Source organism: Tachypleus tridentatus, chromosome 10, assembly GCF_004210375.1.
Source record: "Tachypleus tridentatus isolate NWPU-2018 chromosome 10, ASM421037v1, whole genome shotgun sequence".
In the NCBI taxonomy this organism is placed as follows: Eukaryota; Metazoa; Arthropoda; class Merostomata; order Xiphosura; family Limulidae; genus Tachypleus; species Tachypleus tridentatus.
The window spans coordinates 173,228,886-173,517,243 of record NC_134834.1 but is presented as its reverse complement, the minus strand read 5'-3'; the positions used below and the strand labels follow the sequence as shown (position 1 = coordinate 173,517,243).

Below are 288,358 nucleotides of genomic sequence, written 5' to 3'. Positions count from 1 at the left end.
CCTTGTAAAGGTAAAAAGAAACATGTAGCACATTACAATGCAAGTTAAACTCTTGTGATTTTTGAGAGATGAAAATGGAAGATTAATAAACTCAAGAACAGTACAATCTCTATGAACAAGAAGAAGAAGAAGCAGATTACTCTCATTTAAATGTTATATAATAAGAGAAGTGAAACAGTTAATTTTAATTCAATTACATCTTTTAATATCATTAAACAATATCTCAATATGCAAAATAATCTATCTGACCTATATAAAAGCTAGTATGTATCATGCCACACTTGATTTCCTGAAATATGAGCCAAAGCAAACATGCATTTATGCAGGTCAAATAGTGTAATTACTGTCTGCCTGTTATCATTTTAGTGATAGGGTGCAAGGAAGCCATGAAGGTGAGGGGTGCTGTGAAATCTTAAATCTAGCAAGTGTGGGATACGTAACACAGAGCCAAGTGCATAAAATTCACCAAGAAAGTATGAATACCAATTCAATTTTAAACATACCATTTCTCAATTAAGTTATTTTCAGTTTTCCTCACCAATGTGTTAAATGAAAAACAAACCTCTTCAAATCAATGGAGACTCTAAATTACAAAATGAGCAAATATTTTGCAATTTTATTGTTCATGTATTTTATTTTATATATTCAGTACATAGACTAAACAGCTATTAGTTTATACTTCTGATGCTGAGCAACATGATATAAAAGCCATTGTTGGAATATAATGTTACCAAAATACAGTGGCTTTTCTATATGCTAGAATTTGTTAATCAGATTATTTTTTTTACCAATAATCATTCTATGAATATGCCACAAATTAATTTCATGAATTACCTTAATTTTGATTGGCTCACAAAGGAACTTACTAATGTTTAACTGCCTTGACTGCACTTTCTGCCTGTTTTTTGATCAAGCTTCATTTCAAAGGATTTATTTGATTTTAGTTGGATATGAAATGTGATGTTAGGGGTGGGGGTAGTAGTATTTTCACTATCATTTTTGATGGGCTGCATGCTTGTTTGTAATAAAATTTAATAATAGATTTAAATTTAATATCTCTTGAAAGAAATTGCACAATATTACAATAGTGCTTAGGACCTCTATCTTTTCACTACTTTCAGAGTTTAGTTTCAAAAATGGGGTTAAATATAAAAATAATTTGAAAATAAGGCTATACTAAAAATCTATTTCATATTCTAAATTGTTAAGTTATATCTACTTAAATGAAGAATACATTTAGTCTTTCCATAAATTTAATTAATTTAAAATAAAAAAGTCACTTCTTCCTTTCTTCATCCCTCTACTTAAAAGAACTAAATATTACACTCAGTTTCTTTCAGAATAGAACACAAACACTTATCAAAACTGATGAATTAATTCTAAGAAGACACACACACACAAAATAGAAATAAACTTAGAGAAGAAAATATATACAATTAATTTAAAAGGTTTTTAGAATGAATTCAAAAATATAAAATTTGTTTGTTTTAAAGTACAAAGCTACACAAAATGTTCTTGGTTTTAATTCTCTTACATAAAGTTAGAAATAAGAAATTATAACACTGTATTTAAACTACAAATTTCATCCATTCTTAAACTTTCATATACCAACAACTTTCTACATCTAATCCTCCAGAAAATATATTTTTTGGATTATTTACTACTGATTTCCCACTCATGACAATGAATAATATATTTCTTTGTCTCTAGGAAATAAAACCTTTGTCTGGCACTCTGTTAACAATAATTAAGCTTGTGCAAATTAAAATGAGACATCATGCAAATTATTTTGCAAATTTCAAAATGCATTTTTAAATATGTGGATTCATAACTTCAGTAAATTGGTGAAGAGAGCCCCCTAGTCCCATTAAAACCAACAGGCCTTTACATTCACTGTGTATGAACACAGCCACCTTTGGTTTCATCTCTTCATGAATATCAATTCCCACAGTCTATAATATAAATGGGTCATTTATGTAAGGTTAAGAGCATGAATGCAAAATATTAACTATCACAAGGTTAGCACTACATATGTAGTAAACCAGGCTTCTCGGTTAAGTTCATTATTGTTTTATAGTGCTGATTTTAACTAAATAAACTAAATATAAACATTATATATCATATAATATTTCAACTCAAGATTTTCAAACTCCCATTCTACAGCATCAGAATAGGGAAAGAGGGAAAAATGTTTTTCTTTTTTTTTTTTTTTGTAACCAAATGATTCGACAAAGTACTTGAATTGTATAACAATATTTTTTGTAAATTCAAGCACAAGGTAAGAGTCTTTCAAGATGATAAAACCATTGAAAAAATTATTCACACACATCTTGATCAACAGCATAGTCAACAAACAAACAAACAATAAATTCAAAGAACAACAAAATATAAAACATCACACTGCTGCATACCATATATTCTCAATATTTGTGAAAAATAACCAGCATTTGGAAAAAAACATGCAACAAAGTATAACATTCCAATGAACACTAAATTTATTCAAAAACCAGGCACAAAACTAAAGTCCATACCACGTAAAAACTACACTGACAAACAACACCAACATTATGTATAAAATACAATGCAACAACTGCCATGACCTCTACATTGGAGAAATGAGCAGAAGAACAGAACCCAGGCTCAAAGAACACAATAAAACACCTTCACATGTTTTTGAACACTGCAAGTCAAATAAGCACAACATAACCACAGAAAGCATAACAACTTGGGAAAGAAAAACAAACAATTGCAAAATCAAACAAGCCCTCTTTATACAAGAACTCAAACCAAAATTAAGCCAATATAAATTAACATCTTCATACCTATATTAATTAATAATGTAAAACCTGCAACGCCCCCTACAATCTCATACCAGTTTACACACTTGTCTCTAAGACATGGCCAGCAACGTTCATTTGCAAAGTCTCTTTATTAACCTAAAGATGACTTAAAAAGGTTGAAACATTGTTCTCTACTTTATTTTTAACTTGTTTTAATACCCGTAGCAGCCATCTTTAGAATACAAGGTACGAGTCTTCTTCCAACTACACTTCTATGGTGTCAATTTATTTACTTTTATATGCTTATGTATATACTCTGTTTATACTCTCCACAACACTGAAAGCTTCTTACAAACATTACGGTTTAAATGAAAAATTGACATGCAAAGTGAACTTATGATTACATTATAGTATATTTATTTGATTCATAGCAGAAAACTCTTTCCATGGATCTTGTATATCAGGCAAAAATTAAGGTTTCACAAGCAGTCTCCAGACAATTTTACAATAGAATTTTTCAAAATGCCTGTTATAACTCTGAGTCTAAGTTATCAAAATATTAATGATAAATACCATTGACATAAGAAGCACATTGCCCAAACACTAAGTGTTATATTAAAACAACAGTTTGGAGACTTACATTAGAAATACTTGAGTAAAGCAACATATTAAACTTGGTGGGAAGTCACAATACATGCACAAAATTTACTAATATCTAATTATGGTAGAGTCTCTGTTGTATGATGTTTGTAAGATATATAACTACTTAGTGAAAGTAGCATTTATAATTGACTTGTTTTTGTAGTTCATGAATGTCAAAGCTATCAAATGTTGCATGCAATTCACTGATACCAAGGTTATAGAGACTTCTGGAAGGCCTAAGTAAGAGATGTATAAATAATGGTAAGCAAGACGTTCCTCATCTCTTTCAAAATTTTTGATAAGTTGTTTCATCAAGGCATATTCTAAAGTAATTAACTGAACCTCCTAAGTAAACATTGACAAAAAACAGAATCCTTGGAAGTTCAGGACACAACTGCAGTAGCTCAATGAGAACACAAGTGAAGTATACAGACACTCTATAGCAATAAGAAATGAGAGAATTCAGTTGACAATCTAAACTATTTCCAAAGCAATATAATTGGCCTAAATGGACTTTTGACAAGAAGAGAACTGACTAGGGTTTAAGATGGAAATATGCACTTCATACTTTAAATAATTTTTAAATACATATAGACACAGACACACACACATTTAACTTGTTTCAAAAATATACTTTTAAAACAAGTGGAATGCATGCCATTCATTTATTATTAAATTTATTGGCAAGAAAGCACAGACATTTATTTTAGAAAAGTATTTAGCTCAACACACCTATATTTAACTTACTATATACCCTATTTTATTTCTACTCAGAAAGTAATTTTTCTGACATATGGCAAGTTTCAGCCAGAATTATACAATGGTAAATGATAATAGGCAAAGATGCAAATGACAGTAAAAATAAGTAGACCTATACATACACAACTGTCGTCGCACTGCAAATAGTGTACAGATTACAATTACACTACATAACCATGTCATGTGGTTTTGACAAATGGGTAGAAAGAGGAGAGCACCTTGGGTTAAAAGACAGTAAACTACAAGACTAAGTTAAACAACAAGAACTAGAGAGAAGGGTGTAGACAGGAAGAGAGGAAACAAACCTGAAAGAAGAAAATAAAAGAAAAATAGACTAGCAATAAAGAGAAAAAAATAAAAGCACAAATTCAAAAGTAAGAAAAAGAGAAGAGAGATTAAAAGAGAAAGAATAAGAGCACAAACTGTGATTGCAAAATTCACACAACCAAAGGAAGAAGGACCAAAGAATGACAACAGAGTCAAAGCCAGCCAACCCAAGTCACCCAAATTTGATGAATAGAAAGTTGATATGGATACTTTTCTAAAGGGATACGAAAGAATTGCCCAGAGTCAGAACTGGGATAAAGTCATACGGGCAATCTGTCTCAGCTCACTTATCACAGGAAAAGGTCTATTAGGTATAAGCAGGCATGATGTTGGAAGATGCCAGGAACTATCACAAATTAAAAATGGCTTTACTGAAAAGATATGAACTTACCAAAGATTTCCTTCAGAGGTTCAGGAAAGTCAGACCAACACTGGAAAAAACTGTATTTAAATTTGTGGCACATCTACAGTGATACACTACTAGACAGACTGACATGGGTCAAGTGTGAAAATAGTTCTGAAGCACTGGCAGACCTACTAGTATGAGAATAATTCATGATCAGGTGTTCAACTGATGCACCAGTGTTCCTAAAGGAAAAAGCAACAAAAGAAGATGGAGTTTATCAAGCTGTCAGAAGAGTATATGGAAGCCCATGGATAGAGTATAACTAACAAATTTAAAAATATCTAGTCAAATTTGAAAATGGCTAACCAGAGGCAAGAGTGAAAGACGAAAGGAGGTTAACAAACATAAAGGATTAATATTTGTAATACAATGGGACACATTGCAAAGGAGTGCAAGTCCATTAGCAGCAAGCTGTAGCATAAACTAACATAAAGTAGCTGGAACTATTTACAAAGATAGTGCTGGTAAGAGAAAAGGAAAGAATGACTGGCACTATGGATGCTGCTGTCAGAAGAAACTTGCAAAATGCGCCACAAGAGGGAAGTGTTATTTCCATGATTGATAAGCATACAACTGCCAGTAGTATTCAAAAAGTACAAACTTATAGATCTTTTCCTTTAAGAAGTCTGCTGAGACTAACTACCTAATCATCTTTGTACCATTTTTGAATTTGAGGAATCTTTCATATCCCTCAGGAAAATATCCATGTCATCTTTCTGTTCAACATACTTGGGCAGCTTGGGTAAGATGGGCCCAACCCCATTGTTATTTGAGTTCTTTATAGTTTTCTGCTGGATGAGCTCGGCAATCTCAATTTGTTCTCTTATTCTATATATTTTCAGTCTACATTTTGTCATTCTTTTCTCTCTTTGTGCTTTCTCTTTATATTTCCAGTCTTTTTTTTCTTCCCTTTGTGCTTTTATTCCTTCTCTATTTCTAGTTTTTCTTTCTTCTCTGTCTATGATTTTCTCCCTCTAGTTCTTGTTTAACAAACTCTTTTGGTTCACTGTTTTTTAACTCTGCTATTGTTTTGTTTTTACCCATTTATCAAAATCTCCTTACATGGTTATGTAGCTAGATTGTAATCTCTACACTTCTTTCAACTGCTACAATTGTGCTTATGCAGGCTTACTTATTTCTGCTGTACTTCATGTCTTTTACTGCCATTTACCTGCTAAATTACAGGGTTCTATGTATATGGGGGCTGAAATTCTTCTACAGTTGGTGTCTACTACTTGTTGGTGATAAATTCAAACAATAAAATGGACAGCACACAATCCACTTGTTTTAAAATAATATATTCAAATCATACACATGTACAGAAATTATTTATCTACAGGATAACATAGTTGTAACTAAATCTCTATTTTTTCTCGTCAAAAATCCTTTCAGGCTGATTCGATTACTTTAGAATCCAATAGGTTAAAAAGAATTATTTTTCTCTACTCTTATCAATGAAATAATCATTGATATGACCCCATGGGTTACCACTGTTGTATCCTGAACTTTAAATGATTGTCTCCTTTTTGTCAAAATCCATACAGAAAGGTAGCAATTACATTAGAGCACCCTTCAACACAACTTATTCTTTTTATCTTTAAACTGAAAAATAACTTTAAAATATTGCATGTTATGACTAAACTAACAGCCACACAATTTCTAACTTTTTTTTTTTTTTTTTTACTATACCTTGTTTCTACTACTTGTAGTTGCTTGTCTTCAATATTTAAACATTGTTCACTGAAGCATGAATTTCCTACAAACTACAAGCGATGCTGTAAAGTAACAACACTCGTTCAAGGTAACATGAAAAATACCAGAGATTTGAGTAACTTTGTGTCAACAATACTGAAAGAATTGCACCAGATACGCAACATACGACTCTTACTGGTTTAAACAAAACTTGTATAACTATAAACATCAAAATAATTACTTTTAACTCTCTTGTTATGAAAAGTAATCATTTATTACTAAGTCATAAAATAAATAATAATATTCACACTAAACAGTCTTGTATATCCAACATCTATACTACTTAAAAATTTTTTTGTATTGGAACAGATTTTATAACATACAAAACAACAATAGAGAAACGGAGAAATAATTGATATAATTTATTTCTACAAAATATTCCTATTTGAAACACTATTTCTCCATTTACTTATTCTAGTTTACTAAAATCTCAGAAGTTTATCATCTGAAAGCTGTATATATTTACTTTCATCGACTTCTGTATCTAATTACTTAAACAACTATAACAACTTAAATTGTGATACGTTTTAATAAGTGGAAAAATACCGGACAAAGAAAGTGTGCATAATTAACACATGAAATTGTTTTGCCTTAATAAAGCAGTAATACATGCATTTCAATTCTATATGAAAAATTATAAAACATGTTCAAACTTGGTTTTACATCAAAAATTGTTTACAAGTAGGCTCTTTTGCATTAAAAAGCAAACAACAGCTAAAGCTAACATGCCAACATGCTTCAGCAAAAAATATACTTACAGCTGCTTTGCCCTAGGAATTGAAAGAGGAAGATGGGGGAAAAAAAAGAAGAAATTACATAAGTTACAAATGTTTTATCTGCAATTATTAAGTTTGATTTAAAATTCATCAATAAGTAAAAGAAAAAAGATATTGCAGTGTATTTACCATTAATAAACTTGTTTAGCATTTTTAATGAACTGAAATTGTATCTGAAAAACAAAGTTTCTATGCTTTATGCTATATGGATTTTAACACAGAAGTTGTGCCTATAAATTATTTAATTTATACGTGCCTGGATATAAATATAATTAACAGTAGCTGTTATTGCTTGATATAGTAATGTCTCATATCTTTATACTTTTCAAAAAAAAATGAGAATCAGTGATGGTGCATATAGTAAACAAGTTTTTAAGTTATATTAAATTCTGACATTGATGTTGATTTTAATATCAAAATGTTAATATATACACACATACAAACACACATGGATGTATATATTATCACTACACCAGATCTCCTAAGCTGGTCAAAACATGAGATATTAGAATTAGCAGACAAAAACTACTGTTAACAGTGATGGTATCCAACTGATACACCAATGTATTCTACAATTTAAAGTTTTACTTGATGCCTTTGCACATTCCTTAAGTAGGTTGAGATATCAAATTAACTATATTAATAACCAAGTTATATTTTTAGTATTAACCTACACAGGTAGCTTGCTTTGATCAGAAGTGTCCTGACACCATACAATGTTTTCCCAGTGACAGTTGTTACATATCTGGTTAAATAAATAAAATGTCTCTTGTAAAGCAGTTCCAAGTGTAACAAGGTTTAGTGTCTCTCAGGTAAGTCAAAATATTCCAGAATGCTTTGGCTGGATTCAAGTTTGGGTTCCATGTTGACCAAAGCATTTATATCTGTTGTCACAAATTATTACTGGAAATGATGCAATACAGCCTACTATTATAACTGGGGTACAGATCTTCCCCAAATACTCCATCAATGTAACATTTCCTTAAATGTTGCAGTACAGTAGGATATTCATGGTTACCTTAACTATTACAAGGGAGTAGATTCTGAAGCAGTTAAAACAGGACTGTACAAAATACTAGTCTAATACTTTTTCTGCAAATCATAAATGAACAGTTGCATCCACTGCTTTACTGACTGTGTTTTGTTTTTTTTTACTTCCATTCTGAGTATCAAAACCCAATAGTTTTCTGGATGTATTGATTTGGAGTAGGGGAAGGTGAGCTTAAAAGTCTTGGACATTCAAACTCAGTTGCATTCTCTAAACAAAAATCTTCTTTGGCAATTTATTAGTTTCTATCTTCTTAACATCTTGATTACAACTGTAGGATATGTAAAAGTAAGTATCTGAATCAAACAGCCAAAGCAGTACATAATACAATTCACATGGATATTTGGTGGAAACTGGCACATTTCTATCAATGTGTTGCACCACTATTTTTTAGTAATGTAATAAGTATTGCCACTTACAATGGATATTACAGTTATCACCATTTTCAGTGTAAACTTCTTTATTAATACAGAATAAAGTTACTAAAAAATACTCAAACAGTAGATACCAGTATGTGTGTAAAAAACGAATTATTTGTGTTTATAATGAAACTTGATGTTTTATATTTGTAGTTTTTACTTAAATAACACAAAGGGAAATCACATGCTTCACACATAACTGCTTCAACCAGGTTGCTTCCCAGTGCATACAAAAGTTTCATACATTTTATAAAAGTTTCCATAAACCAAAATCTACCTTAATTTCACAAAACATAACCTTGAAGGTTTCCTTATTCTTTTTCAATTAAGTGTTCTTCTTGTTTATTTGCTTGCACTCGACTTTTTCAGTGATATTTTTTTATATATTTCTTGTACCAGTATGTACATATTTCAATCACCCACTTTCTCATCCTGTTTTTACTATCTGAAAAACAGTAAAAAAACGATGATTGCTAGAAACTAATTACACCAGTGCCAGAGAACAGTCTCATACTCTACCAAGAACACAACTTACTTGGAAAGCAGAATACCTTCCAGACTTCCTGGGTCTGTTATATGAAGGTAGGTAGCGACGAATAGGATCCATTTCATTGATGTGTACAAGTCCATCAACTGTAAAAAGTAATGCAAGGTTATAAAGAGAAAAAAAAGGATTTCTTTCCCCAACCACCATAGATCAAATAAATTAATAGTTTTTTAACTGGGTTTTATCTTTAAAAATATATGTTCTTAAACTTAGTTTAAGAATAAGTTGCAATGTCAAAAATATTACTAGCAGTGAGGATACTGAACTCATGACATAGTGCAGTGTGGTCATAGAGACTTTTTTGTAACTTGCATGTTACTCATAACTAACACTCTTTATTATCAATTTTAATTATTATTATTGTAAGATTTTTAGCAGCTTTTCTGTATTTCATACATGTAATAAGTCATTAGCTAGGTCACGAAAAGAATCTGATCTGATGAAAAAACAATTACCACCTGATTCTTGTTTTATCTACAATGACATAAAAAATAAGTCTTAAAACATTTACACAATTGCTTTAACTCTCTTGCTACATGCTCAGTTGAACTGGATGAATTTGTGACCCCAAATTGATTTTTATACTTTCTATGCTATAATTTCTAATATGTTTTATGTATCTTCACAAACTACTACAAGTCATTTGTAGACCAAAAACCACAACTTTTATTGAAGTATTTTCACTGACAATTTCTCCAAGAAAACATGAAGTAAAAGTGTTAACTGCTCAGAGTGATTTTAATATTAAGATTTTTTTTAAAAAAAAAAGCAACTTTCTTCATTTGGGGGGAAAAAAAGCAAATTAATAAAATACACTTAAAAAGAGAAAAATAATATGACCTGCAAAGTCTTATTAAGACAATGTGTAAGCTGTGACATGAACTTCAGAAATTTGAAATAAACTTTGCAGAAGACAACAAGTGAACAAACTGTAGAAATGTAACTATGTAACAGCAACAAAAAAAAACAGTAAATATTATTTAAAGAGCAACACAATGTTGAATACATCTGCAGTTGACAACTGCCTAACATGAAGTGATAGTTAGATAGAATCAAATAGCATCTGCATGATTCAGGAGGCTGTGTAGCACTCTTATTGGTGGAGGTCTTGGCATGATGCTTGACATGTGAAGATTCTGTGAACCACATAAATCATGAGGTAGGTGGAAGTTGAGGTTTGTTGCATGGGTGAAAATTTTACATATAGAGGGTAGTATTGAATGAGAATAGATATACATGTTAACAGAGGTAAAGATACCCTATTGAAAACAAAACCTCTTGGTATCTAGTTAACTTACTCAGTAGGTGTGCTATAATGTAAAGACTCTGCCCCATCATGAAGAGATTTCCAACATCTCCTTCACTGCTCGGGACACGTGGTTGGGAGCCTGGTTCAGCTTTCTCATGCTCCACACATTCAGGAGGAACATAGAAATACTTAGGTACAATAGCATCTGTGGAAAACTAATCATGTTAAACTTTTATAAAAACTTGTGTACTTGTAACCTTTTCTAACTAAAATTAGAACCCTTAAATTTTCTATTACAATAAAAAAAATATTTTAGTGTTTGTGAAAGTATACAGAAATTATCTGTTACAACAACCAACCATTCAGATTTGAAAAGTATAATAAAGTTTTGGGATAACATGGAATCTATTGGTTTCTCTTCATAAAATCTCCTGCTGTCATTTATATCCTTCACTGTGCCCATTGATAGCATAATCCAATTTTTTTTCACCCTATTTAAAATATAGGGTATTCTATCCTAATTGCTCTTCTCAACAATAATTAAGGTAATCAATGCTACAATTATCATTAATATATAATTTAAGTCAACATACACATACATGAAAAACTGAACTGTATTTTTTGACAATTTTCATTAATATGTTAAGGTTATGAGAGTCACACCTAAAACAGTTAAAGATGTAAATATTTACCTCCAAACTTATCTCTCTTCAAGCGTGGATGCAGCATATGCTGGTATTTCTTTACCTGCTCTTCATTTCCTTTAAATATTCCTGAGAAAAATAAAATCTTTCAATAGAGGTGACATTTCATAAATTTATATATAATTAACCAAAAACTGAATTTTAATAGAAATAATTGATAATACGGTACAAAACAGTCATGCTCTTGCAAATTTAATAAATATATTTAATACATTATACCAACAGTATGATCAAAATTCTGGAAGGGTACATATATTAGAGACTAGTATTATTCAAATGGTGGCAATGAGATACATTCTGTGATACATTCATCATAATATATGTTAAGTTTTAACAACAGTGAATTAAGCTATTATTAGTTACAGATATTCTGATGGTGATAACACTGGCAAATTTAACCCTATTTGGAATAATATAAATTTGCATATATATTTTTTGATAATCTAATATCATTTAACTTAAGTATACTTAAGAAGCTTATAATTGTTCACAATGCCATAAAGAAATATATAGCTCTGCTAATAGCTGGCCTTTCAAGAGTAATTTTTAGCAACTTGATCCAGCAAGTTTCCAGTTAAATACGTAGAAGACTCCTAGTGCTAATTTCAAAAACAAGTTGTTTTTTTTTTTAAATGTCCATGTTATGAACAAGTATTTTGATTCTTCAATTCTGATATATTATGAATACCATCTGCTCATACCTAAATTTTTAATGTTGTTGTAATGATTTATATTATTGTTTTGTTTCTTTTGGAAAATATTATAATCATGAAAAATACAACCAACTTGATACTGATAATGTATCTTTTATTTCTTAAGTTCCAAATTCTACATTTAGTGTAACCAATGTTCAAATGCAAGTTTAACTTCACAAATAACTTGCATCTAACAAACTTCACTAGTTTGCTACCTTTATATTTTCAATCTTTTGTCAAAACTAACTCAATATTCACAGAACTAAATTTATTATCTAACTGGCTGACTAACACACAAACTAAATTATGCATCTCATACTTTTGTAACTAATAAATTCACTTACTAAATAACTCAACTCACTTTTCTTTTTGTCATATATGGCTCAAGTTATTTCTAGCTTGTAAGAAGTTTAAGACATTAAAGATGCACTTATCATGTTAATTTAAATTTTATCTTTCTTCAAAGTTATTCTAGACAAATGTTCAGTTCATCCTTAACAACAGAAGTTATTTTTCCTCAATTTATCTACGATATTGCATTCTTTAACAACAAACTGAATGTCAATACTTACCATCAAGAATCATGAAAATGAAAAACATAGGCCATTCACACTCAATATTTTCAAACACCTAAGTAATCAGGGAATAAAAAAAACATTTTAAATATTATTATACTGATTTTAACCTTTCTGTTATGCGCATACAAATGAAAGTATTTAAGGTAAAAAAATAATTTAACATCATTTGTTTAAAAATGTTAACTGACCAATACTAGACATATTTTAAAATCACATTACAAAAATTCTCAAGTTTACCAAACATATTATAAGCTACCAGTTTATATCTCAAAATGGCTGGTATGGGTATTGACACTTTTACTGTTCTCTCCCTATCAGTAAAAGTGTTAATACCCATACCAACCATTCTGAGATATTTCTATTTCAAGTGGGTTTCCCATCATTAAGTAACCAGTTTGTTCTTTCAGATTAAAGTGTAAGTTAGCAGATAATCATCCATAAATGTCATTCACTCATGATCTCTATCATAAACAAATCACATGATGACCTATTTATCTAACCACCAGCCTTATATAAATCAAGTGGTACAACTCATCTGTAAGCCATATGATACTTAATCCTGACTTCAATTCTGTACAATGTATTTGTTGTTCTTTACAGAAATATCCTCAGTATTGTAAACATGTGAAACTTTACATTTCTCTAACTGCACCATAAAATATAACAGTTCAGTAATTGAAGTAGGTCAGCTCATGAGGTAACACTGTAAAATCTGCAAAAAAATTACTTATAGATCATGCTATTAGCTTATAGATCAATTAATTTATAATGTAAAGAAACAGGTTTTGGAATTCAGCACACACGTGTCATTTTTCCAGTCAACATGTGTTTGATCTTGTGTTATGCATATTGTTTAAATAAATAGCCCTAAGAGATCATAGTCATTTATTCTATAGAGGTAGTCGAGACTGATGTTGATATCCTAGTGCAGGACACACTGAAAACCATCCCTATACTTCTACTCACTGCTCTCAAGACTTTGTTGTTTTTATTGTTTTATTTACATTTCATAAAAATATCCAAGCTATTGAATACAAGCTATAATCACAAACTGAATTTAATTTACTTGATTATTAGTACTTTAATAGGCTTTAGGGATAAAAAAAAAACTTTTATTGAGAATCAGAACAATATTTACGTACAAGACTACTTACTTTTGTTTCTCCCGACTCATAATATTTACGAGATAAATCTTCCTCTACTGTACCATAGCCATCTCTCAGAAACCTCTTAAAGCCATAACTTCCCTGTAGTTTCCTCAAAATTTTCTCTTTGGTACGAGTATAAATAAGCTCATCATGAGTGGCAAAACATGGAAAACTAATGACTGGAAGCAGAGCTGCATCTATGTTCTGATGATTGAAAATTTGTTACAGACACAGTTTTAGGTAACTAACACTTTCTATTGCTAAATACAAGTTATATTACAGTAATCAATAAAGTATATTAATAGATAAATAAAATCTCCATTTTTCAATACCATTATGTCTTGTCAGATAAGTACTTGTACTAAGTACTAAAAATGATGCAAGGTGGTATCACAGTTCTTCACAGTGTTCTGAATGCTTGTATAGTGTATTATATCTTTTAAAATTCAGTGCTATATCTTGATTTCTAAAATTCAAATGAGGATCTAATTATACATATATGATGATCTATGTCACCGAAAAACTATTAATCAGACTTTCTTTGCACTTTATTTCACGATCTTGTGATATCCCTAATTAATAAGCTTAATGTTCATACATCAGTGATTGTGTGTGAATTAATACAACTGCTGCCATTTGACAGTTACTGATGTCACTCTTCTTCCAATACAACCAGACATTGGACAAAGTAAATATTCACTTACATTTTGTTTCAAACTTATATTATTCTATAGCAATAGCCTAGAATTATCATATGCAGTAAGGAGGTTTCCATGAGCAGGTGGAAGACCATATTCTTTTGAGGAAGGAAAGAAAAGTGTTAAACTTAAGAGGGTATCTGCTTAATTATGCCTATGTGAATTGTTTCAAGTTCACTGAAACATAAACGGTGTCACCTGCATGGAGATGCATGAGATCCACATAACAGGTGGAGAAAGGAATCAGAATAGTTATGATGTGCTCCATCTCAATAAATTATTAGAAGAGATACAGTTGATGTTTCACTAATATTGCCAAAAAAACAAAGTAACAAATCTGAATTCTACCAGTAATAATGTATTCTGTTCATGCCAAAATCAAAGATAATTCAGAGAAAAAAATGCCATAAGCAATATAACATCAGTTGAGTGAGATTCTTAAAAAGAAAAAGGCCATAATATTGCATCAGAGATTCATAATGCTTAGCCATCAGGGTAGAGTTGATCAGAAGGGAATGACAAAAGTTAAAATTTTTCCTATACTGGAAATGCATTTCCTGTAATACCTCTGTTCACATTACAGCTGAAAGTTTTTCTTTGTCAATCTACAAATTGGTATACATCTTACCTTGTTTCCTCCAGCCTATACATCCCACTATATTGCCCAAAGCAAGTTAAATCTTTTAATTTTTCCCACCTACATAAATGCACCTCCTATTCCAGATTCATATAAAAGATTCCTGTTATTACTTCCTGTTCACTTTCAGATGGTCCAAATTAACATCTCCAAACACGCCCTCTAATAGAGGGAAGGGTGGGAGAGCAAGAGAAAAGTTGATTATTATTGGAAATACATTTCAGCAAAGGAGAATGTTAACTTCCAAACCACACTTTACTCTTCTCACACCATAGCTAGAAACTTACAATGCCTAGATGGATGGGTCTTCTAAGTACACAAATCACACAAAGCATCTAAAAAGAAAAGATGTCTGTGAAAATGAAATATGGTAAAAGCACAATAATGGGGTCCATGGTACTACTTGAACAGGTACACTCTTTGCCCAGAAAACATGATATCTAATTTGTGGACAGTAAAGACCAACCATCCACAAAGGGAAAATCCTAACATTGTTTGAAGAAAACAGGAATAAATGAAATATTGGACTTAACCCACAGGATCTGTTCAGGGTCCAACCAGACAGACAAGGTCCCACATCTCATTAATGGAATTATAGGGCAGTGGATCCAGGAGTTAGAAAGACATAAGAATCACTTCAGGTTAACCTGAAGATAACCTAAAGAAGGTTGAAATGTCATTCTGTACCTTGTTTTAATACCCATACCAGCCATCTTGGATATACATTTTTACTTCAAGTGGGTTTCTCATCATCACAGATATGCTCAACTCAACTGGATAGTAAAGAGTCATCTCTGAAAAGGAAATACAAGGAGGCTTCCACGTAGGCTGGTTAGTGCTCTCATCTTACACCTGGGAAAAATATTAGGATTATTCATAGAAGGATATCCAGCTTTGGCCTCAAGAACCTTTATGTGGAATAATGAATTCAAGCATCATTCAGAAGAAACAAACATTTGTCCAACACTCCAGTTATTGGAAATGGTAAGAACTCTCACACTCATTTAGGAGAAATGGAGGAGGGAATACTTTCACTGGCGAGTCTTCAAGAACTATATTCTAAAAAACATGGTAACAGGTTAACTACATTTCCCAATTTGAGAAACACACTGATCCCAATTTATCCAATCAAAGAATCAGCAGGAATTGGCCAAATCCTTTTAAGCTTTACTCAGAATAGTTGGCATGTGGCAGTCCAGTAGTATACATAATTGCTTATCACCCAGAAAGCATACAAGGTGGTCTTATGGAATACCTCCATCTCAACAGAGTTTACTGATAATAAAATTTTATTAAACTGGTAGTTAGTGCAGAGTTGGAAAGAAACATAACTGATCAGGCCACATCTGCCATTGAGTGAGATCCAAATGAAAATGACAAGAGGTTCTTTTAACATAAAAGATATTAATTAACTCACCCTTCTTATACTTTAGATGGAGCATGGAGAATAGCAATAGTGGAGAGGAACTTCCTGGATGACAACCACCAAATTACATGTATAATGAGGTATAAATGTATTTGGTTAGGTTCACATACCATCCTGTACACTATCCTTCAGTGGATAAAATAACCAAGAGTAACCAATTTACTGATAAAAAAATTTAAAATCAATGTTTGTTTCGGTTTAATATATATTTAGAAATGCATGTAACTCATTGTGTTAAATGTGTTGTGAAATTTCCACCTATTCTCTAAAATTTGTAGAATATTCTTGAGTGTAAAAATCAATAATATATGTTTAACATTGTTGTCAACTGAACGTTCAAGAACCTCACCAAAGTAATTTATAAATCAACACACACAGTTTAATATTGTTGATTTACTACAAGTGGCATACTTTAAATGTCAAAAGCTATACCTGTGATAAATACTTATTGACAGGAAAATTAGATATTTGACCAGAAATGTTTATAGATTTAACATTACAAACTGCTCAACATCAGTGAATTAATTTGGGACATTAGTATTTCTATAGAAGACATCATACAACTTGTGGTGAATGCTCAAGTGTGAAGAAAATAACTAGCTTCTCATCAAGAGAAATGTTCCTGTGCCTCAACACAATTCCCTTATCATGAACTATCAATAAAAAATCCATTGTCAAACAAGATAGAAGATTCAGTATTGCTTGTACAACTTTTGTATATAAATCATTATTGCAATAAACATTCTTATAAATTGTTTTGTTGTTTAAATTTTAAAATATATGTGTTAAGAAAGAAAAATGTGTGTTTCAATCTTGTTGGCAAACAGCATAAATCCTATACATAGACATCCAAGTAATTTTTAAATTACAATTTTCAGCTATTTTAAATCATAATACAAAACATAATAAATCACAAACTTGCAAATTTAAAATATTTCACAGCTATCACCAAGTAGAAACAAGGAAACTCACCTTTGAGCTTGATTCTCTAGGAAGAAGAGTTTCAAAAATACTCCTGTTCCGACTATGAGCATCTATGTCCACATATACAACAGACCAAGAAGCACCTTTGTCACCAAACAGATTACAGCCATTAATAGCTTCCAGAGCTGATTTTGCTGTACCTATTGAACTGAGAAATTTGTTCATTTAACTTTTAAAAAGTTCAAAGTAAAAATGTAACTTTAAAATCCTTAAAGATTATAAATTAATCTATGTATAAATCAACTATATGTATTCAATTTTAAAGTACTTGGAGTTACGGTCCAATAATTAAACACATATAGGCCCCTTAACAGTTAATTTATACTGATGCTACTTTTAACCATGGATCATTTTTCTTGTCATTCAGTCAAATAGTGCTTTAGAAATGCTTCTTATGATTTTGACATAGAGAACGAGCTAAAAAAGTTATATGGGATTTAGTCAGGAAGTATTGCTGGCCAACCCATGACTTTTATGGTTTTATTGTTTGAGAAAATCAACACAACCACAGCAGTATAACACCATGTTATCTTACTTCAAGATAAGTACAGATTCAATTATATCTCTGGGTATTTATGTGGATTGATACAATTGTATGTTAATTTTCCAAGCAGTATATCTATCTATCTATGTATTCAATATCACAACTTATCAATAAAATGGTTACACTCAATGATACTGCACTGAGTAATGTGTGGCTTTTTAGTGTAAACATTCCTCTGTATGCCTTTAAAGACTATATGGCCCCCATTAGTTTTGCTGTCATTCTGCAGAATTGAAAAAGTCCAAACAACCCACACAGTTAATAAAATGCATTAAGACATCTTAAGTATCTTAAGACAGACTTAAGAAATTTGTTCTTTGCCACTTGCTACCTTGACATTGAATCCAGTTCATGACCATTGGACTAGAAATTCCTAAACAAGTTTCTACTTGCCCCTGTTTGTCTAGTTTCCAACATTTCAACAGTTCCAAAAACCTATACTTCCAACCATCACCAGCAAGTAACACTGCTAAACAATTATACATAAATAACAGCCAAAACAGCAAATTATAAAATCTGAAAACAAGAGTTCTGTCTTTTATGGTGCCAAATTAGTTTGTAAAAAGATTCAAAAATCAACATACCCTATGTTGCTACAAGACTGAAAATTACGCATGATTAATATCACATTACTTACTGCATTTTTATTCACATGAAGGTTTCAAAGCCACTGTTTACTCTCCAAATATTTGCACAGAGTAATATGATCTTAAAGCATAAGATACATTGATATTCCCTTCAGTATCAATACCATAAGCTTAAAATAATAGAAATTCTTATCCAGAGTTAGTGTTACAAATAAAGAAAAACTTTATTCTGACTTCTGATGAAAAAAAAAAAAAAAGAAGAGACTAAGTAGAAATATTAATTAGAAATTTATATGTACACTGTGATTGTACTATTGGAATTTATTATATATAAGCTTAATATCAACTTTGCAATCTCTAATTCATAGAAAAAAAGAAAAAAAGCAACAAAGTTACAAATTTTCTGGACTTAAGAAGATGGCTTCAGAACTATACTGCAGAGAACAATTCTTTTTACTTAGAAATATTTTAATTTTAATACAGTTACATCAGCATTTACCTACTACTTCATATTAAAAGTTAAATACCATTAGATGGGTGGTTATAAATGTTAACAACTGGGTTATACCAATAGGCAAACAAGGATTGAAAAAAAAACGTATACAAATAACGCTGAATATAATGTTTGACTAAATGTCTACCATAACACTTATCTACTGAAAACATTTCTGATAATACTTACTTCCTTTTACACTACAACTTTATCCTGAAGAAAGTTTCTCTTGTCTGGCAATCTACGCACTGGTACGAACCTGGCCTCACTTGCTTCAGCCTTTATACCCCACTATAATGAACAAAGCAAGTTAATCTTGTGATTCTCTCCACATATGTCAATATGCCTCCTATCCCAGATCATCATACATGATTATCCAAGCTGGGATTACAAACTGAACTCCTAACTTCCAAACCTAACAGGCATGGCATCACTTCTTGCATCCAGAATTATGAGGAGAATGAGGAACAAACCAAGACCAACCAATGGTACAGGAACTGACACTCTGCATGAAATTATGAGGAGTCGAGGACCCTCCTCCATAATCATCGAAATTAAGAGAATGATGAATACTACAGGCCATGCTCAACTCAAACAGACAGTTAAGAACCCTCTCTTAAATGGAATGATAAGGAGGCACCCACATAAGCTGGTCCTACTCTCACTACACATCTGGGAAAATCTTCCAGGGTCATTGATAAAAGGGTACCCAGCTATGCCTCCCTTTTCCTTGAATTGAATAATAAATTTAAGCATCAATAAGGAAGAACAGACCTATTTCCACCACTCCAAAAACTGGAAACTGGGAGTGGTAAAGACTCCCATACTCGACTATGAGAAATAGGGAAGGGGGGAATACTTGCACTGTGGATTCCTATGGAATGATACTTCAGAAACAGTGCAATAGATGAACCACATTACCTATTTTAAAAAGCAAACCAACCCATAGTTATTCAATCTAAGGGTCAGCAGGGTGAGTTTTAGTTTAGTCATGATAATCCATAAGTGGTGGTCTAATAGTACATTTGATCTTGTGTTTATAATTGTTTACCATAAAAAGTTGGTTTTATGGAACATCCCATCTCCACAGAACTCATTATTATAATGAAACTTTTGTGGTCAACTGGTAGCTAATGTAGATTTGAAAGAATGCATACATGACCAATAAACACCTGTCACTGAGTTTGATCCAAATGAAAATGACAAAAGGATCCTTGAAAAAAAATATTAAAAAATAAAGATGAAATATTACTGAAATCACTTTGAAAAAACTTGTGTTGAAATATCATTGTTTATTCTTTTTATTATACAAAATAATGAAACTCAAAACCCAAGAAAAGTTTTAAAAAATCCAAAGTGTAGATATAACTAAAGCCATTCAGCATATACAAATCTGGGATAAAGGACATATTGACACAGGTTAAGAGAATCACAAGATTTAACTTCCTTTGTGCAATATAGTGGTACATAAAGGCTGAAGTAAGTGAGGCATGGTTCATATCAATATTTTGATGGGCAGAGAAGAGAAGCTTTCATCAAAATAAAGCTATAATATGAAAAGAAAAAAGTGTGTTTTGGAATACAAACTCCTATTTTGGCTGCATGAAATTACCTAGAATTACATTTGGTGGAATCAGACCAGGAATTTGTAGTTTGAGTAAACAATGTCTGCAGAGTCTTCAACCTTGTTTGCTAATTTTATTTTAATATCCTTGTCTGCAGGTTTTTTAAATTCCCAATTTTGTATTTATCTTGTTTGCTGGCTTTTTGTTTTATATGCTTAACTATGAGCAAAGAATTACTTGATATGGTAGTTAACTTTATAAATTGGAATGATAATAAACATAGCTAGTAGCTAGCTGATACAGTTTATGATAATTTACTGTAGCTATTGACTATTTGATCACATTAGTTCATGATGTATAATGTTAAGCTGTAGCTGAAGATTATCATGGAGATTTATCTGAAAACAACGAGAATTTTCAGATCTTATTTAACTAAATTCTCAAAATATATAATGCATAGCAATGGGGAAAGATATGCCTAGACAAAAATACAAAATTTAACCTCCATTAAGTGCATATAAAAATTTCCCAACAGAAAAGCAGCCTTTCCAAATAAACCATGTATGTATAAAACACTGCTTTAAATAAACCTTTGCATCTTTAAAGTAATTATTTTATAAACATGTAATAAAATTTAACATTACGTTCAAAAATTTGTTTTACTCCTTCACTTCATATATATAATATAGGAATTTGCTTCCTAAAGACACCTATTGCAAAGCACTGAATATGTACGTGTTACAGTCATCTAATGTTCAAATATTCATCCATTATTGGTTGGTAATTCCTGTTTCACATTGTACAGTTTTGTAAAAGGAACACCATATATTTATAAGAAAGATAACCTCAAGGGTTAATGATAACATCATTTTCACATGAATTATGACATTTTTTTAGCTTATATAAAATACAGAAAAAACAAATAATCTAAGACCTCAAGACCTTCTTAATACCTTCAGTATTCTAGAAGGTTTGAGAACAATGTCCCAAACCATCTTTGGTGTTAATTGGGAAGAGATAATAAAAGGAAGAATTACAAGCAAGCCATTTTGAGTAGATTTTCTTTTCCCTGTAACTCTACCATGATTGTTTTTGTGTGTACACACACACACACACACACACAGCTAAGCAGCCAATAGTAAGAGTTTTAAAATGTTGTTTGAATTGAATCTTTACTCTTCAAGATACTTTTTTGCCTGAACATTCTATTATGGTTTTGTGTAATTCATTGCAATCCCTGTCATTTTGAATTTAGTTTACAAACAAAATATTCACTAGCCTATAATATCTGCTTATATTCTAGTAATGATACTAATTTCCTTTAGGAGCACTTCCTTGCACAAAACACTTAAATCCTGTTACTTCCTTTCTAATGAAAAGAAAGTATCTTTGCCTAATTCTATTTCTACATACAATTGTTCGTAGATGGCTGATGAGTACACAAAGGTCTCCAAATTATCATGTGTAAAACAAAAGTTACCTTGCATGAATTTCTGGTGTTCCATTGTTATATTTACTTCCTCTTTCCCACATGCCATAATCTGGGGTTCGATATGCTCTTTCAACATAATACACTAAATTCTGAATAAAATGCACTTCATCCATAGTGTAGATAATCTAAAAAAAATCAAACCTAAAATAAAAATGGATATTATAAACAAAATAAAAAATTTTAACACACACACACACACACACACACAAAATGTACCTATACACTAATGACAAATCTAGTATGTTATTCATGAAGGCAAATACAGTGCAAGTTTAAACTAAAAAACAATATTTTCTAGAGTAAATTTTTGGTAAAATAACAGTTGAAATTACTATTTCATTCACACAAATTAACACTGATTTCACTATACAAAAGAACTAAATTGTAGTTGAGTATAACGTAGTTCTTAACTCTCTATACAAGCTCAGCTGTTTTGACTAACCTTCCATCCATCATGTAATCACAACGTAATCATGAAAGTGTACATTATGTATGTAAATGTATCTTAAACTTATGAAAACACTAAAAATATTTTGTATTTAAAAAAATGTTTTTAATTAAGTATTTTTTAACTGTAAATTATGGAGTCAAAGTGTGACTCAGACTTTGACTGGTATGAGTGCAAAGAGATTTTCACATTAAGATTAATAGTCTTTTTAAATTTTACAGTTTTCAAATTTAATTAACATAACTTCTAGAAATGAATATCAAAATATTTTTCAGCAAAACTCCATATTTTATCTGTTATTGCCTCTACTCTAACACTATATGGCCTACTAATTTGACAGCCATTGTACCAATCCCCCCAAAAAATACAAAATATAATTATTCACCCCTTTTTTTTTTTAAGAATAACTGCATATAATAAACCAAAGATGCAATAATTTAACCTAAATATCACAATGTTTGTAACAGTTTATGTTTTTTATTGAACTTTACTGTTTTATTGCTCTTTATACCACATCTAACTAATAAACCTGTAATATAAGCCATAAATAGCACATCACCTAAGTTATAGTATTGAATGATGTGAAGCACATGTTATTCATGAACATATTCCAGAGAAAATATTTTTCATTATTTAACTTCACGGGTTTCTAATCTCTTTAGATTTTAGTCATTTTCTGAATAAAAAGAAATGCACAAAAACAAGAAATTGAGTACTTATATGTCAGGTTCTTTCTCAGTAACAACACTTAATCCTAGTTCCTTGTAACAATGTTACTAGTAATTAAAATAACTTATTTCTTTGAAATGTGTACTTAACACATTAAAACATTCTCAATGAACAATGTCCTATAACTATAAAAACTAAGGTATAAAAGTGCTTTTGGATAATTACCTTAAGAGTTAAATTTGAGCTTGACAATAGCTACTTTGAATCTTTAGGTGAGATGACTAAAACAAGACATAATTATATGGCATTCTATTAAGTTAAGCTAAAACCTTGTGTTTTATATGTATAAAAATGAATTTAAATCTTAAATAAGGTGAAATACTTTTTCTTTTACCCATTAGTATTATTTGATAATTATATTTAATAATATAACGAAATTTATAATATAAATTGTTAGAAGTTAACTTGAGATGATTAAATTCATTACTTAAAGTTACCTGAAGACCAGAGTTGATCATCTGAACAAGGAAAAGCAGGAAGAAGGAAACAATATCAATCTGCAACATGAATAAAAACTATTCTTAAAGACAGTTGGAGAGTATGTTTTATAAATTAATGAAAATGTATAATAAAAACTATCCAGGGATCTAAATCTCCCTATATTTAAAAACAAGAAATTCTTAAAATAGCTTACAGATCAAATATTTCAGTAAAGAAAGACACTGCATCTCAGATGTTGAAAGTTTGGGTAATACATTAAAACAAAATTTGCTAAAACTTTAATGCTCATAATCAAAACATTTGTTCCTTTTTTTTTTGGGGGGGGGCATTTTAAAAGTGCTTGTTTTAGGTAGTTAAACTATAGAAATTACAAAAGGGGCATGTGGTTCTATAAAGTTGGACTTTTACCTTTACAGGGCTGTGCACTTTATTTAAAATAGCTATATAAATAACTTACTGTATAAAAGGATGAAAAATTTGAAAGAAATAATACAAATAAGGACTGGTAAAATCAGTGACCACAAGTTAATATCAGAATTGTAATCGTTTTTTGTTTTTTTTGTTTTGCATTTTATATAATCACTTTTAGGTCAATGACATGAATAAAAAGAAAATGGTAGAAGTTCATATTTTGTCCAGCGATATAGCTTTCAGGTGAAAAAAAGAACTTTGAACAAGAGAATAGACAATAACACATTTATGGACAACAAGGAATATGATGGGACCTCCACTAAATATTTATACATATATATATATATAACAAAATAGTTAGCCTTTGGAATGTGTTGCCTTCAGATGAGGAGGAAGCAGTAAATTTAAGTGAGATTAACAGAAGTCTTCTGAAAAATGAGGATGGAAATCAATGGATCAACACAATTAACTGCCTTAATAATCTTAAACACCTCAACCAGATTCCCTCTTTTTTTTTTTTCTCTCAAGATCAAAATTTCATCTCAATGTATCTTCTTATGGCAATCTTTCCATCCAGCCTCTTATATGAACACCTTCCAAAAATTCAAAGTCCTTCTTCTGATAAGGAGCCCAAAACTGAACACAGAATTTCAATTGTGGTCTAATCAGTGGCTTATACAATGAAATTATAACCTTCACAGATTTGTATTCAAAATTTCTGTAGATGCAAATTAAAATTATATTTTGCCTTATTGCTTGCAACAGCACACTACTTGAAAGGCTAAAGACACTGATTAAACAAAATACCAAAGTTATTTTCATTCACAATCGTAAGAATAAAACAAAAAAACATCTACATGGAAGCATTTCTTGCTTCTTATATTATATTCATAGTACTATTAGTTCAGTAGAAATAACCCAAAATATGAACTATGAACCTTCACATTCACAGCTAAAGCACACCTGGCAGTATAATTTTACATCAAGATATAATTAATAAACTGTTTTGCTAAAAAACATCATCAAAACCTAAAAGTGTGCATTCAAGGTCTATTAAAGTTGGTTTGGGTTTGAATATTCATGCAAAGCTACAGGATGGCTCTCTGTGCTAGCCGTTCCTAAGCAGTGTAAGACTAAAGGGAAGACAACTAGTCACCACCACTCAATTGCCAACTTTTGTGTTTCTCACTTCACAATGAATAGTGGGATTGCCCATCACATTATAATGACACCAATGGCTGAAAGGGCAAGCATATTTGGCGTCACAAGGATTTGAACCCATCACCCTTGGATTACAAGTCAAATGCCTTAACCAGCTGGTCATGCCAGGCCTTTTGTGCTTTAAATAAAAGTTGTTAATACCGTATCGCCTTCTTGTATATATATGATTTAAATAAGTTTTTAATACCCATATTCATCGTCTCTACTGTATATATATTTACTATCTATAACTGTACCAAGGCTTATTTTCTCATCACAGCTCTTTGATTTTATCCATTAAAAAAGTATTCATCAATACTACTCTGAAGTCATTGTTTTATATATGACTGTCTTGAGAATACAATTTCATTTGAAATGAGTTTCTTGTCATTATGAATTCTTCATGTTTGTTTAATTCATGCTACTATTGTAATTTCTGGCAAAATTAATTGCACTTAAAAGTGACAAGACAGGTCCATTTAATAACAGGAGATTCGTCAAAATATTTGCTACAAAATACTTCTATCTTTTACGCTAAATTAATTTGTGAGAAATAAAGAGAGATTGGACACAAAAAATCACAATAAATAAGCTCTAAGATTACAAGTCAAGTGCCTTAACCACACAGCCATGCCAGGCCCTGTTAAAGTTGATGAAATGGATGAAGATCATTTTTACATGATGTATGTATACAGACTAAGATTAAACTTCGGAAGGAGAAACAATATAATACCTAACAATTCTTATGACTTCTTAGTTCATTCTAAATTTGTCCCAATTTCCTACACATAAGATATGAAGTGTGTGTAGGTATTAACAGCTTACATTCATACAGTTCTTCATATAACTAAACAGACTACCAGGACTTACTTGTAAATGTCCATATTCATCATCAGAAACGACCATTTGTCCAGTGTGAAGGCTAAATTTGCTATGTAAAGCATGTTTAGGACACTGATTCATTTTAAAACTTTCCATCTGAAATCAGAAAGTTTTTCACAGATACACAGTTCAAATTATTATCAGTTCATACAAAGAAATGTTATTACAGGATTACTAATACAACAGAATTATTTCTTTTATGGAAATAATTAATATATTAAAATATTCTCTGTCATGATATTTCCAAAACACAGAATCAAAGAAACATTACCTTTGTAATAATACAGCTGATAATCCAACCACTTTTGGAACTTAATCTTTCTAGTGTGGGTAAAATAATAAAACTTAACAAAATTGATAAAAATAGTCTATTATTTAACAAATATGAAGCAAATGTAGCATATGTACTTGCACAATCAAAAAGAAAGTCACTTCTATCAGGCTGTGTTCATCCCTAAATGTTTTTTTTTTCTCTCCCAATAAGGTTCTATAAAACTAAACAATCTTAAAGGTAGGTTATTCACTTGCTTTCTTTGTCTTGTCAGTTTTACCTCATGTACCTATGTTCTTTCATGGCAGTGCTTGACTATTACATTTAGTCAATGTCACAGTTGGTTGGCAAGGATTTTACAGTGCCAATCAATTTTACCCAAATGCTATATATTACTGCAACATCCTCTCAGGCAAAAAAAAAGTATACTATGGAGATTGAAACAACCAGAACAAGATAATTTTTGGATAATGTATTGCCATCATTTCAGTACGGAAACAATTAAAAATGTTTTAATTTTCTATATAACTAAAGCTGAAAGAAAACATACGACATGCTTGCATATCATAGATTCAACTAACCAATCATTTGCGGTATGTTGTTGCAGAAACATCTACTTGGTTGGTGTTTTATGGTATAAAGCAACTAGGCTATCTGCACCAAACATCCGATGAAAAGTTAAAGTAAAATTATTAAAATTCACAAAAGGAAATTAAGGTAAGACAAGACAAATTGTAATACTTGAATTAAAAACATAAATAGCATTAAATCCAATTTTTACACCTATTTTGCAGTAGTAAGAGAAAAACTACAGTAATACAAAGTTGTAAAAGACTTTCTGTAGCATAATTGTAATTATCATAACTGGCCAGGATGATTACAGCATTAGTCACCTGAAGTTGGCGTTTACAGTCATAATTGAGTTATTTGATGCTAGCACCATTTTCTAATGTCAAATCAAACTACATGTGCTTTTATTCATAACAGGGAAATTGCATTAAAAATAAGTCTAGTATATAAATTTTAAAGAAACAACTTAAGTAGTATTGAAAATATTAATGGCCTTTAAAAAACTAAAAACATTTCTAAGGTGGGTAGTGTCACCATTACCAATAACACTGTATAATGTTACAGATAAACCTTGGGACAAAACATGTTTAAAATGGTGCCATCAATGAGAGTCATAAAACGGCAAGACAGTAAAATGTTGCTTATTGTGACCTAAGTGTTAAACAGACAACACATTGGTGCATCAGTCCCAAAGAAAAGAAAACGAGTTTTAAAAAAAACTATGACCAATGCATAGCCTAGTTAGGACAACTTCCACTTTCCTATCCTTATGGAAGCAAGATGGCCAAAGTCCAATAGAGAGTTTTATTTGGAAAAGTTTGTTTTCACTTTTCTCACTCCAAGTCGACTGCCAACTGGCACAGAGCCAAGCCTTTAATACAGAACCATAGAACATGTATGGAACAGGCACAGCAGTGATAGTGCCAAAGGAAACAGATTTAGTTGCAGTGTCAGCAAGCATGTTCCCATGAATACGAACACGGCCTGGTATCCAGAAAAACTGGATAAAAGTAGATGTTAAAGAAAGATAGGCCAATCAGTTTTGAATATCAGTAAAAACAAGGTGAGAACTAATGTGAAGCAATTCCAGGGCCAGTAAAGAACTAAGCGAGTCAGTTCAAATAGTGCAATTTTAAAACTACTTAGCTTCTATGTGATCCAGTTCAGCAGTGAACATAGAAGCTACAGAGGGGATTCTGCATGCAACCACTGAATCACAACAAACCATGACAGAGCCCACAGAATCACCTGATTTCAAACCATCTGTATAAATCAGAGTGGAAGGACAGTTTGCAAAATGTTCAGCAAATAACAGACAGCATTTCCATTTGGGAGTGTCTGCTTTTCTCAGATGACACAAAGATAGGTCGCATAAGCTTTGGTAGGATTGCTTAACAAGTATATGCATAAATGCTATCCAAGGACAAAGGACAGACCCAACTCATCCAACTGCACCTGGATATGAAGGCCAAAAGGATCAATAACAAATCCTCTGTTCTGAAAAAAGCATGGCCCTCAAAAGAAGGAAAACACAACCCCAGGTGGGATGCTGTGTTAAGGAACAAAGTTCCAAAGCATACGGTAAAGACAGTTGTAAATGGCAGAGGTGCAAAGGTTCATGAGACTGTGTATAAGCTCTGAACTGGGAAAGTGCAAAAAGCCCCAGTGAAGAGCAGAAGTCCCTGATGATGAACGGAATCCGGCATCTTTAAGGCCAAGGCAGAGCCATAAACCTGTGATCCATAGTCGAGTTTCAATCAAATAAAAGCACAATATATCTTTAGCATAGAACATCGATCCATTCTCCAAGGGGTGGAAGAGAGGACACAGAGGATGTTCAGTACTCTTGCACATTTGGCTTGTATCTGCTTTATGTGTGGTATAAAGGTCAGGTTTTGGTTTAAGATAAGCCCCAAGAACTTTATCTCAGGGACCACAAGCAGCACAACTTCAACGGTATGGAGTTAAGAATTGGGGTGAAAATCCCGTTGGCAGCAAAAGCACATGGAAACTGTTCTAGAGAGAGAGAACTTAAAGCTGTTTGCTGTGGCCTGCTTAAGTAAATTATAGAGGACAGTCTGTAGCTGTCGCTCAATATACCTCATGTTCACCAACTGACATAAGATGTGAAACTCGTTGACAAAGAGCCCATTTGCAACAGTAAAAGGGAATTGTTCAGTGATGAAACTAATCTTTATACTGAAAAGTTTGACACTAAAAATGCAGCCCTGAGGGACTCCAAATTCCTGTAGAAAAGAACAGGAATGTATTGAACCCACACAAACTTGGAATTGCCTGTCCATTAAAAAATTTGTAATAAAAATAAGCAAATGGCCACATAATCCATATAAATGGAGGTCTTGCAAAATACCTTACCTCCATGTTGTATCATAAGCCTTCTCAATGTCAAAGAATATTGGTACAAGATGTAGTTGTTTGAGAAAGGCTTCTCTGATTGACGTTTCAAGTCAAGTCCAGTGGTACATCGTAGAGCACTGTCATCGGAACCCACATTGGGTGGGCAAGAGGAGGCTGTTTGATTTGAGAAACCAAACAAGACGAGCATTAACAATCCTCTCTCATGTCTTACATAGACAGCTTGTCAAAGCAATTGGCTTAGAGAAAGGTAGGACAATAGCCCGGCACTAGGCATCAGGAAAAACATTCTCCTGCCAGATCCGGTTAACTCGGTCTGATTGATGTACTGCCACGCCGATGAAGGGCAAGTTTGAGTTCCACCAGTATAAAGGGACTATTATAGTCATAGAAACAATCAGCTCAAAAGGAAAAAAGGTAATCTTTCTGCCTGAGTCTTGATGGTGAAGAAGGTGGAAGATGAAGCAGAAGTACTAGATACCTGGCAAAAGCTTTCACCAAGAGTATCAGCAATGCTCTGGGTATCAGCTACTTCCTGGCCATCAGAGAGCAAGATCAAGAGAGAGAGAGATAATTATATTGCCCATTGACCTTTCAAATCTTGTCCCATGCGACTTTGAAACTAGTGGTAGGAGATATGCTTGTTGCAAACTTAATCCAAGAGTCCTTCTGGCTTTGATGTCATACCCACCAAGCATGTGAATGGGCCTGCTGGAAAGCAATGCAGTGCAAGAGTGTGGGATACCTACAGAAAGTATCCCAGACCCGTTTTTGAGCTTTCTGTGCCATGTGACAGGCAGGATTCCACCACAGACAAGAATATCATGGAAAACATGTTGAGGTTTTAGGAATACATTAAGCACTAAACCTGGACCTAAAGGAAGTGGATCTTGGGGTTTGCTGGAATGTATGTTAGGGACAGAGATGGGTGTTGGCATTAATTCATGAACTTTAACTGCAGAAGTCAAAAGACTTTTCATTTGGTTTGAGAATGATTCTTTTGAAGGTGCAGAGAAATCCATTTGCACTCCCACTCTAGTAGTGGAAGGAAGTGCAGCAGCATACATCTGAGATAAAGTGGTGGACAGCAACTTTCGAGCCTCAGGGTAAAAGTTTTGAATCATTTTCAAATGCTGCACCTCTTTTTCTTCCAACCCTTTAGGGCAAGAATGAAAGTAGAACAAGTGAGAGCCACTGCAACTGGCACAATAAGGGTCCGTTTCACATTCATAGCCATCGTGGTCCTTGCCACCACAACAAGCACATGCCAGAGAACCATGACATGATGTCTTCTAGTGACTGAACCACTGACACTGGAAACATCCAAGAGGGTTTGGAATGTATGGCCATACCTTGCAATTAAAATAACCTGACTTCATGTTGGTAGGTGGATGCGCTAATGTAAATGTCAGAATGAGTACATTGGTAGGCATCATAATTCCATCTCTGTGAGTGGAGATATGCCTCACTGTAGAAACTCCTTGGGTGAAGAAACAAGCAAGAATCTGGGACTCTGGGATGTTCTTCAAATCCCTCTCAACAATAACTTCTTGTGACGAAGTAGCATGTGGTATAATCTTAATGGGTATATCCCAAATCACCTTTGAATGCAAGAGTTCACTGCACTGAGATGTGGATGTTTCTACTAATATGTCACCAGAGCAGAGCTTCTTTACCAACTTTGTAGAGCCAGCAAGTCCTTCTATTCCCTTTTGAATGAAAAAGGGAGACATCTGCCCTAAAGGTTTGTCTGAAAGAGAATGTGGTAGAAGAAAATAAGGTACAACAGATGTTACAGATTGCTGCTCAGAATCTTCAAGACATGGTCATTTACCTGTGGACTGTTTTTCACTATACTAATTTAGTTTTATTTGAGGGATCCACGATAAAGAAAGAATATTTTGGTGCTTACTGACCCCACCTTCCATGGAGCACTACAAGGGGACGCACTAGAATGCCAAACAAGGATGCTGAGTATGCATCCACTTCAAACTGAATTAGACAACTTTTTACTTCCATTGGCACAGTTAATAGTTTTGGTATGGACACCAAGTTCAATAAATTAATCCAACGAAAACCAAAACAAATACTCATACAGTCCCTCAGTATCAAAATCATCTTGACACATGTACTTCATAACTCTGTGCTCTTTCAGGTTAACTTTACACTTACATGCAGTTTGTACATGGCCTGTCATTCCATTACACTTAATATTTTTAAAATAACGTTAAGACATATTCTCATTTTGCGCAATGTGGACAAGATTTCCCACACTCTTTGGAGTTGCACCTTTGTTTTGCAGAATTGTGCACCATTTTTCTTTCTTCCGAGTTGATATTTTGCAATTTCTGCAGATTCTCCTTGGAGTACTGTCACTTCTTTTGCTACACTGTAAAATCACTCATAGGACCTTGCTGCTTCAACTCCCGTGCATTGTGCTTAGCCATCTCCACTAAAGTAGTTACTTCTAAAGCATGCTTGCAAAGTAAATCTATTTTAGACAATTTCCTTTGAAAGATCCTACACAAATCTATCTTGTAATGCTTCATTTAAAAAAGACAAACTCACAATCTTTTGATAATTTTCTTACTTCAGTGCTAAATTGTCAAAATGATTAAAGTAATGAAACTTAAATTGTTCAGCTAAGACAAATGGCTTAGGAGCAAGATGAACTTATAATGTAGCATTTAGGTTGCATCACAAATTAGTTGACTATTTTGCTGGTGACATTTGCCATTAGTTCATATGTTTTAGCACCAACAATGCTCAAAAATACTGTCACTTTTGGCTTGGGTAATGCAACTGACATTCGAATACTGTTTTAAATGTCTCTCATAAGATTCAAAATCTTCCTTTATTACTTCAAATTCTTCAATTCTGCTGAAAGTAGCCATGGTAGGTATGGGTTCATAAGAAAGAAAGAATAAAAAAACTATTGCCAGTTTGTTGTGTACTACAAGTCTACTCTACTGTAACATGAGAGAACATTTATTAAAGCATTGGATTATTTATACAAAGCAGAACTGAGCTACAGGCATTCATACATTAAATGAAATAGTTCCTACTTAATATATATTACAAAACAAATACCTTTTCTTTTGACTGTCTCATCCAACAGAAAAGAATCCCTCTCATACACTTCACAACACTCTGTCCTAGGTCATAAGCTTTCCCTCTGTCATCATCAATTCTCCTATTCAAAGTAACATGAAATATCACCACAATTCTTATACTTGAATCTAATGGACTGTCCAACAAAATACTAAATCAAACTGCTAATATTTTAACTTGATGTTAACTAAGCAAAAATATTTCACAAAACATTTTATTATACTTTTCCAGTTAATAAAAATTAAAAACATGTAAGATAAAAAAATAATTTTCATTTTAAGGACATACTTGAAAGGAAGGGTGTCAACAAGGCTAAGTTAAGGACAAATAATGGATGAAAGTTTGAAAAAAAAAAAAAAAAGAGATATATAATAGATTGCTTATGAAACATTACACCCTTTTACACACACACACACACACACACATTATATTTTCTTTTTTTACTCTGGAGTAACTGCTTCAGAAATACCAAAAGGAAACAATTATATTTATTAACAAACTATTAGTTTGATGGGGACATTTACATCAGTGTACGTTTCCTGTGGATTAATTAATACGTTTAGAAAACCTTTGTACTTAAACAATTGTAATCAAGCACACAATTACACAATGGGCTATCTGTGCTCACAACCAGTACTGAAACCTGGTTTCTAGCATTGTAAATCTGCATATACACAAAAAACATATGGTCAAAGAATTATTTGGTCCATTAAGGTTGTTCCTGCTCACTCATACACCCCCCCCCAAAAAAAAAAGAGAATAGATTGAACCATACTCTTCTTTTTCAGAAAATCACAGATTCATCACTGATAACAGACATAAAACTCTTACAACACACCCCTGAGGTAAAATATTTTGGCTCATCTTAAGAAAAAAAATTGATGTTCATGTAATAATCAGTGAAACTAACATCAAACAGCAATATTTATTATAACATATTTCAGGCTTAATATTTAAAAATCATATAACTGCAGTTACATGGATACTAAACTTTCAGTGTGTGTTCATACATTCACTATTTCCTCCTATTTATGAGCTCTGCTCTTGTAAGAGAATAGAAAGCATCTGCAGCATGTTTTCTGGTTACACTTTTCTTGTAACTTTCTGTTCTAGATGAAACCATATGGAAAAATTGCCAAGTTTTATTGGAACCATGATCTTGTAAATACATTTTAGAAGTACATTCAAGTTCAATGTAAGCACTTGATTCGTACCATAATTTTGAGTATTTGTTTCACAATCAGGTTAAGGTTGTATTCTTATCAGAGCTGAGGCAACTTAGATCAGTACTAATTTTCCTACTGTTTCTGGTATCCTTAAGTCCTTTCCTTCAATTTTGAGATGTTTATTATTGTGTATAGATCTTGCACCTCCTAGAGTTAACAATGTCTTACCATTTGCACACATTTTGCATCGATGAAGCTTCAGGGTTCAAGTCATTCTCAAAGATCAGATTGGACACTTGGTTCAAATGAAAATCTCATTCACAACCCACCATACATGTAACAATTCTGTACTACATGAAGAATCATCCCATATGTTACTCTTGATATGAAATGTTAAATAGAACTTTTGGAATTTATTATGGATAGTGTCACCATGAATATGTATAGCCATTGTAAATACATCTTCCCATTTTATTATGTTGTGAATCATTTAATTTTTTGCTCTTTTACAACACCGTGACTGTTTCTTCTGTTGTTAAGTACAAAACTACACAATAGAGCATATGTACATTGCCCACCATGTGTATTGAAACATAGTTTTTAGTATTGCAAGTCTCAGACTTACCATTGAGATATGAGAGCACATATCAGTACACAAAAATTATATATTCCATAAGACATTTTTCTTATAAAAGTAGTTGTTTTTTTTCTAATACTTTAGGCAGGAAAAGTAGGTAAATGAAAATAATTTACTAAAACATAATAAAACTAATCTATTACAACAGACTTTAATAAAATAAATAAAATAAAACACTTTAGTTATTAATCTTTCACAAAAAATTTGCAATCTGGAAGTTAAGAAGTTTAGGATCAATTTCCAATTTCATTTTTTCTTTTGTTGCATTCACTGTGAATTTAATGAATTTATTCTGAATTATTTTATTTCAGTTTTGTTTTACTTACCTATTTATATCTAAGATCAACATATAATTTTGAAAATATATTTTTCTTTAAACAATAATTTAAAAATTAAGTAACAGAGTATACTTTACTTGTAGGACTGATAAAGACTCCAAACTGCAACAGCACAATATATACTGTCTCTCACGCATGCTACATCTTTCTCATAAGAAAGGGAAGGAAACAGTCCAGTTGTTGGACTTTGAAAGTTCAGGATCTGTCTTTTAACTGAAACAAATTATAAACCATATGAAAAAGTTACCTTGAGTACATTATTATTTTAATGTATATAACAAGAAAAGATGCATAAATGAGCAAATAATTACTAATGACCAGAAAAGGGATTAATGATAAAGGAAAATAAAAAAGAAAGAGAGAGAACAAAGTTGACTAAATTTTAAAAACACTCATCCTAAATAATCAATATCAGCTGTATTAAGTTTACTTTTACTGAAATAGGAACTTGTGTTGGTTTAAGCTACTCTTAGAGATATCTGCATTAGCATTCCTATAATAGACTAGAAGGAAGGATGACAGTTGACACCATCCATCACCAATTCTTGAGCTATCATTGTTCGACCAAACAATGGAAGTTGAACATTTTTGTTATAATGCACCCATATTCCCAAAGTGCAGAGTGAAATTTCATTTTTTTTACTGTAAACAATTGTGAATCCCCCCAGAAAAACAGATCCCTAGTCTAGCACACTAACTGCTGACCAATACTCCCTCAAAAACTTTATGCAAATCTTTCTCAGAATATGGTAAGGATAGGCCACATAGAATGGTAATACAATTTTGTACCAAGTAAATACTTGGCCTCACATATACGCTTTCATTACCTGACTTAATATTTAATCATTTACTAATGCTGTAGCCTTGTTGATTTGTACTTACCTATGTCATTATACAGACCAAGCCTCAAAGATGAGTTGTATGGTTAGATATACACCAATGGCAAGCTACTCGCATTGTGGCCCCCAGGCATCAACACAACTGAAGTGTATTTTGGTTACCAACTGAAAAAGTTGGTTATATTTTTACTCACAACTGCAAGCACAATTTCCCACATCTGTCACACAGATGTTTCAAACTATGGTCAATTATGAAATTGATAATCAAATTCAAGATACTAGAAAAGTGAATATCATAGTTGTATGTGACAGTGACAGCCACCTCTCTCAGCTTGCAATACATATGGCCATTTAGGCAAATTTTCAGTTTTAATTTGGGAAAAATTAAAAGCAGGAAATATGGGAATTTCCTTCATTCAGGAAAAACTGATAGCAGAAGTTTCTTACTTATAACCTTATTCAGGCAAACATCGTACACCACCCCTTCAAAAGAAATCAACCATACACCATGGTGCATATCAGAATGCTCATTGAAAATAAAAATCTGCAAGATGCACAAAACATAAATCTCTAGAAACATCAACGTTTTATATAACTGATGCACAAATGATTGTTTATATAACAACTTTTACCATTAAAAATACGAATTGACTGAAAGACAAATATAGAACCCTCCAGCACATACACACATACTTCTGTGTTAAATCAAATTTATACTCACACTTAGTACCTTTACTTTTAATGGTAACTGCTATAAACAGTTGATTGATTGATTGATTTAGTGTTTTATGGCACAAAGCAGCGAGGCTATCTGCGCCAGACATTCAGTAAAAATGTAAAAAAAATAAATGTAGTAATAGACATAAATGGAAATGAAGGTAAAACAAAAAAGTATAAAACCAATGTTGACACCTAGTCTACAATGTTAAGATAGAAGGCAGAGTATAAGAAGTTGTAAGGTATTTACTCTAGCAAAAAGGTAATGATCATAACCCGCCAGGAAGACTAACAGGTAAGTTCAAGAACCACCGTCAGTTACCTGAAGTTGGTCTTTCCAGTCCTGGTTCTGGGTTATGTGTCAATATGGCCAGTACTAAAAAGTTAAGTAGTAAAAGTATGAAATGATATGCAGCAAAAGTATAATAACAACTTGCCAGGACGACTAACGAGTAGTTCAAACGGATAGTTCAAACAGTAGCGTTAGTCACCTGAAGTTGGCCTTTCCAGTCCTGGTGTCGAGTTATTTAATGTTCTGGCCATTGTCCAATGTCAAATTGAAGGAGAGAGATTAAAACTGTAAAAAAGGAACCACAATTAAAAGGTGTAATGAATAAATATGCAACACTTAAATGAGATTAAAAAGATTAATGGCCATTAAAAAATTAAAAACATTATCAAGGTGGACAGAGTCACCATCACCAATAACTCTGTCCAATGTTACAGACTGACCCTGGGAAAAAATATGTTTAAAATATTGCCGTCGTTCAAAATTGTAACGATGGCAAGAAAGTAAAACGTGGCTGATAGTGATTTGAGTGTTACACAAACTACACATTGGTGCATCAGTTCCAGATAAAAGGAAATGATGAGTTAAAAAACTGTGACCAATGCGTAGCCTAGTGAGAACAACTTCCTCCTTCCGAACTTTACAGAAGCTAGATGGCCAAAGTCCAATTTTGGGTTTGATTTGAAAAGTTTGTTGTCACGTTGCTCACTCCAAGTGGACTCCCAGCTGGCATGGAGCCGAGCCTTGAAGACAACACCATAGTCCATGTACGGAATAGGCATAGGAGTGATGGTGCTGAAGCAGACACATTTAGCTGCCATATCTGCAAGCTTGTTCCAACCAACATGGCCTGGTATCCAGAAAAACTGGATTGAAGTAGCTGCTAATGAAAAATGGGCCAGTCGATTTCGAATATCAGCGAGAATAGGATGTGAGCTAACGTGTAACGATTCCAAGGCAAGTATAGAACTAAGCAATTCAGTATAAATAGTGCAGTTGGAGTACTGCTCAGCTGCAATATGATCCAGGGCAAGAGATATGGCATACAGATCAGCAGTGAACACAGAAGCTGTAGAAGGGATTCTGCATGCAACTACTGACCCATAGCAAACCATAGCAGAGCCCACTGAATTACCTGATTTTGAACCATCTGTATAAATGGGAACTGAATGATTGTTTGAAAGATATTCATTGAATAAAAGACGGTACTTCCAATCTGGAGTATCTGCCTTTTTAGGTGACTGAAAGAAAGGTCACATTTGGGGCTGTAATAAGCCATGGTAGGATGGGCCAACCTGTGGAATCTGCAATGTTATCCAAGGACAGACCCAATTCATCCAATTGCGCCCGAATGCAAAGGCCAAACGGAGCAATGACAGATCGTCTGTTCTGAAAAAGTACTGCCCACCGAGGAAGGAAAACACATTTCCAGGTGGGATGCTTTGGTAAGGAATGAAGTTTCAAGTATATTGTAAAGATAGTTGCAAACGGCAAAGGTGTAGAGAAGGTTCATGAGATTCAATGTATATACTTTGAACTGGAGAGGTACGGAAAGCCCCAGTGCAGAGTCGAGTCCTTGGTGATGAATGGGTTCCAGCATCTTTAAGGACGAGGGTCTGGCAGAGCCATAGACCATTGATCCATAATCGAGTTTCGATCTAATAAGAGCACGATATACCTTTAACATTGAACAGCGATCTGCCCCCCAACTGGTAGAAAAGAGAACACGGAGAATGTTCAGTGCTCTTGTGCATTTGACCCGAAGCTGCTTTAAGTGTGGTATAAAAGGTAAGTTTACGATCAAAGATAAGCCCCAAGAACTTGGTCTCCGGAACCACTGGCAGCAAAACTTCACCAATATGAAGTTCAGGATCAGGGTGAATACCCCGTAGACGGCAAAAGTGCATGCATACAGTTATGGAGAGAGAGAAATTAAAGCCGTTCGCCAGAGTCCACTTCCGTACACAATTGAGGGCGGTTTGTAATTGCCACTCAATATATCTCATGTTTGACGACTGACATGAGATGTGAAAGTCGTCGACATACAGCCCATTCGCAACAGTGAGAGGAAGTTGTTCAGTGATGGCATTTATCTTTATACTGAAGAGTGTAACACTCAATACACATCCTTGAGGGACTCCAAGTTCCTGTACAAAAGAATCGAAAAGTGTCGAACCCACACGAACTTGGAATCTCCTGTCCATTAAAAATTTTTTTAATAAACATTGGTAGATGGCCACGTAACCCATATGTATGGAGGTCTCGCAAAACGCCATACATCCATGTTGTGTCGTAAGCCTTCTCTATGTCAAAGAATATTAATACAAGATGTTTGCGGTTGAGAAAGGCTTCTCTGATAGATGTTTCAAGACAAATTAGGTGGTCTGTGGTGGAGTGCTGTTGACGGAACCCACACTGGGTGGGTGAGAGGAGGTTGTTTGATTCAAGGAACCAAACAAGACGAGCATTAACCATCCTTTCTAATGTCTTGCAGAGACAGCTCGTCAAAGCAATTGGACAGTAGTTTGAAGGAATCTTGGGATCTTTCCCTGGCTTAGAGAAATGTAAAATAATAGCCTGGCGCCAGGCATCAGGAAAAACATTCTCCTGCCAGATCTGGTTGAAAACAATCAGAAGGACATAGAGAAGCAGGAGATAGATGGTGCAGCATGTCAATGAATATCATCAGGTCCAACAGACGTACTGGCAGACCGATGAAGGGCCATTTTTAGTTCCACCAGGGTAAAGGGACAATTATAGTCAAAGAAACAGTCTGTTCAAAAGGAAAGAGGTGATCGCTCTGCCCGAGTCTTGATGGCCAGGAAGGTGGAGGAACAAACAGAAGTGCTAGATACCCGGCAAAAGCTTTCACCTAGAGTGTTAGTGATGTTCCAAACATCAGTCACCTCCTGACCATCAGAGAGTAAGATCGAGAGGGGGGACAGAATTGTAGTGCCTCCTGACCTTTCGAATCCTGTCCCATATGATCTTGGAACTGGTGGTAGAAGATATGCTGGTTGTGAACTTAATCCAAGATTCCTTCTGGCTTTGACGTCTTACCCACCTAGCATGTGCACGGGCCCGTTGGAAAGCAACCCGGTTTGAAAGTGTGGGATATCTACGAAAAGTATCCCAGGCCCGCTTTTGAGCCTTCCGTGCTAAGTGGCAAGCAGGATTCCACCACGGACGAGGATATCGTGGAAAACGTGTTGAGGTTTTATGAATACACTGAGCAGCTGCATGCGTAATACAGTCAGTTACCGCTGCAACACAGTCGTCTATTGATGGCTGATTTACGATGGCAGGATCAAGTTCCGCGAGAGCAGTGAAAGTGGACCAGTCTGCCTGATCCAGCTTCCACCAGGGAACGCAGGTAGGGTGGCATCGACCACGGCCAGTCTCTCTCAAAAGGATCGGAAAATGATCACTGCCTAGTGGATTACTGTCAACCCTCCATGAAAAATGAGAGAATAATGAAGGGGAGCAAACTGAGAGATCAATAGCGGTAAAGGACTGACTAAGTGCATGAAAGTAAGTGGAAGAACCAGTATTGAAAAGAGAAAGATTGTGATCAGAGAGCATCTGCTCTACAGATCAGCCCCTCCCATCAATAATAGCACTTCCCCCAGAGGAGATGATGTCCATTAAAATCCCCTAGGATTAGAAATGGAGATGGCAATTGTTCAACGAGAGCATCAAGATCTGATTGATCATATGTCTCTCCAGGGAACAGGTACAGAGAACAAACAGTGATGGTATGACCCAAGGAAACCAGGATGGCTACAGCCTCCAAGGGTGTGTTGAGTGACAAAGACAGGGTGGGCACGTGTTGATCAACCAACAGTGCCACCCCTCCATGTACTCGACCATCACACAACCTGTCATTTCTGTACAGAGAAAACTGCCGAATGGAGACAGTATCAGCAGTTTTGAGAAATGTTTCTTGTAAAGAAAGACAAACAGAATGGTAGGAAGCAATCAGCGTTTTGATATCATCCAGATTAGAACGTAAACCTCGACAGTTCCATTGTATCAAGGTGGCCATTTTTAAGAACGGGTAGGTGAAGTGGCTGGAGAACCCTTCGGTTTATGACCACGTCTTTTTTCTTTACTGTCTTTAGTCGGAGGAGGTCTATCAATCTCCATGGATCCTGCTCTGGGTCGGGTGGGCAGGTTTTTGTTATTGGAAGGGGAATTCAGTGACTGAGGACGCGAATGAATAATTGTTTTGTCCCTTGTGGTGGGAGAAAAAGATGTATCAGAAGAAATGCCTGTATTTGAAACTGAAGGACGTGGATCTTGAGGTTTGTTGGAAGGTATGGGAGGAACAGAGATGGGTGTGGAAGTCGATTCATCAACCTTTTTAACCAAGGAGGTCAAAAGGCTTTTCATTTGTTTTGAAAACGATTCTCTTGGAGGCACAGAGAGATCTTTCTGCACTCCCACTGTAGTTGTGGAATGAAGTGCAGCAGCATATGTCCGAGATGGAGTTGTGGACAGCAATTTCCGAGCCTCAGGATAACTAATGTTATGTGTCGTTTTCAAACGCTGCACCTCTTTTTCCTCCAACAATTTTGGGCAAGAATGAAAGTAAGAGGGGCGAGAACCATTGCAGTTTACGCAATGTGGGTGCATGTCACAGTCATAGGCATCGTGGTCCTTGCCCCCACAACGAGCACATGTCAGGGAACCACGACAAGATGTCTTTGAGTGGCCGAATCTCTGACATTGGAAACATCTAAGAGGGTTTGGTATGTATGGTCAACCCTGCAATGAGATAACCTGCCTTGATGGTGGCAGGTGCACATGGTGAAGTAAATCTTAAAACGAGGGTATTTGTTGGCAGTGTAACTCCATCTTTGCGGAGTGGAGATGCGCCTCACTGCAGAAACTCCTTGAGTGGAGAGACCAGCGAGAATCTCCGACTCGGGAACGTTCTTCAAATCTCTTTCAACAATAACTCCTCGTGAAGAATTCAAGGTAGCATGAGGTGTAACCTCAATAGGTATATCCCCAATTGCCTTTGAATTCAAGAGGAGTTCACTGTGTTGGGATGTGGATGTTTCAACCAATATGTCACCAGATCAAAGTTTCTTTACTGACTTTGGAGAGCCAGCAAGTCCCTCTAGTCCCTTTTGAATAAAAAAAGGGGACATTTGCCCTAAAGGTTTTTCCGAAAGAGAATGTAACATAAGAAAATGAGGTACGTGTGTTACTGATGTTGAAGATTGTTGTTCTGAGTATTCAAGACGTGGTCGCTTACCCATTGACTGTTTTTTTACAATTTTATTTAAATTTTTTAGAGGATCCATAGGAAAAGAAAAAAAATTTCGGTACCCACTGACCCCACCCACCATGGAGCCCTATAAGGGGATGCACTACAAAGTCACGCAAGGACAATGCAGCAACGCCAGGGTTTCATGAGCACTATACCCAAACACCAGCATCGGGCACAATGTCCACAACACCCGTTGAGAACTTCCAACACTGGTACTTGGTTGACTCTAGCCCAAGTGGACCAGTCGACTGACCCAAGGGGGGCCACCCAAAGGCCGCCCGTCTACAGGAATTTGAGGCCAAAGTGGTGTGTTAGGGTTGGACTCCTCAACCACCAGGATCCTCTCCTCCCCTTCACGGGTCGCCATGCACGGCAAACACATGGGTGGATGTTTAGATCCCAGAGAAGGTAACCAGATAGAAGAGAACCTTCCCTGGGAGGTCCCCTCACCACGTACAGGAATCAACACCGAGGGGTGCTACAAACAGATCTTCCGAGTTGCTATGGGAATTAAAGTGGGCCCCAGCTCTGCCAATCCCTTTGCCGGATACATTGAAATCCACATGTTTACTCAATACAATAGATAAGTACCTATTATGTATCTTTGCTCCACTGACAGCACACTGGGGATTGCATGCATGTCAAAATCAGATTTAGAAACTTTTCTACACTGTACTTCCTCTTTCCACCCTTATTTAGAATTTAATTAGGAAATATCTGACACAACACTCCTCTTTCTCAAAATCAACACACAGCCATGTGACCACTGGTACAGATTGCAGTAAAACAAAATCAACACACAGCCATGTGACCACTAGTACAGATTGCAGTGAAACAAAATCAACACACAGCCATGTGACCACTAGTACAGATTGCAGTGAAACAAAATCAACACACAGCCATGTGACCACTAGTACAGATTGCAATGAAACAAATTACACATGTACCCATATTTCAAATCTTCCCACCTGTACAGTAACCAAAAAACAATAACTTACCATTTTTGTGACTACATAATCTAAGTAGTGATGATAACAATTATAAATAAGAATCGTAGACATGAAAACTTTCTTTTCTAAAAGACCCTACCCCAATTCTCTCATCCACAATGCAGCTACCAAAACTAGTTCATACATACTCAGGACAAACACTCAACCCTACCAAGAAAGAACACATCAATCATATTTCACTTGTGCTAACAAACCCTCAACAAGAAGATCAAAGATGTTATACCAAACAGTTACACAATACTACTGAAGACTGTAATACTAACTCTTCTTTCAATGACTCTCACTATTATTTCTTACAGATGTGACAAAAACCTAAAAGAAATCCAGGTGCATAATCATCTTAAAACAAAATAATTATTCAGGAACTTGCACATAAATGAAACAGGTGTGTCACTTGTCCACATATAAAAAGTGCCAGAAATATATGATGAAAAATTACAATTTTCAAAAGAAAGCAACTCTTTACATGTACTACTGAATGTAACGTTTACTTCACAATTTGTAAAAAATGCAACAGTTTAAACACTGGACAAACAGGCTGTTGATTCTGAGATTGAGCATGAGAGCACCAAACCCATATTAAATTGGAGAATAATGATACACCTACAGGCAAACATTTTCTCATCAGCAACCATACAGTTGAGAACTTCAATTCTGGGACTTGTTACTAATCTAGCACACATAACAAAAAAGAAGTGGAAAAAGAGATTAATGAACAAGCTGGAAACCTGACAGTGATCTGGTTTAAATGAATGCTTTTCTTTATTATGGATTCTCATTTCTTCCATTGTTTGTTTCAAGTTTACGCTTTCTTGAACTGTAATATTTATGCACAAGATTTAATTTTGCAGAGATGTTTCACACTCAACATTCAAAATACTGCACATGCAACTTTTAAATTCTGTACATGTGCCTTTTTTATCATAGGCTGTACGATTTGATCAAGACCATTTGGTCAAAAAGTCTTCCTCTTCAAATAATAATAAAAAAACAAAAATGTGACTTAAGTTGTTCATTTTTTGCATTTAAGTCATGAACATAATTCTTGTTCATAAAAGCAAAATGTATCAAATTATTATCATTACTGTTAGTAGTTCATGTTTATTACACTGAAGAACAGTTTGCATAACATCTTTCCTAAGTGAAAACATGTTTAATGCATCCAAAAAAGTAACGTTACAGTAGTAACACAGATGGTTTTGAGAATTAATGACAGAATATTATAATTTTTAGAATCATCAATACAAAGATTGTAAAAGTTTGTTTCCACTATTAAAACTATAAACATGTTTACACATATAGCCAATTTTCATTCTAATGTATCATTATTAAAATAAAACTGGTAAAGGGGTAATGCAGCTCTTAAGGAATTTGAGGACTACACATTAGTTGAGGTTGCTTACCCCTGATCTAGGCTATCATGTAGTTTTCAAGGGTCTTTTGATTTTGCATGTTCTATTAAAACAGCAGCATACATTTTAATCCAGACTCTGATACATACTAGGTAAATAATCATTCTAATTTATACATTAATTGATTAAAGTTATTATCAATATAAAAATAAACAATTAATTTATGATGAATTTTTCTTCACATTATGAGAAATACAATTTTTTTTACATTAACTTAAATGTGTTTCATTTTCCCTAGACCAGTAAACTTTAGTATTGAAATTGTCCAGTTCCACATAAATACATCATTAGTTCAGCTATATTCTAGTCATAATCTTACTTGTGTACAAGTAGTAATGGCATAATCTACCCATGTACAGTAATACTAAATAGTTATGGATTAATTAGTTGGGAGTTTTAATGTGTAAAATTAATAAACACAAGTAATCCAGATTGAATTCTGTATTTAAATTTTGTCATTTGGAAAATTAATACTTATATTGCTGTTACCCTATGAGATTAATATGCCTCAGTGATGACTCTCATATTTACTACACAGACAACAATACACATTTATACCTGCATACACATATTAGACTACTGCTAAATTACAGTTAAAGTAATAACACACTTAATTGTTTACATATATATGGATATATACAGACACACATACACACAAGCATGGGTCTTTAAAAAGCAGTTCTTCAAACTGGGCATTTAAAAATATACATGTATTTTCTAGGATAGAAAAGAGAAGCATGTACAACATCCTAGTATAACAATTAAAGTATGTTTCATTCACTGCTTTCTTATTCTTCAAGTTCACTGGACAGTTATATGACAGTTCATATATATGTTAAATATTAAATATAGTTAAAATTTTGTCATTGTCAGTAGTTCAAAGATAAAAGTTATCATTTATTTTATTTTCAAGTGACATCCTGGAAGTATCTTCTGAACAGTCTCCAAAAGCTGAACATTCTTACTTGAAGAAGTTCATCATAGCTAAACATAATGTTCCAAATAAGGTCTAATCAGCACCTTATGGAAGCTAATAACCACCTGTGACCATGACTTATATTCAATATTTTTAACTTGTATAATTAAAACCCTGTTGGGCTTATTACCAGTTAATGTACAATGTCTAAGATGCTTTAGAAATTTTATAATAGCTGTGTGCATTATCTTCAAAATATGAAGTGGATTAGCAAATCTTTTTTCAGACTCTCAACCAAACATTTTTGTACTCTCAATAAAGGTGCTGTCATTTATAGTACTCATCTTCTTTGACAGTGTTTTGTTGAAATAAATAACGTTCGACATTGTTTTACTCTTTTTTTTTTCATCCTTCATAACTTAGTCAAATTCTGTAAATACAGTTTACATTTATATAATGCATTTTTTGCTCAAATCTCCCATTATTTTGGGGATTATGCCCAATTACTGTCAGTGAAATCAGTGCATCTGAGAAAACCACAATGTAAAACTAACTTGTACAATGTCTAACTTCTACCTTTAAATGAGATGTTGGCTAATCTCCAATTTTCTAGCACTTTAACAACTTTTCATTGATTCATTATGAATTAAGATAAACAGTTCATAAAGTTGTTCTATGTTCCTTTCATTATCATAAGCCTATGATAAATATGTTTCAGTTTTCTAATGTGTAACTAATAACTTTAGCTTGATCCTAACTTAAGTCACTGAGGACATCAGTTATTTTTTCAGAGATATACTTTTAAAGTTCATCTACATCTTCCATAGTAAAATCTTCAATTATGAACCATAACCCTTCCATCTGCATTTTTAAATGCCTAACACTCATTTTAACATTGTTTCCCTTTAAAAAGGTATTCACTGATAGTGTGTTAACATTTTTCACTGCTTGTTCCTCACACTGCTAATATCATGACATTTTTACTCCATAACTCCTTTTTAACCACTTCTCTTAGTGCTTTAATTGGCCACAAAGCCTTAGAATCTGCATTACTAGACCACCATCCTTAAGATATGAACGTAAATTATACGCAATACAAAATGAAACAGGTTGACAGTTTTTTTAATACAAAGGTTTATTCAATTCGTTGTGTATTAATTGTATGCTAGTAGTGTTTTAATTTCCTAAATTTATAATGCTATTTCTTCATTTTCTTTTTTGTTTAACTGTAATATAAAAAGCAAAAAAATTATCAACATTAAATTTCATGTAATAAAATTAAACATATATTAAAGTTTCAATTTCCTTGTTTGATTATGGCAAGTCTGAATAAAACCAGTCTTAAAAGGGATGAATTAAAGTTTTGAATATGAAAACTTACAACGACAGGGAATATGTTACTTTAACATTATTCTCCAAGATGAGCAAAAAAACATCAAATTTCAAAATTAAATTTATAAGTTGTCCTTCACCACATACCTAGCCACTAACAGTTTAAAATAATTAAAATTTGTAAAACAAAACATTATAAAAGCTAGCTATTCCCCAAATGTAAACTTGTAATAAAAATAATTGTGGAAAAACAAGACCACTAACAGATTTTTAAAGCTTAAATGATTGTTCCTAATATTTACATTCACATTACCAAACTTCCCATTCCACCATACAAACCACTACCAAAGCAAATTATCAAACTTCACCTTCCAACACCAGAATACAACAAATTATTACTTTTCAATCTAAATCTTCAATCCTCTCTTAAAAGATTCACAGCTTGAACCCAATGTCATTTTAGTATCCCACCTCTAGATTCTTCCCTATATGTTAGTATAATACCAGTTGTGAAAATGAAGCAACTAAAAGAATCTTTTTGCTCTAATTTTTTTTAATTCTTACAAGTAGAACCCACAATATATTTAATCTCTCTCTCTCTCTCTTTACTGTGGTAAACCATACAACACAAGTTGTTTCACATTTAAATTTTCTTTAAAAAGATTTTTCTTCCTTGCCCTATAGCTTAACATGAAAGAATAAAATATAACAAAAAATAAAAGATTTTATTGATATGGTGTATGATTCATATGGCAAGAAATATGGAATATAATTTTTTTTTCTTCAGTTGGATAATAAAATGCTTGCTCTTAATGTCAAATAGCAAAATTTTAACATTACTATCATATTTATTACTATTTATATCTTAAAGTCAATTTATAATATCCTCACAAAATAAATAATAAATATACTTTGCCCATAATATGAATCCAACTGTCGAATTGTGTCGGCATAATTTGCAATCTTGAATTGTTCTATTTCCATCTCAGTGAGACTGCTCTGGCGACCTCGGTATTGTATTAGTGCTGGAGATGGATTAGGAGATTTTGGTTTCATGTTTGTTTCAACAGCACTCTTTGAAATTGAAGATCTGTGCATTTTGTATGGTTACTCTGAAATCAAGCCATGAGAAATCATACGAGTCAATATTATTCACTTGATAACACAAAAACATTTAAAACAATACATATGCAACAACAGACTATTTGGTTTCTCCAGGCTATCCCTGCACACCACACTTAAGGAACAAAAATCTGAAACCATAACTTAAAATCCACCATTTATTTTTCAAGACATCATTGATTTTCCTTTTGCAAGATAATAGCCTCAACTACTGCTGGAGATATCTTAATCTATAATCTGATAATCCTTTCAAAAACTAATCTTAACAAGTGCCTAATCTGTCTTCTCTAGACTTTAAAACATCTTCTAACTCTTCAATATTAAGAACAAAATATTCTCATGTCTTTACCATAATGATCCTTCAGATAATCTTTTACGCTTTGAAATCATTAAATCTTAATTATCTTCTCTTGAGAGATTTTTTTTACCATATCCCCATATGATAATCCATTCACAGAATCATCCTACTAGCCCTAGTATAACCCCTTTCAAATAAGTTAATTTCCATTCTTAATTAGAGAATTTTTTTTTTAAATAGCTGTAACAGAGCAACTCTTATCTGTTCACCATTTATTAATATACTAAAAATGAATTGTTATATCTTTTCATATATACTTTAACAACAAAATAAACTTCATAAAAAAATCCAAACTTCTGAAATACACATTTCACTTTATTGTAAAGCTCATTCCATCAATTTTATTTCTTAGTTCTAGACAAGTCAATACTGCTTTACTATTTCAGAGATGGGTAATATTTTATAAGCACTCAGATTAGCAATTTATGTGCATCTTACTGACACATAGAATGAATATGATTTACACGTTTCTAAAAGGTAGCCATAAATACTATCTAACAAAATTTATAAGTGTAAATTAAATGATGCAAGTAAGATATTTGAAAAATTAAAAATTACACATTTCACCTCTTCACAGACTAAAATGAGCATTAGTAAGAGAAATTAAATTTGGACCAGTATAGAAATTAGCATAAAATATACAACCAACCTTAATACACAGTATAAAATTTTAAAAAGAGATCACCTGTTGGTCCATCCCATCTCAAAATTTTATCTATTGAGTTTGGTTGTATATTTTATGTTAATTTTTATAATAGTCCAAATTTAATTTCTCTTACTAATGCTCATTTTACAATGTAAAGAAGTGAAATGTCATATTAATTATTTCAAATATCTTACTTGCATGATTTAATTTACACTTACCAATTTTGTAAGATAGTATTTATTGCTACCTTTTAGAAACAAATAAATCATATTCATTCTTATATGTGTGAGATGCACAGATGCTAATCTGAGTGCTTATAAAATATTATAAAGAGAAAAATTATATTAAATCAAGCCCTTATCAACAGAATCAAGCATTTATTAAGCTTTCCCTTACCTCCCTTAAAGTTGTCACAATCACAACTGAAGGAAATCTATTCAAAGGTCAGCAATACCGTTTGACAAATAACGGTTTTAAATGAAGGTGACTCCTACCCTGGTAAAACATATTTTTATCTCCTAGCAGACCTAGTCCAAACATTCATACCATTAATTTTAAAATAAAAATGTACGATTACAATCAGTTTCATTACAACTTGGAATTTGCATTGCTTTCATTCTGCTTTTAACTTAAAGTATATTTGGTCAATACGAAATAAGAAAATATCAATTGGTCCGGCAGTTCATTCAACAATCCCCCCCCCTAAAAAAATTAAATTCAGAACGTAGGTGTTTGGCTGAGTATGCACATTTTTAAATTAAATTTAAAGCATAAATTCAATGTAGAGGACATGGGGGCATACCCCCAAGAAATGAAAAAATATTATAATTTACAGTTGCTATATCTACCATGTAAAAGTTGAGATAACATCCCTGGTTCCGATGCCTCTGTAATTTACATAATTGTTATTTTCATGTTATAGCTTTATTACGTACGCCTTCATCTTACTGGTTATTATTCACGAGTTAATTGTTTTACGATAACCGGATTAAAATAAATAAATAAAAAATGCTGCCGGTACATCTCATCCATAAAACCCACTTCTATTTACTTACGACTCGCTAAACTATCACTCAATACGAACGAATAACGAAGATCCCGTTACAATGTCACTTTGTTTCACTTCCACATACTTCACCAAATTGCTACATCTTACCTCTTCGTTTTACCTTTATCAAGCTTCAATGTAAAATATCAGTTCCAAACCTCGAAATTAAGCAAAACTTACAAGTGCGGCTCGTTTAAATAAATAATGTTAATCGTATCAATTTTAAAGTTGTAGATCTACTATTTCAAAACACATTTGAAATACAATTAAAATAACAGTGATTACAATTATATTATAATAGCATAGGTCACTGAAGTAAATATTAGTTTATCATGAAATAAAAACCAACTTGACCTACAACAAAGATTACCTTTACAATGTCTTTAAAAATTTGGCAGCGATTCCAATTAATTCTCCCTTTACATATATTTAGATAGAGAGTGAGAGAAAGTGAACGGCGTAGTGAGAGAACTTCTTCGAAAAGTAAATTTAGTAGCGACGTCTCAGTAATTTTTATTGTTACTTGTTAACTTCAGCTTCAAAAACTAGATTGAATCCTTTATTAAAGTATTTGTTTATGAATAACTTCACTTTTTGACCATTATAATCCATAAAAGTAAGCAGGATTATACATAATATCCATAAGAACAATAGGCAAATGTCACCTATGAACACTATAACGCTAAAAGATATCAATGAAAATATGCATGACTGTGTTTTTCGTCTTGAATTTTAGCATCGATACTTCACACGTAATTTTGTGAAATTACCATATACAGGCACGTATAAACCGCGGAGGCGAGAACCTTCCAATATCGAAGAAAGGGGGCTGGAATATTTTGAACCGTTTCAATAATATCCCTAAAAAATTCTACCTTTTCAGCCTCTTCCTTGGTAAATGAGCAGAAATTATTACTGTAATGTCAATGAAATTTAAGTCCGTTTTACTTTACCATATATACAATTATTACTTTATATATTTTACCGGTCCCTTGAGAAATTCAAGAATTATTACAAATTACGGCAGCGTGTTTCGGCTTACGTCAAATTTGAATCACGCATACTGGAGTAAGAATATCTACCAAGTAAGAATTTATTTTACAAAATGATTTAAAAATAATTGATAAAATCTGTAAAAATCATGTTGTGCGTTTAATATACATTATGTTTAATTAAATTATTTATTGGGTTGTCTTCACGTTTATATTACGTTTTGTTATACATTTTCTATTTAATTAAAACGTTTGTTTATTTAAAACTGAAGTTGAGCACAAAGCTGCATAATAAACTATTTGTTCTGTTCTCACTACTTACATCAAACCCAGGTTTCTAGAGTTGTAGGTCCGCAGTCAGGTGTCTAGAGTTGTAGGTGTGCAGTGCCACTGGGGTTCTTGATTAAAACGATTCGACAGTATGAAATTTATTAAGAGCATTTTCACTCTTAGGTTTAAAAATATATTTTATTCCTAATTGTAAAATGGAAAGTCCTACTCAATCTTTTTTGGTATGCCTGCGAATTTATAGCTCTAGAAACCGGCTTTCGACACTCGTGGTAGGCAGAGCACAGGTAGTTCTTTGTGTTTAATAACAATCATAAACAACAAACTTTTTTGAAATAAGCAAATTTCTCATTTCTTTTCATTGGAATAAAAATTAAACTTGTGGAGCTTAAAAGAACGAAGACATTGCAAGTCTCCACGCTAGCTAATTTTTAAAGGAATTTAGATAAATTTAAATAGTAAAATTATCAACTTATTATATTGCCAAAGCATAACGGTCGAGTGAATATTTAAGACGTCGGATTTGAAGCCCATCTAAATTTTTCTACTTTGTTTACTTTTTTGTAATTAAACATACAGGTACAGAATGGGCAATCTGTGCTTTGCCCACCGCAGTACGAGGGCTGTTCAAAAAATACGCGGACTGTTTGAATTGCGCGGCTCCAGTTGGTTCCAGGGGAATCCGCTTGGTGTCACTAGGTTTACACAGATCAGCTGATTACGACGCCATTTCCCGGTTGCAGATATCTTCATTTGTGTATTAGCTACGCGGTTTTAAGTGAAGTGCGATTTTTTCGTTTGGCGGATTTCAGAATGAATGACCTGAAGGAGCAACGACTTGCTGTGAAATTTTGTGTTAAACTTGGAATATCTGCGACTGAAACTTTTGCTATGCTTAACACGGCTTACGGTGATGTTGCTATGAAGCGTACGGCATGTTTCAAGTAACATGAACGTTTTAAGGATGGTCGACAGTCCATTGAAGATGATGAGCGTCCTGGACGTCCTTCCACGTCAACTGACGACCCACACGTCGACAAAATCAACACCCTGGTGCGGGCAAATCGACGTCTGACTGTCAGGGAGCTTGCTGAAGAGTGTGGGATATCAGTTGGATCTTGTTACGAGATTTTGACCGAAAAATTGAAGATGCACCGCGTTGCTGCGGAATTCAGCCCTCAGAACTCGTGAGGTTTTGGCCAAACACTCGATCACTGTTCTTCCCCACCCCCCTACTCACCTGACCTTGCTCCTTGCGATTTTTTCTTGTTCCCCAAACTCAAAAGACCCTTGAAAGGAAGAATATTTGAGACGATTCCCGAGATTAAGGCAAATTCGACGAAGGAGCTGGAGGACATTACAAAAGAAGCGTACCAGGACTGTTTCAACAAGTGGAAACACCATTGCGATAAGTGTGTGCGTTGGGGAGGAGAGTACTTTGAACGGGTCCCAGACCTGTAACTTTTTAAATAAAGTACATTTTGTTTTATGACGTCAGTCCGCGTATTTTTTGAACAGCCCTCGTATGTTTGTATACAGTTAAGTACAAAGCTGCACATTGGACTATCTGTGCTATACCTACCACAGGTATTGAAACATGGTTTCTAAAGTTGTAAGTCCTGTTACATATTATACTTTACCTTGGATGTGTCCCCATTTTATCATGTTACGTACTTTGTATACTACGATTTCAAATAGCTGGAAATTTTAACATAGAAGTTAATTGAATGTTAATATGTGTCAAAGTTATGATATTTACCAACAAGATTGATACACACAATTATATTTTAATATACAAACATCAATACAATTTATAATAACGGTTATTACAAATAGATAATACAAATAATTATTTATATTAAAAAAATTTACAAACTTGCAAAAAAATATTCAGTCTTTTATGTGGTCTGGAACTTAACAGTTTATCGACGGTCCAGGTCCACGAGGCGTAAATTACTTTTATGTTTATATACAGATACACTTCACTCTATTCTTGTTTGGCCTAACGCGGTTTACAAGCTTACTTTTCACAAAGGAAGATAGGTATCTAATATCCTCGTAGAAATACTAACGTCCGAACTTAATTATCAGAAACTGAACGTTTCCTAATGTTCGAAAGCTATAAACGTTCCTGGTCAAATTCTGTAGTTTTCCGATTAATAAGCATTAACCACAATTATAGCTTCCAAGGCTTATAGTATAGTGACTGTAGCTATTGTAGCTAACCAACAATATTTTATATTACTGTTTCTCCGCTGGTTTTGTACCAGCCATGTGAGATTCTTCAACTTACAACAATATTCGAAGACATGCTAGTATTTTCGTAACCACATATGGTTGATTCTTGCTCTCGAGAATCTTCAACAAATTTAGAGAATAGTCAAGACTTGCACAATACTCATCCAACAATGTACATCACATGCATCAAACAGAAACAAACGTATATATTGAAATAAATGCATAACAGTAACTCTGTTACAGTCCACAGTCATACCCCTATGCCACTGTGGAACCCTTAACTTAACAATTATTTTTTAGGAGTTAAAGTAACCAGATCTTTCTAATGTTCAGGGCCAGGTGGTTAGAGCGCTCAACTTTCAATCTGAGGGCCGCGGGTTCGAATCTCCGTCACACCATACATGCTCGCCCTTTCAGTCGTGGGGGCATTATAATGTTACGATAAATCCCACTTTTCTCTGGTAAAAGACTAGCCCAAGAGTTATGGATATGGATATTGATGACTAGCTGCCTTCCCTCTAGTCATGCACTACTAAATTAGGGACATCTATCGCTCATAGCCCTCGTGTAGCTTTGCGCGAAATTCAAAGACAAATAAGAAAATATGAAAACCACTAACACTAAAATATCTTTAAAAATATTACCAATTTACTTTAATTCTAATTGTATTACAGTAACTTTGACTTTTTCTGTAAACCTTCGGTTCTGCCAACACAAACAACTAAGAAAAAGCGACGTTACTTGTATATTATATAATAATAAGCCTATGAATTATATTTGTTTGAAACACACGATGCATTCGTATAATGTAATGTATATGTTTTTATGCCATATTCGTGTGTATTAATATTCATGTGGGTTATGACAAAAATGATATGACGGAAAATGATAAGAGTTTGCTGGGTAGTGTGAGAGGGCAAAGAGAACCACAAATATCATGGGTGTTTTTTAATAAGTTGATGTGGAAATATTTTTTGTGGAAGTTCCTTAATTTTGCTAGCACCTTTCAAGACAACACTGTAACATTTGCAAAGAGGTTGGCAATAAGTAATGACGGAAGCTACACCTGTTGGTTGAAACTAGAGGCTGTGTTGGATCTGACTGCTACCTCAATCAAGTGCAGCAGCCATCTTGCACTCAAAGTTATATGGTTGGTCCAGAGAACTATGAACTAAGTGTTACGTGGGATGTGCTAATACATTGGCAAGCTGAGATTTCAGTGGACAATGGAGCATCCAGAACTTTTATCATCACTGCTACATATAAGACGCTTCATTTTTTGCTATCACTTTGAACAGTTAATACATACTTCTTTTTGGCAAGCAGTGACCAGCTACACATAAGTAGAAAGATCATCACTAACAGTATCTTGGCAACATTATGCAGGGAATGAAAGTAGGTATGATCGTCTCGGCTGACTCGCGATCGTCAGGTCGCGGGTTCACATCTAATCAGTGAACATGGTCGACCTTTCAGATATGGAAGCATAATAACAAAATGGCAAATCTAACTGTTACTGGTTAAGAGTTGACTAGTTATCTTCCCTCTAGCCTGTCATTTCAAAAGTAAGGATGGTTAATGTAGATAACCCTTGAGCTGCTTTGCATGAAACTCAACAAGAAAAGGAGTTTATGTTAGCTTAAAGAGCAATCTGTCTAAAAGAAGTTCTATTGTCCAGTGCTATACTATAACTATGGGTATTCGAGTATTCAGCTTTGAAATGAAATGGTCCCGGACTCAAACTAACTGTACTGCTGGCATCACAGTCACTATGTTGTGTTTAATTATCCGAAAACTCTAATTGAAAATGTGCAAACAACCTTAACTCATCTCAACATTGAAGTATAAATTCAGTGAACTACTCAAAGAGTCTGTTGACGTGTTTGTGGGACAAGAGTGTCAATTTCATGTGACGCATAACCAATAAAAATGAACATCACAAAAACGTCTTTGCAGATTCAGGAATATAACCAGCATTAAAACTGAATGGATAACGGTATTTAAACATGAACTCCACTTCTTATAGGCACTTTTTCTCTATATATGTTACTCCCACACACACGTTGTGTTGACAAAATGTCCCAATAATCCTGATTTCAAACTTTCTTCTTTCTAGAAATTTATGACCACTCGTATTTCACATCAATCCACTTTATTAGTTCACTCGCGAGTTTTTGTTTTTCATTACCAGATTTGTTTGTTTTTTGTTTTTGGAATTTCACACAAAGCTACTCGAGAGCTATCTGTGCTATCCGTCCCTAATTTAGCAGTGTAAGACTAGAGGGAAGGCAGCTAGTCATCACCACCCACCGCCAACTCTTGGGCTACTCTTTTACCAACGAATAGTGGGATTGACCGTACATTATACGCCCCCACGGCTGGGAGGGCGAGCATGTTTAGCACGACGAGGGCGCGACTCTCGGATTACGAGTCGCACGCCTTACGCGCTTGGCCATGCCAGGTATACCAGATTTGTTCAAACTATGGTAGTTGTAAAACCAGAATGTATCAACATATTGCAACGTTTCTCATCAGTAGCTTCCTTTAAATAATTAATTATTTGTTTCAATTGCGAAAGATGAAATACTAACTACTTAAGACCAACTAATTCTCGTTTTTATATGTTAAATTAGCTTATTATTATTTAATTGTGCTCTAGGAATCATCCTTAAGGTATTGTAGCCTTTATTCGTTATGTGTTAATTACTCACCGTCTCTGTTATAATGTTAATATTTTCTACATTTATAACAGTTTATTTTATCTGTCCTCCTTTTGGAACAAATTTTATTTTCTACAGGGTTTTGTCTGCAGTTTCTAGCAGTATTTCATTTTGAAGTTCAGTTGAAAAACTTATCATTCTGTGGTTGATTTATCCTGAGTAAACATTTCACTGATTAATAGCTTGAGTTTTTTTTTTTATGAAATATAGCAAGATTTTAGTTAACAGTACAAATATGTTGTATGCAGCAAATCAGATGTGTTACTAAAGTTTTTGTAATAAATGTATGTGGGTGAAATGCCAACAATCATCAATTGTGTGTTAAAACGATTTAATTTTGTGGAGCATTCATTTTCTCCCTCCCAATCTGTTTCTTATACACATACACGCCAATTCTCTAACTCTCGTTTACTGAAGAAAGCTGGTGATTTCTCTCGAACATGCACCTCCACTACCTCAACTAAATAGGCTTACTTCAGCCATATATTTTGCTTTCCTTGCGTGTACTCGCAAGAATGAGCAATGCGATAACTTTACAGAAGCGGTTCGTATCGGCAAATTTTCTTTTGCGACAAGAGAATAAATTAATTCTTCATTAAATGGAACGTTAATAGTTAGAATACGATGAAAACAACATTTAGCCACACAACAGAAATTAGGATGCCATAAAACTGGGAATTTTGTTTTCAAAACTTGAAATTTTATACAAAGCACATGCAATAAGCGGGAGCAATGTACCTGCTTTGATTAAAATAGCTTTATTTTTGTTTGTTTGTTTTGGAATTTCGCACAAAGCTACTCGAGGGCTATCTGTGCTAGCCGTCCCTAATTTAGCAGTGTAAGACTAGAGGGAAGGCAGCTAGTCATCACCACCCACCGCCAACTCTTGGGCTACTCTTTTACCAACCAATAGTGGGATTGACCGTATAGTTATAACGCTCCCACGGCTGAAAGGGCGAGCATGTTTAGTGTGACGGGAATTCGAACTCACGACCCTAAGATATTGATGTTAATAAAAATATTTAGTTAGATAAAGAAATCATTTGTGTGTATAGAAAAACAATGCACTCTCAATGTAATCTGAGGTTAACAATTCACTCATAAATTTTAAATTTACGTCCAAAAATTTGAATGTTAGCCATTATTGGATTAAAAGCGGAGTAGCTTAGTTTTTGTCTATTCTTTATGATGTAAGGTTATGTGCGATTTCCTTCCTTTGTATTATCGTTACTTTAATATTAGAAAGGTTTCTTTATTCTTTCGTCTTAGCATAAGGTGATGCGTTCATTTTCTAACAATTATAAAGTTTTAGTAACTGTTGTTTTTGAGCTTCATTCTAGAATGTATATTACTTATTTATTACTCTTTTATGTAAAAATACGTAATAAATGTTGTTTTGTGTATCTTATTTGTTAAATATTAAAGGGTTGTAATTGCCTCAGAAAACGTATACATTTATGATCTGTGTAATTAAACAGTTTCTCTCTACATATTTTGTATTGTAATTTGAATTTAAAACGTCAACACTTCACGCATTAAACAACTTTTTTTTCTGTTTTGTTCTGTACTATTTAATTAGCGGTTTGTTAGTTGAGGTCATTTGTTATTCCTATGAATCTCTTGTGCAAATAGTTATTCAGTGCGTTGCCTCTCATGTTATGCATCCAGTATGACTAAAGCTTGTGATTGTTTATGCAACTTTACTGGATTGCAGATTTTGATTTTAACACTGATAGTACTTTAAATCGATGTGGGTTTGAAGAGAAGACATAAATGGGGTAGTAGTAGTAGTGAGCAATATCTCACTTTCCTGAGGTGTATACTTTTTAAAGTTCTACTTCAAAGCATGTGGAGTCTGGTTCGGGTCATGTGATTATTTAGCCATCTGTTATTTTCTGTAGGATGATTTGATCAAAGAATAAATTGCCTGGTCATGAGATTATTATAGTATGCTATATATTACTTCTAGTGGCTATCAGATGGAGCAGAGATACTTCAAATACTTTCGATTGTTCAGGAACAGAGAGGATGAAGTTTATGAGAAGTTTTGGAATTTTCAAATAATGTGAGCCAGTCTTTGCTATAATTCTAAATCCTTGCCATGGTCTTTATAATGTTTCTCAGTTGATTGTGTGTTAATTTTTTTACCACAGCCCAAAATCTTTAAGTTCTTTCTAGAACACAGTTTCTTTTCATTTAAATAAATTTCATACTACTTTCAATTTACCAAAACACACCTTCTCAGTTAGATAAGCTAGTTTAATCCATTCATCTGTTTGAACAAATTATAAAGTATTCATTTTTGTTTTACACCTTACAATCTCTCTTACTTTCCACCTGTATGAAATGACTAACTTTCTTTCACATGCTAGATTGAATTGGTTCACTTTATTTTAATGATCAGGTAACTGTAAATTTGATCCATTTTGTACCTTGGAACACCAAGTGGATAGAACAAAAGAATTTTTTGCTGTACTACATTGCTGGGTTTTAAGCTATATCACCCTCCTGATTGGTTTAGAGATGCACAATCACAATTCTAAACAAAGAAAGGACTTTTTTCTCATTATCAAACGAAGTAACATCTTCTGTAACAACACAAAAAACAGCCAACAATATTCATAAAAGTAGTTTTGCATCTTTTAGTACTGTACTTTGCCATTGTATAAGGTTCTTATCCACTGAAATCAAAACCTTTTTTTTTTCAGAATTTGTTGTAACAAATTAAACATAAGAACAAATTTTTTTAAGTAAAAGAAAAGTCAAGTTTTGTTATACAACAACTATTATGTAAAACTAGACACCACACAATGTTTTCACAACTAGTTTTATTTTTCACATACTTCTATGGTAAATTATCAGATGAAATGAAAACAGGTCTCGAGCTTCACACACATTAACACTTTTGAAGGAGTTAAAATACCATGCTTGGTTTCTTTCTCTCTTCCTCTTTTAAAAAATAAAAAATCCTCAAGTTTCAAATAAATTTGAAAACTGTAGTATTATCTACTTTAGCAGCTATGATATTCCTATACCTTATCAAATATTATCTAGATTTAGGATATTATCATCTCTGGTCAGGCTAGAATTATTAATAAATATTTACAAACATAACAGCAAGTAAATAGTTATATACCATCCAATTTTCATCACATAAAAATACTGATACATTTAAATTGACTAAACAGCTATTTTTGCAATACATGCTTTAATATAATAATTATATTTTTTTCAACTTCTCAAATATGCATCTCAGCAATCTTTGTTTTAAAAATAAAGGTTTTATTACAGAGTAAGAAAATACATGAAAAAATATTTTTTTTTTTCTAAGCATTTCACAGCCATGGACTTTCTAGAGTTCACTGTAATTAAGATTACTAGCAAGGAGTGAAAGTGATTCTCATTATAAGTACATTATTATGAATAATATTGCAATAAATATCAAATTAACATAAATAATAAGTACCATAAAAGCATTTAAAACCAGGAATAAGCCACAAATATCAGCCCATTTAAATCTGTTGTATTAACTACTGTTAGATACTGGTATATCTAATCACATTTTTCTCTGTGTGTTTGGCTTACATAAAAAGATATTTAGTTTCATCATAAGTATTAAACAGACAGCTATAAACTCTGTTGTTTCAAATTAATCTTTTCTTTCTACACACTACCTAGTATGATATACAAGCCTCAATCTATGGAGAACATATTTATGAAGCCCACATTATATCACAGTCTAGTTAGTTTCCACATTAATGTTACAACCACAGCTTACATTAAGTGCACGAAAAAAACAAAAGAGAGACAAAAACAAATGACAACTATATGCACTCTTTTTCATACCACACAGACTTTTAACTTTATTCTGAACCTATTTTCACAGAAACTACAGCATGTATAGAAAATTATCACAAAACTGTTTTCTACTTTTCTCTAACAAAATATTACTTATTTTTCAAAATAGTTATTTTGAAATGGTTGTATATTTGCAAATCAGATATATAACAAACATGAAAAACTAATAGTTTGTATATAAACATTTTAATGGAAAAACTAATAAATATTATTGAAAAATGTCATAAGGTAACTAAAAAACAGTGGCTGCCATGGTTAGTAGCCTATAGAGTCATCTAAGTTTAATTATTAGTTAGTTACTTTTGTTACTATCAAGTACTCATTAATAATTAGTTGATATCTTGCATTTTTGTCAATAATCTGCTTTTAATAATTATAGATGATCATGAAGGCTATTAATCATGAAAAAAAAATGTATAATATCACAATCTACTTTTAAGTACTTAAATTATAAGTGGTTGCTTCAAGAAAATGTTTAAAGTATTTTAAAAATGTTCTGAAGAGATTTATATTTAATAAATCCTAAAACACATCTCTTATAAAATTAGAGTTGAGCTTATACTTTCATGATTTTAAACATGAATTTTTTTTTCTAAAAACGTTTCTTTGTATTCACCTCATAGTTCATCATCTTCATTCTCTTGGTTAAGATGTTGAATAAACTGACATGACTATATATTAAAAGTAAATTTTCAATGTGATGTTTAAGAGAAAACCACGTTGGATTTGTGTTTCAGTATGAAATTTCGTTTTTTTTTTTTTTTTTAGAAACAACTCATTTTCACAATAACATTACTTTATGAAAAGAGGCAAATAAATTTGAGAAAAAAATCTCAATAAAAAATATTTTTACAAGAGATTAAAATTTCACATCAAAATAAAGATACAAATACACATTTCCAAATTTTCAATAAACAAAAATTTACTATAGAAGGGTACATTTTTGAATTTGAAAAAACTTGTTTGGTAAAGATTGATGTGCAGGTTATTTACTGGTATAGTTTGATGTAAGAACATGTAATTTACCAAAATACCTGACTATTTAATTTATTTATCTTGATTATAGATGAGGATACAAAGACATAGCATGGAGTTGGTAAAAAGGAAGCTGCAAATCATGTACTGAGACGTATATCCATGTGACAAACAGAATATTCAAATTTGTCATAAAATCAGATTTTTGGAGAAAAAGATATATAATCTAAGACGTTTTACAGGATTATTTGTAAATAAATAAATAGGAAATATAAAAAATAAGAAAGTGGAAATTAGTGAAGCATTTTTGGAGGATTCTGACAAATTCTTATAGTTTGTTATTAACCCTAATGTAAAATATTGGCACTAAAAACATCATAATTTCTGACAAACTCTGCAACACCATTCATACTAATACTAAACTATTAATTAACTGTTTGTCACAAATATTGTTAAAATATTTTACTTTTAAAATTGGCTTTTGTGATCTATAAAATCATTTTAACTTTATCCCTTTAACACAAGTCATGTTTTCTGTTCTTGTCATCTGAATACACAAAAAAGGGGGGGACAAAATAAATAAGACACCTCTCACTCATTTGACCTTAAGATTTTGATATACATGAAAGCATGAAATCACTGATGTAAATATTCTGTTGATTCATAACCTGAGAACAAATTTCAGTAAAACAGTGTTCTATCTATAGTGAGTAATTTGCTGAAATGTCATTTGAATAAACTTAACAAATTTAATGCCACAATGTTTTAATGATACAAAGGAGACCATATTCTGAATATATTGCATATCCTACAAAACAAAATTTAAAAACAAAAACAAACATTTGAGCCAGCAAAGACTGAGCTATTCTGTTAAATAACAATAAATAAATGTCTGTGCTAAAGATCTAAAAACCTGATCTTTACTCAAATCCTACAGTTTGTGGAAAGAGTTAAAACATTCTCTCTTCCTGTAGCTATAAACATTGTTTAAATAAAATGTGTAAAGTTATGTTTTTTTAATTCACACCATTTATCTTTAAAAATTGCTAAAGATCAAAATAAATAAATCACAGAAAAACTGACTTTTTTCCTTGTACACAATGTGAGTAAGTAATCTAAATACTTCCTCCTTCATTTACACATTCCCAAGATCAGTCATATTTACTGTAAATAAAGCTAAAACTACAAGCTAATCTATTAGGAAGTTATTTTATTGGAGATTTTTTTTGTCTAATATTGTTTATTTCAACAAAAAATCTAACCTTTTAATCATATTCTCTGAGCTGTCATGTCCAAGGTAATCAATATGGCCCTGTTCCCAAGCCAACATTCCCCGAAAATCGTCATACTCTGCACCAGGTATGCTAGCTGCCTCATGTTTTTCCTTTCTTAATTCTTTTTTCATGTTTCTTGATCGTTTCTTGGTTTTTGTATTCTTTAGAACTGACCCTTTTGATCCTTCTTCAACAGTAGTCTCATTTGTTAAAGGTTTCTTGCTCATTATTTTTCCTTCAATAATATTCTCTTCTTTTGGTTTTTTTACCAGTTCTTGAGAAAGTTTAGGAGATTCTTCACGAGATGATTTACGAGAACTTTCCCTGGAGCTTTCTCCATCCGTTTCAGAGGGTGTGTCTGGATAAACACGAAAGGAAGGGGGAAGTGGAAACTGGTCAAGAGAGTTGTTTGCTATTGGAGATGGAAAGAACTTCAAAATATCCTGAAGACTAATGTATGGGCTGTCTTGAACATATTTCTGAATATTCTGAGAAGGATACGTAGATTAATCTTGGTATCAGAATTTACTCTCTTCAACAAGAAAATAAAGATTAAAATTTAACATCTTTACTGCTGCAAATAAATAAAAAAAAACTACATATTCAAAAGGTGCCAAGGGACAGACATGGTGTCCCAAATTCATTTGGTGTTGAAACATAACTGTGATCCACTGACGTGTTACACATTCCATAACTAAAAGTCAGTTTTGACCCACTAATTGGGCACATGGCAGTGAACATGTTAAAAAAATTCATAGGTATGTTTATTTTTTGTTAACTTTCTAATCCTACAAGCATTCAATTTGAGAATCATTATATGAAGAACACCCCTTCCCCCAAAAGAGGGCATGTAAAGCATTTTTACCAAAGTGATTTTCTTATTGTTATCACATAATACGACTAATTATCTGACTGATTGTACTTAGCACAGGTGAATTATATTATTGTGAAAGAACTGTATATAAAAAGTGTTTAAACATTATTTTAAATACATCTACTTCAGAGACCTTTCTTCATATCAAGACAAATAACAACAAGAATCAAGAATACATAAACAACAACCAAAAACAATCATCAAGATATGATACAATCTGACTTCATAAAGAAAAATCAGTCTTTTAAGAAAGTGTATGGTTTGACACACACACACACATTTCCATCACTTCAATAGAGGTTTACTTAACAATCTTTACTCTCAAATAAAGAAATAATTTAAAAATCAATTTCATGGTTATTTCTTGATTATGGCTGAGGAATGTTTTGTTAAATTGGAGAGGAGTGTCTTTTCTTTGTGTGAATTACCCATTTTGAAAATTGAGCTTTTCCACAAACCAAATTTTCTTACCGATATTTTTTAAATTTCATCTTATTATTAACTAATGTCATTTATCAAGTTTAAAAATTGTTATTTATACAACGGGTTTGAAAATGGGCTCTGTTTCAACTTACCTACAAGAATGCCTTCCTTACGAAGAATCAAAAAACTAAAAAGAACCTTAAAATTCATTATATGGAGGACTAACCTCAGGAAATAGTGGCAAAACTTGATGTGAAAAGATAGCAAGCCAGAACTGTACAAACTGGGTATAAGTTGAATGAATATTAGCTGATGGTGATAGTTCACCAGTTCTAGAATCAAACTGGACATTCCACAGGTTGTTAGAACCAGAAAAGTTAACTATTCTTACATGTCTTCCAAACCTAATGAACACAGTGAAACAAACTTGGGTAATTTTCTGCTTACAGGTAAATATACAATAATAAAGCATTGAGTATATAATCTTAACAAAATATGATCATAGGATAGAGAAGAAAACATATTTAAAACTCTGGATTTTAAGGACTTTTCAAGTAAGTATAGTTTTAGAACTTTCTACGTAGGAAAACTGAAAAATTTAATACAAATACAATTACAAAGTGCAAAATATCACATCTTATTTTGACTGGAAATGTCGCCTACAGTACTCTTAATTTAAGATAGCAAAAACGAATTAAAATGTTAGTTGTAAGTATCAAATTTAATGATGAATATAAAAATAATCTAAGCCACAGAGTATTAGAATTTTGAATTTCGATCTCTGGAAATAAAGTTACGGGTGGCTGTATATTTAGTTTAGCAAGTTACACTATAACACATCTTTCCTTTCGAAGTAATCACAAACTCAAACATTAGTAAAATAATGTTATTTACAGGAATGAGAACAGCAAAGAACAATTTGATTGGCCCTGGGTCCTGACCCATAAAGGCCAGGTCTTTGCAAGTTCTCTTGTGCAGTTTAGGATGATTAGTGAACATTGGACTTTTGCCATGTTTTAACTATCATACATATGTAAACTACATATAAGCATTTATAACTACAATGATTAGCACAGTTAAACTAAAAATGAAGTATTGATTATTCATGGAATATTTGGACAGATTAGTTTCTACTTAAGTAAATTACTGACCAATCATTTACAAACTGTCTTATAAAAGAAATGGAATATTATATGTGCTCATGCATGAAGCTCTGTCTGTCCCACTAATTTTTTGTTCAGTTCTAAAGCAAACTGAAATTTGTAAGGGAACATCATAATTTAATGGAAGATAATGCATTAGATCAGTGAGACACAAAAGTTAGATGCAATTCTTTTTATTTTATGAAACCTTCAGAACAGAACCTCTGATCTGCATTCAACTAAAAAGATGTTTTATATTAAAATATAATTAAAATAAATACTTTTTGGATTTTGTTAAGAACAAGCTTTTAACTTTAATATATGCTCAAAATGAATACCATAAAATGAATGTCATAACTTATGAGATCTATAAATTCTTTATTGTAAATACATGACAAGATTGTTTTATTTACAACAAAATGAGAATAACTTATTTGATGTGTGTAGTTTAATTTATGAAATTAAAAATAATTTTCATATCTCCTATGTGTAACATTCTTGTGATATATTTTAATTTGCAAAATGTCTTTACTTACTGAAAACAACTTTAAGAGTTTTATAATTTTCCTTACCACCATTAGTTTTTAGTTTCTATTTATATAAAAAAAGTCTATTATACACAATTAAAACAAATAGATGAAAAAAGAAAATACTATTAAGACATATGACAAAAGATTTAAAATCTAATTATATGCTGATCTTTTCTTACCATCTGCCACAGAACTTTAAAGAGTTTATGAAATTAAGTGTTTGGATTCTACTAGAATCAAGAGACATTATGTAACTGGTTGAATGTCTGTCAATAAGTCAGTTAAAAGGAGCCTCATATACTACATTGATTTAGTGTCAGCATCAAAGCAGAAAAGACAATACAGGGCTTAGCCTACTAATACTAGTATTTTGTCTCTTGCCCCAGAACTACCCACACCCCTCCAACATTTTTCTCATCAGATTTAAACTAATTGGGTGAATGGTCAATTTGTCACTGAAAAAGAAAGAAGTTAGCTAATTATTGCTCAGTTCTCATTTCTATATTTAATTATCATTATGTTTATTTAGTTGTGTAGGTTTTTAAGTTTACTGTTGAGCCATTGTAGTGCAATAAATATATTTGTAAATGTAAAAATTTGGTAAAATTCATAAACATACACTTGCAAGGATAATAATATAAACAACAAATAAAATAAAGCAATCATACAATTTAAACACCCAATCAAATCTGAGTGCATATCGAAAATACAATTAGTATAAGTAGTTTCAAATTTTGCCATGTTCTAAAATTTCAAATGAAAGATTCAGGTTTAATAAATATGTTTAAATCAATATTCACATTCTAGCAAATATATATTTAAACAGAAAGTATTCACTTAAGGAGCTATCTTGTAAAAATGGAAAGTAATTATACTTCAATAAAAATATCTGCAAAATAAACACTTTTTATTAATCTTGGACAAAACATGTAATTTATAATTAAATCACAGGTTAAAAAATTAATGCTGTAAACTTTACAGCCATGCAAATAGATAAAACAAAAATATTCTATGAATGAGTTTTAAATTGTAAAACCCTTGACTATGATTATGAACCCAATTTAGCTATACTTCATTGAATTAAAACCTTTATATGGATAAAACTAAAATTGTTATAAAAATAACATTTCATCTTTGTAGACCTGGCATCATTTGGTGCAGTTTAACAAAGTAGGCTTTTCTTAAACATGTTAATATAACTTAATGACCTATATACAAAGTCCTTCCTTTTTAATAACTATAAGAGCCAACAACAGGTGAATGTTGAAAAATATTGTATTTAAGTAAATATTCTTAGGTATTAAAGCTTTGACTGAACAATAGTTTTCAGTTTAAAATCATGGGATCTTCTTATAATTTTATCTTGATGTTTACTAGATTGGGCTTAAGCTTTATAATAATACATGCATGCTGGAGTTGGGCAATTAGTGCAATTTGATAACTTATTAATTATCTGAGTCAATAATCAATTACATTAAACTAATAAACTTTTCATGTGATAATTGGATGCTTGAAATTTTTTTGGTAATAATAACTCATGCTTTTAGCCATTTTAAAGTATTTAAATTGTACATATATGACATATGGCTTGGAACTGGTAAGTGATAAGAGCTTCCATAATTCATTGTAAGAAAGGAGGTGAGAAGAGCATTAGAAAACAAGAATGAATATCAATACCTGAGACAGTGCAATGGGTGATCATGAAACCCATTCTTGCAAAGCAGACCATATAAATTTATTTAATAGACACATGGCAGGGATGGGCAGCTATTCCCTTCTACTATACCTATGCTGTCCATAGATGGTGTGATCCAAGACAGGCCTATTTATAAGGAAGTGTCACAAGGTTATTGATCATCCATACATCTCACCTACAAACCTTCTTCTACAACAAATCATACAACATAACCCACTCATAATAATCATAGGAGACCTAAACTCCAAACACACTAATTTTAACTGCAACAAAACCAACAGCAACAGCTGACTCCTACACTATTTCACTGAAAACAATTTATTATTAAGCAATGATCATACCCTCTCTCACACACACACACACACACATCTCTCATGTAAGACTGCAAGACATCTTTTCAAACAGCCTCATCCCATACACAGACAACCTCTGTGTACACTACAATATAGGCAGTGACCATAATCCAATCACATTCAATCTAGACATCAGTACCACACAATCACACACACACACACACATATCACAGAACTTCCTAAAAGCCGACTTGACCAAATTCAATCAAGAACTCAACCCTCCCCCCCCACATCATACAATACCCTCCACAGTCAACAGCTTCAAGGATATTGACACATACATCAACAAAATCACTGAAGCTAATCAACTGGTTATTAATAAACACCATCCCATGATGAAGGGAGAAACTTGACATTAACAACTAAAAACACACCAACCACTCTCTCTAATAAACTATAAATAAGATGACTTAGATGACTATTCATCAGGACACACAACTCAATCTACAAAACACTCAACAGACAAGATCCTGTAATCAAAAAACCAAATTAAATAACACCAATAAGACAACTAGCAAAACTTCTGCACATCACTACACAACAACAGAAATAACCCAGCACTTTTCTGGTGGAAATTCAAAATAATTTGTAAGGACAACTCGGCTCACAACCATACACCACAACTACCAGCTACAACAGACACTGAAAAAGCAAACATATTAGTAAACTTCAAAACAATCTTCATCATGCCACAGACACAATCATTTGCCAAACACAGAATACCTATATTAACAAACATATAAAGGAAAGCAAGACATCTTCACTCCCAACTTTCCTCACTTCTTTAAATACAGCTCCAACACAAACCGTAGCACTGACAAACCCATTTTGATTCCTGAACTTGATACCAAACAAACAAAATTTTTTTTGCAGCAAAACATAGTTAAATTTAAACACTTCCAAAAATAAAGTGAAAAAAACAATTCTTGAAATAAAATAAGTTAAACCAGTTCAAGAAGTAAGGAACAAAAAGACATCTGAACTTAAACACTACCAAACAGGTTTGGTAGTGGCATCATGTGACAGTAGTGCCTTCTACTGGTGTAGAGATGACATTACAATTTGCATAATGGTCATGTTGAAATCAGTGACTCCAGTAAGAGGGTGTGTAGAAAGCTTATGGCATGCATTATACAAAATAATTGCATACAAAGGGAAAGACAACTAATCTTATGAAAGGAGGGATGCACCATATCAGAAAAAAACTACTGAAAAGACTTTTAAATTTGTATTCTGAAATGTTTAACTGGCTGTTTGTGTTTCATATTAGTATTTTCAGAGATGCTGGTGCAAGTCATTCCTAGTTGTTGTTTACATGTTAATAGTTTTTTGTACATTTATTTAGTTTTGGGTTTAGCTGTGGAATAAATTACCCAATCATTAACTAAGTTTTTTTTTTTTTCAAGTACTACACATGAACAATTGGTGCTACAAAAAAGCAAGAGAAAGTAAACTGTGTGAGTATTGTAAAACAATACTATTATGGACACTTACTGTTTAAAGGCAGGTCTATATGTATAAGTGACATTAGCCATGAGGTTATAGATAAAAGGAAGTCTACATGAAATATCTTGTCTCCATGCCCTGAAGAACATATTGAGAAGTTGTTGATCTCCTCCTGCAAAAGGTAAGTATACATGAAAATTACAAGTGTCCAAAACTTACTAACTCTTAACTCAAACATCTAAACTGTTTGCTCTAGATGAAATAATATTCACTTTCTAATTGTTATAATGTGTACATGACAGATATGTAGAGATACAGCTAAAATTATGGTGTAGTGATACAATGGTCCAATACTCATGATATTGTAAAGTGATGCTTTGATTTATCAATACATCATTTGATGAGATATGATTTATGTATCTTCAGGAAACTTGTCAAGTTTTCAGTAAACATTACAAGTCTTCTTATAAATAACTAAACTTAAAGCTCTTAATAATTATACATGTTTCTAATTAACTTTATTGGTATGACTGTCAAACTTTGTAACAAAGTTTTGGTAAAACTTCTGTATCTTGATATATATCATACTGTGGCATGAGTATCTAGATACACATAAACTACCATATCATATATCAGTCCTAGTTATAATATATAACAAGTATAGAATTAATATGAAAATATAGTCAAATTTATGTGTGGGTAAATAATTATGTTGTGTCTCAGACCTGATTATGGACAAAAACTTACTTGATTATTCAGCTTTACCTCAAAACTTTATGGAATTGAAACCTTATTTGTTTATTCAACAAATATTTTTGCACTTCAATAAATAAAAAATCATAAAACACATACTAACACTGTATTGGCATTACAACCAGTAACAAAATGATTTTCATAAAACCATGCACGATAGGATTGGTTTTAAAGTGTACTATAAACTATATGTATATAAACAAACACATACACCTGGATACTTTACTTACCTATTACACATGTATACAAATTGGCTATCATTAAGTTTGACAGAGAAAATTACAAGCTGTGATATAACAGTAGAGAAGACAAAGAAATTTTAACAATAAATACAAGAATCAATTACAAACAAGCACTTAACCAATGAATATATACCTGATAAAACACAACATCTTCTAAAACTGTTACCAAATACAGGTAAACATCGATATAAAACGCATCGATAAAGCGCGATAATCAGTTGGGCACGATGGGGTCTTAGGCCCCAAATTTTTTGGAGTTTCTACAGAGGTCGCCGCTTAATATTACCACTGCTTAATGTAATCAGCCGGTTAATGTGATCAAAAATCAAAAACTAAATCCACTTCAATCTTTTTGTATGGTTTTCACGCCGCATATTGTGATCAAACCCCGGGCCTGCATGTAATAATTCCTGGTGCTGTCAACTGCAGTAAAGTACATAATCTGCCAGTCATAGGATAGCTCTCAGTGCGTAGGCAAGAAGTATCAACACTTTATTTTCATTAAAACCACAAGTCATCCTTGATCGACCGATGGATGACGAAGGATGAGTCATATACACTCATACACCAGTGACAGTGGCATGAAGTGCTGCAAACGATAGCGTCAATGTTGAAACCATATAAATTTCTAAGAAACAGCTCGCTCCCCAAAAGCTTTCAGACAAAATAGTTTCTTGAAAATCTGTGATGTCAGCTATTCCCTTTTATTCTAATATCGCCGAATAACTGAAAGATCTTGTAACACCAGCTCCAGAGAAGAGAGGCACCAAAAGGAATGCTTACACAGTACAAGAGAAGATACAGATTGTGCAGCAAAAAGATGACATTTTCCATGGATTTACAGCAGAAGAAGTAGCAGAGGCAGAAAGGAAGTTTGTAGACTACCAGGATGGACTCCCCTTGACAACCCTTGTGAAGCAGTGGGCCGAGATTGAAGAAGTAGCACCAGTTACCCAGCCACCCCTTACAGATGAAGAGATCCAGAAAGCAATAGAGAACCCAGCAGCAGCACCCACAGATTTTACCACTCCAGATGAAGAAGAAGAAGATGACCCCATTCCAGAAGAACTCGGGAATTGCATCACCTCAACTCAGGCAGTACAGTACACAGAACAACTTCTATATTGGGCAGAACACCACAATCTAGGAATTTGCAAGATACTACAGATCCAGGACCTAATGAGAACTGCAAAGAGGATGCGGAACCAAGGAGAAAGACAACAGACACTTTTGGAGGCTTTTGAAAGAAAGAAGACTATTGAGTAACTATAAATTTGTGCATTTCAACTTGTTTTATGTGCTTACTATATTTTATTGTTATTAAATTTTTTGAAAAATCCGTTTTTGTTTCAGTACTGAATTCGTATTTTAAACTTTGCCATGACATTTTTTTATCTGGTAGTTATTTGACTTCAGTTTGTACTTAGATTTTAATAATTAGTAAATAAATTATCAAAATTAATTACTATATGTATTAACTTTTAAAATTGAACTAATTTTAATCAGCATCTAATCGTAAAAACGATCACATGATTGCTCTGACGGAACTACTTTTAGAATATCAGCCCCCATCAAAGTAATGAATTCGATAAATTTCTTTAGAATTCTGCTTTTTACATTTAATTTCAGTCTTAAAATTGAGTTTAATAAATAAAAAAAAAAAAAAAGCTATATCATTGGTGTAAGTAGTTTTGTTTGTTTTTCTTTATTTCACTACAAAACGCGTAAATTTTGCATTATCGCTCACCCCGAGGGTCAAAAAAATATATAATCAAATCGGTATAAGGCGCAATCAGATACAACGCGGTCGAATTTTTTGGACCCCAACTAGCACCTTATATTGATGTTTGGCTGTAAATTAGAATAACATGAATTGTAAGCCAATACACACCATCAAAATTCTCTTGCTTCTTAGCAAAACCAACTAGGCTCCAAAAGGTTTCCAATGATGGTACATACACAAAAACTCCACCACTAAAACAATCAGGCCAGCCAATGTCAGGCACAGCAGAAAGTTCATCTCTTTCAAAGAGTTCATCACAGTTTTGGACAACCTATCAGACATAAAATGATGCATTTGCATAAGACGTTTTTAAGATGCATATGAAAAATAAACAACAATGTAACCTTAAACAGAGAACTTCTTTAGACTAAGAATATGATGTATGTTTCTTTTAGTAATCAAATTTCACAATGAAACAAACAAGTATATAAAAAAGCTGTAATTATTTAAAATGTACAAGAACCTATACCAGAGATACTTTGTTGATTTCTTTTAAATACACAGGTAACATTTAGAATATAACTTGATCCAATTATCAAAAACAGTCTTCCTTCATTATGTCCTTGTTTATAAGATATAAATACTGTGTTTAAATGCATTTCTATTGCCTATATTAAAATAAAATGTGAGGCTTTTTTTCCTTCAAACTATTGTATTCAGTGGTTAATTCCATACTTAAAACAATTAACTTATTAGACAGCAATAGACATGTTAATTAAGTGACTTATTTACAAACTCATTTTTAAAAATAAAACTTAAGTGCTTTAACTGGGACCTTTGAATTTTGAAATAACATAACAAGTAATAAAAATTTGAATATTAGAGAGAATACATTCCCCTTTATAAGTCTATAAAAAGCCTTGTTTTTCAGACAACCTTTACTACTTCATTAAGACAAATGATATTTGTTATTTTCTTGATTTTGTTAGATAAATATGAGAGATATAGATGTAATAAATTTTTTTCTATGGACAAGATTGGGTTTTTCATATTTTAAAGGCTACTGAAAAAATATCAAGTAAAATATTTTTCAGTACTTTCATCAGCTTTGACATGTAAAAAACAGAAATGAAAGTTTAAATGTCAAAAGCTGGAAAGTAATAGGCCTAGAAATTGTTATAGAAGCTGAATTAATTGCAATTTCTTTACCATATTTCTCAGAATATAAAGAAAAAAACTATCGGTAGTTAACTTGATTTTTATAACAAAAAATTATAAACAAAATATCTCACTGGCATATTACAATCCCAATCTGTACAATCAATGTAGTAGAATACTCCAGATATTTCCAGAGATACAAATTTACTCTGTATATATATTTTCTGTTGTGTAATCTACACCTTGTCATTAGACCAAGAAAATATGGTGAAAGTAATTTTAACCCATTCTGTAAAATAGTATAGTTGATATCAGGCATGTGTAAAAGTTAGAGTGAAGTACTGTAAAAAAACCCACAAGTATTCACAGCCTTATAGCTGATACCATTATGAAGATGATGTAACATAACATTGAGGGACAACAGGGGACCTGTTGATCCATCATGACTGTTCTATGTTCCAAGTTAAACTAAAACTATTAAATTAAAAAAAAAAAGTTAGCCTTTATCATTCCTATATCTATCAAGCTTTCTTTAAAACTCATTCAATTTTATGCATAGGTTATATCCAACTGTGTGTTATCATGAGAAATATATAAGATGTATATATTGAAACATATTTTTCCCTTTATAAACCTCCTTATAAAATTCTATATAACTCCAAGTTTTACTTTAGAAACATGAAAATTCACCCACTTTCATGTATCTGTATATGTAATGTACAATATCAGCTACTTCTGCAGAATAAATTGTTTGTTTGGAATTAATCATAAAGCTACACAATGAGATATCTGTGCTCCACCCACCATGGGTACTAAAAACTGGTTTCTAGCAGTGTGAGTTAACAGACATACTGCTGTGCCACTGGGGGCCTACAAAATAAATATTCCAGAAATTTGAGTATGATATAGTTTTAGTTCTGATATAAAACACTTACAATTACTTCTGGGTCCAGGAAGATACACTTTGAGAACTGTATCAACCTCCATGCATGAAGTTTAGTGAAAGAAACACCCAGGTCTGGCTGGTCCAAGAGGGCAATTTGGGTGGTTCCTTGGGTGCCTAGTAAGCGTACAGACTGTACTATGTCGTACACATTTGCCAACATGTTCCTGTACAGAGATAACAGGAAAGAAACCATTACAGTTTGATGAAACTTTATACATGAAAAACTCCACAATAATGTCTTGGTGTTTACTCTTCATTAGGAGTCATTTACTCCATTCCTAATATATAATTAAGCTTGTCTGGCTTATCACGTTTACAGCCTACATCCCACATCCTGCTATGCTTACCTATCTGAGTAACATGTCAGGAAGACAAATGATAAATTCAAGAACACCTGCAAGGCAAAGACAACTACAGAACCAGAGAGAAATGTGAAAATTTCTGCAAGTGAAACATTTTTTTCCCTAATAAAATATTTTTGACTGTGTAAAATTACAGGGCATGTAAAAAGTGAAACTTATAAAAGGAAAAAAAAAACTGTTTTTAACAATTCACTTTTATATGACTGGATTGTATGAAATTAAAAATAGGTTGTTTAAATAATAACTTTAGATAACATTGTCTGAAATTTTTCACAGATAGATGGCAAATTTATTATAAATTTAACTGATACAGAATTAGTTAACTATTTGTATGAAGTTTAAATACTACTCTTGAATCAAGCAAGGATTATAGACTTCTTAATACTAAAATGTTACATTATAAGCTTTTCACATTTTGGTTTTTACAAATCTGTTTTGTTTTATACAAAAAAACTAATGCAAATGTATAACAATGACATTTTAAAATAATTCTTTTCAATGAAACTATCCAATCTTATTTATAACACTTGGCAACATATTAATTCTTCTGAGAGTTTAAAATAAATCCATATTAGAAAAACAAGAAAAAAGCTGACCCTAACAAAATAACTTGTACACAGCTGTCTCTAATGTTTCACTTTATTAGGTATTAGGATCTTCAGCTTTGGAAACTTGCCATCACACATTCACCTTTTCAAATTCTTTCACTTTGGCAGATAAAGTGTACAATAAATAAACTAAAAGGATGGTATTCTATAAATGAGAATCCTTTGACATTTAGTGCTGTTAATTACAATAACATATGTATGCACATATATGAAGTTCAAATAAAACATCTATCTCTGGTTAAAATAATAAGATACATTTCAATACTAAACCATACTAATGATTTTTTTCAAGATAGTTTAGCTAATATTTACAAACTTCTAAAACAGTTTATTACAATTTGAAAGTGTTTAATTGTGTCAAGATTTTCGGAACATAAGGAACAAGATACGAGAAAACCATTTCTCAAACACAATATTTCCTTATTCTCATACAGCAATGTAATAAATCCAACACTATCTATAACATACTGCATAAAGACAGATTTAACTGGTCTTAACTAGTAGAATGCCTCATGGGTCATTTACTGGATTCTTGATTTTTCGTATTTGCATTAATGACACTGACAGAGGCATTATTAGCAACATTCACTGATGATATCAAACACTTGGATATGTTAAGCTGTAGTAAAGATGAGGTAATACAGAATGAGTTTAATCAATTGATAATTTGAGCAAATATTTGACAAATTATTTTAACTTAGCAAGTGCAGTGTAATGTGCTTGGGTTACAGTATTTTGAATCATACATAGAAGGAAATCCTCTCAGTAGTAAAGTTTGTTGATTACATATTACATAACAAGGGCCCATTTGGTTTTTCAAACATGAACACTTAACCTTTAATTTTCATGAACTCATCAATTTTCCAATTGAAACTCCCATAAAGTGTTCACTTCCTCTGAAGCCAACAACAATGCATAAGTTAATAACCACTTTGATCGAAAATTAAAATTGACTGAAGTTTTGCTTTCTTTTCCAAATGCTGTGTCCTCTCATCTTATCATCTTCAGAAAGAAATTTAAGGCTTTTATCCTTTAAATACCTAGATAAGCTTGTAAACTTCTAGCTGCATTGAGAATGTTCCAATATAACAGCATTACTTGTATCAATGATAAATGGTACACACATATCACAAATTACCTTTAATCATAATAAGTGCACAGAATTACATTTGGGTTGCTATAACTTGGCTAATGTATTTTAATACAGATGGAACTCACACAACAGAAAGGACCTTGGGGTAGTGGTACTTAAGTCATTCAAACTGTCAAATCAGTGTTCTGTTTTCAATGTTCTGAAGACAAGAAATAAGAGGACATATGTTTAGGTTTTGTTAAAAAAAAAAAAAAGACAGCTTAGCTCCATTTCAGAGTTTTTCTTTTCTAAGGTAATCAGCTTTTGGAATTAGCTGCCATCATAAAGAGTGAAGGTAAGCACTTATCAAACGCACTGCAGAAGGAACTGATGTTTTCTTATAAAACCAAAAAACAACAACAATCTTATTCTGCATCATCTCAACTTGGTTGTTTACAAAAGCCTTGATTACCTTAATTAAAACACATTAAGTAATCCTGGAAACAGTAATACACAAATGTAAGTTACACAAGATAATTTATAAGCATTGGAGAAGGTATAATCACATGCTGAGAAGGGAATCAAACAGGCTCAATGTCAACATGGCATTGCTTGTTTAAGTGCTACTAATAAAAAAAAGAAAGAAAAAAGTCACTACCTAATTTGTAGTTAAATATTTATATACTATAGCTCTATAGGTGTCAGGGACACATTTTAAAATAATTAAAACAGCTCCATGACACATACCAATCAACAATAAATACCTTGTATTTCCAGTATCATGTGACTGTTGAATTACACTTTTCACTGTGGTTTAAACTTTAACAAGATAACTATTAAGTTATGTATAATGATGTGATATCATTATCTGCATGTTAACAAATACCCGAAGTAAGAAATAATCCTAATTTTGTTCCTCATATATCCTTCACCCCCACCCCATCAAATATTGTTTGTTCCTTGAACAAGAGCTAGAAATCCATTCATTAATAATTCAAAGGGTGTGTTCAATGAGATTATGAAGCCAAAGATGATAATCACCATGAAGAGATAATCAAAGATGATTGTATGTTGTTGACTATGAAGTTAAGCTACTTCTTCATCCAAGTGAGAAGGAGAAGATAAACTAGTTATTTTAATCTTTTGATAATCATCTTCAAGCCCCTCCTGTGAATTGTAATGAAGAGTGTTTTGGTCAAACAAATAAATTAAAACCTGAGGCCACAAAATAATTTAAAATATCCCCTTCAAACTGTTCAAAAATAGTTTATTCCTCAATATGAGCACTACTCCAAGTATAATATGACAATACATTTATAGCATGGTATAGTTTTAGTTATGATGGTAGACAGAATAACAAAATATGGTTAAATACAACATTGTAAAATAAGATCATACAAACAAAAATGTGTCAGCAACATAAAAAAAGTATAACCCAATATGCTACAAAATTAAAAATAAACAGTTAAATCCTAGGTGTCACTGTCACAGAAGTATGCTCAAAACACCATGTAAGTAATTATAACTTCATTTTCATGAATGACATAAAAGACTTCATCAGCTACAGTATGTCTTAAATATTCAGATGAATGAATAAACTGCACTACAAGGTAATCACAATTTCATGCAAAAAAAAATCAACAACAAAAGAACTTAGTTGGCAAGTCTTGATGTCACAACAACAATGAAGTAAACTAAGTTGACAAAACTGCTGCTGAACAAAGCCAAAACAAAAGTTGAAAAAATGAACAAGAGACTATGTGATAAAAAAATGACAAGGAAGTAATTGCACTTCCCATGATGAGTTGCATTTTTGTAATGTATTATGAGAAACAGGAACAGAAGAAAGATGATTCTCCATTGATGTATCAAGGTAGAAGTTGTCATAACATTGCTGTAGAACAATGATTATCAACAGGCAAACTTAACATAAAAACAATTCAGGCAATTCTTTAGAGAAGTCAGCCTTCAGCACCAATGTTATGATGATATTCCGTAACATTTTTGACTAGGTTGTCTAAAATAGTCTAAATTAGCTCAACACAAATACATTAAATTATCCCAAAAACTATTTATTAATACATAAAAATGGGTTGTACAAGACAACTCATAAACACAAGACAAGTGACACTGATATCCCAAGTGTCAAATTTCACAGGCACCAGCAGACTGTCATCTACATGGTATAAGTGGTACTAATAACAAAATGACTAACAAAAAACCTCTTGACTTAAGTAAGCATTTAAGTATTTATACACCCTGGTTTAACAAACACTGATGTTAATTACATTTACAATAATTAATATAACCCTATGTCATAAACTAATCAAAAATAAACATCTTGTACATATAATATCATGTGATTGTTGACTTTCATCATACATTGTAGTTAATGGTTAGACAAGACTGTTATTAAGTTATGTATGTTTATAATGTAAGAGACATGTAATGCGATATTAAATGATGTGGCAAGAAAACCTTGCTCAAAAGAAAGAAACAATGTTGACTTACTTCCTAATAAAGATGATTTCAAATGTTAACTTTTCTCAAGTTAAATGCTTTGAAAGCCCATATTCTTGCTTGGTCTTAAAATTACAGGGTACTTTTTAAATGATTTCTATATAAAGGTAATATTTGTTCTTAACCTTTATAGAAGGTTCTAAAGAATTAATCACAAACAAATATAAGAGTTTGATACAGATTACTCTTTGCCCATTTCAATGCAATAGGGTGCAATGAAGAGTGTGTGTGTGTGTGTGTACTGTGAATATTTATACAAGTTTAGTGAATGTTGGTATAATAAACCTATTGGATCACCTTACCTAGAGCCAAGTCCATAAAATTTAACACGAATGTAAGACTACTGGTTCAATTTTAAACTTAAATTGCTTCTGAATTAAGCTATTTTTTATCATGTCATCAAAACATTTAATAAAATAAACAAACCCTTTTAATTAATGGAGACTCTTAAATTAAGAAATCAACAAATATTTTTTCAGTTTTGTTGTCTACTCATTTCTTTTGATACTTTTAGTACACAGACAAAATATATTTGGTTATACTTTTGCTGCTATAAAACATGACAGAAAAGCCATTGTTGGAAAGTAGCATTACCAAAACATGCTGGCTTTTATATATCCATTAGTAGTTATTAATCTAACTGATTTTTTATCAATAATTAGTCTATATTTACAAATGTTCAACTGCCTTGACTGGACTTTTCAGTCTCTTTGTTGGTTGCTCGTGATTTTGCAAAATCTATTTATTTCAGTTAGCCATGAAATGTGAAGTTAGGGTATACTATGGGTGGGTACCTGCTCCATCACTTTTACAGGCTATAAGGTAGTAAATATAATTCTAAGTTGTTGCCTTTTTTACACAGTAGAATTGTGAGCAGTATATAAAGCAAAAAGATTACCAAATCTGTGAAGTTACAAATTCTCTAAGGATGATGGGGAAACTTCAATTTACAAGCTGCAAAATGAGCAACAACTACTAGCAAAACTTTATCAAAAAGGGATATCAATAAAAGTTAAAATATGATGCTTCAAAATTTTTAAAGTAATTTTATTTTAATACGAAATTATCCTAGAGAAACAAAATTTCACCATTTTTAAGAGTATCTAGCATTTCCACACTAAATGTTAACATCTAGTAATAAAAAATTCCACACTAAATGTTAACATCTAGTAATAAAAAAATCAAATCTGCAAAATCTACACGAGAGAAAGATTGATTATGGGGGCAAAGGAGCTGGTTGAGAATAAAAAAACTGAACATTTTTATCATAGTCTCTGAGATGCCTTGTACAATGTATAAAACTATCTGATTAAAACTTATAATTATTAATGTGCATCTGATGAAATTTAATTTTCTTAAGAAGTTGTTTTAAACATTTTCTGGATACTCACTCTAAAGTTTAAGCTTATTTAAAATAAAAAATATTATGTAAAAGATTTTGAAATTATCAATATATTGTTCATTTATGAAAAAAATAAATAATGACCTTGCTAAGAAAAACAATATCCTTTAGTTACTTATTTTAATTTTCCATAGCTTTCAAATACTTTTACACATTCATTACAGTAATATTTCTTTAAAAATCATGCATAAGTATATTTTTAACTTACCTAAAGGAGTGACAAACACCATCAGTCACTAGAACTACTAATTTACTAGTAGTTTTACACAACCTTAAGGAATTTCCTAATACCATACAACCAAGAGCACATAAATTATTGGTTGCCATAGTAACATAAGCTTGATCCTCTCTTTCTGTACCTGACTGAGATAGAACCAAATTTTGGATACATTCTGAACTCTTGCTTAAGTTGTTTGAAACTGGAAAAGATTTTTGTCTCTGCTGTTTTGGAGATATATGAATATTCTGTCCTCTGAAGCTCTGTTGATGTGCTGAGTCCTGCTCTTCAAGGGACTGCTCAGAAGAATGTGAGAACTGTTGTTCTAAATGTCCAGCTGAAAAGGACCTTTGGAAATTCAATGCAGTTTCACCAGCATCAGACATGTATCCACATTCACACCGAATTGACTCTGAAGAATACGAGTTAACAGACTTTCTTTGAATAGATGATTGCTCAGCAAAAACATAAGCAGGCTCTCTTGATGTCTCTTTGGGTTCTTCTTTTGGAACTTTTCTCAAACAAACTTTTTGGTCATGAAGATGTGCTTCACTTTTTAATTCTTCTTTCTTTTTGTAATCATTCTGTTGTTCATCTGACCAGAATCCATGTGTATGTGTTGGGATGTCTCTTCTTGCATCAGTTGTTGACTCTTGTTTTGCAACTCTAAAAGTCTGCATGGAATGCTGCAATCTTTCTTTTATGCACCAAAAACACTGTTCACTTTCCTCCTCTCTTCCTGATTTTATTACATCTACAACAACATTATCCAAAAACTCTTGCATCACAGCAATATACTTCAACATAGTTCTGGAACAGGGATTACATAAACCTCCACATTTTCTACCTGATGACAAACCTTCATTTTTGTTTCCATTCTCTGGATCAGGTGTTCCTTCGATACCATCCAATATTGTTTGGAATACATTCTCATGTAAACTGGAAGGTTTATCAGCATGATTTTTACATGTTGGTTTACCTCTTGTTGATTTAATCAAGTGTGCATCATTTTCAGAGGGGTAAGCATTATGCTGCCCTTTCTCATCTGCTGACTTTTGTCCAACTTTTTTGTCTTCAACTTTCGGGATCTCAGTTACTCCATTTTTTTTCTGACTTACATTCAAGATACCATCATCAAAAAACTTTTGTGCCAATAATATTCTAGGTTCACTAGTTTCCAGTTCATGAGTTTGTGTTTCATTCTTTTCCTCTCTCTCAATTTTAGTTTCTTGTTTACTATAACTTGTTCCCTCTTTGCCAAATTCTACTCTTGTTTCTTCAGGTTCTATGATACCACTTGGAGGAGTAGAGTAAGCATCATCCGGAAGACTCTCAACTTCTGTTAAACTGCTATCAACTTCAGAATCACCTGTGTGGTCTAATATTAGTCCAGAGTCCTCAGCTTTTCCACATACTCCATGTTCAATGTTGCTGGAAACTAGAAGCCGAGAAGATACATCTTCTGGGTTAAGTTCAGATGTCCTAACCAGAAAATATTATAATGTATTGGAAAAATAAATATTTACCCTGTTAAACTACAGAATATTTTATTGTAGCAATTAATATTAATCATATAGTGAATTACTTCAACATACACAAGACGTATATATACATCAAATATTACCATTCTATTAGTAATATACCACTACACTAAGAAATACGGGAAAAAAACTGATGAGTAAACAATTTTCATGGAACACTTATAAATTATGTTGAGTAAATCTTTTACCAATTGTAATAATTTCAAAAAATATTTGATTACTTATTTTGAGAAATTACAATAAAGTGATAAGGGTGTATTTTTTTGTTTATTATTACACTTAAGACACATATATACTCAATAACTCAAGTTTTTGTCATCAGATAGTTGTTCAAAAATCGTGTCTATTTTATTTACACTTTCATTGGGTAGTTGAAGAGAAACTATGTTGACCACCAATGGTTCATCTGTATAAACTAGTTTTAAAAATACTAAAAGATGGCTTTCTTCATTTGACAGTTGATCATAATCCACTGCAGTTTGAATAACAATAACAATGTAATATTATTGATTATGTGAGATATAGAGAGTAAGGAAAACTGTACTTGAAGTGTACAACGACAGCAAACAAGTATTAGCAGTCTTTAAGTCTGCAATATAAGTTATATATTAAAATCATTATAATTTTAAAGGTTATAAATTTAAAAAAGCAATACCAGTTATCAAAATAGAGTTATTCAGGGCTAGTAATTTTTGAACAGAGCTTGTAAGTTATAACAAAGAATCACTGACTAAGAGTATACCTAGCCACATTCATTGGAATCAAACTTCTCTGGGAAACGCTGGAACATTCACTTGGTAACAGCACAGATCCTGACGAAGTTACAGCAACGTCGCTGTTGATGGTTGTTATCGGTATCAGCACTGCGGAAAAATATTCAGCCTCTTCTTCTTGCCGAGTTTTATGTTCTTGAAAATAATTTTCTTTTTCATTTATTACAATTTCCGTAAAATTGTCTTGGCAATCTATCTCACTAAATTCGTCATCTGTCTCTTCACTGCTCCCAACCTGAAATTTTACACGTCTTTCCAAATTTTCAAAATCGTCTTCATCGCTCACTGAAGATATATCGTTATAACATGCCTTTTGCCGAAGGAAATTCGCGCCCTCTGATGAAACACTTTGTATTCGAGGTTGAGTATCTGTGAAATCGTTGGATATTTCAGAAGAACTGTGTTTAGTCTGGCCATTTGAATATATATCAGAACAAGATATTTTTTCGCTAAGTTTATCCCTTTTGATCTCCCTTGTATCTAAGCTGTGTGATGTAGGTTCTTTATCCTGCTCTGAAAATATAAACTGAAGTTTCTGCCTGTGTTTTCTAAAATATACATACGTTGTATAACATAACGCTGAAACTGCAACAGCAAGTGGGACAGTAATGCTTGAGGAAAACAGAAACTCCGACATTACAAGCTAACGCTTAGAATCTGTAAGACTGACATTACTGTTCAACGTCTAACTGCTTCTTTGCATTCTTGCCGCTTCACGTGTTCTGGCGGGTGATCAACACGTGAAGAACTCCTGGCGTTGCATCAACAGTTTCAAGTATCATCATAGTAACAGAAATTTGCTGACATCAGAATAAAGTTTTATTCGATTCGAACTTGAACCTTCCCAAACCATACATTTTACCTATTGCTACTGAGAGGCAGCACGTTTTTACAAACTACACAATTGTTTTTCCCGAGATTGTTGGATCGTAAACAAGAGACTCTTGTGTAGTTTATTGATTACGAGAAACCTAATTGAAATAAAAATATATCTCAGAACGGCTGGTATGGGTATTAACACTTTTACTAATAAGCACTTTCACTTTAAAATATTACAGGTTCGCTCACTCTCTCACATAGTTATTTGGGTATTGATGTTTATATACCCAGGATGGTCAGGTTTCGTCAACCTCTTCCTCCTTCCTTTATATTTGTTTCAACATCTGTCAAGTGTATTGATACATTGTACACGAGGGCCAGAGTAACCCGTACTTACTCAAGCCCCTACACATGCATTTGGTGAAAATAAATCATTTCTATTTATAGTTTCATAATTATTTTCACTTTCATTACATTGGTATTAACTATAAAACATTCACATAATTAATTTATTAATTAACCACTAAAATGATGCTGAGTCTAGTTTACAGGTAGCCTTTTTCTTTTATTTTGAAAATATATATTTACTGGGGAAAGGTGTTTAGGACTATCTTCATCATGTATGCTTACTAGTTAATTTTTTCTCCAATTTTTGTCAAAATAATTTATTGTACTATGCAGGAGTCTATCTGCTATTGTTGTCATGTGTGCGTAATTATGCATGAATTCTGATGATGTAGTTCTGGGTACTTTACAAGTTGTTGCAAGTAATGTATTTTGTATTGTTTGGATTGTACTAGTTTTTTTACTAACATTTATCCATGCAGGGGGTGCATAGTCAATTAGGGGGCTAATGTATATTTTATATATTTTTATAATATTATCTGCCGCTGCTCCACTATTTATACCAATTAGACTCCTAGCATAATTTATTCTTCGCCAAATTTCTGTTTTAATATTTTTATGTGGTTTATTCATGTTAATTTATAGTCGAATTTTAGTCCTAAAAATTTTGCAGATGTAGCAGTCTGAAAGAGTGCTCTATTCATGTAGATCTCTTATTGTACTTTTTTGTGTTTTGTTAACTTTGTGAATACCACTAGTTGTGTTTATTTTGCTTCTATATTTTTGTCAATATTCACTTATTTTATTTAATTGTGGTTGTATATTTGTTGCTGCTAATGCTGTTGTTGGTACACTTTTCTAGACTGCCACATCGTCAGCGAACTGTGAGGAGTATCCATGATTTGGATCTTTCAGAGGCATATTATTCACATACATGAGGCCTGGCATGGCCAAGCGCGTAAGGCGTGCGACTCGTAATCCGAGGGTCGCGGGTTCGCGCCCGCGTTGCGCTAAACATGCTCGCCCTCCCAGCCGTGGGGGTGTATAATGTGACGGTCAATCCCACTATTCGTTGGTAAAAGAGTAGCCCAAGAGTTGGCGGTGGGTGATGATGACTAGCTGCCTTCCCTCTAGTCTTACACTGCTAAATTAGGGACGGCTAGCACAGATAGCCCTCGAGTAGCTTTGTGCGACATTCCAAAACAAACAAACAAACACATACATGATGAATAGGATATGGCTAACCACCACTCCTCGAGGGACGCCAGCTTCTGGAGTAAAACACTCTGAGAAGGTCCCTTCAATATTAACTCTACATATTCTGTTTTCCAGAAAGTTTGATAGCCAGCGAATAATTCCCCGCGGTAGTACCCATTTCTTGCACCCGGAACCGGAGACCATTATGCCGTACAGTGCCGAAAGCCTTCTCAATATCGAGAAAGTAAGCGACAGTGCATCCTCATTTATTAAAACTATCAACATTTGCTTCTGTTAGTCTGACTAAATGGTCTGTAGTTTGTCTGAATTTTCTATATCCGTTTTGTTCTTCTGGTAATTTTGATGTTGTCTCCAGGAATATGGAGAGTCTGTTGCTGATTATTCTCTCAAGAATTTTGCCTACACAACTGGTCAGGCTGAATAGTTGGTAGTTATTTGGGTTATTGGCTGGCTTTTCTTCTTTATGGAACATTGATACATTTGCATGCTTCCAAGAAACCGGAATATAACCAGAGTATAATGATAAATTAAAAATTACTGTGAGATGTTCAAATAATTTGGAAGTGCCTTTTATAAGGAGGATGGCTTGTATGCCGTTTTCTCCTGGAGATTTATTTTTAGTATTTGTTATTGCTTCTATAAGTTCTTGTACGGGAATTGTGTTTGTATATTCGTTTGTGTTGTTGATTTGACAGTCATTTAAGTTGACTAGGAAGAGTGGTTAAAATAGTTTACTGTTATTCATTATAAAGTTGTTTACTTTATTATAAAAATACGCGTTCATGTGTGGGTTGTTGTGTGTTTTAAACGTGTTTTCAAGTTTTTGTTTGAATACTTCTGCTTTTCTTTATTTGTATGTGCTGTGGTATTATTGTGTTCTAGAAGTGGGGATTTTCTTATTGCTGTATCTCCGTTTATGAGTGTTTTTAAGTGTATCGAAATTTGTTTTGGATCTGTTTTTTTCATTTAGTTGGGACCAGAAAATGTTCCATTTTTCTTGTTTTAATCATTTTACTTCTCCTCTGATTTGGTTTCTTATTTTATTTATTTGTGTTTCTATTTCTCTGTCTCTTGTTTCTATGACGTGTTTTCTTAATTGACGTCTGAACTTGATTACTGTTTTTAGTTGTTTATGCAGTTTCCATGCTTTGTTTATCGTTTTATGTTGTTGTTTTGGTATTGCTTTATTGGCTTCTGTTTGAAGGCACTTTTGCTTTATTGGCTTCTGTTTGAAGGCACTTTGTGATTATTTGACAGTAATTATCGATATATGTTTTATTTTTAGCTGTTTTCGTAATTTTGTTTGGTAATTTTCTAATGAGTTGGCCCAGTAGTTAAGGAACTCTACTCGTAATCTGAGGGTTGCAGGTTCGAATCCCTGTCACACCAAACATGCTCGCCTTTTCAGCTGTGAGGGCGTTATACTGTGATGGACAAGCTCCCTTCCCTTCAGTCTTACACTGCTAAATTAGGGCTGGCTAGAGTTGATAGCTCTCGTGTAACTTTGCGCGAAATTCAACCCAACTCATTTGTTTTAGTTTTTTAATTTCTCACAAAGCTAAACGAAGACTATCTGCGCTAGACGTCCCTAATTTAGTAGTGTAAGACTAGAGGGAAGACAGCTAGTTATAACCACACACCGCCAACTCTTGGGCTCTTCTTTTACCAACGAATAGGGGGATTGATCGTAACATTATAAAGCCCCCACAGTTAAAAGGGCGAGCATGTTCGATGTGACGGGGATTCGAAACTGCGACCCTGGGATACGAGTCGTGGGCCTTAACCACCTGGTTATGCCGGCCCTTATTAATGAGTGTTAGTATATTATAGTACAATAAAACGTTTTTCGTCTATAATTATTTCGCAACTGGTTGTAGGAATATTCCATGGAACTCATCTAAACATTAAGGAAAAAGAAGAGTCTATAAATATAAAAGATTGAGTTTAACTACACGGATAAAAACGAAACAGTTAAAGTGAAACAACAACTGGAAGACGTAAAGCGATAAAAGATGTTCATTAAAATCTTCTGTGAGACTGTGAGGTATAGTTAAATCTGAAATTTTATCTCTAAAGCTGTTACACTTTTTAAAATATGACAAGTTAGATTTAAAGAGCCCAAAAGGTGTTTCAGTTAACCGTGATTTTACTACAAGTTAATAAGCGTTATGTACAAGTGTGTAGACATACGACATTGTGTGTATGGATCTTTATAAAAAACAATAAACGAATGTGGTTATGATCAGCGATATGGTTATATTCTGCGACACAAGTTTTTACAAAAAAAAAAAAAGCTCAAAAGGTAGCAGATTTTAAAATATTGACATGTTTTTAATTTCTTATGGTGTCCAAATCCTATGGAAATATTAATACTAGTCGCGTAATTGAGGACTAAAGCCTGCAAAGGTCGTAGAATGAAAGATTTCCTCAGTTTCAGTTCCAAACAAAATACGGTCAAAGCTGCCAACTTGGTTAAATAATTAGTGAGAGCTACCGAAAATAAAGAGTTTGCCGTCGTACAGGCGACTAGAAGCAAAAGCCGAGCATGCTTTACTGGGATCGTGATACAGTTTCGGTGTATACACTCTTGAGTTAATATTCTAACTTCAGCAAACAATGTACTGAATCTATCCTGCGATTGTTATTCTTATTACTCTATAATAAAGTAAAGAGTTAAATTTATTTACCTAATTATGGAAGATTTATTTGTTTTTGAAGCTTCAATCCAGGATATAAAACATTGAGTTATAAAGTAGAAAACTATATTGTCAATCCGTGATGACTAGAAACCTATTTGAAGTGAAATTGTATTCTCTAGACGGCTGGTATGGGTGTTAAAACTTTTAATTAAAATAAAGTTTTAATACCCATACGAGCTGTCCAGATAATACATTCATATTGTCATGCTTTAATTTAGGTGTTTGGTAGAGGGTGCATAACTGTAAGATCAAAGCGTTTATAAAAAATAGGCCAATAATGTGTAGAATATCTTATATAACGTCAAGAAAATAGTATTTTCGAAGAGTATCCGATATAAATATGAGCCAGCAAACCAATTGGTAAACTACAATAAATCAGTGAAGAATTTGGTTGTAGTGACGCACTTGGATCAGTGTTAATTATCGAGAATGTTCAGCTACTCGGTTAATTATGAGTAGAATTATACAAGAAAGTTCATTTTTATGTTCTCTGTCTACCTATTAGCGAGATATTTCTTCTATAACGTCATTTGTAAGCGTAAGCCTACGCTTTACAAGTGAGGTAACTTGTAGAAATGTTAAGTAATGAATAAACTAACTTATTAATATCAGATTAGCTGAATTTTGAATTATTTTCACGAAATATAATTTTAAAAGAACTTTCCTTGCAAAAGACCAATGTTACAATACAAATCGGGGGTGGGATTATGCGAAAACAAAATACAAGCAGGTTCAATTTCAACAGATCAAAGTGTTATTGTAGGTGATTGAATTATCAAAATTCGACAAAGAAGATCGTGTCAGACATTAAAATACGAGATATTAACGTAAAAGAAGGCCATAAAGAAATGTTTAGGTAACTAAGATAAGGATTGAAAGAAAGAGATGAACTATTTAATTAAAGAATTAAAACAGAAAAATAAAACTCAATAAAAACAAGATTAAAGCAAAACAACTAAGTTGGCAAACTTGTTGGAACAGTATACTGGTTAAGCAAGTCCAACACATCAAGCAGCAAATAGTGGATGCTGTCATAAACACTCCAGAAAAATTAATGGAACTGAAGTTGGGCCTGGTTTTTGTCATAGAAATGCACAACAAATTATTGCATCAAGGAATATAATGGCCAGCCTAGCTCTCTCTCTTGTGTGGAGTTTGGTATGTATCTTGAGATTATAAGGAAGAGATAATGCGTTCTTGGATGACACAAGAGCACAAAGAACAATAACAAACCTAACAATACATCAAGCCCTACAAGTGCAACTGCTACTTTAGGTAGTGCATGTTGACTTTTGTGTGGTAAATGGTGATATGCTAGAGATAAGAGGAGAAGTAGATCTCTAACTCTGTCTGTGGATTACAATGAAAAAAGACCAGTCTATTTGTACCAAGCAATGTGGTTGCAGAAGCCACACACGTGCAAAATTGAACTGTTTCTTGTCTAAAAAGCAGCTAAAATTAGTTTGAAAAATTCTTTTTCTGACAGTGTATGATGCCTTGTTACTGTTTTTAATTATGGACAATCATTTTTTTAGTTGAACTTTAAAATGATTATAAGCATGTAAAGCAACATCAAAGTAACAATATACATGTAAGCAGTAATATTCAGTTTGAATCCATCACAAGAAAGTATGGAGCAACCAACACATCTGGAGTCTTTGGTTAAGAATTGTACAAATAATCTAGACTCAATATAGCAAAAGCTACTTATTGACTTGTTGGTTGTATATGTTAAAGTATGTGTGGGATGAAATGGTGAGTTGACACAACACAGATACATCAGATGCATATTCAATAAAGCAACTTCCATGATGATTTTCTTGGACTGCTATGGATGTTGCCAGTATTGAAGTACAGAAGAAAGAAGGTTATACCAATGTTCTGTGTTGATTTTAAATGGGCAAATTCAGTAGCTTGCAATGATACCTTCCATTTACCATAAACAGGTGAATATCTGGATATGTTAGAAGGTTCCTATTGGTTCAACATTTTAGATACTGGCAAATTAAGTAGGATGACAAAAATGGGCCTGAGACTGATTTCACTACGAGAAATAACTTGCATGAGTCACACATCGTGCCATTTGAACTGTGCAATGCATCCATCACTTTTTAGAATCTAATGGAACTTACACTGAAAGAATTGTAATGAAATAAATACCTAATATTTGTTGGCACTATTTTATTACTTGATCAAACCTCAGTGTCTGGAGCTTCCAACATGAAAATGGTATTCTAGGGGATAAATAAAGGTTTGAAACTGAAACATGGACAATGTGCTCTCATGGATATGGAAGTGACATTTCTTTGTCACATTGTGAGGAGAAAGTTGGAACCTCTGTGGACCCAGGTTGGATAGCTGCAGTGAGAGACTGTCCTCATACTGTGCCCAAGTAAAGAAGTTGGAATTTTGTTGTTGTTTTGTTTTTGGCTTTGCATCATATTACCAATAGTTTGTGGTCTACTTTTCCAAGATAACAGCAAAATTTTCTTTTCTCACTAAAGAGAAGCAGTTTAGAAAAGACAATTAAATTTCTCAAACACTTGAATTTCCAAAGTTTGGATTATTGATGTTATGAAAATGTGTTAGGTTCAATAAGCTAATTTAATACAAAACCATATAAACCAAGTTCCATCTTTCAAAAGTTATGTTTTCACATCTTTGTGTTTGCTTTGGTGGATGATCTGGAACTAGCCTATTCATGATAAGACATTGAGTTTCCTGTCAGGCACTGATGCCAGCAACAACAGAATTGGAGTTTTGTAAAAGCATTTGCAAGATGTGGTAGAACATGTAATCATTCATGCTAATCATTTGTCCAGGTCTCCCAAATGCTGATACTATATAATGAAGAAACAACTGCTAGTATCTGCAGTTGTAGTGAAACATTATAGCCACTAGTTGTATGATAGTAGATTCACCACTTTAGTAGACAACATTTTTGGGAAGTGGTTATTGAGCTTTAAAATTGAAAATCCAGAATAGATGATAACATATTGGATAATCTCACTTCAAGAATATGGCTTTGTCATAGTGCACCACTATGGTCTGCAACATGGAACTGTAGATGGACTATTTTGTCACATGGTGAAACCATTGAAGTTTGTGAAAGTCCTGATCATGGAAATCATGTGGGAGTTAAAACCATAACCATTTCAATCATAGCACAATCAAACCACCAGAGTAGTAGATCCTTCAGATGAATGGATGTCATGATTAACACTATGGGAATTTTGGTGAAAGCAACTGAAGGACTCAGACCTAGTATTGGTGCTCCTCTTTGTGCAGCATGGTAAAGCCTGACAAGCACTAATAGAGTGTAGTGTGTATGAACATAACCAGTGTCATTTGTATGGTTAGCTACAGGTGGGGGAATGAGTGCTATGCCATCACTATTAACTGTTGAACCTTGCACAAAACAAAAATTGGATAACAAGGTTGTTACTTGTGAATGTGCTAACACATAATGGCAGGTTCTTCTGGCCACACTTGAACTGAAATGTTTGGAACTGGTGTGAATTCCAACAGAGAACTAATGAGTCTTCTTAATAAAGAATAATCTTGGATACCACTAGTCTACTTGCAGAGAGTAAGAGTGGTCATTTGTAAACACTTGTTGTTACTGGCTACTTCACAGTGTAAGATAAGGTTAATTGAAGTATTGGCATGGCCTGCTAGTGCAGTGATGGAAAATAGATAATACCATTTGGAGAGTACCAAAACATATTCACACAGATCAAGAGACAATTCCAATACTCATGTTCTCTGAGTTGTGTAGTCTAATAGTTTGGTATAAAGTGCAATATATATTATCAAAATAATGCTTGTTAAGTTTGTATGTTCAGATCAAACTGACTGAAATGTCATAATGATGACATACAGAGGATCTGAATAGAGGTCTACAGGCTGTTTACAGAATGTGCTCATGCTTAAATGGAAAATACACTACCTTGCATATTTTATTCCCCCATGAGCAGGCACCCTACAATATTCACAAAAATATGTGGAGTGGTGAAAGTCTACAGTAGTTGATGCATATGAGTTTACTCAACAACAATTGTTAAAGGAGTGGTTGTACCAGTGTTTAAGTTTGGTATGGTTGTTGCAAATGCTAGCAGAATGGAAGAAATTCATAATTTGTTGAACTGGTTCATGGTAATGCTCTATCAGATTGGCCTATTTATGTATAAATTACACAGAAAGTGGAACACAATATTCAGCTACATTTCTATGCCAAAGACGAACTTCTAATACACTGGCTTGACCAATAATCTAAAGTGTAAATTAATAAGGATGCTATACTGATTCATACTAATGGATCCAGTGAAGGAAAAAGAATTGAGGCTTGTATAGCTATTTGCAATAAGTCAGATGAGGAAATTCTGGAGTAAGAGATGAAAGTTCCCACATTAGCACTGATGGTGATCTGACTGATATGGGTAGGACTTATCAATCATTACCAGTTAGAACAATCACTGACTGAAAGGAAGCAATGTTCCTTGTTTTCCAAACCATCAGGCAGTGTTGTAACATATGATATATACACTACAGGATTTCAGGAAATTAGAACAATTGTTGATTGAGAAACAAATGGCTTTGTTACCCTTACTCTCTGATCTATTAGGTGATATTATGACACAATGCATTTACTACCTTGTGTGATTACCACTTGATCACCATCAGAAGGATAATTAGGTCACCCAATGATATAAAAAGAAATAGCATTCTTTGCTTTCTCAGCTATCAGGCTGTGTTTTTCAGAACAGTATAGGGAGTATGTTTTGCAACCATCACTAATCATGACTAGGTAGAGCAGTAATGTGATTGAAGAATCAGTGACTGAAAGGGTGTCATGATTATTGATTTTTAAGTCCTCTCCACTGGTAGTGTGGAAAAATCTGTATGAACTACACTGTGCAGTTATGTTTCAATCCTAAGTTACATGATGTTCACAGTACAGTTTATATGAACTACATTATTCAACTTTTATTCAGTTATTACACAGTTAAAATAGTTTGTTGATTGTAAGGTCAAGGAAATCAAAAAGTCTTAACTCGGATTGTGTTTCAAATTATCAAGAACAACTTTATTAAATGAAACATCTGTCAAATATGAAATAAAACCACTTGATAATGAAGCCAAGATAGAATGAGTAAATAGATGAAATAACCTACTATGTCAGCAGTTTGCACAACTGAAGATGGTAACTAGAAGTTTGAAAACCCAGTTGAAAGGTCAGGTGTTATTTCATCGTATAGTGTAAAAGCTACAATTTGTGATCGATACTTGATGATTAATAAGAAAGCATGTTTATTGGATTGAAAAATCAGTGACCATAAAGAAACTGCAGTCTTTGAGTAAATATTCTGATGAAACAATTGTATGAAGTTTCAAGGAAAATTGATCTCGACATAGTTTAGCTGAGAGAACTACACAGCATACTATCTTGTACTCACTTAGTTTCCAGTATATACTCCTGGAAGTACATGAATTCTACAAAAAGAGAAAGTAGTTTTTATGCTTCCTATGAATGTGTAATGAGGTACAGTAATAACTTTACAAAAATCAATCAATTATAATTTTAGTTGGAAAGTCTTAGCTGAGCGTAGCTTTAACCAGTGATTATTTCGTGATGCACAAAATAGAAACTGAGTTTCATTGCTCCAAGATGACAGAACTGTCTGTATTGAGACATGGAAGGTTATGAAAAATGTATTTGATAATGTATAATGGTAATGTATATACGTAAAAATTACACACATAAATAAATGTGTATAGTCTTGCACTTATATCTGAACATTACATAAAATTATTTATTTGTATGTTACCTAACACAAATTAATAAGTTATGCATAGAACATAACAGTAAGCAATATGGATATAAAGTATTTTATCTTAATTTTGAGAATCAGTGATATTATTGTTATATACTCTGTCATTGGGTGGGTTCTATCAAATTATTTGGTTAAAACGGTTCAAGGCCTGTTCATGTGACACTAACAATTTATTTATTTTACAATACTTGCTACAGGCTGTGCCAATTTTGGACAATTTGTAACACTAAGTTTGCATAAAATATTTTCACCTTCAACAGAAACTGTGACACTAATCTTGTTTTGAAAAATATGTAACTCACTGAGCAACTGAATAGCAAAATAGATGTAACTCTTACAGCATAAAACTGAACTGAAATAATCACAATGACCTATTATTTATGATTATAATGCAGCCTTGTTTCTAGACATTAGACAAAGATTCTCAATTGTCAACATTCACAAACATTCTACCATTACCAGTCATCAGTATCATTATGATTGGAAGTTTCCTTTAACTAAACTAAATTATAAAATTGAAAATATAACTTACAATAATATGATATTAACTGTGATAATTCATTTGGAATATATATTTTGAAAGAATAATGCATATGGTATTTTTGTTAATACTTGAAAAATATTTCAATTTTGATCGTGAGATTTTTGCAGGTAATAACTTTTCAAAGAAGAGATAAAGTAACAGATTATACTACATCTAGAGTTTGCACCTGAAGAAGAAAGGTCCACCTTTCAAAAGCACTCGGGTTATAGGATTTCTATTTTATTTCTGTCAAGACTTCTTAAACCAACTTGTTTTTTTCGAACATCATGAACTATGCTTTTACCTAGGTTCTTTTTATGACAGTTTTCTCTGGTGTTTCTCATAAAGCACGTGTAAAATGTAGTTAACAATAGGACTAAACTAAGTTATTCTTGATGGAATTATTTATAATAAAAGAGTTCATGGAAAATCATAATTTGGTTGGTGTGCTTAGTGGTTTATTTGTTAATGACAGAATATTTCTAGCCCTGAAGACTGAAGTTTATTTACAAGAGTTTTAAATATTTTGTTAATGTTATTTTAGTACAAGGTAAAGCATGAAATCATGGAAATGCAGGCTGTAAATGTATTGGGGACAGATGGAAAGTAACATATGTTGTGTGATAACTTCACAGTTGTGAACAAAAACTAGTACTAAACTTATAATTGATAGAAGTTCCTTAGGAAAGACAATGTAATTATTTGTGTAGGCAATGATACCATTGCCTAACATGATTTTGCTCATTTGTGTAGGGTCCTGTTGCAGTTTGTACTCCATTTCTTCTGTGTTGCAACAAAATGGGAGAAATGGATAAAATTTTGTTAGAGATAACAGTGTGTATCAGGCGATATGTTAGTTAATCAAAGACCTAATGAAAGTGAAGATTGGGAAGTTCTCAGGTTCTGAGGTTACATTTTTTAACATTTAACACTTATTTGTAAGTGGGCAATAGAGAGAAGCAAACTATAACTGTTGGTTAATCTGGTACTCAATGAAGCCTGGCAGAAAGTTCTTGGGTTCTAAGGATGCATATTCTGTGAAAAACATAGGACATAATTAGATGCAAAGTCCATTGAAAAGTTGTTTGACCAGTACCTGACATCATAGTTCCTGGTCATAATTGCACATTATGATCCTCTTTAATCTATGCATTTAGCTGAGCCTTTGATCAATCAAAATTAACCTAATCTTGTTTTAGAAGCTGGAATTTATAAAAATTAAGGCCAAGTTTTAGGCATAATTGGTATCTGCACTTGACTACCAGTGGTCATCTTGCTTGCCAAGATCCTGTGATCCAGTAGATGTAAATATTGTTTCATCTTGCATCAGTCTATTTATTCTTATGGCTTAAACTCAGTCAGCATTGGTTAGGTGTTTATCATGATCACTCCCTTCCATTATATGGCAGACATGTCAAATACTTTTGTATGTGTGTTTGTGTGGAAATCAGTTTTATCTGAGAATGCTACATTTTCAGATTCAGTGATTTCCCTGAGAATAAATGAGTAGAATTCACAAAAGTAGGGCATCTGTCAGTCATTACATCATAAGGCAAATGTGTATGTTTCTCCAATTTGTAAGAGTCTGACAAAAAAAAAAAAAAAGACTTAACAGAAAACTTTAAGTCAATAATTTTTCTTATGACATTCAAGTTCAACTTGAAATGATTAATCGCAAGCAGGTGTTCCTGGCATTCTCTGGAGAAGCATGAAGTTTCTTTTAATCTATCTCAACATTTGTAGTTTGAAAATAACCTTCAAGCTAAACATTTAAATAAAGGTAAATGCAACTTATCCTTGCTAACATCTAACTATAGTGTTCAAAAGGTACTTAACGACCAAACAAATGCAATTGAAACTATCTAAATATATTTAAAAACAAAACAAAACAGAACTGACCACAATCTGGAAAAACAAGGTAATATGTACAACCTATACCCCTCTGTCTCTGTAGGCGCGCATGATCTCCAAGTGACCGAAGGGTACTTTCAAATCAACATGAGGTATTAAATTCTCAGAACATCACTTTTCAGTACAAGAAACGATTATTGTCACTATTTCCTTCTACAGTAACCTTTTCTAATGGGGACTCGCATTGTTCCGTGAATAACTAAAACGAAAGAAACTCGTTTTTTTTTTTTTTTTTCTTGGCTCATATTCTAACATAAAACCAATACGATGAAACAATTTTGTAAATTTTACCTACTAATTAACAGACAGAAAATATCTGGTAATTTCATTCATCCACCATATAAGATTCAGTTATTTCAGCTCCAGAAAATTAAACTATTTGCTGCCAAAAATATAAAACAGTCACTTTACAAATAATATATTTGGGTATGTTATGTATGCAGATTGTAATGAAAGTTTTTATCCTACAAAAGTAGTTTACAAAGCAAATAAACAATACAAATAGGAAGTCTTCTTCTGGATTTGCCGCCATTATTTTGTCGTTGTACCCAATTCACTGCTGGAAATCGTGTCTGAAAGTTTAGCATTTCAAGTCGAGAAACGTACCGCTAACCCACCACGGGAATTCTAAAATTATCGAAATACAACACAACACTAGTCAACTCGTGAAAACACTCAAGCCCTACCATCTATTGGTGTGTTTGGAAACTATAATTGTTTCTAATTTTTTTAATTGGTTGTTCTCCAGTGGCACAGCGATAAGTCTGAATTTAGACATCAGAAACTGAGTTTCGATAATCATGTTGAGCACAGAAAATATAGTTCATTGTGTAGCTTTGTGCTTAACTACAAATAAACTTAATTTACTATGACACTTAAGTGCAAGTATTGTTTCTACTTAAAACACTTTTGTATGCCATATTTTTCATGAGCTACATTATACACACGTTAGTGTAACTTGAATAATAGCCAAAACTCTTTCAACTATTATTGTTTTTGGATGTACAAGGTAAAGGTTCTTTTCTAATCAGTTCATCAAAATAACGTAAAGATAAAATATGTATTATTATTATCACTGGGTCAAAAAAATTAAAAACATTGTTATGTCATCCAATCGCAATGGGATACGGATGTAGTGAAATTTTGTCGCAAAACCTAAATTTAATCACTGGTATTTATTTTTTTGTTATGGATGGTTTACGTTTTTTTTTATATGCAGTCGTATAGATATAAACGCAAGTTGGAGCTTTGCGTTCATGTATCGTGGTCTTTAATTATCTATGACAGGTACAGGATTGTCATGTGTACCTTTGTTATTGGTTGTCTGAGCTATAATGTGAAAGATTACTATGGATACAGGAGTACAACTAATAGCTAAAAGTTATCTACATCTTGGATGTATTGTTGACAGAACTTAGGTTTTCTGATGTCGTAGAATTAACCCTTTGGCGGCTTCTCTACTGAGCAATGACAATACATATATTTAAGTTGCCAAATTAATATCGTAATTCACTGTCTATGTTACAGTAACTGATATTCCTCTAGATTTTAATCAAACATGAAACAGTACTTTCATTTAATATAACAAGCAGTATACTGGTAGAGATGCTGTTCTATTTTTAAACAAGACATTCTACTCCAATTGTTTCAGTCTACCCAGCTCTATACTATACCAGCTATCAACCATATGGGTTAATATGGGATTAACCGTCGATGATCTACCACACTGACCAGAAGGAATGTGTCGCCATTTTCATCCGCTTCTATCAATTAATCCGAAGTTCAGCACTGAATCCTACGTTACATCTCAGCATGGGAAGGATTTGACCTTTGACTTTATTATATATTTTCATCGAAATTGATCCCAGTTTTGAACATAACTTAAAACCCAAACCTACTTGAAACAAAGCTATTACACTAGATAAATTTTCTGTAGTGATTATATTTTATATAATTTGTTGTAAAAATGTTGCTTTTCGCAAAACTTCCAGTTTTGGTTGCTTTTAGTTATTTATAACCTCACCTGCCATATCTGAAGCTTTTTGTATTTTAAGTCTCTTGGGTTAGAAGGTTATCATAGAAAACCTAAGACAGAAACAGGCTTGTTAACTTACTCAGTTAAATCATTCTTAAGAAAAAACATTTAGTCGTAGAGATATGTCTGCTTGGAAGTTTGAGGTAATTTTATGCTGTTCTTTTAAGTGTGAATTACCTTTTGAATAAGGTTGTAGATATACTAGTTGCACATTATTATTATTGTTCTAGATAAAGCACGGTAATAGTATTTATATAGCAGGTGCACATAAATTTTAAATACGGCTACGATTGACATTTCAAAACGTTATCAGTAAATCGATTTTTGCCTTTCAGAAGGAATGAGACCATTTCGAAACAGTCACTATTGTTTCTAGCCATTTCAGTAGTTCTGTTTACTTATAAATGGAGAAAATGAACTTGAAAAGTGTCTCTATTTTTAGTATTTTTTTCTGTCTGATCTATGAATGGAATCGTCTAAGCGTAAGACAAGACATCGATATTTTGAGAAGGAAGTACAAAAGTAAGTTTTATTTACAAAAACATAATCACGGGACAATAAATACAAAACAATTACAAGTAGTTAGTGATGAGAGCAAATTGATGACCATGTTTAAAACATCAACTGGGTTTGATCATCATGTAGGTTAAGCTAAAACCATAAAGCTTAAAATTGAAAGGTGAATCTGAAACCATCAAACCAAAATATGCTTTACAAGCAAATGCAGCACCTAAAAGTGAAACAGAACCATGTTTTTCCTACTAGAAGTTGAACTTAAGTTAACTTGACTCTTAAACTCAAGCGAAAATTATGTTTAAGATACTTCTACAAAGATCCAAAGTTAAGGAAAAGAAATTAGCTTAATTAAACATTACATTTACGAATTTCATTAGATAGGAAAACAGTTTAAACTTTAAACTTTTGCAAGTTAACATATTAATATATCTCTGCACTACTGTATCGAATACTTATCTAAATCTCCAAAAACCTCAATATATTTCGCCTTACAAGGCAAAGAGAACATTAAATACGAAGAAAAAATCAACAATGTTAGGCTTGTAAACGAAACGCATTTCACATTGTAGATCTGTGCCCATTGAGAGTTAATCTCTAGAGAATGGTTGCCCCATACATTTAACTGATTCGCTAACAGGAAAAATGAGTTTATATTTTTGGACACCATTTGGTGTTATGATATCTTCCATTCAAGAGTGTTGGTTTCATTGTAATTAGCGAATCCTCATCTTTCCTGCTGTCGAAACAAAGAAAGTTAATATTACTCGAGTAAACGTGTGAATTCACATTGACAACTGTAAAATAAATAAATAAAATGCAGATCTTAACTAAGACTTATATCTCGTTCCATAAATTTACGTAACCAATACTAGAAAAGCTAAAACTTTACGAAAGCAAAAACAAGGTTACCCAGGTCTTGTACCCTTTTTAGGAGGGGTAATTTAACAGTTTCTGTATGTATATGAAAGAGTAACAAAGTAAACACCCTTTAACAAAGATAAATATGTGCTCCTCCTTAAACAAAGTTTATATAGTCCTATTCAAGGAGGAATAATTTAACAAAGTTCTGAAATGATGAAGTACCTTTCACCAACGAAAAACTGTAACACTTAAATGTTAAAATAACCATAAATTAAAACAGTGCTTAAACTGACACTTCTTAACTATTTAAATTATACTTTGTGTAATTTTCTACAATTATTATTTTAAAGTCAGTGAATATTTTATAAAATAAAAAGACCCAAGCCAACGAAATAACTACATTCAGAGCTCTCAGATGTTAACGTAAGTACCAAAAAAGACACACACACGTAAACATTTAAGTAAGCCACACAAAATGTTGTAAACAGATTACATTAGAAAGAAAGATGGCATGAATTTACACATGTATAAATATTAGATGAAATATAAAGAAATTTAGTTTTATGTGTAAGGAAAGGAGAAAATGTAAATAAACGAAGAATATATTTTAAAACATCATAAATTCCCAGTCACGGACTAAATATCCAGAAATAGGGCACAAATCATAGGGTGGATCATTATGTAATATGCCCTTAGTTTTGAGGTACCAGAAGTAAGGCTCAAATTGTGTTGGAAATACACCACCAATCCAGTTTAACCTCAACTTAGCCGGCCTAGCATGCTTAGAAGAAAAAAAAGAGAGCCCGATGTAAGTGCTCTTGTCTACAACGTTCCACATCTTTACTGCCTTTCGATACCAGCAGCCAGAAGTGGGAAAGTGGTTACTGACAAAAAATATATACATACAGAAATAAAAGAAAAATAGTTATAAAGATATCTAGAACACAACACGTAAATGGAAACGGCAAAATTGGACTAGGTGGTTAGGGCGCTCAAGTCGTACTCTGAGGGTCGCGGATTTGAATCCCCATCACATCAAACATGCCCTTTCAGTTGTGGGGGCATTATAACGTGACAGTTAATCACATTATATGTTGGTAAAAGAGCAGTAGAAGAGTTGGTGGTGAGGACTACTTTTCCTTTGGTCGTACACTGCTAAATTTGGAACGGCCAGCGCTGACAGTTCTCGGGTAGTTTTGCGCGAGATTCATAAAGCAAAATTGCCCTTAAAGTTAGCATTTTATCTCACAATATCATATTTATATATAAATTCCAAGATGTTAAGGTATTATTATACTAAGTCCAACCTTTCATTATCAGTATAGCTCTCAACTTCCTTCCAAATATTAGTTATAAAACCGATTGAATAAGTTAATAAAGAAGAGGAAAATAGAATAGTCTGATATTCCAGTGTTTTGTTATTGGTATCCATACAGGAATCTCATTGGTGTTTTGGATATATCTATAACATCTGTTGGTTTATTCCAAATAACATTTAAAATATAAACTTACTTGAAAGGATATCTCCAAAGGCAAAGAAGAAATTTAAATAAAGGATTTAATTACAAAAACGGAAAAGATGTTTGAGGATTTCTTGGAGGTATTAAGTAAAACTTTTGATATATGATTACACAAAGAATAATAATTAATGACATGCGTGACAAAAATGTACAATCAACCGTAACAAATATTAAAGGGTTTTGTGGAATGGACTCGGGCAGAAAGCAGATTCTGTAAAAGAAATTATAATCTGCAGGAAACAGTAGATGAAAACTAAAAACATTTTAAAGATATTTCGTGTGATTTAAACAACACTAAGAAATTTCCTGAATGAACGAAAATTTGCATTTTGAAGAAGCTTGAAAGCTGAAAATTTTAATAAATAATGGAAAAATGCAACTGAAAGGAATTCCTCATTCAGTAACTTTCAAATTTCGTGAAAAAAATAACGAAGCTATTTCAAGTGAAAACAAGATTATAAATGGAAAAGTTGAGGATAGAAATTGAAGTTCTGGAATTTATAGTAGAGAATCAAAATATGAAATTTACAAAAAATTGACTCAAAAACGTGAAGTTTATTTATTGGAAGGAGAAAAAAATACAGATTTTGGAAACATTGAAGGAATATTGGAATGATTTATACCAAATGGAAAAAGAAGCGTCGAAAAATGGAAATAAACGGAAATTTAGGTCATAGAACAATGAAATATGGAGAAAATTCGGAGAGACGAAAGAAAATTGAAAGTAATGTTACTAGAAATAGAGGTAAAGATTTTCAAGATGTCGACAACAAAAAAGAGAAAATAATTGATACCACAGCAGAAGAAATGAAAGATAGAGTAACAGTATTAGATGGCATTCTAGAGGTGCTCCTGTACGATATAAATATGTTCAAATTCAGTAAAAATACAAGGGAAAACTTTGAAAGATTTAGACAAAGAATGTTAAATGGGATGGAAGATATACGAGATCGAGGAAGAAGAGAGAGATTATACGGAAAACCTATGATATTGAAAACTACAGCAAAGTCCCAAAAAACCTTCAGATGAACAGAAACAGAATTTTTTGCGTTGAATTAACAGAAAACGATTTGCGAGAAAATGAAATATCTTTATCAGCAAAATGAGTAACATTTGCTTCCATAAATAAATCTGATAAATACAACTAGCACAATCAATAGGATATTTAAGACTTACAGAATACGAGGTCTGTTCAAAAAATACGCGAACTGTTTGAATTGCGCGGCTCCAGTTGGTTCCAGGGGAATCCGCTTGGTGTCGCTAGGTTTGCACAGATCAGCTGATTACGACGCCATTTTCCGATTGCAGATATCTTCATTTGTGCATTAGCTACGCGGTTTTAAGTGAAGTGCGATTTTTTCGTTTGGCGGATTTCAGAATGAATGACCTGAAGGAGCAACGACTTGCTGTGAAAGTTTGTGTTAAACTTGGAAAATCTGCGACTAAAACTTTTGCTATGCTTAGCACGGCTTATGGTGATGTTGCTATGAAGCGTACAGCATGTTTCAAGTGGCATGAACGTTTTAAGGATGGTCGACAGTCCATTGAAGATGATGAACGTCCTGGACGTCCTTCCACGTCAACTGACGACCCACACGTTGACAAAATCAACACCCTGGTGCGGGCAAATCGACGTCTGACTGTCAGGGAGCTTGCTGAAGAGTGTGGGATATCGGTTGGATCTTGTTACGAGATTTTGACCGAAAAATTGAAGATGCACCGCGTTGCTGCGAAATTTGTGCCTCAGAACTCGTGAGTTTTTGGCCAAACACTCGATCACTGTTCTTCCCCCCTACTCACCTGACCTTGCTTCTTGCGATTTTTTCTCAAACTCAAAAGACCCTTGAAAGGAAGAAGAATTGAGACGATTCCCGAGATTAAGGCAAATGCGACGAAGGAGCTGGAGGACATTACAAAAGAAGCGTACCAGGACTGTTTCAACAAGTGGAAACACCATTGGGATTAGTGTGTGCGTTGGGGAGGAAAGTACTTTGAACGGGTCCCAGAACTGTAACTTCTAAATAAAGTACATTTTGTTTTATGACGTCAGTCCGCGTATTATTTGAACTTTAAAATAAAGGCGAATCCCTAGTACAAGATGAATCAGATTTTGATCTTGTACAAGGAATAAACCAGGATTTAGAGTTAATTTATCAAAATACTTAATTATATTGTGTTACTGAAGAAGAAGGAAAGAAAATCGCTCAAGAAACTTAAATATTCTAAGTTAATATTTCAAAAAGCAAATAAAGATAAAATAGGGATAATTATGACCCAATAGTTTTATAATTAAGTGGTTTAAGAACACTTAAATGGTACAAAGGTTTACCGAAAATGGAAAATTTAAATTAAGATACATAAGTTTTGATGAAGAATTTAAAGTTATTTTTACAATAAATAAAATAATTTTAAGTCATTAAAAATTGGGTACTTTTATGTTCTTCTTAAGATTCATAAATCAAAACGAATTAATTGTTTGTTGTTGGAAACAAGAAGTGTTTGTTTGTTTGTTTAGTTTTTGAATTTCGCGCAAAGCTACATGAGGACTATCTGCGCTAGCCGTCTCTAATTTAGCAGTGTAAGACTAGAGGGAAGGCAACTAGTCATCACCACCCATCGCCAACTCTTGGGCTACTTTTTTTACCAACGAATATTAGGATTAACAAGAAGTGAATGTATTGATATTGAAAAACTTCCCAATATTTCAGATTGACCGTTTTTGAGAGGTAGTTAAAAAATTACTGAAGAGTTAAGTGACCTTGTTTATCTCATATTCCTAGTCTTATGAGATGCTATTTTGAATTTACCGAAAAATTGCCAAAAATAAAAGAAAATTAAAAATTTTGTTTCTTAGGAAGCGATAGCTGTGCATTCAGATATTGAACGTGACTATGGACTTACAACTGTGGATAGACTTCTAGATATATAAATAATTATTTCATCCCAAATTTAATAAAAGTTTGGATGTAGCCTGGAAAAATTGTTTTTACTTATGAGGAATAAATCTTTCATCAAATTTCTGGGACGAAAATGAACGCGAAAGGTGCTCCAATTTATGCTAATATCACTTATTGGATTTTTCAACTTGTACTTATTTAATATACTACCTAATTATTTTGAAAATAATTTCATAGTTCACGTAAAAACTGTTTGGAAAATATTTTTAGACAACTGACTTGTAATATGTAAAAATACTCACAAATATTAATAAGTTTGTTGGGATTTTACATTCAATAAACAAGAGAATGAAGTTTACTTTTCAAAAGTAACAAAGCTTTGTTCTTTTTTAATTCTTAGTTCATTGTTAGTATGTGGAAAAGTTATATCACGAGGTTCTGAAGTTGCTATGAATAACGTTTTAATAAAAAATTAAGTAGAAATTAGTGAACTAAAGAGTCTATTACACCTTTTGTTGTGATCCCCGTCGCACCAAACATTCTCGCCTTTTCAGTCATGGGGGTGTTATAATGTGACGGTCAATCCCACTATTCGTTGGTAAAAGAGCAGCCCAATAGTTGGCGGTGGATGCTGATGACTAGCTACCTTCCCTCTTGTCTTACACTGCTAAATTAAGGATGGCTAGCGCAGATAGCCCTTGAATAACTTTGCGCGAAATTCAAACCAAATCAAAACCTTTTGTTGTGACTCATTGTTGAAATATATTTACATTGAAATTTCATTTGTTGATAATTAAGTTGTTTTATTGATATTTAATTAAATCAAATAAATAAAAACTGAAAGATGTATTGAAAGATAATAAAATTATTTGTCAAAAAAATAACCTAATAATGTGTATAAATTATTGAATAAGCCTACAGAAAAGAATATTTTTGGTTGTGAAAGAAAGAACTATGTTTTATGTACCTTAGGTTATATTAAAACTATCAAAAACGAAAAACAATAACAAAGACATTTTGTTTTTTATAAAAAAGGTCATTTAATTTAAATGCTAATAAGTAATATAATTTTAGAATGTGTAAATTGTAGTGAATTCTACATTAGCGAAGTTGGTAATTTAAGAGTTATGATAAATTTACATAAATTACAGTGAATGTATTTTAAGAAAATTTAAGATTTCAAAAATGTTTCCGATCATTTAATGTAATACATAAAAAATATTTTTTGGAAAAAAAACAATTATAAATATCATGGCGTCATTTTAATAGATAGTAGTAAGCAGGCAGTAACTGGTTGTGTAAAGTCAGTAGAAATTTCGAAACCGTGAAAATTATTTCCAAGTCTTATGTAGAGATAAAGAAAAGTAATGAAGAGTATAGAATAAATAAGTTACATTTTCACCATAATGTGTATTTGTTTTCTTATGATAAAACCACATCCAGCTTTCTGCTGAGCACATCGAGGGAATCGAACCGCTGATTTTAGGATTGTAAATCCCTAGACTCACCACTGTCCCGGCGTGGGACTTTTATAATAATAAGAGAAATAATATTTAGAATAATATTTTATTTTGAAAAGGAAAGTATACAGATTGATTTTATTGATTTTTGAGTATTTTTAATGTATTTAATTTCTTAATAGAGTGTAATATTTTCCAAATGCACCAGTATATATGTATTTAATTTAGAGTATGTTTAGTTGAAAAATGGTATTTTTTTGTTTTTAAGTAGATTTTCAATGAAATTATATCTTGAAGATTGAACTTTGAAGTTAAGAAACCATTTGAAGAAATAAATGTTGGAGAAGAATAGAATAGTTTGATTTTACAGTGCTTTATTATTCGTATTCAAGGCAAATGTTATTGACGTTTTGCTTATATATGAATATATAATTCACTGATCACACATCTACGATTAAAGTAAAAAATCAGAGTTACTTAGAATATCCCATACAGGAAATCCTCCAATATAGCTGAAAATTTCATACATACCACGGTGCTCTGATAAATAATTTTTCTAGCACGTCCAAGAGCTTTGTAATTATGAACTAAATCCTCCAAGAGCTAAAACACGTTCTTCTCAAGCTTAGTCAGCGGATCCTTATGCTTAAATAGAAGTTTCCCCATTATTATGAAGCAATCAGGCTTTTTTCAACTAGATGTATGATTTTTACAGTGGCACTTTAAAACTATTCAATGTATCAATGTAAGCTGATTTTTAACCTTAGTTAAGAAATTCATGGAAAAATCCTCAGGCCTTTCTCCTGGAATAATTATAGGGATCACTGTCATAGATAAAACTGCTACTCTGGTGTAATTCACCATTAAGGTGGTGGTCATTGCTTAAGCTGTACCCAATAAAAAGACCGCCGCTGGTGTTTGTTTAGGTTCTGGAACTAGATCAGTTGACTTGTCCAGGTGTTGGCTGTGGTACGGGATTTTAAATTGGGGAAAGTTCCCCGATCATACTTTTATGTTATCCCACCAGAGGTGGTCACACATTGTGTGGCTGCTAGTTTTGCTGGTAGACAAACTCTCTGCTGGGGCGCATCATAGTATTATTACCCTTACTGTTTCCTACATACAAAAATTTTTGTTTTCCAACTTTTCATTTTATTCTCAGTTTCAGGGGGGGGGAGGTTCGGCAACAGGGTCTTCGTGGCAATGTCTAGAACAGTGGGTATTATGGGCTCAGCTCGATCAATACTCTCTGATTATTTGACTGTTACTTTCAGTGATGCTGAGACTTGTGTTATTGTGGGATATTTTATATCCCAGGGGGCTTAACCTATCGTTTATACCTCTAAAACCCACACGATAGAAATATAATCGAACAATGCACCTTCATACATCAGCTCTGATGACAAAAATTTCAAAACAGCCTCAAGCATAGCAAGCACAAACAGAAACTCTGTAACATAATGGAAATCAAGTGAGCCATTCACAACTTTGGTTCCATCCATGATTTCTCGGCAGACTCGTGGCAACTCGACAACAAGAGCCAGATACCTAAATTGATTTATTAAGCTTTTTCAAGTTCAACTTAAATAGAGCAAGCCATGATCCAAAACCGGGCCAATAGTCAAAGGAACTTGATCGAGAGGGTGGGTTAAAGTTGTAGTGGTCTGGACCCAAAAAAAAACAAAAAACACTTAATTCTAGAAAGTTACATCAGAATCGACATGTGAAATGTTTAAAGATAAAAATTATTACTTGATCAGGCTTCATGTTTGCTCATGGTTAATATGCCTGTAGAACATGATCCCTGCTATTTACAAGTAACTCAGTTAATTCAGGTATCCCAGGATCTTGACCTAAATTACAATCTCTGAGGTTGTCACAAGTGTCACGATAGTCCAAAGCTATCCTGTTACATCATCGCATTCCCTTCACTACCATGTGATTGTTGAACTAACATATTTTGGGCCAGAGAGGTAATAAATTGGAAAGCAATGTTGTAATGTAGTTATCCACCCAAGTGACCAGCATTGGGTCAAATGCTACTCGATGCTAACCTAGTTACACTGCTGATGGAAACTCAATAACAACAACGTCTTGTTTTCATCTATATTTTATTTAAATACAAGATAAGCATCGAATATAATTTCTAGTTCTCACAAGAAAATATGTTACTCTTTACTTTCGGTACTCGTGCACAATCTGTATGGTACATGTACCATGACTAGCATTATACTGTTATGGAATGTTTGAAATTGTTGAGAAAACTATGTACTGTCAGAATATTTCATTCTGCTAATAGGAAATATTCCATCTTGATAAAAACCTGGGTAAACCAAACTTACATTTTTATTCCAGTTAAGCTCTTTAAGAGTTTCAATTTCCATAGCTACTTTAATTTTGCTTGGTCCAGGTGAAATGTTGCCTGCCAACACTCATAATATGTAGGTGCAACTTTGTTTTCTGAAAGTGTGGATCTAAATATGTATTTGTACCATTACATTAAATATTTTTATAAATCACCCAAAATCTTAATATATTCTTTGTTAAAATGGTAAACGTACTGTTAAATACAAATTACATAAATAAAACCAAATTTGGACACAAATGCACCTAATATTCAAGACGTGTGTCCATTGAGATTTTAGCTCTAAAACACGGCCGTCCCTGGCCTATGTATAATTAACTGAGAAGAAAGATAAATTTTTATTTATGTATGTCACATGCTATGGTAGTATCTTTCATATAATTTAACAAATCTATATCTTAGTTGCTTTAGAAACAGGAAAAGTTAAGGTGTTATATAGATAAATTTATGTATTCACATTGAGAACTGCGAAAAACAAACTATAACTTTCAAACCAATTGCAACAACGGAGTAGCAAACACGTAACACTTTTCTGTTCAAAATTTACTCCATCTTTACTCTCAACGTAATCCAGTAATCGCTAATTCTAAAAAAAATAAATAAAATTTAGTGAGTGTCGCTCAAGATCCAGTAGAACTCGCCTGATTAAAACTATTTGCTTACAACACTAACAAACATAAGGGCAAAAACAACTTTACAAATACAAGGACATTGTTACAAAACTTTCCTTCCCTCTTTAAGAGGAGGAATTCTAGTAAAATATGTATGTATATAAAGACAAAACAAAATCCTTAAACAATGAAACAGTGATAACTCAGAAATATAACATTTATTTTGCAAACTAATGACATCTTAATTAAGATGATAGCAGGCATTACCTTGTTCTGCAACTGAAAGTAAACATTTTTAAACATTTTCTGAGATAATCAATATACCTTGTACAGAAATACGCAATTCTAAAAATCAGAAAAATCCTTGGTTAACATCACTACCCGACAACTTATTAGGGATATTGGTATTAAAAACGTATATTTTTCATTACTTTCTAAATTCATTCAGCACTTATCTATTAATTAAAAGTTATTCTTTCTCGTGAATCTTTGAGAATTCTTAACGGACTTTCCATAAAGACAATGAATGAAAGAAAATATCCGTGACTCCATTGCAAAATTGAAACATACGAATTTTATTATATACGAAATAGAATGTATAGAAAAGGAAAGATAAACATAATATATAAGTTAGTGGAACAACCAATAAAAATAATGAGTAAATCAATCTTTAAACGAATAAACAGAAGGTCCATATTTCTTCTTGGAATATAAGGTGATTAGACCAACTTAGGATTCAGCTGGTTCCAAGACATGTTTGTTTTTGTATTTCGCACAGAGCTACCCGAGAGATATCTATGTTACCCGTCCCTAATTTAGCGGTGTAAAATTAGAGGGAAGGTAGCTAGTCATCACCACCCACCGTCAACTCTCGGGCTACATTTTAGCAACGGATAATAGGATTCACCGTCACATTATAACACTCCCACGGCTGAAAGGACGAGCATGTTTGGTGTTATGGGGATTCGAATCCGCGGCACCTAGATTACGAGTCGAGCGCTCTAACCACCTGGCCATGCTGGACCTTGTTGCAAGGCCTTCAATGTTTGGAAAAAAAAAAGAGTGCAGTACTTTGTTTGTTTTGGAATTTCGCACTAAGCTACTCGAGGGCTATCTGTGCTAGCCGTCCCTAATTTAGTAGTGTAAGACTAGAGGGAAGGCAGCTAGTCATCACCACCCACCGCCAACTCTTGGGCTACTCTTTTACCAACAAATAGTGGGATTGACCGTCACATTATAACGCCCCCATGGCTGGGAGGGCGAGCATGTTTAGCGCGACGCGGTGCGAACCCGCGACCCTCGGATTACGAGTCGCACGCCTTACGCGCTAGGCCATGCCGGGCCGGGTGCAGTACAATAATAAACATAAAACAGAAGTGACATAACCAAGGAAGTGATAATAAAATAACTAAGTGATGAAGAAACCGAATACAATTTGAACTTTAATCTTTAAAAGATTTTACACTGAGAGTATTCGGGGTAGTAGTACACCAAAATATCTTCTATGTTATTTGAATATATAATTTGCAGAGATTCGTGTAATATATATTTAGATATTTACATTCTAGTTTACTGATTTAGCACTTTAACCAGTTACTAAACGTAAATAAATAAACGTAAAATTACCAAAAAAAAAAGGTTATTCATGTTCAGCCTCCTTTCAAAGTCGTTTTAATCTGTTGGTATCAAGCTTATATATATTTCACCTGAATTAAAAATAATTTTACTTTAACATCGTTGAAACGGCCTGATCGCTTAAAATAATTAACGAAATCAAATTAACGTTCGTCATGATTAATATATCGATTCTTCTGCATCGCATTTTAAGTTTAATTAATTCATATATCTTTTATTGGTGTGCTTTTGACTCGGCCCATTAATTGTGAAAAGTTTCGCTTGGTAAAACAAGCTTATTAATTTTTTTCAATTGTATAAAAATGCTATCCGCTTCCGTTTGCTGCAAAAATAGTAACACCTGTATAGGAAAGTAATGTGAAATATTGTTGGAAAGGTTCAACCAAACACTAATTTAATTGGGTGTGAAACCTGCACACGTAGTATTGTTACATGTAACTTGTTTTGTTCAATTGTCATGCTATTCTGCAAGATCTGCGAACAATAGTTTGTAGTTTAACTAAATGTTGATGTGTATTTATTATATTCAAATGAATCATGAGCACAAATTTAGTTATTTATGTATAGATAAAGTAAAATAAAAACATTCTTAAAGGTTGGTGTGTTAGCATGTATGTTTTTATGGTTTTGTAAGTTAATGCAAAGGAAATAATTCCAGCCCAGATACAATATTATTGAAAAATATAGCGAATAGTAACAGAAGAAGAAAACAGTTACTCTAATTAACAAACCTTTACTATTAGCAAAATACATAACAGAGACAATTATGTTACTCACAAACATCAAAAATACAAGCTTTTTACACTTTCGCTATAAAACATATACAACTTTGTATTAAACATCTTAAAACAAACATAACTTACTTTATGCTCACTATACAAGTTCTAAGACACTTTTAATATCAAAGATCTGAAACAGCCTAAAGAGTGAATTGTTGATGCTTTTACAAAAGTCATTTTAACTAATTCTGATCATAGTGTGTAGAATAATATACCAATATAATCAACGAAATAAAAAAAAATAGTAAAATCAACTAACCATAGACCAATGGCTAAGCCAGGATTTGGAGGTTAGACTGAAGTGGGAAGGTGTAATTTAATAAAAGGCTCCAAAAGAACTATTTCAACATTATTTAAGAAGGCTGTATGAAAAGCGCCATTGGAAGAAATGAGAGAGGAGTAAGGAAGAATATTTTAACAGAATAATATTTATGAGTAAGGAAGAATATTTTAACAGAATAATATTTATGAGAGAGGAGAAGGAAGAATATTTTAACAGAATAATATTTATGAGAGAGGAGTAAGGAAGAATATTTTAACAGAATAATATTTATGAGAGAGGAGTAAGGAAGAATATTTTAACAGAATAATATTTCATATGTTTACGTATCTTTAGCTTTGTTGGAGACAAAGTTTCTAAATGGTGGCTTTCCTAAAATATTTTGTTATTTTTTATATTTGTTTTTTAATATCCCAAGAACCGTCTTTCTGGCCCCCCGCTAGTACAGCGGTATGTCTCCGGATTTACAACGCTAAAATCAGGGGTTCGATTCCCCTCTGTGGGCTGAGCAGATAGCCCTTTGTGGCTTTGCTATATGGAAAAAAAACAAACACAAAACCGTCTTTCTGAGCGTCGGTTGGGCAGCTCCATCTACTCCACTGTGGTTGAGCTGCTAAACCCGAACTCGGTTAGATAAAACTATAGATTAAGTCAGCTACCAAGAGGGTCACTCTTACAATCCGTAATGAACTAGAAGTTTGTTTTGACCTTTGGCAAAAATAATACCACATGTTGCTTTATAGAGAAATATAGTACATTAATATAATACATTCTGAATTTATATCTCCGATACACAACGTCATAAATTCAGTTGACCCAGGATAATATACTGAGCCTTTTTAAATTCCATCGATTTCAGATTAACGTAAGTGTATGTGAACGAATGATAAATAAGTATAGCGCACAGACTGAGAAAGAAGCAAGTTTTGGTGTAAATCAAATGTTAACCACACAGGAAGGAGTTAAATGAGACGGTAGGTAAACTAACTTATGGACCATATTATATATATTTGTTTCATGAAATTTATATTTTCAATTTAACACTTTATTAATTTATATAAAGGTATAAGAGAATGTGCTATCATTAGCTTGAAGCTGTAAAGATGACATTATTTGTTTTTATTTTAGAACTTATATGGCAGTTTATCCAAAAGTATTTGAACCTGACAAAGAGAAAACTACTTTAAAAATTGGGTTGACCGTTTAGTTTTAAAATACATTGTATATTCTTATGCATGTAAATATAAACATACCACTATTCTATCTAATTGAATATACCGTTACTAAAAACTGCTCACATTTATTCTATTCCACTGAGAGAGCTAATATGAAATCAGTTAAGGGTTGTCTCGTAGGTCTAGACTGCGATCTCAAAACAGTCATGTTATGCAGTCCTATCAAAGGAGACAACACAAATGAATATGACAGTGAAACAGCGTACTGTTTAATAAATACTTTCTGGCAACAAAGTACATGCACATGTATAATTTCTTCCATACCAACTAGAACTGCATGGAAATCAAGCGTACAGGCTCGCCTACACCTACTAGAAACCCACGATATTCATACATGCAGTCGTTTACGTCCACTATAACAGAAAAAAAAAGCACATAATATTTATTCGTATAACCTTGTTCACACTAATAAACAAACATTCAGTGATCAAGCATACAGGCTTGTAGGCACCAGCAAAACTTACAGTATTCACGCATTAAGTTTTGTCCACACATATTAACTAGACAAACATGGTGCTAATGCAAATAATTTTGACCGCTTGAATGAAAAGCTCGCAACACTCCTGCTACATTGTTCTTACACACACCAATAAGAAACGCACATCGCTTGGTTCACACCGAGTGGAACAGACATGCTTTCCATGCACACAGTCTGTGGAACAGACATGCTTTCCATACACACAGTCTGTGGAACAGACATGCTTTCCATGCACACAGTCTCGTTCACATCATTCAGAAGTGCATGGATTCATTTGGCATTTGAGTTCATAAAAATAAATTAAAAGTTGATGTTGCACAAGTATACAGCCACACCAACAACAAGTAGGTGGTGTTCACGCGTGTTACATCGTTAAAATCACGTAGAGTTAGACTTTGTTTATCCACCTAGTCTCTTCCACAACAAGAATAACAAGCAGTACATAAATAGCTGTGTTTGCATCAATAATAAATAGATCAAGTTAAGGGATATGGCATAAAAAATAGATTGACGTCATCGATTCAATTTTATTCATTACTCAAAAAACAAAACAAAAACCTAACAAATATTTAAAAAGTGTGAGGTGTTTTAAACTGTGGTAATCACTCCCTGAGGTTAAAATTGCTAGGTTTGCTTACACTTCTTCAAGATTCTTTATTCTGTTCCTACAAAATATATTACTTTGAGTTCGTGGATGCCTCATAAGATTAAGCATTAAATGACCAAATTCCACTATTAGAGTATCCCAAGAATTGGCGGTTGGTGCTGAAGAATTGTTGTCCTCTCTTTAGTCTGTTCGTTCAAAATTAGATTTTTGCTAGCATACAAGATAGTTATTGGGTAAATTTGTGCAAATTTCTGAAACAAACAAACAAATAATTACAATTCTTTCAGTTGAGGTGTGAGCTTGTAGAGTAGCACTGACAGGGTTAAGGACAAGGAACAGTTAATCAACAGCTGGATCTTTCATTACTCTGATTGACATTTTACCGTCGCTCTTATAACGCTAATATGACCAAAATATGCGGAGCGTGTTTTTGTAGTAATGACCTATGAACTGTAAACGTTCGTATTTACAACTTAACACGATAATCAGTAGACCTCTCCCATCCACTTGAATTCATCAAATATGAATACTGTGTTAAAATATTAGAGTTTATGGCAAACAAATTTAATGCCAATTAATTTAAGATAAAACAAAATCATTCAGCACCCAGTAAGTTAAACATGTAAAAATCAGCCAGTATGTTAAACATTTCCAAAATATTAACTACACAAATTAATTTTGGAAAACAAAACGTGAAGTATTATCTAGTTCAAGCTTTCGTAGAAAAACTGGCATTGAGGTCCAAATTTATTTTGTAATAATAATGATATGTGTATTAGAGTAAAACTTGTGACAATAATCTCATAACTGAAAAACAAAATATATAAGGCATGAACATATTTTATGAATGAACATTACGAAGGTCCTTAAGAGTATCGTCAAGGTAGAACATTTTAACCCCTCTCTTAGATAATATATATCTGTATTTTATTATTTAATAGCACATACGTCACAAGCAACATGTATTAAATATATATATATATACATAATTCTTCATAATTCATACATCATATCGAATGTTGCACAAATATACCATAACAACAAAAACAACATGAGAAAAACACATCAATATTACATTAACATTTCAGTTAGTAAAATAATTACCTTGATCTACTGGATATGTTCGATTTTACACTGGTATAGGATATGCATTCACAACAATACTCAAACTACTGATAATCGAAGTATTGAAATCTGTTAGTCTTACGAAAACATATCATCGCTGTCACTTTTCCGGCACTTGTTGTTTTTTTCGACATTTAAGTGAGATGTTATTCATAATTAACAGTTTTATTGAAAAAAAAGGAGAAACTGTCGAATACGAAATGCACTTTAAAGTATTTTAAATTTGAACGACAATTAACGAACCACATTGGTTAAACAGCCAGGTCATAGACTTGTAAGTTTCACACATACCCAACTCTAGTTTAGAAATGGTTACCACAGTTAGGGCACACGGCCAACAACACTAGCCGCCTATACTACAATTATTGACTGCTATACGTTTAACACTCCCATAACTGAAGGTGCGGAACTTGTTCAGAGACACATTATGATTGAAATATCGAATCTTCAGATCCGCAGTCCGCCACATTAACCATTAAGCCACATCTACCTCCTATTTTAGCGAATACTTCTGTTTAAGATATTTTCAAAATCTGAGTTAGATTATATCGTACATTTACACACACACATACAGAAACACACATATATATATCAAAATAAGCAATTTCAATTTATAAGAAATGGATAAAACTGGAGAGACTATTTCTCTGTTTGTGTATTTTATTTGATGCAATTGTTTTTCAGTATAATAACAGATTCAAATGATATAAAAACATTCGCAATTATATTATTTCTAAACAAAAATGAAAGAGCACAGTTAAGAACTACCTCAGAAATCAGGTCAGGATTGGTCGTGGGTACTCGTCATATGATCTGATCTCCTATAAAAACACAAAAAAATGAAGCTCTTTTTTTCACCACTATAAAGGTTTACTTTATGTTTCTTAAAAATATTTCTCACCGTTGTTGCTGTTTTCAATAATTTATTCCAAGAAGAAATTTGAATTGTATAACTATATGTTATGTCTGTTCAATTCGGACCAGTTTGCTTGTGTTTTTACTCACTTACGGGTTCTTGTTTGCTCTTTCAAGTTTTAAATATGACTTAAATGCCAGAAGAAATGTTACTGTCATGTGTTTCAGACTTCAGCAGTGATGTAACTAGGTTTTGAAGAGGTTTAGGGTAAAATATTTTACTGGCCTTCCTTCAATTACTTTGAGAATATTTTCCCATTAATTTCAAAATTCAAAATTTTAAATACTAATTTTGGGAGACCATCCGGGTTTTCTGGAGCAGATGCCCCATGTATCGCTACGCTACTGTATCAAAGAGAGAATGAATATGGAAGGTTCAATATTAATGCATTTTAAAATAATTTTCATGTGTTTCAATCCACTGATTTGGAACTTTAATAAGCATAGATAATATTTTGCATTTAGAAGTCCTTGTGTGTTTAAATACGGCAAACAAAAATCCATGATATGATGAAGAGCAATTTAAATGCTCTTTTTAATAAGGAACAGAACAAGATTGTTTAACTTGTGATATATATATATACACACATGTGTACTTTGATCAACAGAAAGAAATGAACTAGAATTTTATCAACTGTTCAAGATTATTCTTGAGTCCACACAAATGAATTATATATAGCTCATAAAAAACTACTGTGGAATAGTGCCAGATTTATTCCCTAAAGAAAATCAATTGAGCTATTTTAGAGTTCACTTGAACCCTTTTTAAGCTGGAAACTTCGTAAAGGATCTCTTGCTGGATCTTTTCTTTGGGCGTAGATGTTTAGTCCTGGGATGATGTGGACACGTAGTCCCCTACCGTCGGCTCCACACCTTCTTACATCACGTGATTTTCGCGAAAATGTTACATGACTTTTGCAACAAAAGTAATAGAATAACTTATTAAAGGCTTCCCTGAAATCTTTGTTCGTCGCGGCGTAAACGTAGCTGTAGAGACAACAATTGCTCAGTGATATCCACCAGGTTACGTTAATAAATTTCTGACTGACAGGATGGATAGAACCCACAACCGAAACGACGACTGTTGGTATCCACATCATTAGCATCAATATAAAGACTACTATATTGCTTTTCAGTACCGCTTCGTCTGTCAGCACGTAGGCTGTGGGATCTTCCAAGGCTTCCATCTGGAGCTTAAAAGCTTTTAATTTGAAGATGGCTCTCACAAAATAGGAGCTTGAAATAAGAATAGGCATCATGACCAGCAAAAGCCCACATACAGAATGATACGGTAGCCAAACTGGGGCAGATGGGTCACAAAGTGAGGGACCAAAGCCAGTTATTTGCTGACCAACAGCAAAGGCAACAGCTGTAGACCAAATGGTTGATACTGTGGTGACGATCCGGTTCCTCGTGCAACAGAAGTCATAGCTGATAACACTACCTAGCCCCACGAAGTTTTCCATCGCTATGAACATAAAGGTCAATACAGAGACCAAAAAGCAAATTTCCATAACCAACCACTGAAAGGAACATATACCTTGGTCGTTGGGAATTGACGCCAAGATAGCTATGCAGGAAGCTGGAAGTACAAGACTCGTGACCAATAAATTGGCTAAGGCCAGACTAACTATATAAATGTTTCCTCGGACTTGCAAGGGATCAATCACTGCTATAGCAGTTATAGTAAAAATGCTACCCATTGTACCGACAGTAGCCGTGCCAGACAAGAAAATCAACCTGGATACACCATTCCAGCTGGTCATCGTCTCGTTATCAACATTATTTTCTTTAAATGACAAACTGCTAGTTGTGGGGATCGACCACTGATTTGTCGCTGTTAGATTGGGTACCATTCCTGCGTAATCACTGGATATCTGTAGTAAGAAAAAGAAAAGAAAGTGTATCAGCGTAATTCACATTATGAAATATTATCTATTTTGTACGCAAAATCACCAAATTAAACAGATACCATATTCAAAGTTTAACTATCAAATTGACGTAATAATCGTTTTTATAAAAAATACCTTTACCATCTTGTTTGAAATGAGATCGTGAAAGCTTTCCGGACCTTAATCATAGTGGAATATGAAAACAAAAATTCAACACGGTAGTTTCTTTTATTCCTAGAGATTGAATGCACTGATAATGTTTCTATATTATTTCCTACCATATCATGATGGATTTAACAGTAATTGGTTGCACGTACTCTGGCTCGAGAGGACATGTTGAGAAAGACACTTATTACAAAAAGTAGATTATGTTTACCTTCACTTAATGGATCATATACACTTTGCTGCAGCCGATCGATAGGGATTCTAATCACATTTTTATATTATAAAGAAATATTATTTGTGGTAAACTCGCTTTCAAACTTACCCCTTATATCACAATAAGAAACTTAACTTCTCGAAAATATCAAAAAAAAAAAAACTTATAGAAGTTTTATATGATAAGATATAAATTTATGTTTTAACTACCTAACCGAACCACCATAAATTGGAAGTTTGCCTTCCCCCCTAATGGCACAGTGATATGTCTGCGGACTTACAACGCTATAAGCCAAGTTTCGATACCAGTGTTTTGTTATTTTGCTACTTAATACTGGCGAACATCATATGTAGCTTTTGGAAATTGCGGCTAGCAACAAAAGATACTTTAACCAGAAATAATTGGCAGCTATGCTTAAAATATTAATCCAAAAGTATTTTTGTTTGTTTGTTTTGGAATTTCGCACAAAGCAACATGAGGGCTATCTGTGCTAGCCGTCCCTAATTTAGCAGTGTAAGACTAGAGGGAAGGCAGCTAGTCATCATCACCCACCGCCAACTCTTGGGCTACTCTTTTACCAACGAATAGTGGGATTGACCATAACATTATAACGCCCCCACGGCTGGGAGGGCGAGCATGTTTTAGCGCGACTCGGGCGCGAACCCGCGACCCTCAGATTACGAAGCGCACGCCTTAACGCGCTAGGCCATGCCAGGCCAATCCAAAAGTAAAAATGAGCTAATTGGATAGATTAATTTTTTTTGGGTGGAGCTTGATAACAGCTATAGAGTAAATATTTGCTGTTACTAAAACAACATACGTTCTGCTGTGTGAAAGTATATATATGTATATAGCAAAACTAGAATATAAGGCCTCTTGTTTCCGTATGTAACATAGGGACATTTTTGGAATGTTAAGCTTCATTTATGTTTCAATAAGAACAAAAATTCCCATCAATTATTTGTTTCTTTTGAATTTCGTGCAAAGCTACACAAAGGCTATCTGCACTAGTCTTCTCTAATTTATCACTGTAAGACTAGAGGGAAAGAAGCTAGTCATCAACACCCACCACTAACTTTTGAGATAGTTTTTCATCAACGAATAGTGGAATTGACCGTTATATTATAATGCCCCCATAGCTCAAAGGTCAAGCCCGTTTGGTTCAATGGGGAGAACACGTAATCCTCTGATTGGGAGTCGAGCGCCCTAACCATCTAGTCATGCCGGGCCTCATCGAAAATTCAAAAGAGTTTAGTTTGTTTGTAATTAAACACAAAGCCACACAATAGGCTATCTGTGCTCTGTCCACCACGGGTATTGAAACCTGGTTTCTAACGGTGTGGGTCCGCAAACATACCGCTGTGCCACAGGGTTTAGCATTTAAAAGAACATCACACTTTGTTATCCATTTGGAACAAAAGGAGAAACAGGACAATTAATGCTCAGAAACAGTTTTAGTTATATAAAATTATTAAAAACAAGACTTAATTTTCAACTTAAAGCTGCATACTGTTCCTATCAAACCTTGTAGCCTTGTAGGAAAGACGATGCCGACGAAGGAGAGGATCATACTCCTAACAGTCATTTGTGGGCCCCTAAATTACAGTCAAAATCCCAATAAAATGTGTAAACATATCTAGTGCTAAGCAGTGGAAAGTGTGATTGTATATTCCTGCAGGTGTATGCCGAGTTATTTCTCTTACTTACAAGTTACGTGTGATGTTTCAAATAGCATCACATCCAGTATTCCCCTAATCAACCCCCGCCTCCCCCCTCAAATAATGACATACCAGAAACGTCCCTGCATCCAAGAGAACAATTTACGCTTGAAAAAATGTATTGGATACGTAAAACATGTTCACACTTTATCAGTTAGAGTTGCAATTGTTAATTATTTATCTTAACACGCACATTGTGTGATAAGTATTGTATCATCCATAAAATCATTATTTCACTTCTTTTAATGTCATGCCATTGATCTGAAGATACTAAAAAAACAATTTTATTATATATATAATTGTGACTGTTATGTTCGATGGTATTCTTCCTAATTTATTTCCAATTTGTTATACATATAAACATTAGAATTTGTCTAGTCCTTCGTGGATAATTTTTGAAATGGAATATTTACATTTGATATTTTATGAGTTCTACTCGACTTCCTAATCAATGTGACCATAACAGCAAGACCCCAGTATAACTAATATGCAAAAATGTTATCAGTTTTCTTTAGTTTATCTGTTTTTAAACAAACTAAAATTTGTTATTGAATTATAAAAAGGAAGATAATTAAGAAGGAAACATTTAGTACCTTCTCACTTTTTGTCGTCTTCAAGCGTAATGACGTGTCTTGAAATATGTGGATAAAACTAAACAAGATATATATTAAAAGCCTTTGCTCCTAAAACACGATTTGAAATTTATGATGTGTGAATAATTTAAAAGCCCTCTCTTTACATAAATAAGTGCCCTTAGTGGCATAGCGGCATGTCTGCAGACTTATAGTGCTGTTCCCCGCTGGTATAGCGGTAAGTCTACGGACTTACAACGCTAAAATCATGGGTTCGATTCTCCTCTGTGGACTCAGCAGATACAGTCATGTGAAAAAGTTAGGACACCCTATGAAAGCCTGTGTATTTTTGTAACATCTTTGGATACAGAGATATTTAATCTCAATATTTAAAATACTGAGAGATTATAGGAATATAACTAAACAATTAACGCTGAAAAAAATACTTTTCAAGATCTTCTGTAAATGTAATTCTACAAAAAGGCATATTCTAACTGAGAAAAAAGTTAGGATACCCCCCACATTTATTCCAACTTAAAATGGCTCAACTTACACATAGGTGTATCACACCAGGTTCACATGATTAGAAGATCGTTACTCAGCATTTTGAATAAGGCTTGCCCTATTTAAACCTCAGACATTTAGTTTTGTGTGCTCATGACTGTTGAAGTGAGAGTGAGCACCATGGTAAGAGCAAAAGAGCTGTCTGAGGCCTTCAGAAAGAAAATTGTAGCAGCTTATGAGTCTGGTAAGGGATTTAAAACGATCCCGACAGATTTTGAAATCAGCCATTCTACTATCCGGAAAATAGTCAACAAGTGGAGGGCTTTCTAAACAACTGCCAACATGCCCATGTCTGGTCGTCCAAGCAAGTTCACCCGGAGAGCAGACCGCAAGATGTTAAAAGAGGTTTTCAAACACCCTTAAATGTCATCACGAGACCCACAGCAGGCTCTGACTACTGTTGATATGAAAGTGCATGCCTCTACAATCAAAAAGAGACTGCACAAGTTTAACTTGCATGGGAGGTGTGCAAGGAGGAAACCTTTGCTCTCTAAGAGAAACATCAAGGTTAGACTGAAGTTTGCCAGAGAGAATGTAGACAAAGACTAGGTTCTAAAACCGGGTTTCTATACCCGTGGTGGGTATAGCACAGATATCCCTTTGTATTGCTTTGTGCTAAATAGGAAACAACAAGATAAAAAATTATTTTCATTGCTTCCAGATTTTCGTTTTGGTGCTGAGCTGAAACATTACGTTTGTTGTAAGTTTCACAGCCTGAAGCTCACGAACACATTATTTACTCATATTACACTTGCTGAAACATGTTTTCTGTAGAATAAAGTTTGCTATAGTTGTCTTAGTGTACGTGTGGTTTTTTATATTTTGTGGAAAAGACTTTCGCTGGTTATTAAAGTATTTAAAAACAAGCACAAAGAATCTCCTATATTTCGTGAACGTAATTTCTTCGCATTCTTCAACGCGTCCTTTTTGTGTGTTTATGATGTGTGAAAATAATACACTGCAATGTCCTGATGATTAATTTGACTGTTCAATTTACTTGCTAATGATAGAAATTAATGCAGCTAAAGAACACTAAAATGCTAATGTACAATAGTTTGCTCTATTTGAATTTGGCGCAAAGCTACTCGAGGGCTAGCTATCACTAATTTAGCAGTGTAAGACTAGATGGAAGGCAGCTAGTCATCACCACCCATCGCCAACTCTTGGGCTACGTTATTACCAATGAATAGCGGGATTGACCGTCATATTATAACGCCCCCACGGCTGAGCATGTTTGGTGCGACAGGGTTTCGAACCCGTGATCCTCAGATTACGAGTCGAACGCCTTAATTTCCTGGCCATGCCGGGCCTTGTACAATAGTTAAAGAAGTAACAAAACATAGAAAAACGCCGGCTAGTGTAGATAAGTGAAGCTTGTCATTTTTATTAAGAAACGAAATTAAAGGTCAGTCTCGAAAAGGCTTCAAAATGTTCAAGATTGACTAACAATAACAGAGTACAAAACTAATCAGAAAAACAAAACCCAGCAACCTCCAAATAGGGTTTAAATGAAATCAAATTTCATAATTTAATGTTTTTCTGTTTTTTTTTAAATATTGTTATCGATTTTCTTATGCTGTGTTTGTGAAATAATTTGGGTTGTACAATAATATTGATTCATTGAAATTAATTTTATGATTGGTTGTATGAAAATGTAATGCTAAAACTGATTATTTAATTTCCTTCCGATGACAGTAGTTTTTGTTTGTTTTGTTTTTTGAATTTCGCACAAAGCTACTCGAGGGCTATCTGCGCTAGCCGTCCCTAATTTAGCAGTGTAACACTAGAGGGAAGGCAGCTAGTCATCACTACCCACCGTCAACCCTTGGGCTTATCTTTTACCAAGGAACAGTGAGAGTGACCGTAACATTATAACACCCCCACGGCTGAAAGGCGAGCATGTTTGGTGCGACCGGGGTTCGAACTCGCGACCCACTAGTTTTTGTCACTGAGTAAAATAATGAAAAAAATGATGTGGTGAATTAAGAGCTAATTTGAAAATAAATACATTTTTTTTACAGCACACGAATAAAATGTTGCTACAGCAGTAACTCCAAGTTGTTTTATTTTATTGTGTTAAGAAGATATCACCAGTTGTTTGAGCTAAATGAGAATTTTGTATTTTTTCCCCGCCAAGTTTCTTTTGATTTGATAAACGTTTCAGTTAGCAAACCTTTTGAAACATTAATTAAAACAGTCTATTTGAAGTGAAAATTTAAATCTTTAAAGTTTTCATTATGTCTGAATTTTATCACAAGTCACAATAAGTCCGTATAACGATGAACAAGTCAGATTTTGTAACTTTCTTCCAAATGATCCTCACTGGTCGAATAAAATCGCATAACTCTTTCCACCAAATGTCTATAATTGGTTGAATGAAATTATTTAACATGAAATCAATATATTCTAAGAGATTCGATTTAGATTTAGCTTATTAAAGCCACTACCAATTTCCTGTGAGCTTTGATAGAGAAGTGAAATCCACCAATTCGGTTCTAAGAGGCTTAACAATTAATACGCTTTTACTACAGAATTAACATCTAATACACAGAAATTAATATGAAGCACTATTTGTGTATTAGGCTAAATCCGCTTCAAAATTGGTGAATTAATAATTACTTCTAGCTTCGGCCCGGCATGGCCAGGTGGTCAGGGCGCTTCACTCGCAATCTTAGGTCGACGTCATAAATGTGACGGCCAGTCTCACTATTCATATGTAAAAAAGTAGCCTAAGAGTTGGCGGTGAGTGGTGATGACTAGCCGTCTTCTCTCTAGTCTTACACTGCTAAATTAGGGACGGCTAGCTCAGTTAGCCCTTGTGGAGCTTTGCACGAAATTATAACAAACAAACAAACTTCCAGCTTTAAATACAATCAAAACAAACGTGTTATATGAATACATAATAATATAAAATTTATCTAAACTATTTAATGACGTTTGTTTACTATTAATTAAGTAGTTGTTTGGAAGAAGCACATAGCTATACATTTAACTATCTGTGCTTTGCCCAACAGGAGTACCGACATCCGATTTCTAGCGGTGTGAGTCCGCAGACATACCACTGTGTCACTAGGGGAGAGTGAGTCTGCAGACATAACCACTGTGTCATTGTGGGAAATGGACATTAAATAATTAATTAACAAAAAGTGACTTCCTAACCAGTTTGTTGTGCACCCCGTTTTTTTGTTGTTGTTTTTATAATTTGTCTAATGGAGGATTTACAAAAGTTTCCTAAATTTGCACGATTTTTAGGTTTATCCAAGTGAAACTATATATTTTTCATTGACAACGAAAATATTCCTATAAATAGTTTTCAACAACATCATATTTTAATATTTCCAACATTATAGAATATATTAAAAGTTACAACGAACATGATTCTAAAACCTGATATTTGTCGATTTCTTTGTTTCATATGTTCGCCAAAACTATAAAATGTCTGCCCTGGGGGCAAAAGCGCTCAGCTCATAATCTGCAGGTCGTATTTTTGAATATTTTTATCAAAAGTGATTTCCATTTGAGCCGTGTGGGCGTTATATACGACCGGAAATTTCACTATTTGTTTGTAAAAAAAAGTAGCCCAAGAATTCGCAGTGGGTGAAGTCTACGAACTGCCTGTCTTAGCGCAGATAAAATATTAGTTGATTTGGGTGAAATTCAAAAAACAAACCAACAAAGCTCAAGGATTATCTTCATTAATTATCGATAATTTTGAACTGACTAGAGGAGAAACAGCTATTTCAACAGCACCCATCGCCACCTCTTGGGTTATTTCGATAGAATAACGGATCATCACGTTTATAACACACTCATTTCCAAAACGTGCAGCAATTTTATTTTTTTTTTTTGTACTTGGGCACGAGTCATGGAGCTTTGGATTCACAGTCCGACATGTTGACAAGAAAATAATGATGAATACTTTAATAGTATTGTTATAACTATAGTTATACTAGTATTCTTTCTCAGGCACACTTGGCAGTCCTAAAGGAGTAGAACTTAACTGACAACAAATAAAAACGTTTTAAAATATTATTCAAGTATTTCACTGAATAATAAATAATATATAAGAAAACATACAAAATATATTAATTTGTTTGTTGTGTACGAGGAAATTGTCAGTCATGCAATTAATCAGAATATTTCAGATAATAACAAGTATATAATGATACATATTACACAAAAATTACTGACAATTTATTATTTAAATTTTTTAATCAACTGTAGTTTCCTTTTATATAGGCTAGAAAAGTCAGCCTATTGTATATATAAACAACAACTGAATAAGACATTCTAATCAGCAAAATAGAAGGTCCTATTTTATTATTGGGGCACATGCTGCTCTCTTTGTTCTAATGTTTATGTTTTTGCTTTTAGTGTTAAGAATGATATTCTTTCTTCAGTTTTAACACATCTAGAATTTTACACACATTTTTTAATAAGTAAAATTATTATTTTTTAAATAAAATACTTTTGTTAATAATTAACAAACTTAAAAAAAACCCACTAAACGTCCAGTAACTAAAGATTGTTATAGCTGGAAAGTTATTAAATGAAAAAAGTTAGTTGTCATAAGTTAAAAATATTTATAATTTCAATAATAAAAGTAAATATCTTGTATGATTTTGTATTTAAGTGTCAGATTAAAACGTTATTTTCGAACAAGTTAATATTTTCATTTTCGAGATGGATTCCTTTGTGAAAGTAAATTTATGTATAACACAAACAAGAAAAGAAAAGCTCACCTAATTGAGTGAGTTTTACATAAAAAATACGTATTTTTTATGCACAGTAATACCGAATTTTGTTTCATATAATTACTAGTGTATAGTCTGTCAAGAACAATGGGGAAAATACTACCAACCCCACCCTAACTTTACTTTTCAAAGCTAACTGAAATAAATAACTTTTGCGAAATCCAGCTTGACCAACTGAGAGGCAGAAAAGTGCAGTTGCGAGTGAATTATTTTTCGAGCCTACCAACGTTAAAATAATTTATGAACTAAATTTCCGGCGTATTCACATAATGATTATTGGTAAAAATAAGTTAATTTAACAACTTCTAATATATGGAAAACCATCGTGTTTTAATAATGCTACGTTCCAGCTATGACATGTTGCTTAGCAATAAAAATCTAACATGGTTGTTATTCTATGACTATGTACTGAATGCTTGAAATGAAATGTATAGACAGCAAAACTTGAAAAATATTTTTGATTTTCTAATATAGAATTTCCGTTGATTAAAGAGGTTTGTTTTTTTCAGTATATTGGCGATATAACAGAAAATAACTGAACTGAAAAATAATTTGTTTAAAATTGAATCACTATTTTTACTTTCATGATAAATTTTATGCACTTAGTACCATTTTAGGTGATCCCACACGTCTTCACTTTAGGCTTACTATATCAAAACTCACTGCACTTACAAGGTTTCATGGCCCATTAGTAACCCGTCACTAAAATCGTAATGAGCAGTAATCGAACTATTTTATCTATATAAATGCATTTTGACTTTATGATTCATTCTATTTCGAAAACATCAAGCGTGATGGGACACACACTGGCTTTTACTTAAGTTAAATTTTAATGTTTTGTTTGTTTGTTTTTGAATTTCACTCAAAGCTACACGAGGGCTATCTGCACTAGCCATCCCTAATTTAGCAGTGTAGGACTAGAGGAAGACAGCTCGGGATCACCACCCATTTGAAAAGCTATTTGCTGAAAAAAAAATTATTTGGTTTTCGTTAGAATAAGTAAATAATGAAACATATGAGAAAATGTAAAAATACTCTATCTTTGAAACTTTGTTGCTTCAGTTAACTATTTACAGTTATGGGAAAAACAATTTGCAACATCCAGTCCTGTTCAGTGTAGTGTCTTGATTTCTTTGCTCTTTATTTCACATCTATTGAATTGAGTGCGTGAATATTACCAAATTTTTAGCCTTGTGGCATGGAATAGAGCTATTCTGAAATGTGCAATGATCAGCTCCATAAAAGTGATCTCAAATTTTTGGCTTTGACAGACACTCGAGAATCTTGATGTAAATGTCGACAATGACTGTTCCTTTCACAAAATTCAGGTATCCTACATCCTATCCAAAGATGCACTGCTATATATATCATATGACATTGTGGAAGCTTTCCAACTGCATTCAAACACATTGGATAAAACTCTTCTCCACAATGATGTCATACAAAGTGCTTCCAAACAGACCCGTGCAGATTGAACTTTTATTCATCTGAGAAAGTCCCTTTGTTCCACATTACTTCAGTAAAGTAAGCATGATATTTGACCCAGTTAAGCCTCAACGTCTTTACCTTGTTGGCGAGAAGAGGTTTCTTTCTTGGTTTTCTTAGCGGAACACCAGCCGAACACAGACAAAACCAGACGTGGTGATAATGGCCCCTGAAGTTTCCTACCTTACCATTATTTCTTGAGATCTGTGAACAACAATCGATGATTGTGCAGGATTATGTGTTTCAGGAAACAACTGAGCTGCTGTGGAAGCTTAATTCCTATCCCTTCTCGTCTACCACTCTGTACAAACAGTTTTTCATTATTTCTACAGCTCACAGTACACTGGTTATATTTAATTATTCTAACAACTTGCCTTTCCAAAACTCTCTCTCTGCTTCAGAAGAAATGACTGTTGTTTCCTAGAGCTAAATTCCAACTCTTGGCCATGTTATCATAAAAAGTACTTTCAGTAAGACCCTTATTTATAGCCATAAAATTGCTGGTGTAATATCAAGACAGCCTATAAACCATTGATGTGTTAATTAGACATCATTACACCTACACGAATTAGGGCTTCCAAACAGACTATAACTTCAAAGAAAAGTGTGAAAAAGTAAGTGATGCAATAAATATTTCAACCAATGTAGTTTGAAACGCGTCGGACTTTTTATAAATGACTATACTTTATTTTCTCAAACTAAATATAATATATTATTTTCAGTAAGCAAAATTTGTTTGCAATTTTTTCTGTATGTATAAATAGTTGAGGTCTTGTAAGTGGGATATACGAAGTTGTAAATTTGTCTTAATTTTCTTGGACAAATATTACACAACCGAACTCTTCATTAAGGATGTTACTTGCGTGACCCTGTTTTATCTAACCTTTCTTCTAAATTGCAGATCATGTTCAAGTTGAAGGTGGTACAGAGACTTGTAGATAATATATACAAGATAATACTTGGAGTTCATAGTGACTTAGCAGTGAGACATGTCATTTAAGTACATGGCTTGATATTCTAGTTGGTGCCACAACTCTATGACCAGTATGTCTCCAGTGATAAGTTGTTTCTTGTAGAGTTGCTTCCATACTGAACACAGCTTTTTTGAAACTGAATACCAAATACCACATCATTTGATTGGGGTCCAAGTGTTCCAGGCAGAAACTTGCAGAAAATGTTTAAGTTACTTGCCAAGGTCCTTCTTGAGTGTGCTATAGAAATTTGGTCATCATCTAGATGTGAACTTTGCACTTGCACCGAAGAGGTAGAAGGCCACTCTAGCTAGGCGAACAGTCAGCTGATGATTTACAAGAATTTTAAGACCAAGTGTGGCAACTTGTTACCTTCAAAGTAATGTTAGTACTGCTGCATGTTACCAATTCTTGCAGCCGTCTCAGTACAGTAAAACTTAGCTGGGATATGTCATTGTTTTGACAGTGACATTCTCCTACTATAGTTATTCTTTTCACTCTTGCCAAGATGACGACCAGTAGGCAGGTGGTTATACTTCAGATGTTCACTACAATGTCGGTGAGCATTTTAATCCCACAAGGTGAGGTGAGATTTTCTGCGTTATATATTTTATATGCAATCTTATATTTATGGGATATATCGTAATATGATTAAAAGGAACTTAAGTTATATAAAAGAAGAAAAATAAAGAAACAATCGGATTGAAAGAAAATGTGGCAAAGAACAAACAAATACGCTTACTTACACAAAAATAAACATCTTGTCATGGCTCCAGAAGTTTTTATAAGTTACCATATAGTATTTATGTTAGGGAATTATATTACACAGTTAAACTACTTACAAAATGACAGAGAGATCGTGAATTTGGTCAACAAGGAACAGTATGGTGTTACAAAAAGTTTAGAAACTAAAAACTGAAATCCAGAATGACATAAAGCTTTACAAGTGAAGTTTAAAACACTTTTTGCTTATGTTTCTGTCTTACGTGTTAATATTTCTTTCTCATTCTTTCAGTTCTCGTGGTATCTCTTTAAAAAATCAAGATATCTCGATTCGTAGCTGATGCTGATGCCACAGCTTCATTAGAACACTATACAAAAGTAAAGTATAAAGCCATGTTTCAGTTCATCCAGAATGTCAGTCTGAAGCAGTGTGAAAGTTTATAACTGCTCTATCCTTTCACGTAAATGTTTGTTGAGCACCTCCGAAAAGGAGTCCTTTCTAGTCTTCAAGACTAACAGAAAAAACAAAATCAATATAAATAGATCCAGCTAAATAGGTGCAACATTCCTACTCTTTAGCAGTTAAGCAACAGCAATATTTTTGGATTGATATAAAGTCATTTTGTTTTATAGTGGTAAAATTCATGGCATATTAAAATAATGCACGACATCACAAATGCAAGAAATGGAAATTCTGTGAATTCATAAGAGTACTGGCTAGGATTCGATATTAGGTCTTCTTCATAGAAGCTGTTGTGCGTTGTTCATATATATATATATATATATATATATGCGTGTGCGTGTAATAAAAATTATATACAGTTATTAAAAATTAAATTTATACGCAAATATATTAAACAAATAAATGCATGTATAGATTAATTACTAACTGTTAATTACAATTACCTTATCTTATAAGCTAATAACAATGCAAATGATTGATATTCAATTGTCAAAAAGTTACGTAAGTATTTTACTGTTCCTATTAAATTTATTTCGTAGGGAAAGACAATAAGGCGCCTATAGCTCATCTAAAAGTGTTGATGAAAAGAAATTTGATTAATGTTGAACTAGGAACCAGACTTCATTTTGCAATTCGACATTTTAAAAATTAAACGTGCTGATGAAAGAACCACTATCTTACATGTAGCACAAAACGGAACAGTGCTGTTCACCAATTTGGTAGTTACTTGTAAGTTCACACTAAATAAATGCATGTTCAGTAATTATATAAGCTGCATTCTTCTTTCGGAATAACTAGAGACTGCTATTTCCATAACCTGTAAAGGTAACATAACATAGGGGGCTGATCCTAGACCCATTCACAATACCAAACTTACTCTATTTAATATTTTGTTTTTTTATCATTTTATATTGTTTTGAAAAATTAGGTATTAGTTATATAAGAAAATATTTTTAAAATGCAACTACTTACTATACAGACATACGAATTTAAGCTTCATAAAAGTTGTTTTGGTTTTAATAATGGATTTTCTATAATTCGGCTATGCAGATTTCAAAATTAATATTATTTTTTTCTATCACCCAAAGATCTTTATAAATCAAGAAGAAAAATTCTTACTTAGATCAAATTATAATTTCATTTACCACAATGAATATTTACTATTATCATGTTTTTAAAAAAAATACCAACAAAAAGAAGAAAAGAGAAGAATGTTGATAACAAACGAACATGTATCTTCATTCATCATGGTTATTTTGTTGATAACAAACGAACATGTATCTTCATTCATCCTGGTTATTTTGTTGATAACAAACGAACATGTATCTTCATTCATCCTGGTTATTTTGTTGATAACAAACGAACATGTATCTTCATTCATCCTGGTTATTTTGTTGATAACAAACGAACATGTATCTTCATTCATCCTGGTTATTTTGTTGATAACAAACGAATCTGTATCTTCATTCATCCTGGTTATTTTGTTGATAACAAACGAACATGTATCTTCATTCATCCTGGTTATTTTGTTGATAACAAACGAATGTGTATCTTCATTCATCCTGGTTATTTTGTTGATAACAAACGAACATGTATCTTCATTCATTTTGGTTATTTTGTTGATAACAAACGAACATGTATCTTCATTCATCCTGGTTATTTTGTTGATAACAAACGAATGTGTATCTTCATTCATCCTGGTTATTTTGTTGATAACAAACGAACATGTATCTTCATTCATCCTGGTTATTTTGTGAAATTTACATCTTTTAATCTCAAAACTACACGTTGTGATCTTTCTTTTACGTATTGCATCTGGAACATCTCATTTCAATGAACAACAGTAGTTTGCCATCATGCTGATGTTTCACCTTCTCTCTGTTTTCCTGATGTTTTGATAAAACCTTTCCTCTTATTCACTGACGGTACCGAGATTTTCAGTGAAGTAGTCAACATGTGAGTGTAAGAAATGAACTTTCAAGTTCATATTACAACCTAAATCTATCCAGTATGTTATTAGCAATGTTTTCATAAATTTGAGTTTCATCCTTTTTGTTTCCTATAAATTTGTCAATGATATCTTTAAAGACAATCCACGTTTTTTTTCAACTTTTTTCATTGTCCTTTCGAACTGTTCATCCGAAGTCAATTTCCTAATCTAAGGCCCAATAAAAGTCCGTTCTTTAAGTTTCGCTTTTGAAAGAGCTGGGACTTACTCATATAGATACTTGAAACAGTCGCCATCTTTCTTTAAGGTTTTTATGAACTGTTTCATCAAGTTTAGTTGTATGTGAAGGTAATGGGATTTTCTTTGTGCAAACCAAACTTTTACGTTCAGTGTTTTTCGACCCCAGTATCAGACTGACTCTGTGCAGCCATTATTTCTTTATTCAGTGCTGATTTCGCGTTCTGCTGTCGAACTCACACAAAAACATGAAACTTTGTATAACCTAACTGTTGATCCAAAAACATACAAAAGACTTTAGAGTCTCCAAGTAGCCAAGCATGTTCTTTGTATCTGACTTTATTAAGAAGAAGTTCGAGTTTTCACACGTTTCCTTCAAGTGAACAGAATGAGCAATAGAAACAGATACATATACGTCACTATTGTGAAGTATAACACCTTATAGACTTCTTTTAGAGGAAACAAAACAATACTACCCACTTGTTTCACAGACTGTAGTTCCTAGCGTTGGTATTAATTTAACAGTTTTGTTGCAATAAACCAGTAAACATTCCTGTGGAAAGTGTGGTAAAAACTGTTTCTCACGATTTCTGTATTAATAAAATGATGCCTTTGGAAAAATCAGTTCTTAGCCAGAATTCTAAACCCAAAAGTCTCTGAAGAATCCTTTACAAGGACCTCTCACCAAATCATTAAATTCAACTTGTTTATGTGAAAAAGTGTGATTCACGAGACGTTTCAGGTTAAAAACAATCCCTAAAAATTTCAATTGACATCAGATAGATGAAACTCTATCAAGATTTTACGGTTTGTCGGTAGTGGTACCTCACGTCCACGAGCAACAGATCTTATAATGAAAAGAAAGTTTGGTTAACAAATTTTCTTTTTATTTCAGTTCTTATATCTTTGCACGTTACATGGACAAAATTAGCAGTCATATATATGGTTTCTAGGTTTATGCCAGACCATTGGAATTCCGAAAGGTAAAACATTTTTCTTTGTTTTGTTTGAATTTCGCGCAAAGCTACACGAGGGCTATCTGCGCTAGCCGTCCCTAATCTAGCAGTGTAAGACCAGAGGGAAAGCAGCTAGTCATTAACACCCACCGCCAACTCTTGGGCTACTCTTTTAACAACAAATAGTGGAATTGACCGTCACATTATAACGCCCCCACGGCTGAAAAGCGAGCATGTTTGGTACGATGGGGATTCGAACCCTCGACCCTCAGACTATGAGTTGAACTCCTTAACCCACCTGGCCAATCAGACCGGTTTAATAACGTGTAAATCTGGACACACTCGACATATATTATTAATGGAACAAATACATGTTTTGGCATCAACATACGATCCTGAATATATGTTTAGTTGAACAACCTTTATATAGGTATTTAGACATGGCGGCCGTTTGGGCCTTTGTACACTTTAGGCGAAAATTTAGTTTTGATGAATTTATGTAATTTTTATATTTAAATAATGCATTTTCAAAAAAAGTTCCTTTATGAAACTAATTGAACAACTTATTTATTTCAACATCTATTCAAAAATACTCTTTTTTCGGGTTACATTGAATTATAAAATTTTCTTTTCTTTTAAAAGCTGCTTCAGTATGGCAAAAACAATAATAACATTTGTGTAGTAAAGCGTTCCAACTAACTAGTAACTGGAATGTCTTAATAAACGTAATGGGTTTTGTTCATTTAACGAAAACACAATAGTATTATTCCTCAACAATAGTGTATTATGGCAAGCAAACATTAAATTACTACACGCTGCTCATTTTCTATAAGACTAGCAAGTTTCCTAATGTATTAGCCTAGTGCACTAAAATATTTTAGACACACTTCATACAGTGTATCAGTGTCTCTATAAAAGCCTCGAGTTCTGCTTTCGCAGACACCCCATCTCTTCATCTTGCCTTATTTACGTAAATACATTTTTCATTACTTTTGAATATGAATTAAATTCGCTCATATTTTCAAAGTAATGCATTTGAACGGAGCTGATTCTCACCTCAAACTGTACAAACTGTTATTATTTATCACAATATGAGATACACTGAGAAGTTCAAAAATGTTGAGCGAATATAAAACTGTTTAAACTAGCCCTACGTGGACATATTAGCAATGAGAATATTCTTGAATATCATACAGCAATTTTATAAGGCTAGCAATGAACAGAGATATAGATCCACAGTTACTTGTTTAACATCTAAACCGCAATTTAACAACTTATAATTCTATATTATGACCTATATGTAGGTAGACGTTTACAACATTATCAAAATTTTGTCATGAAGGTAGACACTTTAAACCTTCTCTGCAAAACTACACTAAGATCCTTTTTTAAATATTCACTAAATATTAAAAAAGTCATAGAATCTTCATAAACAAATTATTTTAAAATTTCAGTTTGTTTGTAATTAAGCTCCATTATGAGCTCTTTGTGCTCTGTTCACGACGAGTATCGAAACTAGGTTTTGAGTGGTGTTTTGCTACAGACATACCACGGTGCTACTGGGAGGTCTGAAATATCACTCCTATAAATAATGATCTAAATATTTTCCTTTACATTTTGTTCAAAGCAGCTCCGACTGACGATAACAGGACACGTCATTTGGTTTATGATTTCTTTTGAGTAACTCGAAAAAGGTTGAAATGTTTCAGGAGTTTAACGAAACAGCACATTTAAGTTTATAATACAACTTAGAAATTACAGTGATATAAAATTAACTATTACTACCATCACAGGTGATATTTACTCTTATTTAAATTAATTAGATTTCTATTAGATTGAGAGAAGTACTTAGATGTGCAGTTTGTATGGTTTCTTTACTGATATTCGCAAAGAACTCGTCTTTTATTCCATTACTTCAAGGATATCATAATCTGAAGTTTATTATTATTAAGCCGTTTTCTTCACTGTCTAGACGTTTCTTAACCTACTTCTTTCAGAACTAGGACACAAAGGAGTGTACTCGTTGTTGCCATTAGCTATGGTTTAGTGCTTCGATTAGGGTACGTAAACAATTGTTACCAGGTCAATTTCCCTCTTCTACAAAAACTATTCTGAAAAGATTTACCGAACGAGTTATCTCAACAAGAGTTGTTAATTCAACTTATTATGCTGAGATGGTACATAAAGCGTATTATGTAACGAAGAAATGAACTTGCGTTCAATTATAGCTTTTCCTGTGCTCGGTATACAACAACGACAATGGTTACTTTTATCCATCAAATGTTCGCATTTTGTGCTCATCTGCGAAAGTTCACGTTTTTACACAGCGCAGTAAAATCAATTTACACCTCGACTAAAGCTGTCTTGTTTGTTTGTTTGTTTTTTAAATTTCGCACAAAGCTACTCAAGGGCTATTTGTGCTAGCCGTCCCTAATTTAACAGTGTAAGACTAGAAGGAAGGCAGCTAGTCATCACCACCCACCGCCAACTCTTGGGCTACTCTTTTACCAACGAATAGTGGGATTGACCATCACATTATAACGCCCCCACGGCTGAAAGGGCGAGCATGTTTGGCGCGACGGGGATGCGAACCCGCGACCCTCAGATTACGAGCCGCACGCCTTAACACGCTTGGCCATGCCGGTCCTCTAAAGCTGTCATTTGAGATTTTTTCAATGAAATACCAGAACCCGATTAATAAAATATATATGCGTGATGTTTTCAATGTTATTGTAGCTTGGTATAATATATGCATTATGAATACATAAATATTAATTACACGATCTTAAAAGAATAGAAAATTGGAGTTAAACCTTCTTCGTTCTTCAGAGTTTGTCTGCTAGCTATTTGACACAAAGCTACAAAATTGGTTATTTAGGCTCTATCCACTGTGGGTATCAAAACGCGATCTTTAGTGTAACAAGATAAACTACTGATGAACATTTTTTAAGTAAGATATTGTGTTTTTGTGTATAGCTAAATGTGATGTTGCTACTTCTGACTGACGTAAAAGCGGTAAACCAGAAAATTTATAACGGTAAAAACAATAAAAAAATATCTCGTTTGAAATTTGTTTCTCTCTGTTCACACTTTATTTCCCTCTGCTTTGCGTCAACATTTGGAAACAAAAACATGTTTGATCTTTTGCTCTTCTAAAACCTGTGTATATGTTTCAGCTCGTGTGTTGGCGTTCGGCGAATTTTCTATGTTTCACCAATCTGCATCATGTAATTTGTGTGTCATTCTTGCGGGGGTTTCGCAGACTCTCTTTGAAGTGTAATTAGTATGTTCGATTTTCTTAGGCCAATGTATATAAGTAAGATAGGGAGCTTCATTTTCCACTATACAAATAAAATACATAGTCGCAGATTAGACCACTTTGTTTCATTGCTGGTTCCGGCTATCTCCTTCTTCATAATTTAAATAATTTTAGCACAATCAAGCTAACCTCATTATTAATGTTTTTCATAGACTTTCAGAATTAATTTCTTAACGCTTCTATTTGAAATAAAACACGGTCCTCAGCTTCAGGAGAAACACTAAATTTGTTTCTAATTTCAACTTCAGCTAAGTGTCTTCAGAACATCTTGGTAATATTGGTTTCTTTAGAACATACAAAACGGAAACATTTCTAAAATCTAGGTTATACTCTGTTGCAACTTAACAAATAAATATGTCACTTAATACAGAAAATACTAATCATAACAGAGCACGATCAAGTTTTAAATAGAACTTCGAGACAAAAGGTTTCTGTGGAAGGTTGAATATGAAGCGTAAATAAGACTAAATCTAGTTATTTTCATATTAACATATTATCGGTGATATAGTTTCGGAAAATTGCCGGAAGAAGACAGTGATGATGATTTTGCGTGACTAGTCATACCAGGTAATGCAACAACTAGGAGTTAATGTTGTTTGGCACACAATGTATTTCTTAATAATGAAATGTCTTCCTACAATAACATGACGTTTAGCTGATAACATAATGAAAAACTATTAGTGCAATAACGTGATATGCCTGGTATACTTTTATAAAAGTACCGATTGGATTAAAATGATATGCTTTTATAAAAACGCAATTTATTAGAGAAAAGTTACTGCGGATCCTAGAAACCATGTGCTTCATTTCACACGCTCTCTTAAATAGTTAAGAATACAATACTCTTAACAGAAGGATATTTCTTACTTACTGACCCAGTTGAGATAGCTCTTTAACATCCAAGCTTGGACTGGTGGTTAATATGCTTGAATGGTAATGTGATGTTCGAGGATTCGAATTCCTGTTACCGAATTTGCTTGGTCTTTCAGCCGTAGGAGTGTTATAATGACACTATCTATCACTACCCGAACCTCTCTAGTTTCCGTCTGACTTGCGTTGGCACACTTCCAACGTTGGCCCTTATACACGCCTGTTGTTTTCAAAGTGTACGCTTATATTATATCGAAAACGTTTTACAGATTAAAACTTTAACCAATATTTCACTATATGGAAACTAATTTCCTTATACGTAGAGCTTACTAAGTGCCTTCGATGTGATTTAAAACATATATATATATATATATACCAGCTACAACGTGGGATTATAAAATGTATCCTAATTTTTGGAGGTGAGTGGATCCTACTTCCGCACCTCCAAAACCTAGGACACATTTTATAATTCCACGTTGTAGCTTGTACCCTAGGATCTTTTCAAAAATATGCAGCGTATTTTGCTTAATTTTAATATGTTTTGTTTATGACTTAAAAATTTATGGTTATAATATAATTAATCATAAGTTGGGATTTGCTGTTTTCAACGCAGTCCTTCCTCATGATTTTATTTACTTGTTTAACTTCATTTGGTTGTAATTATATAATTTCACTAATATATATGTAATGAATATTTTCCCTATACTTTGTGAGCACTTTTCTTATTACCTTGTTGAACACTTTCTGTACTACATAAAGTTTTTGAGCACTTTTCTTATCATCTGGAACGTACTCTGTGATTTCTGTATAGTTCAAAATCTACTGAACACTTTTTATACAATTTAGATCATTTCACATAAAATAAATTTAATGAAAACTCTCCCCCAACAATGGATCATGAGAGAATCACTACCTGCAAATCTTAACAGTTATTTTGGTTCTCGTAATTATTCGTTTCAGCCTTGTTTTCCTGTGGCTATTAAAATTCCAAGGCACTCTCCGTTAGTAACACCAAATAGTTATATTTATGATCATGAAATTTTGGATTAATTGTTACCCGAAAGTGTAAGTATATTTATTAACATTAACCTAGCTCATAAAAATATCATTGGAATATAATTTTTCATTTCAAGGTTCTCAGCGTTACCCCTAATCGCCTTAAGTGCTAGTGTACAAGACACTGATGAAATGTTGTGGAGCGCCATTAAGCCGCGCACCAGTAAATCGCGAAATCGCTTTAGCCGCTGTAGCAAGTCTTGTGAGCGATGTGAGCGAGGATTATCGCGGCTCATCGCTAATTTAAGAACGTGTAAAAACGCGGCTTACGAATTTAATCCTGGCTTTATAACTTCAAGGGGATATTTAAAAAGGATTTGCTTTAATTTGGGAAATAAATAAAATATATTACAATAGAAATCGACCGTTAATCTACCTTATCCGCTTTCTATGTCAGCTTTATGGAGGCCGCCATTGTTACCGAATCACACCTCTCCATACATTAAAGTTAATCCGCGGTAAATCCGTGAAAAAAGTGATCAATAATTAAAGTATTATTTTTAATTCGATAATCCGATATAATGATCACGCAATGGCCCGGATGAGGCTCCTCGGCGGAGATGTTGGCGACTTCGGCTTTTCAGTCACAAAGGTTTAAGCCGCGGTTAAGCAGGTTGACCCCCCAAATACTGCGGCTTAACGGCGCTCCACTGTATGTTTGCACATTCTGTTAAATCCATTCATTCAGTTTTGAAAACTCCCATGATTGCTTACTTATAAAACTTTCTCCTTTTACTTAAACAAACGTTTTACTAGAGCAGTTACAAACTTTTACAAATACTCGTTCTGTTTTCCCTCGAGCACCAGTAGTCCTTAAAACTGTTCTAATTAAACCGTTCCGTTGCTGAGATGCTCTTACGCCATGGATATTTGATGGTGCAGGTTATCTAACAGTAACGTAGTTACAGCGCATCTTTACATTTCACTTACATTATTTCGAGGGACATTAATGAAATGTTTGGAGAATACATCCCAACAGGGACATTTTTTTTGTAAATTCCAGAATATTTTTGTCAGAAATTACCATACAAAAGAGTGAAAGTATTAAAGCAATGAATTCATCACAGTTATCTAATTTTGGAAAATCGAAATACAAGATGTATAAATAAAAAAACCCAAAACACAAGTATCGTATATAAAAATAAACGAATCCTCTTATAATGTGGGGAATATCTACAGTTATAATAAATATAGACATGTTGTAATTAAAAATGTTCTGTCAAAAAGACAGTATTTTGATTAAAAGTTAATCTCGTATGAAAGCATTGATCGCGTCCCTTTGTGCCTTTTAATCAGGAACCAACAGACATGTAAAAGTACAGTGATTTGACTGGAGAGCGAACTGTAGAATGTAACATTACGAGAAAACTATTCGACAAGATGCATTGATCAACCTGTTCTCTGAGTAAGCTGTTAATGTTAGAGACAACTTTATTATGACATCCTTATTTGCCTTAGAGAGTACTTATGCGTGTGGATCTATGAATGTTTTCAGTTAATTTTGTTGTTTTAGATTTTGTTCGTTCCAGACAAAGACTGAAATACGTGCCAATATAGACGTGTTTACAGTTCATGAGACTTTATTACAGAGAAGCCAACAGAATGCTGTAATGATGAAAAGATGTTAATATCTTAATTTATGTTGGAATTTTAAGAAATTTTGGTATCAAGACATGTTCCACATGTCATGTATTTTCTTTATCTTCATATATATATATATATATATTTGATAAACTAAACAGCATTTGATAGAAAAAATAAAATAAGAAAGCTAATATATATCTATCTGTTTTGTTATGTTACTTTGTATGTAACATTTTTACAAAAGAAATAAAGACAACGTGTAGTACTCACCTTCCTTTATTGAAACTTTAATTTTTAGTATAAATAATTCATCAAACGTTATGATTTTTTTTGTCTGTACAAATGACTTATAATGTTTACTGTAATTTTGCTAAATTACGTATAGATACATAAATTGTATTGTATCGGACGATGTATCGATGCAATCGTATCGCAGCTTCACGATGCATTACTCGTATTGTATCGCCGTATCGCCACACCTTTAACAGACACACACGTACAGTGACAGAAATGTTTTGAGCATTATGTCACCATATAAAACATACGTAATAGTCTATATACTATGTTGAACAAGTATCTCTTACGAACGCTCAGATATTCAATAATCTTAAACTACGAATATTCCAAAAATCACTAAGCACAATATAAAACTTTAATTATGGTACATGAAATAACTTATACTTCAGTGCACTTTTTTTCCCATTAACAGCGATTAGTCTTAATTTTAAAACACTTCAGTCACAAAAAAACGTAAGTTAGCATTAGATGGAAAAATAATTAGTTATTTTTTCCCGTGTTAAATGCTGTTTTCGTTAAGAGCAAGTCATTGTTACTAAAATATATATATCACTGCTGTTACGTGGGATGTAACGATCACTAAATGTTTTTTTCTTAAGATCAAATTTAATCATGTTGATTTGGTAGGTCATCATTATTTTATATTAATATACATTGTTGGTAAACTCCTCACAATTTAAAGCTAACGTACACGGGGTGGCACGAGGTGGTTTCGATTATATTGCGCAACCTCCTATCAGGGAGTACTTATAGGGCTGAAACTCGCTCCAGGAGGCCATCCAGGAATGTTACGGATATAGGAATAAGTTTTTAGGGCCGACAAATCAGAATTTGGAATTAGATTTTGTGTTCTTGGCCCACTTTGGGATCTTAAGAACGCCATGTTTCAAATTATTGTTGTATGTCAATACTTCTATTGACAAGCCAGTGGGACCAAAGGACCACACGTGCTTAGGTATCACGGTCGGACGTCCCAACTAGGTTCCTTTTTGTATACAGATTAACCATGGGGTGGCTGCAGCAGTAACTGGGTTAATGGATGAGTTTTATTGGTACATTGAGGTCTAAGAACCATGTAAGGGAGAATGTTTGAACCTCATAACAAACCTTGGGTACTTAGTTTAACGGTTATTGTCCAGAAAAACAATTGTTGCCTGGGAATATATTTAAATAAGGTAGTTATTAGAGTACAGAACTTCGTTTTACAGACATCACACGGTCGATTCAATACAATGTTTTTTAAGAGCGCCATACTTTATTGTTGATATGCGATTACCTTGTACTCACACCAATGTTGTTTTAATGTTCTATGATCTTCAGGCCTATTTTGTAGCAGTTAAATCTGGATGATGCATTTGAAACAAGTAGGTAAGTTATTCGCTAGAGAACGCATTAGTGCTTTGTGTTTCATCCATCATTATGTACACTCATTATAGTTTATATATTTTGTCGTGACAGAATTTAAGCATTTCTGACGATATATTTTGGTTTGTTCATTGTTGAATCCTTCACTTCCTCTTTATCGATTTTTTTTTGTCTCCACAGTTATAATGTCACTTCCTCCAGTGGCACAGACTTACATCGCTAGAAATCGAGTTTCAATATCCATGGCGGACAGAGCACAGATTAGCCCTTTGTGCGGCTTTGTGTTTAATAAAAAACAACAACAAACAAAGTTACACGACTTAAAGTTTGAGAAATGCTATGGATAGTTCTAATTTATTTATTGGGATGGCAATGTGAATGATTTATAATGTATAGGCCCGACATGGCCAGATGGTTAGGGCACTCTACTCACAATATGAAGGTGCGGGCTGGAATCCCCATCACATCAAACATGCTCACCCTTTCAGCCGTGGGGACAATATATGTTACGGTGAGTCCCACTATTCGTTGGTAAAAGAGCAGTCCAAGAGTTGGCGGTGGATAATGATGACTAGCTGCCTTCCCTCTAGTCTTACATTGCTAAATTAGAGACGGCTAGAGCAGATAGCCCTCGTGTAGCTTTGTGCGAGATTCAAAAACAAACAAACAAACATAACGTATAAAATTCTGAAAAGCTTTTAATTTTCGAAATAAAATCGTCCTAGTCACCAATATTTTTTCTTTTCGCACTAACAGAACCAGATAATATTGGTATTTGAAAGTCGTTATCAATAATGTTGACAGAAAGCATCATATTTTTGTGATCGCTAATTAAATTAAGCCACGACATCACAAAATAACGAAAAAGAACATCAGTAGACCTACCTGTCTTCACAGGGAACAAAGGAAACGACCAAAATATTAACACACTGTATTTATACTATCTGAAAACTTACACATATTCAACATTAAATCACAACTGTAAGATTAAAAATTATTAAAACATTAAGCAGTTATTATTAACCAGTTTAGGATACGATTGTAAACAAAGATTGAATATTAATACGTATGTATGAATACAATATTTTCGGTAATTTTTAATTCTGTAATTGTTGTGAGGAAGAACATATAAAGTACAACCGTATATATAAGTTAGAAATCCCACCTACCTATCCCAAATACAATGTATTTTTTAGTTTGAAATGAATTTTTTGCAACATATCAAATATTTTTGAAGAATATTTAAAAGGAATTAAAACACTTGTGAATTTTTTCCTTTGATTTTAAGTTACGTCATTAAATTAAACGCGCATTGCCTCGAACTTTGTTCGGAAGAAGATATTTTAAAAATCAAATGGTATTTTAGTAAAATGGAAGGATTACAGATTTTCTAGAGTAGATTATGTTTGTCCAGTAAAAACACACACATACACACAGTTATGCTTATATGTACATTAGAATTTCAGCTTTCTGGAAAAAGCAAAATTTGAAGCTATTGTTAAGAGATTTTTATAGTCTGTAGTTATAAGAAAGTTCCTACAATCAGTTTTATTTAAAGCTTATCAAACCTTCTTAAGGTTGGCAATCATTTTATTTACTTTTCCTTCATCTTGCTCAAGGCCGTATTTAGGAAGTTCATTTTTTGATATTTCATTTTGCCATTCACATTTCGTACGAAGATACGTTGTTTTAGCTTTTTCTCTATTATTTTCTGTAATAACGATTGGTATATTTTCAGATAACGCAATAGAGTTCATCATTTCAAGTTTAATTTTATAAAGATAATTACATATGTGAATTGAGCCTCTCATATTAGAAAAATTAGTTTGTTTTCAATTTTGCGCACAACTGCCCTAACCGTCCTTAATTTAGCAGTGTAAGGCAAGAGGGAAGTCAGCTAGTCATTACCATCCACCGCCAACTTTTCGGCTACTCTTTTACCAACGAATAGTGGGATTGATCGTAATATTATATATAACGCCCTCCACGGCTGACGGGGCGAGCATGTTTGGTGGGACGGGGATATAAACCCGTAACTCTCGGATTACAAGTCGATTACTTTAACCACCTGGCCATGTGGGGCCTCCGAAAAGATACTTAAACCACAAACAAAAATTAGAATTATTCATTTAAAAGGTAATTTTCCTTACCGCAAAAGAAAATCACGCCCGATTCGAACAGAATAAAATATTGAAAACATTTGTGTCCAATAACATAAATCATGGAATTAAAATAGTTTAAAGTGGTTATTAATTAAACTTCAAAATTCATAATTCACTTTAAAATAAACAAATCAAATTAAAACTCTTGCTTATTCACATTAATGTTAATCATTCTAAGAAATTAAAGGGTTTTATTAATACATATAAAGTTATACTGTATTGTTTTTAAACAGTTATACAATGTGTGTTTATTGATACAACTGCACAAATGTTTCAACATACGAATCGTTTATCCATCTTATAAAGTTAATGAATAATGATTGAATTTAGGTTTAAAAACTGGCTATTCACTTACAAAACGAGAACAAGATATCTATTCCAAAGTAGTGACATCTGTATTATGTTTTCTGATCTATTTTTTTAACCCACATATGCATAAGATGCTGTTTAGTTTCCAGTACCAACTCTTCCACAGAGTGGGTAAATGAAAATATGTAATGTTTTCACAGCATTATTAAAACACGCTAAGAAGAATTAATAACCTAAGTCGAGTAATTCTGGTATTCAAAGATATCAGTACCTCAAGACTACCAAACTTTCACTGAACTTTCTTTAGATTTCAAAATCAGTTGAACATCTTCATAATAAACTTGTGGTAACTTCTTAATGACAAACGATGAACAAGACAAATCAAATTATAAAATTTCACCACTTAACTATTTCACGTTATTAATTAACGTGGTTGACTGCCTAACCGTAAAGAAAATATTGTCACAAGATACCTAATCATGCTCTTGAGTTGAAATTCAAAGTATAATACTGTTGTATTTCTGTCTAAAAAAATTGTTTAATCAACAGTTTCGGTTTGGTTTGTTTTGACTTTCGCGTAAAGCTACACTATGGCTATCTGCGCTAGCCGTTTTTAACTTAGTAGTGTAAGACTAGAATGAAGACAGATAGTCATCATCACCCACCGCCAACTCTTGGGCTACTCTTTTACCAACGAATAGTGCGATTGACCGTACCTTTATAACGCCCAGCCCCACGGCTGAGAGGGCGAACATGTTTGTACGACGGGGGTTCGAACCCACGACCCTCAGATTACGAGTTGAACGCCTTAACCCACCTGGCCATGCTGGACCCAACAGTTTCGGAATACATTTAGTATTTACATATAAATTTTGATAATCTGTTAAATAAATCCTTAACTGTGTTTAAGCTCTGAGTGATTTCTTGTGAGACTAACCTGACGTGGCAAGGTGGTTAGGGTGCTCGATTCACAATCTGTAAGACATTGGTTCGAAACCCCATCGCTGAATATGCTCGCCCTTTGTTAAGAGACTAGCCCAAGAGTTGGTGAATGGGTGGTGATGGCTAGCTGCCTTCCTTCAGGTCTTTCACTGCTAATTAGGGACGGCAAGCGCAGATATCTCTCTTGTAGCTGTGCGCGAAATTCAAATTAAACCAAACTCTTGTGAAATGCGAACTATATAATTCAATAACGACATTACATTTACAATATACTTCTACGTTCAAGCATGTTGTGTCTTTGCTTTCGTTTGTTCAATTTCACGCACAACTACTCGGTTAGCAGTTGTGTTAGCTCTTCCTAATTTTGAAGTGAACTGCACGAAACAAGTAGGGAGAATTGATGTCACTCTCATAATGCACGCACAGCCCCAACGTTAGAAGAGCGATTTTTATTTTATTTTTTACTACTAACAGAGTACCAATCACAGAACTTCTGATTCACATTTCCGGATGTTAACCACTGAATGAGTCTCAAGTATGGAGTCGGATTTGAAATAAATAAAACGAAACATGTTTAAATATAGATTTAGTAGACATTTAGATTCCCATATTAAAGTCATTGGCTAAGGTCTAGCTTAAAAGTATAAAATTACACATGTTGTGATAGTAATAACACGAACTATCATATTTAAATAACAAAAGGCTTTAGTTTTGGGCGAGAATATTAAGATTATTTTGAATTTTAATCCTTCGCTGGTGTTTTCAGCTCCAATACATTTGGTTTCCATGCGCTTTACATTTTGTCAGCCAGAAGTTAAAAGCTATGTTTCGTTTTTTTTTTCTCAGTTGGTAATAACTATAACGGTAATTTCAGTAGAACTTCCAACTAGCTCATCTACGCGTATCAACGCAACGTTATCGTGACGCGCTAGTAGCTAATAACCTAGTTTCAGCACACAAATATCTGAATTATCGATGATTGATTCCCTCTTGACAATAAACTGTCGCGCAATGGAAACTTGCTCGCATACGCATTATTTACACACGCACACATATCGCTCAGGTTACTCGTATTTTTAGAAGTACTCGTATCTCACTCTCCTGAAAAGAAATAGAGTAGATATTGATTTTCGCGCGATTATACTGAAATGGTGTAGACTAGCTATATTACATATTAATAGTACAACACTTAGTGTTTCTTTTTTTGTGTGTGGGGGTTTTCTTATGGCAAAGCCACATCGGGCTATCCGTTGTGTCTATCGAGGGGAAACGGAGCCTCTGATTTTAGCTTGTGTAGACTTACCGCTGTCCCAGTGGGGGACTACAACACTTAGAAACCAACAATATGCCTTGAAAAAGATATGCCACTTAAAATTATTTTCTTTACAACTTAGAGTTAATAAAAATGTAGAAGTGAACAGTTACTTTTGACGCAATACTTGGAGGTTATAACCAGAGACCTTTACATAAGTCAGCACTATGTTTTACTATGAGGTCCAGAATACTTCTTTTCGACGCTAAATTTGATTACTATTTTAAAATTTTTGCACGTTTTTCCTTCTCGCTTTTATTGCCCGCAAAGCGGTAAGTTCACGGACTTTGTGCTATAAATTTCGGGGCTCTATTCCTTGTTACCCAGAAAATCCAGACAGCCCACTGTGAAGCTGTACAGTAAGAAGACAATAGCAAATGTCTGCTGTGTACTCAGTAACGCCAATAATATCGAATTTTTTGTTGGCTTTTAATATTACCAGATTATTTGTCAGAAATTTGAGGTTAATAGGTTTCAGTTTATTTCGATTTCTTAAGGTTTCGGTTGCGAGCCAAACTCAGATTTCTATAGTATTTATTGCGACTCTAGGCATTTGTTAAGTGAGGGTGTACAGGGCTACATACTATGCAGAGATTTGGAATGATAATTTTGTTTGATTTTTAATGATTTTCTATTTATTTTACTTCATCTTATTATTCATATGTTTGGTAATAATTTCAGTTTTTTGTTGTGTTGCAACTAATTTTCTGTGTATGTATCTCATGTAATTACCCTTAACTAATATTTCTTTACTATCAAGTTCAGTACAGTCATTTTCATGAGAAGTCTGAAATCACTGATGTATTTTTGTTTATACCCTTTATGAGAGTGGGTTGATAATGTCGAAAAAGGTTTCAGTAAAGCTGCTAAACTTTTACGACAAGTAAAATACAGATTTTCATCTGACAAATCATACAGATTGTTACCTAGAATAATTAAAATAATCGACAAATAATTTTTGTAGTTTATAAATTAGAAAGGTTAAAGTCTTATATTTTTGTGCAAAGCAATTTATGCTTTACATATTGCATAAAAATTAGAAAAATTATGTTGGTACCGGTAGAAACGCTTAAACGAACTATGCATTAGATTTCTCAGAAGAACTGAAACCCCAGTAACGGGTACTCAAACAAGACTTGCATATAGTTAAACTCCTACATTCCAAGCATCTTATTTCGTCACAAAACAATTTTATTACTGAAAGTGTAAATGAACCATGATGTACTTCGTAAATGCACGTGTTGTGGTTTGATTCAATGACTAATGACATGGAATTGAAGCATAAAAAAGCCCCGAAAAATCTGCTGCAGATCGATGTGTTTTTTTCCTGTCATAATTATTTTGAACTCACAGATGGCGTTCTATGCCATTTTGTATGCGCATGCTCTATTTATGTGACCGAATCGATCAGCTCGGGATATGAACAACTTTGTTTTATGCACAGAGACTTTCAAATTAAACTTTAAATATTAAACTTTATATTATTCTGGAATGTTTAAAACATCCAGGGAACTCAGACGATCTTTATCATTTTATAGTTCTAGTCACAAACCTTAGTACTCAGGTAAAAAGAAAATTAACTGGCGTGATATATAAATTATTTCAGTGTTTTAGTTTGTTTGAATAACTGGTATCTTACAAAAGTGCATAAAATAAATATGTAATAATTATTTACTTCACATCTTGTCTATAATTTCACTTAATAAATAGTGTACTACGGCTTATAGTAAAAAATATGAAACTGTATCGTTCCAGTTCTGTACTACCAACCAAACAATATTTTGAAGAGAAAACCTGTTTACTTGTACTAGTAACTATGAAAATAAACAACTAGTAACTGGAAAAGGTCTGAAAGATTTTGACAACCGAAACATTAATCACAGATTATGACACAGTGTGACCAAACTACGTGTTGTATTTCCCTGAACAATGCAGGAGCCAGCTTGTAAGTTTGTAAATGATAGGATTTCTCTATTCTGATTTCAATAATTCACCAACAAAAAATAAAGTACGTTATACACGATGGAATGGTATTTTCCACATAAATGCCGTTCGTCACTTTGTAGTAAACATTGTAAGGTTCAGACACAGACATCCCTATTTCAGACCATATACAGGGCAACAAGTCAACAGCACCTGTTACTCTAAATAGAATAAATTGATTGACTGCTACAGTTATAACACCACATAGTTGAACGTACGGTGTGTGTCCATCAGCATGTCTTTATTTAAACCTAGAACTTTACGATACACAGCCCAGCACGCTAATCTCTAGTTTGAACAGCAACTGAAGAAAAACCTATTCAACGATAAGGATACGACTCTTGAAGATGAAACCTATTAAGGTACGACTCTTGAAGATATAATACCCACTAAGATACGACTCTAAAGATATAATACTATTCGAAATTTTGCACCAGTACAATCATGGATAATAGATTGATTGTTGAGATTTGCACACATAAAAACAAAAGATTAGAAAAATAGAATAATGGGAGTTGCTGGTCAGGAACTTCGTTTGCAGTTTCTTTGCATCATCCTTCCCACATTGTGCTTCCTAAGCGCATTCGCCTCACATCAAAAACTGAAACCTTTGGAGTTTTTCTGTAATATGCCCCCTTCTCCAACCACTGAAACCAGTTAAAGTCACTACTTGCAGTCTTTATATATAAATTAATTTTTAAATCAAAGTTAGAAGCAAACGCGAGTGCTTCAGGCCTTAACATTGTACATCCACTCACTATCTGCAGTTATTTATTAACAGAGTCATTTCTGAATTTAAATTAATATTTTATCCAATACACGAAGATATTGTTGAGCTATGTTATCTTTCTTTGAAATATTAACATGTTACGTTTTACATAACCATTAATCATCTAGATATCGACAATAATCTCCAGCTAATATTTAAAATATGTTTTTATTCATAAGTACATTATATTAGTTTATCACTGTTTACATTACTTTATTAAAATTGGAATCCTAAATTAATTATTATGAGAACGATTACTTTAATGATTAATGCATGTATCATATGTTTGTTTGTTTGTTTTTTGAATTTCGCACAAAGCTACACGAGGGCTATCTGTGCTAGCCGTCCCTAATTTAGTAGTGTAAGACTAGAGGGAAGGTAGTTAGTCATCACCACCCACCGCCAACTCTTGGGCTACTCTTTTACCAACGAATAGTGGGATTGACCGTCACATTATAACGCCCCCACGGCTGGGAGGGCGAGCTCCCTTAGATTACGAGTCGCACGCCTTAACACGCTTGGCCATGCCGGGCCTGTATTATATGATATTAGTTGACGAGAAATATTCATATTTACCTTCATTCTCATGTGTAAGTATTTGTACGCACAAGTATTTGTATTCGGAAATTAATATAATATTTTTGAAATAAAACAGTTAGTACAAAACATTTCACTTTTTATATCGGTGTTTTGCAGTTTAAATTAAGACAACTTGAAAAGTAAACCGATCAAAAATGTTTTGATAAAACGTGTTTTACATTTATACGTATTTATTATACATATCGTTCTTAGTTAACTATGAGATAGATAGATACACGGTTAGTTCAGTCTCTTCTAACGATTCATTAAAAAGGAAATAAAAAAGTGCTTTATATTTCGGATACCGTATTTTCTGTGGGATTTTAAGAAGTAATTTTACTTATATCTAATATAAGGTTATTAATACTATTCTTTAGAGCGTGATTTAACTGCAGAAAACAAAACAAAAATTAGTAGATACAATTAGGAAGAAAATTATAATTCATTCTGTCAGAAAACTATTTCCACATACGGTGATATATATTCACTACATTACCTGATGCACGTTAATCTAGCTTTTGCCGCAATACCCTTTCTCACATCTACTTCTATGTCAGATTCTGTGTTTCAGTCCTCACGTGGATAGGATGTTGTTGCGCGTGGTCTGTCAGAAGAATCTGGGAGAAAAAGGAAAAAAAGAAATTAAACAATGCACTTAATTTGAGGTTCTCTGTAATGAAGAATGTTGGATCTGACAAAGTATCTTTCTCAAACGATGCTTTCAAAGAGAAAGCAAAGAACTGGCGATGTGAAGAAATAAAGTTTTAGAGGTTTGTCACTTCACTATAAAACATTAACGTAATTTATTTTTCAATATATTCCATTTTGGGTTATTTGCTACTTTAGGAAGGTAAAATCGGATTTAAATATCTGACTTTGTATACAGCAGCAAGTGGTCGTAAATCCTGAAAAAAAAATTATTGTCAGTTCTACAAGTAAATTTACATTTCATATTCCTGGTTAGATAGAGCATTATAGTCACAGGCCCGGCATGGCCAGGTGGTTAAGGCACTTGACTCGTAATCCAAGGGTCGCGGGTTCGAATCCCTGTCACACCAAAATGCTTACCCTTTCAACCATGGTAGCATTATAACGTTACGGTCAATTCCACTATTCATTGGTAAAAGAGAATCCCAAGATTTGGCAGTGGGTGGTGATGACTAGCTGCCTTCCCTCTAGTCTTACACTGCTAAATTAGGGATGGCTAGCGCAGATAGCCCTCGTGTAGCTTTGCGCGAAATTCAAAAAACAACAAACAAGCATTATAGTCGTAATAAGTATTCTGAGATAAAGTGATATGTATCGCTGGCAGTGTGGTTATAATATATATAAGCAACACAATAAAAAGCAAACAAATAGATTGTTATTCATTGAAAGAGATAACAAACATGAGAAAAATAAGGTTTTAAAGTACTTTATACTTTACTAGAGTATTCAGACTTTAATTGAAAATGAAAATTTCAGCCTGAACGTAACATTATGCTTAAGAGCTACATCAGAAACCTCTGGATTCCAAACATATTCATTCCTAATTTTGAACTGTTGACCATAGAGAAAGTAGCAAACCAAATTGCACCCCCGTCACAACGGCTTTGTCTGGCTCTTTGAAGCGAATAATAGAACTGACCGCCTATAGCTGAAAATGCAGAGTGTATTCAACAGCATCACCTAAAACCCCAGAATTTTCGATCAACAGCACGACATGCTAATGCTACTGCAACGCCTGGTCCATTTTTCCTTTATACTTAAGAAACATTTAGGCACGTATGCAATAAACTAAGAGAAATATATTCATAAGTTTACGTCAGATATTTTTATTTGATGTCTTCTGAAAAGCAGGTACAAGTTAATCCACATTTTAAGTTGGTGTCCAGTTCTTCAGAAAGTTATGCCTTCAGAAGTTTTTAGTTCCCTAATTACTAAGTAGGAAATTGTATCTGAGAGAATAAAATCATTTATAAATTCAGAGTTTTGGTGACCAATTTGATTTGTTACAATACATGAATAAAGTTCTTCGCCTCAGCTGTCATAATTATCATTTAATTACACTTCTCCCCAGTGATAACATAAGTTGTTTTATATAGCTTGCAGGCCTTCTTATCAAAAGTAGTTTATCACTTTCTGAGTCATGTTTTCATTTTCTAGTTATCTAATCTACTTATTCTAAATCTCAATAGCAGTTTTGTTAAAGAGTTCCCGTTCTACTGATATGTTTCCAGTTCCTATCTAATTCAAGGATTTATTTCCTGCTTATCGTAGTCCCTGTACTTGTTCGTGTCCTAGTGACATCTCGTAAATTATTTCCTTCGCCAACTACGTCTCGTTATTTATTTCCTATTCCATTTACTTCTAATGACTTGTTACCGCTCATCTGAGATACTCCGACCAAATTACAGCTCCAACTATGCGCAAAGTTGTCTCTTACTTTATTTACACTCTACGAGTTGTTTCCTTTTAACTTACATTACATGATTTGTGCTCACTCTATTAATCTTCTTAATATTCTGTGAGCTGTTTATTTTTCCAAATATAATTTACGATTTATTCTCTTATGTATCTAGATCCTTTAACATATTCTCTCACAGTTATGTCCTTTGAACTGTATACTGCTTCAACGACAATGTATCCGTTTTTCGAGAATTTTTATACTCCAAGAGTTTTTAAAAGTGCATTTGTTGTCTTCTGCTTTATTTAAATTTCGTGGTTCTCTCTTCATATTATATTCCTTTTAAATAGCTTGTTTCCTGTTCCTTACTTAAAATAAAAAATCGATAGACACATAATTTAACACCGGAACGTCTGAATTGTCCACCTTTCTTCAAGAACGTTACCCCTTTTTCCGCTGGTAATACTTTAAGTGATGGAGTCTGAAAAGTATGCTTTAAAAAGAATACTTTTGAAAATAACACGCAAAGAGTTGTTAAAATCGATGGCTTTTTGATATTTATACGAGCTAATATATATATATATATATATGTTATTCCACACATACCCTATTTTTCTCCTTTTCATACTTTGTACATTTTTATTTTTATATCACTAAAAGTACCCGTCCCCACTGATGGAAAAAGTTTAAGATCACCTATCAGTTTAAATTATTTCATGGACGTTACATTCTTGGTTTCACTTAGAGCCAAAGCTCTGATCTACTTATACCACCCACTGCGAAACGTAATTGTTGAGTATTTTAGTCATTCTAAGATCCGCTCAACAATACGTATGGTAAATGTAAATCTACATTTTTATTCTTTAAATTACGTCATATTTTGAAATGAGAATTATAGTGCGATTAATCCCTAACAACTTCATGTAGAATATCCTGCTTGCAAAATAAAATTTGACATCAACATTATTCATGCTTGCTCTCCCGTAATTTTGAAAAAAATGAAGTTTTTCTGCGTGCACAATTTTTCAAACCTGAGGAAGATAAATGCTCGGACAAACATTGGAATATGTATACGATATCTCTTCAGCACGGAAGCCCATGTAGAGAACGATTTTTTTTATTTTGTTTCATATTTAATTCAACCACGTTTTGCTTCATTTAGAACTGTTGTTACAGTTTTTTCCCTTAATTTAAAAGTTATTTCTGCAATTTAATTTTGTTACTCAATTTTATTCTGAGCTTTGATTTTTTAAAAAATCTCCACCTCTATAAAAAATCGTGTGACTTCTCCTTTTAAGCCATATAAATTTTTATTCTTGTATTATTTTGTTTTTCTCATAAGCAAACGCTTACTTTTTCCGTATTTACTGTGCTTTGAACCATTAGTTGAAACGAACTACCGAGTTCGTTAAAAAATTATTGTAAGCGAAATGGCATAACAGTTAGCGATTAAATTGGGTAAATAAAAATGGTTGAATTAAAAAATAAAACAAAATAAAAATATTGATGTTTACTACGGGCTTCCGTACATTGGTAATATTCTGTATATCAATTCGCAATGCTAAAATCTGAAACCGAGAGCTAAAAATAACATTGGTGGTTGTGCTGTGCTTTTACAGACAACTAATTCAGTTGTGTTGCAGTAATTATTGATCTTCGAAAAAAACTTGTAACAAGATTAAGCATATTACGAGTCTTTGTGATAAACGAATTCAGCATTTTGTCCACAGTATGTGGACGTTTAAGTCCACATACGAAAATTTGTTCAGTCCGAAGAATCAGTTTTTTTCTTTATGGAAAACAAACAAACTTTGTGACTAAATATGGAAAGTGAATTCGAAAAATTAGATACAAAAAGGATTATCTAGATAATTGTTTTTTTTTTAAATAAATATTGGCATTTTTGTAAATTTCTTAATTTAGTGCCAAAAAATTGGCTTCAAGGAGTTTTGTATATGTGTGTTTGGAAAGAACTGCTTCCACCATCGATAAACAAGTGAGACATGAGAAACGATGTGATAGCAAGTCAGAAAATCAAGAAAGGCTTTTATTTTAAGGGCATTTATACCAGTACCCATGAAAAAGCAACAACATTATTTTGACTGCATAACAAGGTGGTTAAGACAGCTTTTATAGAACACAAAGTCCGCAAATGAACGTGCATCTTGACAAGTCTCGAATCATACGTGAAAATTAGCGCAAGCGTTTTGACAAACGTAGTGTAGGTATAAAATGCGTTGCATAATTATGTGATAAAATTTTGGATATAGTTTTATTTGCTGTCAAATCTAGCTAATGAGTTCTGGACCTGAACGAACGCATCATGGTCAGGGACGTGTAATAGTTTATTTTGAATTTGCAAGTAAAGACAAAAACAAAAGGCAGATAGCCACAAATATTCACTACTAAATATTTTTTCTCTTTTTACTGTCTGCATATTAATAGGATTTGATTGTCATTCTTAAAACGTACACTCGACTTCAATGAACGAATTTAGATTTTTGCAATACTGGAATGTGAATTATAAACCTTTACGTACAAATTTTGGATACGCCCAACCCTGCAATTTATGGCAGAAAATAAATAAATTCAAAATGCTATTTTACACCTTTCTAATTTGAAATCCACTGTAGTCTAATTAAGAGAAATATAAAAAACAACAAAAAACATCTTCAATCTTCTGCCTTTTTTATAATTATGACAAATATTAAGCTTACTGCAGAAATACTTTTGAACTTTTTTTTTAATTTGATGTACTGTTATAAGGTTTAAAAAATTTCATTGCTCTTTTAATGGAGAGTCACTTTATATGTTTTCTTTCCTAATGAAAGGTATTTTAATTCCCATAGCTGCAGATATAAGCATTATATCAAATTAGAAGGCTAACTCTATATACAACCAAAACCATGTGGTTAACATTTCATACAAATGTTATGAAGATAATAAAAGAAAACGTTATTCCTAAACACTATCACACATATGAATAGCACGCAATGCAAACCACTCGTGTAATACACGTACGAAAGTTGATAAGGTAGGGTTTTTATGTTACAGATTTTGTATGATGTGTGTACTAGTACCGTGGAACATTATAATGAGTAGATAAAAACTAATATAATTAGTTATGATACTTTCCTCACAAATATCACAACTAATGGTAAAGATAACCTAAACGTTCTCCCTAAATGACAAGTAATTTTATCGATTTTAGGAATCTTAATGAGATCTAGTTTAATTCATTTGGTCGAAATCGAGTTTTAGGCCTATGTATATCTGGGAGTGTCAGGTTCAATCTACACGTTTTACTATATCCTTTACAGTATGTTAAAAATTACTGTAAAATACCATCTAAAAATTCGTGTTAACAGAGACAGAATACACATTATTTGAACGGTGTTTATACTTTCTTTATCAGGGCCAATGTCCATGAATATAATACATAGCTTTAATGTGTGTATCTTTATTTGAGTTTAGGTCTTATAGACCTGGGAGTATCAGGTACATTTTACTTTTTCCTCCAGTTAGCTTTAATCTCTCTCTCTCAGGTTTTAAGTATCATATATACTCTGGAGGATCACGTGCTATTTGACCTCTTCCTCCTTCCTTTACTTGTACAGTCATGCAGTGTTGGTTGGTGTTAGTTACTGCTTTAGGGGCAGAGTGGGCTGAGTTGCTCCGACCCTTTACAGCGAGATGTCCATGTACTGGTATACATTTATAGATATTATTTTGCATTTACATAGTTAATTCATGTTAATTTTGAGTCGTAGGTTAGACCTAGAAATTCTGCCGATGTGGCAGTCTGAAGTAGTATTCCATTCATATACATTTCAGACTGAAGTTTTTTTTTTATATTTTGTTAGCTTTGTAAAGACGATAACTTTAATATCAATCAGGTTTTGCCTGTTTTGAAAATGCACGCGAACCTTTAGAAATTCAATATGCATGTGCATACTTGTAACGGTTACAAACAAAAGGTGTATGTATATATTTTGTTGTCTTTCAAACTTTGTTGTGGATACTGGAGGGTATTAAACAGTTATGTATATTAACCCTGAAGAAGCCGCTAAGGCGAAACACTGGTTTAAATAAAATATATTATATTTATTTGGAGTGCAAAGGTAGTTTTTCTTAACGTTTACCAAAATATATGTAAGTTTACATTAGTATACACTTTGTGCAACGATATATTAAAAGGTTATCAAAGTTTCTGAAAAATTTCTAACGTCAGATCGTAGAATAATATTATAAACTTATTTATTGGTAATTTTAAGTATGGTAATGTTTAGTCCAAACTAAACTAAAGAATAAAAGTACACAAGTTACAGTTTTAATTGATCTCTTATTGAATATGGGCCACACTTAGCAAATGATTAACTATTGCTAAACCTAAGACTAGTGAACTTAAATTTCGGTATTCTGCAATTAAATTTATTTTGTAATGTTCTATAAAGCCTATTTTTAAAGAAGTACAATTAAAACAAAGATAATAATTTGACCGCGAATGTTTTGTGAGTCTCTGCTTGTAGATAAAAATCTGTCTTTCATTAAAAAAAACTCACTAATTTACCAGTGGAAAAGGATAATGGCAACAAAAAGATGAACTTTTATTATTCCATTTGTTTTTAAATGGTTAATTAGAAGTAACTGTGAAAGTTAACTTTATGGACAATTTGAAAGGTACAAGTGAATACAACTTGAGCTAATTCAAAACGGGGTGACTAAAGTTAAACGGAAGATCCCCAGGAAATGTTAGACCCATCAATTCGCTACGGCAAATGATAGGAAATGAAATAATGACATTCGAGTGCAATAAAAAAAAAGAAAATCTTTAGCCTTTCTATTTGCATGATACTAAGTTAAATACATACAGTTAATGTTTTCAAACCAATAACGTTAAGGTTTCACCCACTTTATTTTATATTTTGCACGGATGGTTCTAAATAATAAGAAATATTTCAAAAAAGAATGTTGTTTTTCAAAAATGCATTTCATTATAAAGAGGCACAGAAGGCTAATTCATTATACGTGATCATAATGGAAAATGTCTCAAGATTTTTAAATATTTCTGTAAAGAACTAGAAGTTTATAGTCACGTGGCTGAAAAGACTAAAATTACATCTCCCCCTCCCCTTTTATGATTTATCGTAGTACAACAAATGTCTCTTGGACACATGAGAAAATAGATGTTACCTGAATATTGCAATTTGCTCAGACGAATTCAGGCAAAACACACTACTTTTCAGAAAACTAGTCTCAAGACAATTACGTTGAGACTCTTTGTCAAGGATAAAATATAGTTGAGTGTATCCGTGGACGTCAGGCTTAAGACAAGTTCTTAGAGTCACGGTATCATGGGATGTTTAAATATCTGGTTCGTAAATCGAGAAGGCTTGTTCATTCTATCATTGAGGTACGTGTAAATTTCCTTCCTCCTACAGTCTAGAAAGCAAACATAAAGAATACTGAGCTGTGAAGATAAAGAATTTCGATACCCTTGAACTAGTTTCAGCTTTGTCAATGAAGAAAAAATACCCTAAGAGTACCACTTTTCTCCAGATAAGTTATGCCTCGTTGGTAAAATCGAGTAGAAACTTAGATCTGTATAATAATTCCTTATCTCAAAGAATTTCCATTTGATTTCTGTTTATAATGTAGTCATTAAAAGCAAAGACTTTCAAAACATCGTGTAATAATAATTAATATATATTATTGTAACGATAGTTACAAATAATGTTAATGATATTCACCGTTAACAGATTTTCTTCAGCTAGGCTGACTTTCTTTACACGGTAATATTAACTCTGAAAATAGCAAAGTGAGTTAATTAGGATATTGTGAACCACAGATATTCCAGGGAAATATGGTTATTTAATTTGGCCATCACTTCTTAAGATATATAAAATTGTTCGATGGCATTGCTGTGGTTAGATTATATTTTTAGTTAGAATTGCCGTTTTTTTCCTACACACATACACCTACAAAATTTTCTTGAGTGCAGTTTATATTAAGTATTTCATGTTTAAAATGTTACTAAGCTCTTATGGGATCCGAAATATTCGAAATTGAAGAAAATATTCTGTAAGTTTTTTTTTGTTTCTTATTATTTTCATATAATGCGAACCATCTGTTAATTCTAGAGATATGAAAGGTAATGTATGTAATTTTACTCGTTTGAATGTATACTGTTTTTGTTCAATTTTTTTTAAATATATATTTTCTTCTTTTCTGTCGTTCGTTGATTTAGTGGTAACCTTGAGAGCTTATATCCCTAAAATTCAGGGCTCGATTTCTGATATTAGTACATTGCAGGTTGCACATTGTTTAGTTTCAAATTCTTCCATAAAGACATTTCTTGAAACGAATTTTACAAGATGAAAATATTGTGGTTTACTTTGTTAACCTGAATCACAGGACCGTAGAATTGTGGAAGGGACATAATATTATCTGGTGCGTCTCCGACGTTTTCCAAATACAATATAATCCATATCTTTTACCGTTTTACCACTATCACTTAATTATTTACTTGTCTTCAGCTCTTCTGAATAGTATAATATAGTGTGTTTGCGTTTTCTTACTAGTCATATCACTTAGCCACTAGTGACATATTAATTTTAGTTTTCAACTCCTACGAATAGGAAAAAAGTATAAAATATTTGTACTACACTTACCACTTGACCGGAAGTAACACTTTTTTTGCTTTTTTTAAATTTCGCGCAAAGTTACTCGAGGGCTATCTGTGCTAGCCGTCCCTAATTTAGCAGTGTAAGACTAGAGGGAAGGTAGCTAGTCATCACCACCCACCGCCAACTCTTGGGCTACTCTTTTACCAACGAATAGTGGGGTTGACTGTCACATTATAAGCCCCCACGACTATAAGGACGAGCATGTTTAGTACGACGAGAATTCGAATCCGCGACCCTCAGATTACGAGTCGAACGCCTTAACCCACCTGGCCATGCTGGGCCAGGAAGTAACACATAAACTTACTTCTGAACTTTTCGAAATTGTGTTATAACGTTATCATGTAAAACTGATTACCAACAAGAGGGAAAAAGATAGGTTCCAGAGGATAAGAGATTTAATTAAGAAGTCTCCCGCTGGTACAACGGTAAGCCTACGGATTTACAACGCTAAAATCAGAGGCTCGATTCCCCTCGGTAGATTCAACAGATAGCCTGATGTGGCTTTGCTATAAGAAACACACGCACACACTTTAATCAAGAAATATATTCCAAAGCAATTCCAAATTTCTTGTATTTGACTCAATATGAATAGAAAGAGACTCCAAAGAATGTAAAAATACAATAAAACAATAATTTATTCAGTAACATCCTTAAATAGTGTATGGATTTACTAGACTGGAGACAACATGTTTAGAGGAGAGGGCTCTGAAAGCCTGTGGCTGCTTACAAACTCTACAGACGTTCTGTTGGAGACTGAGAAAACATATCAATACATACACAAAACAACAATTCCCATTAAAACATAATGGAAGCCATAGACCTACGATGCAATTTTGGAGAAACCTTTCTACGGGAAAACAAAAGTAATTCATTAGGTAAATTAAAACAGAAAAAACAAATAGCTAGAGTGTAAGGAACTTACGAACTTTCCTAGCTAACATGGTATGTGAGAAATGCACATATACAGGTAAATAATTTTCTAAATTCTATATTAAATCGAGAGGTGTAGAAAACACGTGACTAACTTAGCTACAGTACTTTAACGTGCTGTCGTGTATTAGCTGTCAAGTTTGACGGCTTTACTATGCAAAATGGCACAAATCATTAACATAAGTGGCGTAGATCTCAGCAGTTCCTCTTACTAATAAACAAGCAAACGATAATCTTAACAGAAAAGCCTTTGTTTATTTGTTTGTTTATTATTCGTGCTGTTATTACAGTATATTTAAATACCTACTTAGATGAAACATATCTCCTTCACTAGACGTGTTAGTGTATGAGGATGGTTGAGTAAGAACCTTGCAGTATGTTTCTTAAAACTCCCACAACTTAACAAGATCAGATGAGTCATTTTTGTGAAACATTGTATGATATTTTGTCCCAGAAAATCATCTAACATCTCAGAAGAAAGGTCACAACATTCTTTTAGCAGAATTTTCAAACTTGTAGAAATCTAGTATTAAGCTGTATAAACTGTTGATGTTTTAAACATTGCATCTAGACATACACACACATTCACACTTACTTATACCATCAACTATTCCTGGGACTCATCTGACCTGCATTGAATTAATCTTCCAAGGAACATAAATTCACCTGTTTTGTGAGTCAAGCTGACCAGTAGTCTTTGCTGTACATTTAGAATGAGGATGCCAATGCAATAAACCAAGATAGAAATGACCATTTCGCTTTTCCATTTATTTCTAGTCTGTTACAATTAATCAAAACAAAGTGAGGGTCAAATGACCAGGATTGTGACTTTGTTTGTACTGTTAGATATACCTTAAAATCTATCTGTATCTTGATGGGTTCTACAAAGCCTGAGAAATATCTTTTTGTGCTGGTAACAAGCAATGAGAGAGCTGAGCTGACCGTCAAACGTTTTATGCAAGCTATTTGCTGTTTTCCTTCAAACTGCTGACTAAGCTCTTCCTTATCTTCATTAGTTTAAGTAGTACTATTTTCCATCTTCTGTTGTTTCTTCTGCACTTTCTTTGCCACTATTCAAAACTGATTTCTTGGTCTACTTAGATCTTGTACAAGGTATGGAAATTTACTTTATAGTCACCCAACAATTCACACCCAAAGCAAATACTTTGTTCATCTCTACTAGAGTGTTGCCAGGGTGCAAGAACCTTCGACAGACTGCAGCATAAATAATACAGGAATATAAGGATAACCCCTAGTGCAATTGTGTTGCAGTGTCAGGATCTGTGGATGATTGATTAACCCTCTATATATCTCAAGCTTTTTGTAATGCAGGTTCTTGGATAGGGGAGTTTGCATGATATATCGATACTGAAGGCTTTTTTTTCCTCTCTTGCAAATGATTCAACATCATGAACAACAGAAACTGCCTCTGAAAGGATGAGAATATATCTCACACCAAAGAGATGTTTCACCAGTTCTCTCGGAAGCCACTCGACGTATTTGTTAATGAAAATGTCTTGCACAATCTGCCTAGGGTATTCTTTACTATGCAAAATGGCACAAATCATTAACATAAGTGGCGTAGATCTCAGCAGTTCCTCTTACTAGACCTTGAATGCAGCTTAATATATTGCTCAATATTCCACCATGTGGTCCTGTCAACACAAATTCGTTATAACTGTATCCCCGTTCGAAAGTTATGCTTTTATCAACTCAAAGAAGTCGAGTGCTGTACTATCTAAGTTCATTATCTTGCATTGCAACACCTAGAGATCAGCTATTCTAAGTATTTATCGACCTAAAATGCATAAAGAAGTGGTATTGATCATTTATTGCCACAACTTTGAATGGGGGAGGTGCTGTGTGATCATAAAATCCTCTCTCCTTAGGGTTTTCAGCCAACAGTTGGTTAAGATTCAACAGACTTTACAGTTATAGTTTAGTAAACACACGAAGGGACAAGAACTTTCATTGACAACTTGTGTACCAGCTCTGTATGGCCTCAAGCCTCTACGGAACCTACAGTTTTCTGAAAAGATACCTCCCTTATCAGAAGGGTTCACTTTTGCCTCATGGATCAACAGTTTGTGCCTGTTGTGTCAGTTGCTGGTATCACAACTCTGTATGGTGGGTTTTTTCTATTAGAGGCACCTCTATTCTGGAAATACTGCTTCATAAAAATTCAAATAACTAGATGCTACATCACCACAATGACCCTTACTTATCTGTGCTTCCTTTTCGCTGAGATCGTTTCTCAGGAGAACTTTTTCATCTGTTTTGGGAGCAGTATACACAAGCATTCCTGCCTTCTGAATATGCAATTACAGCAAGAAAGAAGTCATAGATTCTCACAGCATCAGCAAAAGTCCTATGTGAGGGAGAAAACTTCTTCTAAGCTCAACAACTGTCTCAGACAACTATCCCCTTCACTGACTGACTCTTGTTCATTGAACATTGAACTAGACAAAAATACATTTTTGAGTTTAATAGCAAAAAGGTAAAAAATTAGGGTAATGCACACACATAAGAACTAAACAGATCATTCTACAATAATACATTCTATAATCATTGTACAAAAAGTTTCTCCTTCATATCTACTCTGTAGCACTCTCAGATAAAACCAGTTCTCCCAAGGGTGAATGATATGTCCTGCAGAATAACAGGAGGTTCGAAGAGTACGTATGTTAAATTAATTCTGAATTTTCCGAAAGTGGTTGTGCTTGAGAGAAAAAAAAGACTGGAGACAATATAAAAAAATACAATGAAACCATCCTTTATTCAATAACACAGGCAAACACAGCACCTTAACTGCTTTGATCTAGCAATATCTTCTAAAGTTATATATGAAGTTCTGCTTTCTTGTTCCAGATTGAGAAAACATAGAATCACTCACAAAATAACAACATTGTGATCACCCATGGTGTTCGCACAACTTAATGACCGTTTGATCATTCTCATTGAAATATAAGAGATGCCATAGTTCCAGGACGTTATTTGACTTATCAGTGGAAACTTCACTTTCTACTTGCATACTTGGTATGTACAACTTTAAAGAAACCTTTCCAACAAGAAGATAAAAGTTATACAATAGGAAAATGATACAGTACAACAGGTAGCTAGAGCAAAATCAACTTCAATTTCTGATCAATGTGCTATGGGAAACACTGTATACACTTGGATAAATGAAAAGATTTAAATAGTAAATATATTAAAATGAACAGTAGTAAAGATATGCTATATCTGCATAGCATGGTACAAAATATTTTTTTATTATCAGTCTTATCACTTGAGTATTAATAACACACACATTGGTCTTATGCTCTTCTGAGTAGAATAAAATTGTCTTTCTTTCTACCAATTTACCACCAGTAGCAGCACATTAATATTACTTCAGCCTAATCTTTTTTAGTCTGAATAGAGGGATTAAATCATGTTTGCAGTTCCAATTATGTTTTTATTAATATTATCAATGTAGTAGAACTTAAATAATCTTATTCAGAAAATTGCGAATTGGATTAATGACCTATGTAATTATGACCCTATTTGGAAAGTTTCTGGATTTATTAATTCCAACCTGTAACATATAAAACGTTTTCGTGATTCAAACATCTAATTCAGGTTAGTTGAGAACCATATACATAGAATGTCCACTCTCTGACATTCCTCTTGGACCTAACACGATTTAATCAAATTATCTTGACCAACAAAAGAGTACTTACTTTTGCATATTCTCAAGAGCTTTTACCGGTTAAAATAGCTGTTACTCATTAATTGTCAGGGTAAATAATATCAGTATTTTTTCCATTATACTGGCTTGACAAGTACATTAAACTAAAGTATGTCTAGATGTAGAATCTTATAAGATTACCACAAAATTCAATAAGCTAATTTTATTAACAACGCTACACTTTTCTACCCTGTTCTGAATAAGCCACCGTGATAGTCAACTCTGCATTACTTCTTGAGACTTTACCAGAATCAACACACACTATTCAGGTTCGTCACGTACTTCAGAAATTAGACATTTTCTTCAGATATTTTTTCGAAAAATGAATTTTACTAGTAAATTAAGAACCAGTTTCTATAAGATTATATAACTTACAACTATTTTCTCCAAATATATCAAGGCTCAGTGCTCTAAAGTATTATCGCAAGTTAATGGTAAACGCAATGCATAAAAATATTTATGGAAAATACGGAAGCTAGAATACTACTTTTTAACTTTCATCAATATACCACTGTCTTCAGAACATCACTGAAATCATGGGTATATGGTACGAAATGCTAATTTTAAAATCACCCAGCATAACAAGATCTTTGAACAATCCAAACCAGGATATTCCAAATAATTTTGTGACATTTCACTTTCATTACAATGATAATCAAATAGAATATCATATCAATATGTATTCTCAAGACAGTTGGTGTGGGTATTAAAACTTTAATTAAAATAAAGCGCAGAAAAACGTTTCGACCTTCTTTGTTTGAAGATGACCTAAGAACGTCGAAACGTTGTTCTGTACTTTATTTTAATTAAAGTTTTAATATCAACCAGCTGTCTTGAGAATACATTTTTACTTCAAGTGGGTTTCTCGTTATCACGAATCATATCAGTATTATAAACAATTGTTTTGAATGTGACACCATAATCTTTAACGAAGAGAACTGAAATTTAAGAAGGATGACACAATTTACTATTGGCCAACAACACAATTTTCTTAAGACAAAACCCGATGTAAATCAGTAGCAAAGAAGTATAAACTTGTTGTAAAATCTAATTAATAAAACTATTATTTAAGTTACAAAAGTTGTATTAAGGTGTGGATTAAGATATACAGTATATACTAGCGAATGCCTCAGAATTTGGACTTTGTATAATTCAATAGATGTTGCAGCTGCCCAACGAAAGAGATGCTGTGAACAATGATTTAATTAGTTTAATACTTTTTGTGGCATCTTATAATCAGAAGATTAGAAAATATCATGTTATGTGTCAAAACATTTATCTTTAATGTTCATCCAAGGTAAAATGCACGTTTTGAAGCTACGAAGAATGTAGATGAAACGCAATATCGAACAAAGGATTCTAATGTTGTCAGCCAAAAGATTACCCATTTATTGAATTTCTCTGATTGTATGAAGCACCAAAGTGCAGTTACCTTAAAAATCACAATTATAGTTATAATGTCATGTTGGGCATCATGAAAAAAGAGATGCTAGTGCTCATATACCTGCATGTGGAAAAAATATGAACCTCAAGGTATATGTGAACTCAATTTAAATAGAAACATGTAAATGGCTCAAAACTTTGCTCTAAAGTATAAAATATGAAAAAACTCACGGCTAAAAAAAGGTGTTAAATGCAACGTAAATTCGGGGTTATTTTAGAACATTCATTGAAAAATATTCACTACTGTAAAAGTTGAAGCAAAGTGGCTGCTAATCTCATTACGTAATAATAATAAACCTTGTTAGCAGTTAAAAATCTGCGATGACTTACCTAATTGAAGGAGACGCGATTTTACATTAAGAAAAATATTTTAATTTGTAATATCAGACTTACACAATAGAAAACAGTGCCAAAAAAAATTCAAAGGCTAATGTGAATCCAAAGGTCTGTATCCGGACAAAGAAGCTGAATGCTAAAAGTGATATGTTTTGGTGAAACAAATCACCCTTGACTTGGAGCAAAAAAAAAAAAAAGAAGAACTAAGTATTCAAGATAATTATTTTAATTTGATGTCCTCTTTCGAGGCATAAAACCAATCATCCAACATCAAAGAAAAAAACATACGGAAGAAAGAGAGATAAAGGGAAAGCTGTAGTAAACTAAAAGTCAAGTAAAAAAGTAATAGATGAAGTCATAAAAGAACGTGGCAACCAAGACTAGACCTATTCAAATATAGAGCAAGTAGATTAAAACGAAATTGTCTTAACTAGATAATCCAGAAGAAAGAATCTAGATAATTTTAGGAGCCAAAGGTGTGAACTATATGTTCACTAGATAGCCGAGAAAAGTAACTACATGTCCTTTATGCTAATAATAATTATCTAAAATCTAGATAATTTGAGGAGCCAAAGGTGTGAACTATATGTTCACTAGATAGCCGAGAAAAGTAACTACATGTCCTTTATGCTAATAATAATTATCTAAAATCTAGATAATTTTAGGAGCCAAAGGTGTGAACTATATGTTCACTAGATAGCCGAGAAAAGTAACTACATGTCCTTTATGCTAATAATAATTATCTAAAATCTAGATAATTTTAGAGCCAAAGGTGTGAACTATATGTTCACTAGATAGCCGAGAAAAGTAACTACATGTCCTTTATGCTAATAATAATTATCTAAAATCTAGATAATTTTAGAGCCAAAGGTGTGAACTATATGTTCACTAGATAGCCGAGAAAAGTAACTACATGTCCTTTATGCTAATAATAATTATCTAAAATCTAGATAATTTTAGGAGCCAAAGGTGTGAACTATATGTTCACTAGATAGCCGAGAAAAGTAACTACATGTCCCTTATGCTAATAATAATTATCTAAAATCTAGATAATTTTAGGAGCCAAAGGTGTGAACTATATGTTCACTAGATAGCCGAGAAAAGTAACTACATGTCCTTTATGCTAATAATAATTATCTAAAATCTAGATAATTTTAGGAGCCAAAGGTGTGAACTATATGTTCACTAGATAGCCGAGAAAAGTAACTACATGTCCTTTATGCTAATAATAATTATCTAAAATCTAGATAATTTTAGGAGCCAAAGGTGTGAACTATATGTTCACTAGATAGCCGAGAAAAGTAACTACATGTCCTTTATTTTGAAAAGAAAGATGAAAAGAACTTAAAGTAAAGAGATGTCGGGACTGGGATGTTGGTGTTGAAATACCAACGACTTCAGATTGAGTTCTGTAGAAGCAGTATGAATGGAACTATTCCACTTGTTATCCACGCACTCTATCGTTAGTACAGGTGAACTAGTAATGCCAACAATTTTTTTGTCGTACAGAAATATAGTATAGACCAAGGTATACATTAACAGGTGGAATTTTCCAATTTTATCTCCTCTTTTATTTCTTACAGCAAGTCTGCTATTACCACAAGAAGTCGTTGCTGTATATCTATCAGGTAATGGAACAAGCTATAGCTCTGGAGAAATTGTCAAACCATCAGTAGTGGCGGTAGCGACAGCCTGAGACAAAATCAAAACTTCTCTTAAACCTTAATACTTTATTCCAAAATTGAAAGAGAAATCGTCTTAACTTATAATATCTAGAATCAAGTGTGTTCTATTAATTCTTATGGTGTTTTTTTTTATAACAAAGCCATATCGGGGCTATCTGTTATGTCCATCGAAGAGAATCGTACTCCTGATTTTGGCGTTGCAATTCTGTAGACTTATTGCTGTTCCAGCAGGGGACACAACTCTTCGTAATATAAATACGTATAATTAAGTTTTCTTGTACGTGTAGTTTAACTTCTAATACACATTTTTAGTCGAAGTATGTAATTATTTTTATTTTATATTATGTAAAAGGTTTTCTTAAAATGTCGTACACTATTAAATTTAGTGAGAGCTTATAGCGTCATGTGTGGTTGTGTGTTTTTCTTGTATTAAAGCCACAACGGACTATCTGCTGAGCCCACCAAGAGGAAGCGAATCCTCTGATTTTAGCGTTGTAAATTCCTAAACTTACCGCTGTACCAGCCGAGGATAATGTGGCCGTTTTAAATATATCCGTTAGGTTGCAGTGGTATCGAACGTTTATTTTATCTACCTATTTATCTCACATTTGTTGCCCCCCGCTTGTACAGCGGTATGTCTCCGGATTTACATCGCTAAAATCAGGGGTTCGATTCCCCTCGGTGGGCTGAGCAGATAGCCCTTTGTGGCTTTGCTATAAGAAAAACACACAAACACACACACTCACATTTGTCAAACAAGTGGCTGTTTATATTTAGGGCCCGAATTATAAGCGCCAAGTGCAACTTTTCAATTTAAAGTAAGATTTAAGTGCAATTTATATATTGCATACTTATTTTATAAATGTCATTACTATTTGTAAATGGCCTGGCATAGCCAAGCACGTAAGGCGTGCGACTCGTAATCCGAGGGTCGCGGGTTCGCGCCCGCGTCGCGCCAAACATGTTCGCCCTCCCAGCCGTGGGGGCGTATAATGTGACGGTCAATCCCACTATTCGTTGGTAAAAGAGTAGCTCAAGAGTTGGCGGTGGGTGGTGATGACTAGCTGCCTTCCCTCTAGTCTTACACTGCTAAATTAGGGACGGCTAGCACAGATAGCCCTCGAGTAGCTTTGTGCGAAATTCCAAAAAAACAAACAAACTATTTGTAAATTGACAAGTTGGTTGAGAAACATTATTTATTGATATATTGAATAAACAAGAAAATTTATAATCTTCCATTGATGTTATTAAATCGTCTCGCAGGTTTATAAGTTGTTAGGTACATATTATATTGGTTATGTAGACTTATACAGCACAATTTATCTGTAGAAAATACACATGAAGTTTGATAAAGTAAAGTGTGCATTAATAAATTATTATGCAGATTTCATTGATCCCCGTGTCAATTTAGTAAATAAACAAAGTAAGCATTGTCGATAAAACAAATAACTCGTTTTAAACAATATTATCCAACCATTTCAAAACGTCTACTTTACTTTACTCCGATTTCCATTTCTACCTGTTTTAAAAGATGTTGTTGTCGAGTTTTTTTGCAGAAAACGTGGTACAAGAAACAAAAAATCTTACAAAGATAAAATTCAGGATTCGATTCTCTGCGGTGGACACACACATACACTACGTACAGCAACTCGGTACACTTTCGCAGTATAAAGAAGTTTCAAAGTTTTATATAATTTACTGATGCTCGTGTTAGAAAGCACATTATGTTACTATAACAGTAAACTGACAGACGACGATTTGAAAACATAACAAAGTCAATTTATTTTTGGGTGACAGAGGGTCGCGGGTTCGAATCCCGGTCGCACCAAACATGCTCGCCCTTTCACCGTGGGAGCGTTATAATGTGACGGTCAATCCCATTATTCGTTGGTAAAAGAGTAGCCCAAGAGTTGGCGGTGGGTGGTGATGACTAGCTGCCTTCCTTCTAGTCTTACACTGCTAAATTAGGGACGGCTAGCACACATAGCCCTCGAGTAGCTTTGTGCGAAATCCAAACAAACAATCTGTCGAAATATGTGGTATGTTCACTCAAAATCACTTCATTATACTTATAAATACTTTGTTGTCTGTCAGTTTATTGTTATTTATTGATATGTGAAGGAATAGTATCGTAAAAAACACACAACTATTAGAAAGTGATACGTTTTACCAACAACTATTCACACATACATAAGTCACAATAATATCAATGTTTGAGTCGTTGTGAGCTTTCGATTCCTTGTGTGTTTGATTATTTTCGTTTTCAGAAACTACCAAGACTTGACGTGTGTTTAAAGAGTCTATTATGCACGTATACTCTCTGACAGATACCTTTTATTATCTGTAAAAATCACTTGCTATTGAGCGACTTATGTTGGTATATATATATATTCTAAATATCTTAATTTTTGTGTTCATACTCACGAAAGTACAGCACGTGTTTGAATTGTCATGTTCACGCGTAATTTCTCGAAATTTTCTGGTTTTTGTGTTTAAACAGCAAATGTTTTCTTAAATTACAAAAACTTACCTTTCTTTAGATGGTCACGTAGCTGGTAGCCCCTAACGTATTTTGAGAAATTGTTTCGAAGAAGACAGTGAGGATATATTTCGATTATTTTCTAAAAATACGGCACGTAAAAATATAAGAGGCGGGATTTTCTTCAATAGATGCTGATTGTTGAACCGTAGTCAAAAAACAATGTTCTTCTCTGAACTTACATCTTCCAATTTGTTCTCCTTACATCGATGTTTCATTCTATCCCCACTGTATTGAGACAGACGTTTGTTTTGAGCATGCAATAGAATCACTTGAAGTGACGTTCCCTTCTACTAAGGTATGTTCCACACTGCCCGGATGTGCAGTCATAGCAACCGGATCAGTCCGGAATATACTGTTTAGCGGCAACGCAGATGCTGAACTTTTACAATATCGACTACATTTCTACTGGATGATAACAATAAAGTAGACTCCAATGAATTTACAACTTTGAGGAGACAGTTGTTTGTAATCCAATGAAATTTTTAACTGCGAGCAGACACAATTCTTCCAATAAATGTGCGATAAATAATATTTTTTTCAATTTATATTAAATATGAAATATATAATACTTCATTTAACTTTATCTTTACTTTGAGCTGTACACAATAAACGAGATGGTAAAAAAATAGTAAAAAATGGCTCATACATCAACTCGTACTTGTTTTTGATGGCTAGAAATATTTAAGATATCTCTAAACGTATGTTTCTCCATTAGCTAATTACGTGTTATTAAGTTCGTTAAAATATCCATATATGTTTTTATTATTAGAAACTCTGAATATTTAAGCGGTATATTATTTGAAGTTGAGCTTTTACTTTTATTATTTAAACACATTATTGCATCTCTATATGTTGTGCATGTTGACAATAACAACAATAATATATATAAAACCACCTGACATTATTACAGTGATCCAGAAATCCAACAGTACTGTTGAGATTTACAAATAAAAAGCATTGAAAGTATTAGTGAATTTATTTAATCGACCAGTAAGATGTTGACAAAGTTTATGATGTAACATTAAATATTAGACAATTTAGTTATATGATTATTTTATCTAATTTATAAAGCGTCTTTGCTGGTCATCTTTATCACGAATAATTTATTAAACGTTTCTGACTCTTCAGATTTCCATCTTAAGTAAGCTAGAGGTACAAAAATAAATACCATGTTTAGTAATTACACAAGAAATGTAAAATAATTTGTAATAAAGAATAGTAAAAAATAATAGAAGAAAATGGACAGTATGTAGCACAAATGAAATAAGTCATATTAAAATAGACTTAAGTTATGAGATCAAATAAGAAATTAGATAATACTGACTTCAACTTAATTCTTCACTTATGAGTTTTGTTTTGTTATGAAAATATTTTGTTTGTTTAACTTATTTAATTTTATTAATGTTTAAATTGCTCATCAAATATTAAAACTAAAGCACAAGTTCATAGATTATAATCTTTGAATAGCTGAGGAAATCTTTAAACGTAAATTAAATAACTTGAAAAATGTTTGATTAATTAAAGTAATAATTTATCTATGCAGCACAAAATCTATTTGGGGATTATTGTACAAAGCGTAAAATGATCAGTAAAAGTATTTTAACCATTTATATCTGATACATGTATTGTGTACAGGGCTGGGATATTATATCTGATACATGTATTTGTACAAGACTGGGATATTATATCTGATACATGTATTTGTACAAGACTGGGATATTATATCTGATACATGTATTTGTACAAGACTGGGATATTATATCTGATACATGTATTTGTACAGGACTGGGATATTATATCTGATACATGTATTTGTACAGGACTGGGATATTTATTGGATGACAACAAATTAAAGAGTGAAAGACTTTAAAAGCATTAATAAGATCAACAGTTTATCTTTAAATCTGAATGTTGTTAGATTTAATTAAATGTCAGTAAAACAAGTATTGAAATGAATAAAAGGATTATATCATACGTGAAATAAAAACTTCAGTGACTTCCAAACAACGTAGATATTGATTCATTGTATAGTATCCTAGAAACAGGGTCCACCCACGATAAGTCAAATAACAGAACCAGTGTTAGTGTGCACAGTCTTGATAGTTACCACGCCTGTTTTGCTGTAAATAATTTTTTGCAATTTAAGATCCATTATTAGTTTCTGCCTAACAGTTCTCGATATTGCTTATCGATGTAGAACTGCAACTGGTATCTGAAACTCGTTTGTAAGATAGTGGTTGTTAATTCAGTTTATATGTTTATTAATTTTATCGTTCCATACAAAATAACAATTTCTGAATACATCAAAAAGTAGTCAGGTAGATATATAATTCCATTTCAAAGGAGCTATAGTTATGATAATTAAGAATCACGCTGATCTTTCCTTACTCTCACTTAGTTTTACCTTTAGGTCACCACTGTTCTCTTGTTGTCATATAGCTTCACTATTCTGTGTTCTTTACGTGTACTGTGCTGTGGTTATCTAGTACTCTTAGCTTGCGGAAGAAGTTCAACAAAAATAAAAGGGAACAAAAATATATACCATTGAAAAGACTACTATTTTCCTAATCTTTGTCACGACAGCAGAACAAATAGAAAAAGTAACAACTCATAGATAGGGGTTATATTACAATAAGCCAACTTGATAGGACTAGCATAACATTATCCTGTTATAATGGAGAAAATTCTTTTTTTTTTGACAAATACAGATAAATAAAATTAATGAAAGGAAAATTTGAAAGTCTATTATATACGAAACGCTAAAATTATTTCCGATGCATAAAGTTGATTAAATGCTACAGTTAACTGAATTTAAGATTTTAAAGTATCTATTAGTCGGTAATAGAAACTATTTAAATGGAGATCCTACGGTTTATTATAACCACAAAGTTTTACAATGATTTTAATTTAAGTCCTTAGGAAAAATTAGATTTGCAGTATGAATGTTTAGAAGAGTTGCTTGAACATTTACCAATACTTTACCTCAATACAAAACAGAGTAAAATTTTAACATGACTTACCTGAAACCTCCTTGCAATAGAACATAATAATGTTAACTTTACTAGGACTAGTAGTGAGTGGAGAAGCTGCTCCTAAGGATCTCTGCTTATGCTGTATGTAAATGTTCACCATAATTGGATACAAAAGTCGTAATATCACAGTTCAAAAACTGATTTCAGGAATATGTTTTTTCCTGCATCCAGTTCTCAGAAAAAATGTAGGAAGGAATAGAGAAAACTATATATATTTTTTCTGTATTCTATGATGGTAGATATAAGGTTTTGTGGTACTATTTTACGAAATATAACAATTAAAAATGAACTCCACTCCATCAGTCAAATCGTCTAATCACGAGTTTAATTCAGTTCAATAACCAACATTCATTCATTTTGATGAATGATTAGACTGAAAACATGCTAGAAGTTTCCACTTAACTAACTTTAATTTTTCTCTTAAATATGAGAAGGAAAGCACATAACTATGTATGATTACACATCAATGTCTAAATTATTGTACCAGTAATTTATTCATCATCAAGTTATTTAATCTCATGACGTGAATCCAATATCTTATTGTTGACAAATATACATCTAGAGTTAATTTATATGAAGCATCTATTCATACTTTACACAAGAGCTTCTTTCAATATTACTTTATTTTTTTATTCTCTGACCAGTAAGGTTCACTGCTTCACTTGCTGCCACTTGCGGTGCTTATTTTGTTGGCGTGACGAGGATGACGTGCAGGAGTATCAGCAACACGTAAGACAAGTGAATACAGATATAAAATTTTACAGAAATTCCCTTCTATTTTCAATATATTTCATAACATGTAATTTTAGGTACTCTGAAATCTGGGCCATAACCAACAACCTTTGAAACTTTCATGGCGAGTATTGTTCGAGAATTAAATACTAAGATAGTAACAAAGAAGAAAACTATGAAGCTATCAAACCTGTAAGAATTAGAAAATGAATAAAATAAGGAGTTTTTGTATTTACTTCGGGCACAGCCAAGAACCCTTGAAAATTTTCATGGTAATAAGAAATTGTGAAACTTATGTCAGTGATAATAATAAAAAAACGCTATAGACTATAAATTCAGGTTTCTTTTGTATATAATATTGGTAAATTGTTTGTGATGGAATAAAAAAAATGAAATTGGCAACAACTACTAAGTTCAGAGTGACACCTGTCCGGAAAATCTCGGAGGACTAATCTAAAAAAGCAACTCGGGTAGAAAGGATGACATTTGGAAAGCCTTTTCTTTCTACCAGAACTACTTTTGTGGATTAGTCCTTCAAGACTGAAGAAGAAAGGCTTTAGAAATGTCGCCCTTTCAGCCCGAGGTACTTTCGTAGATTAGTTCTCCAAACCGTCTCAATTAAAATCCTTACATTACTGGTTTCCTCACTGGCAAAACAAATAAAATCAGCATTTCAAATTACCAAATGTTGCTCTACATAAAAGTAATATTCTAAGGTTAACTAAAGAAAAATTATAATGACGAAAGCTGAGATTATATTCAAAACCAAGCTTTCGATAAACAAAGTGGAGAATCCAGTAATATGGAGATTTCATTATTCATGTAAAGTCGAGACGACTTAGTCTGTTATGTGATAATTAGCCTAATTAAGTGATGTGTCTACTTCGATCACTGTCTTGTTTGGTTCCTTTTTTTTTAAGTTTGACATGACTAGGTGGTTAGGGCACTCGACTACTAATCTGAGGGTCGCTGTTTCGAATCACCGTCATATCAGACACGATCATCCTTTAAGTCGAGGCTGCGTTATAATGCGACGGTCAATCTCTACTATTCGTTTCTAAAAGAGCAGCTCAAGAGTTGGCGGGTGGATGGGAATGATTAGCTGCCGTCACTATAGTCTTACACGACTAAATTAGAGATGGATAGCGCAAATAGCCCTCGCGTAGTTTTGCTCATATTAAAAAAAACAAACAGTTTTTTCAAGTTCAAAAGCCAGTCTTACGTGCTATACATAGATTTTTTTTTTATTTAACGACAATGTTTTTAATATTTCAATACTCCATTCACATGTTCTGCATGTATAACGCAATTCTTCAAAGTTAGTTATACAACAACTTACTTTTATATTTAATGTGAATAATAGTAATAATGCGTTCAAATGCTTGCGTCAGGATATGAAGCATGTTCCTAAGAAAAAAATTGTAACGTTTAACAGTTTTTAACAGCAGTTCTCAAAATTTATTTTGCACGTAGGATGCTTGTTTGTTTTTAATTTTCGCAGAAAGCTACTCGAGGGCTATCTGTGCTAGCCGTCCCTAATTTTGTTGTGTAAGACTAGAGGGAAGGCAGCTAGTCATCACCACCAACTCTTGGGCTACTCTTTTACCAACGAAAAGTGGGATTGACCGTCACATAATAACGCCCCCACGGCTGGGAGGGCGAGCATGTTTAGCACGACTCGGATGCGAACCCGCCACCCTCAGATTAAGAGCGCATGCCTTAACGTGCTCGGCCATGCCGGGCCACGTAGGATATACTGAAATGAGACCATACATTAAATGTATTCATACTATGTTCTGGAAATGGCTTGACTAAAATGGTTATGTAGTGTATTTATTAAACTTTTGATTTCTCAGTAAGATTTCACTACATAATAAAAAGGCGTGTTAAATATTTACTTTCTTTTAAGAGTTATCTTGGAATTACTTATATATAAGCTATTTTTTATGGTAACTAAATATAAATCATCAGTAATCAATAAGTTTTGTTTGTTTTTGAATTTCGCACAAAGCTACTCGAGGGCTATCTGTGCTAGCCGTCCCTAATTTAGTAGTGTAAGACTAGAGGGAAGGCAGCTAGTCATCACCACCCACCGCCAACTCTTGGGTTACTCTTTTACCAACGGGGTCGGCATGGCCAAGCGTGTTAAGGCGTGTGACTCGTAATCTGAGGGTCGTGGGTTCGCATCCCGGTCGCGCCAAACATGCTCGCCCTTTCAGCCGTGGGGGCGTTATAATTTACGGTCAATCCCACTATTCGTATTAAATTAGGGACGGTCAGTGCAGATAGCCCTTGTGTAGCTTTGCGCAAAATTTAAACCAAACCAAACTGTTTCAAGTGTATCAGTCACAGGCTAATAAATGTTTTAAACAGTTTGCTAGTTAAATATAAAACATTTTCAAACACTTTTTTAATGAAAAAATTTTCCGAAGGGTTATGATTTAATTTATGACTTACAATTGATTTGTCAAATTTAGTTTGGAAGCAATTTTATATTTATATTTGACTTTCTAAGATAACCAAAAAAACACGAAACGTTGACCAATAAATTTGTTTTTCTTACCCTTGCATTAAAACGTTTATAACCATGATTCTACAAGATCACAGCAAACTCAGTAATATTATATTAAAGAAAACTTAATATGAGAGTCCTTAGATTTTTAAAAGGTTTTATTCTGTTTTTTTTTTTTGGGGGGGGCATATTTTCAGTTTATTATATATGGGCCTGGCATGACCAAGCGTGTTAAGGCGTGCAACTCGTAATCTGAAGGTCGCGGGTTCACATCCCCATCGCGCCAAACATGCTCGCCCTTTCAGCCGTGGGGGCGTTATAAAGTGATGGCCAATTCCACTATTCGTTGGTAAAAGAGTAGCCCAAGAGTTGGTGGTGGTTGGTGATGACTAGCTGCCTTCCCTCTAGTCTTACACTACTAAATTAGGGACGGCTAGCACAGATAGCCCTCGAGTAGCTTTGTGCAAAATTCCAAAACATACATACAAACAAACAGTTTATTATATTGTGGGTTTAACCCATTTTTTCGCCTTGTAAACTCCACATAAACTATGAAAGATAGATGAGTAATAAAATATGCTTACTATCTTCCTTCTTGGATATATTTGTGAACTTTATCGTCAGTTCGTATAGTATTTTATGATTGCTTATAACCACACGAATGTGTGTAAATTGATCACCAAATTTCTCTGTTTGTTTTCTTTTTTTTTTTGTCTGTGCGTGTGGAGACTATTAGGTTAATGATTTTTAACATTTTTCTTTTACTTTTTTATTCTTTAGCTTTGTTACTATTGCAATATTTCTTAGATGACTATTTTATTTGATTATAATTCAGGTTATTTGCCATGTTTTTTGAAACAGTAAATATGTCGACACAGTTGCAGTGAAAATGAATGGTGAATGTTGCATTGAGTTCTGATTGGAGGGTCTTAAGCAGCGGGTAATTTGAATTGAACCTTTAACGGCAGTATTATCGGTATTGTAACTAGTTTGTACTTTGTAGTAAACGTCTAAGTGAATTTGTATATGTTGACAGGTTTATTAATTTTGAAATGGAAGATTCGAAGTACGAATTTCATTGCCCAATGTTTCTTGACTTTAATTCTCCAGAAGAAGACCAAGAAGGTGAACTTTTAGCTTTTTTTGGTAAGTAGTTAGCTTATGAGTTGGGAAGGTAGTTTTAACTTGTTACTAATGGTAGTGTTACAACTTATACTGTTACTATTACACTTACAGTGACAGTAGACATTTGCGATTAGGCCTATCAAACAAATTAAATGGCTAAGTTTAAGTTATCTAAGTTAATATTACTATTAAAAATAATTGTTTTTAAGTAGTACCTCTAATAGTAGTCTCAGTCAACTCGAATTAACTTGAAGTGAGTAAGCAACTATTATTAATATAATAATATATTCTGTGTGTGTTGTGTGAGTCCTACTTTTTGAAACATTGCCATATGGTATATTGAGCTCCTACCTATCATTAATAATATAATTGGTCAGATATATTGACTAATTACTTTTTTATTTGCAGTAGTTCATAATAAACTGGTAAAAGCAGTGTTATGTGACAACAGTAAAAAATATTTTGTGAGATATTTTTGTAGTGTTACAGTTTAGATGTTAGCTAGGGAACATGACATTAGTCTTAGAAATAAAGAACCTACAAATTAGTAGAATATTATAAATAATATCATAAAAATAAAGTGACCTCTATGATTATCTGGAAGCAAAATCTTATTAAAAATACCACTTAGTACAGGAAAAAAGTATTAATATCAGAGTAAATTATTTAACCTGCAATTGCTAAGTTGTGGTTGATGAAGTCTGTTAGTCCTTGAACTGTTTACTTCCAGTAAAGTATTTGGATCACTCGTGTATATTTAGTTACTCATTCAGTTAGCTGTTAATTTTACAAGTAAGTTTATTTATAGTTATGCATTAATCATACTACTATTACTCAGCATTAGTGAGTTATTTCTGTTTGAATGTCATTGGTAAAATTATGCCAATAAATTATCACATAGTAGCTTATGGAAACATTAAGGAAGAAGTTAATGTATTATTATTATTACATAGCCTGTAATTCAAATTATTTTGCCACATAATTTAAAAACTAGACCATGGAAATAACAACAATGCAACAGAATAATGTGTTCTTACTAATTTCTTTTTTGGCTTTTTTACACCTGGTGTCAAGGATAATGTGATGACTAATTGAAGTTTAAGATAATGATTAATATAAAGATAACAATTAGCTACTTGGCCATTAATTGTTTAGAGGATACCCTTTCACACCCATTCCTAAGAAAAAGTTGAAATGCAACCTTCAATTTTCAGGAAATTAGGGATTTTCCTCTTAAACTTTTGTAAAATGCCAATAACTTGAATGATGATAATTCCTTAAGATAATTATCTTCTTAGTAAAATAGACATTTCTTAGCAGAGTCTATTCTTTCTAAACTTTAAATTTGCTTCCTTGTACTGTTGTTTTTAAAGAACAACACAAAGAAATAGGAAATTTTTATTCTATTAGTCTTTGAGATAATTTTATAAACTTAACCCTTCTTCTTTTAAGAGTAAATATGTTAGATCTCTAGCTCAGTAATGATTCTAGTAGTAGTCATTTGAATTCTTAATACATCAATAACTTATATTATTATTGATATAAAAAGTTAAGATTCAAGGTATACTACTTGTATCAAAGGTGTAGTTTGACTGGATTAGATTAATATTCAACACTCTTATTAGCTAGTCTTCTGTGTGGTACCTTAGTTTAGTTTCTGACATTCAATGCCCTTCCAAAGTAAAAGTATGTCATCTTTATACTTAAAAATACCTTTTATTTTCTCAGAGAAAATGAAGACTTAATTCCAATTTTAAAAGTTGTGCTCTTTAAAATTCCTCTATTTCAAAAGTCATTTAGATGTTTCTTTGTTTGTTTTTTGGCACTATTTCAAAATTTCATGTTTCCTGTATCAAATATATTTTGGAAAGCCAAATATACTAAATGAAAATCCATATCAATATCATCCTTAAATAAAGTTAATAGAATAAGAAGGAAGGTCCTCCTTTATTAAATCTGTTGGCATTATTTTATTTATGGTATTATTCAATAAAGTAATGAGAACTTGAGAAATTGTTTTGTTCCATGACCATTTGCAGATGTTAAGAAAGGATGACAAATCCTCTTTTCTTCTTTCATTTTTTGTGGAAGAATATATTTACTTTGCTATATGCTAAGACAATGTCATCAAGGAAACAAATTAAAAATAAAATCAATATTTAGAGGATTGAGGATTAATTTGTACACAAGCTCTTAAATGCTAGGTTACACTCACTTGGTGCATGAATCCATTTGTTGCAATATTGTTCTCTTTCATGCAGTCTTGTTGTGCAATGCAGTATTTATTAAATATACTCTGGAAGGTCTTGCCAACATATTGCTTAGTTCAGAAACGTGGAACAATTTCCTGTAATGCCAGAACACTTTGTACACACTCATTTTGGGCAGATGTTAGCCTTTTCTATGGGATAGTTCAGATTGTTCATCAAAATGGAGTTTTGAATATCTTATAAGTAGGTTATTCTTCTTTTTTTTATATTACATGATAACTCAAAAACTGAAACAATGGTGTCAATTTCACATTGAGGTGATACAGCTTCAAACACAGTATCCTCTTTTGTATGCATTATTAATAATTAGAAGTTATTAAAAAAAAAACAACTCATACTTGTAGTGCAAACAGTGTTATCCTTACCAATTTAAATTAGTTTTCTTACAAGTTACAGAAATTTGGTATTCCTTGAAAAAAAACTTGAGTGGAGGTTGAAATAAGAATTATCAGTCAATAATAGATAAACAATAAATATTACAGTTAGAACCTCATTGTACTTGAAACTTGGTTATAAGTACAACTTTCCTATGTCTATTGAAATGCTGGATTAAAAAAAAAGTAAACAAGCAAAGACAAATCATTTCAAAAAAATGGGAGTACATGTAAGAATTGCTAATATTCTTCATAAACAATGGAAACAAGATAGTAGGGATGGCATTTACATCATTCATACATAAATGTGATACTACTGTAGTTATTACTTCAAAACAATACCTGTCACAATCATTACAAAAATGAAAACAGTATATATATAAACATTAGAAATTTGATTGTGGTGACATGTAAATAATGTCTGATGATCAAGGACTACTTTGTTCTTGCTGAGTTAAAGGTCTGTATTGATGACTTCTAAGAAAAAAACAAATCAATATTTAAGAGATTAGTTTCTAAATTATGTAGCTTTTTTATTAAACTATAATGAAATAAATGTTTAGATTCTTTTTATAACTGTACTTAAGTTGAATATTAGGGGTAATAGGTTTTAAGCTTTAGAAGTCTAAATGCAAATTCTAGTAAAAGGTCTGGGAAACAGTAGGATTTTAGTATTACTAATAACTTATTACTTTTAACAAGCCTTTGAACAATCTTTGTAAAATTCCAAATACTAGTACCAAGTGTTCTTTCAAAGGCTGTAGTTAAATGTGTTAGTCATTTGTTAGAATGTACTAAATCATTTTTCTTAACATTATTTTCTTATCAATGAATTAGGTAAAAAAACTAATGTTAAACAAGAACCAGAGCCATCTGGTGATGCAGCAAAACATAAAGGAGATAACCAAGAATTTCTGATGCCACCAAGTTGCCCCCACATAAATGAAAACGTCTTGCCTGCAGAAACTCAGAGATGTGAAACAGTGACAGTTGAGATTCCACAGAATGATTTGAGTGATAGAAAAGATAATAAAGAAAATGAAACAGGTAGTTAGTACTTACAAGTTGGGATTTGTTTTCATAAATAATGTGGTTTTTAACATTTTAGTTTAGTTTAAAATTGTAAAACTTAACAAAATCATGGACACCATTGAGGTCCTTTAGATTACACTTCATTTAAACAGCCATAATTTGCTTTATTTTTAGCTAATAATTATTAGCTCAGGTGGTTATTTTATGTTTTGCCTATGACACTAACTTTTAAATTAGTAATTGTGAGTTTCTCTGCCAGCCATTGCTATTAAGTTTGTTCTTGAACTTTAAATAAACTGGCCTTTTTAGGCACTACTTTCTAAGTTAATTATTAGTAATAACAGAGTGCCTTGCTTAATTTCTTTAAAAAGCTTTTACTTTGTGCTTTATACAAATGTGTAACTTTAATTTCATGCATCAGTTCATTGTTAAAGTATTTATGTTTCATATCTTGACATTTAAAATTTGCATATACATTAAGAGTGTGTGTGTGTGTGTGTGTGTGTGTGTATATATATATATATATATATATATATATATAAGGTTGAAGGTAAAAATATTCATTTAGTTTTCACTCGTCCAATTTCTGTGTGATTTTAGATATGGAAGATTCATACCTATTCCAAAACGGGGAATTTGAAGTTGCACTTTGTTGTCACTCACATCTCTTTGTAGTGCCAAATACAAAAAAGAAATTAGAGACTGGCTTTAGACCTTTTCTGTCTCATTTATTATGAAGATATTTCTACATTTTAAGTGGAACCTATAAGAAACTTTGAAGAGCTTCTTTGGCAAAGATGATACTTAAACATCCCAATTCACTTTGTTCTCATCCATAGTTTTGTTTTTCAGATTGTAGAGTAATTTGTCAATTTATGGCTTTTCAATTTTGGTCTGGCTTCAGTATCCTAAGTCTTTGCACATCTAGTCAAACCGTTAGCACACAGTATTGATAATCATCATTTCATAGATGACTACAAATTTCTCACTCAATGGTTTCCTCGACACTAAATTTACCTCCCAATTAGCTTCTTTTCTGTGTTGGAATTTTATGAGCTTAAATCTCAGCTTGTGTTTAATGAATATCTGGTTCATCTGAGATTTTATGTTAACATACTCCCAGGAACTTACCTCTTTCCTTTGGCTTTGTAATCTCTGGAATTTTAGCGAGTATACTTTTTGATCAGCCAAACACATTCTGATTTGGGAATGATGGTTTCTCTTTACATGGCAAATCCTATGGATTGTGCTTACTTGAGACACTATCTTGCCCCTTTGTGTATTTTATCTTTAGATTTGTTGTATTTTGGAATTTCTTCAAGTATTTTTAATTACCTTTGAGTGTTCACCATTTGTGAATTTCCAGTTTGAGGGAACTGTTTCTTCTGTCTCTTCTGGATTTGGATCTTTTAACCAATGCCTTCCTCTATTGATGGGATGATATGTTTGGTGACTAATATTTTGGATATGCAGTTTTCTTAGGTATCCAATTTTAGAACTGTTGTGTTAGAGCTTTTGCTGTTTCACATTAATACCAGGAATTTTCTTGTCATGCCATCACTGTTGTCTTGAAATAAAAACCCTATAATGAGCACTTTTGAAAAGTAGACCTTTCTTCTTCAGGGGCAAATTGGGAGTAGTGGTGTAATCTGATGAGTGACACCATGAAAGCCATCCTGTGTTGCAGGAAATATTATTTTTCTATTTACTACTATTGTACGCATCCCATTTCTGGTATAATGTAACTGATCACAAGAGAGTATGTGAAAAGGTGTTAGGGATATTTTAATTTAGAAATGGCTAAATATATGTATATTTAAACCTACATTTAGGTGTTTAAGTAAAATAAAGGTGACACCTAGAGACTGATTAAAAAAGATTTGTCATACTAATCAGTTTATAAAAACAGGTATGAAAAATTATCTTAAGTGTTATTTTAGTACTCGTAGATAAATGAATTATGATGGTATATTTCAATAACCAAGGTGGGACTAAATCTTGGGACTTTTTTTCACTGCAGTTTTTCTACTTTGTTAGGTATAGTCATGTCTGTCTTTTTCTGAGCTGGTATTTCATTGGTTATGTTTGTGGTTTGGTTGTCCTATACTTGATACATTCATGATAGCAGTGTATCATATTTTCAAGCTTTGCAGTTTCCAATTCTAGGTCTACCTTGTATAGCAGTGGATGCTGTGAATCCATCTTTCGAGAATTTTTTCTCTATGTTTCTTTCTCTTCATCTTTCTTTGTTATTGGCCAAAGCCAGTTGGTCCACTTGCCCAGTTTGTATTGCCCCATGCTAACCTGTTCAAATCTGGTTTCCCATTTATTTCGTTTTTCTCAGAAGGATTCTACTCTAAGACAATACAATCTTGTGTACACATAAAGCAGTCTTTCACTTGCATCTGCCTTAGAAATATTCGTTCCTTTAGGCAATTCCTTCCTACTCTTAAGTGTTTTCTTGTGAATTGCACCACTGCATAATGATGTTGTTATGCAGCAAAAACCTTCCTTGAATCGGAGTGTGACAAATCTCCCTGCACAGTATCTCCCTCTATACATTTATAAATTTTTATACTTTTTCTTGGCATTTAATACAGGAAAGATGACTATTCTTTGTTAATTAATTAGATTTACAATGTTTATAGAACTTAATTCCCTTCCTTTTCTTTTCTTCAAACCACATGCATTCTCGTTTTTTTAATGTCTTCTACTAAGTGAGTGACTTATTTCTTCACATTCTTTATGTAACAATCATGGCTTATGGAGGCACATTCCCTGGGAATGATGTGGTTGCCATATATAAATAGGGTGGTGGGTTCCCGTATGTAGCCAGGACCTTCAGTTTCAGTCCATTTTTTCAGATGTTACTTCCTCTCATTTCATTGGGAGAATGAGAAGGAAGAATTTAATTGTTTTTTCACTTTATTATGCTTTGGGGACTTCTCTTCCTGCTGAAGAGAAATCTTAAACTTTCTCCCTTTCTTATGACTTAATTTTTTGTATCCAATACTCCTGTCTATGCCTGATGCTTTTCACTGGACTTGTTTACATCTCTCATCTGTCTCTGAAGTCGGAGGCACTTTATCATGTCCTAGAGAATTTGAGTTATTATTTCATTTGCTTTTCCACTGTGGCTCTTCCATTTCCAACATTCTCTCTTCATTCACCTTCTTGTTGCTGAAGATTTTAGGGAAGGAATACTATACTGTCCAAGGTTTAACTTCATTCTTCCCTCTGTGAGCCTTTCACCTAGTCCCTTTCTTTACACTGAAGTTTGGAGGTATTCTTGATTTGGTTGTATCATAGGCTGATATTGCCTATTGTTAATTCTAACCTTCATACTTTGTTTCCACACTGTCTCCAACCCTATCCTGTAACCACCATTGTACCTCTTCTAAGGTCCTATTTCCCATCTTTTGATTCCCTTTCTTCAACTTCCTATTTTTTTGGGCTGTTCTATTTCTGATTGAAAAATGGTATCTTCTCCCCCATTTTTTTCCTTTTGGGTGCTCTTTTTTCTTTAACAAATGGATGAAAAATAACTACATCTTCTGGTATATGTCTTTTTATAATCTGTGTTGATGCTGCTCCCCCTTGAAAACCCTCCACTGCAGGAGCAGGACATAGTATTTTTCCTACTTGTTTATTTCACCACCTATGTCTCTTTGTTGGCTCTACTGGTTCATTACACCATTGTTCCTCACAAAAATTATCACTTTACCTTAATTACATGGAAGTATTTGCAAAATGGTACCCTACTGAGAATAATTCCTTTTTCTGGGTATTCTTTGGGTCCAGTCTTTTAATAAGGCTGATCTACTCCACCAACATAATGTTTTGTAAAAACATGGGACCCATTGATCCATTTTGGCTGTTTCATCCTCTAAGCTAAGTTAAAATAATTTTAAAAATAACTAAACAGTGATAATGCCAGCCCTTATAATTTATATACTTATCAAGCATTTTTTTCTTAAACTCACTTAAATTTACCTCTACACTATCTGAAGGCAACCCATTCCAAATGTCAACCACCCTGTTAGAAGAATGAAAGTGTTTTGGGTAAAGATAACTTCTGTCCTGTCAAAAATTTATATTTGTGTCTCCTAGTTCTACTGTTTTCACTGTTAAATATGAATAAAGATGATATATTAATACTATCAATTCCCTTTATAATCTTGAATGCCTTAATCAGATTTACACTAACTCTTCTTTATTAGAGAACAATTTGAGAAATTTCAGCCTTTACTCATGTGACAAACCTTCCTTCCTCTTTCCAAGCACCATTTTAGTAACTATTCTCTGAACCCTTTCCAACAATTCAATGTCATTCCTTAGGTAAGGAGTGCAAAACTGAACACACTATTCCAAATGTGGCCTGACAAGTGACTTGTACAATGGAATTATAACCACTTTAGACTGGTATTCAGTATTTTTGTAGATACAACATAAAAATCCTATTTGCCCTATCACTAGCTGCAGCAAACTGCTTATATGGCTTTATAAAGTGGTCAACTATTACAAAAAGATCCCTTTCCTTCATAACAGTTAAGGTTATTTCCATTCAAATTATAACTAACATGCATTATCTTGCACTTATTATAATTGAAACACATTTGCCATTTATTTGCCCTACTCACTAAATGATCTAAATCCTTTTGTAAGTTAGCAGGATCCTCTTCACAGCTTGCAACAATCAAAATCTTAATATAATCTCCAGATTTAAGTAATTTATTGACTATTGCTTCATCTGTGCTGTTTATGTAAATCTAAAAGAGCAAAGATCCTAAGGCTGTGCCCTGAGGTACCCCACTTGTGACACTAATCCAGTTTGACTGAACTCCATTTCTAACAACCCTCTGCTTTCTTCCATCCAGCCACTGACTTGTTTCCTACACCCTTTGAGATAATTTTCTTTACAAGCCTTTTATGTGGCAACTTGTCAAGTGTTTTCTGAAAATCCAGATACACCAATACCCTCATCTACATAAGCAGTTACCTTTTCAAAAGATGTACAAGGCAAGATTTTTTTCTTAGTGGGACCATGTTGACTCTCCAATAAAATTCTAAATTTTGTTAAATGATATTGCAAAGCATCCTTTAACAAACATTGAAAAACATTTACCATAACTGATGCAAGACTAATGGGTCTAAAATTATTGAGACAAATTTCTTTCACCTCCCTTGAATAGCTTAGCTATTTCGTAATCATCAGATATTAGTCTTCCCTTATCATTTCTCAAGGATCCCTACTCCCATTTTAACATTTTGTTTACTGTTTATGTATTTAAAGAAATCCTTCCTGTTATTTTTTACATTTTCAGCCAACCTTTTCTCATACATCCTTTTCAGTGTCATAATTTCCTTTTTCACCAACTTTTTTGATCTTCTATAATCTTCTGAATCTTTTCTCATCCTAGCCAGTTTAAATTTATTTAAATTTATAATTCTTTTATTTAATTTTATTTAAACTGTGGGTGACCCAACTGGTTTTTTACTTGCAGCTATCCTTTTCTTTCTATACAGAATGTTTACCTTGAATATTTAAAAAAAATCTTTAAAAATTTTCCACATCTGATAAGTGTTTCCAAATAACTCAGCTGCCCAATTCACAACAGATAATTCATGTCACGTTTCTTCAAACTTTACTTTTTTGAAATTTGTAACCAAAATATCATTGTTCCTTATTTCCATGTGCAGCAAAACATTGAACCTGAGAGGGCAATGATCATTTGCACCCAATGTTCTCCAATTTTTATCTTCTCAGATATTTTCATATTTTAAGTTAATAATAAATCTAAAATGGCATTGTTTCTAGTAGGTTGCTTGAGTAATTGGTGAAGAAAGGTGTCTTGAAAAGTTTCCAGAAAAACTTTATCCTTTATCATTTGATTGTAGCATTTTCCATTCTGTATGCTTGAAATTAAAATATCCATAATTATGACTTCATTAACAGCTGAAATCTCAATCTCATTTTAAAGATTTTCACTAATTTCACCAGCATTATTTGATTGTAAAAATTCCCACTAAAAGCCTACTCATTTTATATTCATTAAATAGAAACCCAAATGGATTCAGTCTCTTTGTTATTATCAGTTTCAACAGAATGTGGCTTATAATTTACATATAAAGCCACTCTTCCCCCTCTTTAATATTATGTCCATGTTAAATAGCCTGTAATCTTGTATTTCAAAGAAACTTCTGTTACCAAACTCATCTATGTTTAATCATGTTTCAGTTACTCCCATTATATCAAAATCACCCATAACTTTAACTCTGACATTGAATTCTGAACAGTATCTCTGAACAAATTAAGTAAATATATTTCTTTCTTCAAATACCTTTATCAATTCCTTGTACTTAATTAGTTCCTCTGACCTGTTTTTCCCCACATAATTAGCCCCCAAATGCACCACATAAACTGATCTTATGCTAGCCACTTTTATACTATTTCTTGCTCTGATTGTTATATCTTCTTCCTGTGCCTCTGGGTAGCATAATCTGATTCCTTTTCCCCCATTTACCCACACACTATTTTATCCACATGCCCTGTCGAGAAATTGCTTATAACTATAACCTCCTTATCATACACATCATTTTCTGGTTTTCCTGTTCACCTCTGCTGTTTGAAAGTTTCTTTGCAGTATGCGATTAAACTTTGAGCATTACCACAGCAATCCACCTGGGGTTGTGTCTTCCTTCCTCAGTGGGCTATGCTCTTTTTGGATGGATGGTCTGCCATTCTTTTGTATCCAAGCACAGCTGGCTGTGTTGGATGTGTCATTGGATGGCATTGCTGCCATCACTGATCAGCCCATCCCACCATAGCTTATTACCATCCCCACCTGTGACTTTTCTTTGAGTCATCTTAGGAGGTGGATATTTCTGATTGGAAGTATTGTCTTCTCCTAGCTGAACTTCTTTTGAACCATTCTTCCATTCCCATTTATACAGGTGGTTTGAAATCAGGTGACTGTGGGATTTACTATGGTTTGTTGTGACTTGGTGATTGCTTACAGGATCCCCTCCACAACTTTTTAGTTCATTGCTGAGTTGTATACCATTTCTCTTGCACTGGATCATGTAGAAGCTATGTTGCACATATTTAGTATTATTTACATATACTCTCTTAGTTCTTTACTGGTTCTGGAATTGTTTAGTGTTAGTTCCCATTGATATTCAAAACAGACTGGGCCATTTTTCTTTTTCTCCCATTCATATCTAGTTTTTCTGGATACCTGGCCATATTAGTATTTGCAGGAATGAGCATGCTGACACTGAGGCTAAGTTGTCTACTTTGGTGCAGTTACAACCATACCTATCCTGTATATAGATAACAGTCCTGTATTGAATGCTTGGCTTCATGCAAGTTGGTAGTCGACTTCAAGTGAGCAACATTGTAACAAGCTTTTCCAGATCAAACCTTCTGTTATTGTTTGGTGATATTGTTTCCATAAGGATTGGAAGGAGGAAGTTGTCCTAACTAGGCTACATATTGGTCACAGTTTTTTAACTTTCTTCCTTCATCTGAGACTGAGCCACCAATGTGTGACTTTATGACACTCAGGTCACAATAGCCTATGTTTTACTGTCATGGCATTGTTACAATCATGAGACATGTTTTTTCTATGGGTTTATTGTAGTGGACAGTGTAATTGCCAATGGTGATACTGTCAAACTTGCTTGTGTTTTTAATTGTTTGTGAGCCATTGGTCTTTTTAATTCTATTTAAATCTTGTAGCCAAATTTTGGATATTGTTTCATTTTAACTCAACTTATTTTGACATTTTATAATCATTTTAGTTTCCATATTTTACTGGTTGTTTAGTGCAGGAAGTCTAATTGTTTTGTACCAATAAATGCCAATCAATCAATCTTCTCTGACCCTTTTGTTTTCCTTCCTTCTAGTAGTGTTCCTCATTTGCAGAAATCAAGGGCTGAGTCCAGTTTTGAAAATTATTTTCTGATTCCAGTTTATACTCCTTGCCTACATCTTTCTTGTAGTCTAGATGAGTGGTTCCCAACTTTTTTCCATCTGAGGACCAGCTAACTCCAACCCCAAAATTTAATGGACCTCTTTATATAATATTAACTTTTACAGTGTAATTTAAAAGTGCAAAAGGGAGTAGACTTCATTAGCTGTTATATAACATTTGTTTTTCAATCACTTTGCAGTCCACCTGAAATTTCCTTGTGGACTGATTTCGGTACACAAACTGGTGGCTGAGAAGCACTGGTTTAAATTATTACCTTCTTGCTCTATAACTTGCAGTTTTATGTTGTGATATTTCTTCTCACACTCATTGGTTTCCACCTCCTTCACTATGTGAGTATTCTGGCTTTGAGTATTTCAAAGGTAACTTATTCATATTTTACATTGGTAGAATTAAGCTGAATTTCCAAAAGGTACTTGCATATAAAATATCTTCTCTTCTGCTTCACCACAACCAATCTTTTGTCATAATATAATGTTTAAGGACAACAAGGAACCTAATGGTCCATCCTGGCTATCATATTCTCTAAACTAAACTAAAACTGTTAATTTAAAAAAACAACCACCTCAAATCCAATTGTTGTTATTCATATATTTAACAAGCCATCTCCTAAACTCACTTAAATATAATGCCTCCCCAATGTCTGAAGGTGACTCTTTCAAAAAACAAACCACTCTGTTATAGAAATAAAACTTTTAGATATCTCCTGCCATGCCAAAAACTTGTATGTGTATCCTCTGGTCCTATCATTTCCACCATTATATATAAAGAGAGATTGTATTTCAACACTGTCAATTCCCTTAAGAATCTCAAACACATCCCTTCATTTTCCAAGGGAGGACAATTTGAAAATTCTTATAGTCTCCTTGTATGACAATCCATTCATCCCAGATACCATTCTAATAACCCTCCTCTGAACCCTTTTGACCAATTGAATGTATTTTCTAAGTAAAGGAGCCCAAGACTGAAAACAATACTCCAAATATAGCCAAACCAGTGACAGGTCTTTAGTTTTCATAAAGCTGTTAAGGTTATTCCCATCCAAATTATACTTATAATTCAAAATATGACAACCCACATGCATTATCTTGCATTTATTATAATTAAAACCCATCTGCCATTTGTTTGCTCAACTTGCTAAATGATTTGATTCCTTTTGTAAATTAGCAGTTATGTTTTATTGTGTTATGTATTATGATTTCAAATAGCCATAAATTTTAGTTTGAACTTAGGAGTAAATTATATGTTGATATGTTTTAAATTTATGATATTTGCTAACAAGATTTATATACATATTTTCTTTCTTAACACAAATATATTTTAATATAAAAACAATAATACACTTTATATTAATGATTATTACAAATAATTATTTATATAGTAAATGTTTTCAAACTTAAACAGTGCTGAATCTTCTATCTGGTATGGAACTGAATATTTTATCAATGGTTCATGATGAGCATTATTAATTCCAAGTTAATATTGTTACATTTCATTTAATGACTAGTTTCACGTTGTTTGCAAACTGACCTTCTCCCATGAAGATACATATCTCATACAATGCCCTCACAGAAATACTGACATCCAAAGTTAACTCACTGAAGTTAAATGTTTTTTAATGTTTGAAATCTATAAACATTTATTGTAAAATACCTGTAGTTTTCCATAAGCATTTATCATAGTTATAGCTTCTGAGGTTTATAGTATACTAACTGTAGCAAACCAACAATATTCTACTGTCATTCATCATTGGTTATATTTTATAACCTTTTTTAAAAAATTCAGTTGGCAACAATATTTGAAGACATGCTAGTACTTTTATAAAACATTATTGATTCCTACACATGAGAATTTTCTACAAATTTATGGAATAGATAGGAATTATGCACTAAGCATTACAAGTTACATGCATTTCTAAATATATATTAAACTAAAACAAACATGAATATTAAAATAAATATATATTAGCAAATCTGTTACAGCAGCATCATTTTCACAGCTAGCAACACCAGATACCTTAATATCATCAATAAATTCAACTTGACCATTCTTCATCCATGTAACTATATCATTGATGTAAATCAAAAAGAGAAAAGGTCTTAAGACTGTAACCTGAGATGCATCACTTGCAACATTAATCCAGCTTGACTGAACTCCATGTATAACAACTCTGCTTTCTTCCATCATGCTACTTTTCTATTTAATTAATTAAATTATCCCCCACACCTACTGGGATAAATTTATTTACAAACCTTTTATGCATCACTTCACCAAATGCTTTCTGAAAGTTCAGATATACTAAATCTACAGCCTTACCCTCATCTACATATGCAGTAACATTTCCAAAGTGTGTAAAGATTTCTAAGGTAAGGTTTTCCCTAAGTGAAACCATGTTGACTATCCAATAAAATTTTAAACTTTGTTAAATGACTGCATGAAGTATTTTTTATCAAACTCCAAAACTTTTCTCACAACTAATGTAAAACTAATAGCCCTGTAGTTATTGGAACAACTTGTGTTACCTTCCTTGAAGGTAGGAGTGATATTAGCTAATTTTCAATCTGGTGGTATTTGTATACTTTTTAAGGACTTGCAAACAGTTGTGGCAAGTGGCTTACATATCCAATTCTTGAACTCCTTTAAAATCTCTGGGGAAATATTATCTGACCTAGAAGCCTTGTCATTCTTTAAAATTCCCAATTTTAACAAGCTCAAAATTTATGCAATTGTCTTGTTCAGTTTTCTTTTCATCTCTTATTTGCACAAGATGAGGAATACTGCTTAATTTTGTGAGTGGGGGAGAGTGTAATAATTTAGATTTTTGTTGTTGTTTTCTATATCAGACTGTACATTAGCAAAAAATCGGTAATACATATTGTGTTGCAGCCAGAGATCTATGTTAAATTTTCGTGTGAAGTTCTCAGGATGATATGGCATGTGACTCCCTGTTGAATTTTAAGCTGAGTTTACTAGTTCTTAGGAGCAAACTTTTTTTTCTCTCTTTTAACAATGTCTATCTCAGAGCACTGGCCATTCTCCAATTCATGCAAGATAAGAACATTTAACTCTTCTTATTTTTACTGTATGTTTCAAAACTGGAATGACCTTCAGTTTTATTTTTGGGGAAAGTCTTATTCTGGGCATGGCTTTATTCACAGCACAAAAAAGCCATGTAGAATATAGTATACAGCTAACTCTGTTTGCAAGTTGATAGTTAGAACATGGATGCTATGTGAATGATGAACATTTGCACTGTGTGAACTCTGATTGCATGCATTACAATATGTACACTAATACACCATGTGCATAGAGGCCTGAGAATCACGCTAGGTTACAAACAAAAACTTTCATTTGCTGTTACTTTGTTTGATCTTTGGTTGAAACACTTCATTTAGATTAGCTCAAAATGTGTAGAGTGATAGCAAAGATTTTTGAACTTGAGGCTGAAGTGAATGAAGAATTTAGGCAAGGAAACTGAACTATTTGTTTGTCTCTCATAATGGTCATATAACATTATATATCAATCATGTTTTAGCCAAAAGGTCATTTCTAATTTTATTTTCCTCTTGTTCAAATATAAACAAAAAAGAAATTGACTTTTTTTCATAGTACATTTTTTGATAACTTCAACCATTTCAAATTTAATGAAATTTCAAAGTACATTCCCTGTAGTCATTGTAGTTTTTAAGGTTAAACTGTCAACAAACTATACAACAGCACCATCATATTTATTGTACATGATTAGAATTAGGTCAGTTGCGTACTATAATTTGTTATAATTGATTTCTGATTGTGACATCATTAGTGAAACAGTAGACTCGTAAATAGCCAAGATATATTAAGTCTGCCAATTATTTTTAGTGTTAAATTGTTTGAATTTAAAAGTTGGATACAATTTACTTTAATTAAATGAAATGATAAAAATTTAAGTTTTAAATTAGTCAGGTTATAGTTTGCTCTTAGCATTCCTCAATTGTTTGAAGATTTAAGGTTTATTGGTTTTATTCATTCTCATACGTGGTTTTACGGTTGCATTAGTTTGGTTTTACTTGTGGTGTATCTGTGAAAGCTGTATGAGTATACTGAAATGTAGACTGATTTTGAGAGATAATTTTAAGTGTTTTAAAAAATGTAGGAGTATTTGTTCAGTTTACAAGTAATGTTGTAATGAAATTTCTGTTTTTATTCATCTCTGCTGCTTCTACTACTGAAATGAACAGAAAATATGTATATTTTAACTTATTTTTTATTTACCTTTTAGTTGTTAATCTTGAAGTTCCTCCTAATCTGTCTGCTGTGTTATCCATTAAAAATAACTCTCAGAAGAAGAAATCTAACAAGATGCAAAGAGGGTAAGTTTAAAGAGATTGTGATAATGGCACATGCAGTAAAGCTGATCAAATTTAATGAATCAATTGCATAAACTTTGTTCAAGGTTGAAAAAGTGTGTACCGTGAATGTATTGGTAATCAATAATTGGGTACACATTGAAGTTTTCACAAAATGAAAACTACATAGACTGACTCTTTACTCTGATTTATATTTATGACTCATTCACCATTCATGCTAATATGTGATTGTTTTATCAACTTTCAACTGACTGATTAAGCAAAACATTTGAAAGATAAAGCAAATAATATTGATTGTATTGTTTGTAAGAGTAGAACTATTATTATTAATGTTCATTGGGGACATGGAAGGGATATACAAGTATATGTACCAATGTGTGTATACACATAGAATATTTTTCATGTGCAAAGTTTTGCACTAACAGCAATAATACTTCTAACTGTTCAATAAAAATAGTTATTTGAGACTTGCGCAAAATTGAATGTTTAGAAAATTCATATTTATATCTGTGTCATTTTTAAACTTAAATGCAGCAACAAGATATACTTTCTTTGTACTTTAAAACATAATCAGTTTTTAGTACATAAGAGAATATTTCTGGAATCAAAATGTTTTCATTGCTTTTAATTTTTGCTATAGATACTAAAGTATCAGTGCTTTAAGTACACTTCAAAAATAATTTTCATTTAAAATATATTGTTATAATACACACAGTTTGATCAGTTTGTAACCTGTTTTGGAATGTAATATTTGCTATATGATTGCATTGATCTTTGAATGAACACCATATTTTATTTCACATGAAATAGGAATTTGAGTTTTAATGCTATAAATTTAAAGTTAGTGTTTTGAGCAATTAACTTATTTCATCAACAAAATTAATCACCTTTGAGCATTGATCACATCATTTAATTTAATGTAAAATAATTGATTAACTGAAATTATGATCAAGTCAATTAATGTTACAATAAGGATCATCTGATCAAAATTAATTTTCACCCATAGATAAATTTGATTATCTAAGTAATCAAAATATTTTCACTGGAATTGAGATTTTTCATTACAAGTTATTATTAAGTCAAGATTGTTTAGCTAAAATGTTAGTGTTATGACTTGTGAAAAGAATCAGCTAATTGAAATTAGTATTTTTACTTAGTACTGTTTTTAATTATTCCAAATGTTAAGATTGTTTAGCTTAATTACAGTAGCACTGTTGTTTCTAATACATTTCTATGTCACACTCACTAAAATTTTATTTTACAAAGATTGTGCTATCCATGTATTTAATGAATTTGGGCTTTGTTTTTATTAAATTGTTTCATTACACTGTATGTTATACAAAACTCATGTTTACATTTGTGCTTTAAAGTTCTTAAAAAATGCTTGGAATAGTGTTGCTGGTTTGTCATTTGTCTTCATTCTAGATAAATGTAGCTAACAGAACAAGGTATACAATTTTACTTCTATGATTTCTTACAGAACATTGTTAGGTTTAGTGATGCAGATTCAAATGATCTAAAGAGGAGCATTTGTGATTTATTCAAAGGTGGAAGAAATACTGGGGTTTACAAAAGATTGCTCATAAAAGTGAAAAATGACAATTGACTTTGACTTCAAGGCATTCTCAGTGTTTCTCATAGAATTATTTTGGTATTAAAAGACAGTGTACTTAAGTTATTTGTTGATGTAAAAGACTTCATGACAATTTTATAATACTAATTCAAATGCTCTGAAAAACTCAAGAAGAAGTGTGAGGTGACTGTCAGTGCATGATATCTTGCACGCAACATGTGAAGTAAATCATTTACTCTGTAATTTTGTAATTCTTTCTAGAGAAGTAGAGAATTCCCTTTCCAGTTGCAAAGAGACTATTATTAGCGTTGTCTTTGACTGTTGAAAAAAAAACAAACAGTTTTTGTGTCAAGAACTGTATACAGAGATGTGTTGGATGCAAAGATGGTCTATTCTGTGTTTGCAGTTTCAAAAAGGAAACATTCTACACCATTAGATACTACTTATGTTAGGAGGAGCAAAGGATGTCTTACAGGAATTGAAGAAAGACACTTCATGTACACCCCATGAAAATTTTTTGAAAAAGTTCAAACTGAATTGGAAATGAAGTTTATGGCATCTTAAAGGCACTTTGCTTGAAGCTGGTCACTGAAAGACATGAATATGCTACTGTCAGTGTCAATTATAGTTTAATGAAAATGTAGACTGCGCTGAGAAATATGCATACAAACTGAGAATTATAGTCATTCCAAGTGTACAGACCTATCTTGAATCAAGGCTCTTTTCATTTGAAAGTGAGGTTTACTGAAGTATGTTTTGGATAGATCCAACAAACTGGGCAACACTTCCAAAGAAATTGAGTGTTTGAATTCACTTTGTAGAGCAAGATGATAAAAATAACAAATTTTGATAAAATTAAGAAAAGTGTAGAATGGAAAGATTTGAAGAAAATGATTTAAGTACTACATGAATGAAGTCAAAGAATTAGGGACTTTGGAAGTGTGTGTATGCATCCATACAGAAGGAAGGATTTTAAAAATGTCTTTGCTTGTGGAAACAGTGTTCTGCATAGGTGCCAGTAATAGTGTTGTTGAGAATTGATGTAGTCATTCTATGAACACACGGATAAAAGAAATGAATATTATAGACAGCCTTGGAGAACTTTGTGAAAAAAGGATAAAAAGGAAATTTTGATACAATATTTTACCTACACTTTGTATAACAGCTTTTCTCGACTTGTACTGTTCTCTATGTGCTACAAATAATTTTTACTTGAGGCAGCTGCATAAAAGTGTACAGCAATTCTCCACCAGTTGTAGTGAAACACAACATTTTCTTCAGTTGACTCCATTTATGCAGTTTAGCTCAACTTTATTTCTTGATTGGCACTCATGGCAATTAGATATGTTTTTGATCGAATTTTACTCATGGAATTTTGATCAGTTAGTTACTTGATTTTTGGAGAACTTTTTTTTTGTTAGATGTGAGTTCTCTAACATTTCATTTCTAGACATTAATGTTACATGTCTTTACTAATTTTTAAAGCTCTCTGTGTGGATTTTTTTGATGTTTGAAAACTATTTGTAGTTGACATGATTTCAGAATTTAGCATTTCTACTACTGGTCATACAGTAGTTACATCACTTCATCCACAGTGGCTTTAAGTTTGCAGTTATCAGTAGAAGACATTACATTTTTGGTTTGTCAGGAGTTGGCTACTTTTGTGCACATTTTCCTGTCATGCTTTGTTCAAGGGTACCTGAACAAGAGAGTAGTTTTGACAGCCTGTTTCCTCTCTCAATCTATACCACACAGTCATTTGTAATTCCAGTGGATGTACTTAGGTCTCCTCTTTTTCTGAAATTGATCAATCACATTTGTTACTTTTATCCTTATTTCCAGTTTCTGTTAATTCCTCTCCTTCCCTTTTAAGTGAGACACTTTTGGACCAAGGCCTTGTTTTCCCTACTCCTTATTGGATATTGGAGTTTGTACCAATAGATTTGCATCTCTATACTTTGGCTTACCAATGGTGCGAGTTTCTTTTTTTTGGACTTGTAGCAGTTGGTCTTTCTTCTGCCTCAGTGAAGTTTGAATCCCAATACTGTAATCATGTTTTCCTAACTTCAGTTCTCTCCTATCTGCCTTATCTTCCTTCCTTTATTGACTTTTTGTCTGAGGCTCTTTATAATTTCACCAAGTGGTTTTCAGTGGAGACTTGAGCCCTGGTGTTTTTCATTGTGGTTTGATTGTCCTCTTCCTTCTTCTCTCTGCTCTTGGAATCTTTTGGTTCACAGTATCCTTTTATCCCATGCCCATTTACTTCAACCTCCTTATGGGACTTATTTGTGCTCCCCCTTTTTAAGGCAAAATGTCTCTGGGGACCTTCCTGACTCATTAAAATCCAAAGTTGAGTCCTTGCAACACTATTAACCAGATTTTGATACTCATGGTGGGCAGAACATAAATAATCCATTGTGTAGCTTTGTGCTTAAGTAAATAAACAATAGGTTTACATTTCCACTAAGCATGCTCACTTTGTCATTGCTATGATAACTTTAGTAAAAGTATTTGAACTTGTCACTAGAAGGAAGGCAGTATTCACCACCCATTTGTTTTTTGCTTGTTTTAAAGTACCCAACAAGTATTAAATTATTTAGTTGAAACTATGACAAGTATGTTTGCCTTAGTTATACAATACTGGAAATATGAAGATTATTACTTGCCTACAAAGGGAACAGTGCAACAGTACACTGTTATTCATCATTCAGTATTATCAAAAATGTAAAAAAGCAAGTTCTGTTTTTAAATGTATTGTTGTTTATAACATTTTGAATTGTAAACTTCTGTCACTGTTAACCTTTCCACTACTACTGGGAAGTAAATTTCCCAGCAGCAGCAGTAAATAGGCTGATAATACTTTCAGGTAATATCATTCTATTGTAAAACATTATGATTCATTTGCTTAAGGAAACTTGCACTGAATGGCATATATTGATAATTGAAAACCCTAATTATGATATTTAAAGGTGTATTTTTGTTTATGTTTGCCACATGTACACCTCCTCACCACCTTTTTTTTTTCAGGATATTCAATAAAAAGGTTAATGGAAACAGCAACTCAAAGTCTAAATCATCAAACCAAAAGAAATCGAAATCAGTTCATAAGTATCCCCTCAGATGGACACCAGCTCGGTTGAAAAAATCCCTTTTGCCAGAAACTGAAACTAGTAATACTCCAGCTAAGAAGAAAGCTCGTATGTTAGAAATACAAGAGAAGAAACTGCAACCTCGACCTATATCACCAATGAAGGAAAATACTGTTACTAGAGTAAAAAGGTCATTATCTGCAAGAACAAGGCTAACTGACTCTTCACGTTCCTCAGCTACCCAGAAACGAGCAAGCTCGTTTAATACTGACTCCATAGTACCACCTAAGGTGTCAAAGCTGCTACCTTCTTCTACACCAAGCTGTGTCCGGTTAGTTTATTATATGTCTAAATTTTGTAACTTTTGAGTACTCATTTGATAGAATAATGTCATATTTGTCTTCAGGTGTGAAATAAAAACAAACTGAATTTTTGGGTTTTCCTGGGATTGGTATGGAGCTTATGAATGAATTAACTACTGTTGGTAAAAACATTATTAAATATGGCTTATGTATGTTTTGCATTTCATTTTTAAAAAATCAGAAAGAATTTTCATATATTAGAACAAAAATGTTCTAATTAAATGAAATTTTCGTTGCTTTTTAGACTGGGATGTTTTACTGTAAGAATAAATTAGATGAAATGGAATATACTATGGTATTTTTATTGTTAAGTTGAAGTGACTTTATCACAGGTTTAAAAGAAAAAAGAAAAGCACATGAGATTAGAGTTCACAAGTCATAATTTAATCACAGAGCATTTTTTTACTCGGTTATAAATTTAAGCTTCATTTTTCTAATGTTTTTAAGTATTAGTCTGTATATTTAAAATATTTTTCTCTGAACATATTTTGTTATATTTTGTTAGTTTGTTTGTACAGAGTACTTTCTTAAATTGTCATTATAAGCTACTATATTTTAATTCAAATTTTATATTTTAAATTCACTTCCATGTATTTGTATTAATGCAGCCTGTATGAAAAGACAAAGTATTTTAGGTTTTAATATGGCTCATTGTAATAGCATTTACATGTGTTGTTGTCTACAAAATTCAGAACACATTATTGCTGTTTGTATAGTGAAAACACTAGCTTAAGGTTGTTTTTTTATGTTAGTAACAGTGCACATAAATATACAGACAGATATTAGGTTGTCCAGAAATGTCCTTTTTGAACTGCAAAGCTTGAAAAAGTATAAACCAGTGTTGTAAAGCACCATTTGCTTCAACACACTTTTTCTAACTGTTTATGCCCCTGCTGTAGAGATCAGAGTTTCCATGGTCAGTGAACTCTGTGAAAGCTTCTTTTGCAACTATCTGGTTTTGAAAGCATTTATTGTTCAAAAAGTTGTCAAAGTGCTTGAAAAATTAGAAAGAACAATGATCCTAAGAGTGAGCCCTGAGATATGCCACTTAAAACATTAATCCAGTTTGACTGAACTTCATGCATAACAACTCTCTGCTTTCTTCCATTATGCCACTCTTTTATTTAATTAGTTGACTTATTCCCCACACCTACTGAAATAAGTTTATTTACAAACCTTTTATATATCACTTTGCAAAATGCTTTCTGAAAATACAATTATACCAAATCTACAGCCTTATTCTCATCTACAAAGCAAGCAAAAATATTTGTGAGTTAAGATTTTCCCTTAGTGAAACCATGTTGGCTATCCAATAAAATTCTAAATTTTGTTAAATGACTGTGTAAAGTATCTTTTATCAAACTTTCCAAAACTTTTCCCACAACTAATATAAGACTAGGATGTTTTACTGTAAGAATAAATTAGATAAAATAGATTATACTATAGTATTTTTATTAAGTTAAAGAAGTGAATTCATCACAGGTTTAAAAGAAAAAAAAACTTGTGTTACCTCCCTTGAAGATAGGAATGACATTAACTAATTTCTTATTTGTTGGCACTTGTCTACTGTTTAAGGACTTACAAACATTTGTGGCAAGAAGCTTACATATTCAAACCTTGATCTCCAATAAAACCTTCAGGGAAAAATATCTGGTCCAGAAGCCTTGTCATTCGTTAAACTTCCTAATTTTATTTTAATAAGCTTATAATTTATGTAGTTGTCTGGTTAATCTTTGTTTTCATCTATCACTTGCACAAGATGAGAAATACTGCACAAGTCTTCATAAGTAAAAACTGGATAAAAAAAACAACAACAAAATTTAATAATCCAGCCAGTTCATAATCAGCATATACAAACCTGTGTTGTTTACCTCTAATATACTTAAAAGAAATCCTTACTGTTAATTTTTGTTTTCAACTCAATTTTTTTTCATACATTCTTTGGGACATCCCAGTTTCCTGTTTGAACAATTTTTTTTGTCTTGTATAATACCAGTCAATTTAATTTTTTTTAAATCTATAATTCCTATCTTTAATTCAATCTCTCAAACTTTTTATGAGCCAACCTGGCTTATTACCTGCAGCTTCCCTTTTTTCTGTAAGGAATATAGTTCTTTTGAATACTGAAAAGTTTAAACATTTTCCATATTTGCTCAGTGGCTCCAAATAACTTGGCTGCTTAATTCATAACAGGTAATTCTTGTTACATCCCTTCAAAATTTGTTTGTTTTTTTTAATTTGGAATCAAAATATTGTTCCTGATTTCCACATGCAGCAAAAAATTAAACTTAATACAACAATGATCAACCATTTCTGTATTAGAAGTTAACAATAAATCTAAATTAACATTATTTCTGAAACTTCTTACAAATTGGTGAAGAAATCCATGTTGAACAGTTTCCAGAAACTGTTCTTCCTTGTAGGAGTTTTTTCTTTTACCCTTGATATCCACTAAGAGAAACCCAAGTGGATTCAGTCACCTTTCTATTATCATTAATATTCTCAACTTCAAGAGGATGCAACTTGCACTTTACATATATGGCCACTCCTACTCTCTCTCTTTACTTCTCTGCCTCTATGAAATAACCTATAACCATGTATTTTATAGAAAATTTCTGTCATCAAAATTATTTGCATTTAACCATGTTTCAGTTATTCCCATTATATCAAAATTTTCTATTCATGCCAGTGCCCTAAAGTCTATTTTATTTCTTATTCTCTTAGTATTACAATAGTAACAATGAAGCCTGTTTTTATAATTTCTTTTATGCTGATATACTTTACTAAACTTTCTTTACATCTCAGTTTTGTTTTATTTAGTTTATCTGTCCTTACTGCTATCTAGTTCTTGTTTAAAACTTCCCATACAGCCAAGTTAATAACCTTTGCAAACGTGCCAGACCCTTTCCTACTTAAGTGTAAACCATCCATTCCAGAATTAGTCTTTTACTGTTTTGGAGTACCATTTATAGAAGAAATGAATACAAAACTAGTATCATATGTAGTAGTTAAGGTCTGAAAAATATTAATTTTAATACTGTGGTGTGATTAGTGTTACAAAATGTGTTATTTACAAATGGTGCTATACAGAACATTAACTCCTGTTAGTTAATTTTCACTGTTGTATATTTTATTTTTGAGGAAATGGTGAATTGGTAATTGGAAGAAAGCTTGTTTTTCATTCTCAGATATCTTATATAATTTTATATCTCTGTTTGTTTAGAAGTCATAATTTGTTAGTCTAACTGCTTTTGAAATTGAGTTATGTGTATTAATAACAGTTATGGCATATAATGCCTTTGTGCCATAGTATGACTTTTAGATGTGTGATTTAACATTGTCATACAAATAAAACTTTTAATAAATCTTTCTTTACTGATAGTACAAAGACTTCACGTTTAGAGTTTAGTAACTAAGTTAAAATATACATATTAGTACTGTCATTTTTGTAAAGATAATGAATTGGAAGGCTAAAATATTTCACTAATAAACTTTTACTATAATTTGTCAAATATTTTGAAGAAATCACTTTTGTGACCTTATTAAATGTTTATATTTAGTGTAATCTTGAATCCGTATTTTTATAGATCTTTGACTTGAAATATGAAACGTGTTTACCACACTAACTTTAATATTTGTTAGTTACTTTCTTTGAACCTGTTATGTGCCTTTTTTTTTCTCAGTCGAACGCTCAATAAACTACGGGGTAAGTCAAAATTGGTTCACTCAACAGAAGAATTAGAATTAAAAAAAATTAGTGAAATGAGAAAACAGTTGGCAACTAATAGAAAGAAGTATGAATATTTCCATAAAAAGTCTCTTCGGGTTCCAAAAGTGATCGATCAGAGTAATTTTGTGGCATCAAAATCTCAACTCCATTGTACTGTTGTTGAACCATTTAAGTTTGTTACTGATCAGAGACTCAAAAACCAAATCTCCAGTGATGTACAACCGAAGGAGAGGGATTTTGTTAGAAGTCTGAGAAGAAGATCACCCAAACAGCACCAAGTATGTTTATTTTTTCATGAATTTCAACCCTGATTTTATATGGATGTAAAAATTAGTGAAGTGTAATCTTCAAAATTATTAAATTTTTGCTTTTAATATTACATCTACAAAAATTAGAAAATTACAAATTTTTATCAATAGTGTTAAATAATTTTTATCAAAATGTAACGTGTAATAAAGAAAATATTTTATAAGACTTGTTTGATGTATTTAGAAAGGTCATCTACTGTAGCAGAAAAACAAAAATAAAAAATTTGTTGTTTTTTTTCACAGGAGAAGCAGAAAGAGAAAGTTACAAAACCCATTCCTTTCAAGTTTATGACTAATCGAAAAAGAGATCAAAATGGGGAACCAAAAGAACAGTACTGTAGTTTAGCTCAACAGATAAAAACCTTTAGTTCTAAAACTCCAGAAAGATTCCACAGCATTTGTCCTGGGATGAAATTCAAATCAGGTACAGATTTTGTGTACAAAAATACCTGATAATTGATTTTCTGGAATATTTTTGTTTTAAAATGTGTTTCTTTCTTTCTTTTTTGCTGTTTATAAATTCAATAAGTAGTACTAAAAATTCATAAATTCAAAATGTTGACTTTGAAACACAAAACATTATGAACTTGTATTATTCTAAGAATTTTATTCTTTAGTTTCCAGAAGTAAATTATTTCAATATTAGAGCTCAGCTTGAATCAGTAATAAGCTTTTAAATGCTTATTGATGGATAAGAGAAAAATTAATTCATATTGCTATAACCAATTGTATCTCAGAACAGCTCGTATGGGTATTAACACTTTTATTGGTAAGTCAATAACCTGAATATAACCTACGAAGGTTGTAACATTGTTTTCTCCATATGAATAAAAGTGTTAATACCCATATCAGCCATTCTGACATACATTTTTATATCAAGTGGGTTTCTCGTCATCAAGAGCTATAACCAATTGTTATTGCTTCTCTGAACACAAAATTCACTATTTTGATTTGGTTAAAATTTATTGGATATTTTGTAGAGATGGCTAAAGTTCTATACATAGTGTTATCTTGTCATTCAATAATGCCTCCCAGTAGTGCTAGTGATATATCTGTGGGTTTACAACTGTAGGAAACAAGTTTCAGTGCTCATGGTGGGCAGAGCACATATGGCACATTATGTTGTCTTGTGCTTGACTTCAAAAGTTTTTCAGTAATTTGTCTACCATTTTCTTTACAGTTATATTCAAGATCTAATTAAAGAATATTATTATTTAAGTACGTTAATAAGCTTTACACCAAAACATAGTTTATAGTTTAATTTTTTATATTATCTACTTTTTTAATTTTTAAAAGAAAATATTTAAGTAAGTTCTTATTCTTCATTTCTCTGTATTGTGACACATCTGTGCTCTTAATTGAACATTTTAGGTTTTTTCCTACTCTTGTATGACTTTGTTAGTGTTCAACTGATTATAAACACTTACATAAATATACAGAAGCCAGAAAGAAAAATGTAGACCTTCAAAGCTTCTTGCATTACTAGGATGTTTAAAAAAAAACTCAAGCCCACATGACATGCCCTTCTTGTTTCATTGTATTTTCAAAAATATTTTCAATTTTCTGTGATATTGCTATTGAATTATTTATAATCAATAGAATGTGTAACTTTTTCTTTACAAGATTCCTTGTACATTTATTTCTTTTTGCTGCCTGTAAATAGGCATTTGGCTTTAATTTCATTGCTTCCTATTGCATTTTGTGCTTCAAATAGTTAATATAATTTTTTTCCCCTTAGTTATAGCTTTGTTAGAAAGCCATTTACATTACAGTAATTTAGAGTATTCTGATCGAGTGTCTGATGTGTGTTTTGGATTTCAGAATGTATGTTTAAAAAGAACGTTAATGAGTTTGTGGAAAACCAACATAGTATGAAACACAAATACTAAGGGAGTACACTTGAGTACAAATTACTGAAACAGGCTTCAGCTCTAATGTAAATTCATAGTTTCTTGTTTTTCACTTATGTTTTTGGAAAAGTAACTAAAGTATAAAAATTAGGTTAGATAAAAAAAAGTAGAAGAAAATCATGAATCCATCTCAATCCAACTTATTTGTAATTGTAACCTGATCAGATGTTTACACTACATTCTCTTGCAATAATCAATTGTCTATTGTATACTTAGATAAGGTCTAAAGTTGTAATAAAATTAAAGACAAGAGATTGTGAAAAGATGAGATATTATTACACTAATTTCTTTATGGACCGTACATTAGTAAACAGTTAATAAAAGAACCCTATGCACAAGGCTAATACAAACTGTGAGCTTGCCAAAGATTTGTACAGGCTTTTCCCATGAAGTTCTCAGGATGATATGCCATTAATACCATACTGGAAGTTTTATACTCATTTCACCAGTTCTTAGGAGTAAACCTTTTTTACTCTTTTTTACAATGTCTGTCTTGCAGCACCAGTCATTTCTGAAGTTTGCACCAAAAGAAAACATTTAGCTATTATTATTATTATTACTGGATTTTCAAAAATTGTAATGACTTAATGTTTGTTTTTTGAAAAGTTGATTTGTGACATGACTTTGATCTTGGCACAATCGAGATACATGAGGTATAGCATACAGCTAATTCCACTGCAACACGCAATTTGTGTACAAGTCAAAGTTAGTATGTGGATGCACTGTGAATGACAATCCTTTACCCCTTGTGCATTAGGGTACATACTATGTGCATGTAGCCTTCATCTTCTTACATGGAGGCCCTAGAATAATGGTGGATTACAAACAAAAACTTTCAAAGACTGTCACTTTATTTGACTTTTGGTTGGAATACTCTTTTTTGGTTGAATTCAAAATGTTTAGAGAGAGAACAAAAATCTTCACTTATAGCTGAAGTAAATGATGAAATTAGGCAATGAACCTCAATAATTTGTTTGCATCTCACAACAGTTTCTTTGTGTTATGTATTGATCATGTACTAGCCACAAAATAAATTCCCATTTAAATTTTTCACTTGTTCAAAAAAAAAGTTTTGTATGGTTCACTTACTGAAAAATTCAACCGTTTAAAATTTCGTGAAGCTTCAAAGTACATTCTCTGTAGTTGTTACAGTTTTTAATATTAAAATGTCAATAATAATATGCAGTGACATGATCAACTTTACTGTACATGATCAGAATTGGGTCAGATGTGCAATATAGTAATTGGCAATCAGTGATGACTGATTGTGACATGATCAGTAGAATGGTACTTTATCTCATTGGTTGTATGAAGGGTTGCTCTGTCATGTTGGAAACAGTGTTCTTATGCAAATATCTCCATTTTTGGTGAGACTGTGTAATTTAAAAAGATAGTTCCTCAGTCATTTGACCACAACTAACCTAGTTATCAGTAGCTGATTTGACAATAACTAACCTAGTTATCGAGGATGCGTAGTTGCCTCCATATTCACCTGATTTGTAATGTACAGATTTCTTTTTAATGCGTTATCTAAAAAATGTGAATTTATGTTAATCCAAAGCCTTGAACTGTTAATGAACTCGAGGATAATATCTGCTGGATGATTTAGAACAACCCCCTAGAATCATTCCCTGAGGTGATGAACTTTCATTCATTAGTATTTAAATAAATGCATTCTTTATTTGGTAATTACCAGGTTTTTGTACTTTTGTACACTTTTAAAGTGTACTTTTTCTGGGACATGCACACACAAACACACAAAATAATTTTATGATGGTTACATTATTGGTCAAAGTTTGTTTACAGTGCTAATTCTGTTTACAGGTTTAATATCTAACTTTTTTCTTACATCATGTTAAAGGAACTTTGAGCACTATGACCACAGTGCATGTGAATTGTAATGCAAAAAAACACAAAAAAAACACTAATTTCATATATTGGATTTGTTTATAAAATATTTTTGTAGCATCATATAAATTTCAAATGTGGCAAGTATCATAAAACTTATGGATACTTTTCCTTGAAAATGAAAATCTATTAGTGTATCCATTCAATATTTTATTGGTGGCAGTTTTTGTCTCACGATGAAGTTAGTATGCCTTGGCCATCCAAAGTTTTTAGATTTTATTTCTCAGGTATGTAATGTTTTATGGCTTTTGCTTTTCTTGATTTACAAGGGGATGGGTGGGTCCCTTACCTTTTAAGATCAGCATGTGACCACTTTTTAAGGTGTTTTACAAGTTTAACTATCAGCTATTCTCATTTACTGCTGCTCTCTATATACAAACGTTTTTATTATGCATGCTGCAAGCCTTCCACACCTGATCGTGGAATGAAATGTTTCTAATGTGTATCTTACAAATCATTTGTCACTTAACCATTGATAGGAGTAAGGTACACTCATAACACATGTGATTCCCTCTATTCACTCTACTGAACTATCTCTCTTTGTTTGATAATGCTTGCACTATTTAGTCTTTTTTTGTTCAGTGTTTGAGACTATTTTTCTCTAAGTGGCTTTATTTAATTTTAAAATATTTGAGTTTACTTACTTTTATTCTAGTCGCATAACTTTTTATTTCTAACACTTGTTAACTGATTCAACTTGAATTCTGAAGCTAATGTCACCACTTTTAGTGTAATGACATCAACAGTCATTATACCACAGGCTTCAGGTGCTGGTGACAGGAGATTTGTCTTCAGTTTATTTATTCACTTGGAGACTGAATGTCATTCAACTTGTATCTTCAGACATTGTTTCCCTTCCTCCTCATTTTCCTATGCCATACCATGCCCTCCCTAAGGATTATGTTGGGCCATCCACAGTTTTCTCAGGTATATAATGTTTTATCTCTTGATTCTATATCTCATGTCCCACGCCCTTTGTTATTGCATGACCAATCTTACCATCCCAATTTGGTATTTTCTCTGCCATAGTCATTTAAGTTCATATGACCAATTTACCTCTCATTTGGGTGATGATGTTAGTATGCTTTTTCCTCATGGCCTTAGAACCAGTCTGTCCTCACTTTTTATGGGACTTGACTGTCCATATCTCAACCTACATCTGTTGGGTTGTGTTTTGTCAATTTGGATGGGTGGGTCCCAAATCTCCCATTAGAGCTCATACCCAGTTTTCTCATCTCCTCCTTTTCCCACATAGCCATATTGCAGTGCCTTTCTATAAAATGTCTTTGATTTCAATACTCTTCACAGAAATCCTGAGGGATTTTCTGGGGACATCTTCTCCTTCCTTACCTTCCTGCTAGCTCATTTATTGCCTATGGCTCTGACTTTACAAATATGATTTATTTGTTGATGAGACCTTTTGGTTGTAATCTTGTTTTATCTCAAACACATGTACCTACTCTTTTTCTTTGGAATTAGCATCTGTTCCCTTTTTAAGGTGTTTTGTCTTTGCTATGGTCCTGGAATCCTTGAAGTGTTGGGTGACATCTGCATAGTAACACTCAATCATTTCCTATTTGATTGCCCAGTTATTTCAGTGATAGCAATGTGTAATACTGATTCTGGTTTCCTGTCCTTCCCCTTAGTTGTCACTCCTCCTTATGGTGCCATGGCTTGCACATGAGAAAGCTATTATGATTCATTTCAAAGTAAGGCAGTGGTGTTTTGACTGTGTTTAATTCACTTATAGTATATTCTTAAAAGAAACCACTCTTACAGAACTTACACTCTACACCATGGGTTGCATTCTAATTTGCCTGCTTTCATATTGTGCTATTGAGTTACTATCTCTTTCTTTGGTTAGGATCAGTTTTCTACCACATACTCTTCCATTAGGATGTGCTTCTCTCATTTTCTACTCTGTTTTTTACACGTTTCTCAGCTGGGTGAAGAGTATAACTGGATTAAAAGTGGTGCAGTTCCTCTCTCTAGGTCCTCAGATGTAACTCTCTCATCTACAAGGGTATTCTCCAAACACGTGGGGAAGTATATCTGCTCTTCATTCACACTGGTTCCTCCTCCTAATTAATGTGGAATTATAGTTAAGCTATGATTTTTTTTTCCATACTAAAAATGTATCTCCAATAAATACTTCCATCTTCTCACACATCCCATCCTTCATCCTCATTCACTTCTGGTGCTTCTGTCATCTACCAAATTTTTCAGTAGAGGCACATAGAGGTAGTCACGTGCATAATATGTTGGTGGATAGGTAACACGTGATAATTTTCATTAGAGACATGTTGGAATCATTTAATCCAATGGTGTGTGCAGAAGGCTTGTCATGTGTGATTAAAAACAAAACAAAAAAACTGCATGTGGATGGCAGCAATAAACAAGAATAGCTAAGATCTCTTTTTTTTTTAACCTATTTATAGGTAAAATGTAGTAGTTTTAAGACACTTTATCTTGTGACATAGATATTTTTTATGTTTAAAATCATATTTCAAAGCTACTTGTATTCAATTCTGGACCCCAAGTATACATTATTAATACTTATTTGCATGTATTTTATTTATTGATTTTTATATGCATATTTAAAGTAATGAAAGTGTAAAAATTAAAAACTTCTGCACTTTTATTAGTATTACTTCATTAAAATTTCAAAAATTTAATAAGGTTGAGTCTAAGCATAGTGTGAAATTGATGTGATATTTATGGTTAGTTTGTTCTACTGAAAACAGCTAATTTGCTCCTGCTGGATTTGTTGCTTTCAATGAGAGAATTACTGCTTCAATGAGTACAAAGTAAAGCAATAATCCTTAATACAATTGAAATGGGTGTTAAAAGGTTAACTGTTCAGACTATTAAATTTGAAAGTTTTTGATTGATACTTCAGTCAGGAAAGTAAAGGAAAAGATGTCACTTATTTCAAATTTTCCATCTTTTCATCTGAATACACTTGGGTAATTTCTATACAGTTAGTGTTAAGGTAGGTGTTTGTGTGTATAAATATATATATATATATAAACTATTTAAAAATGTTTTATTTGTACAACAGGCTTAATGCTTTTTAAATTTTTGAATATACCAAATGTAAACAGGGGTATAATGTGCATATTTTTTGAAGTCTTGGCAAAGGTAAAATTAACCCATTTTGTATTCACAGAGTTAATATACTTAAGTTATTAGGATAATATAAGTGGTTAGGATAATATAAGGTATTTGAGGATTTTTGTACACTGTTAGATATGAATGAGTTACTAATCAATGTCACTGGACTGCCACTAGAGTTGAGTCTGAGTCTATCACTGTGATTGCTTCCATTTTCAATTTTACTCTCTTTATTGTGACATTTTGGTAACCATTTTTTTTTAAATAAATTTGTCTACAGCTCTGTTTACATTATTGTGACTTAAATTTGTATAACTTTTCTAAGATTTGGGTAGTAAATTTAGAACTGAGTAACAGTCATGATGAGCATTATAATTCTTGCTTAACTCCCCCATATGTACTGTATATATTATTCTCTCCTGCTTAAGCAGTCAGATATAATGTAATTGACTTTTTAAGCCAGCTAGTACATAAGTTTTCAGCACACTTAGGTTTTGGTTTTATTTATTCACTTGTGCTTATTTTTTTTATTCAGTGTGTGTTAATTTCATTTTTTGCAAAATATTTACTGAACCTGCTATTTATTGTATTTTTAATTTACCCAGTAGGACAATATTGTAACTATGCAGGCCAGATTAAATTATCAAATTACATTTTGGTATCATCATCTGAGAGCTGTTTCAGTGGTGTTTATTTTGAACCTTATTTTTCTTATTAGCTAGTTTACTATGAAGCTCAAAAATTGGGATCTTAGAACGGCTTTTTCTGAGATCTTATTGAACTTAAGGAGGAAAGAAAGAAGCTGTGGTTAAGGTGAGGACATGATCTGGCAGTGCAGTATGGAATAGGAAAGATCCATCTGATACATTGATTCTGATTGGTCTGAATCTGAAAGACTAATTTAGATGGTTTTTTCAACCTATTAGACATTTATTAACTGGCTAAAGTTTGTTCAGCACTTCTCAGAATTGCATATAAACAAGAATAGTGACAAAGTACACTTGGTTGAAAATTTACAAAAATGTATTACTACATTATTGGGCAGTCTTTTCATGAACCCCTGAACTTGTGGAATAGCCAAAAGCCTTTGAGACTGAAAAAGCACATTGATGTTCCTTCAAAACTGTATTCAATTCAAAAGTCAATGATGTGTAACCTGGCCTACCCTCAGGATATTATATTTTAGGATGCATGTGTCTGGTCTATATGAGAAGGATAAGTTAAGGTTTACTTCAATGTGTCAATCACTCGTTGATAGAAATGCTTTTAGTAGGTACATTTTTTGCATCACTATTTCTCAATAAGATGGTAGTTAAAACAACTTATGTTTAAAGGTTGTTGCTAAGATCATTTGGAATTAGGGATAGGCAGTGCAACACTTGATACTGAGTCTCTAGGCTTTTCTGTTTATAATGCTTTAGAGCATTTGAATAAAGAGAAGCTCAATGAATAGGATATTGTTAGCAATCTGTAGATTGTGATGGTTACTTTCATGTATGATAAGAGGAGACTCCTTAGGATGTATTCCTTATCACGTGCCCTCTTAATTATGAGAAGATACTTCTGAATAAGTTCGTAAATGAACTGTTGAGTGAACCAAAATGAATGTTTCTGTGATAGCATGGTTTAAAGAGGTTACACCATACCATATGCTGGAGCTGACAACTAATCAACTGCTGTTGCAGAATCTGCTTCTAAACAATCTCCAAAGTTTATGATGATCTCCAATGACTCAACTGAGTTGTTGATCAACAGTTTCAATGCCCTTTACACTGCAAGGTATGGTGTCTTGGTGTAGCTGCCATGATTCCATGAAGTGTTAACATGGATTTCAGGTTCAGTTACCTTGATAGTCACTGGCTTAAACTAGAACTTACTGTTTTTTTTTGCCAACTAGCCACTGCTACTTTCACACCTGCTGTTGCTGGGGATGGTCTTATCAGATGATAATACTGTTTTAATGTTCCAACTGATGTTGCAGAAAATGCAGGTTGGTCATTGACAATTTTGGCTCTGATGTTTTGGGTAGTTTGAAGTAGAGTAGCAGTTCTCAATCTGTGGTTCAGTGTTGTGCAGGTTACTTTCAGGTGGTCCATGGAAAGGATGCATAATTATGAAGAAACATGGCTGCATAGTGTACAGTTTCCATCATGGTCTGTTAAGATAAAAAGCGTTTGTATATGTATGTAAATAAAAACTTGAAAAATCATTGAACTAGAGGATTTTGAATTTGAGCTGGTGTGGCATTCAGCTTGCTCATGCTATTACAATAGTTTAATTTTGGCTATAGTGACAGGCCAGATGTGAACATGAGCTTCTAACAATGCCTTTGAATTATTGATTTAAAAAATGTGCTTCTTGTCTACAGTCTCAGTTTAGGATTGGCATATTAGTGATAGACCTGTTGAGGAAATTATTATCCAATTACACTTTCTGCAGGATAGCAGGGAATTTCTTGGCCATGACTAAAAATAGCTTATATGTAGTAATAGTATTTTGTTTACATTAATAGGTTTTCTGTTTATCATTATTTTAAGTTTAATTTTTTATTTTCTCTCTTGTTACATTTTTTGTTTTCTTTTAAAATAAAACTTCACTTTCTAATTCTTCAGGTTAGGGCTAGAACTGCATTTTATTTTCTGCTATAGCTTTTAGATATTGTTACTTAATACAAAATTTTGTTGATTAGCATGTTCCACTTAAAAAAAATTTGACCACCTTTGTTTCTAAATACATTTTGAGTGAAAGTACATATGATATGAGATGTAGTTGTTCTGAAGATTAATGGAAACTTAAATTATTTTTTTCTGTTTCATAAGCTTGTTTAAAGTTTTAATTTTTTATTTATGGAAAAAAATTAAATATAAAGAGGTCTGTTTTCATAAAAAAAATTTGAAATTGTTTTTGAAATGGATAATTGCTGAAAGTAAAAAATAATGTAAAACTCAAACCATTTTATTGAAGATTTCCATAGCAAAACTGTCTCAAATTTAACATTTTTATAAACATTATCTTTGAAAGATATAACATAATGTTGTGAAACAGAAAATTTATGTTTAGTCAAAGATGACAATGCCCATGGGTGTTATGTAGTTAAAAATATGACTTTTAAGATTTCTATTTTTTTCTCACACATGGTGAAGTAATAAAACAATTTTATTTTTCTGTTTTGTAATTTATAAGGTATAAACTACTAAAGGTTGGTAAATGTAAAGTTAATGATGTAAGTTGATGTGATTTTGTTTTTCTTATACAGAAGCTCAAACCAAACCACTCTTACACACTACTATACCACATACTCCTAAGTTACGTTGTGTCGTCCGTCATCGTCCTGTTACAGCAATGAGCCAAGCCCAAAAGGAAGAATTAGAAGAAGAGGAAATGAAAAAGTGAGATTAATGTTTTAAAAATTATTATTTCTGACGTGATACTCTATCTCTTCTTGCATAATAGCCTTTCTTAACTTATGATGTACTTTACATGAACAATTTTTGCTTGTCATTGGCCTTGCTTTTCCCACCTACTCTCTCCTATGTGGCATAGCTGTGCTGTAATGCACAAATGAGTATGGTTCCATCTATAGTGTAGAGATTATCATCACTTCTTCATTTGGCATTCCACTGTGCATTGCTGCTTAATATTTGCTTTGTACTTACGATTCTTATGTTCATTTTATAGTTAATTTTAATTTGTTTTGATAACACTTAGTCCATTGTCATTTATTTGTGGAATATTTTCTGTTTCATTTCCATGTAATTTTATTACAATGCCTTTTCTTGTGAATCTGGCCACTACAAGAGGATTTGAGCAGCCTTTTACTCACCTCCAGCCTTTGTTGCATTATCCAATGCTACCTCCCCATGGATTTCCTTCATTTTCCATCTTTTATGGACATGATTTATCAGGTGTGTTACCTGTTTTTCCATTCACTGCTTATCGTAGCTTATCCACTGTTGTTCTCCCAAGGCGTTTTCAATGCATTTTTGTACTCTGTTCTCTTCTTCAGCCATATTTTTTCATATGTGGCTCTTTTGTTGTTGGGATCACCTTGGTAAAGACATTTTCTTGTCTTACTTGCATCAATGTACTTCCTATATGATACCTTTGCAACTTCCATATGAGGCTTCAGTAAACATTTTCTCCTTTGTTTCTCATCTTTTTACCCTGCATCCTTTCCACAATTTCTGTGACAAATTGCATATCATTGTCTTTTTTGATGCAATTTCATCACTGATTATCCCTTGGGTTCTGACACTGTGGGGTTATGGCAAGCCAGATTTGTTCACCTCTGGTGCCTGTTCACTGCATGCCCCTGGGTTTTTCAGGTACTAACAGAAAGACTATTCCTTTGATTTTTTTTTTTTGTTTTGTTATTCCTGTATTTTCATTACCAGTTTCCTTTTTCCTTCCTCGGAATCCCATTTTCATGCCAGCATTTCTCAAAGGTGATTCATGGTATTTTACACATGGATGTTATGAAACAAGTATTTCACATTTAACAATGGTTTTATACCTGGTTGTCTGTGGTTCTTGAGAAAACCAGGATTGACATCCTGTTGTCAATCTTTCCAAACTCAACCATTTTATCATCCTTATGTGGTTCACCATGGAGCATTTCCTCACCTTTCATTGGACATTAATTCTAGGTGTTTGGATGACCAAGGTCAACGTCTTCCAAACTTACTTTAATATTCTCATATATTGCATCAAATGCCACCTTTGATTTGGCCAAAGGAGTTTAGTGCTTTAATTCTGCATTCTATCTCTTTTTACAGATTCTTCTCTTATGTTGAGAGAGGCATTTCAGGATTCTCAGGGATACCTGGTCCTTGAACAGTAGTAAATTTTCCCTCTGCATTGACTTGTTGAACCTTTTTGCAGTTCTTTGGGCCTTTTGGTTATTTTGTACATTTACTAAGGGGTCATTTGGTCAGGATCCATTCTGACATTTCATCCCTTGTCTTTCATCAATTGATAAGGGGGCTCCCATTGGCTTTGCTTTTGAATTTTGGTTCTCCTTCTCTGGACCCAGTATTGGTAACTTGGTCTTCTTGCTTACCATGCTCTTGGTACTCTGAATATTGTAGCATATTTTTTCTTTTGTCTTGACACAATTCTGCCTAAGGAGTGTTTGCTTTCTCCTCAAGTGTTTTTGGTAGTTATGCTTCCTATTTGTTCCTCCTCTTCTATATTTTGGTACCAAACTTCTTTTTTGGTCTTCAGTTTCACATTCTTAGGTTTTAGTTGTGGGTATATTCAGCTAGGATTGGATCAATCCTTAATTTTATGCTTATTCTCCTGTTGTCCTTCTTTTTCTTCATGTTCTCTCCCTTATCAAAGCCACTCTGTGTTTGATCTTTTTTATTGTCATGTTCTAGCCTGCTTAACAATGGCTTCTAATCTTGAACCTCCTTTAATTGTCCTATCTTGTACTTCTCCCAGTTTTCTGATCCCATCTATGTCAATCTCAGTCCACCATATTTCATCCCACCATCACCACACTCTAGTTTCATGCATGGATTTTGTCCAGGCCTTGCTGAGATGATCTGGACTCTTTATGTGGTAGTCCCCCTTCTTTCTTGCTCAGTCAGCTCTTCTTTCATCGTTTCCCACAGGAAATGGTTTGTTTTTTTAGTTGTTCTTTTTGCTGTGATTTCTTACCTTCTAAACTAAGTTATTTCAACCTTTCAGATTTTTCACACTCCCATCATTCTGCCCTTTTTTGCTTCATCCATCCTGTATGTTTCCTCTAGTTAATTGGAATCTCTAGATGGTTTTTATGCCACTATCTTTCCTTCCATTAAACACTTGGGTGTTTGCTCTTTGTGCCACAACTCCTTCAAGATGTATTTCTTACTCCTTTTTGCATGTGGTCATCGTAAGTTTGGTATTTTTACTATCAATGATTCTAGCATCCACTATTACCATACATGTGTTCTGTTTCATCCAACTCATACTTTTTTTCAAGAAAACAGAGGCCATGCGAACGAGACATCATCTTCACTCCTACTTCCTTCCCCTTCCATCTTGTTTATGTTCCTGTTCCAATTTTAACTGACTCTTTTGTTCAGTATTGCTCTGCTCTGTTATGTCACTTCCATTGCTTCTTTCTATGGATCCAATTTCCATCATTTTATACCATGAAATGCTTCTTGTACCTGTAATTATTTTCCTGTCACCCTTATCAGATGTGAATGCCAGCTTATTAGTCTTGCTTATGCATCATTAGTTGAGGATTGTCTTTTCATTTTCCAAGTTTCCTCCCACCAGACACATCGCATTCATAGCCCAGTACCTGGATCATTTAGTCATTTCTTCCTTATCTGGCTACTGTCCTGATATATCTAAATATAAATCCACACCATACAGCCATATGAGTCTACAACTCTCTAAAAAGATGAGGTTTTTTATAAGATTGTTGAAAGTTTTCTCACAGTACCTTGTTTCATTAATGATGTTCATACCAACACATGGACAGTCATGGTTAAGCAGTGTTAGGATTGCTTCTCACCTCCAGTCCTACTTGAATAAACTGGGACTGACCTATTTTTCAAAATAGGATTTCATGATTACCCATTACAATGCTTATGGTGTCGTTTTTCTCCAGACTCTTCACCACATTGTCTGGAAGAGATATTATCAATGCTTCCTGGATTTGGACTGAATGAATCCACCACATACAGCTCACCCCTCTGACTTGCTGTGCCATATCTTAATGCTACCTGGACATTAGTTTCCAGATGTTCTGGTGTTGCATTAGGTTAGGACGAACCAACACAAGTCCTTGCACATGTGGTTGGTAGGGTTCTTCTTTGTACTGCAGACCAGATGACAAATCCCCAATGCTGCCTGGTATTGAACTTGAGTTGACCTACTAAATCTGTATGCCTTCTTCCTATCATAGTCCAGATGTTAGGTTTCCAGGGAGCCTGGTGTTAGTTGGATATTGAGTATGTCCACACATGCATTGCTTGGATTGTTGGAACTGAACTTTTTCCATTCTTCTTCCTGGTATTGAGGTGAAGATGCTTCCCGATTTTGGGCTGGAGTTGATCCAATAATCATCTGATATATCCAATTACCAATAGCACATGCATTTTGTATTTCCATTTTAGTGTCATATATTTTTACAATGGGTGGAGAGAGCATCTGGTATGGATGAGGTGTGATCTTCCATGAATGTGACCTTGTACATTAGGATATCACAATCCACAAGTTTTCTTTGGGCAACTTTTGAAGAGTGATCACCTCAGTAACTTCTGCATCAGTCCCTACACTCTTTCAGTGTGGGTTTAATCTATTATGTGGGATGATGTTAGATTTTGTATTGGAAGTATTAACATTTTCTAACATTAAATGTATTTCCAGTAGATACTTACCTGGTCTTATGGTTAACACCTTTTCTCCTCACTTTTAGTGTGTCTTTTGTGCATAATATTGAAATTTTGGCTATATTTTACTGCATAGAGCTGAACTAGGAGGGTATGTTATGATTCTATTGGAAAAGGGTTTAAATGTGGTTATATGCATGCTACAGTGCTAAACTGCAAGAAATTATGGAAAAACAGGTGGGAGCACCAAGACTTGTGGCAATTGAATATTGAACATGTAAAGAGGAACACAAGTCATGAAAAGTTATTATGTGAGAAAAGATATCTATCGGATATACAACTTACCACTTCACCTCTAAGACTTATTACCTATCAAACAACTGTAGTGGAGTTTCCTGCACTTGCCTTGAGCTTTGAAGAGACTCCAACCCATAAACATATTTGTGTATTTTATCAGCCCTTGGTGTAATCGTCAAAATGCCGTAGCTCTCCACCAATTCTAAAGTGACACAACCTCTATGGAAGTCATTTCCATGAGTACTGGCATATTTTTTTCTTGGCTTTTTTGAGTTTATAATTGACTTAATAAAGGCACATCTTACTTTTAATAATCCCTTGTTTTTACCTGTTCTTACAAACCACTTTAAGGGTTTTAATCCCTCCTTGTCTGGTCTCTGTTTCCAGTTGGGACCTTTGTGTGGTTCCTTGAGCTTTTGCTCTCCTGCTCTTTGCAGTTTTATACTAGACAGCAAAATATTTTCTTTTGGAGAAAATTCAAGTGATTTGGAGTAATTGGATAGTGCTGGTTTCAAAAGTGTAGTGTGAATTTGTCTATCATCTATAAATTTAGAGAGCCCTGATGATTATTTTCAAACAGTACTCAATCCAAAAGAACTTACTGCCAGGAAATCATTGAAGTGGTTGTCAAAAAGTCTTTAAAAAACTATGTTGTGATGATTTGATGACATGCTTGAGAACTACAGAAAATTTGGGTGTGAAATGTAACTAAAGTTCTTACACTCCTGTTTAGATTTCTTTTCACATGATATAGGTGTTGTGACTGATGAACATGGTGAGTACTTCACCAAGATATTTTTACAATGGAACAGTGATATCAAGGATGATGGAATCCTGTGATAATGGGAATTTACTCTCTGTTTTTACAGTATAAAACTAAGAACTTGTACAAAAGATGAAATAAGGTAAGCAGATATCCTGTAAAAACAACAACAAAATACCATGGTAAAAGTTTTGAACATAACCCTAAATATATTTTTGGAATGTAACTTTATTATACTCATTACGTTTTTTAAAGTGGTGTTGCATTTATGTATTGTTTTTAAACATTCTCAAAAGCAATTAAAATAATTTCTTTTCATTGTACTTGTAAGAATATTTTGAATATTTCTATCATAACTCAAAAACTAGAGGTCATTAGTAATTAACAGCATAATGTTTAAAATCAGTTCTGTCAAATTATCCAGAAAGAGTTGGATTTTTTCTAGTTGTAGAAAAAAAAGTGTTGTTGTTGCCTGGTGTTATGTCTCAGACTACATTTTCTCCTCCTTTTAATTGTAAACATCATTCTTCAGGTTCATGTACCCTGGATACCTCCATTGTTTTTTTATCATAGAGTCCAGCTTATGTCATTTCAAGACTGCTCCTTTCTTCTGCTGATCTGGATTGGCCAGTACAATGACTTAATATTCTATTTCCATTTCTTTTTTTTCTTTTCTTTTTTTTTTGTGGAAACCACTTTGTCCATTATCACTGTGGCAGACCTCCTCTCATTAGGATTTGTTTCTTTACACTTTAACCTGCTGAGCTCACCACAGCTCAGTTGTCTTGCATGACCTTCTTTGAGCGAGTCTAGCCTACCATATTTGGCATATGATAGCCTCTCTTGCCTCATTTTTGTCATCTGACCTTTGGAAGACATTTTGCATGTTGGTGTGTAGACTATACCTAACATATTCATCTCATGTTACTTGTACCATTTAGTCTTTCGTATGTACCTGATTTTCTTATTCTTCCAGTCTACACAGAATCTATACTGTGGCGAGTTTTGCCTATTGTTTTTTTCTTATCATTTTCATGTTATTCTTACATTTAATGACATCTTGATATCTTTTCCATGGCTTTTGTATTTATTTGAACTAATTGCAAGTTTTTAACTAAAATAAAGAACAAGAAATAAGTAAATAACACAAAGAAATAAAAACCCAAATCAAAAAGGGGAAGCTAAAACTCACCCAATCAAGGATGAACTTAAGAACTACAGTTTATATTCTTATACTTACTGCCATTGAAATTTTCCAGGTAGTCATCATTGCCCCCATAAGGAACACTTACCTGAAATCTGCACCAAACAGTAAACAATGGAAAGCATTACACACACCCATTCTGACTCAGTGCTTACTGTTTTAATAGGATTTTCTACAAGATTCCTTTGGTAGTATATCTTCTACTATTATCATGGCCATTTCTGCACCTTTTACAAAGCAAAAAAATGCAAAGTATGATTTTGCCCTTACACTTGGGTCATGCTTGACGTCTTTAATCATAGTAACCCATTATATTGACTTTTGGTGGGAATTCAATTCCAGATTATTGTGCTTCTGATGATAGAGGTGCACTCTCACGCTTTGTTTACTATCTTCAATTAATGTTCTTTCATCTTTGTTGTGGAACACAAAAGAACCCTTAACTTCAATAGTTCCAAGACTCGAGGGATGTACCTGTGGAAAGTTTTATCTGCAAGTGATGCTTTTGTCCCATTAATAGACTGGCTGGATTCATTTCTCATTTGGGATGCAGACGTGTGTTGTTCCCTAAATGTATAGTACAGTATATCCCAAGTACTTCCTGGATTTGCCTTGAGATTCAGGTGAGAACTCCCTCTCCCTTCCTCTGTTGTAACAATACCTTATATAAATATTTCACCAAGATGGAATATTTCAGAGCCTTAGCCACATTACTCACTAATATTCTATTCACCTTAATGACATCTTCCTAATGGTACATGATTTACCTGATATCCGTTACTGTAAATCCGTCAGTAATGTGCATGAAACATATCAATGATTAACCCTTTTGCAACAGGCTGTATATAATATACATGAGTTTGTATACACATTTTAAGTACTTATAATAGAACATTTGTAGTATGTGGATCTTCACAAAATGTGGTAGACTGTTAGTAAAGATTGCAAGTTTTTTTGTACACAAAAAATCAAATTTTTGATGAAGTATTTTTACTAAATATTTGTGAAAATATTGGGTCCAAATAGTAGTCCAAGTGTAAAGTGATTTTCATATTGTGAGTAAAACAAAAAACAACAACCTGTTTCTTGTCTACAGGGTGTTTGGAAAGTCACTGTGCACTTGTATATTTATTAACAGACATGCTTCAGTATAGAATACAGGAGGTAAATATGAATGACAATTATAAACAATGTTGAAAGTGACCCCTGTTGGCATCAATACAGGCCTGAATCCTTTTTATTTTGTTTATAAACACTGCTATCAGTTGCTGACTTGAAATAGACTGAATAAAATATGATTACAAAACTGCACAGTGACTTTCTGAACACCCCGTACAAAACACAAATATTATTTGTGTAATCTCAACCTCTTAAATACATTTTAAATGTTTGTTTTCAGTAAGACTATTTTTTGTCTGTTATTTTTTCTACCCCAACTTGTCTCTCTCTGGTACAATGGTAAGTCTTCAGATTTACAATTCTAAAATTGAGGGTTTGATTCCCCTTGGTGGACACAGCAGATAGCTCGATGTGGCTTTGCTAACACACACAGACTAACTAACAAAGGAGGAATCTGCAAGTCTGACCAATCTTATAACCACTGTATAAAAAATATATGAAATAAATATAAATTATGCTTTATTTATTCTAGAATTCTTGCAGATTATAACACAAAAATACAAATGTTTAGCCTAATTAGTTTAAGTTTCATAATGTTATATATTTATTATTTTTATTATATTGACCTTCTAGTTGTGTCTGGCTAACACTTGAAAACTTGGATTGATGCAGCACTCATGCTACCTTATCTAATAATATAAAACTGACCTTTAGTCTTTACAATATGACCCTGTTTTGGCTGTTTTAGTAGACTAGTATTTTTGAAATATACTTTCATATTTTAATTATTATTTGTTATATATGTATGCATATTACTATTATTTAGAAATAAGTTATTAAATTTACTTTTCCTAAAATATAGAAAAGTAAATAAAGAAGTAAAGCAATGGTTTTCAAGTTAGGAACTTTGTACTCAGTTGTTGCTTGACATAGGTTGCTACACTCTTTAACATTCTGCATACAGAGGATATGAAATGAAACAATTTTTTAGGTTTTATATATACACAGTTGAAAAACCAAAAAAATAAATTAGTATATTGATACCATAGAATTCCAGTATAATTGATTAAGTTTTTAGTACCTAAGCTGTATTTAGGTCTAAATGTGAAATTTTGAGCATACTAAAGACACAACCTATCTCCTTGACATCTTTGTGTGAGAGAACAAGCTGGCTCTCTAAAACATTAAAATGGTTGAGAAAACCACTACTGGGACATGCTAAGCTGTCAATTGGTTATTCACATGTCATATTTAGAAGTATATATAAGGAATCTTTTCCAAAGGGTGATTAAGTTTGATTCAGTACATAAGCCGTATCTTATCAAACCGAAAAGATATGAAGTTCTTATTTTATTTTCTAACTTGTCAATACTGGTAATGTGAGTTCCTAATTCATACAAAACTATAGACTTAGTATTTTAACATCACAAACATCTAATCTGAACCAGTTCTACATTCAACATACCATGTGACTAACAAAAGTTGAGACTTGTGTGTGTTCTTTTAACATTTTGAATTAAGGAACTAACTAATGTATAACACTGAAATTTCAAGAATAATCTACAATTTGATACCAAACTTAGTGACACATGTTTGTAAAATTTTGAATGCAAGTCAACAAATGTGATGACATGACCTCTGATTTGTGACCTATTGCAATAGGGTTAAATAACCACAAGTTGGATGAAGAGTATTCCCTGCTTAATGATGTAATCTCCAGCCTCGTGGAAGTTACTTCCTATGGACTTTTCTTTTCTGCCCCTTGTCAAAAAGGAGATTATTCTGTAATTGGTCTATGCTGACTTCTCCATTTTTATGAGATTGTAGCTCCTGATAATACAGATGTAGGTCATAATTCTGAAATTAACACTTCACTGAAAATGTGTTTAAGAGAAATTTCTTCTCTGCACCTTCTTCCCCACTTCCAATACACTTTCTTTGTCTTGTTAAGAATGAACTTATGATCATGTGCTAGTGTTCAGTGCTCAACAGGATTATTTGGCATGGATGCTGTGTTGTCATCCTATTGGTTGAGAGCTAAAACATTTTGATGTTTAATTCATCAGCTGGTGCAATACGCATAGATACATAGTGTGGGAAATTGTTGAAGGCTTGTGATTCACACAGGAAATTCTACAGTGGTTGTATGTGAGGTGAAGGCTCTTAGTGTTGCAGAGAGGTAGGTATCTATTTGAAATATATTTTTAGGTAAGGATAATGTTAAATTTTATAATTTTCCCTTAAAATTAATGAATTGTGTTGTATTATGACTTCCTAAACTGTAATATCAGTATAATGATACTGTGGATGTCAATATTGTAAAAGCCTACATTTATCCTAGATGGTTATTTTTAAGCATTAACTTCAAATGAATTTTATGTTGTGTTCTTATTTTTAATGGCATTATTGTTGAAGCACCTTGACATTATAGAGAAATGTTTATGGAAAATGATGGAAAATCTGATAACAAATTTATTTCCTAATCAGGTACAAATTTAAAGCAAGATCAATAAACCCCAAGCTATTTACACAGCCAGTGTCAGGTATTAATAAGGTGGAGATAAAAAAATCCACTAAACCTGAAGGTTTTCAGCTACGGACTGAGACACGATACTACTTGAGGGAAAAAAATCGACCCCACATTGAAGAACCAAAATACGAGTTTCATGCCCGTCCTGTTCCAAGAAGAATATTGGAAGGAACAGTGGTAAATGCATCGTACTTTTTTCTGTAACTTTAATAATAACACAAGAAGTTTGAGATAATGTCTGTAAAGGAATATTAACTGAAAACAAGTGTTACACTCAGCTTCATTACATAAAAGTTATTAATCCATTTATTTTGTATGCTCATTGTAGTTTAACTCTTTTACATGTCACAAGGTTTTGTGATATAATTCAAAGTTTTCAAAGACTACTTTTTTTTTCATGGTCCACCAATAAATATACCATAAAAGAGTAGCTAATATTCCATATTTTATTGGTATATAAGTTTTATATTCTTACTTTTATAAGACAATATTAAAAGTATAAACAAATTCTGAATATTCCATAGTAGAAGAATTGTAACCTTTTGTTTTCTATAGGCATATCTTCTAAGTTATATACCACCCCTTTAAGAAGTACGAATTTATTATAAGTTACTTATTATAATACTGTCATTGCTAAATATAATTTTTGTAACTTTTAATCTTAATTCATTACAGAGCCATGAAATAGACAACCAGACCCCTCCAGTCATACCCACCTGTCACATTCTATCTTTCAGAAATTGACAGTGATTCTCTCTGATGTTCAATATTATATTATTTATAACTAACAGAAAGCCAAAGTTTTTATCTATCAAATGACATACTATGTTATTTTCTGTACATAGAAGTGCCAGTTGTACTTTGAGTTTATGCTTTATTCCCATGGGAGACACTGACAAATTTAGATTAATTTTTTAATGGCTTTTGTTGCATAATTAAAATATCCAATAAATGTTGTTATTCTGTGCTCTTTGGTGAATTATTAAATTAAATAAAAAGTTATGTAGTGTAGTACTACCATTAGTATACAAAAACGTAGGGTGTTATTGGCAGTAATAAAAAAAAATATTACTCTGATAAGTACTTTATTTTTTTATTTTTCACATGTATTCTTTATTTATTACAATTAAAGTAACTAAATTGTAAAAATAGAAAACTTATTAGGTTAGTTAAGGTTTGATTAGATGAAATAAATGATAATAATAAAAGGTACACTCCCAAACAGTTCATACATAATGTAATTTGATTGTATAATGTAAGCTGCAGGTTTTATAGGTGATATACAATTTATAATGGTCAATGAAATTTTAGTACAATAAATGTATATTATTGTGAGTTTAATGCTATTTAGTTCAAACAAATGTTGTTTCATGGTACAATCTGAAGTCATTCTAGAAAAGAAAAGAGTAATCATAGTGTTTTGTTTTATAGTTATGAGGTCAGTCAGATTCACCAGACTTGTAAGGAGCTAGGCTAAATAAAATAACATATCAAATATAAAGTTTTACTGAAAAAAAATTTGAAATTTATTTGGAAATTTTAGAGTTTATGCAAATGAAATGTGAGATTTTTGAGACAAAAGTATATTTAGTGTTAATGTAGAAGTGACTTTGCACCTGAACTAGTAAAAAATCAAACTATATTTATATCCACAGACAAATATGCAGTAAAAATACTAAATTAAAAAATCTGGGTTTTTGTGTACAAAAGATTTGTAATGTTTACTAAAAATCTGCCAAATTTTGTGAAGATACTTTCTGTATTAAAAGCTATTTCCAATAGCACAGTTGTATGTCTGTGGAATTGCAAAACTAGAATCTGGCTTTCAATACTTGTGATGGGCAAAGCACAGGCAGCCCATTGTGTTGCTTTGTGCATAACTTTAAAAAAAAAAAATGACAACTGCATTAACATTAGAGTATGGAAACTATAACAAGTACAAAATGGATATGAAATTGGTTGAATCAACCGATTTTCTAATGAGAGTTTAACTGTGGAAAAATATATAGCATTTGGTTACTTGATTTATCATTATCATTGAAATATGTTTTGAAGTTACCTTTTTGTAGTAATATGTATGAAGTTTTCACAACATAAACTGTATTCCTTAAAAATATTTTAATTTTTCCTTTTGTGTGTGAGCACCACATAAACTTTATTTCTATTTTGGAATATTAAAATTTTTGATAATGACCAATGTTATCATATATACATTTTGGTATCTCATTAGGAATATTGATATGTAATAACTGATTCTGAATTAGGTATGCATATATAATATTTGTTTGGTAATTAATGGTTTAAGTTGAAGTTGAGAAAAGATGAAATATATTTTATGGACTGTAACTGATGAAGAATTTACTAGTGGTTTGTTTGTAATTTATAGCCCCTTAGAATTTCATTTAATGGCTTACTTTAATAGCCCAGTTAGCAGCACCCACCATCCATACTAAAGGATTGACAGTTACCATTCAAATGCACTTATAGCTTAAAATTTCAGTATAACAATACACAGCATACCAGCTCCATATATCTAGAGCTTTATCACAGAATTTGGTATTGATAACATGAAAAAATTGGATCTTTAAAGCAATAACATTCTTCAACTATGAGAAACAAAAAATAGATTATTGGGAACAGCACTACTGTGCAACATCACCACTAGATGCTGTTGCTTCAGTCTGCACTCACCTTCAAGTAACATACTCATTAAATATTCATTGAGGTTGGTAAATTCTCAAAACAATAATGAAAACAATGTCACCACACATTTAGGTATGTGAATTAATGTCTACATAGAAACAGAAAAGTTTTTTTTTTTGATCCTGAAAAAATAATTGTTGGTGATGTAATGCACAAAGAATTGTTTCACACAGTTGTATTTCTGTGCAACTTTAGTTTTAGATAAATCATAATTGCTCATCCTTAATAAGATAAAAATATGCTAATAAATGTCAGGTTAAATCTTTTTCATATGCTGTAAAATAATAATAGCAGCCTGTTTATATGCAGATGAACCAAATGTTCCACTTTGAATAAATTAGTAGAGCTACTGTGCTTGACAAACTGGACATAGCAAGTTGATGGTTCTATGAAATTAGTATTCCATCGATAGCTCATCCCTCTTGTGGTATCTTGGATGGAGAATATTACTGACTATTGACATACAACCAATGACACATTAGACCTAATATGATGAGGGTATGGTTCCCAAGATATAATTGTTTGATTTATGTGTTTTTAAATAGCAGGTAATACATGATAATTTTATTTTTTCATAAAACAGACTGAATAATATTTTGCCAATACCCCAAAGCTTGCAAAACGGTCAAGAAACAATAAAATATTGCAAGCTGAGGTGTTTGTGGATATTATGAACTACTCTTTTAATGGTACATCAAATATGTCTGATGAAGAAAAAGTCTGTTTATTTGGTTATTCATGTACCATACTTTCATCACTACTTTTTAAAAAAAGATATTCAGAAATTAAAACTCTTCTTCTCTTTGTGTCTATAAATGAAACTTTGTGGATGAAACAAATTGGTATATGTATATAGTACCTGGATAGTTTCATAAGTGAGGTCAATTCCTGTTTCACTGATGCAGTTTTCATGGGATATTGTATGTCAGAAGTTTACTTGTCACATTTCAATATATTGACAGATGAGTTTGATTTGGAGAATTTAGTGTAGTTCTGAATAGTTGGACCTAATATGAATCTTGTGTTTTACATTAAATACACAATACTTTCCAAGCTGGCTTTATTGCTATTGTTTGATATCCAGAAGACATTTTACAAGCTTTCTTCTGCATATGGATTCATCTCCTTGATGGGAGGATATTTTTAACATGTTCTCAAGTTTTGTGCCCGTTATTGGATAGAAAATGTTACTGGAGTAACAAAAAATTTGGATATTTTTACCTGATGTAATGGTATTTATTTCAAAAAAAATTTAAAAAGGAAAATAATTTTTTCATTAAAAATGTCAATAATTGGAGATTACTGATGAGGTATGTTGTAAAGTACTTTTCCCTGCTCAACTGCATTTTTGTGGAAAATCACGATTTTGGTAATACTTGAAAAGTTTGGAGTCAAGGATAAACATTTATTTAATCATACAGTCTTTATTGGCTATTTAGCTGACAAAGTTCTCTCAGCACCATTAGAATAATAAAAAAAAAAACGTCAGTGAGAAGGTTATGTTTAGAATTGTGTACAAAGGAAATGTGTGGTTTAATTATTGAAGAAATTGCATTGTAAGTCTCATCAGATTGAGTTTGTAAAATTGTTTTCTTGAATACATCAGAAATGGTTAAGAAACAGAAGTCCATGGGAGTTTGAAAGGACTTTGTAACTTTAAGTTTAAATGTTTTTCCTTAAGAATGGAACCAAGATACTGTAATTACAGTAGTAAGGTGAAATTGGATATATATTTTGATGAACAACTGGAAAGAAATGAGAAATGCTTTGTACTATGATTTATGGTACAGCCGATCCTAGTACTGTTCGGTTGAAAAGCTTTTGAATAAAGCTTTTGACTGTTACAAATAGCAACATCTAAACATTGCAACGAATAATTCAAGATGATACAGCTAAAGTTATAAGTATAGTAATAATAGCAGATAAAGGATAACTTTTTATGCAAAATTTATGAATAAAAAGTGCAAGCAATACTTGCAGAGTCAGTGAAAGTTTGAAAGGCACTAGACAGACAAAGAGCCATAATCAGCACATCATAGAACTGAATGAGACAAAGAAAAGGCTTTGCAAGGACAGTTCAATTTCAGAAGGAAGTCTTCTTGACTGCAGATGAAACTGAAAAATCATCCATATGAAAGTGAATTCTCAAATGTAACTGTTTTAGGTCTTTGAAGGGAAAGAAAATTAAAGTCAAAGGAGTAAAGAGAAAAATACAGCAAACAAATTGATAAAAAATGCTCATTTTTGGACAATATCAGTAACGTTTTTTCTGTTGAAAAGTGCAAGTGATTTTAATTTACAATTTAAAATTGCTAATTAGAGCAAGAGAAGTTTGAGACTTTGCTCAATATTTTTCAAAACAATTAGGTTTACTTTGTAGTGATTGGAGGAAATTGTTTTGACCAGGCTATGCATTGGACACAGTTTCTTAACCTGTCATTTTCTTTTATGTTGGACTGATCCACCAATGTGTGGCCTATTTGATACTTGGACCATAACTGCTCATTTTCGTTTTATACCATTGTTACAAATCTTAGCGGAAGAACAATGTTAGACATGTATTTTGTAAGTTTATTCCTGATGGAATCTTTGGCAGTGATGACACTGTCTAAGTTGATTGTATTTTTACCTTTTGTGAGTCATTTATTGTTTTTTTAACTTGTATTTAGATTTTTACCTGGTTTTTGGACACTATTTAGCTTTACTCTTGTTTTTGTTTTACATTTTATTGTATATTACTTGTAGCAATTTTACTGGTTGTTTGGTGCACAGTGTGTATGATCTCTATATTGCAGGGTCTAAAAGGAAGAGAGGAATTTCAGCTTACCCTCCCAAAATCTCCTGCTTTAGTTTTAAAAGAAAGAGCTGCACTCTGGAAGAAAGGGGAAGATATTACTCATGAGGTTTTTATTTTATTTGTTTTAGAAATGCCATCACATTGGTTAATCAATATGTACTGATCAGTGTAAAATAGATTAAAGCATAAAAGTCAAACATAATTATTATTATTATTAGTCTATTTATGATAGCACAACTGAATGGATATTATTTAAAAAGTCCTCACTTTAGTTAACATACTGTTTTTGTTATTAAAAACTTGGGTGCACAATGCTTAAACATGGTCTTGAATGGGAAAAAAAAATAGTTTCTGATATGCAGTAGAACTCTTGTAGTTGTATGCCTAGAATGATTTACAACTAAATATCTACTAATGTATTAAGTTTTATGTATTATAACCTATGACTAAAGTAACTAGGAAGAAACGTGATCTCTGATTAGTCAGTGATTTTATTTATTTAAAAAAAAAGTTGCAAGTTTTTGTTGGTGTTTTCTTTTTCAGGAAGGAAGTCAGTCTTCATCAATGATCAAGTTGAATCCAGTACCATATAGTGGCATCCCTTTCCGACCTAAGCTTCAGAAGAAGGTCACACTTGCTGAGCCTTTCAGTTTTGAAGCAAGAGATAAGGAACGCTGGGCTCGAAAGGAAGAGAAAATTAAGGAGGAGCTGGAGAAGGAGAGGAAAGTGTGTTTAGAGATTTGTCCTTTTACCATATTTTACCTTATTTTCAGTATGCTTAAATACTGTGAATTTAACTTCAACTTTGAATACTTCTTTGATTCAAAGGGATTGGGTTCATGAAATAAACTATGTATGAAAGTATCATCTTATTGGTCCCCAGTTTTACTTGGTTTATTGAAACTGATAAATGTCAGTAACGTAATTATAGCATTTTCTGTTTCTTCAGTTAACATCAAATATTCATAACATACTTCGTGTCAGACTATGTTTATTGTGTATTAATGGAAAGGGAAACATAAAATTTGAACATTCTTATTGTGATGTCCTTAATTGTATTCATAATCATTACATTACTTTATATTTTTCATTACATTTATTTTGTAAAACTTTCTTCGTGCTGTAAAATAGCAAATGAACATAACAAGTGATGATGTTTTTACTCTATGTAGATATTAGATTGTAGTAGAGAATGCTACCTTATATTTTGTTTTGCAGATCCCAGAATTTAAAGCCCAACCATTTCCATCTTCTATTTCGTGTCATTTTCAACCCACTTTTAAAAAAGTTGTCACCAAGCCTGAACCATTCTCACTTTTGATAGATCAGCGAGGACAGGAACGAGCTGCAATATGGCAGAAAAAGGTAAAAACATTTGTGGTGCATGGGGGAGGGTACTGTAAACAGTTCATGTAGCCTGTAAACTTTTGCATACTGATTATTTGTTTAAAATATTATTCAAATTGCTTGGGTTTTAAGCCCTTTGATTTTTATACACAGAACATGTTAACAGAATGTGTTTGCATCAACATGTTTCTTAAATATCACCCAAGAATGGAATTTTTAGTATGCTTCATTAATAATATTAACATTTAAAAAGCAATAGGTTTCACATACCTTGCTTGGAATTTGCTTTAAGTAAATTGTAATTGTTCATGCTACATAATTTTTTTTAACATTATATGTTTGTACAGTTTGATGGTAACTGAAAAGATTTTGTTTAACAACCTTCACTGTTCCTTGCATCATGGTATTCTAATGTTTTCTTTACAGTAACAAAGACTGTTAGCTTTTAAATGATTTTGTTACATGCTGTTTTTAAATGTTGTTTGTGGTGGGTGATCTGATTTTAAAGGAGCCTGGCGTAGAAAGCTAAATCATCCACTTTTTTAATGCTCAGAAGATAGGTTTGATCATTTTGATTGATCATGTAATTCACATGAAACTCTGTATATTATAACTTTTAATGTTGTATATCTTCACCAAGTTTCACAAACTTTTAGTAAATATTACAAATTTTGTACATAAAAAAAAAAAAATTGTTTTTCATTTAAATGTCTTTATTAAAGATGTGAAACCTTTATTTATGAAACCTTTACTGAGTCACTCCAAGTTCAAGGTGGTTCTTAAAGCTTTCATCATAACTTAGAATCTTCTAAATGGATATCAAAAGTTTTTTTTCAATAAAACTATTTTATAACTGTATGTGAGGCCAGTCCATTTAACCAACCTTGTAATCACTAGAGCTATGGGTAATTAGAAAGTTAAAGGTGACATAATTTTAAACAAAGACCCAAACGTCAACAATACCCATATTAAGCCTTTAGCGATCCAATTTTGTCATTTCTTTGTTTTGTACTGTTTATATATTCCTCTGTATAGGTAAACCACTTGTACCCAATGAAGACAGAACCTTCTTCAAATATTATACATTTGTTTCAGTGTTTACTCTTTCAGCATGGTCTCTGTTCCTGGGACAGATATCAAAACCATTTTGTGCTTGTTACAGTTTTCATTCTCTGACTTTTAAATTAGTAAATGAATGTTTACAAAATCTGGCAGATTATCAGTAAATGTTGCAAGACTTTCATGTGCAAAATATCACTTTTTTTTTTTGTTTGTTAAGCAGTGTTTTTTTGTACCTTTTTTTTTCTTTTTTCATGTTGGACAGGCAATATGCAAAGTTATTTTCACTTTAAGATTAAAAATATTTTTATGCATTGGAAAGGTTTCAAATTTTACATGTGAAATCTTTATAATGTCCAGATAGTTATCAAACATTTAAGAAAAACTTTTATTAATTATTTTCACCATTGAATCTCTAAGTGTTCATTTGATTTGATTGATCTCATAACTGCCATAAAAAGTTAGGAAATAAATATAGATTTGTTCTAGAGTGACTAGAGACTAACTCAAAAACACAAATGTTTAGACTAAATAGCTTAAATCTCATAACATTTTACATATATATTTAAATTTATTCCAGTTGTTTCTGGCTGATATTACAAAAGTTGTATTGACAATATGTAGGTGCACTCATTATACAGTATTAATTAATATAGAATTTATCTTTAGTCTTTACAAAGTGACCTGTCTTGTGTGTGTTTCAGTGGACTAGTATTTTTTAAAATACAGTCATATTTAAATTATTGTACATTATATATATAGATTATTAGTATTTACCAATAAGTTCTAAAATTTAGTTTTTGTAAAACATAGAACAGTAAATAATAAGTAAAGCAAACAATTATCATTTGTAGTTGTGATCTTTTGTACTTCATTGCTGCTTGTTGTAGCTTGCTAAGCTTTAAGAAATTTTCCTCTTGAAGGATATGGAACAAAATATTTTTAAAGGTTTTATATACACTTTATTTATGTTTGAATAATCAAAAGAAAATTAACAAGTGGTTTTGTTTACAGACATCTCTGCAGAAATGAAAGTAGGAATTTTTGAAGTACATGATAACATATTTATACTTTCAAATATATTTTGTATAGTTCTATAGTTGTAATTTCACTACCCTCCACCCCTCCCCAGTTTGCAAAACATTGGTCTTGAGAGCAGACACATAGTGTTCTAGTGTCTGGAAAAAGCTAAGGCACATCAGTTTAGCATAGTAACATTTAACTATTTAAATAATGCCAATACTCTATTTGTTTAGAAATAATCAGTTATTAACTGAAGCTGTAGGTGGACTCTACTGTTTTCAGACAATCTGAAGAACTTTTTATGGAAAGCAATAGGCCAATCAAATAAAAAAACTGTTACCTAGTATTTCTTTTTGATAGTATATAGTAATGCTAAGACATTTGGTTTGGAACCTTCCTCATTTAAATCTGCACCTACTTATACAACATTATATAATATACATATTAATTATGGGAAGAAAAATGGAAGGAAGTGCCTGCACCCTCTTTTTTTCTCCCTAGATTTGTGACTGTTGTACAATATTAAGTAATGTGGTTATTGATTTATGAAAAAAAAAACAAGTGAGAGTCTGACCCTTGGACATTTCTTCTAGCTCCATAACATACTGTGTTAAAGTTCAGTTATTGATTACAGGAACAAAATTGTATGGGAGGGACATCTTGGCCTCTCTTCCAGATGTATATACAACATTAAAGATTGTCAGTTATAAATTAGGAATATAACAAAATATTTTAAAAAAAAATTTACATTTAAGGGAAATTTACATTTAAGCAGCCAGAGAGACAGTGAAATTTACATTTAAGGAAGCTGTTGTCAACCAACTGTCTTTCTTCCACTCATCAGTTATAAATTAGTAACAGTGACAGACAGTTTTGGTATTTCTTTAATAATAGAACAAGTAAATTTGGCGGTAATGAGAATCAAACACAAAATTGATTGGGCATCCTTTCTCTATCTGTCTATTATGTTGTCCTGTGCTCAACAACAAACATTATTCAGATTACTTAGATAGTTGGTATAATCTCAAATACAAATTTTCTTAGTTTATGACCTTGCTGCTCATAGATAATCACTTATACTGATTAAATTGCCCAAATCTAATAACTGTATAACAGAATGAAATTGTGAAATAAACTTAAATTACTTTTTTTCTTTTGAGAATGGCTGTTCAAAACTAATACTTTTTTTATGTTATGGTCGTTGTGATATATGTCTTTACCATGTTGAATAAGGCAAAAAGCAAGTTGTTGTAGCAACAAAGCTGCTTTATGTAAACAGTGTCAAGTTATAACATGGTCAGTCAAATTACAGTCATCAAAAGCTTGTGATGCCTGTATGCTATAACAAGTTTGTTTGTTTTTTTCATTTAAGTTTTCAACTTAACTTAGTAAGTTTCTAATTTTAACATTTTAGTTTTTAAAACCAAATATACATAAAAAAATAAAACTTCTATGCATTGTGCAGTTTTTTCTTGTTCTTAAGTATTGATGAAAGTTAATTCTTGTCTTTTGCATGGTTCTGGGTAGTATTTTATCTTATATTTATTTCTTTCAAATGTGCAATTTATAGCTAAATATTAACTTGCAAAAGAAATATTTTATAATATAACTGACTTCCTAACTAACCTTCAAGTGGGTTAGAATTATTACGTTAGCTGGTTGAGTGGCAAAGTATTCTTAACAACTAGCAATAATGAAATTATAAGTCAAATCATTTGAAAAGTATTATTAAAATTAACTACCTTTACAGGTGAGCTAATAAATTCTATGGATAATAAATATGAGGGTATGGCATGTGGGCTTTCTGTTTTATATCTCAATAAATTGTGAAGATTGGTGGCTATAACTTTACAATATATCTCAACAAACAATATGTCAAACTACTGTCATATAGGGGTAGACAGAAAATCCAAAATGGTTAATTCAGAAGGGAGAAGTATCATTTAATAAGTGAAAATTGTGAATTTATTTAAATATTTCCTTTTGTAAGTGAAAAGTTAAAATGTATAGTACTGAAATCGAGTTATAAGGTACATTATGATTAATGCCAAGGTTATTGACATCATTAATAATAAAATAGTTTAAAGTTTTAACGAAATGAAAATAGTTGTTGTGAGCACACTTTCACTTGTTAAGTATACTTGGACATCAAATTTTAAGAATTATGATGTAAAAAAAAAAATTTTAAGTCGAAAATATTTTTCTTGATAATTAACAAAAAGAAGTGAAGAAAAAGGTTGCAACTTTCATTCCAGCACATTGTTGAGAAGTCTCATCTGTAAACAGTGATTTATCATTTCTTTAAAACTCTCTCATTTAAAATATGAATTTACATTTGTTAAGAAACTAATTTCTTGATTCACACCTTGTATCTCACTTCATTTGCTTTCTCTATTAGTGTTTTTACTGCTACAACCTTTTGTTACCAACTGTTTATACAGTTACGACAAAGTGTAAGTACCCCTGCGTCCCAAGTAGTTTTTTGCTCATAACTTAAAAAGTATGATTAGGATAATAGACATATAATATAATATAAATATTATACTAACACACATCTACATAAATTTTTATGTAAATTAAACGACAAATAAACTGTTTATAAACAAATAACCAAAAATAGGAGGAGCAGAAAGTGTTTGTACAGTTCACAACATGTGAAAAAACTGATATTCCTTAAACATTTTGTTTAGTTTGGCGAATAAACTACATTATACTATTCCAGAACTAGACACTGGGTTCATAATTATTGGAATTTAGCCAGCAAAAAATGTACTTCTGGCAATTTAGCGCCATCTCCATCATTATCTGCTTGGTCATCATGGAGAACAGGAAACCACTGTCCAGTGATTTAAAAAACCGAATTATTGTAAAATACAAGTCTCGTGTGTCTCTTTCCGGTATTACTACACAACTTAATATGCAGAAATCTATTGTTCAAAGCATAATTGCCAAGTTTAAGCTTACAGGATCAACTGCTAACCTCCCTCATACCGGACCCCACTAAAATTCCAGAGAGAATCAAGAGGAAAGTTCTCAGAGAAGTTAGTAGGAACTCTCGTTTAACACGTAATGACATACAGAAACTGTTAAGGGAAACTGGGGTTGAAGTAAGCACCTCTACAGTTACGAACATGTTACGCTCTTCTGGGTTCAAAGTATGCCATCCTCGTAGAACTCCATATTTAAAGCCTGTTCATTTAGAAACACGATTGAGGTATGCAAGAAAGCATGTATATAAACCCTTTACCAATTGGAAGAGTATTCTTTGGTCAGACGAGACTAAAATCGAGCTTTTTGGCCACAATGATGTTCGCAATATTTTCCGTAAGAAGGGGAAACGAAATCTTCCAAAGAATACTGTCCTACAGTTACACACGGAGGTGGCTTGATCATGCTATGGGGTTTCTTCACCTCTTCTGGTGTAGGCAGTCTTCACCGCGTCAACCGAATCATGAAAAAAGAAGAGTACCTTGATATATTAGGAACTTATATTAAGAATGATGCTCAGAACTTGTAGCTTGGGAGTCGTTGGATCTTCCAGCATGACAATAACCCTAAGCACACATTGAAATATGTGCAATTGCAGAGGAACCATATAAGCGTTTTGGAGTGGCCATTGCAGTCACCTGATCTCAACTCAATTGAAAACGTTTGGCATGAGTTGAAAACCAAGGTTCATCAGCATCATCTGAAAAACTTGCAAGAGTTGGAGGCCTTCTGTAAAGAGGAATGGAAGAAAATACCAGTTGAGTACTGTCAAACGATCATGGAGGGCTATGAGGAGAGATTGCGCCAAGTAATTCACCTGAAAGGCTACACAACTGACCATTAAAGCAGAAGCACGAACACTTTCTGCCCCTCCTATGTTTGGTTATTTGTTTATAAACAGTTTATTTGTCATTCAGTTTACATAAAAATTTATGTAGATGTGTGTTTGTATAATATTTATAATATACCACATGTTTATTAGCCTAATCGTCATACTTTTTAAGTTATGAGCAAAAAACTACTTGGGAAGCAGGGGTATGAACACTTTGTCATAATTGTAATGTTACAGCATGTGGTTTGATCAATTATTAATAAGCTCAGCTTTGAGAATAGCTGAAGGCATCATTTAAATTGGAATGTTGGATAGAATAGATTATAAACTTCTTAGTCATTGTAGAATAAATGAAGTGATGTAAGGAGAAACTCAGTAGTTTGAGCTCTTACAAAGGAAGACAAAGGAATCTAATAGGAAGTTTAGAAGAACAAACCTCAGATGTAGAAATTTTGTATGGTTACTTATGGTGTTTTTTTAATGTTTTTGCTCATAAAGTATACAAGATTAAAAGCTACAGAAACCTTCATATATGACAAGACATTTTTAGCATTTACAGTAGGTGTGATTAAATGCTCCAAAGAATCAAATCCTTGTTTGAAATGAATGAAAAACCTTTAGAGTTAGAGTTTTTATTCATTTATATCAAGACTTTCTGAACATGCATGTTTTTCTAACATCAAATTGTTTTGATAAATTTAATTGTTAATTAAGAAGAAGCTATACTGATCAAACATAAACTGATTTTGACCACAAGTATAGTTAGCAATGACCATTTTAAAAGATTAAGTTGTAGTGGGTTATAAATGAATCTTTGTGAGATTTTGCACTGTTTTTTTATTAAATGTAGTCATAAGTAGTGACCTGTTAGTTTAATTCTGTGTGTGACCAAGCTGTTAGCATTTCAGACTGGAGTGAAGGTTCCATGATTCACACCTTATTACTATATATATAAAATAGTAAGAGTTACTTTGGATGCAATATAAGACTGGTTTTATCTCATTGTTTGACAGTGGGTTGTGTTGACTATCTGAACCTTACTCAAATCTTTCACTTCAAAATTAGGGTAGACTGATGCAGATGATCCTTTTGTAGCCCTGCACAAATTATACAAGGAATGCACAACTAGCAAAACAAAATATCAATAGAAAAATATGTGAATGAATATAAATTAAGTTAAAAATTGACAACATATGTACATTAACTTTCAAATTAATAATTAAAAAAAAATAAATTCTTAGATCAAAGGAAGTATTCTATTTATTTCTAATTTTCATAAAAATTTAACAATTTTGAAAATGATAGATGTATATAATTAAATTGCATGAATTTACTAAAGGCCGAAAGGAGATACCGTTTAAGTTATTAGCAGTTTAAATGCAACTTAGTTAAGTATTTCTGCTCTGAGAAGTAATTGGACAGATAATGCAAATTACTTTTGTTTGAAATCCAGGTGAAAAAAGAATATTGAGCTTATAACATTATGTTTTGCCAATTATGATGCTAATATTTCTACTGTACGACTTGAACAGAATCATTCACTTCAAATAAATTAAAATTACTGTAATAATTTGTATGAAGTCCTTATCTAATTATGATTTGTGTATAACAAAATTTTACTTTTAACAGGAAATATAATATTTACTACAAAAAGAAAATCCTCACTTTTTGGTTTCTGAATTTGTTGTTACAGCAATATGCTAATTATTGATTATTAGGATGTGTTTTGGTTCAAACTTTGTTTGAAATAAAATATTAAATTAACTTGTATATATGTATTAGTTGATAAATAAGTAGAAAAATGCAAAGGTGATAAAGTAAGACATTTAAAGAAAAGAGTCATCCTTAAAACATAGGGCAATAATTTACTACTTTGGTGATGTTTTGAATACAGAATACATTGATTTATGACCTCTAACAGGTGTTCTATGATTAGTGTAAATGCAAGTGTTACATCTGCTCCTCTGACAATTGTGCATACCAAAGTGAGTAGCAGATGATAGTTGTATATTGTTCAGAAGCTGACTGTGAACAAGTAAATCTTTTATGTTGGTGTCTCATTTAAAACAAAGTAGAAGTTTGTTAGGGACCATATGACCAATGGTATTGTCCTATGCTGTGTGAAAGTTGTTAAAAATATATATTTGTGTGTTGATTGGATTGAATATAAGGATAAGGGGAATGTTTTGATGATCAGTGCAAGTAGGAGTGTGTTGGTTGAAGTGAGGCTTGACACACACACACACACACACACACACACACAGTGGAAGTTTAGAATTGTCCACAGTGATTTTGTTCTCTAAAGTTCTAGTGTATGTATTAATAGATAACTTATCCTATTAATAATAAATATTTGAGTTGGACAATTTTAAGTGAATGAAATACTACATGAATGATGAAAAATGACTTAACATTTAACAAGATAACCACACACACAGACTGTTGTTTCTGCTTATTAACCAGAAATGAATGAAAAATAAAACAAATGGAGTATGGTAACTAATACTGGTTTTGAAAGTAATTTGTCAACTGTAGTCATACAGAAATTAGTTTTTCCAACATCATTGTAGATGGAAGAAGAATTGAAGAGACAAAGAGAAGCAGTAATATTTAAAGCAAGACCTGCAGGAGTACTACACAAGGAACCATTTGTGCCAGTGAAGGCAGAGAAAGCACCGTTTGGTGAGTTTAAAATGTAATACACTAAAACTGATAGTGTTGATAGATGAGGTTATTTAATTTTTGCTGCCTTCTTTTTTTTTTTTTTATTATTATTATAGATAAATGTGTGAGATTTATTTTTTGGTACAAAAACCTCACAGCTTAATATTTGATTAGTAACATCTGAAACTGGTAATATTTTAGGAGCTTGAAAGGAATAATCTTTCTTTATATTGGTAGAAATTTGTATTGCTTATAGCAACAAAAGTGTTAAACTGCACAAAACTGGTTAAATGAGAGAGGAGACTAGAAAGTATGTACTTCAGTTGTAACTGAAATGCCAGAAAGTTGAAAGTGCTAATGGTTACTGAAAATTATTAGAAAAAGAGAAAACTAGTAAATGAGTTTATATAATCTTTTATAAATTCTTTACAACATGGGTACATGTTGATTGAAGATGTCTAAATTGTTTGAAGTTTGAAGCACTTTGGTGTACTATTAAAATTCATAACTATTTAAAGTTGTTAAATGGATATTGATAGATAGTTATGTTTAAAGTTACAATCAACTATGTAAAATCTTCTATTTCATTCTTTTTCTGTTTTTATGTATCATAACAAGAATATTGTTTAGTTAATTAACTTAGTAATATTGTTTTAAGAAGTTTTTGTTAGATATTTCTTGTAAAGTATTTGTAAATTATGAAAGTATGATTTTAGAAAGGTGAAAAATCATTCCACAAAAATATATAATACGAAAATGCATTTTTGTTCTACACCATAGAGTGTGAAGAAATAAACTTACACACTGAGCAAAGAGCTGAAGAAAGAGAAAAATTTGAAGTGCAGAAGCATCAACGGGAAACAGAATTGGTTGTGAAACTTCAGGAAAAAAGAGAGCAGGAAGAAAAGGAAGAGAAGAAGGCTGTGGCTCGTATACGTGCTGAAGCAGTTCACAAAGCACGGCCTGTGAGACAGTTCAATCCAATTATTATCAGGCCTAGTGAGAAAAGTCTAACTACTCCTAAGTCGCCTGCTTTTGCCACAAAGTTAAGGGCACGTAATAACACCAGCATTCTACACTGAAGAGAAATTAAATATTTTCTAAATTAATCAGACCAAAACATTTTCTCTCATGGGTACTATTCACAGAAATTCTAATGGTGTCAAAGATTTTTGAATGACATCTAAGAATCAGAAGGTGTTGTTTATGTGTGGTACTATTAACAGCTTTGGTGTGTTTGCTGATTTAATGGAGGAAATTTACATACATGTCTTTATGTAGTATTTTTAAAACTGTTTAATGATTTACATCAGCATATCTGTTTATTTCTCCCATTATGTACAAATTTTTTTGAATGAAAATTGTCAGGTGATTTTCAAAGGAAACACCTATTGATAAAACAAAAGTCCACATTAGATTGGCAGACCTAAAAATAACTTAAGTACCAAATGACAAATATTTTTGTAGTTAGGTGTTGTATTTTTAAAGGAAATTTTATGTGGGAGGAAATTGAATGTTTTCTAATATCAGAACGTTTCACATGCCCCCCCCCCCCCACAACGAAATTAGTTGGTGGTATATTTATAGCTTCATGTTTAAATAAATAAATATAAATGTTCTATATTTTATGTATATGATTGATACAGTTCTAATAAAAACTTTTCCATAATAATGCTTTCTTTAGACCATGTGTGTAGACACTGAAGTGAACAGTCACATGATGAAAAGATTCATGTAAAAGGAAGAAGATGCGACTTATTTGAGATATTACTCTATGAATATTATGGCTTTTGTGTTTTAAATTAGAAGAAGCTCTCCGTTATTTTGTCAGTAATTGTTTGCATCTGTTGAGAAACTCTGAATTTCAGTTTGTCTCAAGTCTCTTGTACTTATCATTTGAAAGTGATTTTTTTCTTTCTAATATCCATTCTTGTTTGACTCGTATTATTTTTGTTCTTTGTTTTACATTGGTATTTGCTAGGAATTAAATATTGAATTTATTGGATTACATCTTCTAGTAGTTCATACTAGATGTTAGTAATAAATTAAACATATTCAGGACATTATCTTGTAATTCTGTCCATAGTTTCACTCAATACATATTATTGATAATTACTAATAAGACCTGTAAATGAAAAGTGTTAATTATCAAATTATTCAACTTAGGGAAAATTATAATTTTTGTGCATGTATGAAAATATTAAGACAGTAGCAGAAACTGAGGTAAATTGTGAAGATACTGTAATATTTGTATTTTCAGATTTTCATTAATAAATTGTTCTATGTGACTTTCCAGTTCTTTGAAAACTAAATAGAAAAGTACACATTTTAACAACATGAAACAATTATGAAAGATATCTTCCCACAATGAAAAACACCCCTTGTTCACTAACACTTGTACATAATTCTCATGTCATTAGTACTAATCTTGTTACAGAACCCATGTTATTCAGCTTTGGTTTTTATCTTTCTATCAAAAACATTACTTTTATACTAAACTTTTTTCATCAGATCCTTTAACACTAATTTTAAACGTACTGTAACATATGACAATGTTGTACTCACCAACCTAGATTTATTGTCATAAATCTGCATGACCCTTTATCCATGTTTCTGATCATCTGGTTACCGAATCATGTATGTCTAGAATATTTGAGTGCATACAAGTTCTATGTAATAGTTTAATCAATTTAATCGTTTATATTGAAGTCATGTTCTCAATATGGGGTTATATTGTACATCTTTGTTTTGGAATATCAAATTATAGGTGTTTAGTACTATTAACCGTATTGAAATAATAAATATCCCACAATGTTAAAATAAGTACACAAAATAAACACATTTTAATTAAGGTCCATGTACGACCAGTAAAAAGCTGGCTATACATCGTTCATTAATATGTAATCTTTAGAAGTCAAAACGTGCAAGGTCAATATTATAGTGGTCATATATTGACTTTAATTAAAATGTTTTTAATTATGTACTTATTTTAACAATGTGTGTTATTTTAACATTATACATGAGGGTAAAGAAATAATGCTTATTAACTTCATGTAGACTATTATGTATGATGTTTTCTACAATATAATTGAGAAAACCATTTTACATTGAATCATTAATATCATTTTATAGGTATGATGAATTATTTTGATTAGACTTACTTTAAAATGAAAATACAAACCTGTACGTGTATTCTTATGATACTTTTTTGCTTTCAAACTACAGTTCTTATTGTATGTCATTGTATCAAGGAAAATAAGTTGATGTTTCACAGCAATTATTAGGTTTTGTTGATTATTAATTGTAAAAACTGTTGTGTTAAGAATTCTAATGACAGATGTTTTACCAATGTATCTCTGGAAGCATTGCGTTTCTAACCATAAATTTTCACAATGACCTATAAATGGTGCTAAGCCTGATCCATTTGCATTTGCATAACTTTAATCATGTATACTAGTACTGAATAACAAACAAGTCTTTAATGGAAAAGGTTAATAATCTCTAGAAATCTTGTTTAGCATCTTTGTTTTTACATAGTAAGTTACCTGTTGGTTATAATGTCTCTTTTTAAAGGAATATTGGCATAAAAACACATCTATACCATAATGTGGAAATAGACATTTCTATTAACTGTAAATTGTTTATTTCGTTAGAAGTATAACATCCCAATGATTTAACCAAAAATGTAATTTATAATCATATACATCTTATGTTAGAGACAATAGGTCCAACTGAACAATTTTTGTATTTTAGGATATATCAGTGAATATTCTTTTGTTATGGAATTGTATTATCTAACATTTTATAAATCATTCAAAAGTTTTATTTTGGTGGGGTTATTTTCTAACATTACAAACTGTGTTTTCACATATTCTTAAGAAAACTTTAATTACTTTTATCTTGTTGAAAAGTCTCAACTGAGATTACATGGTTTATATCAAGGATTATAAACTAATTATATACAGCTATTCTACTTATATGAATAATAATACTTTTAAATGATTCAATATTTTTGTTCCAAATTTTTTGTTTTGAAACTTTCAGTAAATTGTTAAAAAGCAATGAATAATTTCAAATTTTGGTTTTGCAGATGTATTACAATGTTGCCATTTTTTTAATTCACTCTGTTTTTCTATTCTTTTGTCTAACTTTAATTATCAATGTTATGTTAGATGTTGAATAATGTTAGTAAGGTTATATATTCTACATAATTCATTTGTATTTTTAAATATGAAGAATTTTCTTCAAAATGTTTTACTTGATATATATTTCCAAGTTATATTTGAAATGTGCTTTTGTGCTGCCTAAGTTTGTGAAAATGTTATATATATATATATATTGAAATTTTGGCACAAAATTATAGATTATACAATCTTTAAAAAGTTATGATATAATTTATTATTTTAAGTGCAGTCTTTCAGTTATTGTAAAATATGGGGAACTATTACTTTTTTTTCATTCCATAAGAGGATAACCCAAAAAGAGTTTAGGTATAAAAGAAATGCTGAATCAAATTAAAACTAGAGCTAAACTAGATGAGTTAGATACTAATATTATAGATTATTAATGGTATAAGAATTATTTTTTTCAGTATTAGAAATACCTTTAATGAAAATTTTTAAAAATAAACCATATTTATTGTGAATGCTAAATGTGTGTGAATATATAAGCACATTGACTTGATGTGTATGACATGACTCAAATCTGAAAGAAAAATTTAATTATGGTTAGCCATTAATTATAATGAAAACTTGTATTGATTAGCCTATGTATACTTAAAATCAGATTTTTGTGTTTGTTTGTGGATAGTTTCTTTTTTAATAATTCACAGTTAAAATTATCATTACAAAGTTTGATTGAGACTGAGTGAATTATCGATGTTCAATTTCACATTGCCAGACTGGGTAGATTTAAAATAATTTTATTTGACTTAAATGATACAATTTAATTTCTACAGAAAAAGTTTTGTTCATGTTTCCAATATAGATTATTGTAGTTATCACGTTTATTTACAGACAATCTTGTTTGTTTCTTGTACTTCACACAAAATTACATGATGGCTATCTATGCTGGCCACTCCTAATTTGGAAATGATAAACTAGAGCAAAGGCAACTAACTAGTCATCACTCCTAGTTCTTGTCAGAGTAAATAGTGAGATATGACTATTAGTATTAGAACACATACAAAGCCTCAGATTTTAAGGAGTGTAAGTTTGTTTTTAGACAGGAATGGGGAAGTAATCACAGCTCCTTAGCCTATAAAGATAAGCAAATGATTCAGTGTGTAAGATATGTTTTAACCTAAAAGATGATTGGCTGTTAGTTTTTGTTTTTTTTTCATTGGAGGTATTTTTTCACCAACAAATAAACAGCACACAGTCCACTTGTTTTAAAATAATATTAACACAAGTCAATGATATACAAATGTTTGTTGCACGGTTGGTTATCACAGTTGCATCTAGAACTTGTATAAAAATTCCACTCACTCTGGTTTTGGTTATTATAATTATACTTCTTTACTGTTTTATTACAATACAATTAGTACACTTTAAAAAGTTGGTACTGTGGCTACATTTGCAGTCAGAGATCTAGAATGTTTTACACATTACTAGGTATTATGATGCAATGAATGATATTCAAATAAAAGAAGAAAATTTAGTTATTTAGAAAGTATATTGTCTGAAATAGGGAATGATTAACGAAATTGGGCATTTATATACTATGAATAATTTGTGGAACTTTGAAATGTTTTCTTCATAAATATCCTTATTAAGCTTTCAGTCATTTTTCTTATGGTGTGCATTTTATAATACTATTTAATGAAGAAAAATAAGATGTAAATTAAAATAAGTCAAAGGTTTTTATTATGGAACATGCTACTCTTGGAAGAGTATCCAAACAAATGTTGGGTCTCACCCAATGGAATGTTTCTGAACAAAGAAGCTACATTAGAGCTTGCCATGAAACATTCATTGGAAGGATGTAGCTGTGTTGATTCATTAAATGCAAATGAGTTAACGACAGTAAATTCATTAAACGTTAAGGATTTGAGAATAGGTGCAAGGAGTTTACTTGTGACTGTGCATCTCTGTTGCTGAAATGATAGGGTGTTATGAATGACTGTTTATGGGGAAGCCATGTGCTACATTCGATCATAGTGTATAAGGACACGATTGAGCATGTTATATGTAATAATTGGTTAAATTTTTTTAATGTATGATATTTTATTTTAATTAGTGATTGCTTGAGGTCTGAACTAATTTGTATTGTAATAAATATATGAATAAAATGAATTAAGGTAGTGCTGACTTCATTTGATTTTTGCAAAATTTATTATACCTTCAGATTTAACGATTTTTTTCCTTTGAGTAATGTGGAAAGATACGAGATTTAAGAGAAAATTTTATAAAATGTTTTTCAAATGTGAACTAACATTTTGAGTAATGAAAAACTGGAGAGTGGTGTTATTGACATGTGTAACTTAGTTTTATCCTTGCTAGCAGTGATCCCTGTTCTGGCTGATGTCCTAATAGCCAAGATGCACAGTATTTGTTGATGTGTGTATATGATAATATAATGATGCTGTAAGCAGGGTCCAGATTGTCAACTTGTGATCAATGTGTTCCTTCAGGTTTTGACCTTTTGAGGGTTTGTTGCAATAACCATTTCACAACTGAGAAGAAGAGTAAGAGAGACAATAAGTAACTTTACTACCTCCTGTGTCTGCTGTGAAGTGGTTAATGAGGTGGCTATTGTAAACCAGTTTGCTTGATAAGTAATGATGCATATTCTGGACAATGGTAGTGAACTTACTGATATGCCAAAATGTTCTATGAGGTTTCACAAGTACAGACTGTCAAATGCCTTTTGAAAATAAATAAATGTGAAAGGTTTTATTCCAGTGACTGCTCCCCAATTATGCAATGTGGTATGTAAAGAATTTGTCTTTTTTGGAAACTATTCTGTAGATTTCTCAGCTGTTTGACTAGCTTAGCATTCAACTTTTCTAGGATTATTGTCATTAGAACTTTCCTTGGTGTTCACAGTAGCATGATGTTTCTGTGGTTTCTACAGTCTTTTAGAATACCTTTCTTGGGTAGTTTAAAGAAAGTCCTCTTTCCAGTCATCCAGAATCTCTTCCCATATCTATTTAAGTAGCTGATATAACATTTAAGTAGATGTTTTCAGGTTTACAGTAGTATACTATCAGGTTCTGATGCTTTGCCATTCTTTAGCTTTTGTTTGACTTGTTAGTATTAACCCATATAGGGTGTTCTGATTGGAAAATTTCTCTTACGTTTTTTCAAAGGTGATTTGATTAAGAGTTCCTTGAAATCTTTTCAGTTACTCTTCTTGCTTTGTGAGAACATTTCCATTTTTATACTGCCTGTTGCCATCTACTTTCCTATAAACCTCCTGGTGGTATCATATAGCTCTTTCTTAATTTGTTAGACTGTTACTAGTTCCTCCTGTTTGGCAAGATTATCTATAAACTATCATTCTTGATGCTCTATTTTACTTCTCTTTGCTTGTGTGTATTGTTTTTGTTTTTGATGTACTTTTTATTGTTATTTGGGCTTTGCTTTTTCTGTTTCCTTGTTTATATTCTTCTAAGTGTGCCTACTCTGATTTATTCCTTACATTGTTTTATTTTTCTTTCAATAGCACCCATACATGCTTCTGACCATGCTTTCTTTATCCCTTGCCATCTATGGTCAAAGTTTTGATCTATCTTCTCTTGTTTTTCTATATTTGAAATGTTCTTTCATGTTAGAATTTGATGGTCCAAAGTTGCATCTGCTCCTCTTTTTCACTCTTTAAATCTAGCAGTAACCTTTGAGTCTAATTGATGCAGATATGGTTCTCCATGCTGTAGTCTGGTGAAAAGTCACTAAATTGCTCTCCATTCTTATTTTTTGTTTTCCTTTCACTTGTTCATGGCTAATATTGTCTTGCCAAATTTTTGTGTTGAAGTTACCATCACCAAGATAATGTCTTTCCTATATTTTTGGAGGATGCAGTGCAAATTGTCATGGAAACCATTCTTGGTTTCCTTTTCTGCACATCACTTAGATGACTACAACTTTCCACTCTTCTCTATAGAATCTTGCAGTGATTATTGTGAAGCTAGATACTTCCCATTCTGTTAAAGACATGGTTGTTTCTTTTGAGAACATTCTCCCTATCACTTTTGGATGTGGTGTACCCTCATTGTCATGTTAGAAGTACAACACTATTTTTCCACTAGAAAGATTTATTTGCCTTGCTTGGGTTCATCTGGCTTGTCAGCTTCGTACATCGTCCTGACTTTTCTAAATAATTATTTTTGGTTCTGTTTCAAGGATAAATTCAATTCACTGAGCAAGAGATGACCAACTCAAATTTTTTGCTATTTTACAATACGGATCAGTCGACTTCATTTTATACATATCTAACAAACGCATCTTGTCATTAGGTTCTCCGATGAGTTTGAAAATAATTTCATTTATTTATACTACAGTTTAACATAATACTTCGGATTTTGAGGTTAATTATTTTCATAAAGAGATATACACAAGTCTTTGTAATAACTTATTAAGCAATATTAAGGTTTTGACGACTCAAATGTTATCTGGCTATCAAATGTTAGTTAGGTTCTTGAAGAAAATAAAGATTTCATGTTATTATTATTGAAGAAAGTATTAAACAACTTATAAGTAAATTAAATAATGTTAATAGCAACACAAGCAACAGATAAATATTCGATAACTATCTTCCTTATCAATATGGTAAGTTCTCGTTATTAAGATTTAAAATTGTAGTTATTTGAAATAGCTTATCCTTATATATATCTGAGATGCGTCTATAGGAATTCCTTTTGGTTATGAAAACGAAACTTTCCATTGAATTTCAAAATGCAGCAGTTCTCCTCTTCTATAACTTAAGTTTCTATTCTATTTAAAAGGTTACGTTGGGACCACTAACAGAAACTTCCAGCAAGAGACTGTAGAATATTTTACCTCTTTCACCTATACGAACAATTTGGCATCCCATTCGAGGTAACTGATGCAAGAACGTTTAAGGTTCATAGAAGTTTTGAACTATTCAACTGAAACTTGACTTCATGGAGAATTATTTTAATATATTATTTCAACTGTAATTTTTGAAAACATATTTTAATCTTGGTATGAGTCTGTCTGGGTAAAGATGTGGAATAAAAGGATAAAATACGATCATATTAATATAATCACATCTGTTTCGACAAACTAAAAGATAACTTGGAAATGACTGGTTTGTGGTAAACACTCGATTCATTCTATTTCTTTATTTTTTGCTCGTAGCAACATTGAGACCAATTCATGAGTACTACTAAAAACATTAAAAATCCTTTGTTTTGAATTTATAACTACTGTAAATTAATGACCAAAAATAAGAACAAGGAAAAACAAATTATAACACCCAAGTAAGAAATAAATTAAAACGAATATATTGTAAACAAATAATGAAAATCTTAGATTTTATAAATATTTTAACAATAAAATATAGCTACATCTGAGTAAAAATAGTTAAATTAATGCAAAGACTTTTAAATTTTTAAAATTAATCTGAATTTGTGCAATTTTCACAAAACACGTGGTTCGGAAAATCATTATCTTAACTTTCTTCTAGCAGCTTTTGTTGTTCTGGAGAGCAAATACTTATTCTATCTGTGTAATGGTGCACGTTGGTATCTCGAGGCTACGACATCCCCTGTGCTGAGTGAGAAGCGCTCGTCATTGTGAGTTAATATAACGTTTGCTGTTAAGTAAAAAAGTTAGATTTAAACATAATTATTGGGGATCTCAAGTGGCTATCAGGAAGAGTTATTGAGGTAAAATATATCTTAGTCAGAAAAAGGCAATCGTAAATTACTCTTGCGTCTTTGGTTAAATAACTATTCTTTGCATTTTGTATCAAAAGCTATGCACAGTCTTTTCATTTACTAGCTTAAAATTTAGATAATTTAAAAATTCGCCATAATTTCTTAATTTATCCTGCCGGTTCTCCTGTTATAAACGTATTTCTGAGTCAATCAGGCCACGTGCGGTATTTGGGAGCAGATATCCTCCATTTCCTCAACTCACTTGCAAATTTTATGAAATTACGTTTCCTTATGAGAAATTCAACGAGGTTCATTAACCCCGAACATTTAAAAGAACTTTGGAAAATTCAAAGATTTCGTTTCTGGTAGTTGGAGAAGTTCTTCACTAAAAGTTGTCAACGATCCTGGTATTATTGTAATATATTATACGTAGAGACCATCGTAAAAATTCAGTAATAATTACGAACTGTAAGGACAACTAGTAGATGTTCCGTAAAGATATAGACGGACAAATATCAGAAGCATCATGTTGAAAGCTCGCTTGAAAGAGTAAAGTAGTAAACGCTCGGCATGTTACCAAGGCAACAGATGTGGATGTGGTCATTACGGGATACAAGTTTTAAAGAAATCAAGCTATAAAAGTATTTATACCGGTAATAATAAAAATGCCAGACAGAACTAATGAGGAAAGCCTACGTACAAGTCGCATATATTCACTTTATTGTCGAAAAAGTAAACAACAATAACCAGTTAGAGTCGTTAACTATGGTATATATATACAATCAATACAAAGCTTGTTCATAGAAAAAGGCGCAGCAAAAACTTCTGAGATCAAGCCTTACGGAGGTCGGTTTTTCATCAAATATTTATTTGTATTTTTATGGAAACGCCCTTTCTAAAGAAGTAAGAAAACCGGCTCATATGGTTTTACTTTTCGTTATACTAATGACATAATTTCTTTCAATAACCTCAATTTCAGTTTCTTTCTTACTTATTCAATATAACGTACAATAGAAAAGAGTGAACACACTCATCATTATTTAAATATAGATAATGTTCTTATAAAGAGGAGAGTCCAATTAGCAATTTTTCATAAAAGACTTTTTCTGACGTCATACAGCCTCAAACAGAGCTTTAAGTATCTGACTTTTACCTTCCAGAAATAGTATACTTTCCTACATTCTATTTGAAAGTCCCCACGCCAATGGTTCAGCGTTATCAAGGTTTATAATGCTTAAAAACCGGGTTTCGATACCTCTGGTGGGCCCAGCCTATATAGTCCGTTGTATAGTTTGCACTTAATAAAATAAAGAAATGAATAGTTATTTCCCGATTAAAAATAGTACTCACTTGTTCACAGTAATAACAAAAAGTTGTTAGAACATAAATTTAACTTTAATGGTTATAAAATCTTAGAAATCCTTAAAGTTGTTAACTTCTTTTGTAACAAGTATCATAACTGTATCCTATTACAAGAGAAGTCCTTTATAAATAATCTTTATAAATGAGTTTTAAACTTTGTTTGCCGATGAAAGGAGTTATAAAAATTCATAGACTGTATGGCGTTTTGGTAGTTTTTATTTTCTTCGTTGAAAATGTTCGTGTTATATTATAAATCAAGATGATATGACCATTACTTTGTAACATGTTATGAATTTTTGAAAGTTTTGAGTGAAGACAGAAGTAGTCACATAAGATGTCATACACTCTGCTTAGTGTAGAACAAGGCTATGTTTGAACGAGTCTAGTATGAAACTATTAAATCAAGTGTATAAGCCAATGAATAATTTCTTACGGGAAACAGATGTGGCAAAGATGTTTTTTATTTGGAGTTCTAAGAAAACTAAGTTATTTACTTCCATCTGTAACGGACTTACTCTTTATATATTTATTTTAATATCTATGTTTATTTCAGTTTAATATATATTTAGAAATGCATTAACTTATTTTGTTAAATGTGGTTTCTGAAAGTACCGCCTATTCACTAAGTTTCAGAAGATTCTAAGCGTAAGAATCAACAATGTACAATGTGTGTATGTAAAATAATAGTAATTGCCAATACTATTGTCAACTGAACTTTCGAGAACCTCGTATTAAAGTTTATAAATTGACGCGCGAAGAGAGTTTTCGTTGTTGGTTTAGTACAGTTAGTTTAGCCTTGGAAGCTATAATTATGATAAACACAAACCAATCGGAAAATTACAGATGTTTAACCAGGATGGTTATAGATTTCGAACATTATAAACCGTTTAACTTCAGAGAAGTAACTTTGGGACATTAGTATTTTTATAAAGACATTAGATATTTTCGTTGAAAAAACAACAAAGACAGAACTCACAAGTGAAGAAGCTAGCTTGTTTCCAGTCAAGAAAAGTGTACCTGTGTAATAAAATAGAATATTTTTGCCAAAACCATCATAAAAGATTCAGTTACAGACCAGATAGAAGACGCAGTATTGTTTGTTTGTTACCTCCCGTCAGTACGGATTTATAACGCTAAAATCAGGGGATTCGATTCCCCTCGGTGGGCTCAGCAGATAGCCCGATGTGGCTTTGCTACAAGAAAAACACATACACTCCTGTTGGTTTGTAAAACTGTTGTATAGAAATCATTATAATCATTATAATTATAAATTGTATTGTTGTTTTTGTTTATTAAAATATATTTGTGATAAGAAAGAAATGACCAGGTGGTTAGAGTGCTCGATTTGTAATCTTAGGGTCGCGTGTTTGAACCCCGTCACACCAAATATGCTCGCCCTTTCAGTCGTGGGGGTGTAATAATGTTGCAATCAATCCTCTATTCGTTGGGAAAAGAGTAGCTCAAGAGTTGACGGTGGGTGGTGATGACTAGTTGCTTTCCCCCTAGCCTCACACTGCTAAATTAGCGACGGCTAGCGCAGATAGCCCTCAAGTAGCTTTGCGCGAAATTCAAAAACCAAACCACACCAATCTTGTTGGCATATACCATAAATGTGTTACATATAGACATTCATTTAACTTCTAAATTAAAATTAAAATTTGAAGCTAGTTGAAATCGTAATATGTGACATAATAAATCTGAGATTCGTTCAGGATAAATTATAATACGTAAAACATCTCGCATGTAAAGCTTATACGTGGATATTGTGAGATTAGGTTTTCGAAAAACTTCTTGTTGGTGACGCTTTTTGATTCTTTCACAACACTGATTACACCAAGAAGAATCTGGTTCCCAGAGACAAATTCCTCTCGCTGTACCCTCTTCACTACGCCACTGTGTACAGCCATTGGTAGTAGGTGTTAAAAGACCCATTACGTAACCGCTATTTGATCTTTTTATTATTATTCTCGTTGTTTACATGCGTTCCCCGCTAGTACAGCGGTATGTCTTCGGACTTACAACGCAAAATCAGGGGTTCGATTTCCCTCGGTGGGCTCAGCAGATAGCCCGACGTGGCTTTGCTATAAGCAAACAAAACAAAAAGTTGTTTACATGTACTTTGGATTATGTCTGGTAGACAGAATGTCCCTAACGCTTTTAAGAGTTTTGTCTGTAGACACTTTTCTTTATAAAACACTAGCATATTACCAGTGGCGCCAGTGCTCACTTGGGGTGCCAACAATTGATAGAGATGACAGTGCATGGTGGCTATGAGCGATTTGCAGCCTTATGACCCCTACTGCAAATCTACATGCCCACATGGTATAAAATTCGCGAAGTTGGAAGATGCACATCGCGTAATAAAAAGTTTTTCCAGTATTATATAAGCAACTGTTCCATTATAGTAAGATGATTATGATACGTTTTGTACATTCGTGAGGAATGATGTAATTGTTTATTTTCTTGTTTAATGTATTTTACCAGCGCGATATTGAATTTCTTTTCATATTATAATTTTGATTTTCTTGAGTGACTTTAATAGTTTTGAGTTTTAATTTTTAAATCTTGATTATGTGAAACACATGTACACACTATATATACTGTATATCTATCTATCTATATATATCTATATATGCTGTATATCTATATGTAGATCCCTATATTTTATTCCATTGTTTACAATCTTTTGCGAACCCTGCTTTGTTACCAAAAATTACACAACTGGACCGGTTAATTCATATATATGTTGTTAAATTTAGTAACTTTTTGTGAGAAATGTACTTATATTCTGAACTGTCTAATTAATTAATGTTTGCTTGTTTTTTTTTTTTAAATTGTAAGGCCATGCTTGACCTAGTAACTAGCATGCCAAATTGTGGATCCCAGAGTTCGTGATTCAAGTCTCGTTGCGACAAAAAAATAAAATCGCGCTCTGAATTTTGGGGCTATGGAAGCGCTATAATATTAATGGTCTAATTTCACTATTTAATTAAAGTAGTCCAATAGTTTGCAGTGTGTGCTATCGACAAGCTGCTTTCTCTCTTGTTTATCAGTTACAAAGAAGGAACGGCTAGCGCGTTAGCCTTTGTATAGCTTTAAACGTGGCCCGGCATGGCCTAGCGCGTAAGGCGTGCGACTCGTAATCCAGGGTCGCGGGTTCGCGCCCGCGTCGCGCTAAATATGCTCGCCCTCCCAGCCGTGGGGGTGTATAATGTGACGGTCAATCCCACTATTCGTTGGTAAAAGAGTAGCCCAAGAGTTGGCGGTGGGTGGTGATGACTAGCTGCCTTCCCTCTAGTCTTACACTGCTAAATTAGGGACGGCTAGCACAGATAGCCCTCGAGTAGCTTTGTGCGAAATTCCAAAACAAACAAAACAAACAAACAGCTTTAAACGAATGTCCAAAACAAACTAAATTAATTAAAACTGCATCTTATTCGTGGGCCTAGAATGATTTGGTGGTTAGGGTGTTCAACTCGTAATATGAGGGTCATGAGATCGAAACCAGGTGCTGAACGTGTTCATTCTTTCAAGTACGGGGATAGTATAGATTGGTGGAAAATCCAGTTATTTGTCGATAAGAAGAGGAGCCTAATAGTTGGCAGTGGTTCGGCCATTTGCCTGCTTTATGGGGCCAGTGGTAGGAAACCTTAGTAACTTTGCCATAAACAAACAAAAGTTATTGTGGTAAAATGGCGCAAATTAAAAAAGTTAAATTACTATTGTGTTCTGATTTGGTTTTCACTCAACTAGACAAGTGTGTTTCTTCTCAAAATATCGTTTAAAATTTCGACATTTGGAAAACTGTTGTTAACTTACATTTGGCGGCCATCAAGCCATGTTTAGACAGTTCCAGTGGAGAAGTTGTAGAACTTATTCAGTTTCTGAAGGCAGTGGCGGATTTAAGGTTGTCTGGGCCGAGGCGCTAATCATTTTTGTGGGCCCTACATCCCGTGTTATTATACGTAGAATAAAATTATCAATGGGCTTTCATTAAGAACAAGGGCCCTGTGGCTGAACCCATTTTAGCCCCTACCTATATAGGCCGCTGTCAGAAGGTAAGAAATAAAGTAAATCCAAAGATACAATTTTGTTTCAAAAGGAAGGATAATGACACAGATAGTAGAATAAATAAATAAATGGGAGACAAATATTCCTTTTGTTATCAGGCCCGGTAAGGCCAGATGTATAGGGCGCTCAACTCGTAATCCGAGGGTCGTGGGTTCGAATCCCTATCATACCAAATATGTTCGCCCTTTCAGCCGTAGGTTCGTTATAATGTGACGGTCAATCCCACTATTCGTTGGTAAAAGAGTATCTCAAGCGTTGGCGGTGAGCGGTGATGACTAGCTGCCTTTCCTCTAATCTTACACTGTTAAATTAAGGACGGCTAACGCAGATAGCCCTCGTGTAGCTTTGCGCAAAATTCAAACAAACAAACCTTTTGTTATTAATGTGGTTACTATTGTATTCTCGAAAGATATGTGTGTGTAGGAAGGTAGGTATTTAATCCAGTTTGTGTAACTTGCTAAATAACAAGTTCCGAAATGGGAGACTTTTCTAGGCAGAAAAGAAAACAAGCGGAAGAAATAAGCAAAGGATAAAACTGCAAATCCATTACTGACACGTTTTTCACTCGTGGCCATTGACTCGTGTTTGTAAGCACGTGCGAATACTAAGCCAACTAGATGAGATTATGTTCCTAATATAAGACACGTGATATCTTTACAACATGTGAAATGGAAGTTTCTATATATTCTGAACACTTGTTTGTTATTATTATTTTTGCTTAAGTTCAGTCTTCCTGTAGGCCAACGGCGAGTTTATAGACTCAGAAAGCTAAAATCAGGGGCTTGAGTTCTCACGATGGACAAAGCTCAGATAACCTGTGGTGAAACTTTGTACTGAAATAAACACACAAACAAACCAAAAACGTTATCGGAGGCATGGTAAGTCACCCGTAAGTGGCAGACTAATAACGATATAATTCGAGGTTCGATTCTCTTGTGGACAGAGTACATATAGCTTGTGTTGTACCTCTTCGCTGAAACAAACATACCATTAAGTTGCAGCATGTTATTTCTCAGCAGGAGTTCATGAAAACATGTAAATACAATAGGAAGCAAACAAGGATTATCCTTCTCGTAAATTACATGCTTGTCTCTTGTTTCATGGCATGATTGTTTTTACGTTAATTTGTTCCCGTTTTCTAAATAGTATGGTGAGAAATGGAACAATGACGTAGATTAGTGGGTATAATGTAAACATCTCAAACCCCGACAACTTTAATTTTCTACAGTAATCAGATTATGAGTCTTAAAATCATATCTAGGACTTACGTTGCACGTGTTTTACACGTCATGAAGAAGTATTATAATACTGTTTTAATTTGACATGTTATTGGATTTAGCTTCTGTATGGAAACGTGAGGATGTAAAATACTAGAAAAGGATAAAAAAACATGAATCAATTATTTTATGAAGAGATTTTAAACATTAGAAATATTATTTGGTATTTTCAACTTGAACAGTAACTTATAAAACATTTGGACTAAGGCCAAGGAGCAGAGGTAGTGGTCCCTAATTTTGAATTGTTGACCACAACAAGGGCAATTGAAAATCATCAACTGTCGCTTACTGTTAGCCTAATAGCTACTCTATAAAGTTCTTACCAATAAAAGTGCAGAGCGCATTCAGGGGCATACCGCTAGCTCGAAACCTGAAAATTCCAATATGCTGCCCAGAATCCTAGCCACTAAGCCAAGCTTGATCCATACAAGTACTCGTTAAAAGACACTGAATTATAGAAAATATATCCCTATATTTTATATTTTATAATAAACGTGTTTTCTTATCTTTATATTGATAAAGATTCATATAACTTGTATTTTTAGGAAAGATACTAAGACTATCTACGGTCGTCCTTAATTTTGAACAACTAGTCAGAGGGAAGGCAATGAGTGAGTAGAACCATACAACCTACCATCCGTGCTGAGGGTTGATGGTCATTCTTATAAAACAATTACAGCTTAAAGTGCGTGGAATATTTGGTGATATCGCAGCGATTTGAATACTGACCACCAAGTCCAAACTTGAGAGCTCTATCACAGGGAAAACTTATGTTATAAATCTGTATTATTTACTAGTATCCTTTCAATTTGACGAAAATCGTTCGACTGAAAAAGATGAAAGTCTAGTAGCTCATTTCTTCACCAAAAGCACCATGAAGACAAATTTTGGATTGTTTTTTTATTCATCTATGAAAGTAGACTTTTACAAACTTACAGAATTAAATGATGCGCTTTTGTTGAAGAAAGATTGACACTACTGCATAAATAATGTGAAGTAAGAAGGTTCATGCTTGTTCTCGGATTGAGGTTTTGTTTTCTTTTGAACTAACGAACGTACATTATGTAAACAGAATATTTAAAGAGCTTTACTTCTATTCCAGTACTCGAACGCGGATTTTTTTCTTCCTTCTTTCTGTTTTCAGGTGAAAAAAACATTTCGTTGAACATGTGTGTGTGTGTCAGAAAGAGAGAAATATGAAATAACTGCTTGTATTCTACTTATTAGAAATTATAGAAATTGGTAAATTCTTTACATAATACAATAATAGTAATGATATTTTTGGTCCTACCTGTATGGCTATATGAGTTAGTTCATAACTGTATTACATTTGTGGATACTTATGTTCATTATTGGTGAGAATACGCAATCAGAAATAAACAACCGTAAGAACCTTATGATCCAAATCAATTCTCATGCTTGGAATGTCAACAACCTTACTCAGTCTATTAGGCTATCAACCTGAGAGATGTAAACCGGCACGTGCTTGTGTACAAACCAGTAAGTAACCATTACAAAACAAGGGATTTGTGATATAGTTGAACTCCCAACGCTGATATAAGAAGTTGTTTACGATTTTGTAGAACTGCCATTACTCGAATTACATAAAACATTACATGATGACAAGAAAAGAAAAAATAACCTTCTTTGAATTTTCAATATTTCAGATAATCCTCAAATGGTTTCAAGTTTTCAAAAACTTTTGTATCTAACCAAAGTACAGAAAGCTTCAGTTGTTAATGTTTTGTAGTTTTTAAAATACAAATAAAGAACTAAAACATCGAAAGCTATTTTTTATGGCACTTAAGTTGTTGGTTGAACTGACAGCATTACGTAACAAGTAGAATGAATAGAACGATACAATCCTCTCATTACCACAACGAAGATTAGTTAGTAGTGGATATTGTTGTCATCTATATATTATGCCATAACGAGATGTACCTGAATTGTGGAAAAAAACACATCATGAAATCAAAATCTTAAAGTAAGACACAAAGTGTTGATATTTACCAGTGTATTAAGTCAGTATCTTGCAGTTTTAAAATAATTCCTTGTTTGAAAATAAGCAAAAAGCTAATGCAATAGGTTATATGTGCTCTCCCTACCACGGGTATCGAAACCCGATTTCTAGCGATGAGCGTTTGCAGATGTACAGCTGTGCCACTGGGGGCTCTTTGTTAATATTTGTCAGTGTTACTAAGTCAGGGTCTTGCAGTTTTTAAACATTTCTTTGTTAACAATTGTCAGTTTTAGTGAGTCAGGGTCGTTTAGGTTTAAAATAATTTTTTGTTAATATTTGTCAGTGTTACTAAGTCAGGATTTTGCAGCTTTAAACAAAATTCTGTGCTGATATTTGTCAGTGTTACAACGTCAGGGTCTTGCAGTTTTTAAATATTTCTTTGTTAACATTTGTCAGTTTTAGTGAGTCAGGGTCTTTTAGGTTTAAAATAATTCTTTGTTAATATTTGTCAGTGTTACGACGTCAGGGTCTTGTAGTTTTAAATCAGTTTTGTGATGATATTCGTTAGTGTCACTAAGCTAGAATGTTACAGCTTAAAACATTGTGCTGTACTTGTCAGTGTTACTAATTCAGGGTCTTATGGTTTTGAAACGATTCTGTGCTGATATTTGTTACTGCTGCTAAGTGAGGGTCTTATGGTTATGTCTTCACAGACGGACATACTGTTTTTCTTCTTTTTTATTTCTTCCGAATGTTTTTCAGTCGACAGTGATTCATTCACTTCTTAGTATGGTTATATATTTGTCCAATACGTCCCGAGAACTTTCTATTTTTTTTAAATTTAAGTATTTTTAAGGCGTTTGCAGGATCAGACAATCCAAACATATGTTTTGGGCTCCTGTGCGGTCTTATTTACAGCAGGTAAGATGAAAGTTGACAAAAATATCAATGTTTATGCGTCTAACACATTGAGTTGTATTTATTCATTTGAGTATGTTTAAAAAGGTCAGAGCTCACAATAAAGCATAATTTGTGGGAGGAAAGTTGATAAACTACTCGACCAAATTTTGATCAATTTACATTGGCTATTGTACAAAGATATTTTTCTACAGGTCCCACACATTGACAAAGAAAAGTAGTGGACTTGCTTATTTGTAGTTATTATAGGGGTCAAGAAGTCACAAAAACGCAAACTTTAAAGATGATTTTACCAATTTTTTCACCATCCTTTTGCCAGTTTTAATGGAATTTGATAGAAATATACTTTGTTTACAGGTCCCACACATATTCATACAAGAATCTACGATATGCCTATATTTGGTCATTTTATGAGACCAAAAGGTTGAATAATTTTAGGGGTTTTGTTTGGTTGCTTACCTATATTTCGAGCAGTTTAAATGAGTTTAGTACAAAGATACTCTCGTCAGTGTCGAAAAAGAGATATTAAAAATTTGGGAATTTTTGTTCTTTGATCTCATTTTCAACAAGGAAAGCGATATTTACTGTTTATGTCAACTAATTTTCAAGGAATTTGGTACAAATTGTATCTTTACAGATTCCAAGCAGTGATACAGACAATTTTCGATTTTGTTTTGTGTTTTTAACAATTATTCTGGTGTCAAAAGTGACCATATTGGAATTGCTTGCTGAAGACATGTTGGCCTCTTGATTTCAAAATTATTCTGTAATAATATTTGTCAGTGTTACAAAGCCAGTAGTTCAGACTTACATAGTCAACGAAATATTTATCATTTTAAATATGATGTTATCTTACTTAGTTTTGAATATTTTTTATGTGTTGATTGTATTGACTGTCACACTTGTCACTGTTACGGACGAAAAGTGCACTGATTTTAGCTAGATAAACACTTTTACACCACAGTTATGTGTCTTTGACTCGAAAAATCGAATTAAATTTAACTGTTTAGTGTTTGAGTTTGTCTCTACCTTAACTCTATACAAAAATCGTTACGTTTAAGGGTTATGTTATAAAACGAAGACGAATAGAAAGATACGTATTACTATTGTTAATAGTTCTACTACACAGTTACCGAAATTGGTAAGGTATAGTAGCGTTTCTTTGGACTGTATGCCAACTAAACGTGCAGGTAACAATAATATATTGTCCGTGTTACGTGTTCGTGAAATGGTTTAAAGCATATTAAACTTTAATCAAATGCCAAAAAGTTTACTCTCATGATATCGTGTCTTTTGTTTTCAAAATATTAACTGAATCTGCTTAGAATTATCAGCGACTGGCCGTCCAGGAAACCAGCTAACTGACGAGATAGCTTATCATTGATTTATTAGAACACAATGTTTGATTCTGGTTGATTGATAGACTGAACCAATAAAATTATATTAGTCTCATGAACATATCCAAGAACTGTTCCACGAAACAATTATGTTTTATAATAAGTTTATTTGTATAGTTTTATTGTCTTAGGCAAATTGGTAAAGTATTATTCTTCCCTGAAACTGTTACACCAAAGGGGTATTTCCTTCATGGATCCGACATGGCCAAGCGTGTTAAGGCGTGCGACTTGTAATCTGAGGGTCATGAGTTCGCATCTCCATCGCGCCAAACATGCTCGCCCTTCTAGCCGTGGGGGCGTTATAATGTGACGGTCAATCCCACTATTCGTTGGTAAAAGAGTATCCCAAGAGTTGGCGGTGGGTGGTGATGACTAGCTGCCTTCCCTCTAGTCTTACACTACTAAATTAGGGACGGCTAGCACAGATAGCCCTCGAGTAGCTTTGTGCGGAATTCAAAAACAAGCAAACAAACCTTCACAGATAAATATGTAATGATGTTTGTAATAAAAACTGCAAAAAAAAACAACAACCAGAAAACATATCGAGAGATAAAGAGTAAGTTCTACATTTTCTTAAGTTTCACTATTAAACGAGAAATCTAGCTCAGCTAAAAAAACCCACAAAAAACAACAAAAATCACGTGACTGTAATCTCTTGGATTTAGTGTATTCAGTAGTTATTACGATTTCAGTAAAAGTGATGACAAATACCATAAGTTGACCAGGAAAAAGTGTTTCATTCTCTGCATGTGATTTACACGATTGTCCTAAATTCTCGGCTCACTGTTAACAGGTTAAGTATAGTTCGTATAAAAGAAAGCAACGCTACGACGTTGACAGAGATGTTAATCGGTTTCTCGTCGTTAAAAGAAAACTGAATGTTCTAATGACATTATTAGACTCGTAAAGAATTTGTCAGTGCTATACAAAGTATTTTTCTAAGCCACTTCTTAGCACTAAGGTAAATCATGTTTTGGCCAAATTCCAAACGGTTGTCCAACTCGGTTCCTGTTGGTACTTTGGTTTGTTGTCCTGGAATATTTACCTGTAGTGTACCCGACCTTTGGCTGAGTTATTGTTCTTTTACTCAGGCAAAATCTACAAAATGTACAAACTCTGCAGCTGACCGTAAAACTGATAAACTTTATTTGGCTCCTGAAACCAATAGTGTATTTTTTAACCATGCTTTGGAGTTGCCAAGAGAATCACAAAACAAGAATTCCTGCTGTTTGAACGTTTCTAAGTCTGAAATGCATCAAAGAAAGTGCTGTAAGTCCTATAGTTACGAACACTCTGTGCTAGGGTATGTACAAAGAACCTTTACTCATGGCCATTCCGACACTGGACAAATTCCACGGTCTCCACAATATTTCAGAACATCGGTTAGAGGGACCAAAAAGAAGGATTGCTGGTCATTAGAAAACAGAAAAAAGCATATCGCATACGTTTTAAATGAAACAAATAATGACTGGGCTTTATATGAGTTATTAGATGTCTGTTATTATTGCCATTGTTTCAATCTGTCTAGCAAAGGTATTGTTTGTTTGAGAAATGCTCTTATGAACCGACCTTATGCGGACTCCAGGTCTAGCAGTGGGCCACGAGATCGCGTTTTCTCTGGTTCCGGATCCAGCTTTCCTAGTCAGTCAGATATCAGTGACCGTAATCGACATTCTGTGGTTTTGCTTGGCTTAGACGGAGTAGGAAAGGACAGTTTAACGTCACAGTTTCTCCACTACAATTCTTTAGTTACTGCTAGTGGTGATAGTGATGCTAATGGTACAAATGACGTTTCTGGTCATTTCGTTTAAAAAAATTTAAACATTTCACTAATAATTCATGTTGAAGAGACTGAAATATTACTCATTTTAAACCGTTAATATAAAATTTAATATAAATTATATACAGAAATGAAAAGTGTTACTGAAGATATTATTTTTACATTTATTTAAACATAATATTTCTCTTACTTTCGAAATTAATATATTTAAGATATGATTTGTACTAGTAAGTAAATACTGTTTTCTACTTTTTCAGGTTTCTTCCAGGAAAATACTGTATCCATAGATCTGAATGGAGAAGAGAACAAATTAACATTTGAAACATCAAATCGCCCTGATAGCTGGGTAGGAAAATAGATAAAAACATATGTATTAGCTATTATATTTTAGTTTTATAAGCAAATTCAGTGAATGCTATGTATTTTAGTGAAGTACACAAATTGTTCATTAAATAACTAAAACTTGTGAAAAAGCCAAGTGGAATATATGTTTTAGATCTGATAATGCGGAGTTAAAGACGCATGGCCTAGGATGACATCACTCCCCACGAAACAGGTGGAGTCCTTGTCAAAGCACAAGTGTTGTTGCGCAGACTAAAGTAGTGCAGGAGACCCGCATTCGATCCTGAGAAGATAGCGTTATCCATTTACGAATTTAGTCAAACAGAAGCTTAGTAATGAGACGATTTAGCCACAATGTATAATTTAAACTTTTTTGTTAAATTAAGAAATCACTCAGTGCTAATTTCACATCCATAGATATAACATTTCAATATATATATATTATTACCTACTGATTCTTAGTTTTAAATGAAAGAGTGACTGTTTAAATCAAGATAATAAATAAAAATCAGCAGACGAGGTGGCTTAAGGCGTTCGACTCGTAATCTGAGGGTCGCGGGTTCGAATTCCCGGTCGCACCCAACATGCTCGCTTTTTCAGCCGTGGTGGTGTTATAATGTGACGGTCGATATCACTATTCGTTGGTAAAAGAGTAGCCCAAGAGTTGGCGGTGGGTGGTAGTGACTAGCTGCCCTCCCTCTAGTCTTACACTGCTAAATTAGGGACGGATAGGGACGGATAGCCCTCGTGTAGTTTTGCGCGAAATATAAAAAAGAAACAAACAAAACAAAAAAATCAGTAAGACCACAAACTAAATGGCCATATAAACTTTATTTTATCAACTTATGAACACTGAAAATTCATTTGTTATTTTACAGTTATTTAAATACCTAGTTTAAAGATTACGATATTCACTCTTTAACTACCACATTCACAGCTCGATGACATCACCTACTCGTCAACGGGCGCTTTTGTTGTCGTCTATTCTATTAACGACAGCGAAAGTTTTAAAACTGCGGCTAGAGTGCTTGCTCTTCTTCGCTGCCTAGAAGCGAGGTATTTCGAACATCAAGCTTCGAACTTACACACGTTGAAAGCTGTAGTGCTCGTAGGTAACAAAGTCGACCTCGTGAGATGCAGGACGATTTCCAATGAAGGTGAGTTGTTCTTCCATCATATGATTTGATTGTAATTAGTGATTTGATTGGAAGTATTCTATTATTATGTTATTTATAGTTATTCTAAAGAACTGATATTTTATAAAACATTCAGTGTGGAGAAAATTGTCAAGACAAATATATATAATGTTTTAATTCAAACTAACAACTTACGACAATCATTTGTTAGCATAATAGTTCGCTTTTCACGTTTTTCGTTACATAAAATACAACGTACGGTTAATAACTGAGGTAAACGACATATATAAGATAAATAATATATATATACATAACACTTATCGTCTGCGTTTGTTTGTTTTTTTGAATTACGCGCAAAACTACACGAGTGCTGTCAGCGTTAGCTGTCCCTAATTTGGCAGTGTAAGACTAGATGGAAGACAGCTAGTTATCACCACCCACTGCCAACTTTTGCGCTACTCTTTTACCAACGAATAGTTGGATTGACCCTCACCTATAATGTCCTTACAGCTAAAAGGACGAGCATATCTGATTTGACGGGGATTCGAACCCTCGACCCTCAGATGACGAGTCAAGCACTCTAATCACCTGATTATCTAAATATACAGGAATAAATCTTTCTTCTTGTTGTTGGCTGCTGACAGAAAACTGTCTATATTCCAGTTTCACTACATTTATATTAATTCATAACATTAGATTTCATGTGTTTATTACATGTGTAGAGTTGTGTCCGTTGCAGGGATTGAATCTCGAATTTTTCCTTTGTAAGCTCTAAAGCTTACCGTTCAAACGCGTACGTTATTATACATTGATAATGTTGGCATTATATTTCTAAGTTCAAAGTTTGGACATGTTATTAATATTTTTTATTCTTTCTTAATAAGAGCAGTTCCTAACGTCACATACTGATCATGTTACCATCTTAATAAGAGCAGTTCCTAACGTTAAATACTGACCATGTTACCATCTTAATAAGAGCAGTTCCTAACGTTAGATACTGATCATGTCACCATCTTAATAAGAGCAGTTCCTAACGTTAGATACTGATCATGTTACCATCTTAATAAGAGCAGTTCCTAACGTTAGATACTGACCATGTTACCATCTTAATAAGAGCAGTTCCTAACGTTAGATACTGACCATGTTACCATCTTAATAAGAGCAGTTCCTAACGTTAGATACTGACCATGTTACCATCTTAATAAGAGCAGTTCCTGACGTTACATACTGATCATGTCACCATCTTAATAAGAGCAGTTCCTAACGTTAGATACTGATCATGTTACCATCTTAAGAGCAGTTCCTAACGTTAGATACTGATCATGTTACCATCTTAATAAGAGCAGTTCCTAACGTTACATACTGATCATGTTACCATCTTAATAAGAGCAGTTCCTAACGTTACATACTGATCATGTTACCATTACGTTTATGGGTTTGATTTTACGGAATTGTTGTTGATAATTATTCTCTCTCTTTTTACGTTTTCCTCTTAATAGAGGGCCGCGCCTTGGCCAACAAATACGAAGCCAAGTTCATAGAAACTTCTGCTGCCATTAACTACAACGTTGACAAACTGTTGGTGGGGATTATTAAGCAAATCAACCCGAAATACTCGAGAAGAAGCAGCGACGCAAGTCTGTTGAAGAGAGCACGTGGTTTGATGTGTAAGCTTATACATGTGTGAAAACGAAAAGTGAGGTCACACGAGAGTCTGTCGGACTCCGTTAACAGAAATCCTTGTTTCCATTCACATGTTAGTTAATTTAGTCTTCTGGTAATAACAAAGCTTATGTATACAGATGTTATTTACAATAAACGAGTATAACAATTCATAATTCGTAACAGAGCTACAGAAAAAAAATGTTCGTTTATATATATAAGTGTGAAATACTTTAGAGAAAAAAAAAGCGAACCCGTTCTTTGTTTTAAAAAAGTTCGTCATGTTTCGAAACAAGTACTTCGCAAAGTTATTAAGTGTAAATACTATCATATCTTTTTGGATTCGCTTTCAATTAATGTACTTTGTCCTTGAAATCTATTTCAAACTAAATTTCTTGGAACAACTATATGGGATATTATTAATTGTTTAAAATAATTAAAATCACAGAAAGTATAAATGAAAATATTCCAAACAAAAATTTCTATAGGAGTTTATTTGTTCTCACACCATACATTTATCATAAATATATATATACATTTACATATTTATCAATGACATGTAGCTAAATTTAAAAAAAATGAAAGATGCATTAATTGATTTTAAATCAATGATATTGAACGTATACACTCTTTTGTCCAGTGGTTCAGTGATAAATTTGAAAGCTTACAACGCTAAAATCCGGGTATCGATACTCGTTTTTGGCGGAGCACAGCTGACCAATTGTGTAGTTTTGAGCTTAACAATAAACCAAATTTAATGCATTTGATAAGCAAACGAACAGCGTGAGATGTTAGGAACATTTCCATGTCATATTCTGTCACAAACTAAACAACTCTCGAGACTGCGCCTTTTGGGTTTATTCTGAGCCTAGATGAGAAAATACTTGTTGAAATACTTCGTTGTTTTATTTTGAGATAACAGTTGTAACTTGGAGAAGACTCAGTTCTGAAATTTTTTTTCTGTATCTTATCAACATGGCGATTATTAAACGTGGGTATGGATGTTGAGAAGATGGGATAAACATGTTAGAGGTCATCAAAACTGGTATTCCCCAAAGTTTTGTGGTCAATAATTTAGATATCTTTGATGTAAGAGAAATGACTAAGAAAATTTAAATCCTAAAGTTTGTTTCTTTGCAATCAAGCACAAAGCTGAACAATGGACTATTTGTGCTCTACCCACTACGGGTATTGAAACCCGGCTTGTAGTGTCGTTAAGTCCGTACACATACCGCTGAGCCACTAGAAGCAGTTGATTTATAGGTTTTGTTTGTTTATTATGTACAAAGCTACAGAAAGATATATCTGTGCTCTGCTCACCACAGGTATCGAAACCCGGTTTATAGCAGTATAGCTACGTACACATACCGTTGTGCTAAACGTGGTACAATGTTTTAATGCTCAGTTTGGAAAAAAAATATATTACAAAGGAATCTGACATGATATATCAGAGGGTTGTTTATACTGTATGCCACGGTTTTATCAGCGAACCTGAGCAGGTACACTAGGGAAGTATTTAAACTGAATTGTTATATTTATATATAATAGTTTTATTAGTCAACTAACGACATAAGACTGGTTATACATAATAGTTTCATCAGCTTGCTTGACGAGATATGTCACAGAGCTATTTATACTGACTGGTTAAATGCGATAGTTTTATCAGTCGACTTGAGGAAATACATCAGAAAAATCTGTACTTAATGATCAGTTTACACTATAGTTTTATAAGCCAATTTCATGTGCATGTTTATTAATTTATGGTAAACCAAGAAAAATCTGAAGAATACAAATTACCTATTTAGTGAAAGTGCGATTACTTTTGGTTTATTTTCGAAATGTATGTCTTTTGTAAAAATGTTTCTGTATGTACTTAAGAGCATACCTACATAACGGATTATCTGTGCTTTCCTCACGTTATAAGTCCGCAGGTATGCTGATGTGCTACTGGATGGCTTGTGAAAATGAAATTATAACATACATATAAAAATAGACATGTCTTATGGCGTCCAACAGAAATTGACTTTGAAATTACATTATTGTTTCTTTAATTATGTTATTGTGAAAAAATGTGGGTCTTCCATTACAAACTATTATAAGTATTAACCATTGTGAATGAGTATCGATTAACGTAATTAACAATAAAATAACCACAAATAATAAGAGAAATGGAAGTAATTCTCCAAGACTGAGATATTAGATGACTGTATTTCGAAAACAATGTCTTTATCCCTTACAAAACCATGCACCACACATGTCCCGTCTGATCATTTCTATCAATAGAAATAATTTTAGAATGTTAGACTAAAGAGAAGATAGTTAGTTAACAGCATTTTACACCAACTGTTGGGCTAGTCTAAAGAGCGTGTTTGTTCTTATAGCAAAGCCACATCGGGCTATCTGCTGAGCTCATCGAGGGGAATCGAACACCTGATTTTAACGTTGTAAATCCGGAGACTTACAGCTGTACTGTGGGGGGGGGAAGTCTAAGGTAAATACAACAGCCACAAAGTGATGACCGCGTTTTTGTGGTAATGGAACGCGAATTAGAAATCCTCGACTTCACAGACGTTCTAACTGCTCGATCAACAAAAATAGGAAGAAAAAAATTCTTTAAATGTCGGGAAAACCACCACATGGTTGAAACAATTGCAGAAACTATAGAATGTGTTAAACCATGCAGCGCGAAATTCAAGACAAGTGATTTAGGACAAATCGGAACGTTAGCAATTTTGATGCATTTTACAGACAGTTTATCGCAAAACCTCCTGAAATTCCTGTATACAAATGCGAAACTTTCAAAAAGGTAAACTAAAAAAACAACAACAACAAACAAAAAACCCATAAAACTAGTGTTATTTGTGTACTACGGTACCTTCAAACCCCCACTTACCGCAAGGGGTCTATAACTATGATTAGTAACATAAATTAGGCCTAAAGTTTACAAGACTTCACTTATACATAATAACTAAATAGAAAATACCATATAATGATCACATCGAATGTAATTCAACATCTATAGCACCATGGTAGAGATATGTCAATCTGGTATAAACTGTGATGTATTTTGCTACAACGACATACCACCAATAAATTGTAAACAAAATCAATAATACGTACTATCACACTGTTACTAAGCCTCAACCCAAATAAGAAGATGAACTATGTCATAATAATCTCCTGCTATATATATATAAATGGAGAGTCGTAAAGCACCTCTTATTATTAATACTTTCTGTCGTGCATAAGATGAAAAATATATATCAGATCAACGGAGAAATTAGTAATTTATGCATTAAAAACAGTAAATAGTTTATTAACTAAACAGTTATTGACGAGGGTGTGGCTACGACTTGGTTTGGAGTGTGGTTTAAAAGTCAACTGCCTTACACTCTCTGCTGTGAGACGTTTTTTGTCTTTATGGAGAATACAGAAAGCTTTTATTTCTTTAAAAAAGTCTATTCTTTGACTCCATATCACTTAAGAACCTCACTATTTGATTATTTTAATCAGAAATAGCTGTTACATAAGCATAGACATGAAGTTAGAGTAATGGAAATAATCAAGGAAATACCCAAGCAACATTCATACAGAAAGGACAAAAACTAGATAGTGAACTTGTCTATGACATAAAATGTTATCAGAAAAAAAGAGTAAAACCGTATAATTTCATCGTATTTTACGTGTTAGCCCTTTATTTTACAGAAACCATTACATGTTTTTTTTTTACATGCTGCCATACAGTTTATCACAATAAATTATGGAATCTTGTTTTAAATGTTCATCATGACACCCCCAATTCATCCATGTTTCTTGGCTACTTTTTGATCCAAGTTTTTATGCAAGCTCATACAGACTTAGATATGTCTGTGCTGTGCCAAGTTCTTGAGTGTTCTATTGGCTATTGTACTGTCAAAGTAACTTTTCACCAAACTTGTTACACACTTCAAATAGCTGTTGCTGGATGATAAGTTCCTGAAGAAACGACACGATGAATCAGACTCTCAAATTGTCATCATTGTAGTATAAATAAATGCACATTGATATTCACCAGGCTTCACTTTGCACATTGACTATGATACTGTTCTTCTGTCCACTGTCGGACAAACTGTCGTTGATTGTTGCTGAACAGTTTGAACTTAGATTTAACAGTGAAACAAACACCTCTCAAACTTTCTTGGTCATTCCACTGTTTGTTGTGGGATGGATACCCATTTCAACCTTTTAATTTAGCTCTCCCTCTTCACAAGCGGTTTTCTAGCAGTACACGTTCATGAAAATAACTTCCCAGCAATGTTTACCTTATGATTTCCGGTGTAATATTCACATCAATATTTACAATAAGGATATTAACAAGAGTTATACTCTAAAGTTGTTTATTTCGTAAAGAACATAACATGAAAAACTTAAAATTACTTCATTTAGTTTTCACTCTGGATTACTTGTATTATTATTACGATTAACTGAAGTACCCGTTAAAAAAGACAGGTTAGAGTTTTGTAAGAAACCTCTGGAATCCCCCCTCTTCTTTCAGCGAGCTTTGTTTACCAAACTTCTCCCTTTATCATGAAATGAAACAATCGTACTTTGAGAAAATAACAGTGATTTTTCAAGTACATTTTACAAAATCAATGAGTGGTACAACTTAAATTAAAAACGACTGAGTGTTAGACACACATAAAATGAGAACTAGCTCTTACACTTATTGTAGTTGCTCGCTGGTACAGCGGTAAGTCTACAGATTTACAACATTAAAATGAGGGAGTTCGATTCATCTTGGTGGACTCACAAGATAGCCCGATTTGGTTTTGCTATAAGAAAACAAATGAACATATTGTAAGTGCGAAAAAAATATAGAATCTTGTTCAAGTTCATGAATAAATTTATTAAAATTCGAATTAAAGTCTTATTTAATTTATTATTTTTACTTTTACTTTGCTTCTCTTCATTGTGACCATGGGAAAAATGTTCACATGCCATTTCTAATGTTAAACCGGTGGAAATCCTCAAAACCGCGGCACTTGAAATTCTCTCAGACTTGTTTGTTTGTTTGTTTTGGAATTTTGCACAAAGCTACTCGAGGGCTATCTGTGCTAGCCGTCCCTAATTTAGCAGTGTAAGACTAGAGGGAAGGCAACTAGTCATCACCACCCACCGCCAACTCTTGGGATACTCTTTTACCAACGAATAGTGGGATTGACCGTAACATTATAACACCTTCACGGCTGGAAGGGCAAGCATGTTTTGCGCGACAGGGATGCGAACTCGCGACCCTCAGATTACGAGTCGCACGTCTTAACACGCTTGGCCATGCCGGGCCATCATATTATTGAAATGTCTGTGAAAGGGGTCGGCAACTTCTTTCCGCACAGGGGTCAGAGGTCATGTCTGTGAGAGTCACATTCGTCTCTATATTTAATAAATGAAGGTAATAATAATCAAACACAATGAACTATGAATACTGCTTATTTTATTTAAGTAATATTCATGTCGTAAAGGATACAGCGATTAGTGTGAGACTTGATGTTTGTCGCTCGAAATCAGGCCTGTGATAGACTTACAAACTTGAATTATTTTTAGGACTACTGTGGGCCGGGTGGATGTAATATTTCGTTTGTGGACTAAGGACTGGATCTAGCCCGCAGGCCGTAGGTTTCCAACCCCTGATCTAGGTTACCCAAATTCAGATAGTTAACCTGTAATGTGAAACACATAGGGCTTTCTTGTAAATGGATACATCCGTTGTTTATTAACTTTATAATTAGATACGCTAGAACATATATACGAATAGTATTATTACAGTGCGCTGTAGGTCAGTATTTAATAAACTAAGATATTTTCATTAATGATATCAGGTCATCCCTCAAGTAATGTCCAATTTTATATTCAGAAAAATAGAAAGGGTTTCAAACGCTTTTAATGTTATTTAATCAATAATGTATGTTCCATCATTATCAATTACTTCCTGCCAACGATTCACAAGCTTCTGAATGCCACTTCTATAAAATTCGTGGGTTTTGGAGAAAAAGAATGTAGAGAGGATAGTTTTGACATCTTCATGTGTTCCAAGCTCTTTTCCATAAATATAGTTCTGCAAACTTCAGAATAGATTATATCAGGTGGGGCAAGGTCTGGAGAATAAGGAGGATGTGAAAGTTTTTTCCAGTCTAGCTCTTCAGTCTTTGCAGATGTGATCCTTGCTGTATAGGGCTGTGCATTATCCTGGTGTAACACCTTTACGATTGATCAAAGCAGGCCTTTTTTCTTTCAGTGAAACATTCAAGCTCTCTAACTGTTGACAATAAAAGTCTGATGTTATAGTTACATTGAGTGGCAGCAACTCAAAGTGGATCACAACAACAATATCTCACCAAACACTTAACAAGATTTTCATAGGGTGGAGGTCCATTTTGGACAGTGGTTTAGCCAGTTCACTTACACTGAGCTATTGTCTGCAGCGCTTAACATTTTTATAATATATCCATTTTTCATCTCTAGTCACTATCCTGTCAAAAAAAGTGAGTTACGTTCACGAGAGTGCAGAGAAGTGCAAATGTCCACTCTTGCACTAAGGTCGGGTTCTGTCATATCATGGGGAGCTCGTTTTCCTAGTTTTGACACATTTTTATACACGTCCAACTACATATTTTGGTAGTTAAAGCCTTCTACAAAGACAGAAATGATGATGAACTTTCTGTATTACATTTTCGGACATTACTTATGGGATGACTTGATACATTAGTATATTTTGAAATATTTGTTAATAACGTCTGTTATGCTGGTTAAGTCTAATTTTGCTTACATACATTAATAATAATATTAATGTAACACTTTAGTTGTTCAAACATGCTCGTTAAAAACAGATATTTCTGAGGTGTAATTTAGCATAAAAGTTAAGCTTATACAAGTAGTTACATACAGTGGAGATACAAAACATTTTGTTGTTTATATATACCTAGATAGGATGAATAACTCGAGTTATGCCTATCACAGACTTAACAAACATACTGAAATATTATTTTAAAACTTCAAGACACTCCAGTATACAATAAAGATCTTAACTTACAATATACTGAATTATCTTACAACTTTCGTAAATTGAGTTCATATTTTTAGTTCAGTCAGAGTTTATATTTTTATTTATGTAATATTGTATGTAAGAAAACACTTAATCAAAAAGTAGTTTGATATAGGTTTTGGAACAATACTATGGTAATATGTGATCTATTATCTTTTACACATATACAAATAATATCAAATTTTATTATTTGTTTTGTCAGTTGCAAACAGAGTTCAATTTCAAATGTAACATATTTTGAACAAGTACACTTGCAGCCTGTCTAAATATCAAAGGAACAATACTATGGTAATATGTGATCTATTATCTTTCACACATATACAAATAATATCAAATTTTATTATTTGTTTTGTCAGTTGCAAACAGAGTTCAATTTCAAATGTAACATATTTTGAACAAGTACACTTGCAGCCTGTCTAAATATCAAAGGTTGTATAATTATGTATCTAACTTAATCTTTATAATAAACTTGACATGAATATTTAAGAAATTTACTGAAACACAGACAAGACCTTGAGACCGAATATGGGTTATCATTAAAAGAGGAGTACGCCAGGGATGTGTTTTCATTCCACGTCTATTTAATTTGTACACAGAATACACCTCTTATTTATTTAATCTATAATTAGATATGGTGAGTCCATACAACAGCCCATATAACTTTCGTCAATTACATACAGTGGAGACTCAGAAAAGGTTTGTTATTTATCTGTAACTAGATATGACAGATAACTCGGACTACGCCAATAATTATAATTTTATGAGAATCTGTCATTACATACTATTAATATAATTGAGTCATTTAGAACTCAAACGCCTATAATTATTATCAAGAATTGACATCACATTATGTAATAATTTCCTATTTCTTTAATCTATAGGTTTTTTTTTTAATTTCGCACAAAGCTACTCGAGGGTTATCTGTGCTAGCCGTCCCTAATTTAACAGTGTAAGACTAGAGGGAAGGCAGCTAGTCATCACCACCCACCGCCAACTCTTGGGATACTCTTTTACCAACGAATAGTGGGATTGACCGTCACATTATAACGCCCCCACGGCTAGAAGGGCGAGCATGATTGGTGCGACCGGGATTCGAACCCGCGACCCTCGGAATTACGAGTCGAACGCCTTAACACACTTGGCTATGCCGAACCCTAATCTATAGAAGAACTTCCGCCTCCAGATTGCCATAGTGACGACTTGCTGGGCTGTACTATGTTTTTTCACTTCATTTAGTTTGACTGTAATCTTTACAAAATGTTGCTGTTTTTCCTTGGAACATAGCATTGGTCAAAAAATATTCTAACTTTAACTTTCTCTAGGGACTAATTGGGTCAATTGTAATTCCATTGCAAGAATGAAAACGTTCTTTTCAATTAACACACCAACTTATTCTTATTGGTGAATCAGACAATAGTTGCAGGCGGACTAACCCATTATCTTCACTGCTAGATTTGCAGACTGGTCTAGGAAATATCAACCTCCACTTTCTTACATCAGAAACTTGAGTTTATTGCTATGTTAAAAAAAAACTTTTCGGACCTGGAAAAAGCGATTTTTTTGAGTTGTCCAGAAATAAATGTCGGAATTATCACGGTGACATTTAGAAGCTGAATATTGAGTAACATATCGTTGGTTGGTCGGTTTAATGCAACGTTTGTCACTTACAAGGTGTCTTAATTGTCTCCTGTTTCAACTCTACTCAGAATAAGTTTTGTAACCCCCAAGACAGCATGGACAAGAAGAACTTTTGTCTGATTTTCCACTACAACGTTAAACTTGGACGAAAACCTACCGAAACTACAAGGAACATTACTCAGGCATTTGACCATGGATCTGTTATTGAACGAACAGGTTTGGATATAGAAATGAAAGTATTGAAGACCATGAAGGTCGTGGAAGGAAGCCATTCTTAAATGAAAACACAATAAGGGAAGTAGTTGAGACATACTCTCGCACAACAATACGTGAGCTTGCTGAAAAGCTAGGCACAAGCAAATCAAGTATTGTCAACTACCTGAGTGCGATTGGAAAGACAAAAAGTTGGATAAGTGTGTCCCACATGAGCTGATTGAAGATTAACAAAATCAGCCTTATGAGACCTGTCAAGGACGATGCTCCAAAAATTGAACGATTTGGATATCGAGGTTCTGCCTCATCCACCTTATTCCTCAGACCTTTCCCCTACAGATTTTTATTTTTTCAAGCACTTTGACAACTTTTAAACAATAAACGTTTTCAAAACCAGACAGCTGCAGAAGAAGCTTTCAAAGGAGTTAATTGACAATAGAAGCTCTGATTTCTACAGCAGGGGCATAAACAACATCGTTGCACGCTGGCAAAATTGTGTTGAAGCAAGTGGTGCTTACTTTGATTAAGAGCATGTTTTACAACATTAGTTTATACTTTTCCAAACTTCGTAATTCAAAAACGACATTTCTTTCTGGAGAACCTAATATAATATATTTTTATATATATTTTAAATGATTTTGTATAGGTTTTTTCAATAGAATTTCACTAAAATTTAAGCAGAATTGCGTACAGTTTCACACAGTTTTTTACATACACTCACCACATATATATATATTATGTTTGGATTTACTTTATTGTATCAGTGAATTTAAAGTTATTGATTTCTACTGTAGTCACATGTTGCCATATTATTTCTGTATCGTTTCAATAGCAGAGACTTATGTAAGTTTTCGTGATTCTGTAGGGAACTTTTCAACTGTGTCGGAATTGGGACTGCACCTACAGATTTTGGTAAGTAGTAGTGTAAGTTCAATTGCGAGTGAGCATTGTGTTAATTTAGAATATGAATAGTTTCCTTTTTTATTGTTGTGGTGAAATTTGAGTGGTAACTTGGATTTTGCAAAGGTTACAACAAGGGTTAACTTGAATTTTTACCTTGGAACACTCTTTTAGAAAATTTATTTGGTAACGTAGGTTGATGGGGGGAAAATACAAACTGGCATGAGTAACTTGGTTCAATAAAGATTTCATCACTCTAGTCTAAGTATAAGAAACAATTACTTGACCTATTATAAGTTGAAATTCTCAGTAAACATTCGTATTCTTTGTGAAATCTGTATTAGTCTCATCCTCTAGCTTTCAATTGTTGTATCCACTTGGAAACAGACACCCACATAAGAGATACACCTGTTTTTGTAGGCCTAGAATTTTCCGTTTTGCAAAACATTCTCGAGATGTCATGGTAGATAATAAATACTGAGTTAACAAAGTAATAAAATGATAGTTAAGAAGATAGAAAATTGTGAGTCAATCATTATGTTTAAGTTTTTTGTATTTGTGTTAACTGTTGCACATGTTGAGTTATTTTGCATAAATAAGTTTAGTTTGAGATTAATATGTACACTTAATATAATTTATAAAAGTGATTTGAAAAATTATTTTCACCAGATAAGTCAAAATAATTCGCCAATAAAAATTACGCCGCTTATATTCGAAGTGGGATTATTTTGATGAATTTCAAACCGTATGTATGGTGATCACGAGGTCATTGAATGAGACGGAAGCTTTACTTGAGATTATTAAGTTACTAAGATAAGGTTTAGAAAGAAAAGCTAGAAAATTAAAAGACAATCATGAAAAATTAGATCACAAATTATTGGAAAGATATATGAAACTAACAGAGGACCAAAAAAAAAATCAGAGAAAATTAAAAGAAGACAAAGTGTGATGAGGAAATGAGTTTACAGAAGAGCAGTAGGTAAGTGGCTCAAGTTAAAAGAAAGAGGTTTTGGATCCAAGGAAAATTTAATTAAGAAATAAATGTAATTGAGGATTATGTTGCTGAAACCACCATAAATACACAGGTACACTATAAAACTATGAATTAAGAAGTATGGGAAGGCTGTAATGACAAACTGCAGCAAAGGTTGTTTTTTTTTTTGTAATCAAATATAAAGCTACATAATGGACTATCTTTCTCCCACGGGTATCAAAACCGGATTCTAGCATTGTAAGTTTGCAGACATACCACTGTGCCACTGAAAAGCATCATCAGCCTTCTTATGATGAAAATTAATAAAAGAAAACATGAAGTAAACAAGGCATAAACAAAGTAGAAGGAAACATGAGTAACAGAATAAGACTTCTGGAAGACGGAATATTAAATGCCAAGATAAAGCCAGCAACACACCTTTCTTCATTTGCTCAAAAATTCCACCCTAAGACACCATCTATTGCAAAATATGGAATAAGAGAACTTATTTAGTTTATGCCTATTAGTATTATAGCTATGCTAACTGTTACTGAAGAATCTGGACTACTCCAACCATGGCATTTTTTAATCCAGTTCCAGTATTTGTTTATCAGATCAACATTAACTAAGAAAGAAACCAATGGACTGCTATGGAAAAATATGTAAGTCATATCAAGCTTAATTTGAAATTATTTTCGAGTTAATAGGTGGAATATTGAACAGTAATATCCGTTATATCTAGCTGACAGTTCTTGTGCAAAAGTTTCATAAATAAAGAGTTGACACGTCCAAAGTTTCAAAATGCAAATAATTCGTTGTAAAAAATTAAAAACAATAATAAAGACTTAAAAATAATTTGTATGATTTGATGGAACATGCTCAATAATTTTCAGAAGACAAAAGGGACAAAAAATCATTTATATATCCTTGTAAAGAAACGTGCACAATTTGAATTTTGTACAGTTCCGCAATTAAAAAAATTATTTCCAAAAATTTACTTTCGTGGCATTAGGATTTAAATTTCTACTCAAATAATATTATTTTACCAGTTTCTAATGATTCACTTATATGCAATTTATTTTTAATATTCTTTCTAATGTTTGTACATTGTTATAATCGATAATACGTGAATAGCTCACCATATGTTCCTCAAAGGTCGAATCACTTGATTTCAATTTACCAGGAGTACTTTTGTCCTTTTCTTCTAAACTTCAAATTTCTACGTTTCTGTCCAATATAATGTAAATTGTAATTATGATAGATTTTATATGTTTCACATTTCTTGCAGTTGCAGTTTAATCTAGAAATGTAAGTTCTAAAGTATTTAAACATTAATATTCCTTTATTGATTGCATCGAAATATTAAACGAAAAGAATAGATAAACCACTGAAAAATGATGTTTCAAATGTGAGTTGATGGTAAAAATTCCTCAAGAACTACAGCCAAAGGTTAGTTTGGAATAAGAGCTCTTTTTACAGAATACCAGAGAGAGATAATTGTTATAAACGTAGAGAAACCTAGCAATTACAGTTAAAAATCACCATAACACCTCTTATTAAGCTAATGAGACAGAGCTAATTATATTAAAGGAATAGCATAGAGTTAATAAGACAGAGAACAAGAATGATGTCTGAGGCAAAGTTCGTCTGGGAATACTCGAGATGTTTGAAATGAGAAAATAAGTTCATTATTTATAGAAATTCTCTTAATATGCTGATTGATACGTATTCTACAACTACAATTATCAGATTCGATTTGTTAATAATTAAAGATAGGAAAATGCTTTCAAAGATGGAAGAAGAAAGGAGATTGAACATTAAGTTCCAGCAAGTGGAAAGTTGGAATTTATCTTTGTCTGATGACGCATGAGTAATTGATATTAAAGAAGAGTGCGCATTGGGAGAAGATTTGATCTAGAGATATGAATGTGAAATTAGATGTGCTTCAGATAGCTTCACAGTTTATGACTAGGAAATCCCTGTGTACTACATGGCAATTACTACATCACAGGTTGAACTTCCAGTGAAAACACGGAAAGTGATTATAGCACAAACAAGAACTGAAATACTCATACAGGGCGCTATTATCCATATTTCTTCACCTCTTAACTGGGATGTAGTAGAATTGAATACTGTAACATGTCTTGAGGAATTAGTAGTTCGAAGAGCTCTCGCGTACGCGAAGAATAAAGATTTATTATCCAGGAAAGAATAAAATCAGATTTGAATAAAATAAAAGGTAGTTATAATGTAAATCTTGTTAAAACTGAATTTCATGTGACATAATATGAGTGAACAATTCTCGTTGCAAGAGAAGAAAAACTCCACAGTTAAGAGGTGTTTCAAGGATAGATTAGCTAAGTCAAAAGCAATCCTCTGTGATAATCTTTAGAAGTACATCGTTGAGAAAATGGTCAACTGGGTACATTCAGCAAAGAACTTCTCTCACCAAAACCCAAACCTCTTAAGGAGCCCGAAGTTCCTGTAAAGACCACTTCCAGAGAATCATCAGGGCCTCATTTACTAGTAGATTCACTACCCAGGATAGCCAGTGACAACATGGAACAGTATGGTTTCCAGTATGTATATAATGGGCCTCGGAAGAGAATAACACAAAAGGGACTTGTGAAATATAGATTGTGTATTTTATTAGTATTTTTTATTAAGATTGTCCAAGAAAGTGGGCATGAGCTATATGTTATAAGCTATATTTTAACGTTGTAATGTAGATGTTAGTTGTAGTAGTGATATTAAATTAAGCCTAGAAAGTACTATAGATGTTGAAGTCAGGTTTTCTAGTACATAAAAGGTTGATTATAAATATGGAGCCTGTGAAATACTAAAACGAGATTTAATAAGATAACGAGCTGTATTCTAGTCAGAAGAGTGGCCCAAGTTTAAGTTTTTATTATGTGTTGGCTATAGCGTATACCAAGTCATTTTGTACAGACAAATTGATTTTTTTTACCTTGGGGTAGTGTAATTAGTGTCATTTGTAAACATGGTCTAGAAGTTACCACATTATTCAAGTGTTCGAAAACGTGAAGGGAGAAATAATCTATTTTATTATCGTTTACATGAACCAGCTTTCGAATTATTTTTACCTGTTTATTTATTCCTTTAGAAATAAGCACAAAGCTACACAATTGGCTATCTATGCTCTGCCCATCACAAGTATCGAAATCGGTTTTTAACGATGTGAGTTCGCAGACATACCTCCGTGCCACTGGAGGACATTTTCACCAGATAGTCCAAACAAATTCGCCAACAAAAGAATAACGTTATCACAAAATAAATCCGTGCAAACAAATCGTGCTGTTAAAGAAAAATATTTAGTACTGTAAATTTTCTGTTAAGTGTTAAATTATTTTGTTTTCATTTTACATGTTAAAAAGAGCTATTCATTTTACATGTTAATAAGAGCTATTCTTTTTAATTCATCTGTATTTAAAGTAACATTTTTTGTACTTTAATTTCACTTACATAATTAACTCTTTCTTTATAAATTACATGTTGTTAAGGTATCAAACACTTTAACCTTAAATTACTATAGGTCTTCTATATTTTACTTATCACCAATATTAATTTTTTCCTTTGCTTATACATGCGTTAAGACCTGTAGTTTAATGTTACGAACTACGGATTAAACTTATACAAACACTTACGTCTTGTCAAACTCTCTTTAAAAAAAACAAAAAACAACATATTTAAAACAATTAAAAGAAACACGAAACAAAAATTTTGGTGTCGACTATATTAGATCTTTATTAATTACAATGCTACGAATTTGTATAGGTCAAAAGTGACTCGTGAATGCGTGACGTAATTAATAAGTTCGTCAGCATACTAAACAAAGCAGAATCTACAAAGAAGGTTTGGTGCGGAAAGGAGCCACGAGAGATTGGTATACTGTACAGTCAGTATCTATAACAAGAATGTCGATACATTACATGACTGTATTTGTACCAAAGGTTAGGAATTAGCACGACGCAAACTGCTTACTTGAGTATCAACATATATTAAAATGCCTCAATGCTGTTTTAGCAACAAACAATTTTTGGAACAAGTAAATAACTAAATTCTAAAATTTGGTTTCCACAGGACTGTCAGACAGTTGTATAAGCTCCCTCCTCCCCAAAGAGATACAACGGTATGTCTGCGGATATACAACACTAGAAACCGTGCTTCAATATCCGTGGTGGACAGAGCAAAGATAGCCCTTTGTGTATTTATGTGCTTAACAAACAAACAAACAAACAATTCCATGTTTTTCTTCACCTAATAATCTTTCACGAGAACATTTACCTTATATCGAAGATCTCTTACCAAAACACGTCAATCATACTTAAATGAGGTCTTTTACTAGCACCAGTACCAGCAGTTTCAATACCATATGTTCTAAACGTAACTTAGATTCTAATTAGCAGGTGTTAAAGCGCACCTATTATTATTGTATGACAGCCAAAATATTGCTTAATATCATTAAGATCACTTCTATCACAAATATTCTAAAACTTTGGTTTTAAATGAAAATTCCACATTTTCAATGATTTTATTTTTGCTTGTTTTAATAACAGCTCATTCTTAAACATGAATTTACATCTTAATTATAATTTAAAATTGAGCCCCTGCATTTTCTATGGCAACGGCGAAACTTCCTTTATAACGATACTACATATGTTTGAGATAATATATCACATTTTTACTTGTCCAGAGAAAAGTCCGGTTGGAAAGATGGTAAAACCGTTATGCATCTCTTGTATACTTCAGTATAACAAACATAAATCAAATATTATGTGTTATGTAATCATGACAACAACATTAACATCAGCGAATAAACAACAGTTCAGATTCAGCATGAAAATCCTTAGACCACTCCAAAAAAAAGCTTATTTAAACCCTAAAATATTTTTGTATGAACTACTGAACAACGTGATGCACAGAAAACAAAGAAAACTTTCCTACCAACTATATTTTTCATCATAAAAAAGACGTATTCTATCCTTATTACTCAGAACAGCCAATAAGTTCTGAATACAATTACCATAATAAGTTCGTACCATCATTATACCACACATCAGCTACCAAGATGAACTTACTTTCATAGGTCACGAGATCAAAAATGTGCAAAGGAAACAAATGGTGATATATACAACATTAAAACTTTACTATTGCATGCATTTATTCACAGATATTTAACATTTCTTAATATAAATTTATTCGAGATAACTGGTGAATTAATAGCTCTCCATAAAGGGAAGTTATTAACCATTCAAAAATAATTCAATAATTCGTAGCATAACAAACTCCTCTAATTAAAATATTGTATTAGAAGTTTTCTAAATAACCATTCTACTTACCAGTAATACTATGCACTGAATTCCAAGCAAAAAAATATACACCGAATTACTCGAATATTATGTAATTATCGGAGTGCTAAACATTGAATACAGAGACGTGGGTGTACTATGTAAAAAACATCCATGGTTGACGATTTACAGGATCCGTCCACAATTATTTTCTATTATTTACTTAATCACAAAGAATTGAGCCAAATGACGTCTTACAGACACAAAAAGCTATTCTCATGACTCGAAGGATGAAATAAGGACATCATCACAAGCTTTAATGTGGTAATAGCGTTGATGATGGTCAGTACCTATTTGGGACACATTACATTTAAAACACGAAACGATCGTCTGCCTATGGGGGACACATTGACTTTAAAACATAAAATGATCATCTCCTTATCTGGGACACATTCACTTTAAAACACAAAGTGATTGTCTAACAGTCTTTATAAAACATGAAATAATCATACACTTATTTGACAGACATTAAGTAAAATCAAGAAGCCATGGTCGAGAAAACGAAATGATAATTTTCATACTCTCATTCTACAACTCGAAAATATAATATCCCTGTTTCGTATATCTTAAGTCTAAAACACGAACTGATAATCTACTTGTTACAAAATCAGTCAAAAATACGAAGTGATCGTCGCTGTATTTGGAACACATTCAGTTAAAAATATGAAGAGATCATATTTCTATTTATTTGAAATTCAGTAAAGAAAAAAAGTATTTGACATACGTTCATCTTACGACATGAATTAATCATCTCTCTATTTGGCATACATTCAATCTGAAACATGATGTGATCTATTCCTTATTTCGCACATATTCAATTTAAAATACAAATTATCATCTTCATACATGGTACACATTCAATCTTAAGCATGAGGTAATCATCTCTTTTTTTAGCCACACAATAACGTGAAAAATAAAATTATTATCTAACTCTTTGGCATACGTTTAGCTTAAAATATGAATTTCATGAACACTCACTTTGGAACACGAGTGATCATCTAGTAGATGTCAAATACTGTGTCGAAAATTCGATCTGATCACATACTAAATCTAAATCAGGAAATGACTATATTCTTACTACACACATATTTACTATAAAACAAGAAGTGATCATGATTCTATTTCGTATACGTTGAATGTAAAAAAAGAAATTATTATATCCATATATGGCAAACATTTAGTATAAATGAAGAAGTGACCATGATTCTGTTTGGTACACATTAGTGCAAAACGTGAAGAGATCATCTCATTATTTTGGACACTTTCAGTCTAAAACATGGAATGATCATCTTCATACTTAGTATAAATTCAATATAAAAACGAAGGAATAATATCGCTATTTTGTCGCATTTAATATTGTATTCGACGTGATTACCTCGACATTTGGCACACACGGAGTCCTAACTATCAACGGTTATCTTTATTTACGGTACTGATCAAGTCTGACACTCGAAATTATTATCTCGCTACTTAGTACACTTTGGATGTGATAGACAAATTGATTATTTCGGTACTTGGGAGACGTTCAGTCTAAAACATGACGCGATCGTATTTCTATTTGTCACACATTCAGCCTAATACATGAATCAATAACATCCCTATTTGGCACATGTTGTGTTTCAAATAAAGAGCAATCATCTCCACATAATCATTTACATAAGTGATCATTTACATAATTGGTGCACTTTCAGTTTAAATCATTAAGTTATCATTTCCTTATTTGGAACACATTTAGCTTAAAAAACGTAGTTAGCACCTCCCTATTTTGCATGCATTCAGTTTAAAAGAAGAAATGATCATTTTTATGTTTGGTACACACTCAGACTGAAACACGAAGTGATCATTTCACTATATGGCACACATTAAATATAAAATATAAAATGATCGTTTCTCTTTTTGGCACACATTTAGTCAAAAACAGGAAGGGATCATCTGCATATTTAGCATATATTTACTCTAAATCACAATGGGATCATGTCTGTAGTTGAAAAACATATATTCTAAAACACGAATATCTGTTTTGGTTTTTTGTTTTTTTTAAATTTCGCACAAAGCTACTCGAGGTTCTATTATCTACGCTAGCTGTCTCTAATTTAGCAGTGTAAGATTAGAGGGAAGGTAGCTAGTCATCACCACCCACCGCCAACTCTTGGGCTACTCGTTTACCAACGAATAGTGGGACTGACCGTCACATTATAACGCCCCCACGACTGAAAGGGCGAGCATGTTTGGCGCGATAAGGATGCGAACCCGCGACCCTCAGATTACGAGTCGCACGTCTTAAGACGCTTGGTCATGCCGGCCATCTGTTTTTGACACACATTTTGTCGAGCACAAGAAGTGATCATTTCACTATATGGGAGACATTAAATATAAAATATGAAATAATCGTTTCTCTTTTTGGCACACTTTCAGTCAAAACCAAAAAGTGATTATTTCTATTTGGCATAAATATGATCAAAAACATAAAGTTTTCATTTCTATTTTACATACATTGAGATTGAAGCAGGAAGTGATCATCTCCCTATATGGTATCATTGAACCTAAAATAGGAATTAATATTTATTTTTGATATACATGCAATTTATAACACGAAAATATAATATCCATATTTCATACATTTTAAGTCTAAAATAGGAATTGATCATTTCTTTACGTGTTTCAAAATCGGTAAAAAATACGAAGTGATTGTTTCTCTATTTGGCATAAATGAGTTTAAAATAGAGAGTGATCACTTCCTTACGTAGCAGACATTAAGTTTAATTAAAACAGTTTATTTAGTTATCAAACATTCAGGCTAAAAAGCGAAGAATTCATACCGTTATTTATTCGAAATTCATTACAAAATACAAAACGAATGGCATACGTTAATCCTAAAACAAAATTGATTATCTCTCTATTTGGCAAACATTCGATCTAAAACATGATGTGGTCTATTCCTTTACTTCGCACATACTGAATGAAAGGTACAACTTATCATCTCAATACGTTGTACACATTCAGTCTCAAGCATGAAATAAACGTCTTCGTTTTAGTCAGACATTAAACCTAAAAGTAGAAATGATTAGTTTCCTCTTTGACACATATTTAGCCTAAAACACGAAGTTCATACACATTCAGTTTAAACACGAAGTTAATATCTACTAGATGTTAAATACTGTGTTAAAAATTCAAAGTGATCATGTTCTTTTTTACCAACACTAAATATAAAAAAAAACAGGAAATGACTATATCCTTATTTGGCACACATTTACTATAAAACAGGAAATGATCATGATTCTATATGGTATACATAGAGTGTAAAACATGAAATAATTATATTATTTTGTGGCACATATATAGTATAAAACAGGAAGTGATCATGATCCTGTTTCGTACACATTGAGTGTAAAATACAAAGAGATAACCTCCATACTTATTACAAATACAATCTAGTAACACTCAACACGATTACCTCCTTATTTGGCACACGCTGAGCTTCAAATATTAAGTGAGTGTTTCCCATTACGGCACTAATCGAGTCTAATACTCAAAACTATTATTTTCTTACTTCGTACACGTCAAGTATAAAAGACGAATTGGTCATCTCACTATTTCGCTTACATTTAATCTAAAGCAAGCTGTGTTTATCTACTTATATGGTACACACTCAGTTTAAAACATGAAATAATCATCTAGATACTTAGTACACACTAAGTCTAAAAAATGAAGTGATTGTGTTCTTATTTGTCACTATTTGAGCCTCAAACTAGAAATGATTAGGTGTTTATTTTGTACACGTCTATTATAAAAGACGAAGTGATCATCTCAATACTTGGTATACATTCAGTCTAAAACAAGAGGGGATCGTTTCCCTATTTGTCACGTATAGAACATAAAATACGAAGTGTTTATATTCATATTTCACACACATTCATTCTAAAACAGGAAGTGATTATTTCACAGTTTGGCGCATTTATTCCAGATCATAACGTGACCATTTCCTTATTTGACACATATTAAGTCTAAAATGGGAATTGGTCATCTCACTATGTTGCACACATTCAGATATAAAAAAGAAATAATTATCTTCACACGTAGTGTACATCCTGTATAGAAAACGAAGTGATTATATCTCTATTTGGCGCACATTTAGTCTTAAATATGAAATGATTATCTCCCTCTGTGGCACCGTTACAGTATGAAACTTGAATTTATTATCTCAGTACTTGGCACACATTCAGTCTAAAACAAGAAGTGATCGTCTCCCTATTTGTCTTACATTTAGCCTCAAATATGAGTTGATCACATCTCTATTTAGCACACACATTCAGTTTAAAACAAGAAGTGATCACTTCTATATTCGGCCGGCGATCAGTATAAAAGAGGATGCAATAATCTCTATTTGGTACATAGTTAGGTTAAAATACCAAATAATCAGGAACTTATTTGGTACACATTGATTCTATAGCACCAAGAAATCATCTTCCCACGTAGGTCACATTTAGTGCAAATGGAAAGGTTTTTCTCACACTTTACTGCACTTGCTGCGTTATTGTTATATTCTTCTTTTTGTCCGTTTTATTATCTTCTCGAATTTCAAATATAAGTTTATTTGTTTGTTTTTTGAATTTCATGCAAAGCTACACGAGAGCTATCTGCGCTAGCAATCCCGAAGTTAGCAGTGTAAGACTAGAGGAATTGCAACCAGCTATCACCACCCACCGCTAACTCTTGGGCTAGTCTTTTATCAAAGAATAGTGGGATTGATAGTTACATTATAATGCCCCCACAGCTGAAAGGGGGGAGCATGTTTGGTATAACGTGAATTCGAGTCCGCGACCCTTAAATTATCAAATATAAGATTTATCTTGATGTAACTTTGTAGAATGGACGGCAACTGCCTGTTGTGGAGACACAAGTCTAGAGAACAACGTTTTAAAAGTCTTAAGCCTAATCTTGTTTGATATTGATTTCAGCTTCTTTTATTGGCTCTGACTTGTTTCGCGAATCTTTTTTTCCCTCTTTTGGTTTGGACTACATATTTTTCTCTTTGCTCTAATAAAAATATCTCAATAATAACGAAATTATTAACTTCTTCTTCCGCCATTTTCTGATAAATTTAGGTAACAACACAAAGTGATCATCTCATTGTTTGGCACGCCTTCAGAATAACACTCGAAGTGATCATGGCCATATTTTGCAAATATTCAGGGTAAAACTCGAAGTGATCATCTCCATATTTGGTACACATTCAGTTTAAAAGACGAACTGAATATCTATAGTTCACGTTCAGTCTAAAAGTCGAAGTCATCGATTTGATGCTTGTAACACATTTAGTGTAAAACTAAGAGTGATCATTTTCCTATTTGTCATACACACCCTAAAATACAAAGTGTTTATATTCGTATTTCGCAAACATTCAGTCTAAAACAGGAGGTGGTTATATCACAATCTGGTACGTTTAGTCTAAAACAGGAAGTGGTTATATCATAATCTGGTACATTTAGTCTAAAACATGACGTTATCTTCTCTCTGTTTGACACATATTAAGTTTAAAACACGAAATGATAATTTCACTATGTTACACACATTCAGATGAAAACATGAAATTACCCCTATATTTATAACAAATGCAATCTAAAAAACGATGTAATCATCTAAGTATTTTTCTCACGTTTAATATAAAATACGGTGTGATTATCTTCGTATTTGGCACACATTCAGTTTAAATATCAAGTAATTATTTCCATTTAAGGCACTAGTTCACTCTGATATTCAAAGTAATTATGTCTCTGTATGGTAAATGATGGGTGTAGAAGACGAAATGGTAATCTCAATACTTGTTGCACATTTAATCTAAAACACGAAGTTATCGTATCCCTATTTGTCACACATTTATCTAAAACACGAACTGGTAACATCTCTACTTGGCAAAAATTCAGTTTAAATCATGAAATGCTCAACATTCTATCTTTTACACATTCAAGATAGAATAGAAAGTGATCATCTCCATATTTTATACTAATTAGTGTGAAACATGATATGATGACTTCCTTGTTTATTTCCTCTTCCTTTTATAACATGAAAATTTCCTCCTGTTTTTGCCACACATCAGTATAAAATAGTATATGATCCTCTGCACACTTGTTAGACGTTCAGTGTAAAATATAAGATGTTTGTTTGTTTTTGAGTTTTGCACAAAACTACTCGAGGGCTATCTGTGCTAGCCGTCCCTAATTTAGCAGTGTAAGACTAGAGGGAAGGCAGCTAGTCATCACCACCCACCGCCAACTCTTGGGCTACTCTTTTATCAACGAATAGTGGGATTGACCGTAACATTATAACGCCCCCACGACTGAAAGGGCGAACATGTTTGGCGCAACGGGGATGTGAACCCGCGACCCTCAGATTACGAGTCGCACGCCTTAATTCACCTGGCCATGCCGGGCCCCAAAATACAAGATAATTATCAACGATATTTGTCACATATTCAATTTAAAATACGAAGTCATCATATTCATATTTCAAGTTGTGATTTCCACACTTAATACACGTTACGTATAGAACATGAAATGATCATCTTATTAGATGTCACATATGCAGGTGAAAATTCGAAGTGATTATTTTGTTTTGTCACCCTGTTTGGCATACATTTAGTCTAAAAGAGAAAGTAATCATCTTTCTATTTAGTACACATTGAAAGTAAGACATAAAGAGATCAATTCTTAGATTACCACCCATTCAGTCTAAAACACGAAGTGATCATCTGCATGCTACTTACATATTCAATTTAAAACAAGAAGTGGTAATCTTCGTTAAGTCTAAACTACGATGTAATAATTTCCATGCTTTCACACATTCAGTCTAAAACACGAAGGTAACACCTCATTACTTGGTTTATATACACTATATAACATGAAGTGATCATCTCCCAGCCTGACATACATTATCTCAAAACAAGAAGGGAGCATCTCACCATTTAGCACACATACACTTTAAAACATGACGTTATGGATTCCTCATTTGACATACATTCATCTAACATTCAAAGTAATAATCTCTATAACTGGTCCACATTCAGTTTAAAACATGAACGACTTTCTCCATTTAACCCGAAATGAGCATCTCCCTATTTGGCACACAGTCAGTATAAAACATAAAGTAATCACTTCCATACTTCCTGGACATTCAATGTAGAACACGAAGTAGTCATCTCGTTAATTGGTAAACACTTAAACTAAAATACGAAGTTATCATATCCTTATAGGGCACACATTCAGTTTAAAACATGAACTGACTTTCTCCATTTACTCTGATGTTGTCATCTCCTTATTTGGTACTATTTCAGTTTGAAAACCAAAATGTTCATCTTCTTATTTGGCACAGATTCAGTGTAAAAGATGAAGTGGTCATCTCTTTATAAGCCACATATATTCAGTGTAAAAGATGAAGTGGTCATCTCTTTATGAGCCACATATATTCAGTGTAAAAGATGAAGTGGTCATCTCTTTATAAGCCACATATATTAGTGTAAAAGATGAAGTGGTCATCTCTTTATAAGTCACATATATTCAGTGTAAAAGATGAAGTTGTCATCTCTTTATAAGCCACATATATTCAGTGTAAAACATGAAGTTGTCATCTCTTTATAAGCCACACATATTCAGTGTAAAAGATCAAGTGATCATCTTTGTATTTCGTAAATATTCAATTTAAAAGACTTTGTACATATTTAATTTAGAAGGCGAGATGATCATTTCGCTATTTGACACACATTCAGTAAAAATCCAAGTTTTGATCACTATAACTGTTACACATTCAGTTTAAAACATGAAATTAACTATCCATCTTTGTTACATGTTAGTTTAAAACACAACGTAGTCATTTTCCAGTACGGTACAGCTTTAGTTTGAAACCCGAAATGACCATCTCCATATCTGGCCCAGATTCAATCTAAAGAACGAAATTTTCATTTCTAGAACTTCGTCACCTTCAGTTTAAAACTTGAACTGATTATCTCTGTCTTTGTTACATACACAGTTTAAAACACAATGTAATAATGTTCCTATTTGGCACACCTCCAGTTTTAAACCCGAAATACTCATTTCGCTATTTGTATCTCAGAACGGCTGGTATGGGTATTAACACTTTTATTGATAAGCAGAGATACATCTTTATTTCAAGTAGGTTTCTCGTCATCAAGAATTTCGCTATTTGGCACAAGTTGAGTCCGAAACACGACGATAGCAATTCTCCATCTAGCAGACACTCAGTCCAATACAGAATGTGATCAACTCCCTTTAACACGAAGTGGTCCAGCATGGTCATCTGGTTAAGGCACTTGACTAGTAATCTGAGGGTCGTGAGTTCGAATTCTCGTCGTACCAAACGTGCTCGTCATTTCAGCCGTGGGGGCGTTATAATGTGACAATCAATCCAATTATTCGGTGGTAAAAGAGTAGCATCAAGAGTTGGCGGTGGGTGGTGATGACTAGCTGCCTTCCCTCTAGTCTTACACTGCAAAATTAGGGACTGCTAGCGCAAATAGCTCTCGTGTAGCTTTGCGCAAAATTCAGAACAAACAAAACCAATTTGATACAAATTCACTCTAAAACATGAAGTGATCATTTTCCTTTTTGGGACACATTGAGAATGAAACTTGAAGTAATGTTCTCTTTATTAAATATACATTCAGTGTAAAACATGAAATAATGATCTCCCTATGCTGCAAAAATCCAATCTAAAACACGAAATGATCATCTACATATCTGATACATATTCAAACTAAAACACAGATATTAGCTCACTATTTCTCTCACATTTAAACTTAAACACGAAATGGTGATTCCCTTTTTTAGCATAAATTCAATCTAGTACATGAAATTATCATCTCTATAACTGGTACACATTCTGTTGGAAACATGAACCGATTATCTCCTTCTTTGTTACATATTCAGTTTAAAACACATTGTAATCACTTTCCTATTTGACACATCTTCAGTTTGAAACAAGAAATGATCATCTCCCTATTTGGAACATAAGCAATCTTAAACATGAAGTACTGATTTCCCAATTTGTCACCCATTCTGTGTAAAACATGAAGTGATCATTTCTTTTATTTTTAAACGTTTAGTATGAAATACGAAGTGATCATCTCGCTACTTCGCACACATTTAGTCTAGTACATGAAGAAATCATCAACCTATATGACACACGTTCTGTTTAAAACATCGCTCTTCTTGATACACACTTACTTTGAAGTATTTATCATCATATTTGGTACACATTAAACTTAAAACACGAAGTGATCGTTTTGCTGTTTGATACACATTCTGTCCAAAACATAAATAAATCACCTCCCTATTCGTCACATGTTAAGCCTAGAACATGAAATGATCATCTCCTGACTTGATATACAATCTGTCTGAAACACTTACGTGATAGTTTTGCTATTTAGTACACATTCAGTCTAAAACACAAAGAGATCATCTCTTATTTAGCACATATTAAGCCTAAAACATGAAGTGATCATCTCTTATTTAGCACATATTAAGCCTAAAACATGAAGTGATCATCTCTGTACTTCTTATTTATATAAAGCACTACGTGATTATATCTTTATTTGGCAGAAATCTTATTTAAAATATGATGTGAGCACATATTAGCACATATTCATTCTATAGCGTGATGTGATCGTCTCTTTATCTGTCACACGTTCAGTCTAAGATATGAAATAATTACTTTTATAACTATATATCTGTTACACGTTCATTGTAAAAACAGAACGTGATAATCTCCCTACTTGGTATGCAATTAGTCTAAAGCACAAAGTAATAATCTCCCTACTTATATTTTGTATAAAACACAATGTGGTCGCCTCACTATTTGGTTCACATTCAATCAAAACACGAAATAATCATATTAAAATTTGACACACATTCAGTCTAAACATAAAGTGATCATCTAACAATTTTCCAACATATTTCGAACACTTTTAGTTTAAAAAACGAAGTGATCATTTTCCTATTTGGCATATATACAGTTTAAAACACGAATAAATCAATGCCCTATTTTGTACACCTTCAATATAAAACATAAAATGATCATCTTCCTATTTCACATGCATTAATTCTAAATCATGAACTGACATTCTCTCTCTCTTTTGAACACATGCAATTTAAAATACGAAATAATCATCGCTTGATTCGGCACACGTAGTCCAAAACATGATCTTCCTTCTTGTTACATATTTCAAATACGAAGTAATCCGGCACGGCCAGGTGGTTAAGGCACTCGACTCGTAACCTGAGGGTTCCAGGTTCGAATCCCCCTTACACCAAACATGTTCGCTCCTTCAGTGGAGGCATTATGATGTTACGGTCAATCCCACTATTCGTTGGTAAAAGAGTAGCCCAAGAGTTGGCGGTGGGTGGTGATGACTAGCTGCCTTCCCTCTAGTCTTACACTGCTAAATTAGGAACGGCTAGTACAGATAGCCCTCGAGTAGCTTTGTGTGAAATTCAAACAAACAAGCTCTTACTCTATGTAATAACGTACCATTTTCTGTTACTGCTAACGATGGTAAGCATCAACACCTAAGTATTTAGTTTCAGTTAGTTACTGGTTGTTTTATAAAAGTAGCAGACTCAATTAGTTCAAGATATAAATAACACAAAAACCACTACACCTGGTAACCAGATAGAAATGTCACCAACAATACGACACTTACATACCTCTATAATGACGTACTCGTAAATTCCATACGTAATAAAATAAAAATACTAAAAAAATAAAAGTGGAATATTTCATAACTGCGCAATAACAACAAACTAAAAGATTCATGGAGA

General features: G+C 32.8%; 4 protein-coding genes and 2 long non-coding RNA genes across 17 annotated transcripts in view; 3 read left to right on the top strand and 3 right to left on the bottom strand.

Moving 5' to 3' along the window:
• LOC143230938 (putative phosphorylase b kinase regulatory subunit beta) overlaps positions 1-50,817 on the bottom strand; it is a 98,267-nt gene extending 47,450 nt beyond the window's left edge. For 2 of the 10 annotated variants that reach the window (XM_076465267.1, XM_076465275.1), the window contains exons 1-14: positions 50,174-50,310; positions 47,541-47,741; positions 34,914-35,049; positions 32,675-32,777; positions 26,356-26,463; positions 23,871-23,930; positions 22,245-22,381; positions 17,564-17,723; positions 13,837-14,034; positions 12,677-12,734; positions 11,398-11,478; positions 10,755-10,910; positions 9,445-9,542; positions 7,425-7,436 (exon numbers count right to left, since the gene is read on the bottom strand). In XM_076465267.1, coding sequence (XP_076321382.1) covers positions 7,425-7,436; positions 9,445-9,542; positions 10,755-10,910; positions 11,398-11,478; positions 12,677-12,734; positions 13,837-14,034; positions 17,564-17,723; positions 22,245-22,381; positions 23,871-23,930; positions 26,356-26,463; positions 32,675-32,777; positions 34,914-35,049; positions 47,541-47,727 — 1,494 coding nt within the window. In that variant the 5' untranslated portion in view covers positions 47,728-47,741; positions 50,174-50,310. Of the gene's footprint in view, positions 1-7,424; positions 7,437-9,444; positions 9,543-10,754; positions 10,911-11,397; positions 11,479-12,676; positions 12,735-13,836; positions 14,035-17,563; positions 17,724-22,244; positions 22,398-23,870; positions 23,931-26,355; positions 26,464-32,674; positions 32,778-34,913; positions 35,050-47,540; positions 47,742-49,151; positions 49,291-49,603; positions 49,725-49,810; positions 49,830-49,911; positions 50,311-50,678 lie in introns of those variants that run through there. The other 8 variants (XM_076465269.1, XM_076465270.1, XM_076465272.1 and 5 more) reach the window with 8 other exon arrangements.
• A 7,151-nt stretch (positions 50,818-57,968) lies between these two features.
• Positions 57,969-61,102, top strand: LOC143230937 (uncharacterized). Its single transcript, XR_013016698.1, has 2 exons — positions 57,969-58,106; positions 60,966-61,102. It is a non-coding gene; the product is annotated as an uncharacterized LOC143230937 (long non-coding RNA).
• Positions 58,855-83,046, bottom strand: LOC143230936 (uncharacterized). 2 transcript variants are annotated; one of them, XM_076465265.1, is made up of 7 exons: positions 81,899-83,046; positions 79,607-81,097; positions 73,424-73,598; positions 71,499-71,661; positions 68,661-68,784; positions 63,672-63,849; positions 58,855-62,636 (listed from the first exon to the last, which is right to left on the bottom strand). In XM_076465265.1, exons 1-7 carry the CDS (start codon positions 82,564-82,566, stop codon positions 62,115-62,117), a joined length of 3,321 nt encoding a protein of 1,106 aa, XP_076321380.1. In that variant the 5' UTR covers positions 82,567-83,046; the 3' UTR covers positions 58,855-62,114. The 2 variants fall into 2 exon arrangements, with proteins under 2 accessions (XP_076321380.1, XP_076321381.1); XM_076465266.1 differs by lacking the exon at positions 63,672-63,849 and having other exon boundaries at positions 59,878-62,636; positions 81,899-83,040.
• A 26,155-nt stretch (positions 83,047-109,201) lies between these two features.
• Positions 109,202-168,037, bottom strand: LOC143230935 (alpha-1A adrenergic receptor-like). Of its 2 annotated transcripts, none has more exons than XM_076465264.1 (3): positions 167,530-168,037; positions 148,303-148,423; positions 109,202-116,474 (listed from the first exon to the last, which is right to left on the bottom strand). In XM_076465264.1, the coding sequence occupies exon 3, from the start codon at positions 116,451-116,453 to the stop codon at positions 115,341-115,343; it is 1,113 nt and encodes a 370-aa protein (XP_076321379.1). In that variant the 5' UTR covers positions 116,454-116,474; positions 148,303-148,423; positions 167,530-168,037; the 3' UTR covers positions 109,202-115,340. The 2 variants fall into 2 exon arrangements, with proteins under 2 accessions (XP_076321379.1, XP_076321377.1); XM_076465262.1 differs by lacking the exon at positions 167,530-168,037 and adding an exon at positions 155,386-155,600.
• A 6,642-nt stretch (positions 168,038-174,679) lies between these two features.
• LOC143230934 (targeting protein for Xklp2-like) lies at positions 174,680-237,900 on the top strand. The gene is made up of 14 exons (XM_076465261.1): positions 174,680-174,757; positions 174,854-174,963; positions 178,424-178,633; positions 190,874-190,964; positions 195,562-195,954; positions 199,669-199,993; positions 200,267-200,447; positions 210,212-210,344; positions 220,157-220,376; positions 225,698-225,805; positions 226,243-226,425; positions 226,918-227,064; positions 235,519-235,630; positions 236,393-237,900. The coding sequence occupies exons 1-14, from the start codon at positions 174,711-174,713 to the stop codon at positions 236,692-236,694; spliced, it is 2,562 nt and encodes an 853-aa protein (XP_076321376.1). The 5' UTR covers positions 174,680-174,710; the 3' UTR covers positions 236,695-237,900.
• Positions 237,901-245,325: 7,425 nt separating this feature from the next.
• LOC143228263 (uncharacterized) lies at positions 245,326-261,513 on the top strand. The gene is made up of 4 exons (XR_013015294.1): positions 245,326-245,462; positions 258,476-258,564; positions 259,498-259,717; positions 261,196-261,513. It is a non-coding gene; the product is annotated as an uncharacterized LOC143228263 (long non-coding RNA).
• Positions 261,514-288,358: the final 26,845 nt, after the last annotated feature.

Excerpts from the sequence above, each read along its gene's own strand:
- LOC143230934 (XM_076465261.1), top strand. The coding sequence starts at position 174,711 with ATGGTGAATGTTGCATTGAGTTCTGATTGGAGGGTCTTAAGCAGCGG. Across the intron at positions 174,964-178,423 it reads TGAACTTTTAGCTTTTTTTG|GTAAAAAAACTAATGTTAAA; the intron begins GTAAGTAGTTAG and ends TCAATGAATTAG. Across the intron at positions 199,994-200,266 it reads GATCACCCAAACAGCACCAA|GAGAAGCAGAAAGAGAAAGT; the intron begins GTATGTTTATTT and ends TTTTTTTCACAG.
- LOC143230935 (XM_076465264.1), bottom strand. The coding sequence starts at position 116,453 with ATGGTACCCAATCTAACAGCGACAAATCAGTGGTCGATCCCCACAACT.
- LOC143230936 (XM_076465265.1), bottom strand. The coding sequence starts at position 82,566 with ATGTCGGAGTTTCTGTTTTCCTCAAGCATTACTGTCCCACTTGCTGTT. Across the intron at positions 63,850-68,660 it reads TATAGACCTGCCTTTAAACA|GTTTGGAAGACATGTAAGAA; the intron begins GTAAGTGTCCAT and ends TGTGTTCATTAG. Across the intron at positions 62,637-63,671 it reads TTTTGCCACTATTTCCTGAG|AATATTCAGAAATATGTTCA; the intron begins GTTAGTCCTCCA and ends TATCCTTCTCAG.